Source organism: Anser brachyrhynchus, assembly GCF_964034855.1.
Source record: "Anser brachyrhynchus genome assembly, chromosome: 1".
Lineage (NCBI taxonomy): Eukaryota > Metazoa > Chordata > Aves > Anseriformes > Anatidae > Anser > Anser brachyrhynchus.
The window spans coordinates 54,313,339-54,535,773 of NC_137694.1; the positions used below are offsets into that span (position 1 = coordinate 54,313,339).

General features: G+C 42.0%; 3 protein-coding genes across 32 annotated transcripts; all 3 read right to left on the reverse strand.

The window, feature by feature from the left end:
- Positions 1–1,217: 1,217 nt before the first annotated feature.
- Positions 1,218–18,562, reverse strand: ADSL (adenylosuccinate lyase). Its single transcript, XM_080575417.1, has 13 exons — positions 18,275–18,562; positions 13,723–13,926; positions 12,548–12,592; positions 11,665–11,744; positions 9,556–9,727; positions 9,213–9,259; positions 8,714–8,804; positions 7,826–7,895; positions 6,715–6,862; positions 4,693–4,783; positions 4,042–4,131; positions 1,692–1,868; positions 1,218–1,360 (listed from the first exon to the last, which is right to left on the reverse strand). The coding sequence occupies exons 1-13, from the start codon at positions 18,428–18,430 to the stop codon at positions 1,274–1,276; spliced, it is 1,458 nt and encodes a 485-aa protein (XP_080431543.1). The 5' UTR covers positions 18,431–18,562; the 3' UTR covers positions 1,218–1,273.
- Positions 18,563–20,174: 1,612 nt separating this feature from the next.
- Positions 20,175–171,482, reverse strand: TNRC6B (trinucleotide repeat containing adaptor 6B). 26 transcript variants are annotated; one of them, XM_080575429.1, is made up of 28 exons: positions 170,918–171,045; positions 158,146–158,220; positions 154,984–155,056; positions 143,299–143,371; positions 141,478–141,567; positions 122,161–122,228; positions 75,340–75,427; positions 71,597–71,618; positions 69,625–69,969; positions 62,205–64,532; positions 61,114–61,272; positions 59,079–59,123; positions 56,749–56,927; positions 55,449–55,523; positions 54,152–54,197; positions 48,388–48,536; positions 44,658–44,783; positions 43,433–43,564; positions 42,807–42,908; positions 42,498–42,672; positions 42,072–42,206; positions 41,694–41,870; positions 39,112–39,258; positions 38,790–38,885; positions 36,002–36,322; positions 35,528–35,598; positions 33,578–33,717; positions 20,175–32,656 (listed from the first exon to the last, which is right to left on the reverse strand). In XM_080575429.1, the coding sequence occupies exons 5-28, from the start codon at positions 141,520–141,522 to the stop codon at positions 32,266–32,268; spliced, it is 5,562 nt and encodes a 1,853-aa protein (XP_080431555.1). In that variant the 5' UTR covers positions 141,523–141,567; positions 143,299–143,371; positions 154,984–155,056; positions 158,146–158,220; positions 170,918–171,045; the 3' UTR covers positions 20,175–32,265. The 26 variants fall into 26 exon arrangements, with proteins under 26 accessions (XP_080431555.1, XP_080431552.1, XP_080431554.1 ...); XM_080575426.1 differs by having other exon boundaries at positions 141,469–141,567; XM_080575428.1 differs by lacking the exon at positions 143,299–143,371.
- A 6,089-nt stretch (positions 171,483–177,571) lies between these two features.
- On the reverse strand, positions 177,572–205,653 carry FAM83F (family with sequence similarity 83 member F). Of its 5 annotated transcripts, none has more exons than XM_080554518.1 (7): positions 204,834–205,653; positions 200,887–201,054; positions 193,274–193,395; positions 192,016–192,728; positions 186,860–187,103; positions 184,206–184,312; positions 179,387–183,933 (listed from the first exon to the last, which is right to left on the reverse strand). In XM_080554518.1, the coding sequence occupies exons 1-5, from the start codon at positions 205,287–205,289 to the stop codon at positions 187,039–187,041; spliced, it is 1,524 nt and encodes a 507-aa protein (XP_080410644.1). In that variant the 5' UTR covers positions 205,290–205,653; the 3' UTR covers positions 179,387–183,933; positions 184,206–184,312; positions 186,860–187,038. The 5 variants fall into 5 exon arrangements, with proteins under 5 accessions (XP_080410640.1, XP_080410644.1, XP_080410642.1 ...); XM_080554516.1 differs by adding an exon at positions 185,983–186,105 and having other exon boundaries at positions 179,387–184,312; XM_080554514.1 differs by lacking the exon at positions 179,387–183,933 and adding an exon at positions 177,572–177,684 and having other exon boundaries at positions 184,206–187,103.
- Between the last annotated feature and the right edge of the window lie 16,782 nt (positions 205,654–222,435).

Below are 222,435 nucleotides of genomic sequence, written 5' to 3' on the forward strand. Positions count from 1 at the left end.
AGGAGCGGTTTGAAAATTACCAGTGCTCAATTGAAGTTACCCTTTCCAAACAGATGGCTAATTAAATTTTAATAGCACAAACAGGCAAAATATGTTAAACACCATTAACACTTACAAATGTTTATGCCTTAGCCCTGAGGCAAGCTAAAGACAGAGCAAGCTAGATGAGGGGCGATCATGGCCTGATGCTTCCCCATTTCTATGACTAAATATAGACAAGCCTCTTTAAAACATGGTATTGTATTTTGAAATCCTCTTTAAGCAATTATGGCCTTAAAGAGAGCAAGCAGCTTCTTTCAGTTTATTGTGTTTTCCTTGATTTTCTCCAGCAACTACATTTCAAGAAGAACCAAGTAATCCTGATCATGGCAGCTCTGAAAGCCTGACTAAATACCAGAGGTAAGAGGGAGCTTTCCGTAGGAGAGGTAAGGAAATCATTCCAGTTTAAGTCCAAGGAAGATGGGTTTGGTCCAGTACTGAATGCCCACAGATGTTGTAAACAGACCATCAATGGTCAGAAATAAGACCATCAAAGACCTCTTGAATTTCTCTGGCATACAATCAATTCCCACATCTTTCTCTTTCCTTATCAAACAAAACTCACTTGCAGTAGAGAATGACTTACAGTTGCCAGGGTACACCTACCATTCACTATTGAGCACTTACAACCAAGGACCTGGAAAAGTAAATCACAGTGGGTGTTCCTAACCTACACCTGTAAATATGATTGTCAGAAGGTACAAGGCCACAGGTACAGTATTAAAACAGTTGGAGAGCACTGAAGGACCACCCTATAGATGCAGCCAAGAAGTTCCATGTCCTCTCCCTTTCATTATTCTTCATATTTTTACCTATTAGCTCCCCGAACTACAGTACTCTGTAAGCAAGTACAGCCTTTTATCATCTTTTGAATTACCTGTGGAGAAAGTTTAAGAGGAGATGAATAAAATGGGAATGTGGGAATGGGAACATCAGCTGGCACCTGGCATTGCTCTTTAAGCAGCTGGCAGCGCTCTGTGCGGGGCCAATGAAAGGTACTGTGTTAAAGCCACCTTGTCACCTTCAAGCGTTTCTCAGTAACTCTGCACACAATAGAGGGAGGCTTGATTAAATAGCAGATAAAGAAAGGAAAGCCCATCTGGAATCAGGGTGGCTGTAAGCTCTGGGGGTTAAACGTGGTGTAGACAACAAAAATAACGTGACAAGGTAAACACACCTGGCTCAATACAGTTTTTATTATCTTCCTGTACCCACAGTCTTGCCAAAAAAGTGCCTAAAGTGTCAACTCAATTTTCCCACCCATCTTGCTTTGGTATGGGATCAGTGCTGGTCGAACCTCCTCCTTCAGGAACTTTGCCACCTGTTCAAGAAAGAGGGGAAAGAGAAAGTGAGCAGAGAAGGCGGCGTTCCCTTCTTCTCCCTATTCAGACCTGCTTGCCTCATGGGAGCTCTGTCTCACAGAGACACTGAGCAGTCAGACATGTCCAGGATCAAAAATTTGAAGCCCGTAGGGTAGAAGGACAAAGAATTCAAAGAAATATGTGGAAATATACCCAAGATAAATGCGTCTGCTGTAGTAGTATGAGCAGAGATAATAGAAAATGTGTGTACTCTCTGGCACACGAGGATGGAGGATGAAAAATTAATTACATAACCACCCCTAAAACTATATCCTCTTTTGAGTATTTTACCTGCTGAGGAGCACGTCCAATGAAAGAGGAGGGATCCAGAAGGCTATCAAGTTGTTTATGGATGGGGCTGAAGTAAGGATCAGCACGGACACGGGCAATGAAGTCATTATCACCCCCTTCCTGTTTCACAACAGCAGCTGCTTGCTGGGAGAGAACACGGATCTTCTCGTGGCAGTCCTGCAGTAGCAGGGGGAAGAGAAGGGAAAAAGAAAAATTCAGTCTGTTGTTACTGACCGCACATGTTTATCCTGCTAACCTGTGCAGGAGGAAAAACATCAAAGCATAGTCCATTGAACAGCACACAAATGGAACACAAGTTGGACTGTAGTGTTTCATATATCACATATATCATATCTGAAAACAAGATTTTATTAATCCTTCCACATCTGCCCCTGGTCAATTATACCACAGAATTATGGCAGCAGAATCCTTTACACTTCCTCAAACTTTCCAAATACTCTTAGGATTCACTATGGGATTTTTTTTTCAGTTGTTCTATTCCCTACTTGATTTTTCCAAAGGCAGATGAGAATAGTTGTTCCCAAAAATATTCTGTTAACTGTAACAAAGGAATTCCTTACTCACAACTAGTCATGCCCTGTATGGAACATCTTGGGAGCATAACAATGAAAAGCATCTACAAACTTGGAAAAGAAAAATAAAAGAAAAGCTGTCCAACTTAATGAGCGGTGAGACTATGTAAACCACGGCAGACTATGTAAACCATGGCTTACATAAGGACAAACAGACTGACAGGAAAAAAAAACACACAAACCTGAGGGCTTTAAAACGTTCTTCGCTATAGAACCCTCACATGGAACTATGACTGACAACATTCTTAAAACAAATTTTCTGAAACATTTCCTATTCCTTTGACTTCCTGTGGAATCAGTCCGTAAAAACAAGAGAACCCAAATGCAGGGGACCACGTGCAAAATCAGATGCTGCCATGCTGGCCCTAAATTTGTTATGGGGTTGCATTTATAGACCTGGAATAATTTTCTCCTCAAACATATTATCCATGATCAATCTTCGGTTAGAAGAAAAATAATCTCCTCTTCCTCATCTCCTCCATTCAAAGGCCATCTTGTTCCAGCACTGACGTACCTCAGACAAATAGATCTGGATGTTTAGGTGAGGGAGCTGTTCAGTGGTGGGGAAGGCAAGTGAGTTTCTCTGCCATGAGGTGGGTAAACTCAGTTTTGTCTTTAGAAAATGTGTTATTCCAGACTTTTCAGCACATGAAAACAGGACATATTAATGTGACTAAGGACAGCTTCTGTAAGTGTACTGAACTCTATAGATTTGTAATTAAACAGCACCAGAAAGAAGGTAGGCCAATAACAAACACAAATGAAATTAGCTCTTCAATCTAATTAAATAAAGAGGACTGTTTAGGTAAGTACACGGTACTTTAGAAACAGCTGAAAAGATAACGAAACCATCCACAGGATATGAACCTTAATGTGTTCAGTTAGTGAGCTTACTGACTGACTCAGTGGCACACATCAGAGATGCACAGAAAAGAAAGGAAAAAAGATGTTTCCTGACTAATACTGTGGGTGAGTTGCCAGAAGTGTTCCAGAGAACTAGAACCACGTATCCTGCTGAAAGCTTCCAAGACACATTTCTGCTCTTTGAAAGTTTTACTTCGTCCCTGATGTGAAAACAATTATTGAAGGAAACGTTACTATCTAAAGGTAAGTGAAAATAAGCTGTCTTGTTGGGATGTGAATCTCATTATCAGTTCTAAACTGATTTTTAAAATTAAATGATAAGGAAATATAATCTAAGTGCGTCTGGATTTATTTGCTAACAAAAAACGTTCAATTTCAATTTGCTTCAACACAGAAAACTTAATAAAGGACACAAAACAAAATTAGCAACAAAAAGCACTACCCTGAATTAAGGAAGTGTGACACAAGAATGAATGGTTCAGAATAGTCTTACTTGCTTTTTGTTACTGATTCATTCCTTTAATTTATAAGGTAGCCAACTGCCAACACGTTCCATTTAAAGAAGCTTGGCCTGTGTTCCCAGTTCCTTCAAACATTTACAAAAGGAAAACGCCTACTAGTATCTAACATAATAAAAATAGGTCTCTCTCCTCTCCAGCACAGACAGCCAGATTAGCTCAAACACACAGTGTTCCTAACAGTAAAGAATCTCTACAACAGCTCTTCCCTCAGCAGAGACTGGCTTTGCAGCACAAGTGTAATATTAATAACTCTGTGTGAGTGGGAAGAGAACAAAGAAAGATGGGATATTCAGGACAAGAACCCAGAAGCTTTTGTTTCTCAGGAGTGAAACATCAGGAAGTGAAAAAAGGTATTTTTGAATTCATTTGTACCTGACGATTGCCTCCTGCTTTCACCATCGCCATGATTATATTCTCTGTGGCCATGAATGGAAGCTCCTGCCGGATCCTTCTGTCAATCACCTTAAAAAAAAGCAAAACAAAACAACAAACCAGAAAAAAAGAGAAACAGCATTACAGGAATTCTTGTAGACAACCGTGATTCCTGGTGAAGTTTTCCTCTCCTTTTGAATCCCCAGGACTGTGCAGTGATGAAAAGGTAATTACTGTTTTTGAGCTTAGCTCAAAATCTATTGAAGCTGATAATAAAAACTGAACTTTCTATGGAACATTACTGTGGAAAAGGTGTACAATTTTATTTTTTTAAAACCTGTAGGTAAGTTACAGGCCTGTATGAGATCTTTTGATGGTAAATTCTACAAATTCATTGTACAGTTCAGAGAAAAAAATACTCCTTTTAAGAAGTTTTGAATTTACTGTCTTTTGGCTTTAACAAATGCCATTTTAAGTCTGCATTGCAAACAGTAAGAACGGAGAACAAAACTCAGAAACTGTTTGAACTATCAGATAAAAATGCAATCCATAGAGTGGGAAGATTTTTTATTTTTCTCTACCCACTTTGGCATAGTTGCAGCATTATCAAGGATGCGACGCTTCACATGCTATCTATATCTAGCGTTTTACCTTTGGATATACCACAAGTCCCTCGGAGATATTCTGCAGCGTACTCAGAATGATGTCAGCCGTGAGGAAGGCCTCAGCCAGGCACACACGCCTAGGAAACACACATACACAGGGGCCCAGTTAGCAATAAAGGTCACGTTCACATCTACCACAGATCCAGCTCCTAACTTTTTGTAAATGTCTCTTAGATAGCGTTACTGTGGACCTAAAGCTGGAACTGTTCTCTTTATGGGTGCTTCTTGCTGCTTAAAGGTCAGGTTTTTTGGTCAGTACAGAAAGGAAAAGAAGAGAAAGCGCAGAGGCACACACAGAAAGCTCCAAAATAATTCAATGATTACACAGCTAGAAAAGAGGGCAGCAATTTACAGAGCTAGTAAACACATGAGACTGTCTTCCCCCAGGTGTTCTGCATTGCCCTGTCTACGGATCCTACCCTGCGGCAGTAAGACTTGCTGCACACTCGTGCTGTGCCCGGCTGTGCTCAGCAGGGAACTTCCAAAGAGACCCATGCGTTTGGTGGGGGTTTCCTCCAAGAGACCAGCTCCTGATCACTAAGCAGGACCCTGACAAAAAGGAATGCCAAAAGGAAAGGAGGGAAAGGAAAGCAGTAGTGAGGACTGTGCTGTATCCGGCAAAAGAGTCTGGGTCACAGTGCAGCCAGTACATCACCCACCTGTGAGAGCATTACCCGGCTCATTATAAACCTTGATCGTTTCAAACATACTAGTACTTGAATCTTGTGCTACATTTAAAGCTCCCAACTCTATCTTACTGTGTTCAAAAGGATGCCCTTTATGCTGTTTTGTAGGTTGTTTGCTTTTCCTCTGGCTTGCCCTCCTTTCAAAACACTTTACCTTTGACAAGAAAAATCCAAGGCACAGAATTTTGTAAATGGGTTATGAAGTAGACAAATGACTCTCTTTATTAGATGAGGTCAAAGTAAAATTTGAAACTTTCCAGTAGTTATCTCAATGCTTGGTAGCTATTGGGAAATAAACCCACCATATCAACCAGTATCCAACTTCTGGAATTTTACAATGTTTTATGCCATCTGTGCAGCTCTTTCCTTAACAAGACCTGTAATGTTAGTAGCTGTGGAATCAAGTGCTTTTAGGAAAAGATCTTGTATTCTTTCACAAAATTTTATGCAGACATTTTGTTTGAGGAGACATCTTTAAAATAGCATTCTCAGAAACAATCTGAATATCAGTCTACAGCCAAAACTGCTGTTCAGTATTCCACGCCCTGTATCTTATAAATCTTGGATATCAAATTCTACATCAGAAGACTACTCTGAACATTTCAAAGCTAAATAAGAGCTTTACGCAGATTCAGTACTTACTGGTAGATGGACAAATTGAATTGCTATCATTTACTTAATAATAACTATAGATAACTTCTGCTCATCTCTCAGTAGTCACAATGAAGAATCCGAAAACAAAGCCAAGTTTGCTGAGCTATGTCTAGAAGACCTGCACAGGTTTTTATGAAGCATCGCTTAATAATGGTTTGTGCTCTTTCTTTGGGATCTGAATCGCTTCTTGTAAGGACCAACACTTTACAGAGAGATGAAAGTAAATGTCTTCAGATTTGCCAGAGGATGAAGGGTTTACAGATAAAATATTGAATTATTCAGTGTTAAAAGTGAAGAAGAGTAGGGTCAAAAACGATGTTCAAAACAGGAAGGAAAACCAATCTGAGAAATGTGAGAGCTGCTATGCTACAACAGTATGCTTTTTAAACCAGAAGACTACAAGAGCAATTCATTACCCATGTTTCCTGCATCCCTCCTCTCTCTGCTGGTTTGCTTTGCAACAGATCTTGACGGTTAAAGAAAACTAACATTTTTCATCTGATCTTTGAGAGGAAACCAGTCTGCAAGTCTCTAGCTTCTATTGAGACTGCTTTTCATCAAGGTGGTAACTTGTGGTTTTAGTTCAAAAATAGTCTTTCCTAAATACATCAGAGGACCTTCTTGCACAAGACCTTCCAGACTCGCTGCGTTGCACGATGCAAACAAACCTGTTAGCACTGTCATCCAGTGTTCGCTCGAACCACTGCACAGAAGCTGTTTGGAGGGGATCCATGATCAGAGTCATCAGGTGTCGAGCCAGGCTGCAGCACCGTTCTGAACGCATTGGATTCCTCTTGTAAGGCATAGCACTTGAACCTGTGAAAGGAGAGAGAGCGATGGAAATGGGATAACAGAAATAGCACGCTCAGGAAGGTGCAGGGCCTCCTCCAGATAAGAAAAGTGCGTCAGGAATCAAATTTTGACTAAAGCCTCAAAACACGACAGCTTTCTAAATTCAGTAAAGAAAATGACATCACACTTCCTCAGATTGATCAGAAACATCCAAATGTGGGGGAAAAAAAGTGAGAAGACATTTTGCCATTCTGCAAAAAAAACATCGTAAGTACTACCACAGAAAAGGAACAAATGGACGTTATTTCTAGAGCAGTATTTAGCACCATCTCTCTAAGCTACCCATGGCAACACTAGCAGCGTTGATGACCCTGTCTGCTCAGTAACACTGTTCTTCAAAGTCAGATACACTGCTGCCTTCTGCTCTGTTGAAATGTATTTCAAAACCAATCACATAATGCAGAATGGTTCAAGTAACAGATAGGGCTAAGGCTTAAACTGCTGACCCAATCCTATGCACCTGTTTAGGGTGCCTGAGCTTTCTCTCAGCCCAGATCCAAAACTCGACATTTCCTCCTCCCCTTTTACCAACATCAGAATCACGTCACTGGTATTCTTCTGGCAAGTGTCCAGTCCAGTTTTATTGTTCCAAATTTGTCTGTTTATAAACACCAGAATGCTGAGTCAACCTGGAAAGCTACAGCTCCAGTTAGCTTCATGAGGAATGGAAAACAACGTGTTCTCCTCAGACCCAGGGCATCTTCTGTGGTGAATGAATACGTGACTGCTTCCACTCTCCCTTTACCCAGGAAGTGCATGAATACAAATATTAAAATTAATTACTTAATATCCAGAAACCTTTACCTCACACTCCAGTTGATTTAAAGCAACTTCTGTCAGTCACATTTCTAAGCTTGCTTAAAATGCTGCACCAAGATAAATGAAAAGGTCCATACACCAGTCCCAGAAATGTCTATAACCTCTTACCAATCTGGTCCTTCTCAAAAGGCTCCTCTATCTCCTTCAGGTTGGCCAAAAGACGAATGTCAGTACAAATCTAGAAAAAAAGCCGAAGAAATTAACAAACAGAACAAAACCAACACCCACCAGTATATCCTGTCAGCATTTATGGAGAATCGTTTACATCTATGTCCAAGAAGACAACTGAGGAGACAGTGAAAAAAATATTGAGAAAAAAATTGACACTACAACCATACTTCCTGGCCTACAAATCCCATAGTCAAGAAAGCATAATTAAAAGAGGGCGTCCACTGTATTAGAATACAACAGGACTCCAAGAAGGGCAAATGTTTTCAGGGAATGTTAAAAGATACCAGGAAGGAACACTGAAAAACCATAATAAAAGTACAGTGACTTGCAAATACAGATAATGTATGCTCACTGAACCAGCCAGCTTACAAAACTAAAACAGAAAAAAAAAACCCACAGATCACTTTATGCCAAGAGAAGGAGGAGGGAGGGAACAGAGATAAATCAATAGAAAGAATCCACAGGGACAGACAGAATAATACCATTACCAGAGAAGCAATTAATGGGGAGCAAGCAGTGAAATTTAAAAACTCACATACCACTAAAAAAGACATTTACTCTATTTGGATCAATTTAGCACAGATTAGACTAATATCTGGCATGGGATTTGTTAATCCATCTTGAAATCTGCTCAGTAAACTTTTTTTTTTCCTTAACACTGGTCTTAAGATCTTTGAGGTCTGACGTCTACGCATGAACTCCGTGGTGAATTTACACAATCACAAAGAGAATAGCTGAACAATTCATATTTCCTGAGGAAAGCATTCAGCACCACAAGCACCTTCTCTTCCACTTCTTCCCGGTGTGTACAGGTAGGGTGCTCACCTTGTGTACAGATGCTCCCAGGCTGGCCAGTACAGAGAGGACTTCAATATCCACCTTGCGACTGTAGGTCTGCCCCGTGACCATATAAGATCTAGAAATGAGAACAGAAGTTGAGTGTTCTGGACATTAAACCATATTACAAGACTTTGAGCAAGGAGTGACAACGGCTCTTGAAGTGGATGACAGCACTGTCAACCTGTCCCGATACCAAGTTTGGATTCGGGCCGTCAATTTCTTGGAGCAGCATGCACGAGGAGAGAGAGAGCAGAGGAAAAATACACAGCTGTGCTTTGACAGGGAGACAGCCAGAAGTGGCCTGCTTAGGAGGTGGAGTTTCCTCCAGAGGGCTGCAAGTGGGAATGGAAGACCACCAGGGGAGGTAAAGTCAACAGCAGCACAATGTCAGTTTGGCAGCCAGTGGGATCTGGGCCAGCACGGGCAGCAAGAGTCAGACTTTGTTAAGAGCAAATTCGGGTTACTAAGCATTCTTGTTACATACCGCTTAAATCCTGCCTTTTCAGTCACTAATCTGTCCAGCTCTTCAACCTCAGGGGAGGGAAAAAACAAAACAAAAGGACCTCAGAACGCAACAACTCAAAAAAAAGGTCAGCAGCAGCAAAAAGGATCCTCTGCTCTTCTCAGTTTACCATCCACAAACCTCACAGCTGCTGGGAAATACCCCCTCCCACAAATCCTGCTTGCTTGCACACAGGGCTCTGCCAGTGGGCCCCGGAGGGATCACAGTGCCCTTGTGATACCAGAACCTCCGTGCTCCCACAAACACAACAGCATTCCAGAGGGGAGGATTTCCAAGGCTGCAGCGGGGTCTCTGTCTGACTTACTTTACTGTGGTCTCCCTCAAAGAGCTGCAGGAAGCTGGCTTGTGTGCCAGTGGTGCCTTTCACACCCCGAAAGCGCAGGTTGTCCCGAGCCCGCTCCAGGTTCTGCAGGTCCATGCACAAGTCCTGGATCCACAAGCAGCAGCGTTTCCCCACGGTGGTGAGCTGTGCAGGTCTGAAAACAACCAAGAACAGAATGCAACTCGGTGGCAATTTGCACAGTAACTCCACAAGGACCACGCTGACTCTGCTGTTAAGACCTCTCTCTTTCATTCATCAGAGCAGGAGTTAAAATGATCTGGCACATACACACCACCAGTGATGCTGGAAGATATGATCATTCTTTTCAGGAATTAAATGTAGTTACATCAAGAGAAGACAATAATCGCAGTTGCCGTGCATGTTAAAAAGGGGATTAAGAAATAAGTGAGAATGGATATTTGAAGGTGCTTAACTACTAAAGCCGTCTATAGCTTCTTAAAGAAAAGTAACTGCCCATTGGTTAGAAAAAAAATGATTTTATGTCATTCTTCTTCCAGAACTCTCAAGTCAAAAGGAGAAGTCTCAGTCTTTACTAATAACATGACTTCACAGGTCTCCTTACTTCTGCTCCCCAGCCAGAGCTACCAGGGATCTGCTACCAGATCCAGCTACCTCTGCTGGCAGAGGGCACCCCCTGCCGGTGCTGAGCCCAGAAGTCGAAATATTTCAAATTATCAAAATGAACTCCAAAGACAATGCCTGTACTGTTTTAAAGACTTCACACGTGAACAAAGTGCTCCTTGCACAGAAAGCACATAAGATGTGGAAGCAGGGATGGGTGATCCAGAAGGAATACAAAGAAACTGTCCAACACTGCGGGGATGGGTTAGGAAAGCCAAAGGCTACTTTGGGGTTGAATCTGGTGTGGAATGTGAAAGGCAACAAAGAAAGGCCTCTACAAGTTCATAAGCAGCAAAAGGAAGGCTAGGGAAAACACGGACCTGCTCCTAAACAAGGCAGGGAACCCTGCTGACACAACACACAGAAAAGGCCAAGGTACTCAACGTCTTTTCACCTTGGTTTTCACTAGTAGGACTTGCCTTGTGTACACTTCTTGAATACCCCTTTGTGCTTTCCAAAAGTCAAGCTAAAACAGAGACCAGAGAACACTCCCCCGAAAAGCTGTAGATGAAGAAGGACCAGGGACTAGAGCTGATCAAATGACATGGCACATACAGCAAGACCATTAATCAGAGACCTGACCTGAAGCTCCCACTCTCCTTCAGCAGTGATTTTAAAGTGCCAGACATTGATACTGACACGGTCCGTGCTTAATTTCTGTGGATCTGGTGTTCCACATCACCAAGGTAGAAAATCCAGGCTTACCTCAAGATGTATAGTTAAAGCCTCCGAAAACAAACTTTCTTCATGAAGTAGCAGATTAATTACTGCCCCAACAACAGACTGGTCCAAATCTTGCTGCACTTTGACTCAGGAGCCTGCCTAAAAGCAGTGAATGCCAGCAGCACGGCACAAAAACTGTAATTTTCCAAAGAGACAGAAAATGCCATTGTCCCGTTAAAAAGGGGAAATTCTTCCTGTTTTTTTTTTTCACAGGGTCCCATATATGGCTGTGTGAAAACCGAAGGATCTCGTAATCATCACTTCAGAAGAAAGTTTTAACAGGCTGAGTAGCTGAGGTTTCCTGCCAGCAACAAACTTTTCTGTGTTGCAGTTGAAAACAACTTAAACGATGAAAAAAACCAAGTATTATGAATATGTGATTGGAAGATGGGCTTACTGCAGTTCGCAGCCATGCCTTCTGGAACAACCCCAGAATTTACACATCTGTTAGCAAGTTCTTTATGCGGCTGTGTTAAAACAACATCGGGCTGTGTTAAAACCACTGCTGACAGCTATCCAAAGCAACAGTTCGATTTTCTGAGGCAAGGCTGGAGTTAGGCACGTATTCCTTTTCTGAACCACCACCAATGCCCTAATGATGTCCAGCAGTGCCAACTGCCACAGGTCAGAGATGGGAAACAGAACAGAGAAAGGAGACAGCAGTAGCAAGCCAATTTATCCGAAGAACAGCCAACAAAACGAAGGGAAAGGCTGATGGCTACTTACTGGTAGTGAGTGAAGCCCAAGGTAGGCAGGTCAGCATATTTCTCAGCAAATTCGGCCAGCCGGCTGATCACCCTTGCGAGCTGGTGGATGCGGGGAGGATAGAAAAGAGGCAGCATGAGAAAAGAAAAAAAAAAACAAACAAACAAAAGAGAAGCTGGCATGCTTAAGCACAACAATGTTGTTAGAAAAGGGGGGAGAGAAGCAAATGTGCAATCTTTGAACCTCTCCCTCTAATTGTTGAATGTGATGTGCTTCATTTTTTCAGGGCATGCACAGATTTTTTTATATTTTTTTTTTACTTTTTTCAAATTTTTACAAAATTTGAGCAGGGTATGATGTAAGTAGTTGGACTTTAGCTGAAGCTAGTCCAGTTTTCATATCCAACCCATGCCTACATCTGGTGTAGCCCTGAGTATTTTCTTTATTCCCGAAATTGGTCAGAAATAAAGCTGCTTGGAGCGTAACTGACACGCATACAGTCTGGCGAAAACTGGATGCCAAGACATTCAGGCCAGCTACGCTCCCAATATATTCGTCCTCAGAAAGTTGTATTATATAGTTTCCTTAATGCTGACACACTTCTAAGTAATCTAGTTATGGGGTGTCTAAGCTCACCGTGAAAGCAATACAGTTGTTTTCTAAAACTGGTACCCCTGGCACATGGAAACTGCTCCTGTCTACCAAGAGTTGCTTATAACTCTCATGACGAGCAAAGAAGCTTTGGGGAAAGACAAAGACACAGGGAAAGGAAGATAACTGTTCACTTGCTTGAGAACAACCCAAGCAGACAGCTCCTCCAGCAAGGCCTATGAAAATCCCGACGTTATTCACAGGCCATCAGCACTGCCCACGTCCGAGACGCTCTGCGTAACCGCCTTCTCACCTGGGGTAGCAGCAGGTTAAGTCCATCACGGAGGACGATCAGATCCTGAAAGAAGCAAAGAAAGGAAGTTTGGGCCATGCCTGACAACCTCCCATTCAATCTGAAGGGCCAGACATAATGGCTTCTCTCAGAGAGGACGCAGATGATTACCGTGCCCGGCCTGCCGAGAAGTCTCTTCTTACAATGAAACCTCTGCTTTTCTGCTCGTACCCAAACACGGCAAGGAACTTGTTTATGACAAAAATGCTGGATCCAGCATTGTTCTTACTACACTACCCACAGAAAGTCATACGGGGCAGTAGAAGACTGATTTCCACAATCTGGACATACGTGATTATTTTGAGATATTCCTGATGCCCACCGCACATCAGACTAAATCATTCAATCCAGCCAGAAAATAGAGGCACTGTAGGCTAAAGGTAGCAGACCAGGAAGTGGGCCGATCATGCAGAAGTCTTGCCTTTCTCCTTTTGAGACTTAAATACTGCTAGGCGCCACGTGACGTGGAAGGAAGGTGGTAATAGCCAAAAGCCAAAGAGATTTGCAAAGGAGTAAGGTAAAACTAATCATGCAGCAGCTTCTCATACAACAAAAGAGGCTATGAAGTTGCAGTGACTTGGACATCAGGGAACAGCAAGACACTGAGGCTTTAGTATGAACTCAGTTTTAAGGTTTTTCACAAATATTTTAATAGTCCTGTAGGATGGCAGCACTTCCTTCTTTATTTAGTCTATCTATCCATTCTATTGAAGGACTTCATCTACCCTGAATCAATACAGGTGTTCCGACTGACAACTGAAAGCTCACGGGCAGCGTATGCCAAAAGTGGACTTATTTTGTAGGTCAGTGAACTCTTGTTCCACTGACGCAACCGACAGCTCGCATGTTTGTGCATACATTCCAACTCTTATGATCATTACTGTCTTATCTCCACGAATATTTAACATACAAGAGCTTAGGGAACAGCTAATCTGCAGATAGATCTTGCTTCATATCAAAAGGGAGAAGACACAAGAGGAACCTGCCAGTCTAGGGCAGCTAGGAAAAAAGGATAATTAAATTCAAATGTAAAACTAATAAAAAATTCTGAAAAAATCTAGGGAGTATAATTTTATAAAGAGCTATTAAGTCAGCACCTGCATCTTTGTTTTGTCCAACTGACAATGCTTTATTACCGTATTGTCCCCGACATAACAGGAAGTTGCTCCAAGGTGAATGATGGCTGCAGCTTTCGGACAGCAGTGGGCAAAGGTGTGAACGTGTGCCATCACGTCATGGCGCAGCCTCTTCTCTTCCTCCGCTGCCATCTTGAAATCAATGTTGTCCAGATTTGCTTCCATCTCCTGTATCTGCTCGTCTGTGATGGGAAGCCCAAGTGACTGCAAGGGGAAAAGAGCTTTCTGTTGCCCTTTGTCTTTAACAGATAAACCAATCTGAGACAGAAGCTGCGTAGATCACAGAATCACAGAATGGTTTGTGCCAAAAAGGACCTTAAAACCACCTCATTCCATGGCAGGGACACCTTTCACTAGTCCAGGCTGCTCAAAGCCCCAGTCCAACTTGACCTTGAACACCTCCAGGGATGGGGCATCCACAGCGTCCCTGGGCAACCTGTGCTGGTGCCTCACCACCCTGAGAGTAAAGAATTTCTTCCTTCTATCTACTCTTAACCTACCCTCTTTTAGTTTAAAGCCATTCCCCCTTGTCCTATCACTACACTCCCTGACAAAGAGTCCCTCCCCAGCTTTCCTGTCGGCCCGCTTTAGGCACTGGAAGGCTGCTGTAAGGTCTCCCCAGCGCCTTCTCTTCTCCAGGATGAACAACCCCAATGCCCTCAACTGTCTTTGCAGCAGAATGGCAATCGGGCACAATCAAGTCCTAAAATTCTTCGTCTCAGCCTGAAACTAGAAACTGAGGAAATGAGTTACTTGACCTGGAAGCAGGAAACAAATGCTCCCAGTCCATGTTTAAAAACATTTGCTGAAATTACTCAGCAAGCTGATTTAAGAACAGAGTAAGATATTAAACTGCAGAATTATACACGGGTATAAATCTTGCACACTTCTATACTTGCACAAGATAACTAAGCTGAGAAAAATTTATTTTCCTAATACTGTGAGTTTAAAAGTCTCACAATGATCTTGGCATTACTGCTTTTTCTAAATCAAAAGCTACTGTCTTGCACATTAGTAATTGCAATTCATCGCCCAGGAAGCTTTAATGACACAAAGCATTTCAAAAGCTGGTTCTGTTCAGAATGAAGCTGCCTAGTAAAATGTTTTGCACATAAGGAATCTGGAATTAGAGAAAACAGCAAGTGAAGCAGATATGTCTTCAGGGTCCTCATCATGTAACTCGTACCCACACAACTTGAAATATCTTGCTGTAGGTGTAATTACACAACCACAGCTGTCCAGATGAACGAGGAGAAGCACCTGGCTCCAGGCTGCTGTCTTCGAGGTGCACAGAGACAGATCATAACTGCCCGAAAGCCCACAGGCCTTGTGCTAAGATTAAAATCTCCTGCCTTGCCCACACATCCATGATCTGTTTTGACCACAGTATGTACTTACTGACAGCCATACGGAGAGGGAAGAAAGAATCCCCGAGAAAAGGGACTACTTGTCACAGGAGTACGTGCAAGGTAGGTCAGTGCCAAAGCAAACACTGTTCTCATGTGTCCACAAATGTCGTGGGAGGTCTCTTCCCCATGACTTTTGGCCAATATTGACAGTGCCTCAGGGAGAAAGTAATCAGATCTCCTTCAAATGAGTCTACCTAAGAAAACTAAGTAGAAAAACTACCTAAAGGGGGTCAGAGGGTTTCTCCAAAGTGCTAACGGTCAGCGGTCAGCGATACCCTCTCTGGGTTGTGCTTTTAAAGCGTGATTCCTCCAAGGCTGTTCCAATGCTTTGAGGTGCTATTAAAACAGCTATGACTCTTCATTCACCCTTCTTCCGTGAGGGCAGAGCAAAGAAGGAAGGTGATAACAGAGTAACTACAAACAGAATGAGAATACTGGACTGCTCATCTAACAAAGAATGCATGACAGAAAAATACTGAAATTTAAATTGGACAAAAAAATAGATTGAGAGCTACTGCAGATGCTTATATTAAGGAGAGAAAACATCCAGATTCCACACAGTAAGTTTTTACTAGCCAGTTTGATGCTGTGGGGTGTCCACTGGAAGGAAGAGCTCCATGAAATTTGTACTTCTCTTTCAAGTAATAAGTTGTTTAGGTCAAGAGCTCAAGGTTTGAAAAAATGATTGAGGTATCGGTGGGAGTATCATAATACAAATGAATTTACATTAAAACAAAACGAAACAAAACAAGCCAGAGTTTTGAGATGGGCACAAACTCACACCCTTCAGCTCTTAACCCAAACTTCTGCTGCTGTCAGCTGGGAGGAGATTAGTTTAAGAAGCTCTTACTAATCACACGCTTTGAGGGGTCTCCTCTTTCAAACTCACGCTATTATCTGCTATAAGAAACAAAACACATACTGGAAGGATTTTCTGTCTAATCCAGTTCCCAGTGACACTGTTTTTCAGTTCTTATTTCACATACTCCAAGTGGACTACTCAAAAACTTTTCCCCTAAGTAGGATGAATATTGAAACCACTTACCTTGCCCTGTCCTTCACCTAAAACTTTAACTGAGCTGCATGCTCCCTCTTTTGCTACTTCCTTGCAACTGTCAGAAAACCTATGCTTAGATCTTCCTAATATTCTGATTTACTGCAAAATAGAGACTGCAGGGACTGGAGAAGCAGCACGTAAATGTCTTGAAAGATAGAGAGGATAAGTAGTGGAGTAAATTTGCCCACAGTTCATTCATCGTTTTGTTTGTTCGTTTTTTAATATGCCTGTAAAGAAATATTACGCATCTTCAGTATGGAACTTGAGGAAACTGCTTCTATCTATTGCAGAGTGACCGCTGACAGAGCTAACAGGTGCTGCGAGGAGCTGACTTTCATTCCACGACTGACATCAGGAGACAAACTCCTCTGGAACGAGGCGACTGATAAAAATAGCGGCATCCCTCCTCCCAGCATGAAAAGGGTGCTCAAGAAATCGCAAGATCCGTCTCTGCTTTCTGGGAACACAACTCTGTGGTGGAAAGAGGATGCAAAAAAGGAACAGGAGACAAGGATGTACACAGGGGAACCCCGAGGCCTGGGCTTGGGAGCAGAAATCAAGAAGCCCCCCACTGGTTCCTTCAGCAGCTCCTTTCTCCTGTTGGGCAAGTCGGGTAAAGCACCTCATTTTCTAACAGTAGAAAGGCGATGCTTTATTTGCCGGAATTGAAGTGACTGTTAAAATTATCATGCTTTGATAAAAGGCTCCTTAAGCGTGCGTTCTTGGTGTGATGGGTCCTGAACTATGATGAGATGTGTGGTCAGTTCACACCAACATCTCACCCATGGTGATCACGGTACCTCAGAGGGATGGGGGCTCCTCTTTAACACAGCTGTACAATTACACCTTCAGCTTCCAAAGCATCGCCTCCGGAGCGGTGTGCTGTTGATGAGGCCACAGCAGCAGTACAATCCTCAGAGAAGGAAGGTATTTAATGGCTCTGGGCACTGCCCGCTCGTTCGCCAGCACCGCGCTTCTCTGCCCTTGCGCTGATAGCAGCAGCTTCACCTAGTGCTCGGATTGCCTCCTTACTTTGGAAGCGGGAACTGGAAGTTTGCGCAGAAAACAAAACAGATATTGAGCCTGGAAGCTATCCTATGGATTTGCAATGTTTCTTTTTTTCTGTGGAAAAGCAGATCTGAATCTCCCTCTCAGGGTACGTCAGTGCAGTCACAAGGAAACAAGCTGGCACATCCAAAGAGATGACGGTCTCTCAAACAGGGCGTAATACTCGCATGTATACGTACCCCTGATTGGGACCAAATTCAAAACAAAAAGGCTTAGCTTAAACTAGATTTTAGAAACGCTGGCTCTGTAGAAAGCACCGACATAACAGCTGCCAATCCCACCGACGCGCTTTCAGTCTCTGCTTCCCGAGGGCGGAATCGGCACTGATCTTTTTGTGCTGTTGGGTTTTTGTGGCACCCTGCCTGTCAGGGGGGTGCTAACCCAGCGTTCAGCCCGCTTTGGCCACCAGCGAGGGGATTTAGGGAACATGGGCCTAACAAACGCGGGCGGCTGCAGGTGAGCGGGGCGGCTGCTTGGCACAGACCGAGGGCAGCGGGGTGGGTGGGAGAGGGCAGCGCTTCTCACCGCGCACACCCCCCAAGAGCAAACAGGCACGGAAGGACACTGCTGTTTGCTCGGCAGGCAAGGCCAACAACCCCTGCGGGCCCCCAGAAACCCCTTAGCGAGGCTTTTGCCCAAAGGGGTCAAAGGGCAGGAGGGAGGGCGCGCAGCGTGGTTTGCTGGGTGAGGATTGCACACGCAGGGCTGTGCAAAACCTCAAACCTCGCGCGCTGCCCTCGCGTGCACCCAGGCAGCCGGATTTTTTTTAATTATTTCCAAATTTTCCAAATTTACCCAGGCAGCCACCTTTTTTTATTTTTTTTTTAAATTATTTCCAAATTTTTAGGGTCAGGATGAGGTTATTTCGGCCAGCTCCCTACTGCCCGGCAGGGAGCGACCCCAAACGCTGCCCTGCTCTCCGAGGGCACCCCGGGGGAGGCAGGGGGCGGGCGGGCGACCCCACCGGCCGCGGAACGGGTGCGGGGGCTGCAGCACGCCGCCCGCCCGGGCCCGTTACCTTCTCCGCCTGGGCGAGGAAGAGCCAGAGGCGGCGCCAGGTGCCGAACTTGTTCCTCTCGCTGAAGACGAAGGCCATCTCGGCGCCGGCATAGCGCGACACCAGCGGCGAGCGGTAGCGGCTCAGCGCGTCCTCGGCGCCCGCGGGGGTCCCCATGGCAGCGGCGGCACCGGGGCCGAGCGCCCGCCGCGGGGAAAAGGGCGCCGGGCAGGGAGCCACCCCCCTCCGGCCGATAACCCACCCCCCTCCCGGATAACCCACGCCCCCTCCGGCCGATAACCCACGCCCCTCCATGGGAGGCTGCAGGGAGGCAGCGCCACCTGGCGCAGGGAGGCCAGAACGAGAACGCAGGGAGCAAAATACTCCCCCCCCCCCCCCCAATAACCACCAAAATAACCTCCCCCCCCCAAAAAAAACCAACAAAAAAGTACCGGAAGCCAAAGGGTTTAAATGCTTAGCAGCCAAACACATTTATTAGTCTTTTTCTCTTTTTTTTTTTTTTTTTACTTTTTTTTTTCTCGTTTTTTTGTTTTTTGTTTTTTTTTCCAGGAACCCAAAAATATTTTGTAGTTATAATGTAAGCAACTGAGTTGCACATAATACAATCATATCTTTCAAAAAAAAAATAAAAATAAAATAAAAACGAAAAAAAAAGCTGTTTAAAAGCCCAAAAAAAAACCTTCAGAAAACTTATATATGTATTACACCATCTCTCAGTTTCAATGAAATGACGACGACTTAATTCCTTATTACTCTTGTCACACTCCAATAAAACATCACCCTTTTTGTTTGTTTTTTCGTTTTTTCTTTTTTTTCTCTTTTTTTTCTTTTTTTTTTTTTTTCTAAATCCAGCATGAGAAATACAGTACCTGCTATGGCAAAAATACACATAAAATGCAACATTTCAGCTTATTTGTACATTAGTAGAGTTTAAACATTTTATTGTTGGTTGTTTTTTTTTTTCTTTTTCTTTTTAAGTGAACCAGTGATTTTAAGTACCACTATACTAAAAGTAAAATAAAAATATAGAAAAGGAGGAGAAGGGGCGGGGGGGGGGCAGCCAGCCATACGAGAGCACCTTGTAAAGTGCTGAGTTTCTGTGTCCATGGAAAACCCTCGGGAAAGGAAATTCAAAGAGCTGAGAGCGTACGGGATGGAAATTAAGATGAACCCTGGCTATATGCAAGACACTGCGGCAACTCCTCTACGTCCTCCCCGTTTGTCCTGTGTCTGTTTGCTTTACTGCACGCTGGAGAAGGAGGGGAGAAACCAGAGCTCCGGTGAGAGTTTAGTTAAGAGGAAGCTATTTCAAGTATAAGAAAAAAAAAAAAAACAACACTTATAGGTAACTTGCGAAGAGCATCAATATACACAGCCACTAGTTTTATTATTACAATGTCTGCTTCTGGGGGACAGTGTTTCAGGCAAGAGGACTTGAGCTGTACCTTCCTGTTACCTAGTTATGTGCAAAGTAGAAAAGCTGCCTTTTCTAATCCAGCCAGTTTGGACATCACCGATTTTCTTGTTCTGCAACCTCCTCCCTTCGTTTGTCTTTTTTTGAAGAAGAAGAGAGGAAGGTGGCACTGCTTTACTACAAAGATTAGATGAAATTAACCTATTTCTCCATTCCTCTTCCAGACACACCCTTCTCCCATTGCCCGCTGGCAACGAGGAGAAGCTCGCCAGACGTCTGATGCCCACCGTGAGCCAGTTTCCTGAACAGGTAGAAGGCATTTACCTTTGTAAACATAATCCCTTATGTTTGTGGAACTCAGAGCAGCATTTCGCATCTCCAGCCAAGCGGTGGAGATCAGAATAGACCAGAGTGCTCCCCCCGTCACTGCTTCTCCTCCTCCCCTTCCCTCCCTCCAGGACGTTTACATTTGGTTACTTTCATTAGTTGTTTTTTTTTAATTTTTGGTTCTTTGGGGGAAAATACCTAACATTTCTTCCAAAGTAAACATTACAGAGTTGTCATCAGCAGCCGCGCTGCCGTTTGTTCGGTTTTCTGAACGAGAAAGAAGAAGCATCGCGCCTCAGATCCCCCGCACGCGCCCCGCAGGCCGCGACAGAAACTCAAGGGCCGTGTGTGTAAACCCCACGGGTGCACCCGCATCGCTCCGGCTTCCTTCTCTGCAGGACCACTGCGTGTGTTTCGTCCCAAGTGCGAGCAGAGATGGAGCAGGTGGCATCTGGCAACAGGGATGATCCTAAGGCCACAGGGAGCAGCGCAGGACAAAGGACCAGGGAGCGTCGGGGAGGTTTCAGACGCGGAAACCCTTCCCTTGGTGTTTCATAGGCCAAACGCCCAAAGGCATGGGGGCTCAAATGCACACCCCTGAGGTGCACATCCACGGAAGAAGACAGAATAACCACGGGGCTGGAGAGGGGAGGAAGTAGCAGAGGCTCCCCGACAGCCGCTGGGTTCGATCCCTTCCTCAAAACGCTCCCGGAGAGGCTGTGGGAGGCTGGAAGGCGCGCGGGCAGCAGCGACCGTCACTCCCTATTCCTACATCTCGCTGGCAGCTGATGGCTTCTGCCGTGGAGCAAAAAGAAACGCCGTACTTGAAGTGTCACTGACAACACGCCGAGAAGTTAGCTCAGGGAAGGGCATGGGAAGCTGCTGTGCCCTTCGCTCCTGGAGCGGCACGGCTCTTCGTATTGCAGCCCCAGACCACCGCCTCCCCTTCGTGGCGGCAGGAGGAGGTGAGCCCGATGGAGGATGACAACTAGCAAAAACTCTGTTTGAAGGCAGGGAGAAGCACACGAACGGATTCCAACGTGGAGATCTGGTGAAAGAAGCAGCAAGCTCGAAGTACTTCAAGTTCAAAAGTTTATCCAGAAGTATGACTAGAGACGTGTGACCTGGAGCAAAACTGGTGCAACGATATGAGGAAGAGCGGGAGGAGGAAACTGGCACAAAGGAGGAGCGTGAGTAACAATCTCCATCAACTTCTGTCATTTAGGATCTGAGTGTCTAATGGCTTCATCACAGAAAATGTCGTAGGTTCTCTCCCTCCACACAAGCAAACAATGTAAAAAGAACTGAGCTATCTTGCTGTAAGAACTCTTAATACTTCTATGATGCTTTTAATCTTTAAAGCACTTTACAAACATGTACTACTTGATCCTCACAAAACCCCTGTGAGGTAGGTAGGTATTATTATCACCCCTGTTTTCCAAATGAAAAAACAAAGGCAAAGAAGTTCAATGACTTGCCCAAGGCCAAAGAGGGAAGAAAAAGGGCCAATGTTCAAAGTCAGGAGTTCCAGGCTTCTGGTCCTGTGCTCAAAACCACTATTCCAAGCATCTTTTTTTAGAAAGGAGACAACAGATGGAAGTGAAAACCTATTAAGTTTAGAAGAAAATGTTAAGATTCAAATGGTTATGTCAGAAGGGGAAATGTACCACGAGGTATTTTTGTGAGTTGAAACTTCAGATTTTTTTTTCCTTTTTTTAGAATTTTTTTTGTTGAAGGCAATCTGACAGAGTGGAACCCTGATAAGATCACATCTGCAAGGCAGGCGCAGATGCGAGAGTGATCATCAAGTCTCTTACTTATTACAGTACTGTGAACGTCAACAAAAATAAAATTGCTGCATGAAAACACTGAATACAGGCAGGATAACCTCTCGGTTTATGGTATTACATCTAAGATAATGCCAAGGATAATGCAGGTACCATGGTACACCATGGACGAAGGAAAAAGTCAAGTCAACAAAGGGTCCCTAATAAGATGATGAAGAGGGCAGCGAGATCTACACTTTTCTGAGGAGACTGCTCCTGGAAGCTCAGCGAGCTTCAAGGAACGCATGAAATTCACACAATGGCTGCATTTTGGAGACGTGCGGAAGTGAGTCCTTTTTTGCCCATTATGCTACCAACCACTTAATGGATGAAAAGATCCTTTCCTTTCAACAGAGCCTTGTCTACACATCAGTCTACGTTCCCCAAAATTTCACGCACTGCCGGTGTTGAAAAATGCAACCCTCACGGTCATGCCTTGATCAGCACTACCAGTACCACCTCCACCGCCTTGTCCATAGCTGTGTTGCCACCCTTCGACCTGTGCCAGGAACAGCAGCAACGAAAATTTTAGGGAAAAGAGGGTGTAGACAGAAGGACCAGCCGCGTTCCAATTCTCCTGGGAGAGTGCAAGACTGTTGTAATGGAAAGCGAGTAGTAAATCCAAAGAAGCCAGTGCCTACGGCACCGTGTTTTCCTGAGCTTGACCGGGGCCAGAACGCAGGAGGCAGCGGCGGATCGCTCCCCAGGTAGAGCTGGTGTCCCAGTCACCCTACTGGCCCTGGGTTAACACTGCATGGCTACAATTCACAATCCTGCAGCAGGTTTGGAGCCAATTTTCTTTTGTAGTCGACCTTCGTTTCCCCAAATCTCTGCCCAGTGGCCAAATTCCGAACAAGAGAAGTTCTTAGGAACTCCTTTCTATTTCCAAGTTATCACTTCACCACCCCCCCAAACTGTAACGGATCTACCATGGACACAGAAACTCCTGAACAGTTTAGCAAAGCTATCTTCGTCCCCTACGCCCCCTTTGCAGAATGCATAGTTTACAATTCACTTACAAAATAAAGAAGCAATGCTGACCACATATGGGACCTTTTTTTTTTTTTTTGAAAAAAGAACAAACAACCTCTTCTTAAGTTCAGTATCAAAATTCACATTTGCATAATAATACATTTCAAGGCCATTAGAGAGGAATGAGAGCGAAGCAAAGAAAACTGCAGAGTCTCTCCTCTCTTTGTCTTCCTGAATAGAGCTGAGGGATCCCACTGGAGTTGCTTTTCAGGGTGGGAATTGCGAGGGGCTACAGCAACAGCTCTTGATCTCGTACACCTCGGTTTGGGTGGGACGAAGAGGTGAATTATTAGAAAAAAAACAAATGGAAGGAGACACTGCAGATTCCCATGTTTAGCTACAAATAGCTTTGAAGAAACAAAAAATTACTTCAGATTTTTTTTTTCCTTTTAAACACTTCTACCTCACCATTTCAAAAACTCTTTTTCTTCTTGTGTAATACCCTGTTCATTTAAATGGCAACATTAAGTGTGCTGGAAGTTGAAGGGTTGAAAAAAATAAATTTTCCTGTATCTCTTATCAGGACACGGACAGAGGGTAAAAGTGTGCCTGCACCCACTATTTAACAGAAGCTACAAAACATCATCTTGTCTACATGTATAAATTTGTCTCAAACATCACTGTGTTTCAATTCTCCAGTGCTTACAAAAAAATAAAGCCACACGCACTCACACTCATGCACACCAACATAAAGAGAAGCCACGTAGTACATGTACAAACTCAACCTGCAACGGCAGCCTAGCCTAAAACTACCAACAGCTTCTGTGCATCACACGACGTCCCTCCTCGCCCCCCACCCCGATCTCTACCACATATGAATACGTATTGTGCAGTGTAGAGACCAGCCCAAAGATGCTGCTTGCCGAAAGGGACCAGTGGGCTGGAATCTCAACGTCTGACCTCTTGAAAGAATAAATTGACCATTGTCTCCCCTCCAGCCCAAGCGGTCTCCTCAATTAGTCACTATACTCACAAAGGCACATTCATAAATACCACATTTAACTTACTGCTTGTAAAAACATAGAAGGAGGAAAACATTAAGCGCTTATACCCCGACCCATCCCTACTGACCCAGCAAGAAGTATCACAATAACGTATCACTTGGTGAGACCTTACGCTACCTTTAGAAGGTACATATTAAAGAAGTCTTCCAACACCTCTTTTTAATTTTTTTTTGCATAAATGAATGCTTTTTTTTTGTTTTTGGCTTACATATTTTGGAATACAGCACACTCACTATAAAGCTCTGTTGTAAGGCTACCCCCCTAAAGTAAGGCTGTTCTACCTTGGCTTGCATTTTTCACTTCATTTTGCTTCTTCTCCATGCACCCCCAAAACAAAACAAAAAAACCCACACTTGACGCCTTATATAGAAAGGGTAAGCCGTATCTGGCAGGGAGAGGGAGGGGAAAGCAAGCACATAATATCATAACCATGTCACTAAAATAGCTATTCTAGCAAGCTGTGCAACCTGCTCTTACTGAAGCTTCCACTTTGTCTCAGTTTAAGAAAAAAAAAAACACAAAAAAAAGAACAGATTAAAAAATTGAAGAAATGAGTTCTGTGAACGTGACAACGCACACTAATACCCAAGATGAGGCGTTTAGTGCTCAAGGAAATGTTTCTCGCTATGCACTGCCTCCTTGTATTGCGCATCCAGGCAAACTTCTCCCATCTCCTCCCTTCCCCTCTGTCCACCACAGTCAAGAGTGTTTGCTGCAAAAATACTTGATGCTGGCTGGCACAACGCGTTCGTCCTTCTCCCCCCCTTCCCCGGAGTGCTCTGTGTTCACGTACAGAAGGGCTGTCAGAGTCAAGTCACAAAACTCCCTTTCTCGCTACGACGTTAACAGGAGCACTAACACTGCTGAATGTCACCGGTCCCAACTGCCACGCGCACACGGGGTGAAAATGGCTCTTTGCAGAGGGCACTTGAATCGTTAGAAGCTTGCTCACGTAGCACAGGATCCTGGGGGATTTTTAGAGAGAAACTTTCCTGCATAGCTCAATGAAAACGCGCACGCAAACCGTGGAAGCGAAGGGATGTCGGCTGCTGCGTGCCACGGGTGAAGCTGGGTCTACCTTGGCCTGATGACAGTTCTAACAACAGGCTCCACCTTGTCAGGAGCTGTGGTGCTTTTTTGTATCACAGATGAAACCTTAAATCACTTTTCACATAAGGATTAGAAGCTCTAGTCACTGCAGCACAAGGTTTAAAGTTCCAAGTACACCACAAAACAGAGAGCTGTATTTTAACAGGACCCTGACTCAGTTTAACAGCAGTGTAGACAGACGGACCCTTGACTCCTACTGTAGACAAAGCTCTGCTTGGAGAGTCACTACGAGATGGACCTGGCTGTTTCCTATCACCTACCACGGGGGAACTTTGGTAAAATTCATCAACACTGGTATTTACAGGGACAGGACACTTGGGGAAAACATCGTGAGGGACACCAACTAGCAAGACTGCTAAAGATCTCCAGTCAGGCTCCTGCCGTCTAGTCCAACCAACAGCTCTGCTCCAGCATCGTTCAGGGTTTGCGTTTTAGGTTTGGGTATGAATTCAGCACAGCAGGGAAGCGGGGTTTGTCAACGCCAGGGAAGCTTTACAAGTTCTCCCCCATTACTGCTAATCTCCTTCTGCCGCACTGAGAAGCCTTGTAACGGAGGTGAAGGAAAAAGAAGAGGATTTGAACTTCAGACGTCTGTATTTTGATCACAGCAGGAATGACTGATATGATCTAACAGCATCAGGCAATAAGGTTTCTGTCATTGCAAAACTGTAGCAGGTAAACTGTACAAAACTGAAATGGTATTTTGTGCAAAAAGTCAATTTAGTCACAGCAACAGATTCTGCATATGTTGTTTCAGATTCAGGACCAAAGTTGCATTTCAACAGCTTTTGTTTTTTTTTGAATTCATTTCAACTTAGTTTTCTCGGGATTACTTTCCTGCCCACGAATACATGCACACATTTACAGATAAGAAAGCTGCTCCTGGGGGGGACCAGGGAGTTCCTGGAGAACCTCTCCTCTTTAAAGAGAAGAAAAATTACCTTCTACTCAGTCAGGACCCATACCCTGAGGTGCTAACCATCTGCCACAAAACCAGCATTTCAATCCCCTTTGAGAAACCTGGATGGTAAGGTCACATGAGTTACAGTGAATGTGAGATATACAACACTGATCTCTTTGCTGCTTTGGAAATGTAACAGGTCCTCAGCTGCTACCTGGACCCTGGTCCAGCTAAGGTTTACTTGCACAAAGAGCCCTTACTTGAGCAGTACACGCTCACTTCAGGTCAGCGGGACTCATTTACATGAGGATGACCAGTTTCCAAGACTAGACTTGACCAAAATTGGGTATCTCAGAAACACATACAGTACTCCTCCTAAAGTCAAAAAGAAAAGAAAATGCATGAACAAATTCAGAAGCCTAAGAGGTAAACATAATAAAAGAATGAAGAAACAAAACTCCTACAGTACTACTTGGATGCACTATCAAGACAAACTGTGGAAGATGTGGCAGCATTTTTTAGGAAGAAAAAGATTAGGGAAAAAGTTCTAAAGACTAAATGTTTAAAAGTTAATGGTAGGTAAAAAAAAAAAAGCCAACTTAATATAAAGGTTCCATTGTTATTTCATCTTTGAGGTGGTTATCTCCCAGCCAGTTTGTTGAAAACATCTTGTTTATATTGCAAAGGAAAAACACACTTGGTTTAATATTCTTGCACACTACACACACCACTTAACCTGAAGCAAAATAAAAAACTTGTAAGAAAACCCTGACACCCTGTGATTGGGAAAAAACAGCAAAAAAAAAAAACAAACACTCTCAAGACTGCTGGCCAAGTGTCCAGGGAAGTACAAAAACATTGGAAAAAGCTGGCGAGTCTTCCAACGTACATACTAAACCTGCTTTCCAAAATGAGTGTCAGAGGTCTCAACACAGGTTTCTGGGCTGCACCCGCTCCTCTTTATATATATATTTTTTTGCTTACTAGGCTTTGTTACCATGGCTAAAATGAAATTCTCAAACGGAGTGAGGAAACGTCAAACCTATTAAAAAAGCCCCAGCTTGATGCAGGCTGCAGGCTGGGGGGTGAGCCAAGAGGCCGGTAACAAATGGGTACTTGTTTAGAAGACTGCTAAAATGTAGCACGAAGGATTCAAAACAAAAAAGCAGGAAATCTGAAACCACCTGCAAAGTACATATATATTTAAACTGTATAATCTTGAGAACCAATACCAGGAACAGAATGATAGTGTTCTCTGTAGCTTGAGAAAATTAAAAAAATAATAATAATTTTTAAAAAAAAGGACATAGGTGTGTTTTCTGCAGCTCCTTTTCCCTGCCTTGTCAATGTTTTAAACAAGATGCTGCTGCTGCTAATTCCTTCCCTCGAACAGTTTCGTAAAAGCCCCAAAATACACCAATTCTTGCTGTCCTTTTGCTGTTAGGAGCTCAAACAGTAGTAGAGTATTAGCAACATTTGAGCAATGGTTGTCCCCAGGAGAGGAGTCTGGTTAGCAGGGTGCTCAGAAATCCTTGGCAGAGGTTAGGGATGCCAGGACTGCGCCGCACCAGCAACATCACTGTTAGCTACACATAATTCAAAGAGGAAGAGAACTGTCACCTGTAGTTGGAAAGCAGTAAGATTAACGTGGCTTTGCTTTGACAATTCAGGAAAACTATCACTGAGGAGATGGTCAGCATCATTCGCAGGCCTGTGCCTTCAGGGCACGGAGGAGCAGACTGCTGCATGACAGTAGGTTTGGACCCAGCAGATGACTGAGGCTCCAGGCTGCAACCCTTCAGCAGTCACAATTCACTTCCAAGTGACTGCCGAGCTCCTGGGCTCTTTTTGACAAAATCCTACATTTCTGCTTTTATAGGACACCGCTGGTTTGATGAAAACACAGCCTCTGGCTAAAAAAAATGCTCATTTTCTCTCCTTAAAAATCACAAAATAAAATTAAAAATAATCTTGAACTCCCAAATGAACGCTCCTCTACTGGCCTACCATACATTATATTTTTTTTTCCTGCAGATTAGTTGATGCGTTGGAATCGACACACACGTATACACTCAGATGTACACAGAGCACAACACGAAACCACTGGGCAACTGATACGGAAAGCACAGAAATTTGGCATCTGACTTTTTTTAACCAGTAATCCTAACTACTGTTATGTAACTCGACGCACGACCTGCTTACGCAGCATGCTTTTTTTTTTTTTCTTTAAAAGCGGGTACATTTCCATTAAGCAACTCTACTGCCTCGCCTTCCCTCCCTTCCCCTACCGTAGGGCATGCGGGTGCGTGGAAAAAGGCACTAGCGCGGTTTCTGTGGTTCGAGCCTGGCCACTTCAGGCGGAGCGAGCCCCCGGGCCTTGGAGCTGGGGGCCAGAAGGCAGCCGTCCCAGCACCGAGCTCTCGAGTCCAAGACCGAACGCCCTGACAGCCAGCAGCAACGGGGGGAACACAAGAGTTTTAACAGCTTTTCCCCTCCTGTAAAACAAAACAGAAAGGTCGGGGGGGGCGGGCTGGGGGGTTAAGAAAAGCAAGCAGCAAATCTCCAAGTGGGCAATAAAACTGAGCAAAGAGCTGAAAACAGAGAAGTTGATTTCTACGGGACGTTTTACTGGAGTTTTTCCACATCGCCTCCCTTTTCTGTATGGGAAAAGGCAGGCTCAAACTACTTCATTCTTGGGTTTTCTGTCAGCACTGGTTTTCTTTAGCACTACTTACAAGTGGTTTAAAGAAGCACCATCGTGTATTTCCTGCTGCTACCCCCTAACTGAGGACTCGTTCGGATAAACTATACTGCATTTTTTGTTAGGTTTACAGTTTCACTTTGCTTTGAAAAAGGTGCTTGGAAGAATATTTTAGTTTCAATCGAAAGGGAACAAAGCGATAGATTTCCATTCACGCACTTCTCTTCTCCATGCAACTGCGTATGTCTGCGTGAGTGACACAGCACTACGAACGATAACCCTTCCTCTCCCCCAACTTCAGATCACAATGGATTTCTGTTGCTGATCTTGAGAAGTTTTGACGTATTTTAACTTATACAGTCTTTCAAATCCTTGATCCCCCGCTTGACAGTAACATTTGGAGATTTTTTCTTTTTTTTTTCTTTTTCTTTTTATTAATTTTTTTAGCATTTTTATTTTAAAGTAAAAACTTTCAAACATTTTGAAGATTCAGGAACTTGTAAAAGTTTATCAACAAGAAACAGCCATCTATCTAGGATAAGGTTAAATAAACCATCTTCAAAAAACTGGCTTCCTACCCTAGAATTCCTGAGAATGCTTGCAAATTTAAAGCAGGAAAACAAAATGTTAAAATAAAAACAAAAACACTGTTAAATGCTCCCAGAGTTAGTCTTCATCTAAAATATATATATGCACTTTTTGGTCTTTTTTTTTTTGTACGTTTTAATTTTTTTTCCCTTTAAGCTTACAATGGAAGAACAATTTAGCTTTTCTTTTTTTTTTTTTTTAAATATTTCAAATCCCTCATTACGTCTTGTAAACAAGAGGGGCTCTAGCACCCGGCTTTCACCGTAGTATCGCAAGGAACTCAACTAACCCAAAGTGCAGGAAAAGGGACCTTAGGGCAGGCTGGGAGAGAGAAGTGAGGGTGGAGCACAGCGATGAACCAGCACGTAGAGCAAACCACGGGAGAGGACGGGCACTTGCTCGACTCGGGCGCTTCGCTAGGAAGTACTGCTGGCACAGGGCTGCTCGACACCTGCTCTGCGCGTGGGAGCGCGGCCGGTCTTCAAGCGGAGGCTATCGGAAGCGAAGCTTTGCGGATGCGTGCAGGCGAGGGGCTGCTAGCTAGCAGGAGCTGGAAGAGAAGGTTTTTGTTTCTTTGTGCATGGTGGGATGAAGGAGGAGACGTGATAGGAAAGTATATCCAAACGGGGCCAGAGTATGCTGCACGCTCCAGTTTACTAAGCAAAAACGAACCTACTCATACTTTTTGTCACGTAACACTTTGCATACGAATCTACAGGCATGTGTAAATGCAGCATTTCCCTCAGTCAGCCTTCCTTGTGACATTGGGTTTACACGGAAAGGGCGAATCCAAAAAAGCCACGTAACTCCCTAGGCCTTCCCCCCGCCCCAGCACAGGCACACGCACGCACACGCACACACACACGCACCCCTACCTCACTCCGATCTGCTTTTGCTTCTCCCCACCCAACTTAAGAGTTAAATGTATTAGACACTGTTGTATCCTTCAATGAAACGCTGAAGAAAGAGGCTCCCCTATCCTCCCCCCCGGACAGGCAATGAGAACGGAGAACTGCTCCCGCTGAGGGTTGGAATGGACAGGTATCTGCTGGTACTCAACGTCGGCACTTCGTTACACAGTATGACAGCTAGACAACGCCACGCCGAAGTGCTAGCACTTACGGAAGAAGTACCGGCATCTCTCTTCCCTTTTTTCCCAGTCCCCCCTCCTAAAGACTTCTGGCTCTGTGTAAAGGGATGCTCCTTCAAGGCTGCTGCAACTCGCCTCCCAACAAGCAGTCTTGGAAGTTTTGTTCCCGGCGCACACATGCACGCACACACTGGCTATCACTGTGGATTATATAGGTTACCCCTATCCTGCCCAGGGTACTACTTACACTGATGCTAAAAAAAACCCCAAACCTTTCCTTAAATACAGAAATTAAAAAGCAACAGTACAGAAAAAGTAAAAACAAAAAAACAAAAAGGTGCAATACTTTAAAAAAAAAAAAAGTCTTTGCTAGTTATATACCTCCCTAAGCAAAACCACGTACACAGGAAAAAACACAACACAGAGAAACAAAAGGAAACGTTTGAAGTACACACTGGTTTAAGAACATTCGTAAGTAAACGTTTCTGTCAGTGATGGTCTGGCGTTGTAATACACCAAGGCCTGGCACAGGTAACGCTCACCGTGAAGACGCAGAAAGGAGTTAGCTGCATGTGCTTTCAGGAGATGAGGCAGGCCGGCCAGCAATTTGCTGACACGATTTCGTTTTTGTCAGTTTTAATACAAGCAGTAAATCAATTAAAAGGCTCATTTGGTTGGGCTGGACTTTCAGGGTTTTGATGGATTCTTTGCAAATGAATATGGGTGCTTGTTTACGCATTCGGGGGAGAAAACAAACGCTCATCTTTTTCTTTCAAGGTACTGAAGCTTGCAAGAGACTGAATAAGAACATTCGTCTTTGTCACACAAAAATGGCAATGACTTCTTTCCTCCCCTCTTCTGAAGAAAAAAAATGGCTTGCATTATATAACAAACATTCTAGGGTTCACTCAGTACAAAAACCCCACATGCAGACATAAATAAATAAATACACTGCTACTCAAAAGACAACATTGGCTCCCCTCTCACCAAATCCTTTGGATATGGCAGTGTTCCGCTCTACCACAGGCTTAGAACAAGGGCTAGGAAGCGACTACCCACTCAGTATGATCTGCAAACTTGAGATAGCACCCTGCTAAAATGAATTTAAAAAAACCTACTGACAAATTTTAATCCAGCCCAACTGGATTCTGCTTCAGCCACAGGGACTCCACCGTGCTTGTCTTGTTTTCAGAATCAAGACACGCAGATGGCCAGCCAGCCCGTAGACCATCAGCAATGCAGCGTTTCAAGATTATATATATAGAGAAAAAATGCACACACACGAACATGTGCACACGCACTCACACAGAAACAAGCACACGTGGGCAGTTACATGTGCCAGAACACACTGGTACTTATCAACCAGCCAATCACAAAGTGTTGGTTTTTTTGTTTTGTTTTCTGTTTTGTTTTTTTTTGTTGTTTTTTTTTCATTTTTTTATTTTTTTAATTATTATTTTGTTTTTTGTTTTTAAAGTGAGGCTCCGTCAAGTCTTCCCCTCCCGCCCACCCCTTTTTTTCTTTTGAATCCCACCCCTGCCCCAACCCAACATGGTAGACCTAAGGACGGAAACACACCCAGTGCAAACAAAGTTAAAAAGCTATTTTTTCAGTATATATGTTTCTTAGCAACAACTTCCGTATAACATGAAAAAGTGAAAAACTAGAAACTAATTTTTTTAATTTTTTGTGTTTAGATTTAAATGGTATGTGTACTTGCTTCACATTGTCTTTCTAAGTTGGCGTTCATGATTCAAGTATTTCAAGAGTGATATGTTCTCTTTTTGGATTCATATTCCAAACGAAAAAACTGAAGTTATATAAGGGAGGCAACTATGTGCTCAGACAGTCTGTCAATGACCCACCTTTTTTTCTCTCTCCGTTTTCTTTTTTCCTTTTATAAATGTATTTATTGCAAGTTGAAAAAAACGAAAAGGTCAAGTTAGTGCTGCTGCTGTTCCAAAAAAGGTCACGAGGTCAGAGTTGAAAGTTCTAAGTTCAGATTGAATCCGACCCTCCTCCCAGAAGGTCTCCAGGTAGTAAGGGAGCAGGGCTGCCCATTCTGTGTGGATCCTCTACGCTTGGGACCCCCCACAAGCTTGAAGAATAGTTTGGGGGCCCCCACAATGAAGCGCCAGTGAGATCGCCCCCACTGCTGCCGCCGCCGCCACCACTGCTCCACTGCCCAAGCCCTGTTGACCCACCAAAGAGATTCAAAGCAGGTCCAACTGGATCTGTCTGGTTCTGTCCCGTCTCCAGGGATTGCCAGCCTGCCGTGGGTGCACTTGGGGTTGCTGCAGGTGTAGGGGGCTGAGCTTGTGCCAGAAAGCGACTAACCTCTTCGTCTGTGGCAAACTCAGCCAGGATGGTAGTGTTTCCCAACACACACCTAGAAGACAGGTGGAAGAAAAAATGATCAGACAAAGGTGGAAGTTAAGGGTAGGGATTCAGAAGGCACGGAAAGAACGCTATTAGGTGACAAATCCAAAGCAGAAAGCAGCTTGCCACAATGAAAAGAGCACAGAAAATGTCAGCCGTTCTTGACAGTGAAACTGACTCAAAGCACAGTAACTTCCATTTTATAAGGGGCAAAAATCAAATTCTCTATTGTTAGGCCTGCAACAAAAGCTTTCTGCATTTAAACTAAGGCCCTGAAGATAAATGTGAGGATAACAAAAGTACATACGCAGTGTAGCTGAAGTGGGAAATGTACATATGCTACCTTTCAAACAGAATAGAGAAAGAAAAGGCTAAAAAGCCCAGGAAGTTCAGGATAAGATTAGCCTCGCTTATAAGATTTCACTGAGTTTTAGTGCTTATTACCACCACCACCCCCAAAAAAAATGGTCTCAAAACCTGTCACATTTTCCAAACTTAACAGGGCCACAGTCAATTCCAAAAGGCTTAGGTAACAGGAAACTTAAGATCTGCAGCCTTTCACAAAAGCTATTTCAGGTTTATCTCAAAACTTTAGCAGGTTCCCGCACATTTGGGTTACATATGTAAGAATGATTTTCATCTGAAGTCATTCACAAGGTTTCATAAATAGCCCAAAGTGTACAGTAATTCGCATACTGGTCACAATTCCACCCTGCTATTTGCACCTTACTGGCTCTGTATTTACCGGTTTGTGCCAAAAATTAAAACAACATAAATGGAAGGCAACTTTGTTTCTAATCTTCTGCTCATGAATGAAAGATCCCCTTCAAAGAAGCGCACTTGAAATGAGTTTCCAAAGCACAGCAGTGGAGAGACATTTGGTGTTCATGACTAATGTGGTAACACAGAAAGGCCACTGGGATTTGCTCACATGTGCAGTGCAGTCTGGGCCTTGGCCGCCTCCTGTTTGGTGTTGTATCGGATGAGGGCGGTGCCCTGGGTCAGGTTCAGATGGAATGTCAGCAGTGGGCCGTGCTGCATGCAGATCGTCCTCAAGGTTGACCCATCGATCTGAGGAAGAAGAGCCAGGGTAAAAGGGACATTTGCAACTATTTCATCAAATGTACTTTAAACTTAGCAGTCACAAGTAGTTTAAAGGTAACTGCTCTCAGAGGAAAACAGGTGGAAGTAACAAAGCGCGCAAAGGTGAGAGGATTTAATTTTCAAACAGCATTTCTGTATGCTATTCAAGTTCTCACAATTACAGTGACTTCACTTTATGCAACCATCTGACATCTTTTCAGCTCACTTTTAGCTCAAGTTCAGTTTTCCCTTCCTCACTTTCTTAACTTGTCACTCTCCTTATGTTGGAAAGTTTTCCAGTAATTACATGCAAGTTGCATTTCTCACCATCTACAGCCATTAGGACTTGGACCAAAGAACCAGAATTTGTTAAGCCTCCAGCACTCTGATTTCAGTAGAATTTACATCAACCAGTAGGTAAAAGTTCTTTGCAAATTTGGAAATCTCACCTCTCTAACAAGGGGCTTTTTTATTTTTATTTTGGTGCTTTTTTTGTCTTTGTGGTTATTAAACATTAAGTCACAGAAACAGACAGTGATCCTTCTGCCAAACCCAGCAATGTTCATTCCTCCTGAACTAATGTTTTCACAGCAGCTGTTGCCTGCATTCCTTCCTGCAGCATAACAGTTTCTTACCTCCAGCAACTGTTGTTCTCCAAGGTGTTCTGTACAGACAGATTCCATTCCTGGTATGCCACAGAAACATGCACACACAAATGGGATCCGTATGTGCAGATACTTAAGGAAGTGTTATGACATTCTTCCTCCCCCCCTCCCTCTTTTCAGGAAAAGAAAGTTTTATGTGGTTACAAATGTGGACAAGATTAAAAAAGAAACTGATGATACCGTCTCTGAAATCACCCTGATCTTTATACTTCCTCCTCTCCAGTGTACTTGACCCACAACAAAAAAGATTTGTTATGAACAACTATAACCTACCTTCTTTTTTTTATTAATTCAATGCCTTCAAAAGATATTTTTATTCCATTAAACGATTACTAAAGCAGTAAACTACCCTGCACAGGGTGGGGACTTAGAATTGCGCCTCTTCGTCACACCACTGCTGTTTCCTAAGGAAAACAGACTTTCCTATGAAAGGAGCATAGCTTGCCAGTTGGGGTGATCTGAAGGAGACTGTCTTTCCTTTCACACTGATGTCATCTTAAACTGCACTAGAAGCGTGGTAAATTACCCTGCTGAACAGTGAACTCTCTGTCTAGACCTCAGGGCGCTGCTGATAATCACACAAGCTTTTCCTAGGCCTTGAATAGAGACTAATTGGGATCGCTGAAACCAGGATCTCTACAAAATTCATTTCGAAGGGAAGAGTTCTGAGAATACTTTTGCAGGAATAACCTAACTAGACTGCTTTTGGCAGGAGTGCTGGAAACATTCTGTGGTTTTACTATGGAAACACCAAAGCGAAAACTGGCAGTTACACCAGCATTCTTACAACATCCCAAAGAAACCGTCTCTTTAGCTGCTATAAACCATTCCACATTATGGTCATGCAACTTATCCTCATTTCGAAGAAAAACATATTTCTGTTCCAATAATTTCTTGAAACTCTAGGTAAGGAAAGGCTAAGACAGTCATGTAGCAAACACTGAACATCTTAAATGAAGAGATTGCAATTGAAAAATCCATCAGACTACAGTCCGGTTTTGTAGAAACACTTCTTACGTATGCTGACAAATTTGATTTTTTTAGATCTTATTCACAGAGAAACAGCTAAAGAATCCACAAATCGGTACCTTGGCAAAGCAAGTAAGTTCCCAGAGACAGTTAACAGAAAATACCTGTGGAGTGAGATTGTGAAGAACCAGCCAGTAACTAGGACGAACTGAGCTACCATCACTCCAAGTGGATGCTGCAAACAGAAGAGAGAAGAATCAAAAAAGACTGGATACAGCAAAAAAAACTTTTTTCTTTACAGTCAGGTCTTTTGGTCTCAGACAAATTTAGGATTATCAGCCCTGCTAACATTTAAAGACTAATCTTTAGTCCTGAAAAGAAAAAACACATCTTTCCTCACATTTCACATCGCAATTTACTTTTTACTAGAGTTTATCTTCTAGGAGTTTCCCATTCACAGACAGCATTTAACCAATGCCTTCAAGTCTTGAAAAGGCCCCGTGCAATAGGAATTCCCTCCTGGCAGCTCTGAGACCACCTCCACTCATCCCCTGCAGCAGGACCTAGGATTCTCCCCACACCATCCCAATCACTGACATGAAATTTCCATTTCAAGAAGGAACTTTTTTTCCTTTTACCAGGCAACTGCAACTTTCTTTCCTCCAAACCATTAGTGCTGTAAAACGTACACTCCTCAGGTCTGATCAAAGGTGCTATCAGATGATTCTTCTCACCAGAGGCAAGCCTTGAGTCCTGTGCCCCCCAGCCCCTGACCGATCGGGGTGCTGTGCTGTTCCATGGAGATGATGGTTTGGGGTTGGTCAGGCCAGGAGGCGGGCGGGGCAGCCCTGTAGTGTTCCTTGAGGAAATATGGTTTTTCCACATCTTGTTGGAGAGATGAGTGGGATTGTGTCCTATGGGATCTGGGGACCATGTTGATTTGTAATCACTGAATTTTGCTAGAAGATTAAAATAAAGGGTATGTGTTAGAGAAACCTAACAGATTCAACTAGCCTTCGACTATACTATAACTGTAAACCCTCTGACTGCAATTTTAATCACAAACAAGCACAAAGCACAGAATCATAAAACAGTTTAAAACTGCCATAACAAAAAAAAGAAACCCATGCCATGTAGTTAATCTTTGCTTGTTTTATATATTCTACCACCAACAACAAAATCCTAGATTATCTGTTAATGTAACTAGCAACAGTATATTCAATCATTAACAACTAACAGCAATATTTATGCCTGTACTGTATTTCTTTTGAGGACACGAGAATTTCTTACAAGTTTGGGCACTACTGACTTATATTGAAACTGAACTTTCTTCAGGCCCTAAACCTGCAGAGACCTGAAATGAGTACTGCTCCTGGTCAACTAAGCTAATGGTACCTCCTACAGATGTCCTCTTATAAGATCAAAGCTTTCTCATGAAACACAAATTTCATTATAAAGCTAGAGCGATGACAGCATGTAAAGAAGGTCATTGAGCTAAGCGACAACTGGACTTTTAAACAATCCTGACAGCACATATTACATTCATACTAGAAAACATTACCAAATACCTATTAGGAGATGACCAACAGTGAGTATCCCTAACACAATTCAAGGAAGTCCAATGAAAAAAATTAAAATACTCCCTAAAACATCACTAAGTTATGGATATGTGGGAGATCTTCCTAAACAATTGTCCTTAACAAGATGGAGTGTAAGTTCTCCCATACCTCCCAACACCAAGAGACATTTATCACCCAGTAAAAAGAAATAAATGAAAGTCAAAATTTCTCAAGTAATTTCCCTTTTCCTTGCTCTGCAATCAGAAGCAGCAAACACAGACAAAGCAATCTAGGAGTAAAGGCACTTGTGCCAATTATCTTCATCAGAATTCATTTGTGTGGGTGCAAATATATGCATTAAGCTCTATTTACTAACAAAAGGTAGTAAATTACTGATTTGAAACAACGGATAAAAATCCGGATTTACAACATGACAGGATGTCACAAAATAATACGTTTGGGACTCAAGACCATAAAATTTACAGCAAGAAGTAAAAGCATGCTTCCCTCTACATTTGGATCACTACATTTCAATGACAGTAACTGTCAGCAGTAAGTAGGTTTCAAGCTCTAACCTAGGAAAGTATACAAAAGTGTTTAAAAAACCCTGTTTCACTTGGCCACGTTTGTTTTATAGATTTGTAAATTCCAAGTCCTTGATTCCGATGACCCACTTTCCATCTGTTTAACACTGGTGTGTAGTTTAACAAGTTGTGGAGATTTATGGATTTATGCCAGATAGTGGTCTGTTTTTTTCAATGCAGCTACAAATTCAGTAATATTTTTTTCCCTCCAATCTCTTGGGTTTTCCTTATGTGCTAGACAACATTAAGCAGAGGTAAGGAGCTGATACATGCCATTCCCTTTCCCAGGCTATGGAAGAGAAATTTTTTGTGTCAGTGGAATGCTGCATACAGAGATACTGCTTCAAACTGAGGTCATGCCACAGACTGGCACCAGGAACACAGTTTTTCTTGAGGGGTAAGCAAGATTTTCAGCTTGTTTTGTGAAAATGCCAAGTTAACGTATCAACACAGCTGTTATCCCATAAGATGGAAAAATCATACAGTCCCGGCCAGATGCAGCTCTCAGCTATGTTCGCCACTTCTGCTATCTACACACAATTCTTCAGTTTTAGTTACCACAGACAAGGATGTCTCAAAAGAGTACTCCAGTATGTATAAGCAGCTTAAAATATCAATTATTTGTTTGAAACAATTATTTCCAGTTTCCTACTCAGAACTGTGTGCAGAGACCCTTTTTCACAAGAAAGCTTTGGAGGCCTTACCAAGAATCTGAGGCAGACACCTAAATTACTGTTTACAAGCCAACCACCAAAAGACCTCTGACTAAGCCCTTTAGTCCTTTAAAAATGTTCTGTCTCCAGGTTTCAGGGAACGATGAGTGATATAAAAGGTGAGGGAAAAGCGTTCTCTTCACAGCACCCTAATATGCTAAAGTTAAGATGAATAAAGTCACTTGCCTTATTACTCTAATTCCTTACCTCATACATACAGGAACAGGTATTTAAAAATAAACAGGATAGTCCCCCATGCCTTTACATATGTCTACGGATGATACATGCATTTTTTTCTTTTACATCTACTGCTCACTGTGATCCTTTAACCTGTATAACTAGGAATTTTTGTACCAGGAAAGGGGCAGGTGTCTTTCAGTCTATTTTTTAAAGCAATTACAACAGAATATTTTATCAGCAGAAGGAAAATGATAATCATCCACTCAAATTTTTATTTCTAAACCTCCTCAGCAATCACTGAATGACTAAATATTCAAGGTGGAATAAGGAGGAGAAACTAGTTAATAAGTGGAAAATGTTTTGTCCAGGTTAATTTTGGAGCCCGCATACCTGAAGTGCTATGAACGTTGGTGAAGGAATTGTCAGAGGCACTGTAGGGCCAGGCACCAGGTGAAGGCAGCGAGGTGTTGAGGGAAGAATTAGACCCTATCAAAGGGAGAAGGAGAGAGAAAGAGAAGAGTAGACCAGTTTTAGAGTTTCTGTTATCCTGTTAAATCTCAAAAAAGCCACAATTTATATTGATAACCTTTTACGCGATACACAGACACGATGCACAGGCACATAGGCTTCCTGCTTAGTCAAATGCAGTAGACTTAATTCTGTTATGACAGGCATGTTAGAATATTCTCAGATACTAGAATGATGTTTTTACCTGTGGTGTTGTCCCGCAGAAGTTGGTGGTCAGTATCTACAATGGGAGATGTGGCTGTCCCCCCCAGCACACTTCCAGGGGTCACATAGGGGTCCGATTCAGGGTCAATGTTTTGTATACCTTTCCATGGCACTCCTGGTTGGAACTCTGGGACAGGAGGGAAAAAGGAGTTAGATGCAGAGAGGGCAATGCCATTTACTGGAATTAATTCTTGAGGATATTTTAGAGGATAAATGTCTTCTACGCTGTCCCTCAGAAGATCAGACTTCTCTTAATTAAAATCTGTTTCATATTTCCTCCCATAGCATTATCCCTAATGACTGAACACAGGTCAATAACTGCAGAAGTGGTGGAAGTGCATACAGCATTCCTTTGACTATTTGTATGTAACATCATAGTCAAGACTATGACTCCCATGTCAGTGAGAAGAAAACTTGATACTACTGGTTCAAAAAGTTGACACAGGAAGGGCAGTATTAGATTATGATATTGCACCGTCAGGAGAATCTCAGTGAAAACCTAAGAAATATCCTCTTAGTTCCACCATCTGCACCAGAGTTCTAACACTGCAGCATTTGCAGAATTAAAATTCCGTGTTTATCTTACCCACTGCCTTCATGATTTTGTAAATGTCAGTCATCAGCTCCTAATCTTTTGTAACTCTACAAGATAATCTAGGCTAAACAGGTATCAAAATTCCTAATATGAACAATCAACCAGCCCCGCACCAAGAAAGGAATCTGTTCAGCTACTGACAAAACACTGCAGTCCCCTGAAGGACCACCTTATCCTTAAGGACCACCCAAAGCAGATTCTCAGGTCTAGTCACAAATGAGTCACACTCAATGCCTCTGTTCCAAAATAAAATATCCATGAACACAGGTTAGGACCCGGCATGGCTGAAGACAAGGCAAGAGATAAATCTGAGTCTTGCCTTTGTAAAGAATTCTGAAAACTGCAAGACTGAAAATTAAGTTAAGCAAACTCTTTAAAAGTTGGTCTGGAACAGTTAGCCAGTTTCAGAGCTCTACAGCTTTCTGGCATGAGGTACTCATGCCAATACTTCAACTGTAGTTATGCAAATGACTACATTTCTCATGTAAGTTCTATACAGAATATTTTGTGATAGGCTGCTAGAAGAATTTTATTTGAACTTCAGCATATTGACAGATTCCCAAACTGTCCTTTGGGAATTACACTTATTCTTATGCACACCCACCAACTGTCCCTACAGGAATACTCTTATATTTCAAGGTAGTGAAGAAAACATGAAGTACATTTCTCCCCTGATACCTGAAAGGTCCTCCCCAGAAGTTGAAACACAGGATTATTAGGAAAGCCATAACAGATGTACCTGGGCCAGTTTTCCTGGAGTGTATAACTGAACTATTTCTGAAAGTTTTCAGTGGTATGAAACATTGTGGGTGCGCAGACTTTATTGAGATAGCCAATTCTTCAAATCTCTTCTACCTCATCAGAAAACATTTTTCTTGCCGCAGCTAGACACTATGATTTCTCACAGTAAAAGCTTTAATTGCTTTGTGTAGGTTTCCTGCTGTTGTCTATCTGTAGCACAGACTCCCAGGCTTGCTGATGCAAGGTCTGTACTACTGGTTTACCCATGAAATGTACCTGCACCTTTATTTCTTTGTGCTTGAGTGGGTACACAGCAAATAATTTGCAGCAAGGAATGTTTTCCTGGAATATAAAAGTATTCCAGGCAGAGAAAATCAAAGCATCTGCTATTTGCTGAACAACACTGATGATTAATCCATGCAACTTCAAGGACATCAGTCTGGGTTTAGCGACTGTTTTACAGAAGATTATGTGCTTGTTTACATACATACATATTTTTCCTAGATATTCTTGAGCTTTCTTGTGGACAGAAATTTCTGCCAGTGAAACTCTAGATGACTTTAAGAATATGCTACTGCTGACTGTAACCCAAAAAGAAAGCAACTTCTACTAAAGCCACAAGATTGTTGAAACTATTGAAATATGGTAATACTCCTATCCTTTACGCAGCACAAGCAAATATGAACCACAAACAGCACAGCACACACATTTTGTACCAAGACTGCTGGCAAAAGAAGCCTTGTGCTCCACAGTGGATCATATTTATAAACCATTCCTGAGAGGAAAAGTTCAAGCACCCTCGAATTAAAAAAGGTCAGGACAGGAAAATTCTGTTCCCATCATCACAAGAAGGTAGCTTTTATGTATTTTGCTTTCTGATTCCACGCCAATCCAATTTTTAAACCCTTTTTTTTCATCCTAACACAACACAAGAAAGGAGTGAGTACAAGGAGGGAGCTGTTATTATGTATTTTACGGACAGGTGTTCTCATGAAAATTTCCTGAATTGTAAAGTCACAAAACTACAGAAGAGACACTATTCAGGCAATTCGTCATTTAGTTCCTATTTAGCTCTGCCATTTTTTACTGGAAATTCAACATTTATGTTTTTAAAAAATACGATAACACCAAACATTTTCCTTATAGCGGTTATTTATGTAAGATGAAGAGAGGTCCCAGCACATCAACCGTAAAGCTGGGACATAGCCCCTGCCCTCATGTAATACCTGGAGGCCAGCTGGCGTTGCTGGATTTACTTCCGATCTTGTTCGTCGGTGGAGATTTGGCAGGTAACCAACTATCACCAGCAGGGCCTGCATGGCCACCTAGTGGGTCGCCCTGAATTATGTCAAACTGGTTGTAGGGCGATCCTCCGCGAGCCTTTCCAGGGGGCACTATTGCACCTGAAGCATTAAAAAGATACATTTACACTCAGGAAAGGTTGGGGTCTTTATGAGAATATGGAATACTAAAACCAAAAATAGTTAAGATGAATACTGGAGAAGACAAGATGTTAACTACCTTTAAGAAGTTTCACCTGAGCTACTTCACCTCTGGTAGATGATAGTTCGACAGTACTCTCAAAATAGCCAACCCCCTCTCACCATTTTTGTGCATATTGGCATCTTGAGAAGCCACAGAGGGCAGCCCTTCCATCATAGTCCACTGTTTAAAGCGGGATTCTGTTCCAGCTTCTTTCCCTCCCACCATGCCATAATCCATGCCACTTGAGCCGAAGCCTGTGAAACAAACAAAAACCATTATCAGTCGCTCTTTTTGGTTTAAACAGCCTTAAATCAGGAGGCACTGCAATCATAAATTCAAAATTCAAGCACAGCAAATGTAATATTTGAAAGGAACTTTCAAGATAGGTTTGTTAAGTCAGCATGCCACTAAGATACACTTTGACGTTAAGTTTGTATTCTTCTCTTATAAATGAACAATAACGCAATTTTATCAAGAGCTGACATTTCTTGTAACCTTTGCTCTAGCACTTATACATTAATTACCCATTCCATGGGAGCACTTACCTGAACCGTATCCAGGTATTTGCCCTTTGGTCTGTAAATCTGAGAGACCCACATTCAAGGGATTGGGTACCATGCTGTCTATATGCGGCTTAGGCCCAACAGGGTGGGATGGTGAATGCTTCATACCAGGCTGTCTCTGCTGCTGCTGCTGGAGGGCACTCACCATACGAGCAATCTGCAAATGAAAGCAAAAAACCGAGGATGATACTGAAGCAACAACTTGAAAGAGATTCAAAGGACCATGCTCTCTGACACGTCCAGTGCTAGCACGCTTTATGCTTCACGTGATTGACAGAAGCAGTGCCCCACCTGTTGCTCCTGCTGTTGTCGCACAGCTTGAGATAACTTCCTCTGGCTCTGTAACAGCTGCTGCTGCTGCTGCTGCTGCTGCTGAAGGAGGAGCTGACATGCCTACAAGAGAAGTGGGGGGGACGGGTGGAAATTCAGGGTTCTTCAAGCGAAATATAATTGCCAGGAGCTGATCAATAGCAAATGCTTTACTCAGAATGTACATAAAGGTGAACCGTTTCTCATTCCTCACAATGAAATAAAATTAACAATGAAAGCTTTAGAAGAATACTACATCCATTAATTGTTTCTAACTTCATGTCCTGCAACAGCATTACTAGTACATTCTGTATTACCATTGCTGAGACTGTGAGTCTGAAGAAAATCAACAAACAACTTCTTTCTATAATACAAAGACATTGCTGAGAATCATTACCATCCCACTGCAACATTCACAGTAATTACACAAGCCTGTCTGGATTACCCGCTGGCCCCTAACAGGACTATTTTCATGTATAACAAGCAGGGAATATTTGTACAAAAAATAACACAAGATCATTAGAAGAAAACAGAATTAGAACAAACGTAAAAAGAAAGCAGCAGACAATTTGTAAACCGCCTGTCTCACAAGATTACTAGTTACTTACTAATTGAAACTGAGGAATCTGTGGAAGCTGGCTCAGCATGGCAATCTGTTGCGGAGAAAGCTGGGGCCCCATATTGAAAAGACCTGGATTCAAGCCACTGTTGGGGAACTGCTTGAGCATGGAGGCCGAAACCTGCACGAAAATCAATTACATATCCTCAAGAAATGCACTGCTATGAGAAAAGATGATAAAGTGGGAATATTTGTATAAAGGAATAGGTATGACACCAATATTAAGTGGTGTTCTGGGAAAGACATTACAGATTTCTTAACACATCACATTTAAACGTATACAATCTGTGGCTTGAGCAGAGTGAATTTTTCACTTGATTGACAATATACAATATTACATGTGCAGATGCAGACACACACACACACAAAGGTTCCTCCCCAAACCAATCAGTTGCTAGAGACTGCACTAGATTAAAATCCTGATATATACACAGCTAACCAGTAATCACAGTACTGCATTATCACATTAAAAATGTACTGCTCGACAAGGGAAAAGAAAGGCATTCAGGCAGTCACTGTAGCAAGGAAACAGTGCCTCACAGAAAGAGTTAATCTCTGTGTATGCTGGATAAGCTATAGTAAAAGACAGGAGTAGGTGGAGAAGAATCCCCCCGTTTCTCCCTCTGTGTTTGAGAGTTACACAAGTAGAGTATTCAAGAGAATCTCCAAAAGTCTTCACCAAGTGCAAAGCAAAAGGCAAAACTTGGGCATTTGGAGAGCCTGAGGTCTTAAAAGAGTTCTGCAAAGTAAATGCAACATGTAGCCCTTCATCAGGCCTCTTATTCAGGGGGACACGAAGCACAGGACAAAACTGCTTGAAAAAAAATTAAGCCAACTGTCTCACTTCAGAGTAACTTTCAGCTTTCACATGAGTATTTTATTTTTAAATACTTTGCAAATGCCTATGTAAGACAGGATTTCTGAATCCACTCAGATTTAAGAATACTGGAAGTGAGCATTTACAACTGCCTTGGAATGAGAGAAAGAAGGCTAATCCTTCTGCAAAATTCGATCTCTAGATGAATTTAAAATTCACGGTCGAAAGTCCTTAAGACTTTTTTTTTTTATCTATACTGTTTATTTCTTAACATCAAGTCAAGACTAAGACATACGTATAAGTCTCCTCAATGATGTGCTCTGGAGGCTGTAGCTCTTTTTTTTTTTTTCCTCCTTTTCTTTTCTTTACAAGTAACCAGTTACTATAAATTCCTTACCTGGGGAGAAAGAAATTGGGGAGGCACTTGCGCCCGGATATTGGGGGAAGGATTTAGTGGCTGCACTGGTGTGTGCATGCCCCTCGATTGTGCTGTGCTGTTTCCAAACAAACCATGATTGCCACCCTATAAAATTAAAGCAGTAGTGAGAAGAGGAATTCTTCAGGATAATGGATTTCTATGCTATTAACTATGTATAAATAATGAGGCAAGTACTGACTTAAACAGAGTATCCTTTGAATTACTGAGATGTTTGCCCTCAATCAGTAACATTTCACCTGCATTAAGACTGCTGTACTACATTTTCACGATGCAGGCTCCTTCTCCTCTACGCTGAGAAGTCATGTTTATGCGTGTATTTCAAAGCACATGACAAAGCTTATGTTTGCTGTTTTGCATTTTACATGTTGGGAAATGGAAACTGTGAGTACAAACAACACGCTAAAAAAAACATTCCACTAGCTTAAAAGTATGGTAAGACTGCGTCAACAAGAATTTTTGGCCATTGTTTTAAAAAAGTCAGGTACTTTGTCAGACTAGGTTGTCAAGGCATCACTCCTAAGTCTATTACTTCCTCTGCAGGCCTTTCACTAACAAATTAGAATTCAAAACTTCCACTAAAATTTTCCTTCAATATGAAAACTTCAGGATTCTGGATTGGGATTTTTATTTTCCTTTTTTTGTAAATTTTCAAATGTGAAAAAAAGGTTTTTGTTTTTCCTTCTAGTCGTTTTTTTTCCTGAGTAGGAATGCTTGCTGTTTCTTTTGATTATTTTTTTTAATGAGAACTATTTACTGTTTTCTTCTGTAATAATAAACCCTACTTCACAAAAAAGGATTGAAGAAAATTCATAGTTGTGTTCCATTATTTTAGCCTCTGAGCAGACTGCCTTTTTCTAACATCTTTTGACAAAGATGGACAGGAGATGTAATGGACAGTCTCCTATGCTTACAGTTGCATGCTGTTGGTTTTAAAAGCTGAAGCCAATGTATTTCTCCCTGATACTCCAAAAGTTCCTCACATGCCATGATCCTGTCCTTTCCTTTTCAAGACCTTCAGCATTTCCCATCTGCCCCCGTATACCAAGACCTCTTTGATCCATACCTGCTTCTGCCACATACCAGGGCTTCTAAACTGCACATTTTCCAGCCCTCAGCCACCATTATCTTCTCCTTCTCTATGCCAGCATCACTGCCCCCAACATAATTCGTCTTTCTTTATATTTGAGATCTTCCATGTCTTCTCCAAAATCCTTCCTTCCCTTATATGCCAGAATATCATACAATTTGCCTCCCTTCCACCATAATACTGGGCATCCTTCACTATCTTTTTGCTCAAACACAATTCTCTCATTCTGCTTCTGCACTGGCAGCATTATGGATTGCTCATTCACCTCCATCACATCTTATTGCCTTTATAGAGCTCGCCTTTCAGAAGCAGCTCAGGGTGTCATTAAGCATGTAAGAGGATAGGATATATATGCATTTTTTGTCTAACAGACATAAGGATTCAGAAAGGACTTACTGGATTCAACTACGTATTAAAGTTTTTGAGAGGTCTGATGCTGCTGCTACACTTTCAGCCTTCTCTAAAGCTCCGTGGAGTTCTGTACACTGAATTCGGGAACTTGCCTACAAATTTTGGACTTAATCTGATGTTCAACACTTATTGTGTCACATAGAAACAGAGAGACAACACAAAGAAACGCCATCATGTCAAGCATGTGCCTACATAAGCTACTCCAGTTGTAATACTTTGGTTCTGTCCTTTCATTTCCTAGCATTCCTGCAGTGTTTTCTCCTAGTATAATGCAAAACATAATTAAGAGCCAGGAATTATTCTCAACTACAGTTAACTACTTCTTTTCTTCCCCGCCATTCCTCCATATACAGAACGAGAGCATCACCACTTCAACCATTTCTAAAGGCTGCTAAATCAATCCTTTCCATGGCCTGTGGGGAGGGGAGCAGGGAACAGGCACAACGCAAAATGACTGCAAATTTTTCAAGGCACATTCCTGCATACGAGGTCACTGGGTGGAGTCTGGAAAAAAATCAGTGTTGGGGGATGGTGGGGCAAACCACCAGCCTCTAACTAGATTTTAAAACATCAATTAAAATAGATAGCTCTCCATTAACTTCATGACTTCCGAAAAGCAAATCTGTCTGCTGCTGCACCGTGCTTCAGGAAGTAAGAGGCCAACAAAACCAGAAGGAATACATTTTGATGACAGCAATCAAGGTGGATCGATTCTCAATGTCTGGGTATAGCTGAAATTTCCATTAGCTGTATTTATTTGGCAGGAAAAGAAATGCAAGCAACCAACTAACCGGGATTAAGCCCAGGTTGCAGCCATATAACAATGCATCTTATAAGGTGGCCTGCTTACTTGTCTAGCAGCGAAGTTTTGGGGACTGAGCCCTGAGCCGATTGCCCCAAGGCCGACGTTGGATAGTGTGGAACCAGAGGGAGACAGCTTGTAGCTGGGAGAAGGGGAGAAGGGAGAGCAGGGAGCCTCATCCCCAAGGCACCCATCTTGATTGGAGAAAGGCAAAGTCAGCTGAAGCAGCAGTTAGCCAACAGCAGGAGTTGGTTAGTGAAGCAACAGAACGCAAGAGGAGAGAAAGAGGGACGGTGAGTGACTAGGAAGAAGCAAAGTTAATTTGTAATAGCAATTACAAGGACACAACTTCCAACTCAAACGATCATTTGACAATTCAGATTTTGGTCCAAGGAAATGCTAAATAAATCCCTAAAAAATCCTTTTTCTTTTTAAAAATATATTTTGAGTAAGAAGGTTCACTTCCGACAGTGGCTATTACCACTACAGAAATAAATCTTGAATTAATTCCTAATGTTACCACACACCTGCAAACACAATCTATGTTCAGAAAGCATTAGCTCTACTCGTGGTATTTATTAAATGGGCCACCAGAGGGAGTTGACTAAACTGTTTTTGGCCTGTTATACCAAAATGGAGGAGTTTTTTTAAAAAAATTCAGACACCAACACACCTACAGAATTTTTAAACCTTTTCCATTTTACATGTGATAAACTGTATTTTAAAAAAAATAACATTTTGAATCTATTGGACACTTTCCAATTCATAATGTGAAGCAATTAATATTTGATAACAACATTGAAAGCTTCTACCTAAAATAGACAAGAATATGAAAGAAATGCTACCATAACATACAACAGATGTCACAGAGAAACAGATGTCATACAGAAGCTCACAGTACATGGACATACAGCAAAAGGGGTTACAGAATTTAGAAAGGGTGTTTCCAATAAATCACAGACATGAAAGCAGGAAAAAATTTGGAAGACTGTGATTACTTATGTTTACTTTGATCTAAACTTTTTTTTTACAGTACATGATTGTAATCAGTAGCCATAAGAATCACTGTGATGAAACCTGTAATGAATTTCATTACTACCAGTCATTCACCCTTCCAAGAAAAACAAAATAATTTCTTTCTCTCCGTGTAAAGAGAAGTCTGTTCTAGAATAAAAAGCATTATTCTAATCAGATAATCTAGTTTGCCTATGCATACCTGACACCTGTTTTATAAACACATTCATTCTACAAACATAACTCCCTCACACCTTTTATTGTTGAGTTCATCCAAGGTTGTTGAATTTTTAGCACTTCCAGAGGAATAGGACAAAAACTGGGACCTCAAAAACAGAGGCTGAATTTAATTTATCTAAAGATATTTCTCTCACCTTCTCAAAATAAGGCCCACTATCTGTAGTTCCCATGTCTTTGGAATTAGGTGGACGGAACCCAGATCGATCCTTTCTCATTATGTCATTAAAATCCCCGAGATTCATGGCTCGTTTATCTACCTCAAACTTCTTATCTGGGAGACCACCTGTAGAAAAAAGAGTAAAGGCGACAAAATTAGTGACAATCTCTGCTGTCTTTCATGACAGCAGGTTCACAGACGAAGAAAACATCTTTACGATCAGATTTGTTGTGTATATATACGTCTTGTAAAAATTCCATTTGTCTTACCACTTAGCAAAGCACACAGTTCCTATTAAAAGATGCAGAAAAAATAAAACAGGAAGTTCATTTTTAAGATGGAACAAGCCAATTTACTTTAAAGAATTTAATGTGAAGTATTTCTCACAATTTACGTAGAGATATAAAGAATTTGATCATAATTTTCCTACAGTAATGTGGACTTCATTCTTGAACACCAATAATCTGGCCTAGCATAACTTCCCTGCACCAGACAACCAATCTCTCTCAGTTTGTATGTAATAATTCTACAACCAGTAACAGAGAGACTTTTCAAACAACCTCTTCAGTCTCCTGCCTTTGTTTAGCGAGTAATCTGGTGAAGCAAGAGGAAGAGATATTAATGACAAAACCACCATACACAGTGGACGAGACACTTTCTTTAGAAGCATGTCATCAGCCAAGTCCTGACTGAAGGAATTTTTCTACCTTACACTCTGAGCTGCTGCCAAGGAACAATTCCATTTGTCGTATTTTGCACTTAGATGAACAGTGTTATGTTGAAGTAGATAGAAAACATCTTAATTTTAAAATATGAGCAACATGGTACAAACAAGCTTTATTGGTATTTTAATTTTAAATAATTGGGTTTAGGAGCACAGATGGCCTTTCCAAGAACAGTTGAAGAAACCTGTCACCACATTTAACCAAAACTTATGCATCTTCCAACAAAGGAAGCTGGTGATGGATATGATATCCTACCACTGACAAAACATTGAAGTCTTTATAATATACAGCAGACAACTAATCACTCTGAGATTCTCAAAACACTTACCTTCTCAAAAAAAAAAAAAGAAGAAAAAGCTTGCAAAGCCAGTATTTCTTGTTAATGTCCAATTGCAAACTGTTAATATCTATAGGCATGTCATTGACGAAGACCTATGAATTCAACCACTAATTACATGGATTTTTCTTTTTGGCACAGCTTTGAAAGTTGATCCAGTTTCAATCTTCTCAGATGCCTTCAACATCATCTATCACAAAAACACTGACATATCACCTCCATATCTTGGCTTGTAACTGGACTCATACTGACCTGGATGAGCTCATGCCTTTCTAATATATCCTAAAACACTAGAACTGGCTCTGCAAAAGCAGTCGCAAAATATCATGTACATCTTAAATCCTGTCAATATCTACATCTAAGCACTATGCACAATGCCAGCTAAGCACTACCAAAAGGCTGTGTGCTTTAATTCTAGACAGGCAGCGCTGTTTATTGGTTGCTTGAAAAGAAAATGAAAGGGAGACAGAGTTGCATCACTGTTTGATATGAAACTGGGTCAATGCCAACTCAAGATGACTTAGCAGTAGAAACACGCTTTTGTCTCTTCAGTTATCCTGATGACCCAATCAACTCCTCGAACATTACTAGATGATGCCATGCAACACGGCTCGTTAAATAATACGTAGGGCATTAAATAGTGCCTTCAAAGGCTTCGAGCACAGATACGCCACTTAGTGCTGAGGCAGCTGCTTGAACTTCAGTATAAACAGGGCCTTGCTAAGAGATGATAGCATTCATTTATCTCACTCATAGAAAATTCTAATGCAACCTTGAAACCCATTGTGAGAATCTGTCTTTTGGACTCGCTAACAGAAGCTGTAAATAATGCAGGTGGCTGAAGACCAACTTTACCTTAGATGGTACAAGATGACCATTAAAATCTGAAAAGCTCAGGTTTTATCCTCAGCAGTAAGCAATAGCACTTGTGTATGAATAAATATGAAACCCTAAATCCTCTGTCTGTAGAACTGCAGTACATGTTAGAAGTCCAATCATCTTCGTAAGAGAAGACACTTCGTTGTTTCTTGGATTTTTTCTCCCAACTATTAACAGCTATAAGAAACATGGCGAAAACTCCAAAATGAAATGAGCTTGAAAGACCACATTCATACCCTAGTGAGGAAAAAGGCTGTGAAGTATATCTTCCCCCACCACACGCACACAGCTTAAAGGAAATATCTGACTGAATTCCATACAAATTCCATATAATGTTGCTTTTGCAACAAGAGACTCAATGTGATAAAAATATGTACATCCAATGCGGTAAAAGTAATGCTAAAGAAAACCATTTGAAATGTGTTTTCTGATTGACCAAAAAAATTAAAATGTTTTAAAGATACTGGTTTTACATCTTTACCATGAAGTTACATCATCCAAGATTACTCAGCATGCACATGTGCTTACACATTGAGGTGTTGCACCCAAGTGCCCTATCTGGTTAGGGCTTTGCAATGTATTTACAATAGACAATTGCATGAACTGTATTTGAATCAACAGAAATTGGAAATGAATTTCCCAGTCCTTATGGATGATGCGAGAATTCTATCATCTGCAAAAATTGTAGCTAATACGTGAAAAAAAGACAAAGGTGGCTGTCAATATTTTATCTTTTCATTCTCCATTTAAGTGGTCGTGACACACTACTTACTATATTATCAAACTTCACGCCTCAGGACTTACATACTGGGAGAGATTTCAGTAGATAATTGTATCCTATTTTTAAAGTTCAACAAGCTATCTGTTGAAGGGATTTGATAAAAAAGGAGAGAAAAAGATCTGCCTAAGGCGTTCTATTGATCCACCTCTTTTCTCTTAGGCAGTTTAGCACCTTGCAACCAAAGCAACACGTTTTTCAAAAAGGAGACTGAGACCAACATAGTTAGAATTACTATGGCAATTACTATGACAACTGGACCTATTTTAGGATGCATGATAATCAGAGCCAAGTTGCTCTGTGCATACAAAAGCCAAAATTTTCTTTTATATGCATGGTCTCCAAGCATAGATTTAACAGAGATCAATGTGCATTTATCCACGGACTTGGAAAATATAATGTTGGAGTTCCTGGCTAGTAAAGCCTGGTACATTGTAATCCTGACTGAAAACTGGTTGAAGAACAAGCCTTCCTCATAAGTAAGCCCAACTTTTGAGGTTTAGAAGTAGATTAAGGCTGAGCAAACAGCTTATACTTTTCAAAGGCATGAGCCATAAGCAAAAAGAAACTGCTAAGCAAAAAAGAAAGTAACAACAAAAACTGTAGGAAGGTCTCAGTTACATTCTTACTCTTTGAAATGGAATACAAACTGTAATAGACTCCTGTACCAAGGATCAAGGATGACCCCATTAATGGACACATTAAACCTAAAGAACAGAAATGTGACACATCAAGACAACGCATGCAACCTTTCTGCAGCGATTTCACAGGATATGCTGAGCATCAGCTACCTTTCCTCACAAGGTCTGATGGCCTTTAAGATCCCTGAGAGCAGGAACTTCCAAAGACCCAAAAGTTTAATTTGGAGATAAAGAACCAGGAGAGCTATGATCAGCACAAGCCAAGGCTACCTTCCTCTTCATTTGTATATTCTTAGATCTGTTCTTTAGCAGCAGCAGCTGAAGTCAGATGAGAACTGAACATTCTTATCTCTACCTAAAAGATCTTTAGAGAAGCATGATACAAACATTGCGTGAATGGAAGAGGCTGTATGAGGCTGAAGTGGGGAGAAAAAAAATCTGCTACTTTCCGCAGGACTATGCTGTACTATACAAAGGCAGGTTTTAACATCTCTTACTGGGATCCTCCACTGTTCAGAGGAAGAAAGCAATTTGTGGAAAAAAGGAACTTCCCTTTAATCCTCTATAACGCATGATACATCAGAAAAATATACATTTTAAGACTGTAATAATTTTTAAGCTGAGAAACATTACTGCTGTTCAGATTGCATCGGAATACTAAATTTGGAGCTGATGTTAAGACTTAAGCCTTGATTATTGCAACTCTACCTTCGGTAACAAGATTAAAGGATGTTCCAGATAACAGAATTTTTTTGGCTCAGAAAACCTCAGCTACATTAGCAGACATGATGCTACAATAGTTGCAGGCAAGGAATTATTAAACCTGTTGACAGCACTGGTGCAAAGAGGGTTGACATCAGACCAGATGTCTTGCCATTGCCACTTACACACACACACAGAACTGAACTATGTTCGTTTGTTCATTGAGTAAAAGTTACTTAGCAATAATTTCAATTCTTCCACAACTCTATTTAGACGAAGTAAACCACGAACAAACCGGACACCTGCACTGTGAATCCCCACCTCCCTGCACTAACTTAACAAATACTCATTTGAAATGCCAAAGAAACTGTCAAAATGTCCAGATTACACAACTACACAGAAAGTACACTCAGAAGATCTTGAGTGGCTCAAGTGGCTAGACTGGCCCTCCGTGTCCCTGTTTGCAAGAGCTTATCAAACTACACAACTTCCAAAAGATAAAAAAAAGCCTGCCTTAAAAAAAATAACTCTATTCAGTGGAGAATACCAAGACCTCTCTGTATCAAAACAGTTGATTTGACAAGCTTTATGCTGCTCTGGGCTGACGCTGATACCGTGAGAGATCATTGTTTCTGAATGGATGGATGAAGAGGCTAACACTTCTAGACCTGTAGTGCAGTAAACACAATAAATACATTGCCACTGTTAACAAGTGCCCAACAGGCTTTGTATTCACTCTGCAAAGCCTCGGAAGTGAGATTTGTCAGGTTTGCTTTCCCTGAACTTTCCATGAATATCTGTGAACTTTCCTTGGCCTGCCTGGAGAAGTTGTAGCTGGAACAGACTTTATTTTAAAACCAGGTGGGCTACTGCCTTATTCATTATCAGACAACTAATATATTCAGAAAGAACACAGAACTCCTCTTCCTATTTTACTTCCATAGGAAGACTGACTTAAGATGGGTTTCATGTATGGTTAAGATGGGAAAAAACTTAGCTGTGACTTAAGCTATTGCAAGGGATGATGAAAAGATGACATCTTGTTAGAGCATTAGTATTCTTTAAGGGCAGATTTTTGGGGCAGTCCAAGACAAAGTCTTTTCTTGTTGTATCAGAGAGTATTAAACGTGAAAATTGCATTGCTACTCTTATTTAGGATAGTGTTTTCCCTACAGCCCATCCCACTTAAGCTGTGCAGTATTTGTGGTGAGGCTATCAAGAGTGAAAAATCTGGTTCTACTGAGCAGTAGCTCATAATAACCTGAGGCAAGCAACTGAAGGACTCAGCAACAGATAGTCTTTTACCTTGCATCACCTCCAGAGAACTATGCTAATCAGGATGTCCTACTGCCAAGAGATAAAGGAAAGGAGGACTCTCACTTTTTTGAAACAGTAACAATAAATATGAACTACATGGATCAAAACTGTCCTATAGGATGTCCCTTTCCCAAGCTGCAGCTGTGTTCTGTACAGGTGTACATCCCCATCTTGCATTCCAGCATCAGCTGTTCAACTATTCAAAGCTTGCAAGCAAGATACCAGATGCTATCACTGTGTCCCTCTTTCATGAGGAGCACTAAAAAGTAAGGATCAAAACTTTCAAAGCACAGCATACAAACTACGTAAAAATACTATGCACGATCTCATATTCAAATGCATTTAAATTAAATTATACGCACCTACAGACAAGTCCATCTTACTGCCTGGAATGTCCTCAGTTTGACTCTGAAAGAAAAAAAAAGATTCATTTCCAACTTCTGTGAAATGTTGAGGAATTTTTCAGGAAGTAGTCCTTGATGGTTAAAGGTGGAATTAAGGAAAAGCAGGTTTGCGCTAATTATAGTTCCATCCTAAATTAATATTGAATATAAAAATTCCTCAGATCACCCTGGACACACCTCACCCCAAACCTCCAACCCTGTGTGTTGCAAGTTTACTGAAATGAAACCAGACACATGAACACATGCTACAGACAGAGAAAGATGGATAGACAGCTGCTCTGTGAAATGAACCTCTGTCCTCATGTTCCAGTGGTCAGGGGATGAAATACTGAAAGAGCGGCCAAAATGATAGCTCATCCTCGTGACCTGTCAAGTCATCAAATCTTGAAATGCGCTGCCAAGTTACACTCTAGCTGGCAGTCTAGGACAGTGTGTTCCCATAGCTTTCAGAAGCATTGATGGCCTAGCAGACTGAATGTGAGCCTCAGAACCAGGCTTTACAAACTGATCCGAGCCATGTCAGTGACAGTCTGTGCAGCCCTTGGCTTGTCACAAAACCCCTACAGTATCTTTTGCTAGCCTGCATTACATACTGTTCCTGCATCACAGGATTACAGTTGGTGCAATGTTCTATAAAATGTTTGACAAACCGCTGTCAGAAATTGTTAAACATTTTTATATGCAAGTATTTTTATGGTACTACTTTGCAGATGTCTTTTCTATGATATCCCATTTATTTATTCACATTTCCAATCCATCCGTAAGTACCACTTAATACTCGGCTCTTTTTGTTCTAAAAAAGACCTTGCTGCACAGTATTTAAATAAACATAACCTAGACACAGGGCTGTAACTCTCCTTTTCTGACAGGCGACTGAGATTCAGAAACCTGAAGAGCCTTGGACAAATGACAGATATCTGACAATACAGTCATGAGCTGAGGCCCTTACCTTGACTGCTCTAAACAGCATGTTATAAAAAAGCCCACCGATTACTTGCAAGGAAACTACAATTGTAGAACTACAGCTGTCATAAAGTAAAGAGTTAGTTGTTTTTTTTCTTGTTGAGAAACCATTCTGACTAGCAAGGAAGTGCTGAATATCCAGCTATTACAGGTATTATGAACAACATGTCTACAAAATAAACGCAGATACATATGTAGTTGCACACTGTAAAATGACTGATCTTTTCACTTATTTAAAACACATTTTTAAAAGAAAAAAAGTTGGAATTTATATTTGAAATAATTCACTTACTAGCAAGCCCATATTTGAAAACTGTTTGGATATAGGGTTCATCCATGAATCGCTATTTCCTCCTTTTAATGAGCACTACAAAGAAATAAAAGGAAAAAAAAATAAGCATCTTTTCCATTTCTTAAATTGTTTTATCCCTGGGAGGCACAAGTGTTGAATGAAAATCTTAGTGTCGCAGAAATTCATCTCCTAACAAATTACTTTAAGTTTTTGCATGGTTGGAAACGTTTAACAGAATACTTCTTTCTTCCTCCACGGAATTGTTCATTTTTAGGTATACCGAAGTAGATGAATGCTTGCTGTGTAGAATGCTTGTAACACCTTCAGCTCCATTTTAGAACCTGGAAAGCTTTGTGAATGCTGTTTTTCTCTCCTGCTACACTTCAGTAGATTGTTTAATTCATTACTTAGAGGTCTCTCCTTGGCCTTCTTCCCTTTAATACGGTTGCTATTACATGGGCACTGTGCAGACCTGGCTCTCAATCTGGCCTTACTGCAATTTGCAGGTGATCAAAACCAAAACTGAATACAGTTCAGAAAAGATACTGATTTTTAAAAAAAGGACAATTGGTTTGGTAGTTAAAATAAAAGAACTTTAAGTGAAGAAAAAGCTCACGAGAATCATTTTTCCAAAAGTAGAACTCCACACCATGCCGCAAGAGTATTTCCACATCCTTGGAAACTGCTCTGCACTCACCTTTTGAGTCTGCCCTGCATAGCTGATCAGAAGTAGACAAAGCACAGTCTTCTAATATTAATACAATACCAAACATCACTGTACTAGAGAACTTTAACACGTACAAGCCTTAGAAAGCATTTCATTCCAGCCTGTAGCCAAGCTCCTGCTTGAGACCAAAAGTCACCAGTAATAAACATAAAAGTCAGACCCAAACCCAACAGTCAGTAGAAGCAGGAGTGCACGTGCCAAAGAGGCTGTGGAATCCGAAGTTCAGCACACTGTGCCAGGAGAAGAGCAGCAGCCTAACAGAAAGATGCGTCAACAAGAGAAGAGCAATAGCCTTGGGATACTTATTGCTCAGTTTCGTTTAGTGATTTGTTTAGGCTATGCAGCCTACATACTGAAAGAATTTGACACCTACTGGCAGATTTATTAGTCACAACAGGTGCAACACATTAAAACAAATCCAGAAACCTCACATTCTTTACGCTGCTGTAACAGGTACCTTTCCAGCTGAATTCTGCAATACCTTTTAAAAGAAGAACTATTAGAAATGCTCTAACACATCAGTCATACTGCCTTCAGACAACACAGCAGTTATGAATCACTCAAGTGTTTTACCTTCATTTGTGTTTTCTTTCCTCCTTGCCCCCAGCTTGTTGAGTTGTGGGAGGAACTGCTTCCCTGAGAGCCTGCTGTGTTCCAGACTCCTCCCTCCTCCTCCTCTTCCCAGCTGGAGTGACGCGTTCCTGTCACTGGCCCATCACTCTCTCCCCAGCCATCTTGCATAGATTTAGAACCTTCAGAGAAGAAAGGAAAGCTCAAAAGCAAGTCCACGATGCCACATGGGTGATTTGACACTGCAAGATTAGCTGAGATTGTCTGAATCGCAAAAAGTCCAAAAAAGTGCACTCTAACAGCTGTGAAAGCTTGTGTATGCAACCCAAAATCCAAGAGATCTGGTGGCGTGGTAGCCTGTCATATTTTGCAATGATTTCAAAGCAACACCAAATCCTTACAGAAAAAATCAAAAGGACTTCTTCCTTTAAGTAACTACAGCTGCATTTGGATTTCTTTAGAAGGCAACCTGTCATTTTCTAGTGTAAATGAAAGACTCCAAGAACACACACACGCAAACACAAAGGGTGCTGAGGACTCTGGTTCAGGTTTGTGAATGATTTCCTCTCTTCCTTCCAAACCTTAACATTTCCATCACACTGAACTCTTTTCACAGAGTATAGAAACTAGCAACTTTAATGAGTAACAACTAAGCAGTATCTGAAGGAAAGAATTTCCTGGTGTCAACAGTGTCACCAATGTCACTAAAATGACTCATTAGCAGTTGTGTTTAAACAGAGACACCATTAGCAGAAAACTACAACCATTTTAAGGCCAGGTTGGATGGAGTTTTGAGCAACCTGGTCTAAAGGTAGGTGTCCCTACCCATGGCAGGGGGGTCGGAATCAGATGGTTTTTAAGGTCCCTTCCAACCCAAATCTTTGTATGATTCATCATATAAATTCAGACTAAGGACTCTATGTTTTCTTGTTTCCTATTGTTTCTTCTCTTGCTGTTACTCTCTAGTATCAGCTGTCAGGAAACTTATAATTTTAACCTCTACTGACAAGCCAACAAGAAGCCAAATCCTCAACTTGTCCACTGTCCAACTACTCTCCTTCCTACTCCAACTCCTCATTCTGTGTACTTCTTCCCCAAGCACTCATCTTTAAAGAGGAGTTCCATCACCATCACCTTCCTCTTGACTAATCCAACTGTCTGGGCTTTGGGTGTGGAAATCAGGCGTAAGAATGCAGCAGAAATCTGAAATGTAATTAATCTATCAAGGAGAACTCTATCCTGCTGAAGATAAGTACAGCAGCATTTCACTGTAGTTTAAGAGCTATCTTAAACTTCACCATAAAAAACAACTCAGCTACTTCACAGGAAAGGTAGCTGTTGAATGCTTATTCATTTGTGTATCAAAACTCAGGACTGCATAGGAGACATCCTGGTCCACACACAAAAATCTACTTCTTGATCCTTTAATCATGCTACTTACACAGAAACGGCTACAAGCTTTAACTGATTTCCAGCCGCAGTGTTTAAATATAGCACTGTGATTCTGGTTTTAACCACATGACCATAGAGTATTTTCTGCTTTGGCAGCTCTCAGGTCTGAGATACTTGACCATGAATCTGGACAGTGGTGCAAAGATGAGTGGTTGGTAGAACTCCTGCTTTATTTTCTCCATATGTTGAGTGAGGAGGCACGAATAGCTACAGTAGGCAAAGGAAGCTTTCAAGCTAAGGACAAAATAATGGTGTTACAGAAAAAGATAAATTTATTCCTACTTCTGTCAGAGAACTCCTATGCAATGCTGGTAAATTAAGTAAGAAATTTTTGAGTAAGTGGGCAGTAACATTTATTTAAGTTTCTGAATGTGCAACACTAGGTCAGATGGAGCTATACCACTGCACAATGGAGCTAATATGGCCTGTGCAGTTACACAAAGATAGGTAAACACAAAAACCCCAATCCCTAGTTGCCCAGACAGGGTTTTCAAAATCAAAATACATTTTCTCAAAATCATCATGTTTCAATTCACCAAATGCAAAATGGGGATCACACCAATCACTCTCATGTAAGTAATTAAACTTAATTACTTATTGGATAACTGGGTACACAGTAGCAATAATGATGCCACGGGGAAAAAACAAACCAACACTACCCATTTTGGGCTTTGAATATTTCAGATCCTGTGCAAAACCCACCTCCTTTCAATTGAAAATCATCAAGAAACATGTAATACAATGGGGAAAATTAACTTCGCGGAGACTTTTGACTACATGACTTCTCAACCCCCTTTAGTTTATATATAAAGTCTGTCATAATTTACAAACAACAACAAACTGAAATATATTCCACAAGGCAGTACCATATGGACACTCACATGACTTTAGTTGAGCTGAAACCTTCATAGCAGCTGCACGGACTCCTATCAATGGAATTGACAGTATTATGAATAATGACAGTGCTAATTTGCATCTGTGTTTGCCAGCATTGCAGAGGAACGGGACGTTATGCCAATGGCTTTCACCAGCAGTAATGGCACAATTCCCATCTTGACCTTCCCTCTCCAAAGTTAAGAACGGAATATTCTCTGCAAAGTACAACTGAGTGCTCACTCTCCCAAGCCTGGCAATTTTTATTCCGCCTCAGACTTCTTTGCTTCAAGTTAATTTTTCTAGTCCAGACACTCTAACAAGAACATGCCCATTCCTGACAGTCTCTCATTCCAGGCTCTAAATTTTTTTTGTTTGGTTGCATGATTCTCACCTGTCCTACCTCCTCCTCATACAGGGAAGATCTTTTGACAACCTTTTCTGATCATTCAATTTTGTCTCACCTCATCTCCCACTTCCTTCTTTGGCTCAAAGCTCTCGTTTTCTTTTCCAGCCAGTGCTAGTCTTTATTTCCTCTCTTTACTTTCAACCATAAAACACAACTTTGCAGGCTTTGTCCCAGTTTCTTCTTCCAGCATATCCAATACATTAAATATCTCCCCTTAGCAATGTAGCTTCCTCCTTTATTCTGAATGGGTGCCAATCAGAAAAGAGTTGAGAGCAGTCACACAGGAGAATGAGGATCCCAGCTCTTAGAACTGGTGTCCTACTGCACCGCAACCTCAAACAGCCGTAACAGGGAAACTCCCTATATTCTGCTCCTCCAGAGCTGGAAACAGCTTACGCACAAAGCAGAACACGTATGCTATAGCTTAGGTTATGTCACATATGCAGACCAGTAAGGACAAGCAAGTGACCATTTGTAGTCTTTAAAGACTATATCAAGTATTAACAAACCCATGTAATTTTCAATGGATCACTAGTATCTCAGAGCCTCTTATTTTGGCTACTTTTACGTAGCTTTTTACAGAGGAAGGAAGATACCCATCTAGAAAAAAACCTACCATCCTGAGAAGTGCCAAGTTTGTCTGGCAGGCACAAGCAGCACTACAGACACCCAACGAAGGTTGCTATAAACGTTAATGGATTTATCCAGTTTTGTTTCATAAATGGCCAAATTATTTAATTGGAGTGCGGGGAAGAGAGAATGACACAACAGAATACAATCTGTACAGAACATTTCATTCCAAATGATCACACTTTGCAAGAGCAACTTGCAACTGGAAACAGTTTTACAGTTGGTATTATCACTTAAGTTCAGTAACAGTCATGTATTATTGCTATTTCCTAATAGAAACTTCTTAACCAAAATTCATTGGCTTTAGCTATAACATTGGTACGTTGTATTGTCAAGCAGTTGCTTTTGTTTGCTCTTTTTTCCCTTAAAAACAGTGAAATAAAGTTCTACAAACAGTTTACATCAGGAATAATTTCCATGCAAATGAAACTCTCGATACAGTAAAACTCTAACTTGAAAGTAACCTTTTAAGAAGGTTATGTAGAAAACATTCAGATGTTTAGGTTCAGCCACAAGATTAAGTTCAGTTCTTAAGAGAGAGTTTTCCACTCATACAGCAAAAAGGTCCATTCAAAGGCATGTTACACACCTCTACTGTGAAACCTTTCTATAAACTGTGCGTTCCTTTTCCTGATGTGGTCAGAAAAGGCGATTCGGCCTGTAACAAGTTCATACCTTAAGTAATGGGTATGCAGCCACAGAAGAACAGATGCAAGAAAAAGGACCATTTCCTCGCTCAGATGCTCTGGTGTCTCAACGCTTGCACAAATCAGAGCAGTCCATTTAACCACTCAGTACTAAAAAAGCCTCCACTACCTTAAAAAGGCAAGGTTCCAGTTATCTATAAGCACTTAACCACTCATCCATCAAAATCTTACACAACATTCAACATAGATTCTAGGCCTCAGATAACAATTCCTCCACGGTTGACCTATTATTGAAAAGCCAAATACTAGAAATCTCCAGGACCATCGCAAAGAAACTGGTATCTGGCCTATACTCACTAGATTTCATGGCATTCGGGGCGTTGGAAGGTGCATTCCCCCAGCCTGTTGTCGATGCTCCTGTATCATCTACTTCACCCCACCCGGGACTGGTTTCATTTGGCTCACCCCAGGCGGACGTACCATTATCTGGAGCAGGTGGAGTGCTTTTGCTCCAGACTGCGTAAAGGAGAAAGAGTTTTCATTACAGACCGTTTAGACAATCAACTATTTACTGCAGTGCAGCACCATGTCATCAATCTACTGCTTTATTCCTTCTGTTGAGGAATTTAGGGTCTCAATAGTGCGGGTGAAACAGAATTGACAAGTGTTCGCATCAAACAGTGGGCTTTGACCTCTAGGGATGAAAAAAGAGAACGTGCTGACCCCTTTTCAGGTTAAACATGACCCCACATCTAATGCTATTCTATCTGGGGAACTTGTAACTAACCAAAGGCACCAGACTACGGCCGGGGGGTTGGAACTAGACCATCTTTAAGGTCCCTTCCAACCCAAACCATTCTATGATTTGGGGGTTTCATATAATGCAGAAAGAGTAAGGACATATCTGAAACACGTATCAAAATGAAACAGTATTCCTTAAAGCATGTCCGAGTCAGAAAAAGGATTATCTAACAATGACACCTTAATTTATTTCCAAGCTATTTAAATTTGTGGGGTTTTGTCCTTATTTTCAAAGAACAAAGTATTTTGCTAAGTATTCTTTATCAAACAGCAGAGCCAAATTGAGCTAAGAAACTAAATCACAGGCTCACCCAATAGCAAGTTATATAACTGTATCAAAGCACAAAATTTTGACTGAGTATGGGATTTTTCCCTACTTCTGTAGTAATTAAATAAAAGCTTTGTGAGAATTCAGCCTGTCTTAGAATATTTGTCAGCTAACAGATTTTCTTTTCCTGGGAAGCTGACCAATATTCAGATCAGAGTTACTGAGGCAGAAGCAGCAGAGGACTGACTGATTCAAATTAAAGACACTTTAAATACAGAATAAAATATTGTTTTCTTTATCAAATATAAGCTATTATTGCAGGCTACGTGTGCATGAAGGTTACATTCATATACAGGAGTTTGCTAAGAAAGGCACAAACCTGATGCTTGTGATTTGCCAGTCATTGGAGTAGGCAGGCTCTGTTCCCGTGGGGCCTGTCCTCCTTGTGAGTTCTTGTCCCACAGGTTCACATTCTTGTAGTTGTAACTGCTAGGATCTCCCCACGCTGAAGTGCCATCATCAATATCCATTTTTCGACTGATTGACTGTGGAGAAGGTTCTTCCCAGCCACTAGGCTCCTCATCTTTGGGGGCAGCTGGTTGCGGTCCGCTGTTCCAGTTTGGGTTTGGAGGTCGCCCATTACTTGGAGTTTGTGGTGATGGACCCCAGGAACCAGAAGTCTCCTGCTGTTGCTGCTGGTGCTGCTGCTGCTGCTTGTTCCAGGAGTTGGGCTGTCGACCCGTCTCGTTCCATGTTGAATTTCTTTTACAATCATCCCATCCACCCTTTGAAGCAGAGCCTGTATTTGCACCGTTACCCCAAGTTCCAATCTCGTTTTGCCCACCTTCACCCCAACCAGACACTGGCTTGTTTCCTGCACTTTCCCAGTTGCTGTTTTTTGTTTGGTCAACTTCCTCTCCCCAACCGTTCTTTCCAGAAGACCATCCTTGATTAGGTTGCCGTCCACCCCACCCCTGATCCTTACTAGAGCTTTCATTCCAAGAAGACGACGATTTTTCTTCTGGTCTTCCCCCTCCCCAATTAGAAGAATTGGGGTTCTTATAGTCATTCCATCCTCCAGTATTTTTGGGATCCTTCCACTCTGTTGGGGTTGAGAGCTCACCCCATCCAGACTTGATTTGATTGCTTTGGCTGGGTACATCGCCCCAGCCCCCTGAGTTCTTTGTCTGTGTGGCAGAGCTCTCCCACCCCTCAGTTCCTTTATCAGACTTCCCCTCGGGCCGTGGCATCTCTTCAATATCCCACACGGTATCTTGCTTAATTTGAGTTTGGCCCCAGCCAGTGTTTGAAAGCACTCGGGGGTCCAAATCAGTCCTGCTCAGCAAAGTCTGCAAGACTGCCTGGCAATCGGGATGTGTAGGCCTGTATGATCGGCGTCCAGAATTGTGACTGTCACTACTTCCTGCTTTGTGGTTGCTTCCAGTGCTTTGACCTCCAACCTCACTTCCCGCAGAGCTGGAAGATCTTCCCCAACAGGGAGCCTGGGAATTGCCTTGGTTTTCAGGAAGAGGGTGGCCTTTTTGATTGTCCCATGCTCCAGTGCTAGAATTTGGTTGGTTTGGACCACTCCATTCTCCAATCTTCAGTTCATCAGACCCAGACAGCTGTTTCCATTCTCCCTGAGAGACCCCAGATGTTAATTTGTTCCCTTCACCCCATTTGCTTTCATTTGCATGCTGAGGGCCAAAGTTCCAAGACCCACCACCCGTAGACCGGTTATTGTTATCCCAAGAATCACTTCTTGACCCATTAGGTTTTTGAACAGAAGCTCCTTTCCAGGAGTCCTCCCTATCCTTTCCATTGTTCCCATGGTTTCCAGAATTGCTCTGTCCAGAGACTGTGTCAGTTCCAGAAGACCCCCTAGCTGTACCCCAAGATCCAACACTCCCAGTCTTTCTTTCTCCAGTGCTTTGTGAAGGGGTGTCAGTGCTCCTGGAAGGGTTCCCCAAGCCCATTTCAAAGGGCATTCCCTTATTCTCCATAGGGTTTGGTGAACTTAAGTTCAAGGAGTTAGTGTTTCCATTTTTTGGTCCATCAGTGTTATGAATTTGAGCCTGTTCTCTGCCAGAGACAAAGTTAACACCCGCATTTTCCATCTTTGACTGCTGTTCCCTAGAGGTCTGACCTACTGTGCTAATCTGTGCATTGGAGCTACCACTATCAGATTCCAAAGTCCCTTTCCTAGAACTGCCCTCCTGAACCAGTGCCGGCCAAGCAGATGGGTTGCTATTTGGGTTAAAGTTGCTGAAGCCAGAACCAGGACCAATTCTATCTTGTCCAGTCAAGTTCCTCCAATTACTTAGTCCATTGTTACTCTCGGCAGCAGAGTTGGAAGATTGAACAGATTTAGCCTTGGGATCAGATTTCCAGGCCCCAAGATTACATTCGTTTCCAGCGCTTCCAGACTGGCACTGGCTTCCTTTTCCTTTGTTACTAGTGGTGCTTCCTGGCAGAGCGTTCTTCTCCAAGCCAGGGTTCGAGGCACTGTTGTTATCGGTGGTGTTTTCGGAAGAAGACTCAGCATCTTTGCTGGCAATACAAGGCCACTCTTCCATGTCAGACCCGTCTACAATCACCTTGTCCCAGATGTGAGTTGGGTTGGCGTTGGTGCCGCTGTTGGAGGAGGCTCCAGGACCCCAAGTGGAATTTGCATAATTTGAAGCAGCAGCACCTCCAATTGTTGAATCTAAAAAGAAGAAAAACAAACAAACAAAAAAGACCCCAGAAAGTCTCATTAATACTCGACACTATCTACAAGCACTGAACAACACTTTTTTGACACCATCGATTATCGTTTCCACTAGTACATTAATACCTCCCTCAGACATTTCTAACAAAGTTGCTTTGGAAGAACAGGAGGCTGGGAAACACCATTAAAAATAACGATAAAAAACATGTTCCAAGACACTCCCCATGAGCAATTTGTGGGCACCTGAACGCACTGTGGGGATAACCTAGCTTAATGAACCTACACGGCCATTACTGGCACAGGTTGTAGACTTCTCAAAAACATGTTTAAAATCATACCATATGTAGAACAAGAGTAAATATATATACGTACACATGCATATACACATACATGATGCATGCATGTTTGTGCAGTTGAGTAGCCGACCAACAGCTAAATGACTGATTCAACAAAGCAACTACGATTTATGACTTGGAAAGATAAAAGACTGAAGACTAAAAACATCTAATGAATGTACAGAGCTGAAGAAGTCTATCCTTTAGCTTCAGATGGATCTTTTTCAAGTCTATTTTGCTACCAGGAATTTCTTTATACCCTTATGAAACAAATAACTTTATTTTCCAAAGCTAAACCAAAAAGAGTAACCAAAAGAGGCCAAAGCTACACAAATTGCAACTTCTGTGTAGTAGCACGCAAGCTGTATTCAGCATCTAATTACCCCACATTTGTGTCACTGCTATATTTACCCCAGAAACTTCAGTTTTTGGTTTTGTCAAAAATTAAACCCATCTCTCTACCACCAAATGGAGGCCAATAAGAGACCTAACTTTTCCTCCTCTCTCTCACCTGCTCTAGCTACTTCAAATTCTCTGAGTTTCACCCCTCACTTGTGTCAGTCAAGTCCTTTAACTTAGTCATCTGTATTGACTAACTCAACAGAAAACTGTCCACCTCTTGACGGGTTATCTTTTGCTGACATAGCACATTCTTCAGGGAAACCTGCAAGTCCAAGGAGCCTTGGAGTCACTGTAAGGAAAGTGGCAGGAGAAATGACTAGGAGTAGGGGCTCTTTCTTCCATCCATGGCGAACTATTAATATGTCCTATGTAGTCTGAATTTGCATTGACACGGTATTTGTATACAGTTTTAAAGCAGATAAATTAACACAGTGCCATGACAGACGAAGGCTCTATCAGCGCTGGCAGCATAATGTTTGCATACGTACAGATAATTCTCACCATTACTTTAAGCAGTCAGGCAAGATCACACCCCACCCCACCCGTACAGAATTCCCCCCCCCCCCCCCCCCATCTACAGAATTATTTCTGGTCCTCTATATAATTTAAGTTCATTACAACTTCCATGTTGTTCTCTCCATAGCTCTACTTAGTCTTCTACACGTTTGCAATCCTAAAGTACTCAAAACTGCCCCTGCCACAACTTCTCTGTGATGAAGACTGAACACTCCCTTCTACAAAATCATGCTGAATCCTAATTAAGCCAAAATGACCTTGTTTAAAAAAAAGTGTTGTGTTTTTTTTTTAAAAGTATATATGTATTCAAAATTGAAGACCACAACTTCTGATTGTTATTAGTTTTAATAGAAGATGAATGGGTCAGCTTTCCGTGCCCATCTCAGGCTTTTGGTTCTTTAGCTAAACCAACGAATTTCCTCGGAATGACTTCCAGGTCCCTCTTCAGTGAGGGCCAGCAAAGATCCACATTTCACAGCATGGCTAGAATTTTCCTGTTAGCTTTGAATAATGGCAAACAGAAGAAGTTTGTCTTAATCCATTAAACTTCAACCATGACGATCTAAAAGACCACAGTTCCCATGCACGTTCCGTTCCTTCTGTTATATTTTCATCTGTCGTGCAAACTTAAGAAGAGCGAGGAATTCTACAGATCTGGCTATCCTTTTGGTACAGTAAGTAACACACGAACACCTTTTTTATTTTTTTCTAATTTAAAAACTTTCTGATCACAGGAATAGCTTAAGAACAGACAAAGACAAATACAAAAGACTGCAAGGTTGCTATCTTTTGAACTTCCCAATGATTCAGTGAATGAAAGATGCAAATGCAGAGCAGCCTATAGCAAGATCTTTACGTAACTGACTTGAACAGAGCATTTCACGTTTCATTTTTTCAAAGACATTCTAATAGCATTAAGATTGGGGCGTTTCCTAACATAGTGTACTAGGACACAATTTAATGGACTGTTTTATAAAGTCAGCCTCCCCTTCCTAACTTGACAGTGGCAACAAAGCCTTAGCAATTTACAGTTTTATCCTCATAAGAGAATGGGTAAGGGCTCTTGGTTCTTAAACTCTTCCTTAATAGTGAACATGCTGAAGGTAAACAAGTTTCTCATCTGACTACAGAGTAAAAATGTCACTAGCAAATGACTATTTTTAAGGATGAAAACGTGGAACTGAAATAAGCGAGAATATTGAAATGGAGTCCTGAAATGAAAATGCAGTTTTGCTATGAGACATTTAGTGATTCCTGGAGGGTACTACAGCTACTGAAAGAAGACTTTCACCAACAGCATATAAGCTTTGCTTTCCAAAATTGTCTTGCACATCCTGAATATCACTGGCTGTGGTAAAAATGATATACAACCCTCCTCCACCCAGCGCTGCTACAAGACAGTAGAAGATGTGGCATTACGTGTCACGGCTCTAGAATTTTGCCATCTTACAGAAGCATTACTCTGGTAGAAAAAGATCCATGTACAGGACTATGTCCTGTCTTTTTTGTTTGTTTTATTTTGTATGGAAGCTGGACTACCACAACGGCAGTAAAATACTAATTTTCAAAAAATAGACCTGTTATTGGCAATTGAGAATCTTGCCAACACCATCTACAGATACCTGGTTAAAGTTATAATGAGAAAGATTAGGAAATTGGGTAAAATACATTATTTTCCCCCTTTGGAAACTTTTTTTTTTCTCCTTATGCGGGATGAGTTAATCACAATATCACTGCACATGTGCCTGACTCAACTAGGCCCAAAATTGAAATTCAGTTCATAAACAGCCAGGATCTCAGATGAAATTAATGGCAGGAGGGGCACAGCAACACTGTACCTCCATAAGCAGTTTCATGAAGTACTTGAAATGATAGCCCCAGCCTTCCTCTTATCCAGCTGCTCGTTTCTACTCCTCTGCCAGACCTACGCTCATGTGCTATCACCTGTGTTGCTATTGACAGTCAGTGAGCTGAACTGGGCAATCATCCAGACCAAAATGAGCTTTAAAAAACAACTACAGTTAATTTTAACCCGAGTCAGCTTCCCAGCCCAGTTAATTGTGTTATGGTGCAGAATTGTGTTTGGATGGGGTGAGTCAAGTCTGAAGGGCACACATCTTACCTTTCTTGGCAGCACTCCAGACTTATATCAGATTGAAGGAACTAACCATTGGCATAAAAAGTTGCCCCAATCAATAAAATACAACCATATAACATCTCAGCAGTTAATGCAGCATTAAACTGAATGAAAAAATATGAGAATTCATACAACTTGAGCTCAGTCTCAAAACCAAGTAATAGGTGAACTTATACTAATTACATAGAACTCAAGGCGTGTCTACAATGTCAAATTGGTCCTCATGTAATACATTCAAAATAAAAATGCTGTTTATGAAAAATTTTTAAAACTTCTAGAATATTTCACTAAATCTCCTTTGTCAGTTCACTAGAATTACCGTGAAGGTATACTAATACTAATTATGAATACTAATGCTGACATAACGCTAGGATTTTATACATAAAGTCTAAAGACTCTAGGGTGTTGTTTCGTCCCCCATTCCTCCCCCCCATGCATCTTTCAGGTGTTTTTTTAATCAAAATCAGCCATTTCTAAGTGATGCATTTTTAAACCGATTATCTGTTGCAGTTTGAAACTTGTCCCCCATTATTAAATAGGGATCAAAGACAGGACACAATCTGTCAAATAGGGATTCACTATAAAGGAGGCCAAATGCTGAAAAGGCAAAAACTAAATTACTCATTTTCCTAGAAACCTTTTTAATAAACACAGCCATCCCACCTAGCTTACTTGACTCTGGCCTTTCAAATCACCTCTGAGTTCATTTTCTTCTGAACCAAAGAAAACTATAAAATTTATGCTCTCCAAGATTAAAAAACACCCCATTGCTCTGGCAGGGCTTTCAGTAGGAAACTCAGACATAAAGGCAGCGTTTTTCCTTCTTTTGAATTTTTCTTAAAACCTTATTGTTAGAACTGAAGTTGTCCTTAAATTCTCAAATTAACATTTTGGAAAGCAGGTGTCTTGAGTGGAATTGTTTTTTCTAGTATTGTAACTTAAGAAAATATTACCACTACTGCCATTCCCCAACCTCCTAAAAAAATTCAGGAGCAGTCATAATTTTCCCATGCTCATAAAACAATTAATCTTAAAATCAATGTATTTGCTGGAACTCAAAGTGAACAGGAAAGAAAAACAAGACAGGTTTTTTTTTTTTGAGATTATTTAGGATGTGTTTTAAGGAAAATTATTGCAATAAGTGTTATCTAAGGAGAAAAACAAGATTATTAAAAAAAGTCAGGAGCAAAAGGAACACCTTGTGATTTTATCCAGATGAAAATCGACAGACACCTGTCATTTGCACACCGGGTGCCTATACAAACTTACTATAAAACTCTGATGTTTGTTTTACTAGATCATAACAAGAAGTGACAGTACAGGAAATTCATGGCACCAGAGGAACTTGAAGAGCTATTAAGAACTACTCAATAATAGCCATTAAATGCTACCTACTTATCCCTATGTTGTGTTTACCTTGCTGTGATACAAAAAGCATTACAGCACCTGATTCAGACCACCCAAAACATACATATTTTTAAAACATTAATCATCTTTCTTGTTCCATCTAGCAGTAAAAATTGCACCCCCTGCTGCAAACATCAGAAGTGCATGTACTAAAACAGCAGAAGTAAGCTTTCCAAAAGTCATCTGAGGAGTTTTATTATATTATGACATGCTTGTGCACAACTTCAGTGATAACTTTTCTTAGGCGTGTGCGTGCCACACACGCGTATTTAATGTCACTCTCATTACTCACCTGTTGCAGTCCCACTGTCGCTCTGCAGCAGTGCTCCTGTCACTGGTTGTGCGTTGTTTGGGTTTGCTCCTGGTGCTGTTGGGGGGGGAGGCCCTGCTCCACCCCCAAGGAGCATACAGGATGGCGGAGGGGGCTGCCCACGTTTCAGTAACACTTTGTGGTCCTGCTGGCAACGGAATCGCGGCGGCACCTCCCGAGGCATGTAGCGGGCGGCGCTTGGCGGTTGTCCGTTCGGCACTGCCACCCTTTTGGCATTGTTGCCACCATTGACTGGTGGCGATGGAGAGTTGCCAATTGGGCTGGCAGCCACTGGTTGGCTTAAACTTGGTTTCGTCACTTCGGGCACTGAAAAACAGGAAGAATGAAAATCAGAAATTTTTCCACTTAGACCTGTGTTAGCTACAAGAACTCACTGCAACTCTTTCCACTTATAATGTCATTCTTCTCTGAAATACTATGCAACTTCAACCTTATAAAAGACCAACTTAATTGAACCCCAGGATGAAACTCTGCCCTCAGCAAGCATTTCACTCCAAGCCTCAAATTTCTTGAAAAAAGTAATGCTGGCAAAAGATATCACCCTGGGCAAAAAGTTTTAAGAGACAGTCTTTTTTCCTTCTCCTCTGTTCCCTACCTTCCACTGGTTTTCGGATTCTTATGCATCACCCTTATGCGAGATCTAAAAACAGATCCAAAGTCTCACTTGCTTACTAGGCTATGTGGCCATTGCCAAACCAAATATAGAGCAAAAAATCCTCCTCTTTAATTCAGAATTAGTAAATCTGAGCTCTCTATACAGCTCTGAAATAGTTGACTGTTATCCAAAAGGCAGTCCTACCTACAGCATTCGTATGGGGCTCGCCTGAAGTTTACCAACTGGTCACCACGTGCCCCCCTAAGCAAGGGGGAGCTGCTTCTGAGAGCTATTATGCATTGGGGGGAGCATAACAAAAAAATAGACTAATCCTTGCAGAACTAATGCCATCACAAAGTTTGTTTAAGAGGCTCTAGAAATCATCGGCTTGTGATCCCTTATTCACATGCTCCGTGTGCTTTCTGAAAAAGAGCAAAAGAAATTCAGGCATTATCCTAGCCAGGCACCTAGAAGTTGCTTAACTCACTGAGAGAGCAGACCCCAAAGCAAGGAAAATGTAATGCATCTACTCTAGTCTCTGTTGAAGACTAACACAAGAAAGGCATGTCCAACAGCCCCTCCCCACCAAAGTGAACATAATCAGTAGAGCTCTTCCTCTTACAAAGGGGGATCAAAGCAAGGGAATCTTTCTGACAGCTGTGAATGTATTATCCCACATTTTATTTTGATGAGGGTTTTCTGACTTCTCTATGTAAGCTCCATTGTCCATAAGCCAGAAGAAGGTATTGCCAGTTATAAAATCTAGTTACAATCTTAGTTCTCCTCCGTCATTTCTTTTTAATGGCAATTTCCTCATGCAGTTTTTAGAAAACTGACACGCACATCACAATTAAATATATTTTTAGATCAGCTAAATAAATTACACACCCAAGATGTTCAACCATCAGTTCTGCCTCATCTTCTGGACTTTTAGGTGCTTAAACTTCAATTTCTCTTAACTAACTTTCCAGAAACAAGTCATTTTCACTCATTTTGGTATGTCACCATAGGCAGTACTTTCCCTGTCTTTGATTCCATTTGTATAGTTGGTTTCAGTTTTCAGTTGCTCATCTAAAACCTTTGTAAAATTGAAAGTTAGACTAAATATTTCAGCTCATTTATTTTATCTACAATCATCATTTCCACTTCTAGTATTCTGACGCTGACAAATGGATAGTTTTAGATTCTCCATATTAATCCTCTCAGCTTTTATTTCTTCTGAGTACTCATTTTGAGTACTTCATCTCGAATAACTCATTTTTCTAACAGCTTTAATCAAAACTGAGTCTTGGCTCAAGTCAATAAAAACACTCTTTAGGATTGAAGAAAGGCTCTTACCTTTGGTTTTTTGATCTGTGACCTGCAAAGTAAGAGCAACAATGTAAATACAGTTTTAAGAACCTCAAAACAAACATTAAGCAGGCTGCACTAAACCGTGAATTTATTAGCACAAGATCAAAATTTGTTCAAAGAAAATAATCAGTTCATGAACTACAAGTCTCAAAAGTATTCCCAAACTTATATGTAAGTTTTCAAGAACACTACAGTTGCTGTAATATCCTTGCCTGATGCAAAATTCTCTGGCAGAAACAGTAACTACTTTACTCTTGATGATTTTTAGTACATGCCCCTCATCACAAACACGAACTTCTGAAGCACAAACAAACAAGTGCTACACCACTACAGTTCTTCCAGATTTTGGAGATGAAGTATTACAGCTGAAGTGTAATAAAAGCTGCCCTTGATGAGAATATCCCTACAGCAGACTGTTGGGGCTGGCAACAGAAGTCCCACGGGGTTTCCACATGTGAGAGTACCAATCTGTCTCGGTCGTCTTCCCCTTTCGCTCTACCCATTGCATCTCTTCCAAGGAGAAGTAGTCCTAAACCTTACTGGATTCGTTGCCACAAGTACGAGATGTACCAGCGCTACCTATAAAGAAACAGGCTTCAAAATCTCTCGAGTGGTTACTGAAGTGAGCCATCAGGCTGGCCAACGAACTCAGTGTGTGGTTTCGCTGTACTTCTACATTCTTTCAGCGTAGCAGGTTTCAAGCTACAGCAGAAACAAACATACCACTGGTATATTCGCTGGAATCATGTGCGTTGTAGCATGTTTTGAACCTGTCGATCATGAGCTCCACTACACAATAAAGGAAACCCCTAAAGATCATCATGTGTCAGGCTCTATGACACCTATTCTGAAACAGAAATTGCTGACCTAGTCCATAATTCTGGAAAGCACACAGGGACGGTATAGAATAATGAAAGCACAAGTAAAAAGCAGTTTATTGTTTAAGCCAACCAAGCCAGAACTCTTTTGTATGGTAAAGAATAAAAAGACAAAACTGCCCTGAATTGCTGTGGCATCACTTACTTTGCAAAGATGAACACTGCGATATGCAAAGTGGAATATTCACTGTAATAAAAAACTCGAGCATCATAGCTTCACAGATTTAGGTAATCCAACTCTCCTAAGAGACCAAAAATGCATCTGTACAATGCCAGACGTCAGTTTTCACTTCACTTTTGAAACATCCCGTGTGTAAAATCATATCTACTTCTGTAACAGTTGAAATTTGGTTAAGCACTTCGGTGACTCTGATGCTCTACTACTAAAAAAATTCATGAAACCAATCTTGTAAAGCTGCTAGGTTTACTACAGTTAACAGTAAACATGTTCAGTAAATAACTTGCCTGCTTGGAAGAACATCATTTTAACAAATGTTTAAAGAACTCTAAATTATAACCACAGTTTGTGTTAGGAAAAAAAATCACTTTTGCCTGTACTTGTTAAAAGGATCTGGTTTTGTGATTTTTCGGGTCTAGAATAGAAAAGCTGAGAAAAAGTGACAGCATGTCTCAGACTTAGAGCCGTCATCTCTCTGTGGGAAACCTGTAAGCACTGGCAGGGCAGGGCCAATCTCAGCCTTCTGACAAGCTACCAAACAGCCCCTGGGACACAAACCACAGGAATTCAGTCTATGAATTTGCTTGCATAATCCTGGGTGTTTTTTTTTTTTTTTTTTTTTTTTTACTGTTTTATTTTGTAAGCTTCAGAAGATCCAGAGAGAAACCGTTGTTTCGTGTTATACAAACCTTGAAAAAGGTACCCCCCAAATCACTGCTGCTTATTTGGTGACCACCACCACAATCACTAAGAATGGACGCACACATTTGTGTTCTGCCCATAATCTGTCTTCAAGTAGTACTTCAAGCAGCACTCTTAACGTTTGGTCTCTAGGAGATTAATTTATTTACAGTGTTTACCTTTCCTAAGATTTTGGCAAAAATATCGTAACATTCAGTCATACCGAATAACTTGGTAGGTGAGGGACCACACAGGAAAATTGGCAGATCTTTGTATTCAAAGCACTGATTCCTCAGTAAACACTCGCAACGCTGTTATCAACGTGATCTGTACAACCTTTCCAAGTTTTTGTTGTGTTACTGAATATCAGCATATAATCCTCAAATCACCAGTCTCTAGTTACAAGCCTCTGCACCTCCTGGTTCCTACACATACTCAGCTGAAAATACACCATCTATTTTGGTTTTGTACTTGAACGTGTAAGCAGCAATACTGAAGCAAAAAAGACCAGGCACTGAAGAAACCTTATTCTGTTGCTACTGATCTTCTGCAGCGTTATTGGGGATGTATCAACACGGCCCTGGGATAAAGACAACAGAAATAACACTGGGTTTACCTGCACCTGTTTTAAAGCGATGAATTCAAATAGGTGAAGAATCTGACTTTTAAAAAGCTCCCGGATAAACCAAAAATTAACTGGCACGGCACAATCAATGGTGGCTGTTCACAACACAAAGCTACGTCATCTAACACAACAAGAGTAGCATCTGATCTTTGGTGGGATCTGTTGTACTAAAGCAACTGAAAAACTGGGACTAGTGAAAGTCGAGCATTTTGCTTTCAATTTCACATTACCGTTGAGGTTGGAAGGCACAGCCTCTCGAGCTCTCAAGGAGAGTTCATGGTGGTTCTCCTCCCTCATCGCCCTCAAAGCAATTTAACAAAACCAGACTGCTCAGGTCCGTGTCCGACTTAATTCTGAGCATCTCCAACGAGAGAGGCACCACAACTTCTCTGGGAAACCTGTTCCAGCGACTGACCATTCACGCACGCTCACAAAGAAGTCTTTCTATGATTAAGTGGAATTTCTTGCATTTCCATTTGTGCTCACCCACTGCCTCGAGCCCTGTCACTGGGCACTGAGAAGAGCCTGGATGGATCTTATTTAATCCCTCCCACCCACCAGGCCTATATAGACATTGGTAAGATCCCCCTGAGCCTCTTCTTCTCCAGGCTGAGCAGTCCCAGCTCTCAGCCTCCCCTCATCTGTCAGGTACTCCAGTCCCTTCATCGCCCTTCAGGGGCCCTTTGCTGGACCCGCTCCAGGATCCTACATCTGTCTTGTACAGGGATGTCCACAACCAGACAGAGAGGATTTTACCAGCAAAAAGCAGCACGGATAAAACTGCAAGAGACTCAAGTTCACACTTCGGGTTAACTCCTAGAACAATTTACTACGTTTTCAGCAAAACAGAGCACTTCTAAATAAACCAAGTGTTCAAACTCATTTGTTGAGCACATTTTTCAGCGACTCAATTCTCCACTGCTCAGACTCAAACCGATACACTTAACAAAAGTGTTATTAGCCACAGAAAATATACAACCTAAATGATACTTAGCAAAAAATAAAGGCAACTTCAGTAGGGAACATTTCATATAGCCTTCCTTAAGGACTTGCAGTGTTCCCATACCCAAACACCCTGAAACAGCAGGAGCTGCAGAGATCAAGAGAACTCATATTCAGGAACATGAATTTAATACTTCATTTCACAAAACTAATTACTCTTTCTTCACCTGAACACTAAAGAGAAGAAATCTCAAAGTTTACTAAAACTGAAGTTCAAGAAAAATAATGTGAAAAATCTTTAATGAAGTATCACTATACTTTAGATGGGAGTTTTTAAGCTCAAATACAAACAATCTAACATCTTACCAACCCCAGTACTATTTATGCTCCTGCTGGATAGAAGAATTCAAATATCAAAACCTACCTTCTGAGCAGATTCCTTCTTTTTCTTATCCTCTTTCTTCCTTTTCTTGTCTTCCATTAACTGTTCTTCCCTTTCTTGCTCCTTCTCTCTGCCAAAACATGAGAAAAAACAGTAAGAGCACTGCCAAGTTCTGCAAGGGCTTCATGTAGTATCTCTCTCTTCCCCCCAAGAAAAGAAGTCATGTTACTAGATTCCTTTGATCATCATATTTCATTTGCATTGAGGGTTTCGGCCTAACTGAGATCAGAAAAGCACCTTCTAGTTCATTGTGACCACAATCACACCACTTGCTGCATAAAGGAAATTTATTCTATTCGGATCAGGCCTCTTCTGGCAGTACCCTCTGTAAGTTAACCACAGGCCTGATATCAGAAAATATCTTGAAGACAGTTGGGGCAAAGTATACTTTTAATTGGGTTGTGATATTATTTAAGGAACAGTCTCATGAATCTTTTCATATGGTAAAAAAGGGAAGTTGTAATTTAAAATAAGATGGTTTGGTCTGATATGACATTTATCTTCACAAGGGGAAGAGATTATTCTATTGCCTGTAGCTATGCCACTTTTGTAAGAGACTAGAAGTGTCATATCAAATCAAAACCATCATTTATTATACAAATCGCTAATTTAATTTCTAGCCTATTGTATCCACCCACAGATTCTTGTGACGAACCTTGTAATATAAGCTACTTCCCAGGGAATCTATTTTTTCCACCAGAAGAATCTTTCTTTAAAAAAAAAGGGGGAAAAAAAAATACGCGCAGCTGCTGTTGTTGTCAAGCTATAGTCTTGTTGCTACGTTTTGTATCAAATATGAAAGTGCCAGTAAATGGTTAATTTCCTGCATATATGTTACTGGTTGGCCTGTTTCTATGGCAAACCACATTTTAGTTAACCAATTCTCTTCACCTGCTAAAAAGTAAATTTCAGATTAAGTTTTCATCTCACTTGGAATAAATTCATTTTTATCAGGGAAAGATTAATACAATTAATGTAAAAAGATGATCTGACAGATGAGGTGGAAGACCAGTGAAAGGGACTGTGTACTTTACAAATGGGAAACAACAAGAGTAACCCATGATCTTTTATGACACAATCTTAATTTAGGTCATTGAAGATGGACCCGTGAAGTTTCAAGTGATCAACTTTAAACACACAGAAGAATCTGTGCCATATGGGAGGGGGCTGGTGGGGAAGAGGGAAGAGAAATTTCAACTTACTATGTTGGCTATAACAACTTTATGAACAAAATTGGAGCTTATGCTTGCATTAAGCTGTTAAAATTATGCACAAATCTAAGCTCTTTGTGACTACAACTTCGAAAGATTAGTGTTGAGTTGGCTTTGCTCGTTTCATTCAAAAATTTCCTTCCATTGCAAGTTACAGTATCCTAAGCAACATTTATGCTTGCATTTTCACCAGATACTGCCAAGTCAGCGTGCAAAGAAATATTTACATAACTAATCACTTCAATTTAGACAAAAAATCTTTTTGAAATGTTATGTTTCCTGCTTGAGGACTTTGCAGAACTCTCTTAAAGAAAGAAGGTTCTGTGAACAATAATAAAATGGATGGTTTCCTTAAGTCAGACTCTCCTTGGTGGATGGAAAGGGCATGGATGAGCCCTGAGCAGTACCAGCCTCAGGCTGTCACCATACCCAATTCATGCACAGTGGCAGGTCCCGTCCCCATTTAAGAGAACTGGAGACAAGCCCTCTACACTAGACTGAACAGTGCTTTGTGCACTCTGTCTAGTATTGCTTAAGCCAGGTCAGGTCTTGTTCTTCTGTTCTCTGTAAAATGTCAAAGCACACTCCCCAGCCCTACACTCTGGCAAGGAAAAACCCCACAGGTTTTTCAGTTTTACTAACAAGCACATGATGCAAAGCATCGGGGAGGTTAGCATACTTCATACGAGCGTCGCGTTGAGACACAGAGTTTTCCAATTTTCTTTGAGCCACAGATTTTAATTAATTTGAAAAAGCTCTCCAGCAACACCCTTATCTCTCAATGTTACTATAACCTCAAATTATGTCTGCCTTTTTTTTTTTTTAACTGTCAAGAAGTGCACACCTTTAGTGCCAGTTAAAACTTCACAATTTTAAAAAGCTTTCTTACAGCAGGCAAAGGTTTAAGAGCTGTCTTAAAAGAGCTGCTGAAAAAGGGTAGGATCAAAAAACAAAATGAGTTCCAGTAACTGCCTGGCACATGGACAATCTTCACTTTAAAGCACCTACTTATTTTTTGAGCAGAACAGGGAATGGAAAAGAACAAGGAAAAGGTAGTATTTGCCCTCAAAGCTAAAGTTATGGCTTAAAATGACATGTAGCACTAATAAGAAAAGGAACCGAGGATGGAGGATCATTGCCTGAAAGAAAACACCTGGTTATGGTCACCTGTTTTTGAGATGACAAGCTCAGAACAGGGAGGTGGCTGCTGCTGCAGCTGCCTTGCTTGGCGATGTACGTGAACAAGGACTTGGGGTATGAGGGCTGCAGAGAAGCCCTTTGCTCGGAACGACTACCTCCACTCCTTCTGTTGTTTAAGCAGAGATGTATATCCAATATTGCACCGGGTACATCATCGACTACAATATAGTAATAGTCAACACTTGGTCATTTATGCTTAAAGTCAAGAATTTGCTGCACACAGCTAAGTTCTGTTGAGCCGGCAGATCTATCCCAACTCTCGGGGTATGTGTTCATGACCATTAAGTTCTTGACAAAACATAAACAAAATCTCACAAACAAGTAGGAAGGATGAAGTTGTACTCTCCAAATGCCAGAAAAGGATTGACAATACGGACAAGTTAACGATGTAACCTGTATGTTGAAAGTTTACCAAATTAGTGGGGAAATAGCTCGTTGTCATTTTGGATATCATACTTGACTTCTTCCCACTTTTGCTCTTTGATGTATTTCACTATTATTTGCACTTTTATAACTATATAGTTTCCCTTTTGAGTCATATGTAAGATCAGTCTTTCTTGCCTCTTTTTAAGGACCCCTTATTAAGAAGAACTTGTTTTTCTGACAATGGGTTAAACACAAACTTATGAGACCAAAAGTATCTGGAGGGGGAAAAAAAAAGCACATTGCAATGCTAAGCGTTCCAATAAATTTACCAAAAAACTTTCAAGTATCTCATCCATTTATTCAAAAGACCATGCTGCCCATTAACCTTCCACCATCAGCTAAAAGGGAATTCTTTCTGGCCTGGTCAGGGAAACTAGGATCAGTCATGTACCTTCCAGCAACCAGCTGCTCGTATTGACAAGATCGACGCGGGGAGAAAATCCACCAACTCTACACGAGTGAATTTGGAGTAATACAATGGGGTGTGGTTCCGTTTTTTGTTACCAGCACATAGTAATGGGAACATGGACACACCAAAACCCCAAAGAGGAAGTTTGCTAAAGAGCAATCAGCAGGCAGCTTTCTACTCCAGTCTTCTTCAAGGAAGCATGTCGGTCTTAGTAAAGCACAATTAAGCAGTAGTTTTATTTCCCTCAAAATCTTAGAATCAACATTGTTGGTAACATTTACGAAGTGTATTACAGACTTCATTTCTGACTATTTCAAATGAGGCATATTAGCACTTTACAAATGGTAAGAATCTCTAAGTTTTAATCCAACATTTTATTTTAAAAACAACACAGAAGAGTACCTACAATGCAGTACCCTCAACGCATTAGTTCTCGTAACAACCTCTTTGGCCAAGACAAAAAGATTTTATTTTACAGAAAACGAGCTTTTTTAGCTAGTCAACGTTAGAAGTAACAGAAAACAGTTGCAAAGTCCAAGTTCTTATAAAAACATACCCATTTCAGGAAGGAAAAAAAGAGGCATTCAGAAAGCTAGCCTCCCACAGAATTTATCATTTTTGGAGAATATTAATTTCCTGCAAAATCCCAGTATTCATTTTTCCAGAAAACTATTTTTAAAGGAATCCTTATCCCTGAAATGCATGGGCTTGAGGCATGGTGAACAGAAGCTGTTCTTTAAGTTCTTGCTATCGCAAACTAAAGCGCAAGATGAGGTGACGCACTGCACTGTGTGCTATCTGCTGACAGCACGCTTTGATATGCGGAGATAACACGCCACGCAGAGTATTAGTCTACACACACAAAAAAAAAACCACAACCCAATGAAGTCACCCTCTGACTAAAATTGCACAAAAATGGAAGTAGCATGGAAGAAATAAATTCCTTGAAACTCAAGACTGGCACTTGAGCGTAGTCAGCTTGCAGCTCCTTCCACGGGGCTACAGCGTAGAAGTGTTGCCCTGTGGGCAAAGATGCAGGCTACATACCCAAACCCCAATCTTCCCTCCTTTTGCCCCTACCCTTCACTTTCAGGATCATTAACCATAGCATAACACAGGAGTGGCATCAAACTTCTATTAAGTGCATCCTGTTCTCTGCATTGTAATAAGCATTGGATGATTTATAAGTCTTCCTCCAAGTTAGGACAACTTCTCTATCTTCTTCCAGAAGAGAGGGGATTACGGAACTACACTTGGAGGATCAACAGTGCTTTACCAGAACAAGCTGTTATCTATACAAGGACAAGGTCACATCAACAACTTAAATTTTGTCTGAAAACTTGAGCCATAAAGAGCCACATGGGCCAGTCTCACTTTGAGGCAGTATTTGTTTTATTAACTTGAACTGACTCTTTATTACAGTCAGGCCTCTTGTGGTCCAAAATATCAGACCAGAAATATATTTATAAGCATTTTAGAAATGGAATGAAAGCCTCAAAGTTGAGGAACCAAAACCAGGAATTAAATCTACTGTAAGGTACCCAACGCCGGTCTGGATTTGAGGCAAGAAGAATTTGTGGTGAACTTTAGCTACAAGTATCTAACTTCTCAGTATTTCTCAAAGTTCCCTTTGGATCTTAAAATTGATCTGAATTATACAGCCTGGACACCAGCAGCAAAAGGCATCATCCAGCAGCCTGATGGATGTGTTGAACACTTTTGTAACAAGCTCAAGGCAAAAGCTCCTCTCAACCTACACAGACAGGAACCCTCTTAGAGAAAAGCAAGCTGTATTCACAGAGCGATTTCATGAACAGCTTGCTGCCACCATGGGAAGAAGCAGGTGTAATTTTCTTCCACTTTACTCCTCTGAGCCAAGCTCTGTCACTGACCTTTCCTTGTTTGAGTCTTTTCTGGATGTCTGCATATTGTATGGTGAGCAATATCAAGTCTCAAAAAGTGACTCGGACCACTCAATTTCCCCCTTTTCTTCTAATTTCAATTATTTTAGCGTGTTATCAGATTACTATCAGAAAGGAGCACACATAAGCAGCAGGGATTCTTCTCCATTCAAAGCAACACGTTAAATTGGTTGCAATTAAGTGAAACCACAGCCTCACTGTACGTCACCTCTCCACAGCGCACCCCGTTAAAACTCTGTACACCTTGCACCAACAGAAGCATCAATCAGTAGAACTGCCTGCATTTCCTTCTGAACCTGACTCCCAAGTTGTGCTAGTAGAGATGTTTCTTCTGAACCGTACTGTACTTAGCCTTTATTTCACACTCAGCATATGAAACCCTACTGTTGTCACGTGCGTCTCTGCAATTCTAAGCATAACAGGGGCTTTCGTGGTATGTTCCTATACCATAATTTATATATACATACATTAAAAGGTTTACACTGATTGTAACAAGTGCCATAAGCTATGAAGAAGCATACCACAAACTCCCAAATGAGTACACAAGATTTCAGTTCTCAGTTTAAGGCTCAAGCCTGTCTTGCAAGTAACACTGGCAATCAACTGCTTAAACTGGATGAAAGCTTTTAGATCAAATCAAACTTGATTTCAGAGACTAAAAATTAAACAAAATAAAATGCACTGCTACTGGGGTATGGAAAACTTTAGTTTTAATTCTACTTTCAGTGGATGTTACACTTTAAGCTAAGTGTCCATCATTCCACCAGTGTGAGAAGAGCACGGTGTGCCAAAACACAGCGGTGTGCTCCAGCATGTTCAGACGGAGCACGAAGCAGAAGCTAGGTGTCAACAGCACGGGCTAAGTCCCAGAGCTCCTGGGACAGAGTCCTGACCGACTGAGTTCCTAATGGTAAAACTACTTCTGCTAGACTAGGCCGTGTAAAGAGTTATGATCTTGCTGATCGAAAGGTTCAAAATAGGATTAACTCCGTTTTATAAAACATGTTCAAATGCACGGCATGAGCCACCTTCCTCGCTAAGCAGTGCTCACATGCATAAATCAGACAGACGTAAGCCATACACAAGTTGGCTGAGCAGGACGCAGCTCTTTAGGAGCTTGGTCTTCAGGCTGAACTGAAGGAATGGAATGCAAAACTATTCTAGGACTAATGAATTCTGATGTGTGTAAGGGGAAAAAAAAACATCGATCCCTCAAAATAGCACCCCCGAGTATAAAAACTTCCCAGACTATAAGAAAATAAACCCAGAGTATAAAAACTTCAAGGAAAAGAAGGAAAATTAGTTGTTTGCTTGAAATGAGACTGAAGTTTGTAGTATCACTGAACAACTGCAATACTGTAGAAATCAGCTATGTAGTTTAGAACTGAGCAGTTCGTAACGGGATAACTAAGCTCTACTTTTTGAATTTAAAATAAAATCGGAGTATCAGGACCCAGCTATTTAGTATGACATTAAATTTTTCATGTTTATAACAATATATAAACGTATACCTGCATGTAATATAACATTTAAGACAAAAAATAACAAAAACCACCTCCCAAAAGGATACGCCATAGATCTGATACAAGCACAAAATAGACACTTCACGATACATTAACTGAAAAAAAACTTTTAAATAAAACATCTTTAAAAGCAAAGCAGCGCCTTCAAAAGGCAAGAGTTGCTTGCCCCTCAAGAAGCTGGAGTAAGCTGCTTTCTTCCCCTCTCTGGCTGGGGTCCAAACCCGCGTCACTGCACGAAGTTTGCTTACTTTAAATAGCGTATCTGGAACAACTGATAGGCCTTTATCTCTGCAAAACATCAGTAATTTGAAGTTGCTGTAAAAAATAACCAAATTTAAAACATCGGCATGCCGACTTCACTAGAAGCATGCACTTCTAAAGCAGGACTCCCTGTGGAATGCTATTAGACTTGTTAATAGACTAAGATTAATTACTTCTGGAGTATTACACATATACGCATAATGATTTACAGTAACACAAAATCAACAGCTCTGACCATAAAGGGCTGTTTACTTTAAAGAACCAGACAGCAAAAGCCCTACATAACAACTCCAAATGCTCCTAAATGCAGAGGTGTGTTCTCAACACATTCAGCACCTGGTTTTGGGGGGTTCCATTTCAGTTTTCATAGTCTCCTGTTAACAAGAAAACCTTACATTGTGTAAAATGAGAACTGAAATCTTTTTTAATATTCTGTATTTCTTGCTTGTGCTCTTTATAACATTACACTTTCCAGCTGTATAAACAATGTACATGAAGAAAATCTACTTTCAGGCAAGATCTAAAAGTTTACAAATTTAAAAAAAGTTTAAAGTTAAAAAAAAAAAAAGTTAAAAAAGTTAAAAAAGTTTACCGTTGATAAAAACTTTGGTTTTAAGCAAGCGGAGAGCTGCAGCCTAAGTTCTAGAATGGAAGAACTGAGCATGTTTTCTCCCCTTCTTCAGCCTTCAAATGCTTCAAAGCTCTTACGGATCAGTAATCATTATTTCATAACATGCACACACACGCGCACCAAAACCACAGAGAAAGTGTTTACAGAGTTGTGAAATGTGATAAAAAAAATGCCTCAAAAAGGCAAAGCATTCAGTTAGAAACCCACCTATTATTATGAGCCCAATAATTTGTTATCGTATCAGAACACTTGTTCAGCAAGACACGGCTCTATTCGGGACTTCAAGGATCAAAATGCGTAGAAAGCTCCATTACCTATCTACAACTGTTTACCAAGAAAGACATCTTTGTGGTTTTATAACCCACAAAAATACATAGAGAAATGAATGCTTAACAACTGATATAGAACACTTAATGAGTAACAGCCACCGCAATAAAATCTCAATAAAGAACCTGTGACTGCTCTCAGAAGGAGCTGAACCCTCCTTCCATGTGCGTGACTTTTTTTTTCACTGCACCACGCAGAACGAACGTTTCACCTATCCCACTGTGCATCCTGAAATACTTCAAGAGTCCTACTTCACCGCACAACATGGGGCTTGACATAAATGCAGGCGATCTGGGCAGAGTGCCAGATGTCAGTAAAAGGGCTGCTTATTAGTCTGCAAGTGCAGTATACGCGAGTGTTTGCCAGCATTGCTTTGCATGAGAGGATTAAGAGCTGTAAACTCGACCAGTTTTATAATCTCAAATGGCTTGCATGTCAGGAGAGGAAAAAAAAAAAAAAAAGCTTTCATTTTAAAACTGTCAGATGGAAAGTTACACTAAACTTTTTCCCTGAACAGCACTTCTCAGGTTTAGTTTTTATTTTTTAAAGCAGTTCACCTCAAAGAGCCAGGCGGCACTTCCTGCAGTAGACGCACGGTACCCTTACTGGTCTCGCCAGCAGAATCACAAGGGTAATTCTGGCTGAAGGGCCCCGGGAGTTACCTGGTCTAACCGCACACAACGCGAAGCCATCACCACGCGGGTTGCTCAGGACCCAGCCATGCTCTGAGTAGCTCCAAGGACAGGCGCTACCATCATCGTGGAGAGCCCGCTCCAGTTTTGGCCTACACCCATCGCACTTCCCACCCCCAGTATCTAGCCCGAATTCCCTTTCTGCCACTTGTGTTCGTTGCCTCTTATCACTGCGCACCACCTCCAGGAACAGTTTGGCTCCCTATGTCCTCTTATTAGGTGGCTGACAACAGCAGTAACGCTACCGCCTTAGCTTAGTAAGGCTGAACAAGTCCAAATCTCTCAGCCTCTCCTTGTGCAAGACGTGCCCCAGCCTACTAGCCATCTTGGTGGCCATTTAACATGCCAGTGTCTTTCCTGTATGGGAATCGAAATGATACAGCACGTCCAAAGAGCTGTGGAAAAGAATCACTGCTGTTAATCTGCTGGCTGTACAGCCCAGTGTGCGGTTGGTTTCTTAACAGCAACATCCTCCTAATCATATTCTACTTTTCCCTCTATCCGGTGTTTTCCTGCAGAGCTACTTTCTAGTCTGTGGACACCTAACCAGTACTGCAGCATGGCATTATTGTGCCCAAGGTGCAGAAATTCCCTTCCCATTCATTGAATTTCAAGAGGCTTCTGCCAAACCATTTGCTCCACCCCAACAGTACTCCCACCCTCCAGAGGTGTCCAGCACTCAGCCCACTTTAGGATTATCTGCAAACATGTTGAGGATGTGTTCCATCCCACCGACAGAGTCATTTACACACGCTAAACACCATCAGCCCCAGCGTCAACTCCCCCAGGACACCGACTGCCCAGGTGCCAGTTGGATTTTGCATCACTGACCGCAACCAACTCTGCACCCAACTCAGAAATCCTTTTCCAAAAAATTAGAGCAGAGTAAACAGGTATTTCTGGAGTTAGTGGTCCAGTGAGCTGGACATTAATTCCAGCTATGTCTTCCGAAGTCCTGCAGCAGGAGAGCTGTATGAGTTACCCCTTCCTATCTACACCAGCGCACTGCTGTACTTTGCAGCCTAGAAAAGAAAAGAGTCCACAGGTCAAGCTCGAAGCTCTATGTGCAGCTCTACCACTGCCTCAATGGTGCTTTGAACTGGTTACAAATTGCGATGAAGCAAAGCTGAGGAGTATTATTGCCACCTTAATAATGCATATTTACATGTATGGATGAGAAGCGTTATCAAAAGCTGTTTACTGCTCATCTTCTGACAGCCGCTGACAAACAAACGCTAACTCCTGACAATGGTGTAAACTCAATTCTAACAAAAGCGGCTCTGTGCTTTCTTAGATTACAAACTTCGGTCTTAAATGTCAGGAACAGAACTACTCTTCAACACAAAAAAAAAAAGTCCTAAGAAACTAAACTATTTACTGTTTGTGGTAACTATAACAGCACTCACAATGATTATGGCATTTGTTTTAATGTCAGAATATAACATTTCAGAAAGAATACAGAGAAAGTGTAATACATTTTAATTAAATCAAACGTTTTCTGCTACAGCATCATTTGTGGTGGTAGCACAGGCCAGGTAGGCCCTAAGAAACGGGATCATACAGAATCCTCGATAACAGAAGTAGCTACATTTACACAGGGTGACTGAGGTGGGAAGGGACCTGGAGGCCCCCTGTCCAAGCCCTGCTCCACCAGGGCCACCGGGAGGAGGCTGCCCAGGGCCATGTCCAGGCAGCTTTTGGAGATCTCGAAGCAGGGAGAGCCCCCAGCCTCCCTGGGCAGCCTGTGCCAGTGCTGCGTCACCCGCACAGTGAAGAAGTGCTGCCAGGTGGTGAGAGGCAGCTGCCCGTGTTCCAGTTTGTGCCCGTTGCCTCTTGTTGCTGGGCGCCGCTGAAAAGAGCCTGGCTCCGTCCTCTTTGCACCCTCCCTTCAGGTACTTACTGACACTGATGAGACCCCTCCAAGCCTTTTCTTCTCCAGGCTGAACAATCCCAGCTCTCTCAGACTTTCCTCATAGGAGGTGCTCCAGTCCCTTCATCATCTTGGTGTCTCTTACCGGGCTCTCCCCAGTATGTCCATGTCTCTCTTGGAGTGGGAGCACAGAACCTGGCCCAGCACTCCAGGTGTGGCCTCACCAGTGCTGAGTGGAGGGAAGAATCACCTGCCACCATCTCCTAGCAATACTTAGTGCAGCCAAGAATACTGCGAGCCTTCTTACCAGCAGGGACACATTGCTGGCTCATGTTCAACTTGGTGTCCACCAGCACTCCTAGGTCTCTTACTACAGAGCTCCTTTCCAGCTGAGCAGCCCCCACCACGTGCAGGTGCCCGCGGTTGTTCCTCCCCAGGGGCAGGATTTTGCATTTTTCCTAGCTGAACTTGATGAGGTCCCCGTCAGCCCATTTCTCCAGCCTGTCCAAGTCCCTCTGGATGGCAGCTTGACCCTCTGGTGAGTAAGCCACTCCCCCCAGTTTTGTGTCATCTGCAAATGTACTACTGAGAGTGCACCCCACCCCATCATCAAGATCGTTAATGAAGATGTTAAGCAGGACTGGACCCAGTATCTCTGGGGTACTCCCCTCATTACTGGCTTCCAACTAGACTTTGCACCACTGCCCATCATTCTCTAGGGCCAGCCATTCATCCGGTTTTCAATCCACCTCACTGCTCATCCGGTCCATATTTAAGGGCTTCTCTACGACAGTATCACAGGCAACAGTGTCAAAGGCCTTCGTGTCCAGGACAATATCCACTGCTCCCCACTTTGTCCATCAGGCTGCTGATTTCACTACTGAAGCTTGTAAGGTTAATCAAGCATTACTTCCTCTTCGTGAATCCATGCTGACATGCATGACCTCCTGACGATTTTCTTCTTCACGTGTCTGGAAATGGTTTCCAGGATTAACTGTTCCACCAGCCTCCCAGGGACTGAGATGAGGTTGACTTGTCTGTAGTTCTCTAGGTCCTCCTCCTCGCAGTCCGAAGCGACATTTACTTTCCTCCAGTCCCCAGGTACTTCTCCCGCTTATTACGATCAAGCAAAGATTATCGAGTGGCCTCACAATCACATCTGCCAAAACTCATGGGTGCATCCCACCAGTGCCACAGTAGTTTACCCAGCAGATCCTTGCTCTCTGAAAGTCCAGGGTTGTGAGCTTGCTGCGTGCCCTCCTTGCTGCCCTCATGATCTTGAACTCCACCATTTCGTGGTCACTGCAGCCAAGGCTGCCTTTAACCTCCTCTGTCGCTGGGAGAAGGCAGTTACCATCAGTGCGTTCCAGGAACCTCCTGTGTCATCCCTCCAAAAGACACCAGGATGGCTGAAGTTCCCTAGGAGAACCAGGGCTTGTGGACATGCGGCTGCTCCTCTCTGTCTGTAAGGGACCTCATCTGCTTGGTCTTCCTGATCAGAAGGCCTGTAGCAGACCCCCACCATAATGTCACCTGCCCTGTCTTCTCTTTAATCCTAACCCATGAACTCTCTGTTGGCTCATCCATCCCCAGGCAGAGCTCTGTGCACTGCAGCTGGTCACGGACACAGAGGGCAACAGCCCCTCCTCGTGTCCCAGCCTGTTGTTCCTAAGAGCCCGCATGCTTCCATTGCGACACTCAGTCATGGGAGCCATCCCACCACATGGGATGTAAAACTCATGTTTCTTGGACTGTAACAGACATTTTTATAGTTATGTTTCTCAGAAAATGTAAGGCCAGCCTGGTGCAGATCTAAACTGAAATAAAGGACAGAATTTTGGGAGAAGGTGGAAATAAAGAAAACATTAGATATGCCCACCTTATTGCTCAAAAAAAAAAATAATGGAAAAGAAGGCTTTTACTATAGTTTAAAATACTGGAGGTCTTCTTGACTTTTGTGATATGACACTTCAGGAAGGATTAAGAAAGTTAAAGCATAGCTACATGTGAAGAAGTTCCTATTTAGTGATAGTTAATTTACTAAAAAACAGAAGCATGCCCTATACAAGCAGCATATTTTGAGTGATGGGGTGCTCAGTAATCCACCTGCCTGAGGATGTTTTTAAGGGTACTCTCATGGTGTCAGAATTATAAAGGTCATTGTTTTAAGAGATCTGATTGTTTACTTTTATTCAGTTTCCAAAGAAATGCTTTGAATTTACTTGCTCTAAAAAATGAAAATAATTTAATCAAGTTAAGTAACAGCTTGACAAGTACATTACATACCTCCAGTTCTGTGTAATACGATACTATTTTGCATATGCAGTGCTCCAGGGCACTATAGTAATGAAAATAGCATTTATCAAACTGTAAGTCATTATTTTAATTATACTACATCAAAATACTAAAGCAAGAATGTATTTAATTTTATCAGTGGGAAGTTAAGAACAAGGTTTTCTGCACAAAGTTGTTATTCTTCTGTTGTAGGTCAAGCTGGAAGAACCAGCAAGTTAAAGTTGTTTGAACTTCTGATATTAAAAAAAACACCACCAATAAAAAAAACACACAACTTGCTCAGATTTTTTTGGCAAAGGTATCTAAGGTTTATATTTTCTATTCCAATTGTTGCCTGAGGCAATATTTATTTTTAACAGGTAAGAAAATTCATTCATCCTCTTCCTGCAAATACTCAGTTTACGAAGTTTCAGGACTGCCACGATCCATATCAGGAAATCTAAATCAAAGGCAGAAGGGAAAGTATGTAACATATTTGGCATGTCTGGGTAATGCTGCGTAAGTCTTGTCAAATTACCATCTCTTCAAACCAATCAATCTGTGTATGCTCAATGTATTCAGCAGGAGCTTGGAAGTAAGTTCTTGATACTCCATAACTAGTAAGCACGACCATAAATTAAGACTTATAATTAAGGTTATAAGACACCCAAGACAACCCCCGTTCCCCAATTATCTGACAACCATAAGCCATTGTTTATCTTGAATGGAGAGCCACGTTATTTCCTACTCCTCTCCATCCTTACACCACCTGAGCAGAGAGCTGAATCAGGACTAAAGGTAAGCAATAAGCCCCCAGAACTGGCTGAACAGCCAGGCTGCAATGCAGCAGGACAAAGACCCAGGTGCATTCATTCTCAATCCACCACAATGCAAATGCTGCTTTGTGCAGAGGCCTTCAGCTGTATCTTAAACTTCACTAGCTGAGTTGGTTCCTTGGAAAGCACTCTACGAAATAGTTTTGAAGCCCTGTGTTTAAAACTGTATTTATGTGTTTTGTGCAATGAGTAAAATACAGATGTAGCGTCTTGTATGAAAGAAAAATTAAATTGAAACCCTGTATTTGCATGCATGAAGCTTGGCAAGTAATTTCATCTGATGATACCGTGCCTTGTAATTGGACAAATGGTTGGTTAGCTGGCAATATCTTAAACAGCTGTATACTTTTTCAAAAAGTTCAGAGGTATCTTGCAGTTTTAAGACAATCTGTAATCATAACCTTCCTCTGTCAGATGGAGGAAAAAAACACCCAAGAGATTGATATGTTTATTGTTTCGTAATAGCCAAATACTAGATGCCATAAGAGCTAATTATCAATCTTGGCGATCACAAAACTCAAATACAGGCTATATTCAGTCTGAAGTAAGAACTCATTTACCAGCTCAATACCATGGATTAGTGAGTTCTTAGAATGCAATAAAGATTATATATGCTTACTTCAGAGTGAACTTTCAGTTAAGCTCAGTGTATACAGACCTCATTCAAGTTCAGTTACAGTAAAAATTCAGCCCGGTCTATAACTAGATATAACATGTTCCTATTCAAGTTCTCGTGCTGACTCTAAAATCAGCTGTTAAACACACTACCTTCTCACCCCCTGCCACTTTTAATGATGCATTTCCTTACAAAATATCTATTATGTTTAGAGCTCAGGAAGTTGTACACCACTTTTTTTTTTTCCCATTTAGAACTGATGTGGGGGAAGGATGACATTTAATACCACATGCTGCAACAACACAGAGCTTTCCCAGGATATGTAACAAAACAAGAGGCTGCATGACCGGCTCAAGGTTACAGCATGACTCCATTGCTCACTCCGAATTAAAAACTGGTATCCTCCTGACTCCTCCTGTATTTTCACTAATAAAATAATACCACTACTGAACACTTACACAGTTCCTTTCATCGCAGGATGTCAAAGGTCTTTATAAATATTAATTAAGCATTGCAACAACACTAAGAAGTATGTAAAACTTAATTCTGCACATGAGTAAACCCAAGCAAAGAATAAATAACCTGCGTTCAAAGTCATAGGACAAGTCAGCAGTATGGATAATAAACAGCTCTTGCCATTAAGAAACACTCCATTAGAAGCAGGGACACAATTAATACTCCAACTGTGATGTGAACTATACAGACCTCGATAGAAAAGGGGAATTTTGTAAAGTAGGTCAGTTGTTAGTGTTTTTAAAGAAATTAAATGAAAAACTGTGTAATTCATGTTTCAGCCCACTGCAACTTTCTAAAAAACAACAAACAAAACAACAGCTCAAAGGTTGCTGAGTTTTCCCAAATTAAACTGGTAACACAAACTTAATGAAAAATATCTTGAAGATCCTGATCAACTCTTGCTTAGAAGTACGGCTAACCTCAAGATCAAACTCTGCTGAGATGTGTCCAAATGCACCTGGAACCAAAGAGGGAGCAACCTTTTAGTCTGTAGCCACAGAAGTTGTGTGTGAAAATGGGTAGCAACTGCTCTCCGGACAAACACATCTACTACAGACAAAGTCATCATGTAACTCTCCAAGTCTGGAAAGGCACAGATATGTGATTCTTTCATCACCATCCAGTATTTTCAAGTTAACATTTTGATTTTGGTTCTTACGATCAGTCAAGAACATTTTTTCAATGCGTTTAACTAGTTTGCATTAGACTTTTGTTATGTACTCAAAGCTGCTGACCCGTACATTTTATCTAATATTATTTATAAAGGATTTCCCATGCAAAACGTGTAGTTGTGTTGCAGCGTATTCTCGCACTTTTATAAGAGACACTCCAAATGTCAAGGAGGACCATATGTACATGGAAGAAGGAATGAGAACTGTATTCTTACAAATAATGGTTGTACCTAATGTCATCAAGATTTGACTTTAGAATATAACAACCAAGTCAGGTCTTAGCATGCCAGTACTAGAGAGTACAGTAAATATTGTATCATTAAGAAAACTATTTTATAAGGCCAGCATTCAGTATTTGTTGTTTATAGATTAATAACAGATGATGAAAAACTAAAATCCAGTGAAACAACTTTGCTAAATTTTAAGCTAGGTGTTTCGCAACAAAAAAGCTTAAATTCATTTGCCGCTTTAAGTGTATAATTAAAGCAGACTGTCCTGTTAGACACAATTTTGGTATGCATTTAAGATACACGCTTCAGAATATACAAACTAACAAACTTCCTCCCTCCCTTCTTTTGTTTGTACCTGAAGATTTAAAAGCTGATGAAAGCCACCTTGATAAATGAAATTAATCAGCTGTCTCCCTCAACCAGCTTTTAGAAACAAATGCACAAAACCATTCATACCATGGCATGAAATCTGCAAGAGGTACAGGTGGCACGGAAGCGAGCAATTTTGTTAATGCACCGTGTCCTCTTTTCTGCAGCTTGCACCTGCAGTTAAGACAAGCAAGAATCAGGTCTCATTAAAGCCTCAGTAAGGATGAGAGGCTGCTGAAGAAATGAGGTAAATCGTAAGTGCAGTAAGTGCTCTCCTTGGTGCATTGCTATGGACATTCTGAAGGCCAAAACATGAGACGCATTTAATAAAAACAGAATTATGGTCATAAAATACGTTAATAAACGAAGAGCATGGTTTTTGTCTTTGTTTTTTTAAACTATTAAAACTGACATGCTTTCAATCAATAAGAAGTGGGCTTTAGTGCAGTGCTTGTAATCAGGCGATATGCTAGACTTGCTATCTACTTTTAAAGCGGCAAGATTTAAATGGGGCACAGAAAAACACTGTTCAACTTGTAGGGAACCCTGGAATGCATGAAGCATGTGGATTTTTACAAAGCCTGGTACAGAAGCATTTGTTTGCCAGATGCGTGCTTCTCACCCTTCTTACTGCAACCAGCTGGCCACTCTTTTCATTAGTCACTTTCCATTCAAAAGTGGCATTGATAAATTATTATTCAAAATATCACAACTCATTTCACATCATGACTCATACGACTCATTAAGATGTAAACTGAAATTATTCATTGGCTCACAGAATGAAAACTAGACAATTCTAAAGAAACTGTGTGTAGGAAACAGGAAGAACACAAAAACACCAGCACGGTACAAATGCAAGACATGACTTGTTTTGAACTACAGGAAACTAATAATCCTTCCACGTGAAGTTACTTAAGCAGCCAAAAAATTCAAAGCTTCTTCAAACTTGTCTTCTCATATAATCATATGAGTTTTGAGGACGTAAGAAAGATGTGATTGTTTTAATCTGGCATTGCAAGAAAATGATCGTCTAACATTTCAAAACAACAAAAGAGAACCAAATACTGTGACCAAGGCATGCAGTGTCTACAAACACTGGGAAAACAAGGACAGACGTCACACAATAGCAAGTAAAAATTGCACTGCCATACGCTTTCCTAAATTTCGAAGACCTAAAATTGCTTTTTATTTTTTTAAAAGAACAAATAATTGTAGATTGCTTGATAATGATCAAGAGTCCATTTGACATTAGCCACGTACCCTTCCTTCCTCACAAAGACCAAATTCTTAATGAACAATTAATTCTAAAGGCCAACACTAAGCTTCTAAGCATGAGGTCACAGGTCTACATATTATGATGCCACTGATTATCACGGAAAATTGTTTTCAGAATCTTCTAGGAAAACACCTATTTTACTCCTCATAAAGTGATTTAAAAAATCACTTCATAGGGCTAATTAAAAAAAAATCAATCTACATATAGCAATGAAAACAACTCGTCTAGAAGTACAATGTATTATCACGTAATGGTTGAACAGAAGTGCAAAAGCATCTCCCTATTGCCAAGTTTGCAATATCTCAACCTTTTATTTCCTAATTTCTCCTTATGTTTTTAGGGAATGGTTGCATTACTGCCATAGTACTGAAAAACAATCTTTAGTTTTTTAAAAGTAAGATTTAAAGATTTTGAACTTCTTTATTGCAAGCTACGTTCGGAAGGATACAGACAGCTGGGCATTCCCCATAGGGAGCATTATCAGAAAGGATATTAGAAGTCAAGAGCTTTTTAAGGTCACAGAAAACTGCAACTGTATAAATACATTTCAACTTATCCTTGGGCTTTTTTTTTTTTTTTTTTTAAGGGACAGCACCATGGCTAACACTAGAAATACTGCTGTCTACTCAATGGGTTTTTGCTTAAAAAGAAAAAATAAAATCAAGTTACTGGAATCCATGCAACAAGACTGTCAGAAATACACGGTAGTACTTCTTACCTGTAACCTGTACAGATGACCAGAAAACTGAGACCCGTTTAGTGACAACTTGCAAAAGTGTGTTTCTTCCTCATACAAAAGGAGTGGCAAAACGTGGAAAACAGCTTTCTGCAGGCCATACAATCACACCTGTTTAACACAGGCATTGAAAATTAACTAGCCACAACAGTTATGAGGTAGAAACGAAAGAAACTCTATAAAACAATACACGAATAGGCAGAGAACATATATGTTCTCTTATGTTCAATAATCTATCAGTTTTTGATCATCTGTTTTTATAGTCTTGATACTGTACACCATTCCTGAGCTGCAGTTCAAAAAAGTTACCCTGATTTCATGCCTTCTGGAAATAAAGCACAGATTAAACCACCTAGTCTAGACATGAAACTCTTATTAATTGCTGAGTAAACAATCATTTCCTTATTTCTTAAGCAAAGACTGTACAAAGTTTAAGTGAAAAGCATTCGCCATATCCTCAGGCATTTCTTTAAACTAAGGGCCGTCTCCCACCAAGGAAAGAATTGGAAAGAATTTCTTTTAGCCACGCTGTTATTTCTGTGAAGTCGATGTCTGTCCAATCTTAGCAGTCACTCACCTGAGAATTGCTACTATTTGTACTGAGTGCGGAGGACAAGCTTTTTGAAATCTTGACTGGGGACTATCATTCCCTGGATCTCTTTCCAGGAATGATAATTTACTGCTTAAATGACGTTGCTGCTTAAGTCATTCACAGATATGTTACCAGATCCATTTATAAATTCAACCCCATTTAAATCTGTTGCTTTCTAATGCAGTGGTTTAAAATAACTTAGAAATTTTCAAAATTAGTAAAAACCCGATCTGAGGACTAGATGCACCTTTCACTCGAAAATCCAATGGCTCTTCAAATTTCCCTATTCAAGAGGAAATATTTTAAAATTAACTATACATTACTATCAAAGAAGAATTGTCTCTTGTAAGCTAAGTCGGATCTGCAACACTTGCATTCCAGAGAGCTTACAATCATTGACAACATGAAAGCTCAGATCAGAAAGTTGTTTCAACACACAAGAATTCCATGACAGGAACTTGCAATCCCTATACAACCTGGCTACGGTTTGTCTCCCAGGCACGCACCACTCCTTTTTCTGCTACAGAAAAGGGAAGCAAATTGTAAAAGAGGTAATCCAAAAAATAATCTAAGGTGAGGAAGCCACTAAACTGCCACCTACAAGACAGAACGTAAAGAAGAACACCACCATTTACGATATACATGCAATAAAAATGTAAACTCACAATCACTGAGGCAGAAAAATACAGTGATATAAATAATATTTACTATTTAAGACATTTCTAGCAGTCTCCGATTAAGCTGATTTGCCTTGTTAAATTCCCAACCCAAGTAGCATTTACTTCCTTTGGGTTAATTTTTACCTTGCTGCATTATGTAAGATAAGAATCTTATTTCTAATTTAAAAAAGGCCTTTCTAATGTTCAGTAACGTTTTTTACTTCTGAGCAGTTAAAAACCACGCACTCTTTTGAACATCGGTGCTAACAAGGGAAGACAGCTAGATCAAAACCATTTAAGGCATTCAGTGTACATGTTCACAGAACACTTCTGCATGTTTGCAGCTAAAAAATAATTTATACCTCTGCTGACAGTAAATCTGAATACTCCTCCCATCTTTAATTAATAGCTACGTCTTCCTACCACTGATTAATTTTGTAAAAATGTGGAACAGAAGAGTTTAAGGTTTTTTTAGACACTAGGGCAAAACATTTTAAGATACGTGACAGGAACGTAAGATATTCACAGTTCCACAAAAACTGCACTTCTATTAAGTTAAACCATCTCTCTATCCTCTTTAAGAAAGGTGGCTCTGCATAAAGACAGGTCAACTCTTCACTGCTATATAAAGTTGAAGGTTAAAATGCATAAGCTGGTGTGGGAGACTATTTCCTGCTGAAGGAAAAGCCCTTTAAACACTAGAACCTCAAATCTAATTTGTCAGCTTATGGATGCTTCCACGCACACTGCCAGTGCAAAGCTTCTAACTTTCTACAAAGCCACTGCATTGAGAAAACAGACGACAGCAAAAAGCCTGACCTTAAGCAAAAAATAGCCTGACCTTATAGTAAAAGTGACAGGCAATTCCCTTGCATAAACACTTGAAATTTCCAATTCCAGGTGAAGGATCTTCTGCTTTAATCAAGACCAGATCTGCTATTCTGGAAGTGCCAGTTGGACTTACTGCTGTCAGTGTGCAATTTGTATGTGGCTGAGTGAAGTGGGAAAGTGTACGAATAAGCACTAACTTGTTCAAATGCTCTGTATTAAGAGTATAAGAAAATTCCCTGGGCACCACCAGAAATAACATCCTTAGTTAAAAACACCTCTGATAAGCTTGCTCTTGTTAATGTGTTCTTTTTTTAAAAAAAGGAAGGAGAATTTGAACCTGCCACTGAAATTATGTCTACCAGTTTAAATCAGGGTCCAGACAGCTCAGAATGAAGCAGGCTCAGCTGCGTCTGTCGCCGTCACAAGGATCTAGTCCGTAACACAGTTTCGGGTAATACTCAGCAGTATACAGTTACGGTACTTCTGGGAGACCTACTGGGAAGAACTATACAGTTTAATTACACCATATTACCAGTTGTAATAGGGTGAATAAAGCAAGAACTGCCACAACAATGTCGATTTCAAACACTGCCCGGGCTTGGGCAAGGAACCTGACAGACATCCAGTTTAAACGTCTTCTGAAGCCACAGCCCAAGGGAATAGGGACTTGTAAATGCTCAAAGAGCTGAAACTGAAAGGGAAACCAGCGCAGCAAGCATTTCTATCTGGCTCGGTTAGCGAGGTGCATGAAAGAGGAGAGCAAGTTAGAAAGACGAGGTAGACCGCTAATACTAATTAGTTACAGTAATTTTTGTAATCACCAACAAAAAGTTTTAGATGTAGCCTATATGTGCACCAGCAGCCAGTAACAGTTCTGTCTGAATGGTCAGATACAGTCACACTGTGCTGCTAGGGGGAAGGGGAAAAGAATATGGAGGGCTGGAGCTTCAGCCCTCACAAGCATCAAATACTTTTAAGCTTGCAGTACCTGGATTTCTTTTTAGAACTATTTAACATTTTTGTTATTTTGCACACACAAAAACCACCTTATATCCAGGTAAAACACTGGAGAGGGGGTGCCAACAGGTTGTTTTTTGATTCTTTTTGTTTGCTTGGATGGTTGCTTTGGTTTTGTTTCCTCAGCTAAGTGCCACGTTAGTAATTTAGGAAAACATCCTTATTATGCGTTTGCATAGGGCCACAGTCTGCAAGAAATGGAGTGTACCCATAGAATGCACCTGAGGAAAAAAAACAAGTTCTATTTTGCCTCTGCAGCTTAGAACTAACAAAACACTGCATGGAAAATAAAAGTCCCTTTAACTGTCAAAATGGATTTGCTAATCCTTGCCAGGATTTTTAATGGTACAGAAAAACAAACTGTAGTGGTGGCGTTCATTTTATAAGAATGTTTTAGATCAAAATCCCCTACCTAAAGGAAACACCTCAAACTGTCTGTATGTTCAATAAAAGCCACTCAAAGCTAAGTTTTTACTCTAGGAAGGAAGAATCAGTCAGTGAACCTACAGAGGTTCTCTCTTTTTCTTTAAGTTTCACATGAAAGCCTTTCATACTTCATTGAAGGATAACAATATTTAAAACCTCATTAAAAACTTTGAGTGTTAAATATAGAATGTGAATTTAATGAATACCTCAGAAAGACTGTCTCTGAACTACACATTTTCACTTCTACTTTAAAACATCAAAGCAAATCATCTACTTTTCAGGTTTTCTTTTGTTTTTAATGTTAACATTTCTCAAGGTAGTATGCAGAGCAGCTTTTAAGCCCTGAATTCCTGTACCCTCAGCAGAAGTCCTTAGTCTGGCCTCAAGACCCTGCACTATGATTTGTTATCATTTATGACCCAGTTACATTAACCATACTCCTTTGTACCCGTGGTAACCTACAACATGAAATAGAACTTTTAGCATTTGAAATTTTAAGAAGGGTGAAGTATACTATTCTATCTTTTTACCCACACTATGATTTTAGTTAAATCAGCTGTGTTCCCCTAAAGCATTAGGAAAAAGAGCATTATTTCTATTCACAATTCAATACAGCTGTGCACAACTGGCTTGAGCCCCAGGCCACAAGCCAGGAACTTCCGAGTTCAAGTCTGGCTCTACCACTGACTTGCTGTGTGGCCTTCAGAGAGCCTCTAGATTTCTCTGCTGCTCCTCTGCCATCGGTATGCTTACCTTACAGAATGGCATTTGCTTTGTTTGTGAACATTCAAACATGAATCAATCAGCTTTGAGAGAATTTCTCACTATGGCTTTAGTTTGGTAAGGCCCACTAAGAAGTCTCCGCATGCCAGCAGACTTTAAATGCATTAACTGCCAACATACACAAACACTACATATACCACACGTATGTACAGACAGACACGATACACCTACACAAATATCAAAAGAAAAAAAATAGTAAAATGGTAAAGTCATTATAAAGTAATCATTTCAAAATTTGTTAAGAACAGAAAAGCAGGAGAAAATGAAATCAAGTTAACTGCCGTAAAAGCAGATCGAACTTACAATGCAGAACAACCTATGACCTTGTTCTTATTAACCTACGGAGCCGGTGATGAAATCTGTTTTTTTTTAAGAGCTTATATTAAATGTACACAGCATGCAATGCTTCAGCTCAAGCAATTATGACGACTAATATTTTAGCGTATTAGTTTAACAACATACAAAGCGGCCTGGGAATGTGCAGTAGAAAAAGGATTTAAGCTTAACCGAATTACCTAGCACCAACTAAACTATGATTTACAATATGATCTTTCTTTAAAATAGATCACGGGAAGTTGCAGAAACTTAAGCTTACAATACCTGCATGTCTGCCGTACAAGTTTCAGTTCACATTATCCGATGAAGCAGAATGCCACGGAGACCGACACCAGCTAGCCTCAGCTTTTCCTGAACTCCAGTGAACCACTCACGCAAATACAACTGATCACCTTTAAAACAGTATACACTGCTTTTAAATCCACGCCCTAGAAGAAAACTTGTCCCCCAAACCTTGTCAAGACAGGCTGACTTTCCAAAAGCTAGCCAGCTCAGCTATTCATGGCCTCACCATGGAGAGAGCATGCTTAGACTAAGAACGATGCATCTCAGTCTTACGGTACATTAAGCTGCCAACGCAAGTCTTAAACTTTAGTTTAAATCATAGGGTTTAGTTTATCCTCCACCTACTATCTCCTTTTGCATCTTGTTTTACCTAAAATCTGGTAAGAACACACTTCCTACAGTTTTTCTGTATCAGGACACAGAACTTATTTGTGGAAAATGGTAAATTTAAAGCATAACTGTCTCCCAATTAACTCCACAGCAGCATAAATTAATTCAGAATACTGTGTTATTTTGGGATAAAAACAGTCAACAAGAACTGCATCAGATACAACTGTTCCACAATTGCTCCCATGCAAAGAGAAGGAGGATGAAAGCAAATTCAGATAGTGTGTGCACAAGGACTAAACTGGTTCAAGCTGTAGAGTATTACCTGCATACGGGACTTACAATTCTCCCATTCCAGGTCATTTACTATTTTTCTGCTATAACGTAAAGGTTTCCAAAAGATATTTGCTGATTAAACCCTGGGAAGTTAGAGAAATACCATCATGAAAAAGTATGTATAAACAACTATTATGAAGATTAGATCCTTACCCAGCTGAGATTTTGTTTTCAGCTCCCTACATCACAATACCATTGGTGTATTTCCATCAGATGAAGCAATTGTGAATACAGCAGCAAGGCTACTATACTGGTTAGCAAGCATTGTTGCCAGGGTAATCGAGATCTGCTCTGAATAGGATTACACGACACAGGTAAAAACAAACGAACAAAAAAAAATAACCCTAATGCCTTATTCACGTTCTCTCTCTGCATTGTTTGGTCTGGTTGAGATGTATCAAACTGAGATAATCTGAACAGTACCTGAATAGGAATGAAAAATGTATTTGACTTTGTAACACAAATATATTTAATTTACAATTACCATTAATATTGTGCTAGCTGACTTCTGAAGCACCAGCTGGAGACTTCTTTTACGGTAGTTTTAAAAAAGCTTTTGGGGTTTTACATCAGGTTAACCAACTATTCTTACAAGCAGTTTGAGCTTGGTCAACGTTTAGATTCCAACCACTGCACGTGAACTTGTGATCATACCCACAAAGAAAAAAAGAACTAGATACGACATGTATAACCTAAACAGGATATTCTCTATTTCCTTACAGTGTGTATTCTTAACCAGTTCAGAATCTTTAACATTTACCATAAAAGCTCTTTTGAATGAGGCAGTTGGGTAATAACACTAACGGTACCCAAGTAAAGGCAAGGAAGCGTTTATTTAAATAGCCTTAACTAAAACACCAACAAATTAGTTTTTAAAAATTCATATGGAGATCAAACCATATAATGACTATTTTCTGCTTCACAGGATGACCAGTTCTTGAAGCAAAAAACATATATGCAAGTTAGGAAAGGAGGTTAGCTAAGTTTTGGTTCCTTCTGCCTATAGAAGTATCCGTTTCCATTTTTACTGACCTCAAACTCTTTCCATTAAGATGCAGAATAGCCTGGAAAGAATCCAGCACAGGTAACCACGGTAGAATTTCCACACATTAAAATACCAAAATTCACCTGTATGGCTTGATTACATCAATTATTATTCCTCTGAACTGCCCAGCAGAAGACTGATCACAGTCACACTGTATATTTAGCTGGCAAAGTGACATCAGTCTCGCTTTCATTGATGAAGTTCTCAGAAGTAGTTCTTCCTCTTGCCAAAGAAAGCTGTTTTGCAGACAAGTACGTCTACAGTATTAATTCAGAATCAGTCGTGTTTTAAATTGGACCTCCAATCTAGTACGATTGTGCAAGTGGAATTATATACAATTAAAAAATACAAATGCTAATTAAAGAGTTTCAACAAGAACACTAACACGGCTACACTTGAATTCTAATGTTCAATTGCAATGTCTTTTACTACTCACAGTAAAATTTAAGCCAGAAAAAAAGCGGAGCAATCACAGAAGACGTATTTTAAGGAAGTTTTAAGTGACATGGGACACTGCAGCCTGGAGAAAAGGATGGCTCAGGCATAATCAAATTCTCAAATACAGCCTGAATTATGATGACAACACATCTGTCTGTGTGTATTTGCCACAGAGCACATGTAAAATGGGACAACTGAGCTGAACTTCAATTAATGCTCAAGTAGCATTAACAGAATACATATGCAACCTTTCCTAGCTTTATGTAGGTCAATTAGCCCCCAAAAAATCAGTATCTGTGAAGGCTACTGTGTGTACATACTTAAACAACTAAATTCCAGCAGTCTCACTGCAGCTGAAGTCATGCATATGTTCATATACATGGAGATTGTGGCAAACAGCCACTATGAAGTTCCAGACCGACAGTAGTTTATGATTGTTCTGGGCTAACAAATGCTGTGCTTAAAGAAAAAATAGTGAGAATGCTAGAAGTGATTCTTCCATTGTTCTGTTTAAAAAAAATACTTCTCCAATTCATAAATGAAGGCAATGTTCTGCTCAAGTTCAGTTTGGTTTCCCGATTCAGTTGCTATACACGTATCATTACTTTATGAAGTCCCAACTCTGGCCTTACTAAGAACATAACCTTCACTTATTTCATAATTAAAGCATGCATGATGAAGTTTTGTGTACTCTTAAGGAATTTAAAGAATGGCCACTTTCAATTAAAAATATTCACGCCTTTCTGCTTCTTAGTTGCTGAAGCAACTATCCTGTTCAAAGCCCATTCAACTATGATGGAGCTCAGTGTCAAAATAGTTGTTTTCTGGCACAATTTACAGTTGCTTATTCATTCTCAGGGCATTTATGTACCTATGAAAAATAATAAAACTTCCGTTTTTTGCATTTGCTAGACTACCTTCTTCTTTTATGGTTTACTTGTCTTACTTGAAGAAACTCAAAATTTATTGACCTCCACTACTGTTCAAAATGCTCTTAACTTGAGGTCTTGTGAAAGTACCATCCTAAAGAGTGTCACTCTCCTGATGGCAGACAGCAAAATAGGGCTGTACCTTGATACTTTCTTTTGGTTTTGTCCTTGTAGTAAGTTCCAAACCTAGATTTCAGCACTAAGTCCCTTTTAACAAAAATTTGAATCAATACACGTTTTGTATTTTACTGACTTTTTTTTACACCTATTGGTATCTAAGTACTATACGATCATTTTCTTTGCCTAACATACAAATGCTCATTTAATTAAATTCAGACACAAATCGTAGCACAGAAAGAAACAGTACTCAGCTATCATGCTTGTTACCTGCTGTCTTCAACAAGACTCCCCTCCATATTTTCTCTCCAGGGGTATCGGCATACATTTTTCCATGCTATGCTTAACTCTTTATTTTTGATCTGTTTGGCCTTTAAGTATCACCTGTTTTATTAATGCTTCTTCTCCTGGGTACCTGAAATAACTCCAAGGTTCATTTCCTGTTTTATGTTTTCCCACATGGCTAAACTAGCTAATTAAACGTAGTTCTGGAACTCAAACATTTTGAAAGAAAATGGAAGTTTGTCTTTAATTTTGCCCATACTATTACATCCAAATATCACTTAACCTGTTCTTAGATATTACTTTTCAGAAATTATTACAATTGTAAGTACATAATTATAGCAGCACCAGAGCATTTTAGCCCTGAACTATAACCCTAGCATGTGCTACACAAACAGACGGAAAAATATCCCTTAAATTGACAGTTACCCATAAAGCTTTAGGAATTCATATCAGAAGTGCGTGGGTGGCACTACATATAAAAAAATAACTGGGTTTACATATATGCCTGCTGCTCCAAAATATGTATGCTCTAACTCTACAAAAAATAAACTCGGGTTAGCAGCATATGCACAATGGAGAAAGAATTTAGGCAGTGAAAAGCGCTAGATGTACAGCTCTGGAGATGGAATTCACCACAGAGAGAAAGGCACCATTTCTCTTGTGTCCTTCAAAACAATTATGGCACCACCACCGAAACAAAATGGAAATACTTTCGGTATATATTATTTTTCATCTCCACTGTATTTCCACGTTTGCCCTTGATGTTGAAATGGCCAAAAAGCATTCTCTTGACACCTAACTTTGGATAGTTTGTTTGAAACAGATTTGAAATATGACACACGTAGTCATACCAGAAAAATTCCAGTGTTACATTAGCAACTAAATATGCTCTTTCTTGAAATAAATACTGAACTTGCCTTGCTTTGAGAACCAATAAATCTTCGTATTCACCTAAACTGAAGTTTACATCTGTTTATCAAGTTAATTCTGCTGCAATAATTATAGCCAAATGTTTAAAGTTTAGACATTTAAGATCTAACCAGCTTCCAGCAACATTCTTCTAGGTGGAAAGACATCTCACGTTTGCCCTGCTGTTACACACCATCCTTCACAAGACTTTCAGGAAGGTTACACTGGAACAGGCTTCCCAGGGAAGTGGTCATGGTACCGAGCCTGCTGGAGTTCAAGAAGCATTTGGATGGTGCTCTCAGACCTGTGTGGACCCAAGAGTCGGACTCAATGATCCTTGTGCGTCCCTCCTAATTCAGGATATTCTCTGATTCTGTGGTTATAGAAGCAGAACTCGGATACTCACACCTGATCCCCCACTAGAAAACTCCAAAGCACAGCTTTTTAGAGGCAAACGTCCTACGTGTCTGATTTTCCTGCTTCAAAGTTTGAGCTGTTCCTATAGGAAAACAGCAAACTGAGCCAGCTCTTCAGAAGGAGGCAGGTTTCTTCTCTATTAATTAAAGCAAAAAGCAAGAACAAAACACCCCTCAAACTCTACAAAACTACTGCCAGCTGAAACAAAGACAATACCAAGTCAACACCTTTCATCCTCAGCACGGAAAGGAAAGTAGTTCCATGATGACCAGAATTCAAGAGGCCTGCGTCAAGGTACAAGCCACGACACTTTTTTTTGCAGGGGAACTGGAAAAGGTACTGATAAAAATTCTCTTCTGACAATATGCTAACTCATACAGTGGATTTTCCTAAGTTTCTACATTTGGATGCTTTTTTTTCTCTACTAAGTCATTTAGTAATAAGTAAGAGACAAAAGTCTCCAAGGTTAAGTTTAGCTGAAACCAGCCAACACAGAGGGTATGATCTTATGAAGTTTCTTTTTTTTCCCCCTCCATCCCCCCAGGAGATAAAAAGGCTAAAAAACCTGCTGAAAGCCAAGCATACCGATTTTTCAGACACTTGTTTTCCCTTCCCTCCAGGCTCCTGTATACTGAAGCTCAATGGTAATAAGGCTTTTCTTGTCAATTATTTCTCAAGACTCTCAGATGTAGTGCACAAAACTCCAGGGGCTCTGCTGACTACAGACTTCACTGTAGCTTTCAACCTACTACAATAGTTTGCCTCGGTAAAGGACTTTCTGATTCCTGTAGATACCAATAACAATCGTCATAGAAACGCAAACAGGAAAAAAAAACACGCTTCTAAAGCCACATTATCGCTGTAAACTGAATGAAGAAAAAAGGCTCCTTCCCTCCCCATCACTGCCGTAAGATTCAGATTCAGATGTAGGAATTGCAACTCTTGAGTCAGGTCCTTCAGAATGGACCTAAATCACTTTTTGTTCCCTTTGTACTGCAGGAACGTACCAAACGCGAACAGTATAGAGAATTACCTAGATCTGGTCTTTTAAAATCCTACCATTTTACAGGCTGCAGTCTTCAACACACCCTGTGCTAAAATTTGATAGGTCAAAGATATTTATATGAGGGATAATTTGAATTGTTCCTTCCTATTCAGGATGTACTGTCTCAGGAAGCCACTCAAAAGGACTAAGACTACATACTGGAATCACTTCTACTACTTTCAGTGATTTCTGTGTGCGTGTGTGGTGTGTTTTTTTAAAGCATCCATGGCAACTTCTAGTTATGAACAGTTGGAACAGTTGCAGGTACTATAAAATATAACTTGAATATTATCAAAGTAGAATATGGGATATTAGTGTTTACGGGATTTGACTGCATGTCAAACAGTAATGTCAGACAGTAATGAACGAAGGCAAAAAAAGACACAGGAAGGGCGACTACTTTTCCAAAGCGTAGAGTCCGAGAAGGCCAAGTCCTACCGTACTGCCAACCCAGAACCAAACTCACATTCTCATTGCTTCCTCAGTTCAACCATCCTAGGCTGTAACTAGCATCACATGAACTACATAACTGGTGTTTTGGTCAAGCAATTACCAAATCTAAGAACCCTACTACTTACAAAGCTGTATTTGAAAACTGAACTAATTAAGTTTGCCGATCAACAGGTATATTCAACGTATTCTGTCTACGTTAGAATCTCTGTTAAGCTCGAAAAGGCTTTGAATAACAAAAGGAGATTCAGTCATCGGGCTCAGGCTGCATCAGGTCAAAGATAACATTTTTATAATATCCTCCCACGCAGATACATGCTAATAGAGCAAGAGGGTGGATTCCATAGAGTTCGTTAATCCTAAGAAGGAACAGAGCGTGTTATTTTATACATGAACTAGGTAATCCATTACACCTGAACTGTACGACGAAAATTTGAGTGGAGTTCTTTTTAATTGGCTTTCTCTAACTTAGAAGAAAAGCTACCTTTAATTTCCAAGAGAAACTTGATATACTGCAGAATTACTTCAAATACCTGCTAGCCAAGAAAACGAAACTGTGATATACGCTATGGGACTACAAGGACTGCTAGATGTACCTTCAGCACATCCGTCTCCTCCATTTGTATTCAACTGTATGGATGCGAGGCCACAAAGAAATATAAAATATGACCCTGTCTCATAAATTTCTAAAGTTGATCTGCTAACCATAACCACGGCACACGTACACGGCAATCTGAAAGTAGATTCGTATGACGATTTTCACAATTATTTGCTGCTTCGACATCCAGAGAGAGAAAAACAGCAGAGCAGAGACCTACCAAGAAGAGATGAAGAATACCGTAGAGCACCGCCGAGAAATTGTTTCATTGAACCCCACAGAAGGAGCATTACATCACACTCCTACAATGCAGGGGGAGGGGCCTGCGCGCAGCAAGCTTCGCCTATTTCCCTTTAATTTTCTGCCTGGTTCTGGAGGGAGATGCAAAAATAACTCGGGGTTAAATCGCTACCAACAGAGTCGGGTGGGGGAAAAAAAATGCGAGAAAACACCCATTTGCACCTCCATTTGCCGCCGGCGAGAGGAATGCTTGTTTTTGTAAGGGAGCCCGAGCCCACAAGCCCCCGGCAGGCTGCGTGCCTCCTTCCCTACCTGCCGCACGCTGCCGAGCCCCGGGGGGGGGGCTCCGGGCACCGCAGGACCCCCGGGGCCAGCACCGACCGGATCCGGCCAGGCCGGGGCGGGTGAGAAGGGGCAGCCCCCCGGCTCCGTGGAGCCCGGCCGGTGACATTGTGCACCACCGGCCGCCTTATTTGACGTGGGGTTTTTGTTTGGTTGCTTTTGTGTCCCGTCCTTACCCCCACCCCCCCACCCCCCCGGAAGGATGGCCTGCTGAGAACACTTCCCCATCTGTCCCCCGCCGGAGCCGGCAGCAGAAAGAATGCAAACCCGGTGCTCCCTATGCAAATTTTTGCAGCAGATTTAAGAGCTTCGGGTGGTGTGGGGAAGAAATCGGTCTTCACGGAGGCTCCATTTAAATAAAACGAGATTTTCTGTACGATCTTGTACTTGGCCGGCTTAGAAAAAGGCGAAAGATCGGCTGCAATTTGCCTAAATGCTTTAAATTACGAGTCTCTTTAAAATCCAGGCTTCCACGGAGACGTCTTGCTAAAAAGCCCTAAAAACCCCCTCCAAGTGCTCTACACGTAGAAGCAGGCGAGGCATTTGCGCTAGGAAAAGAGACCTCTGCAGAAGCCCGGCGGAGAAGGCTCGGCTCGGGCTGCCCAAACCCTCCGACTGGGTAAAAACAAGCAGAACGCCACCACAAGAGGACCGCGCCACTAACCTCATAAAGTGCAGCAGTGCTTAAATCCAGCGAGTTGAGGCATACGAGGTGGAAGTGGAAACGGAAAGAAATCCGGGGCTGAATTTCGCGTCTGAGTTGTTTTGTTTTGTTTTGTTTTTTTGTCGTGCGTGGTGCGTGTGTTTTATTCCCCCCCCCCCGACTTGCAGCGCTCAGAAAGCAGCAGCAGCAGCGGCTGTGTCGGCCATTTTGGCGTGAGCTCCCTCCCTCGCTCGCTCGCTCTCCCGCTCCCTCCCTCGCTCTCCCTCTCGCTCTCTCTAAAGGAAGCGGCGCTTGGTGACCTTCACATAGGGGCCCGGTCACGTGGCGCCGGCCGCCTGTCAATCACGCCCGCCGGGCCCGCCCCCCGCCTTAAAGGGCCAGCGGGGCGCCGAGGAGAGCGGCTCGGCGGATCCGCCGCGCTTCGCCCTCTGCGTGACGAGGTTGGGCGCTACAACGCGGCGAGCAGCTCTACTTCTCCCCGAAGCCAGCTAACACCCCGGCAGCCAGTTGCGCTAATTCATCACGAACGTATGGGACGGCATGGGGACGCCCCACGCGCTCCCGCAACGCACCTGGGACGCGGGTCCCTTACCTCAGGAGGAAGGTGTGTTTGAACAACGCCTCCAGTCCTCGCCCGGTCCCCACTGAGGCTGCCCAGGCCACCTGCACGCGCCGACCTGAGGCGTCAAGTCCCGGGCTGCGACTGAACCAGCAGGCAGGCGCTCGCGAGCTGCTTCCCGCAACTTCGTAGACTCGTTAAAATTGGAAGAGACCTCCAAGGTCATCTGGCCCGACCATCCCCCTGCCACCAACGTCACCCACTAAACCATGTCCCCAAGCACCACGCCCAGCCTCTCCTTGAACACCCCCAGGGACAGTGACTCCACCACCTCCCTGGGCAACCCGTCCCAACGCCTGACTGCTCCTTCTGAGCAGAAATGTCTCCTCATTTCCAACCTGAACCTCCCCTGGCGTTCCCTCTAGTCCTATCACTAGTTATCTGTGAGAAGAGGCTGACCTCCAGCTCCCCACGCCTCCAGCTTCCACAGGTAAACTCTCCAACAGCTGAAACAACCTCTGTGCATTGCAAACATACGATGTGTGCAGACATTGCTGTCTCCGCACATTCAAGGTCACGTAGGCAGAGCAGCAGGTCTGGCCCTGCTGTGGGAGACCTGCTCCAGTTGGCCGACCTGGTACCACACGCGTGAATCGACACGGTGCGACGGAAACATGCCCAGAGACACCTGACACCTTGGTATCGGACCCTCAACATACAGAATCTTTAATTCTGTGAAGTTAGAAAGCTGTCCCCCCCCCCCCATCCCCTAAAACAAAACAACAACATTAGCAATGAAAAAAGACAGCATATATCACAACTAACTTGAAAGAGTCTAAAGGGGGGAACGCTACATAGGGAAGAATTTTGGGGAAAGCTGCACTTCTTATGAATTCGACTAAAAATCATTAGTACGTATTATCATACTACAAAAGTCACTGGTTAAACATGTTTCAAAAACCATCAGGGGCCTATAAAAGGCTAATATGGCTCAGTTTTTGACATGTTTTGCACCAGCTGCCTTCACGGCAAGGTGCAGAAACTCTAGATCAGGGATTCCCCCAACAAGAGCAGTTCTTCAATAGGACTACAGCCTGTGCCGTAACCTCCCTGTGTCTATTTATTCTCTGCTGTGCCTAAAACAGAGCAGAGAATCAGGCTGCTGGACGTTAACAGTCTGCAGAGCTTTGTGGCAGAGCTAATCCAAACACTGCAATTTAAGAAGTGTGGTGAAATCTCATTTGCAGCAAGACCTGAAGAGAATAACATAATTGCTCTAAGTATCTAAAGATAAAACCCAAACCTACTACATCAAATGTTGCAGCTGCATGTCCTATGCGTGTGTTCACACCGAGTATGAGAGAGCATGCACTAAAGCTACAGATAATTTTATTCCCCTCCTCAAAGCCAAATTGTTTTACTCAGACTTATAAATCCTCTTAACTTCAGTAGGGCTTGCCAGCTCTCCATTCTGAAGTCCTGGAAGCTTTCAATTCAAGGAGTTGACAATACTGTTAAGTCTTTAAACAACAAGCACTCAACTGAGTTGCTGTGTATCAAGTGTAAATCACTGCTGCAAAATTTCATCTTGCCCTTGTTCAACAAGCAAAACTTTTAAAAGCACAATGCGTTTTGGGGGGCCAAGCAAATAACCAACAAACAAAATAGAGAGAGAGTACGGGCAATTCTTAAATAACTGCAGCACCGATAAAACATCTTGACTAATTAACCATTCTGTTACAAATGTTTGTCTGTGGGCCTATGTTTTACCTTGATTAGCTTGTCTTCCAGAAAGAATTGTGGATTCCACTGATGAGGTGAAAATTACCCACATGTTGTCTCCAAAAAGTATTTGGAAGCAACTTCAGGATTGTTATTTTAGTATTAAAAATTCAACCAAGCCAACAACTGAAACATACTTCACCGTATATCTGTTCCTGTTGGCATATTGGTTAAGTCTTGACTACCCATGGCACAGAAAAATATCTTTGTGTTTTTTTTTTTAATGCAGCATTTCTCCAACCAAAATTCTGGAAGGAGAAGCAGCAGCATGGCGGTTCAGAAAACTGAGTAGAGCATAAAAATACAGAGCATATACAAAACCCGCACATCCCTTTTCAGAGGGCAATTGCCCTTGAAAACCTAACCATTAAGCTTTCTGATGCTAACAGCTCTGTTAACAGCTAGTGTTAATTGGTTATATCCTTGTTATGTACTACTAACTCATCTGATTATAGACACTTCATTTCTAAGCACCTTCCATCTGAGGATCATAAAGCACCTTAAAAACTGTAACGATGCTTCAGAGTGCTCCTAAGAGGACAGCATCCAGCCTGAGCAGACATGCACATGCACACTGAACGCTTACAGTTATGGACTCTGTGTCCTCATCTCAACTTAGGCAGGAGGGAAGGGATTTTTTCTAATTCACATTGAGGTGCGTTTTGGTTCTAGTTAGAGACGATCCTTTTTGATGGCCTTTTGATACAGAACTAATAAATTCGGCTTCAACTGTATGTATACAGGGATGCTGCAGTGTCCAGTAGATGAATGATGACATCATATACGCCTTCTAGCTGTCACGTCAAAAAGGAGATCTGCTCCATCCCATCTGCAGATCTTTACTCAATTTTAAAAGATTCAGGTTCATTCAGTCCTTATGCAAAACTCCCTGTCTGCAGGGCTGGCATTTTGTTTTGGTTCCAAAGTCCTATGGGTTGATGCCATCTTACTTATTTTGAAGGCTGAGCCCGTAGCATCCTACGGCCCTCCACTTACTGGGCCTTCTACAATGCCCGTATTACCTGTGGCAACAAATTTAACACTTATTTTTTCCCTTAGTACATTCTTCATAGCTGATGCTATGGAAGCGAAAAAGTCAACTTGGCTCCGCCGGACATAATTCCTCTGCAGAAACCTCAAATATTAACAAGTTTCTCATAGTACGAATGCCTTCTCACCAACTGTCATTTTTTTTTTGCTGGTGAAAAATTTGCTTCCTAGAGTATCAGAGGCAAAAAGACAAATCCTGAAGTGAACTGAAGCCTACATGTCCTCTATCCCACTGCAGTTAGATCTCCTCTATCCCGTCAGTTAGATTCCCCCAGACCGACCCCAGAAGGCTGGTGGTGTAATGGAGTCAGGATGATTGGAGGCCGATTCCTCCCCAGCTCCCCAACCGGTCACCAGTGGACCAAATGACCTGGATTACCATCCTAGCGAGCACAAACTCCAGCTAGTTTACCACATCACGTTAACAGGGTTTGTCTTTCCTGAGATGAAGTTAAAAACATAAATCTTAGCGTGGGGACATGCATGCATATAGTTGCACGATGTCTAATAATAAACAACAAGCAGAGAAACACTTAAATTATGGAACAGAATTATGAGTCTTAACTATTCCTTGTGTGCTCTAAAAATTATTGATTTCAAGAGAACAATTAAAAACGTTAGGTTAAAATCTGGGTTTCAAAGCATCTTGCTTCCTCGACTTGGTAGATGCCTGTGTCAAGTTCCTAGTTGCTCAGGTCTAGATAAGGGACAGTTAATAAAACGTTTAAGTTGTTTTCTTCAAACAGAGATGCTGAATGCCTACCACTTCTGAAAAGTGAAGGCGATAGCTAAATCTGGCTGTATCAACTATCAACTTTTTTTTCTTTTTGAAGTCTTCAAAGCAACTGCACATTAAGCCATTGTTCAAGAGAGATAGCCTCCCCTCTGTAGGAGTTCAGACTTTGAAGTGTCAGAGCATTCTTCAAGGACAAAATTTTCATTCCTAAGGAAAACTATATTATCTCCCCTTCCCCCCCTTTAGTGAGCAGCGAGACATCTGATGCTGCAGAACTGTGAAAAGAGAGTTAGCAGGATTTTTTTTTTTTTAAACTATAATAGCCAAAGTATAATGTAAATTCTTTCTACAGAGAAAAAAACCATGACGAAAAGCGACTGACACAGGAAAAGTTTGCACAATTTCTGAAAAGGTTACAACCGCTTTTGCAAAGGCACTTATCAACACATTTTAGGAACGGAGTATATATACACCATTAGCATTCAGAGTTTATGTTGTGACAGTGGTCTGGAGACTCAGTAAAACTCAGTTCTCGTATCTTGCCAGGGACAAAAAAGAGTGTGAGACCTAAATAGTTCATAGCACATTAAGTTTAAGAACTATTTATGCGTTCAAGGCCAAGACAAAGTTTTGAATCTATACATTAATGAAGCGTTCACAGAAAGATAACTCGGAAGGAAAACTTCATTCACAGAACTTAGTGAACACCCACTTTTCCACCTAATTTTTTCCTCAATCTGCCACAATACTTTCCCTAGCTGTGTGGCCTATAAATAATCCATCACTATGCCTCCACTTCTTCAATCTCCTCAAATGCCCTTTCCGAAGTGGAGAAAGATAAATCCTTCTATCTTCCTTGTAACAAAGTTGTTCCACGAACAATGGAACTAAAAGCTCATTTCCTATGCATCTCTGTCACACACCACCGAATCTCTACTCTGTCCCGCTAATCCCAGCATCCTGCACAGCCAGCTCTCCTTTGATGCCAAGGCCCTGCCAGTACACAAGTCCTGCGCAGATCTCTTCCTATAATTGTTTTGCACCCTCCCAGCCTGGGCAGAAGAAAGCATATGCTGCAGCTAATCCCAAAGCACATATGATGATTAGCTATCCACTGTCGTAAACAGAAAAGATTTTGTTTTGTCCTGAAGCCCTTCTTTTAGTGGAAAATTAATTTTGCTCTCTCTTCCAGGCAGCCTGATGTTTAATATACTGGCAACCGTACGTAGCATGTCATTTCCTACTCTAATGCTTCACTTGAACAAAAGTTTCTTCAAAAAGTTTCTGTGTAAAAACTGGACAAGACACTGAAAACTTACTGGGAAAGATATACACAGAAAGCAATCGTATGAGACTTAACTGCAGGAAACAAAACAATCGGCCTTCCAAAACCTTCTCCCGTTCAGTCAAGTCTCCTTCTAAACGCTGAATGAGTTTTTTAAAAATTGCAGAAATCATTTATACATATATCCCTGCAAATTATGAGAGTAGTCCGTACTAAAACAATATGCAAGAGAACTTCTGCAGAATAGTATTCTTACAGTATATCACTTTATTAACCTGCTCCTGTATTACCATTTCAGAAGCTTCTCACTTTCGGAGACTTTATAATCCTTTTCTGACGGGTTTCCACCTTTGGCTTCTAAAATCCTACAAACTGTAGGAAGATATCCATGAAATATGAAGAGTTTATCAGTTTTATCCAATCCTATCTATAACAGTGAAAAGACAGTACTTTTTTTTTTTCCCAGTATTAACACATGTGCAGGGAAATAGTAAATTACTCCACCCGTACGTACAGCAAGCTGTTGCTTTCTAATGGTTGTTTACGACATGCGAATTACCATGCCAGTTAGAGGACTGATTCAACTGACCTTCCATCAACAATAGCTGTTCCACTGCATTTCCGAAGGGGTAATAACCTCATTGGTTAAATCCTTCCCTCCTCACTGTTTAAGGCTAGAAGCTTTAAACAAATTTAAACAACTACCATCAAGCATTAAGACTGGAATATTTAAGGAAAAAACCCTTATCTTTCGTGTCTATAAACCCTACCGCAACAGGACCCGCTTCCTTGTACGGAACCTTCAGACTTGCCTCTACTGAAATTCAATATATCCTATTCACTATGGTTTAGTCTTTCCATGTAAAGCAGATTTCTCACAAATATTTATGTGAAGTCTCATGAAAGAGAAGCAAGATAGTCTGAAAGTGGTGGTCTTATTCAACCCTCCCACCCCCCGTTTTCTTTTCCTCTGCACCTAAAAGGAAACTATTCTGCACTTAGCTTTTTGTGTATAACTATTATTTATCTATGGTGACATGGACCAGTACCTCTCTGCAAATTGTTCTAACTTGTCTTTAATTTTAGTGTGGGGAGTTCAGTCACTGGCCCGGAAACCTCTGAGCAAAGGAATTTCTGGCATCTTGGTTGGAGCTGGCACCAACCCACTTGCTTTTGTTCTCATTAAAGGAACCATAATACGGTATGTTAAAGAAAATAAAAAGAATAATAAAGTGGGCTGAACATCTTCCCTAAATAATTTGCCTTCATGTACAGCCTTTGAGTTTGAAATGTCAAAAAAGGAACAGCTAACTATCCATGCAGAAAATTCTAAAAGCTGTACTGCTGTCAAATGCTCAGATGCATGCATTAACCTAACTCAAACCAGTATGATCCCCAAATATGACTAAGTTGATGAAGTGCAAAGAGTTCAGCAGATCTATCAAGGCAGAAGTAAAAGAAATTATACCAGCTTTCCTGATCACAGCATGCCAGGGGATGCAGTTTAGGAGCCCCAAAATATCTCCGTAAACAAGTTTTTAATTCATACCATGCTGACCACAGAGAGCAGTATTTTAAGTCATACAATGCATGCCCTATCTTCTACATGGAGAAATAAAGAACCCCGTATTTTACAATAATGGATAGTCACTTCCTGACGGGTCTGGATGAGATCAACAACTTGCAACCACATTCTAGGACTTTAAGATCATTTATGTTTTTTGTCCTTTAACTTCTGTCATCTGGAAGCCATAGCAGATACTCACCAAGATTTCTATTTTCTGGACACAGGAAACAACAAGAGAGCACAAACCCTAATGTAACATAGAGCCATTAGTCTTTTTCCCCTTGCCCTCTCCATCTGCTTGAAATGAATATTCAACTTTTCATCTGGGTGTCCACGGAAAGAATACAGAAGACTTGATGAATGTATTTATTCTTTGGAGAGAATTTAAAATTAAAAAATTAAGTTTGGGGACTGCAATTCATACACATTTATCATGCCACTGGCTTCCTCTAACAATCCAGAAAGAGAATCCTCAGCAAAACCATGTGGCGCCAACTTGGTGTAGATACCACAGAATTTTTTCTAAACTATACTTTTACATTAGTAATATAGAGGAAACACTAATTTAGACAAGGCTCAGAATTATCCTTGTCACTTAAATAAATTTTCCTTGCTGTTCTTTAAATCTGTTGCTATTACCTGTGTAGCAAACACTTGCAGCAGGGCATACTACATTTTAAAGAACAAGTACAAAGTTATTCCAATTTCTATTTTGATTAAAAACATGCTTCCCACTGAGAAAAAAACTTCAAATTTCTTTTCAAAACCAAGACAATTTGCAGTAAGCTTCATCATTAATAAATTCAATCACATGAGGTTATATTCAAGTTTTACATCTTTACTGTTGATTAAGAAGTCAATCCAAGCAACTTGAGTGATCACCAACTTTTTAGCTAATACTAGTTCTTGTTTACATACTAAGACACTTTTTCCTCAGCGGTAAATACCTCTACAAGCAGAAAGACTTTTGCCTCTTTAGTTTGTGTATCAGTTCAATGACAAGCCTATTGAAAAATCAGTGTATCAACAGGTAACTGAAAAGTAGAATTCCTCGTTTTTCCTCCTTCCATTTTACAAACATAAATTGGAGGACAACATTTTCTCATTCAGAAAGCGTTTCAAAAAAAAGATATACTAACCAGAAATACATTTGATTTATCGATGGAAAATACTAGTTTTGTTTAAGTAACTTCTAAATACTTGCTTTGAAGAGGAAATCCCTTGAAGACATGCAGTTATAGGAAAGCACTGAAAGTTTTATTCTTATCAAAATGTACAAAGTTATACTAAGAGGAGCAAAGGTGGGGAGAAGAAGGAAGAAATCAAATTGTCCTCAAGGAAATAGCAGTACAAAGGCAAAAAGGTAGAACAGTTTCTTTAAACTGTATTTCCTGCCAATCTCAGGAACTAACTTTGTAGTATGTGTTCTTCCACATCAAGGTGGGAGACAAATCACAAATGGAACATTTAAGGAGCACTGTGGACTTATGGCATTCTATATAACATTTAATGTATATATTTAATACAGACATCATACCTTTTAAGTTTGTACATCACAAGTATGTGCTTGAGAAGGGCAGCATAGAAACAAACAGATCTAAATAGGTTTGTTTATATTTGTATTGTTTGTCTATGTTTTATCTAAATTTCTAAACTAAACTTTCTAAATTAAGAATGTTAACAGATCAACTTGTAAGCAACTCATCTCTCTCCTATGTAAGAAGCTACCCATCAGTTTCTATCTAAGTAGCAAAGGAAAGCTGAAAAGAGAGCAATTTCCAGCCATCCATATAAATGATACACCAGAAGGCAGTTACCTCAGGCAGCTTCTGAGGAAGCATCAGCCTAGGAAAGGGGTGGTAGGGAACATCCACTAGTCAACCAAACCAAAAAAGACTTCTTAGACAATTAACCTGATCTTAATAGTGTCTGTAGCTAGTTTACTTCCTGAAAAGGGACTGGAGAGCCTGGGGTGGAGTTTGTCTCAAATAAAGAGGCTCTGGGATTTTAGGAATTTAGTCAGTATACAATTACTGTCTGCTTCAAAGTACAGTAAACTGTACAGTAAGTTTTTGTTAGCAATTAGAATTACTACTAAATTATTAATTAAACTGGGAATATGTGACACTATCTACTCTGGATATTTTGCAATACCATATTTATAAATATCAGCAAACTGGAACTCAAAATACACTTTTTTTTGGTTTGGGAAGACAATAAATATGAAGTCTCTTGATCAGATTAGACTGCAGAGTTCAGAAGCAGGTTTTGTGAACTTCCTACGCAGGACAAATACAGATCTTGGAAAAAAAAACAAACTAGCCTGGTCTTACCAGAAGACATCTGGAAGAAAACACTGTAAAATCCCAGGGAAAAGGAGTGTCATGCTATTCAAATGTAGAATGCATACTGTCCACAAATCTTTTCTTCTCTCAATATTCAGCAGTGTGTAGGTTAAACACATGTGGATAGTAAGTGGGAACTTTACCTCCAGAGTGCTGTTTGATGTGCGATCTTATATGTTGTTTTCTTTTTCCTCAAGTCATCTAGCTTCTGCTTTTCCACAAATTAAGAAGATACTTGCTAAATGACAGCATACTAATGGCGTAGGTTAGCTGAGGTACATGAAAAGCCAGTGTTTGTTCATGACAAAGTAAGACACAATGCTGTATGCTTTGCTGCCTCTTAGTACAAGGTTTGAAAGAAAAATGAGTGAGTAGGTGAATCTGGGTAACTTAAAAAAAAAACGAAATTACAATTGAAAACATTTTCCAGCATTTTCAAGACTAGCTTGCAGAAGTGAATGTCTGATTTTTAATGATTTTTGCATAGAATACTCAGACTAGAGTTTTCCTGTGAATACCCTTAAGCACAAGAAAAGTTAAAAAAAAAAAATTAAGTATAGCACTAACTGATAAAACATGGAAGAGAATTGATGGAACCCTTAGCATTTAAAGTGCTGAAGTCTTAAGTATATTCTGCATATTTTTGTAGTTATTTTGGTCTGAAGTACTGTATTTTAAGAAGTGCATACATAATGTTTTTCAACATTATTGACTTACTGGTCTTCTGGCTAAAACACAGCTGCTCTCCAGCTAGAGTTCACTGCTGCCTCATCCATTACTACCCACTCAATCGCACAACAAGGGGCAATGGTTTTCTGTGCCTCCCTTACACACACAGGTAGAGTCGCCTTCAAACACGAACTTGTCCCGCCACACCATCGCAGAGTAAGAACACTTGTACAGTATATAGCTAATGAAAGTATTCCTGAATCCTCACCTAGATACTCAAATTTTTACCTCAAGCGCTAGTTTTGTGGTCTCCTGCCCTCCCATATCCTTTCAAATTTCCAAGGATGTAAAAGAAAAAAAAAGTCCAAGTCAAAATTCTCCCACTCGTATGCCAACACCAGAACTAGTTTGAATTATTACCAGAACTGAAGCATGTTCTTATACATTAACAGAACCACAACACCCTGTGACAAAAATGTCTAGTATGGCCACTGCATACATAGTGCATGTCTCAGCGGTGCCTTGTTTGGACGTTGGACAAAGGGCTTTGGGGGGTGGGGGTGGATGTGCAGTTTTGTAGAGGATTTATCTAATGTGCTACTTATTCTACGCAGACAGAAAAAATGGCTACAACCTTTAATTTTGAACATAAGCGTTGATGTTTCCAAGGAAGGGCATAATTTACCATGAATTTCAACAGAATTTGAGCTGACATCCAAATTAGGTATCCCAAATTGGGTTGATAATCTGAATTAGGATTTGGAGGTTACTTTGACAATATTAGCATGAATACTTTCAAAATCTTCTGTTTTGGCTGGCACTGTCAGTAAATTAAAAAGGTGTGGAGATACTACAGACAAATCTCAATACCTTTCGTAGTAAGAAGCGTCCTTAAAACAACAAACAAAAACCCTGTTATGCAAGTATTTAGCTACAGTTTACTTTAAATTTGCTAAGAACATGATTTCATGCTACAGAGAGAGATTCTATGGCTATGGACCTTCTTGGAAATTTAACATTTAAGAGACCCTTCACAAGAACACTGCCATACTTTGTAACAACATTGGGCATTCCCAGCAGCCAAAGCTGTTATCTTCAGGATATACCACTGAAGACTTTCTATAGTTTTCAGCATCAGTATAAAAGAGTAATATTAGTTGATTTACGCTACTGTGGCAGTGAGGCACATAATACTGGTAGGTTACTGAAAACGAAGGAAGACAGGCCTATTAACTGGTTCCTTAATTTGACTTACAAAGAAAGGCTGATAGCACTTGCTTTGCTTTGTCTTAAGACAAACTAAGCAAGTGGGCCACGGGGAGATCCTTCTGCTTAGTAAACAAAGATAGAGATTAAGTTTTAGTAAAGACTGAGCCGGACTTTCAGACGTTCATAATGGAAGGATGAAAGGCAACAGACTAATTGCAACAAGAGAAATTCCCACTGAATATTAGGATTATTGAGAGTGACTGAACACTGCAGGAGATTGCCCAGAAATGCTCTAGAATAATCCTGAGCAGCTTGATGTAACTGTGAAGTTAGATCTAACCTTCAAATCCCCCTCTCCTTTAACCATAGGATTGGATGACTTTCAGAAGTCCTTTCCAACCTAAATTACTTTATTAGTCTACAATTCCTCTTTCCAGACTATATGATTTTATGTATAGCCTTCTTTAAATTACAGTGTGATGTAAGTCCAGAAAGACATTGAATATTTCTTCTCAAGTCTTAAAAAAGGATTTAAGAGAGCATGACCAAATTTAAAACAATAATTTTGTGATCTTCACAGCTGCAATCTCTTTTCTGGCATGACTGCAGTTTTGTTGCCTCAGAATCCACATAAACCTGTCAAGCCAGGGAAGAGGCTATCTGATATGGCTAATCAATGATACTTAGTAAATGATGATCTTCTTTTGCTATCTTTCTTGCAGGGTGAATCACTTCCAGATGTACAAATTACTTTGGTAGTTGAAAACACCTCTATAAAACAGCAGGTAGGGAATAGCCAACTGAGGTGCATCAGACAGTGGTAATAGCTTGGCCTACCTTGCAAATAAATGGATGAACTTGGCTCCCTTTTTTGTCTGAATAGCTGCTGCCTCCAGCAGCCCTCTCCCATGCGTCAGTCAAACATTTATTTTTTTTGTTACAAAATGAGTTTGTCGTTTATTACTTCCCTTTCACTAATAGATCCAGGTGTGATCTATTACTTCAAATCTGCAAAGTAACAATTTCTCAAATGCACTGCACGGTCCATGGTGGCCATCATCAGCCTCAGTCCTCTGCACGAGTCCATGCAGAGGTTTCAGAGTAAGGTGCAGCCCTCACTGCTGCACAACCATGCCAGTCATATGACACTGGCACCGCACGTGAACTGCGAATCTTTCACAGGACTTGAGACAAGAATGCCCATTCTATATTTCATTTGTACAAAGGATTTTGAATGGGTAACTTCATAAATAGCTTCAAGTGAAATTACTTATATTTATGTTGTAAACGACCAGTTTGAAGACCTCATGTACCACCTAAAAGAAGAATTCCTCCCCACAAAGCTGACAGATACTAGCAGACAAGAGTTCAGTTGTTATCCACATTTTAACCAAAAAATCTTGAAATGCTACAAGCCTACAATAGGTTTGCTTGAGAGAACCATTCCATACAGCAAAAGTTTTTGCAATTAAACCACTTTTTAAATACCAGAAGGTACACTTAAAATACCAAGTTTTTACCCAAGTCATACTGAGCTGAAATACTCTTGCATTTCAGAAACACAGTGCCAGAAGTTGTCCGTGGGTGCTGGCTCTTTGTAATCCATTATGCAGCTGTACTTTTGCAGATGACATTTCACATGAGACCAAGGCTAGGCAAGAGCTACTACTTCCACTGGAAGTCTCTCAGAAGTATTATTTTTTTTTCATTGCACATTCAAACCTTACTTGAGTCCCCTGGAACGCAGTTACATATTAAGAAATTGCTGGGTTTGCCTAAGGTTAACACTTTTTGACTGCTCCAGCACTCTGGTGCAAGTGAGCTCCCTCACAGGTCAGTTGGTGAAACCTTATCTTCCAAATGCCATGGCAGTACAGTTATCCAGATCAAGGTATGTATGAAAGGCAATTAAATTAACAAGGACAACTTTTCAGAAAAGCAAATTAGAAGTACTCAAAAAAAACCAAAAAAAAAAATCTGCGTAGCTGCAGAGGGAGTAAACTCTAGGAAGTGCAATGAGCAGCTGGAAAGGGAAGGACACATCTTCTGTATCAAACATCTGATTCTGCATGCAAACTTACTATCTTTTCATTAACAAGCTCTAATTTTAATTCAAATCAAACAGGAAGACAACAGTAAACACACACATACACCAAATCGCAGAAATGTTGAGGATGGAAGGGATCTCTGGAGATCATTAATCCCACTCCCTTGCTCAAAGTAGGGTTAACTACAGCAGGTTGCTCAGGGTTGCGTCCAGCTGGGTTTTGAGTATCTTACAGCATGAAGAAGGCACAACCTCTTTGCCCAAACTGTTCCATTGCTTGACCACCCCCAACAGTTTTTAAAAAAAAGTTTATTATTTTCCCTCTTACGTTTGAGTGGAATTTTCTGTATTTCAGTTTGTGCCGTTGCCCCGCTGACACTGCTGTGAAGAGTTTGGCTCAAGTCTTCCTTCCACCCCTCATCAGGTACCTACACACACGGGTAAGTTTGCCCAGCCCCGACCCTTCTCATCTCTAAATTGAGCACTCCCAGCTCTCTCAAATTCTCCTCATTTGCCAGATGTTCCAGCCAGTCTGTGGCCCTCTTCACTACGCTTGCTCCACAATGCCCAGATAACACCTAACGGAAGCAATATTACGAAGGGGCAATTTCAGATTTTTGTTTTCCTTTTGAGATCTGTACAAAAAAAGATGTGAAGACAACGCAGCCTTTTTGAAATACATTAAGGTTGTAAGTTACTGGTTGTTTTTGTGATTATCATCTGTTTATCCTCAATGCCAGAACAATGTCACTTACAACTTTTAAGCTCTACACGTAAGCAGACAATTTTGTTAGGTAGATGAAAATTTGAGATTGTGCATAGTAAAAGATTCAAGTGACCAACTAAAATTGAAGAGCAATACCCACAACGGAATATTCCTGGCATTACAATACAATTGCACAAAATAATTATCTTAATCTCTTAGTTGCATTACTGAAATTGCACTTTCAGCTTTTTATCAAATTATTATTTGATACACAAACCACAAATTTATTAGCTTTAAAAATAAAATAACTCCTGCCTATTGCTGATCTCATTCTCTTTCCAGTAACCATAGTTTTGGAGAAGAGGGAGATTGTAAGGCACTTGAAAAGCTCTAATTAGAAATCAGGTCAACTGTAAACTAGCTGTAGCTTCCACTTGCACCTAAAATAAGACAGCAAACAAAAGGCCAGGATAAATCCAAGACGACATCCCCCATATATTCACTCTAATAAGGTGTTTCATTATACTACTATAAACCAAAATAAGCAATTCAGAAGAACAGAAATCTAACTCCTATGTTTTATTTTGACTCTGATTTCCTTCTGGAACTTTCTGAAAGTTTCTACTTCAACAAGCTTTGTACCTCTTGATACCACAGTAAGTTGGGCAGTCTGAATAGAAAGAAATAGCAGCAATTACTTTGAGAAGTTTGGCTCACTTCCATGATGGAAAAAATGTGCATGCTCAGCACTAGAACTTCCCTGAGCTCATCTTGGCTACCTCAGAAACATTTTCTCACTGTCGCAGAGGCAGCGAACGTACAGTTGTTAGCTTATCTGAAAGGTAAGGAAGGCCACCACCTCAAGCTGAATCCCAGCCTTTCTGCACCAAATATACTGCTGATCGAAGAGACAACAGAATTCCTTTTCATGAAGAGGCATCCAATTAGGCACAGGGGAAAAAAAAAAAAAAAAAAAAAGATTTGTGCTGTGGATTTCCCAAAGACCACTTTCTTGCTTGCTCCGTAAGGTAGGTCAGGTAAATCATTTAACTGCGATACCATTGTATTACCATTGCATTAGCTCAAGAGAAGAATACAGAAGACAGCCATTGCTGCTACGCACCTTTAGGACAGAGCTCTGCTCTTCTGCTACTGGATTTCAGTCTGAAGTCCTATTAGCAAAAGCTGTTTCCTCCATGCCTTTTACTGATGGAAATGTCTTTTTTTTTTTTTCCTCTGGTCAAGCTTTTCCCCCTAAAGCACTAAGTACTAGCATCTTAAATTGTTCATCCTTGAAAGACCATTTTGTTTACAATTTCAGTTCCTTTATTAAAACACATTTTAAAGAAGGCTTATATTTCAAAGAGGACTAATCTACCATACGCACACCAAGAAGGTGACCCTGGTTCTATCATATTTCAGATTACTTCACCGAAGAAACGTATAAAAGTTTCACGTACAAATTTTCACTTTAAAAATAAAAAATGGAACTCACTGCCTCAGCGCTAAGCTTCCAGAACGATTATCCCTTTCACAACAAATTCTGATTTATCTTCTGAAATTGCAAAGCGTAATTCTATGCTTTTAAATTTAAGGCAAGTCAACATCCTGATTTATTTCTATTTATTTTTAACAGCCACCATCCACTATTAAATAGGGATATTTAATGAACCAAAAGGGCGAGCACCAAACGAACAACCAATGTTTCCAGCACATTAAAACAAGAGTGCTTCACACCATTTACTATGGTAAGGCCCTTTTCAAATAAACGTGTGACTCACTGTTTGTTTTCTTCACCAGGAGGTGGAGTCTTGCCATGCCCCTCCATTACAAAATCCTCATGTTCCATCTGCAAAGGCAAGCATTGCAGGTCAGAAATTGGTGGAGCAAAACGCACATCACCTAAAGTGGCCCTTTTCCATATGCAACAACTTAAGGCAGCCACTTTATCAGAGCGACTGGTCCAGAACAGACCATGTAGTTTCTTAGCAACATATGTACATCTCCATCCCCATTGCTATGGTATCATTTTATAGCACAGTTCTCAGAAAATCTTAGAAGGGAAGAAGAATGATTTAATGGCTATCGCAGGAGACTTAGTCAGGGTATCTATGTTCTAAATCTTGCTCTGTTATGGACTTCCTTCATTATTCTGAATAAGTATGACTTCTACCGCGCCTCTTCCTTACGTAGGTATAAAGTAGAAATTTTTAAAAAAGTTTTATTTGTCTATGAAGATATCTCTCTCCAAAAAAAAGATTTATAAAAACTTTATTAACTACAGATAGAAACTGCTGTAAAAGCTGTGTATTATTTGTGAAAAACAACTTTATATGAAGGACTTTCACTGCACACGCACAGCTTAGTTAGTAGGGTAAAAAAAAAAGAGGCCTAAGGGAACCTCAAATAAATGCTGTTCCAATGACAACATAAGGTAGGCATTTCCTTTGGCTCACATGATAAAAGATTCCAAGGGCACTAAGGAAGCTTTCTGCTTAATTGTTTGCTTTTTAAGTACAGTTTTAGCATACATTTTCAGTAATTTCGTTGGCCAGAAAGAGGAATTATATTATATTTGATCATTAATTATGCACGCTTCATTTAATTACTTCATTCAGCCAGAAGTTTTAGCAAAGATAGCAGAATATTCTCCTTCTACAAAAATTCAACACATGCACTTAGTATTTTACACAAACATCCAGGCATACAGTTAGCAATGCTCTACTTTGCATGAAGTCAGCAATCAGGCCACACTGCGATGTTCAACAAGCCATACAATAAATAGAGCAAATAAATCATCATCACACACAAATCCATGACCCCCTACATTTGGGAATGGAAAGTAGAGTACACTATTCTATCAGAAAAGATAACATTCTAGTTATTCATTTAAGGAGGAAAACAAAACAAAACCTACACAACAACGCAAACCAACCAACCACTTCCTCAGCCTTTCCCTTGTGTCCCTTCCCAAAGAAGAGGCAACTTGACTCATTTCTACCTTGATCCCGTTGACAGGTCAAAAATACTGACAAAAACGTTATGTGCACACTGACATCTAACAGGGCTAACTGAAATAATGTTATTTGCCTGTGCGGACACAGCCCTAAGCAAAATCACAAACATACTGAGAGGCTATAAGCTGGTAATGAGATCCAGAAGACAGAGTCAATCAAGTAAGTATATGAGGTAATTTCACATTTTTGAGTGATCCCAATGTGATCCAGAGTCAAAACAGTATTTTATTTAAAAGCAAAAGTTTGAAAGCAAAAAAAATTTTGCATTTCCATTCCCTGAGCAACTCGCACTTTTACGCATTTAGCCTCACCATATCAAACACATTAAAATCTGCTTGTACTTCGGTCTACGTCTGCTTCTCAGGAGCTCTAGCATCTGCACTCAAACTGCCAGGTGGAAGGGAAAGGTATTCCACTAATTATATTGTTGTAGATGATTAAAAAAAAAAAGTAGGACAACTGGTAAAATAGCTACAGATTGGTGGCCACATCATAAAACAACATGGTTCTATTGAGTGAGAGTAAATGTTTAAGGGTTACTCCTATACAACCTAAATTTTAGCTTGTTTACTCTGTGTTAGGTGGGTTGAGGAAAGCCTCTTGCTGGTGTGAGACAAGCACAATTCACAGGAATGGTAAGCAAAGGAACAGTTTGTGGCTAGAACCAGGAAGAAAATATGAAATACGTTTGCGAGTAAAGAAGAACTGCATACAGCATGTATAATGCTAAACTAACAAGATTCCCATATAAAATAGAAATTCAGTTTAATGAAGCTGTAGAAGAGGAGAGATTGTAAAAGATCAAGTATAAAACTAGAAAGACTTTTAAACCAACAAAAATTTGGAAAGGAATGGGAATTTATTTTATTAGATCATAAACAAGAAATCTGGATGAGAACTGGAACATCTAGTAGGTCACCAAGACAAGGCAATTGCCAAAGTGTTGTCAATAAAACTGCTGCTTTACTATGAATTTTAAATGCTAGTGGCATAGCTCTTCAGGCACATTGTTATCTAGTATGCATATCTATCTAAATTACCATTATAAAGAGGAAGAGTAAGCAAACAAGAACTACAAATACCCTGGGTTAAAAATAACATTCTCGTAGGTCTAGACACAATCTGTCTCAAAGCAACTTTAAAAAAAACTGATCTACCAAAATGTTAATCAGTTTACTTCACTTCAGACAGCAGGTAAAACTATCTGAAATGACTAAAACCTACATTATTAAAAAAAAAAAAAAAAAGGAAGAAAAGAAAAAGAGCTAAGCTTCTTGTAACTTAGAGAAAGGCAATGGCAAAGTTTCTCAAGAAGTTCACAAAGAAAATTAGTCACAGATCGAGAAAAAAATCATGAATGTGGAAACCGTTGAATTCACAAAATAAAGATTAATTTTTAGGTTTTCACTGCAAAAAAAAAAACACAATGGAATGCCTCAAGACATGGGCACTTTAAGAAATTGAGTATCAGGGAACTAGAATGAACAACTGGACTGGTAAGAAAACAGCTGGGTGGTCAGTCTCGGGGTAATAGTTAATGGTTGCACGCTACCTGGATGCTGTTAAAACGTGGGATGCTGCATGGGTCTGTCCTAGAACTTGTCCATTGAACATCTTCATCAGTGGCTTGAAGGACCAATACGGTGTACTCTGCTTGAGTTTTTAAGATAATGCCAACTAGGGTGGACAGGTCCAGTCAACATTCCCAGGGCAGGGCTGCCGTTCAGAGAGACCTAGACAGGCTAGAGGAACGGACCTAGAGGAACTATGAATTCAGAAAGGACAACTGCAAAGCCCCACACCTGAGGGGCCCTGCCAATGACACAGGCTGGGGAATGACTGGCTAGGAAGCAGCTCTGTGGAAAAGGCCTTGGCAGATGGTAACTGGATCATGAGCCAGCAGCATGCCCTGACAGGAGAAGCCAACAGTACCCCAGGCTGTATTGGTAAAAGCCTTGCCAGTAGATGAAGGAACTGATTATTCCCTCTACTCAGTGCTCAGTAGACCATATCTGGAATAATGCACCTAGTTTTCGGCCCCCCAAGAAAACACAAGAAACACATCCATGAAGTGGACCAGCGTCTGCAGCAGAGACCAGCAAGATGCTCAGGGGCTGCAGCATTTGCCCTGTGAGGAGAAGCTGAGGGATATGGGCTTGTTCAGCTCAAGGACAGCTTCGGGGAGACCTAACAGCAACCCGCCTGCACCTACAAGGACGTCAGCAAGGAGCCAGGCTCACTGCAGTGGGCCTGGGGGAACAAGCAGAAGTTGGAACAAGAGAAGTCCAGACCGGATACGAGAAGACTTGTCTTCACCATGAAGACAGTCAAGAAGTGGAAGAGGTTCTCCAGAGAAGTTCTGCAGTCTCCATGTTTCAAGGTTTTCAAGGCCAGATTACATAAAATCCCTTGGAAGCTGGTCTGACCTCACAGCTGACCCTGCTTTGATCAGGAAGTTAAACTAGAGCCCTCCTGAAGTCCCTTCCAATCTGAATTTCCTGGTGGATCTTATGAACACAAGAACAGTTTGATGTTGAGAGGTAATAGAAAGAAGAAAACACTACTAAGTTACCAACCCAGAAGGAGTCAGCACTCCAGTATGGGAAGGTCTAAGAAAAGTCTTCGGAAGTAGTTAAGTAATCAAAAAAAATCCAAAAACAAAACCACCAAAAAAGAGAAAAACTAAACTATTCCATATTTCTTCCCGTATTACTCTTCAGCAATGACTGTAGCAGGTCCATAGTATGTCCTTTTTTAGATTACTGCCTACAGGTAGCAAGCAGCTACTGCAGGCTTAGAAACCTCCTACAATCCTGTAAGACTGAGAGGTCAGAATAAAGAAAGGTCCGAGGCAGAGAACAGATTTTACATGAATAAAGCCCAGTGTTTGGGCTTCAGATCTCCCTTAACACAAGACAACATATGACTGATGCATACACAAGGAAATAGTCTGACAATGTTGTAACATGTCCCTCCTTCACTACCACAACATAAATAAAACCTAACCTACTCAAAGAGCAACGTAAGATACACAATTAATTGTAAAATATACTAATTAATAAACTGACAAATAATTTACTGTTGTACAAACATGGCTCGCAACACTGAATTTTGCAAGTCCTTGTAGAATGTATGCTTTTATATGTCTGTCTATATAAAGATAATTATGTATTTGTGTACTAGAGCATTACAAAACATGAGCAACACAAGCTTTTCTGTTTCTGACAAGATCATTTTTACAAACTCAAAGGGACAGGGCTTTGAGCAACTGGATGTAGTGAAAGATGTCCCTGCCCACGGCAAAGGGGTTGGACTAAGTGATCTTTGAAGGCCCCTTCCAACCCAAACCATTCGATGATTCTCTGTGCAAGGCTATTCCATAGGTCTGATCCAGCACAGCCTCTTTTTGCAGAACTCTGCCTCTAATTTTCTCACTTATCTGCATATGGTAAATATTATTTCATGATCAGTGATATGTGTTTTCACTTTCAAATTTTGATTATTTTTTTTTGTCAGAAAAGGCTACATGATTTAGCGTTCTAAAAATCCTAGAATAAGCTTAGAAAGTCAGATTATGCATTTTCAGCGTTCCCTGACATTTGAAAGTGTAAAGTGCTTTACCAAGTAGTTCATCTTAATTTAAAGAGACGCCTCTGACAAACTGCCTTCTGAAAACAAAATTAATGAACAAACTGACCAAAGAACATTCCATGGACATTACTTACATATTTTTTAAATTACTTCTTAGGGCCTAGCTAATTTATTCACCAGATTTATTTTTGAAATTAAAAAGCATATAAAATTTTTAGGTCTCATTTTCCCAATGACAACAGTAGCACCCCCTTGCAGAAAGGATGAGAATACGGTATTTAAAGTTTTGATTAAGTGACTACCTGTGGATGAACTGAAAAGAGGAACAGCGCTTAACAGCCAAAATTAGCTTGAAATATTTTTTTCTCCCCAACCACAGTTCTTTAAAAAATGTCTATGGACATTTCTTCCCCCAAAAAGTCTCTCAGCTTCTCTTCAATCTATCATCATGAGATCATGTCCGGCAGTCTTTTCGCCTTCTTTTTAAGGAAGCAGGAGTCCAGACTCCCCACTATGTTTCAGCAATACACAGCAACCACATCAGATCCAGTAAACCGCAAGCATTCTCAAAAGGAGTATTCAAAGTCTTCAGTCTCTTGACTTACACAATAGACAGGAGATGAAGTTATCCTGAATACGTAGAAATGGTGTGGAAGGTTCAAGGTAAGACAAAACTCTTGTACCTAGTGCATTTTTCCCAAGGAAAGGAGAAAAGCTGGAATGGCTGAGGGTCTTAGGCACGTTAGTTTCTCTTAAAAGGACTGCAGGGGGAGCCATGGGTTCCAAGAATCAGAGAAAGCGCACTCCACACCTGTTTCTCCTGGCAACTGGTGGTAAAGGCTTCAAGATTCTGGCAGCTGGAAGCAGGAACCAGAAATAGACCCTTAAACAGCAGGGGGGAAGTCAATAGAAAACCTGCATCTATTAAAAAAGGAACCACAAGTTGTCAAATTATTATTTTTTTTTAATTTTTATTTCAAAGCTTTTTTTTCCCCCTTTAAAATCCAAGCATCTGTATTTCCACATTTTGACAAAAATATATTGAGTGTTCTAAATACATAAAACAATTTGTATTTTTGTAAGTTTCAAAAGCTATTCACGATTAAATACCTCAACACTTAGTTTCTGAAGAATGAGATATACCAGAAGGATCTTAGACATAACAAAATTAGTACTCACACCCCCCCCCCTCCAAGCAGTGCAGCAGCTGCTATCAGTTTTATATACAATTCTTTCAAAAAGATCTTCAGTGAAACCCTAATGGATTTGATTAATGAGTGTACCTAATCTGGAGTTCCTAGATAAAGTCAAGCTTGACATATTTTGAAGGGTCATAAAGTTTCTACACCAAAACTCTCATCTTTTCTGAATGCTGATTTCAGAAAGCACACTTTCCTAACAAGATGCAACAACTTCATTAAATATCCTAGCCCACCAAAACTGAACTGAGCATAAGAGAAACCAAATACCTTCCCAAGAAATAGGGAAGATTTCTTTGTAAGAAATCCTAGACTTGTTATGAAAAGCTACACATTTTAATCAGTATTTTGTCTTTTTCCTTCACCAGCCATAAAAACATACTAATGCAGCTTGATGCGACAGCTACTATCACTATCTTTTTCCACTCATTCAATAGGTCACTCTCATGACTTTTTTTTTTAATTATTATTAATAAAAAGACTAGTCAGCCACCTGAATAAACAGGAGATGAAGTCTCATAAGAATGGTCACTTACTAGCATCTCCAGCGGATGAACAGAAAACCTTATCCAGCATATAACTAGATTTCCTTCACTGAGGAACAGCCAAGGTCAAAAGCTGCTGTCTGCAGATTGTGGCATTTTACTTCCCATGCTTAAATTTAACTGTTAATTTCAACACAGCCTAGGGCAGGTCCAGTTTAAGAATGATACATTTGGTGCTTCATCACAACTACTTACTTTTAGACCAGTGCACCTTCCCACTCATCAGCTGCAACAGAGCAACCATAAGTAGGCCATCAGCTTTTCTTTTGTCTCGCTAATACTTCGTTAAAATCCAAACAATTAGTCACCAGTCACTGCAGCTAGCAACTGAGGAAGCTCTACAAATGCTGAGCAGTTAGAAGAACTTGTCGGAAATATCAAACAGAGACAATCCCAGGTGTAACAGAAACATAATCACTACTACAAGTGAAAGCAGAGCTGAGTCACCTCTCTGCCTGGCTTCATGTAAGCATTTCGGACAAACTCAGTGAAGGTTAAATTTACTCGTTACCAACAGATAAAAATGTGTTTAATTAACCTTTAAATTTACCTTCCTTTATTAAAATCCGTGCAATTTAGCTGCAAACACTTTAATATCTTCTTTTAAGAACGAATAGCTGTTGAGCTAGCTAGCATCTCAAAATGTGCAAAGAATAGCAACAATTAGTCCCAAAATTTACTTTTGAGATTAAACCTTAATTTCAGCACAGATGAAAACACTCAAAAAAGTTTGAATCACTATATACAAGTTTTAAAAAAAAAAAAACAGTCCCTAACCTTCCTTTTCCTAAAGTGAGAAAGCAAAGCATTTTCCTGAACTATGTACAGGAAAACCTTACGGAGAAGATGCACAGGAAAAGTTACCTGAATTTTTGGACCCTCTGAGGTTTTTGCAGTATTGCACAGCGTTGCAATGTTACTCAATTTTTACTTGAACCTATTTCTACCCCCACACTTCTTTTGTGGCAAAACACAGCCCCATTATTCAACAAAATACTGACACAAGATGTCAACTATCTCCTAGCCTACTCACTAGTTTCTCGAAGTTTCTCATCAGCATCTAGATTGAGCCTTTCAATGTTATTACCATCACACAGCCTTAACTGGTTTTCCTGTTAGTAAAAAGAGAAGTGAAAACTTACTAATGTAATTTTACTGATAGATGATAATCACATTCAGCACTCCCTGCAAGGCACAGGCTATTCTTTTGAATACTAACACACTTAACACTCGTATAATTACTTTTTAAAAATCACTAATCTAACACCTATGTTTGGTATCTGCAGCCTAATGGTACTTTAATTCCTGACTCAGGGAAGTTTTACAATAACTATAAATGCCAGCATGGTAACATATACCAAGCATGCATCACCCTTACAGAGCAACGGGACAGATTATCAACAGCAGCTCAATAAATCATTAAGAATAGCAAAGTTATGTAACTCAGAATATGTAATTTATGTTTCACTTAAGCACCAAATCTGCAGTAGCGGTTAAAAGACTAGGAATGTTTCTTCTACCACCAACTCCAACTAATCATCTGTACTTCCAGAAATAAGCTATGTCCTATTTTCTAAGTTAACTTTTGAGATGCTTTTATTATCTAATATCCTATGAAATACCCAGCAGCTTAACAAGAACTCCCTGCTAAGCTTAAAACAAACAGCTTTATGAATATAATGACAAGAGTCACACACATCGGAAAGACTAAAAAGGTCAGAAGCCCAGCAACATTTCCTACTGTATAGACAAGATCAGATCATTATTTTTAATTAAATAAAGGTATTACTTAGCTGCAAAGTATTTGAAGAACAACAACTCCTCAATATATACAGTAATTCACTTGAATCTTGGTCTGGAGGCACTCTGAGCTACCCAACTGCTTGCAGCAAGAGATACTGTTCTGGTAATACTTTCAGCCCCCAGAGAGGTTCCTTTATGTCGCCCAAGTTGTGGTATGACAGAATGACTTTTGAAATCTTCACCTTTGAAGCTAAGACAGCTTTGAATAATAGTTCAGCGATCTCAGACTCAAAATGCATAGTTTTCTGAATATAAGCAGAAGTGCTCTCTGTGTCCTGTGCCACGGCTGACAATGGACTCCATCCCTTTATGTTTCTGTACATATGTAATATGGATCCCAGAAAAATCTGGATTTAATAAGTCACAAGTAATTCATGTATTTTATTTAACTATCTGTATTATTCCTCAGATAAAGACTACTTGCATTTCACAAGACATGAATTCTAGCTAACTGCTGCAACTCTGGAAAAAATCTTTCATACTTTGCAAAGATTTAGGGGAAAGTCTGACTTCAAAGCCCTTGACCAATTCACTCTCCCCCACTACTTCGAACAGCCACTTGTAGGCTGCCTGATGACTGTATTTAGGCGACTCAGTTTATAGTTAATTTACTATTTATGGTGCGGACACACATGAACAAGTTATAGCAGTTTAAAGTGACATCTGTAAGTGGCTGATATTTTAATATACACATTGTTAACCGCCCTGACAGAGAAGAAAGAAAACAAGTTAACTGCTTTCTTCCCCTTAGATTTGGAAAGTTAGATGGCACCTTACCACAAAAGGACAACTGGCACAAAGAATTTTTAATGGATTGAGAAAGCAGGTGATAATCACAATTACTGGGAACTAAATTACACTTTTGCACCACGCATTAAGTCACCTTCCCCGTGCCACAAACACTGCTTTCTGCTGTTTGTTAGGACTCACCGAAAGTGACATAACCCAGGCAAAGAGGTGCTGAAGTCAGTCAGCCCCAAGAGATCTGATCTGACAGGAAAGAAAAGAAAGAACTGACTTTCTTTTCTGTGTTCACAGGAGGCGAAGTCATTGTGTGGATTGTAAACACACAAACCGCTACTGGCCCAGAAAGTCCCTGAGTAACCAACAGGAGGCTGGGAGCCTTCTCTCAGTATACGCTCACCCTGCTTTCAGCCTCTTCACAGACGTTCACTTCTGACCACTGTCCAAAAAAAAAAGGAAAAAAAAAAAACTACCTCAAATAAAAACTCAAATGTTAATGGAGTTATTTGTGTAGGAATCACACATGGAAGCTCTGTACCTGCTGAAACCTACTGATATGATTTTATCGATATGAGTACTTCTATAAAATTTCTTAGAAATGTAATTCCACATAGGCTTACTGCATCTGTAGACAGCTATCACATTCTCCCTTCTTCATAATACACTGTCTTGTCTACCATCCAAACGTCTGACTGAGTTGACTTAAAACCAGTGACAGGAAATGTTGACATGCTTTTAATGTTGCTTTTACCCTCAGGGGAACTGACATTGCACAATGCCTTTGCAGAGTACACGTGTCTTTAGCTGTCCATACACTCTTCAGTCTACTGTAATGATGAAGACCATCACAACTATTCTTAGCTGCAAGAAGAAAAGAAAGGTCTTCTCCACAAACCACATCTCCATTTCTTCCACAGGCAATGAGAGGGGAAAAAAGAGTTCTAGGAACTGAAATAAATTTACACCATCTAGTTCACCCAGTGAAAATGAAATTGCCCATTTAGGATCTTGCAAATAGATGAGGTCAGCAAGACCACTCAGTTTTTACACTTTCTGATGAATCAACCCAAGACCAACCCAGGATTTGGACTTGATGATCCTTATGGGTCCCTTCCAACTCGGGATATTCTATGATTCTAAGACTACCAACGATACAGATATTCCAAGGGTAAGCAAAAGCTTTTACTGCCCGTGGCTCAAATTTCTCCTCAAACACCTATTCCCCTCAGCTTGCCAGAAGACAGTAGGACTGAAAACATTTATCAGTGCAAGACAAAGAGGTGATCTGGGACAGCCAACATGGCTTCAACAAGGGTTAATCGTGCCTGACCAACCTGGTGGCTTTCTATGATGGAGTGACTGCATCAGTTGACAGAGGAAGACCAACCAATGTCAAATGTCATCTACCTGGACTTCTGCAAGGCCTTTGACATGGTCCCACATGACATCCTGGTCTCCAAATTGGACACATATGGATTTGATGGGTGACCCATTCAGTGGATAAGGAGTTGGCTTGAAGGTTGCACCCAGAGAGTGGTGGTCAATGGCTCCATGTCCAAGTGGAAGCCAGTGACGAGTGGTGTACCTCAGGGGTCTGTGCTGGGACCGGTACTGTTGAATATCTTTACAAATGACATCGACAGTGGGATTGAGTGCACCCTCAGCAAGTTTGCAAATGACACCAAGCTGAGTGGTACAGTCGATACCCAGAAGGAAGGGATGCCATCCAAAGGGACCTGGACAAGCTTGAGAAGTGGGCCCACAGGAACCTAATGAGGTTCAACAAGTCCAAGTGCAAGGTGCTGCACCTGGGCCGGATCAATACTGGACATGAGTACAGACTGGGTAAAGAACTCACTGAGAGCAGCCCTACAGAGAAGGACTCAGGGCTTCTGGTGGATGAAATGCTCAACATGAGCCAGCAGTGTAAGCTTGCAGCCCAGAAGGCCAACTGCATCCTGGGCTGCATCAAAAGAGGCCTGACCAGCAGGTGGAGGGAGGTGACTGTCCCCCCTCTCCTCTGCCCTTGTGAGGCCCTACCTGGAGCACTGCACCCAGGTATGGGGCCCCCAGCAAAAGAACAATGTGGAACTGTTAGAGCGAGTCCAAAGGAGAGCCACAAAGATGATCAGAGGGCTGGAGCACCTCTCCTAAGAAGAAATGCTGAGAGCTGGGGCTGTTCAGCCTACAGAAGAGAAAGCTTGAGGGGGAACTCATTGCAACCTTTCAGAACTTGAAATGGACTTACAAAAAGAACGGGGAGCAACTCTTTGCTCAATCAGATATTGACAGGATGAGGGGAATGATTTTAAACTAAAAGAGGGGATTTAGATTAGAAATTATGAGGAAATTCTTTGCTCAGAGGGTGGTGAGGCACCGGCACAGGTTGCCCAGAGAGACTGTGGATGCCCTATCCCTGGAGCTGTTCAAGGCCAGGTTAGATGAGGCCCTGGGCAACCTGATCTGATGGGAGGTATCCCTGCCCATGGCAGTGGGTAGGAATTAAATGATCTTTAAGGTCCCTTCCAACCCAAGCCATTCTATGATTCTATGATTTTTAAGTGGCTGATTATAAAGGATCTCTAACATGTCATATTGATAGGGACTGCAACCACTGCCAACGCCTTTGTAAAGCCAATACTGAAGGGAAAGAGATCAAAGGTCAGTATTCTGAAAAGGTGGTGGTCAGCCGTCAAATTGGGTGCCAATAGCGCACCTGCATGAAAAGAGACACTTTCCAAGCAAAGCTACAAAGCAATGGCCCTGACCATCTCCGCCCCGAAAATCACAGAGGGACTATACCATGATAGCTCTCAAATGCAGAACTGCCTTTTTTTCTTTCCTTTTTAAAGCATTTTTTTAAAGCTTTTTTGTCTGTTTTACAATCTGCTGTATTCATCTGAAGAGATGCTATTAGCCAAGCAAACATTATTGAAAAAACATTTACGAAAAAGAAAGAACCTTTAGGATAAAGGACATGGTGAGTTTAAACTGAATCTTATTTGAGACTGAAGTATCTTTTTGTCTAGAAATCAGATTTGCACCTGTTCACTGCAATGATATTCCAGGCCATTACATATCCTCCACATGAACCTACATACGAAAAGGCTGCATCAAAGGACCATCTAGCAGCAGTCCTTACGTATTGCAAAGTGAATTTGGCAGATGATGGTATTTGCCAAGAGAAAGGAAATACCTCATTGTATTAACCTTCCTTTTTGTACCTTAAAAACACTTCAGGGTATACAGAGGAAAGAAAATAGAGGGAGTCATCTTTCAGTCTTGATATCTATATTTTAGCAATCTTACTCTTCACTATGGGTAAATAGGTTTCAAATGAGTAACCCATCTTGCCCTTGTAGAAAACAATAGAGCCAACTGACAAAATCTTGCACTTCATACTGAATTCCTTTAAGAATGCCCAAGCATTCAAGCTCTGAACAGCATTCCTAAAATAGTTCAAGTAGCACTAATTACATGTTCTTTTTTGTAAATTCCTCAACAACTTTACCTTGTTCATAATTGCTGTTCTGTAATGCCAGTGGACCCTTCTAATGCATTGTGATTGATAGTTCTTTGCTACAGTGCCTTGAAATTTCAACAATCAAAATTAGAAACTGACAAGCAGGTTCCCCCCCCCCCTCAGCTGTAGAAAGGTCCACCTATGTAGTGTTTCCTATAAAAGCGTTATTAGGTTCATTTGTTGGCCACAGCGTTAAAGTTCAAGAGAAAAAGTGAAAAACAAATTTATACTCCCCTTAACAGATTATGTTAATTTCTCTTTAAAACAAGAGGAATCTGTTGTAACATTTTTACAAGTTTTAGGAATACGACACTAAATGAAAGGACAACTTTATTAACCTGAGATTTAAACCAAGTCCACTCTTCATTCAGAGATTAATAATTTTTAAATCCACAATATGCAAAGATTTTGGTTTTGAAATTGCTCTACTAAGAAGTTTTACCATTTTCAGGCTAGAAAGATGAAGCTAGCAGAGCATGAAGAAGAGAACATTAGTTTATTTTGTGAAAAACTACCTTTGTGCTCAGAACTGTTCTTAAACTGCTGCCCTTCTGGAGAAGCTTAAGGTATGTGCTTGCTAGGCAGAACACCTCTCTACTTCCAAAAGACTTTACAAGATATTTTATACAAAGACTTTAGACTCCTACAGCTCCAGAGTACACCTCCTGTAGGTTGAAAGTACACCTCTTTGTAATAAGCCAAAATTTTCAAGAGTAGCAGGGATTCATTCTGCAAGAGAAACCATCACGCCTTTAAGCACCATATATCAGAGGGCAGTACTACACTGGAAAACAGAAACAGCTTTTTTTAATTACAATGACAAAGCATTTTGTTCATTTCATCACTGTATAGGCCTTCAGCTTGAATGTTTTAAATTATTTAGTGCCATCTGAATAGAAACTCATTACTGTATCACTGAACAGTAGTACTATAAGGCCCAGAGATACAGGCGTCGAGGTTTTGGACACAGTGTTAACTACCCAAACATGATTTTCTTCTTACTATGTTAACTGTAAAAGCAAAGACACCAGCCTAACTTTTGCACTATTGTCTACATCAAGTAGCATCGACTATCAAAAACTGAGCATAGACTACTCCTAAACACAGCTAGTGAAACATTTCTTTTTTTTGAACGGGCACCTCCTCACAACTGGCATTTCTTTCTCCTAACAACACTTCCTTCTGAATTTTAAGCTTCTGTTTATAAATATCAAAACACGTAATTTATCAGATCAAATACAAACGCTATTCTGGCAGGCTTAAATTTCCTTAGTCTCAACAGCTTAGATCCTTGAGTAAGCGTTGTGTACTTTTTAACCTTTTCATCACCTCTGTGTGATTGCCTCTGGATAAAACAAGCAGAGCCACCACCACCAGGATACTGAAGTGATTTAAACGGAAGGAAAATGCTGGCTCACAATTAGAAACCAAGAGGCAAGGAAAATGAGAACAGGCAGGCCATAACGCAAGGGGAAGATTCACACTGACAGATACGAACAGGTGGGCACCTTGAAATAAAACAATGATTAACAGCCACCACAGAGTATTGAAATGTAGCCTAATTTCTAGACTACTGTTCAGTTCAACAATTGCTTCTATGCTTTTTTTTTATAAATACTGATGAAAATTTCAAAAAAATGTACATACCGCATACAGTGCAAAATGTTTCTTTCCCCTTTTCCTGCACCTATCAGGAGTAAAGCACGTTATTATGGACACTGTGGAGTCGCATTTTTCAACAAAGCTTTGAGTACCTAGATTTTCATCATATAAAGGATCAGGTGGGCAGAATTAACTATTTTTTTCCTCTCTCGTACACAACATTGAATAAAAACCTCATAAATGAATTTATAAATACCTTTTTATCTATTATGTAGGTCAACATCCTTTCTTCCCTGCAAATTCATAGGCTTTTGGTTTGCAAGATGAGGAACATCAAGGGTGGGAGGGGAGAAATTTTACTCCATTTGACATGAAAATTTCAATCCCATTTTTTGAGAAAGACATTTGCAACATAAGCTCAAAACCTTGACCAATATTGAAAGAAATCTAGAAATATTCCCAAACAGGCATAAACTCTTAGCTGCCTCCTGCAATATTTTACAGTAAAGGAACAACTAAGAAATGAAGTTGAAGTGTTGTCTGTGCAATAATCCTTAACAGATGGATGAAAGCAGCTGGAAAGAAATCAGCCACAAACAAGAAGCTCAGAGCTTGTTGACATCTTCAGAGTACCAAGAGTACCAATGCTGTTAATGGAAAAAGCTGAATAATCGAATATGGCAAATCAACTACCATAAAACATAATTAGAAAAAAATCATAACCCAAAGAGTATTAGAGGTTGTTGGGTTCTATATAAAAACTTTGTACTAAAAAAGCGAAAGGGGAGATGGGGGGGGGGGGGAGAAGATCCTGAAAAGACGAAAACAAGACTCCCCCTCACCACTTGTTATAAAGTAAAAGATAGATTGCTGTATGATATTTACCTGCAGATCACATGGATAAAACAGACCCAATATTCCCTGTCAAATGTGGCTTCTACATCTGCCAAAAATAACTACCTTTTTAAAAACTAAGCACATTAGAAAAAGCTTACATTTGTACACGTTCTTCTCCCTCTCTGTGGCACCAATATTATGTGATTATCGGGATCAGACGGGTGCTATTGACAGCTGCCTGCTGTCTTCACCATGTTGATGTCATGCTAACAGAAAGTGTGTTTTCTGACAGTCTGACAACAAGGAAGAAACTGTGAGATCAAACAATGGAACCAGTTTAGACAAAAAAAAAAAGGCAACAAAGCTACCAACACAGTAGGGTTCTCCAAAACAGGCCTACAGTGGTACAGTGGGGGTGGTGTGGAGGGAACCCACTCTTTGCTGGGAAGCAACTCTGGAAAGAACAAATGACAAAAGGATACTCCCCCCAAAAAAGGTGCAGAAACTTCCCAAGTACACAAAATTGAAAAGGGGAACAGCACAACTCAACCAATACAGTATCACTCAGTGTACCACTAGAAACCGCATGAGTAGTATAAATAGTAATATAATAGTATAAATAGCAAAAAGAATTTAAAATGCATACACTAATACAGTGTGGAAAACAAACATTAAGAAAAAGTTAGGACTGAGCCCACCAATGACCTTCTTTAAGCTTAATTGCAGAGAAGTTGCTACTGGATTTCTGTCATTCATTTCAAGAAGAGCAAAGGCAAGTGTGAAGTTCAACTTCTTCAGCAATACTGCCAGGCCAACTGGAGTCAAGCAAGACCACCACTCATCATGATGCCTGACAGCAGGGACTACATTTTCTAATCGTATTTCATGTAATGTTAGCTTGAAGCACAGATGTATTTGATCTTTAAAGTGACCTGCCCAGCTCTACACAAAGCATGTTCTTTTCTTTTTCAGAAGCAGAAGTAAATCTTCTCAGCTCAAGGCTTGATCTTGTTATCTCAGAGTACGACCAAGCCAGTACACAAGGAATAAAGTGTAGGTTATCTTTCTGTCCCCGCTGTATGACACTGAGTCGCCACATATAACGTTTAAAACTATTTTAAGACTGGCACCATAATTCTTGCAGTACACAGACCCCTCTATTCTAATGTTCATCTTACCTTAGCGAAGGAGAATTTTGTCAAGATGACCTTGACACCCCTGAATACTTCATTCAGGCTTACCTCTAACAACAATAGGACAGAAATTCTGAACAGTGGGGAAATACCTACCAGACCCCTGAGCATCCTGCATTCTGAAAAGCAAAAAGAGTGTCAAGCATAATCACAGCAAGACCATTTCCTACTGGAGAGAAACACATTAAGTGTAGCTGACAGCAAGGCATTCCAACATGTAGGCCTTTGCCTTTTGAACACGAAGTGGCTTTTCATTTTGACCTTATGTAAAAATATAAGATCTTATGTGACAAGATACAAACAAAAAGGTGTAAAAACAAATTCTATAATCTTTTCTTCCATCTTTTGCAACAATAGCTTTACTACTGCTGCTGAAGCCCCCCAAAAATGGAAGAAATAATTTCAAGAGAGAAATCTTGCCTGCTTTTTCATTATAATTATTCTGGTGGAGCCAATAAAAGATGCTATGAATCACCACAAACAGTAATTTCATTCTTTGTATCACTTGCACAAATCTGTTTTTGGCTAGAAATGAATTATCCAGAACAAAGGCTAAGAATGGTGCCTTAACCTGACCTCATATATGATATCATCAAACGTATTGTCACTGAGGTAGCTTGAACGTGCTTAATCAGCAGCAAATAATCTCATAATACGACCTATGAGCTGCAGGCTCAAATTCTACAATGTTTAAGAGAAGAGCTTCAAAGGAGCTGCTAATACACCCAATGTTCCAACTCCTCCTTGAATGCTCATAGGAAATAAAATGCTAGAAGATGATGACTTTTGTAGATATCTTCTACAGGCTCAAAAAATGATTTTCTTGTGAAGGCAAAAGAATAGATAAGTTAGGAGATTTTGAGAACAGAATGTAAGGATCCAAAAGGATCCCTACTACCTAAATATGGGTATAAACACCTGGAAAAAAACACAAAGATCCACTGATCTGAACAATAAACGTAACAATATAATCATATACTTCGGCTTTATTTGCAGCTTAATGTTTTGGAATGGATAAAAGAGGAAAAATGAAAGATCCAAATAAAATATGAATGATAGGTAATTATATTAATGTCTTTGAAGCACAAAACTAATTCCTCCCAAAAATTCATGTCGTCTGTCTGAAGAAGAGAAGAAAAATAGTCCTGACACAAAGAAAGAAACTCAACTGCATTACTGAAGTTTTTACAAATCTCTTAGAAAACTATCTTTATGAAAATGGCTCGTTAGATCATGTAAACATTTTTAAATGAAGTATATAATTTAATGATACAAGACAATATAGTGAAATAGACATTGCCTAAGTTTTTCTGGGACAAACCTTTCAACTGTTATAGCTATTGCACTCTCTCAAGACCAAGAAAGAGAAGATAATCATTTACAGACTAAAGAAACACTGGGCGATACACTTTGTGAGTAGTCCTGTACATCACGGGATGAGGAGAAGAACTAGATGTAGTCATCAGAATGTTTTGCTCAAAATATACTGATTCTATATAGCTCTAATTCCAAGTCTCCTACCTTCTCCAAATGATAATCATTTCACGCAATACTACATATGCACTTAGTTTAAAAGATTTGGTTTGGAATTTAAGCTCTGTACATTTTTGGAACACCTGATGGTGGGATAAATATTATAATCTTTGCCATTACACCCAGAATTAAGCATGCCAGAGAAAAGCATGTTTTTAATTGAAGGAAAAGAGTAATTTTCATAAGAGAGTTACTCCAATCTATTTCCTGCCACACAAGAAGAAAAAAAAAGCTACGTATCCATATATACACACACGGACCTGGGTGTATATACACAAATACATATGCCCACACACACACTAGTTCTGTTTGATGAAAAGCAAGCACCATTGTCCACGCTATTAATAGTGGTAATTAATTACACTATGATGTTTCCTCTCATCAATATCCCCCACTGATCTGTGGAATCACATCCTTGTTGAGAGAAGCATTCAATCATCTGGGGGGATGCAGGTACATCCACTGATATGTTTTCCTTTGTCAGTTCCTGATCTATTGAGCCTTCCTTCAAAGCCATTTAAAATTAACACAGTTCCTAAAGTACATATAGGACAATCACCAAATTGTTTCCATAATTAATCACCTCCTAGGATGATGACTAGAGCTCAAACAATCTTCCGTTCTATTAGAGCATAAAACCATGAGAGCATCTCTCAGAAAACTACAGCCCGATAATGACAAATGTTAAGTCCTCCAGTTATTTCCTTTTTCAGCCGCTCAGTAGGTTAACAGAAAACTACAAGCAAGCTAACAATGATTTGGACCTTCATGAAAGTTAGGAGCTGGATTTTACAACAGATTAGTTGCAAAGTTAACACTCACTTGTTGAGATAGGACCATAAAATACATTTATAAACCCATTGAAGAATAAGATAATCACTGTGACATTATGCAAACCAAAGTAATTCATGATTCAATACCTGCATCTTCAGGAAGTAGCAAAAAGCAGGACACAACCAACACGATATTCAACAGCACGCTTAACAGCCTCTTGTCTCTACAAGGTATGTCTAGTATCATAGATACCCTTACAAGCAACACCCTATCCAGTCTCACAACAAAACACATGCTGGCAAGTGCAAGGAAATGAGAAGCAATCAGTCAGTAATCCACAAACACTGATACCTGCACCTAAGGGCTCACATGCCTAATTCTTTAAGTTAGTTGAAAGAGCAGGTGGGAAGGACAAAAACCTTGACAAGCTCTTCCAGTTCTAACAAACAGAACACAATCAAAGTTAGTACTTCTTTTCAAGAGTTTCTTCTTTCCTTCCTGGTAGTGCCCTAACTCAGACACACTTTTCAATCCGTATCAGGCTACAAAAAAGCCCATGTTCCTAAAAGCCTTTAAAATGTTATTTTTAAATGTCTCCAGGGTCATACAAATTATTTATTTGCATGCAAGTATTTATTAAAAATACCACCAGTAGTCAGCGTTCACTCCATGTATTCCCCGTTTCAGCCAAGCAAGCTCTTGTTCCTTCAAAATACAGCGGTGTTTACCTCACTGACCTTGGGACTGCCTTCCTCCAGTATTTCTCCCTCATCAGTTTGCATGGGAACAGGATCTGTGCAAAGCTCTGCAGAAATGCAAAATACTGCCTAAAAGATAAAAAGAAAGATATATTTTAAAAGAATGATTTTGGTTCCTTTAACAGTGTTATGCAAGATTGCAGTGCACATAAATAATGACTCTAGGCTACGACCTTTAATGTTCACGTTCTGCATGTATTCACTGAATTTATGTTTTGCACAAACAAGTACGGCATCTGCTACTCAGGATAAAATATAATTCTACTTAATGAAGAGAAAAAAGCACCTAGCAGGAAACTGCTTTCTTTTTAATGTTCAAATATGTCATTGCTGAGTATTTTATGTATTCATCGTGTTTACTGAATAAAGCTATGGTCAGTGAGGAATAATCACAGAGACTAGAGCTGAGCAAATCTTTCTTACTAGAAAATAGCTTTTGTGCTAATATAAGCATCGCAGATTCAGCTTAATCTAAAGGTTATTAGTCTGAAAAACTGTTATGACTGCCAGCCATCCTCTGACTTCTTATTTTGGGAAATTTTTCTTTGACTTCATTTTAGAAATAAATATATTCTAGACTCTAAATGGTTCAGGGAACAGATAAAGCCATTCAGCTTTAGCTCACTATTTCCAATTTAACCCAGGCCAACAGCTCCCGGAGTTTCTAGTATTCAGCACTACGTAGTAACTTTTTAAATTTGGTAGACACAGTGTGTGCAGTTCCAACTGAACAAAGTCAACATCGCAAATTCCAATCTTAAAAATTTAACTTATGGACACATGCAATACAGTCAGGGAGTCTACAAAGATTAGAATGTCTTTGACACCAGAGAATAAGCCATCTTTCAGGTGTAAGAGAGCATAAATTCAGCAAGGAATCTCTGAGTCGAGAAGGCAAAACTTCTGCTATCAGCAGATCCATCATATTCCAGTTCTGTGCAAGGAAAGGGCTCACACCAAGTTTAAAACTATGAAGCAAATTGCCATTGGCCTTTAACAACTGTCCCTCTCAAGATGCTCATCTCCCCAGCTGTGCCAGCATTTAAATGCCATTTGAAGTCTCTCCACATCATATCTGCACCTCAGATACAGAGCAACTGACTCTTCTGTCATCCTTTACTGCAGCAATTCCAAGCCTGGAAACTTTGGGAGTGCAAATTGAAATGAGGTCAAAATGAGAAGGCTTGGAAATTTGTCATCTCCATTTGTACCTCTTCTGTTTCAAAGTTAGAGCCTGTTCATAAGGTAAGGCTGCCAATGCACTGCCAATGCCTTCTGTTATGTCATGCATAGGTAGACAACATCTTTCATGGCTATTAAGTTGTCACAAGGAATGAAGAATATTCTACAAAGGGCCCGAAGCCACAAAATGTTGCATACAGCTCATCATGCCTTATAATCAACAAACTGCTGGTTATGTTCAGTAATATCAGAGAGTCTCACGCAAAGCAGCAGCATTTTTCAGACTTACAGCAATTTCCTTCTCTGGGTTAAGAGGAAAGAGGATAAAGCAGAACTCTCACCCAATTCTCTGTGTGAGGTGTGGGTGTGAGGAACCTCAGAAAAACTTTACTACTACTACTATCATCATAGCTTTAGTCACAAAAACTTTATTTCCCTTTTCAGCGAATGTTGAACCTCTGAACTATTAAGCAAGAATATTCGGTATCTACAAAGAACCTAGCTCTTTTGTAGATGTAACCAAAAGGTTCAGACTTCTCTATAAAGAACGTTACCACTCAATAGCATAGTCACACAGATTTTACCAGTGCAGACTTCATAGATACAAATGGGCATTACCTCACATGAAATTCCATTTTAGTAGCATTGTCACTGATATGCAGTGCTCCATCTCATCCTTTATCTTCACACGCTAGCACAGGGCAAAATAGATATAATACTCGCAATTAAGAAAACACTTGCTGAAGAGTTCATAAACTAGAGATTAACAGGCCATAGAATCAATACCATGACTTCGAGTGAATATACTGATCTTTCTCAAACCCAAGATTTGACCTAACAAATCAAATATATCATGTTTGTCAAAAACCACCTCAAATATTCAGACAAGACTTTCTGAAGCGTATAAAAGAAGCTGATTGAGACCTGACAGATGCTGAAAGAGTTATACTAGCTAGCAATATACGAAGATGTATTATTTTGTCTCCTTCACGTCCTACTCCATTGCATGGAAGTTAACTCCACAAACAGTGCGACAAAACAGTTATTTCTAGCATAACACAAAATGATGCCCTTGAAACGTGTTCAGCTTTCACCTCCTTACTGGAATTTTGCTGTAAAATCGGAGAGGCCGCACGATCGATTCATACAGGATTAACTGGAGATGAACCTAAACTTCAACCCTGTCCCTACAGCATGGCACTGAGGAAGATTAACACACAAGACTGGAGTTTATCATGTTAACACAGAGATTAAGTAAACAAAAGGAGAAGCACCCCAAGTGAAATGCCATACGAAACACTCCTAAAGGAATTTGGGGTTACGCTCTATTAGCGGTGAACACCCTAAGCACAAAGTATGTATGTGATGAGCAAATTCCCTTCTAGCATGAAACAAATGAAACTGATGAGGACACAATGTGGGGATGTTACAATCGTGGGGGTGACAGAGGCAAGCTATGACACTCTGCTTGTTGCATATAAGCAAAATTCTTAAGTACCGAGAGGTAAGCGAGACGTGTATCAGGCACGGACACCAAGAGCTTCGTGGCCCAGACGAGCGTCTCCCCGCAGGCGAGCTGCCTGTCCCGCCGCAGGGGCTCGGGCAGAGGCGCCGAGCAGGCCCTGTCCATGGTACTCGACCACGCTCTGCATCCAACCCAACCTCAGCGCCGCAGGGGCAGGGCCTTTCTTAGTGTGACTTTGCAATGTCGGATTCGAGTAACTGGGAAGTGCCACAGGCCGGTAGGCAGACACGCTGTGGTCCAAGAGCCAAAATGGTTTTGGTTTCTTTCATCCAGAAGCACAACAGAAAGGTTTGTAAAATCAAGCAAGGTCAGGTCAAAACAAGACCACTGTGAGGACTGGTCGCTGCATTAAGAGTGCTAGACGAACTTAAATATGAACCTCTGAAAAAACTGCTGTGTTTATCTTCTGAGATCTCCCAAGAAATCAGCAGAACATAAAAAATAAACAGAAAGCGTACAAGAACAAAGATAAGCAAACTCTCCCACTGAGGACAGACTAAATACACTAGAACAATTCGAAGCTCAGAGAACGGAGTGAGAAACAGGAAGGAGTGCAATGGAGAAGGAAAGAAAGAGATGATTCACTCACTTTTCACTTGCCCCATGATTCAAAGATCATAAATCCAATTTCTTTAAGTGATTTATTCTTTATTGACGGCGCCGGATGCACGGGGGATCTTTCCGCCTATCGTGCATCCCGAAGTGAAAAGCCGTCCCAAATTTATACATCACAGTGATTAATATTTTATTAATGCCTATACATATTCATTATCTAACCCCGCCTACTCTCGCTTCTCATGCTAATCAGTTTTTTGTGTCCTGCGCCTGCGCAGATCCTCTCAGTGGTCTTGGGCAGGGGTCGTCGAGCTGTGGTCGGTGGTCTCAGAGAGGAAGGCCATAAGTCTTCCTCACAGTGTACTTTTCACCCTTGGTCAGGATTCTGCTGAATTAGCTTTCTTCCTAACCGCAAGGACTGTTTTTTCTTCGAATCTTCTGCTCATTATTTTCTTATCTTGGATTCCAATGTCTTGTTCGAGATATATTGCCCGTATGTCCTATTTTGAGATACATTGTCCGTACATCTGCTTCCTGCCCTACACCTAATGTTCTGTTCTCCTTTAATAGTTTCATTCTTAACCCTTTCTTATCTGGAATCGCCTCAGCTTCCCTAATCAATCCCCCCTTTTCTTTTCCCCATGCAAATTCTTTTGCATTGCATGCCCTTACCATTAGCAGTATCGCAGTGACATACATACAAATATTCCTACTACCAATAACATAACCAGATCATTAAAAACTTGTTCTAACTATTGAAAGTTGGGTAACCATGAAGTTAACTTAAAACTCCTAATCCTGTTCCTAGCATTCCAGTTAAGTCTCTTTGTGTTCTGCCCCTGAGGTGTACTTGCTTTTGTGACCATATTGTTCAGCCTTCTAATGATGTCTTTAGGAAAGGAGAACAGGCTGGTTGAACTGCTGAGATGTTAATTTGTATTAGCAATTCAACATGCTTGAGAGACCATTCTGGATTAAATAACAATTGTTGTTGGCCTGTGTTCCTTACTACATACGGGCCTGTTTCATAAATTTTGGGTTCCAGCTTGACTGGGGTTTGGGCATAGGTTGTAGGGGAAGGAAGTGCAATAGGGGGTCTCACTGTCGTAGGAAGTATAGCTACAGTCTGTGTTAATTGGCCACTTTTGGAAGTCGGTTTTACTAAAATCCCCGTTGCTTTCTCGTGGGCTGTTCCATTAATCATTCGGCACCCTATTTCAATTTCGTCCCCTACAGTTCTTTGGTGTATCCACCCTTCCCCTAAATTTTGCCATTCTGATAATGCATGTAAATGATCACCATTTGTTCGCCAAATAACCACAACAGCTAACTTTCCATTAATGTTCTTATCCTCCGTGGTTACGGCTTCAGACCAAGGCCACCCACCATTCTCTATCATCATAGAAGCACCTTCCAATTCTTGAATCACAATTACAACTATAAGCCACAGAAATAAAACAATTCTGTTAACTAAATTTCTGCTAACTACATTACTAAATACTCCTGACCATAGTGTCTTCATTTTGCTTGACTGAACTTTAGTTTCAGTTCACCGTCACCCAGCGTTACTTTCCAGGGGGCTTTTGGAGCTTTCTTCACTCTCGAATAATGGATCCAGGCCGTTTGCTCCTTAATCTTGATGGCGGTATGTGTTGTCAGCAGCACCTGGTATGGTCCCGTCCACTTTTCTTCCAAAGGGCGACCTGCAAATGCTTTTACATACACATAATCCCCAGGTTTAAAGGGGTGGATTGGTTGGTCCAGCCCTCTAGCCCTGGTTCCTGAGACAACTTTAGATATTTGATCCAACTGTTTTTGGAGTCCTATTAAATAATTATACAAGTATCCCGACCCCAGTTGCGTCAGGTCCTCCCCGCTGAACAAAAACTGATAGGGTCTTCCGTATAATATTTCAAAAGGGCTTAGATTTTCCTTTGTCCGTGGTTTTACTCTAATTCTAAGTAAAGCCAAAGGGAGAGACTGAGGCCATGATAAATTAGTCTCTTGCCCTATTTTGGCTATTTGTTGTTTGATTAGATGATTCATCTTTTCCACTTGTCCGCTTGCCTGTGGTCTGTAAGGGGTATGGAGTTGCCAGTCTACCCCTAAGACCTTACTTACTTCTTGAACTATTTGCGCACAAAAATGAGAGCCTCTATCCGAGGACATTGCTGCCGGAATTCCGAAACGCGGTATTATCTCATTCAGTAAAACCTTAACCACTTCTCTTGCCTTGTTGGTTCGACAGGGAAAAGCCTCCGGCCACCCGGAAAAAGTATCTGTCAAAACCAACAAGTATCGATACCCCCCTTTTCTTGGCAGTTCTGAAAAATCTATCTGCCATTGTTGTCCTGGATAGTTTCCTTTACTGATTATTCCGAACTTTACCCTATTTTCTGTATTAGGGTTATGATGCAAACAAATACTGCATTGCTGGGTTACTTGTTTTACCGTAGTATACAGATTTCTTCCCACCAAGACTCGACTCAGATTTTTATATAAGGTGTCTGCTCCCCAATGAGTCTTATTATGTTCTGCCATGACCATAGGCCATATTAAATTAGAGGGTAGTACAACCCTATTATCTTTCAGGTATACCCATCCATCACTCCTTGCTTTTCCTCCCAGGTCCCCAATTAACTTTTGATCTTCCTGTGTGTACCTAGGTTCCTGTCCTTCACCTAAAGTTTGTATTTTACCGTCTGGTATTAAAGTGAGCGCTTCTGCCTCAGCCAATCCGGCCACCCTTTTTGCTTCTTGGTCAGCCAATCGGTTCCCTACCTCGAAGTCAGCGGTTCCTTTTTGGTGTCCCCGGCAATGTGTAACAGCCACCTTCTCTGGGTGCTTTACCGCTTCCAACAACTTCAAAATCTCCTCAGCATATTTTATTTGTTTTCCTTGGGCCGTTAATAATCCTCGTTCCTTCCAGATAGCCCCATGTGCATGCACCACACCAAATGCATACTTAGAGTCTGTCCATATATTTACTTTCTTTCCTGCTGCTAGTTCCAATGCCTGCGTAAGGGCAACTATTTCTGCTTTCTGAGCAGACGTCCCAGGGGGTAATGGTTTCGACTCAATTACCTGTTGAGTGGTCGTCACCGCATACCCTGCTTTGCGTTGTCCTTGTTTCACAAAGCTGCTTCCATCAGTATACCATGATTCGTCCGCGTCTTCCAAGGGCTCCTCCTTGAGATCTGGTCGGCTAGAATACACAGTTTCCATAGTTTCGATACAATCGTGGACCACTGGCTCGTCAGGAGTGTTACTAAGGAAAGAAGCTGGGTTCACAATGTTAGTAACCACAATTTCTACGTCATCTTGCTCCACCAGTATTGCTTGGTATTTTAAAAATCTTTGAGGGGATAACCAGTGTGCCCCTTTCTGCTCCAAGACTGCCGAGACAGTGTGTGATACCAGCACGGTTATCTTCTGTCCCATAGTGAACTTCCGAGCCTCCTGTATATTCATGATGACAGCGGCCACCGCTCGAAGGCAACCCGGCCAACCTTTACTTACTTCATCCAGTTGTTTAGAGAAGTAGGCCACAGCTCTCCTGTAGGGGCCCAGCTTCTGTGCCAGCACCCCCAGAGCCATCCCTTGTCTCTCATAGGAGTACAACCAAAAGGGTTTAGACAAGTCCGGTAGACCCAAAGCTGGTGCTCGCATTAACTCCAATTTAAGCTTCTTAAAGGCAGCCCGTGCTTCCCCCGTCCAGACCAATTTTGACTGGTTATTCTTGATGAGGTCATATAGGGGTTTTACAATTAGTCCATAATTATTAATCCATAGACGGCACCAACCTGTCATCCCTAGAAAAGTTCGTAATTCCTTAATGGTCTGTGGTTCTGGGGTACGGCAGATAGTTTCTTTCCGTTCTGTTCCTAACTCCCTTTGTCCCCCTGAAATCTCAAACCCCAAGTAAGTTACACGTGACTGAATCAGCTGAGCCTTCTGTTGAGAGACTCGATACCCATTCAAACCCAGAAAATTAAGGAGACTTATCGTCCATTGCATGCAGCTGCTCCTATTCTCAGTGGCTATCAAAAGGTCATCAGCGTATTGCAGCAGAACTCCTTCGGTGTTTGGGGCCTCCCAAACCTCAAGCTCTTTTGCTAGTTGATTCCCAAAAATCGTGGGGCTGTTTTTGAATCCCTGTGGCAATACGGTCCAGGTCAATTGAGCCTTTCGTCCTGAGTCTGGATTTTCCCATTCAAAAGCAAAAAGCTTCTGACTTTCTGGGGCTAAAGTCAGGCAGAAGAAGGCATCTTTTAAATCCAGTACGGTAAACCAAACTAAATTATCTTTTAATTTAGTCAGTAATGTGTACGGGTTGGCTACCACAGGGTGTATATCTTCAGTGATCTTATTTATAGCTCTTAAATCCTGCACTAATCTATAGTTCTTCCCATCTGGCTTCTTAATTGGTAGTATAGGAGTATTATATTCAGATTCACACTCAACCAGCAGTCCATGTTTTAAAAACTTATCCACTATCCCCTTAATTCCTTTCCTGTCTTCTAATCTTAGGGGATATTGCTTAATCTTAACTGGCCTTTCCCCTGGCTTTAATCTCACCACTATCGGGGCTGCATTTTTGGCTCGCCCAGGGATGTCAGTAGCCCAGACTCCTGGGTAAACTTGGTCTAAAATCTCCGAAGGTACTTTACCGATGGGGTCTGCTTGTATCAGCGTTAAGCTTAGCGCGGTTATCAGCTTTTCTTCTCTCACCTTTAACCCCACCTTCCCTTTTTCAAAGACAATTTCCGCTTCTAATTGTTCTAGTAAATCTCGCCCCAGCAAAGACTTCGGGGATCCTGGTAAATATAAAAACCTATGTATTCCCATCTGTTTCCCTAACTTATATTTTAAAGGCCTTAGGAAAAAGGCTTTCTCGTGCTGGCCTGTAGCTCCTATCACCGTCACAAAATCCTCATCCTCTGGTATCAATTTCTGGTTTAACACAGAATAAGTCGCTCCTGTGTCAATTAAAAACTCCACTTCCTGTCCTGATTTCCCTAGCTTAATTTTAACCAGCGGATCTGCTAGGGTAGAATCCCCCGGTCCACTTCATTGGTCGGGAGATACACTAGCTACCATCAACCTGTTCTTCTCCCATTGTTTCGGACATTCCCTTCTCCAATGACCCACTTCCCTACAATATGCACACTGATTCGGTCTCAGGGGAGGCTTTACTGACCTTCCCCTTATCCCATTCCCTCTTCCTTTTCCCCGAAAAGGTTCTTCTTGCCTCTGTAAGGCCGCAACAGTTGCCGCAGCAATAGCCCTACCCAGCCTTTGTTTCTCATTCCCTTCTCGATTCCTAAATACCCTCCATGCCTCTTCCACCAGCCTTTCTAAATCTCTCACATCCGGCTCCTTCATTTTCTGAAGCTTCCGCCTTATATCGTCCGCAGACTGACCCAAGAACAGTGATACTAGCTGGACTTTAACTTCCTCAGAAGAGGGGTCTATCGTAAATTTTTGCATTGCTGTCCTTAGTCAATCGAGAAATTCTGACGGGGTCTCAGTTTGCCCCTGTTTTATGGTATATAACCTAGACCAGTTTACAGACTTTGGTATCGCACTTTCCAAGGCGATCCTAATCCATTCCTGATATCTTTTTAATAACCTATAATCACCCTCATCATTATAGTCCCAGTTTGGGTCCACTCTGGGCACATATACCTCCACAGTTCCAGGTAAAACTGACGTTACCTGGGTCTGTACTTGAGTTTGTGCATTCTTAATTACCAGTTGCTTTTCCGTTTCCGATAATGCTGCCAGCATTATCTCTATATCTTTCCAATCGGGATCTAAATTCTTTACAATCAGCTCAAACCTCCGGGCCACTGATTCTGGATCATCCCGGTATCCTTTCACAGCTTCCTTCCATGAATCTAACTCAGCAGTTGTGAAAGGTACTTTTATCCGAGCTGGTCCGTTAGCCCCCATAGCCTGTCGTAACGGGGCTTGAATAACGGGCCCGACCTTACTTCGGGTTCGAGCCGTGATCGGGGTAAAGTCTCCATTCCCCCAACTCTCATTTTTCTTATCTATTCTGCCGTTTCCTGGGCTCGCCCCCACGCCTCGTTCTGTTATCTGGGGCGGGAGGACATAATCCTCCATTCTCTCCTCTGACTCATTCAATTTCAAACATCTCTGCCCGATACTGCACGCCGAACAACATCTTTTCATTTTTCCTGCCCCTTCCTTCTTCATATCCTTTTCTATTGCCAGGATCAAAGGATCCTGTGGGGCTAAGTTAATTCCACACTCCTTCTGCCATTCCGGGTGGTTTCTCAAAGTGAAAAACATATCTGCGTATGACACCTCATCCCACTTTCCTTCTCTCCTTAGAAACAACATTAACTGTAGTAAAGTATTATAATTTAAGGTTCCATTCAGTGGCCATTTTTCCTCACAATCCAACTTATAAAGTGGCCACCATTGATTACAATATTTTATCAACGTTTTCTTATTTTCAGTTCCACCGGGGGATCCCCCTATATCTTTCCAATGACTCAAGATACATCCCAACGGGCTTTTCTTTGGAATCCCACTACTCTGCTGCCCCCCCATGTTACAGTTCAGAATGTTTCTTGTTACACAATACAAGCCGGCAGCTTTCCACAATAACACCAAGATCCTAGTAACGTTATAAAGAGTATAATCAAAATCCCAAAGACAATAGCCAAGGTCAAGTTCCACATTTAAACACAACGTAATACCAACCTCGCATGCAAAGGTTATTTGTTTCCCAACAGCAACTGAGTGCTTTCCAAAAAACCAAATGCCGTCTTGCAGAAAACTTTTACTTTCCGACTTACAGACGACCCCAACTGACCGGTCAACCAAATAAACCAAAATAAAGAATATAATCACTTACAATGATGGGGTCCGTGTCTGCCTCCGCAGTGATCCGTTGAGTCGAGGAGTCCCTCCGGGAAATCCCGGGGGTACCCTAGGGAGTCCTGTTCCCAGCGGGTCCTGCGGTCCGACAGAGAAGAAGTCCCATCTGGGTCGCCAGATTGATTCAAAGATCATAAATCCAATTTCTTTAAGTGATTTATTCTTTATTGACGGCGCCGGATGCACGGGGGATCTTTCCGCCTATCGTGCATCCCGAAGTGAAAAGCCGTCCCAAATTTATACATCACAGTGATTAATATTTTATTAATGCCTATACATATTCATTATCTAACCCCGCCTACTCTCGCTTCTCATGCTAATCAGTTTTTTGTGTCCTGCGCCTGCGCAGATCCTCTCAGTGGTCTTGGGCAGGGGTCGTCGAGCTGTGGTCGGTGGTCTCAGAGAGGAAGGCCATAAGTCTTCCTCACAGTGTACTTTTCACCCTTGGTCAGGATTCTGCTGAATTAGCTTTCTTCCTAACCGCAAGGACTGTTTTTTCTTCGAATCTTCTGCTCATTATTTTCTTATCTTGGATTCCAATGTCTTGTTCGAGATATATTGCCCGTATGTCCTATTTTGAGATACATTGTCCGTACATCTGCTTCCTGCCCTACACCTAATGTTCTGTTCTCCTTTAATAGTTTCATTCTTAACCCTTTCTTATCTGGAATCGCCTCAGCTTCCCTAATCACCCACAATTCACGTTTTACCAGCTTTGATGTTCAAAACAGACTGTATTATTTCATACCATGCTCAGTAAGTGTGAACTCACTCACATGGAATGGCAAGAAGCTGGAAGTTTAAAAAGGCCCCAATTTACTAGAAAAATTCACAAGGGGCGGGGGAGTAAATCCACTTAAAAAAAATAAACCCTCACAGCTGGTATAAGAAGACCTTAAGCCACAGACAGCAGGAGTTATTGCAAGAGGAAGCTTTTGCTAAGCACTATCCTTTTGTTGTAGTTTTAGTTTTCCCCATGACACTTGCTTTTGGCTTTTTTCAGGAGACAAAGTATCAGGCAACAAACTCTGAGTCCAATTCAATACATTTTTACATAGTTTCTTCAATTCCCTATGAAAGGAAGGATTCATATAGCCACTGGCACAAGAACGCTGCATTTCCATCTTTCTTATTGCCCAAAGCAGGCATCTGGGGATTCCTGAATCCATGAAAAAACATCTCTGACAGACTTTTGTAATAGTCATTAAACTAAGGATGACTTCTCAGCCAAGAAAGTGACTGCCTACTGCCAGCATATGAAGAACCAACATAATTATTCCATGTTGTTGGCAGTGACAAGCCTCTTAAGCTTCCGAGAAGAGGGCTAAAGATCACACACTGGGTAGCTTATTTTGTACAAAGAGGATAGACAGGCAATCAGAATTTGTACTAGGGTCCTACAGGATTGGAAAGGAGCCCAACTAAATGAGCCCTACAGCTTCCAAAGTCCCACATATTAAATTAGTTACTTCCAACATTAGATGGACCACCTTCCCTGGAGATAAAATGACAAAGTTTATAGACAGTCCGTTCAGACTTTCAGATCTGACACCTATTAACAAAGTCACTCTTGGAAAAGGTCAGAGTATGATAATCCTCTTCTTCCACTCTTGCATACATCCACCAAAACTACCTCAAATAGGACTGAGGCCCCCCAGCTTCATCTGAGGTCTTCTGGAAAAATTAACCAACTGCAGCCTGAGTGAAAAGGACTCCAGGGGAAGTCTGACAAATGGTACAGGTATGCCAACATACAACCTAGCAGACGCACATCTGAAGTTAATTAGTTTTTATTTAACTCTTTCAAATTTAATCTCATATTCTCAAAGATAAAAATACTCACTAATAGAAGAACTGTAATTCTTATGAAATTTAATGCCTAAGACAGTATTTTCCTACCGTAATGTAATATGGCCAAATCAGTCTCATGTTTCATCCTGTTTGTGTTTCATCTCTTTCTGCAGCAAAGATGTGCAGAATTTTTTCAGTGGTATCAGGATGATGGATGCAGCTACCAGTCATAAATTCAGTGTAACCACAACAGTGCAGAGCACCTAGCTCCTCACTACTGCATTCTGGCATATTGCAGCGAATAAAACCTCAGCCGAACTACGATATCCTCAAAAAGCCCTGACGAGTAATACCAGTGAACAAGGTACTTCTACTTCCTAAGGCTGACTGTTCCCCAAATAGAAAGGTCTGTCATTCAGAAGCATAAAACCCTTATTAGCAGGAGAGAGCTGGAATCCACGTGTCTTCAAATTTGCTGGTCACCAAAAAGGCATTATTGGAACTAAGCACTTTATCTAATAAATGGGTCTTTCAACACTTTTTCTTCTGATTGCCAGCAGACGTCAAATACAGACTGAAGAGGAAAACAGTGCCCTTCATTTGATATAGAGGAAAGAATAATTTCAAGCTTCTGAAGGCAGCAGCTGCAAAAGCAGCACTTTTTGATGTAAAACCGATTGTGGTTCCTATGAATTGCAAAGTCTGAATCAGATATGGCCAACAGGAAAACCCTCAAAGAAGAGCAAAGCTGTGCAAACTGTCACCATTACAGAAAGTAAGCAGAAACTGAGGGTAGATCCTAAACTCTCTCAAGAACACAAAGCAAAACAGACACACAAGTGCTCTTCAAAACATGGTGATCTTGTATACATGCCATACTTGGAAAAAAGACAGTTCAAACAAGGCAGTACTGGAATGAATTGTATCTTAAATGAGACTAACACCATCACCTTGACACATCATCGCAACCATTAGTCTTTACCTAGGTATGCAGGCACAGAAGTGTTTATTTTTAATAGATGATCTAACCATATTAGATTAAATTGCTAGTTTCACACATTACATGGGGTTTGTTATGACTGTACAAAAGCAATACAAAATTTAACATATGGAAAAAGAACAGAACAGTTTTTGTCATTTTAAATGAGAATTGAGAGGTACTGAGATGAAAGCAAGAGCATCCAGAAGAAAAACAAAGCTTCAATCTAACTTCATTGCTTATAGGAACTGATTACTTACAGAATCCAGTGACTTTAAAATCTCATCAGAAATTAATTCATTTTCAAAGAAAACCACCACACACATCAAATGTAGCTGACGAACACAAATCCCATCAGGCAGTTACAGAAAAACCTTCACATGCAAAGCCACAGGAAATAACACACTAGAAAATACATGACAATAGCAATATACTTTAAAAGTGGTTAAAAAACTAGTATAGGAGAGTGTTCTTCTCACCTCCAACTTTCAAGGATGCAATACTGAACTTTGGATTTTTATTATTATTATTTCTTTTTTACCTTTGACGGTTTCCAAGGGCTGCCAAAGCCCACAAGGATCCGTCCTGGCTACATTCAGTGCAAAAACGAAACCCTAGAAGTAGACAAAAATAAATAAATAAATACATTAGCCAACGGTGGTCATTACCAGATAAAAACATGTAGAAACGGAAGACAGTTAATTGCCTCTGAAGCTCAGCAACCCTTACTCACAATGCATTTAGAAAAAAACTGTAAGATCACATAGGGTAAATAAAGAATTCTTATTGCAAAAGAAGCAACACAGGCTCCTCCTCTTCCCCAAAGTAATGTATGCAGTACTGGGGAGATGGGGGAGAGGAGGAAGAGCTATGGCCAGGGTTAGAGTAAGAGGGAAACGTACTTTTCTCCTCACTATTCTTCCACCTCAACTGCCACTCTAATCAAGGCAATTCTTCTTCGAAGGCAAGGATTTTACATACTGCAACACCCATGTATTTGCTAAGTCTTAGGATCAAATTTAGGCTTAGGTTTTAGCAAATTTAGATTTCTACAGAATGAAATCGCACCACTGCTGAAAATGTATTTTAAAAATAGCTACCCTCCGAGAAAATGTCAAAACCGCCATAATACTGTTTATTGCTTCCACGTAATTACTACTCACACACCACCACACAATTCAGAGCAACAATCAGTTTTGAGAGAAAAAAAACGCTCATCCTGCGACCCAACAAACCATTTAAGAGGTCAGACTGTTTAATGAAGATTGATGGCAAGCTAATCAGCCAGCAGAATAAATACTATATACTACAGCCTGACACTGAAGTCTGATGAACAATACATCCCGCATACTGCTGCATGACGGAAACATCAAACTGGTATTGAACAGGAAATTCCTCTTCCAAGGATTTACTGTTGTTACCAGTTTGTAGAAACCTTGCCACTGGAACCACTGGGGGAATAGAGGGGAGAAGAGAATAATAAAAAAAAGAAACAAAAAGCTAATGCTTTCTCATCATAATATAATGGTAATATAATGGAAATACCTCCTAATACAAATGTTATCATTTAAACTAAGCACTACAATTTTATAGCTGCTGAAAATGTTATTTTTGGCAGCACATTATAATTTCCTTATTATTATCATTTTATCCTTTTCCCAACAGTTTTGAACTGTTTTAACTGTTTTGAACTGTTAGCTATCTGTAGGTACAGAAGTGAAATGTTGGCTTTCCATCCAGAAACGTACATGCAAAGCAGTATCGAAACACAAGTGCAACATGCTGTCTTCTTAACCACTCTGAAATGTACATTTTCACCTGGAAAACTATTAAGTACATTATCACCTTAATATCATGATGTCCAAAGCAGCCTCATACCTAAAATGAGGATGTTTTTACCAGGCAAGGCATTTTAAATTATTGTTACAAAGTAAGGCTCTGGAGACAAGTCTAACAAAACTCAAACTCTTGATTAAGTTTGCAGTAAGTGACAGCATACCCTGGAATAAGCAAGAACCCATAACATTTACCTCTTCTTAACATTTCCTTCAGTGAACAAACACTGCTTTCACCCCAGTTTGCTAAGTAAGTAAAGCAAGTTGCATTTACCTGGCTTCACTGGACAGTAGGAGATTAAGGAAATACTACTGACATACACTGAAAATAATACGCAGAGGTGAGAGCAGCCTGCTCTGTTGTCTTTGAGTTTTCAGCTTTCCCTATTCATTTCCAAGAGCTATAGAAAAGAAGGGAAAACTGAATTCCTTGACTGAATGGGAAATTACCACCCATCTCTCTGAAACATCTCAGAAATATCCAGCAATGCCATGTAAAACCCTGTTATTTATCCATGCAGTCAAGTACAAAATACCTTGTAGGTGTAGCCAAAGGCTGCTTGCTGTTGACCGAGCAGTTTTATGAAATGTATCTGACATCCACCCCCATCCAATGAGGGTATCAGCCAAAACGCAAGACTCACGTTTGTGCCATTTCTGACAGCAAAGCATCTGAAGTTGGGGGATATGAAACATTGCAGAAGCTGTCCAAATAACAGCTTTTTTTCCCGAAAGGGTTTGCTACAGGATGGACGTTGAAATACTGCAGCATTACTATCTAGCGAAAGCATTTAAAATTCCAGCCAAACCACCACATGCTTTTGGACCACTTATGTCTCCATGGAAAGAGAGAGAACGGCCACTGATTATGCCAATAACCTGTCCTGCCTCATCACAGACTCTTGTTCATGAGGAGTATGGATTCCTACCACTACCAGAAAAAGGCCTCTAGTGAGTATCTATTTAACAGATAGAAGACAAAAAAAGACTGATCATTCTCCTTCCATTACTCTAATAAATTTAGGATTATGTTTCTAGAGCAATAACAAAGTTAATTAGCAAAGTCAAAGTAGCTCAAAAGACTAGAATCCACTGAAAACAGGCTGAGTAATGGAACATGACATGTAGCTGAACAGGACTGCAAAGATGTTACAGCGAAGAGAATCCCAGCATCCACCATAGTCAGAACAATATTTAAATATCGTGGATATACCTCCTAACTCAAATCCTCAGACTGCCTATCTACTTTGACCAGCCAGGGTTTTAGGATGTGTCAAGGTGCTTGCCCAGACTGCATAGGAAACATTTTTGAAAGGAAATCAGACGCAGTTTGATTAGGTAGCCACCAACTGCTCAAGGGAAGCAAGAGGGGAGGGGAACCAAAAATGAAAGCAAACAAGAAACCCCACCTACAATTTAGGCACTGCTGACAGAATAAAGTGGGAAAGGCAACTCCCCCTGCCCTCCAAAAACCCAAAAACTGTGCCAGGTCCTAACCAAGTACTAACCACCTTAACTACAACACTTGGTGATTCAATATCCAGGTGCACTGAAAAATCTGATTCGGTATGTATTACCTGGCAATAACAGAAACAAATCACTCAACCTACCTGCTGATGGATTACATAAAGTAAGCCCTGCCCTGGCAGACCACAACTGCATCCATGCAGGGTAACCCCCAAACTGTTCTGTACGTAGTTCTGGTTCTAATCTAGCCTAGAGCAGCACTTTGCTTAGCTGGGTTAGGAAATCTACGAAGCAGCCGAATATCCTGCACAGTGTCAGGACTCCCAGGCTAGCCTTTTTCTCAAGTGTTTGTTTAGGGTGTTGCGTTTTTCCCATGTTTGCATGCCAAGTTCATTACTTACAGCAAGTACCTCCTTTCTGGTCACCTCACATAAGCTGCCTCTGTAGGAACACCGCAGTATTCCAGGTGCACAGAACTGAAAGGAGCAAGGTTACAATCAGAAATACGTTTTCTTCAAACTTTTCCCACAACCTCCCATCCAAATCCGGAGAACGCCGGTGACACGTGTGATAGAAGTTCCTACCGACTGTGAGATACCACAGAACAGGGGGAAATTCTAAAAATGGAATTTCTATTCACAACTGAGCAAAGGGAAGGGGTGAAACTGGTTTCTTGTGTAAGAACTGAGATAACGCACACAGGCGCACTCAAGGAAAGTGGTTATGTAATTCTACGAGGACTCCTGGGTAGCAATTACGTATAAAAATGAATCCCATTAGCAATTGTTGGGTATGTAATCCTATTTGGAAAGAATAATGACACACGAGCATCACTGAACTGGCTAACACTCAATGCATTCAAATCATTCAGAACCCACTATCCTGTGCTGACCACAGCTAGAAAAGCCTTCAATTTTGGTTTCGCAAAATATAACTGACTTCCAGGACTACGAAAGGGTCCAGAACTGTTGGTTTACCACTATCCATCCAAGTTAACAACAGGAAAATCTGAATTCCAGTTGCTATTACTTAGGCACCATTAAAAAAAAAGTTAATTGTGAAGGTAACCAACAGGTGGCACGTTTCTGAATTCACTGCGTCATGTTGTTGGCGACCACTCGTGATTAATGCGCGGCACTATGTAGTTACAAACTGTTCCCATCATTGGTCTAGCTGCCATAAACTGAGGCATTTTTCTGAGCTTCTGGCATTAACTAAGAGCTTTCTGGGCAAGATTTGCATTCACTCCATTTCTGACTGGCAACAACAGTACACTTGGAGACAAAAAGGGGGGCTTTGCTGCCACTGCGATTTAACTATCCCATTGCTAAATGGCTAGATGTTTGACAGCACTAAATTTTAGTTTAAAACTCGTTTCCAATTTACATACTTCAACGATTCTGATAAAGCAACCAAAAGCACACTTTCTGCTCAAAAGGCCTCAAGCTGTCTAAAATCACCTCACAAAAGCGAGCTGACGTAAATGCCCCAAACCATCACATAGCCAAGCAGGTGATCGGCAAGTTGGCCTGAAGTCATCCACAACTTCAAAACAACACAAAATATACTTTATTTTTCCTCCCCCACCTACAGCATACTGTCATAATTTACTGTAAAAATTATTCAGGACAACCCACGTTTCGCTGTGATAGTCCTTTCTCCACTTTATAGGACTTTCCAAGACTGAACAGGGAAATGTCATCAGTGAGGAACAGCAAGGGAGAAGGAGAGAGATCACTGGTGCCTGAGAGACAGTTCACCACTGCACTGTTTCATGGTGTTTAGAACCATCTCTCTGCCATAGGTGTAAGGAAACCCAGAAGACATACTTCAAGGAAAAAAGAACTAAAAACATGACTCTAAACAAAGCAGCCAGGAAGAAAGGGAAAAGGCAGAAATCCTCTGCTTCTTGTTAAGAAACCCAAAGAACAGCGTTCAGCAAGGGCAGCTGGGTGCTCCACAGAATCACCACGGTGCTCTACAGCAGAACAGGACGCGTTGCAGAACATCCATTACTTTTAATTCAGTGTTGGCTGTACAACTTCATATTTTGTTCATTATTAACTTACTTGTATTGAAGTTTTCTATACTGCGTGGAAAATAGCTCACCTGTTCACATAGTTAACATAGCTCACCTGTTAACATAGGTATCTTGTTGGAAGTGGCTGTGCATATCAAACTGCAACTTAGAATAAGTATCATGTATATACTGCTCTACTAAGGGAACGTTAGAAAAACTATACAAAAATTGTCACTAACCTATACGTACAAAACACAAGCCTCAAATCATAGCTTTTAAGTCCTTTTATATCAATAGTACAAACAAACTAGCAAAACCACTTCATAAAGCAGAACGCTGTTGTTTTTTGTTTTGTTTTTTTTTTGGTAAACGGACAACTACAAAACATGAGTTGCTCAGGAAACCCTTTCTTTTCCAATTAAAGAACGCCTTCCTTTTTGAATCAATGTTAAGGAGAAGATGGGAAACAAGTGCAAAAGGATACTTCTTTCAAATCCTAGTTATTGGGCTTTTTCTGAGAAACTAGTAATATTTCTTAAACCGCACCTATGTAATTTAAAAAACAAACAAACAAAACTTTTGTTCACTCCATCACATGGATACCAGATCATCCACATCCATTTCAAAAGCAGGATGATGGTAAAGAAAGGCAGACCTGGACTACACAAAAACGTTCTTAGGTCAGACTTCCTATTTAGAAATACCGTTCCTAGCTCTCTAATCTGAAAACAACCTTGAAAAATGAACTGAAGACAGAACATTGCACTGCCACCTCCCCAGTGTCCCAAAACATTACACGTTGTTTATGTGAAGGTGTCAAATATTCCTCCTCCCACTAAGGGGAAAAAAAAAATAAAAGTGCATTTTTTAAAATGTTTTGTTTACCTTTTTGCCACTTTCTAATGCACAAGAAGCACAGAAGTTCACTTTTTTCCTGCTCATGCTGATTTTGCTTGAGAATCCATAAAGAAGTTTTACAGTGAACGTGAGAGTTATTTGTTTCTAGTCTGCCTCGGCACTTATCTTATGCTACACATCACTTCTCAATTGTAACCAAGGTTAAATCCCAACTCTAAGCACCCTGAGGCTGCACACTGGTTAAGTCTTCCAAACTCCTCTGTGCTTTGTCCCACTGCCTCTTCAGTGTGGCTGAAGCACATGTACACGCATTTTATGCATAACATATATACGTGCACATGTGTAACCACCCCAAAACTATTTCTAGTTTTTCCTCTTTGAGTCCTTCAACACTCTAACACAGCGCTTATGGAAAGCTATTAAAACTGAAGTTGTTGGGAGCACTCTTTCAGCATCTCAGCATCTTCTGGAATCCCACCCCATGTTTATTTCTTTCTTGTCTTTGTAAGCTCTCTGTAGCAGGGAAACTCCCTTTTCCCTATCCCCTTTGCAACACACACTTGATAGTCAGGAGCATTGTAAATTTCAATGATGACTGAGGCACCTAGGAAATAAAAGATGAGCTTTGAATACTGGCTGCTTTTTCTGCTCTACACCAAAGTTTTACTCAGCTAACACAATGAAAGAAAATTTTGAGTAAAGTCAGAAACAAACTATCACTATAAAAACTCATTCCTTTCAATTGTTCATCTTCTGTTCTCTTAGATATTGCAAACCAATGCTTTACAGGCACAAAAGACAGCTGTTTTACACTGCTAATACTGCTTTCTGCTTGATAATGGGAGCAATGCTCGGAATCCTAATGGCACACAAGCAGCCATTACCATGAGTATTACAACTATCATGTAATTTAATGGTGCTCTGGTGGCAAAAACGGGGATACAATCAACGTGCTCCAAGTGCCAGCAATCCATTTACACCAGCATTCCCAAAGCTGCAGCGCCGTTGAAGCAAAACCAGTGCAGCAGCAGCAAGGCTTTATTTCAGGATAGTTGCAAAATGAGTCTTCAGAATACAGAGGAATTCAATGTCAGACCAGGGAGGTGAAGGGAACGAGATGTGGCATGCTAGACCAGGGGCTTTAAAAACCCTTTTGTCCATCGTAAAGGAAATGTTATTATGAGAAACCTACTTCTCGAGAGCTCAACTTTAAACCTGAAAGCTATAAATAACTTCTTTACTGCTGATAATCCCAACAGAATCATCCCATCAGGTTATTTATACCATGAGAGACAGACAACTCAGGATCGAAGGTTTCCTTTTCATCCAGAAGTAACAGCCATCAAGACCTACGCACCAGTATGTTTATCAAAAACAGCAGCAGAAACAAAATTAAAACTGATAAGGCAGTAAGCAGGCACGCGCCCTGGGAAGAAGGGTGGCTTATCTATCCATTGGCACATTGAAATGGGAACTTCAGCAGTTACAGGGGTTATTTAAAGACAGAACTACTGAAATCATTCAAACACATCGTGGGATTGGAAGATACTGCACCTAACTCTTTAGTTCTTACCATCTTCCTGTAATACCATTAGGAGAGTATTACAGTTTCCTCTATTTATTTTTTTATACATATATTTTCACACTAAGAATCTGACACTAACACAGTGCTGGTGCTAACTCCAACAGCAGTCATGATACACAAACACGCAGAAAACGTATCTCTGCATATGCTGTTGCGCACAGAAGGCGCTAGAGCTTAACACTCCACCCCGCAGCGCTGCTTTGGGCAGACGTTTATCACCACGTTGGGCTGAGGCAGGGCCAGGAGGAGGGCCGGGCTATGTGCATGTGTTGAGAATGAATACTAAGTCACAATTTGCTCTTATTTTACATTTATTTTAGGTCTTTGCTTGTTTACACCTTGAAATTTTCCAAATGAACGTGCCATACTTAAACACATTTCTAAATCATTAGTAACTGAGATTTTGGTTTTACACAAAGGCATTTTATTTGACTTCCTACTAACATGATTATTATATATGCAGAAAAGTTTCAGATCTTAACACTACTATGTCAAAGAAGAAAAGAAATACTAAGTTGTAAAGCAAATAATTCTAAACTACAATTGTAAACACCAACTTGCAATGTAACCAGCTGCCAAGTTCAGCTTCATCAGTATTTACAGCTTGACATCAGCCTGAATTGTACTTTTCAGCTATTTAGGCACCTAAGAAAGGGACAGGAAGCTAATTTTCAAAAAATCTGCTGCGTATTTAACAATGTTATTTCAAACTTCTTCAAAGAAATGAGGCAAAACTTCATTTTTTGTTTTTATTTTTATTACTTGTTTTAAAAGAATGTAACATTATTAGTGGTACAATCCTAGTCTTCCACAATGCAAGCTCAAATAAACGTGCTCAGTTAGAATTACTGAATGTGGAACTATTTGTACAAAGAGTTTTGGTCCTCCTGAGGCATGCGCAAGAGTACTAAATCTTCAGTCTTCTGGGGGTGGCACAAAGTAGTTCTTCAACATTCGCATCTAATTTCCTCTAAAAGTGGCATTTAAAAGACAAGTAGCCAGTGTTCATTATTACAGTCAGAAGGATTCAAGCCTACTTTTGGCTACCTGCTTCCAATACATGACAATTGATCTGCACAGTAGAGCTGCCCCATCGTACCTAAAAACGTAACTCTTTAAAAATTTGCTTCTAGGTTTGAATGTTTTTCACTTTTAGATACTATTTTGTGTTCATCATGTATTTAATCTGAAAATGTAGTAATATGAATTCCCAAGTGTTTTTTTTTTTTTTTGAGTTAAGGCTTAGTAAAACAGAAATAATGTTTAGTTTACACAGCTAGTCCCCTTCACACAGATGAGGCAGGGGCAAGTCAAGCTGACATACAGTGTTCATGCACAAGACACTATCAGTTTGCCTCATTACCCAAACTGGTACATGTAACGCTACCCAGCACTGGGTAAGCATAGGGTTAGACCTGTGATAGAACAGACCAAGTATGTCATCGTATTCTTGTCCCAAGGCCACCGTTATCTTATGCAGTCAGGAGCATTTTCCATTGTTTATTAGCCAATGGAAAAGTATTTGATACAATGGGACTTGCACCTTTTGTTTAAGACGTTTCTCCACGAGCTAAGTTACCTTTTTCATCCAAGTAAGACTCTCTCAACTTGAACGTATTTTCTGCAATACATGAATTGCCAAGGACGGGGAAAAGAAAGAAGTCTGGCCTTTGGTTATTAAAGAACCAAAGGAGTTACTTCCAACAAGAGAGAAGGTTATTTGGTCACTTTGGCTTGCTTCTCTGGGTACTCCAAAAGTTAAAAAGGTTGAACAAAGAAGGTTATGGAATGTTAATTTACTCAAACTACATAGTTTTAAAAGCAAGTGAAAAAGCTGAGCTGTGCAGTAAAGAATGCTTTTCTCCTTTCAAGTCTCACTCAGCAAAGTGAGTGTCATCAGAAATCTAAGTACCATTCTTCTAACCTTTTACTAAATATAATAAAACCTCTGACAAAGTAACTAAAATCTGTATGTGTTCTTCATGCTGTCACACCAGCCACATAAAGCAGATGAACAGCTCTCAAAGCAGCCAAACATTCATCCAAGCAAAAAAACACAGCTGTATAAAAGCAAAACAACCCCACCAAAAGAAACCCCAACACCTCAAGATACATTTCAGTATCCCACTTTGGTTTTAAGTGCTCAGGAAACACAGAGCATATAACTTCTGGTATTGTTATTGCAGGTAACAGCAACTGTGCTTATTTTAAACCACTACAATAAAGATGCTTCATCTGATGGGTGGTGCAATACTAATACAAAGACAGCATTCATCTTGAAAAAATTCTAATCTAAGAAAGTTTTCAGAAATGAAAAATGGTCTGTGACAAATGGACAAGCTAGTGCCGTGGCTTGATTCCCTTTCATTCTTATTCTCCTCACCAAAAGACTCATCTATGCTTTTAATTTCAAGTGTTCACATCTAGTACAATGCAATAAAAATCTCCTAAAGCAGAACCTTAGCCATTTAACATAAAAAGATAGAAAACTAGTTAGAAAACAAAGTTCTTCTGAGACCCCGATTACACACAGAAAGAATGTGAATTTGAATTACAATGACTGTAAAACTTCCTGTGTGGACACACATTTGTGCAAAAGTTCTCTCTATTTAGCTTCTTTTTTAGGAGCAGCTTAAGTTCAGCTTAAAAAATGAAACAAGAAACCCTAATACAAATTTCAGAATTTTCCATCTTCTAACCGGTGTTAAACTGCTACGTTCAGAGCAGTGTAACAATACCGTTATAATCACACACACATCCCAGAAAAACCTCAATGCTGAATAATCCTAGAGAGGGTCTCAAAAAGAGGTACTCAAGTCTGTAAAGTAGCTGACAATGTCCTAAAGCAACCGTTTCATGCAAGTCTATGGGCTTACTTTCTTAAAGTAATTTTCAGCTGCCTCAAGTTATGGATGGATCACAATTTGGAGTGAATTGTGTGTCTTTACCTGTAAGAAACTGGGGCAAACGGACACACAACATTCCTCTATCTCAGAAACAAAAATTTATAAACTACTTTATACCCTAAGTTTGTATTAAAGACACCAGTTCTCAAGCTAGCTTTTGCATGTACTAACATTAACTTACAGTATTTTAAGACACTGCAAACAACAGAAACCTGTGACGTTTGACATAGCGTGTCCTCGTATTAGTAAAGGAAATGAATGCATAGGTGACTCAATCTCCCACATAACCTAACTTCTGGAAAAACTAAGTTATGGTACTGCTGTGTGAAAAAGCAGATTCTACTGTCAGCTGCAGCAAGAAAAATGAAATGTACTCTGTGGCATTTTAATTATCTCCAGAAAAAGTAAATCAGATTATTTTTAAGGATCTTTAAAAAAAAAAAAAGTAAAAGGTTTTCAAGCAAACAGCAAAGAGCTGGATGGCCCGTGTCTCCTCAGCCGCACACAGCTCCTAAGCGTGTGAGCAGCGCGTGCTGACACAGGGTTGCTGGGTAATTTACGTCTCTCAGCTGCAAGCAGCAGCAAGCGAAGACGGACTGCTGCTAACACTGGTGGATCGCCCAGGGCCAGAGCACGTTGCACGCACAGTGGGCTGGCGGGCCTCAGGAGGGTTACGTCCCTCTCCTCAAGGTGAACCCAATTCCTACCATGAACGCACAAGAGCCACCAGGCTTTTGCAGAGGTCACAGGGCCAGGGAGGTCGGTGAGGACTGCTGTAGAGCATCCCGGGGATTGTCTGTTCTGGTAACGCACAGACTTCATAAACCAGTCTTAAAACAAGAATGCTGGCATAGGACTTTGCAAAACATTCAGCTTCTTGATTTAGAAATCGTACGTATAATTTCACTTGTGAAACCTGTCTATTTCTGCTACGTGACAAACGCAGCAACAAACAGCAAGGCACAATCAATGTTTCCTGTACGAAAAGAGAGACTTGAATAGGACAAAAATACTATGCCAGGATACAAGACGATGAGAGAAACAGGAAAAACCATTTTCAACCAGCATAAAAGAATCTGAAAACCTCGAAACTCACAGAAGTTATCAGTGGATGCAAAAACAATGTTCTTTGTAGACCGCTACCAAATCCAACAGCACAAAAGAAGCCATTTCTCCTACAGCAGGATGGTCTTGCTGCCAAAAAACTGAAGCTGACTGAAAAAAATGCTGTCAGGTAGTTTTTCCTGATGGTATTTTTCATTGCACTGTCAAGAACTAAGATGACATTTTAGAAATTAAATGCAAGTAAAAACATATACTGGGTTATTTCTTTTGCCACTCATTTAACAGTTTAAAGGGTTTCTCCTCATGCAAAACAATATTATTGTATCGCCTTTTGCCTAATCCTCTGACAGGCTATTTTAAATTATCAACCCTTTGTTTTGCAACTTTGCTTCTTATCCTTTCATCCGCTAATTAGCTTTTCAGCCTTCAATGTTCTGCCTAGAGGGTCAAAATACATTGACTATGAGTTTATACTTTACCCATTTATTTTGACCAGTGCCCTACAGCATGCAGCATGAACACTGCCTTACCATACCTCCCATTTCTCTCATCAAACAGTGCTCTCAGAAAACACGAAAGCTAAACTAAGAGCTACTTTTAGACGTATGTCAGCCTTTTAAACATATATATTTTTAATTAAATGCTGACAGTCCCAGATGAAATATTTTTCTTTTTGGATTTTTCATGGAACCGTTGTACTTTTTTCTAATCCACACGCATTAAATCAGGAAATAGACAGAAGATATCTGATTTCAGAAGCTGGCAAGGCCCAGAAACGCAATCCGTACTGCCTAGCTGAAACTGGAAAAGGTCATCTCCATAGCTCACTACATGGTAAACACGGAGAACATCTAAACTCCAACCACAGTCCTTACACTGATGAAAACTTGAAAACCTCAGAACGTTCCCCTACAACATGCAAACCGTAAGTGCAAAAACACCCTCTCCTTCTTACCGCTACCTGAAGGGCAAGGGAAAATTTATTCAATATACTTATTGCCTACTGCTCCATAGGAGTAAAAGAAATGTCAACTCTTTATAGTAAAACATACTTTTTCTTCAAAGAAGTAAGCAAGTAGAAGCTTTCGCTATTTTGTGCGAAGCAAAGAACTCATGAAGAGTAAAGCAAAGCAATCTGAGGAAACGTAAGAGTTTTACTGTCCGCTGAAAGTGACAGGGAAGAGGAACCAGAATACCCTGATTACTATTACCCTGGTCAACTCAAGCAGAAATACCAACTGGCAGCTCCTTGTCTGACAGTGACAGCTGGCTCAAGGACCAAACAGCGCCCTTATTTTTACAAGCAGACGGTAGCAGAAAGTTTACTTTGCATTAACAAGAAATTAGGAGTGATTCTTCAGTCCCTATTCCACACACTATGATCTGAAAGAACAAACAAATTTATTGTACATATTTTATTTGAAAAGGGAGAAAAGACAGTAAACGTTAAGCTAAGCAAGATTATCAGCAAGAATCCAGAAATCTTGTTCTACCACATCTGCTTGAACAGTTAGAAATATATGCCACTAATTGCTCCACATATCTGTGGTTAAGTTCTCACTAACAGAACACAAGACTGACATCTTCTTCCTATTCTTTCCCCAAGATAGACATAATACTTGTAAAATGTTGCACTAAAAACAAACAACAACAAAAAAACAACACGAAGATAATTAAAAGCATTTCCAAAGATAATTCAAGCAAGTATTACAAGCACTGAGGTAACAAAGTTTTTACGTTAAACAAAAATCAAGGTAAATATTTCCTAGTATCAGGTATTTCCTCTTTTATCTATGCACTAAATGCACTTAATTTAGCATATGAAGACACAAAATGCCAGCTCTTCACAGTGACAGATTTACTGATCCCAAACTTACACGTAAAAAAAAGGCTGAGTGAAAAAATAACAACTAATAGTAATTTTGGTAACTGCAAGATGTAATTCTACGTAGAAGTACTGCAGAATTTGTAAATCTTTGGGACAGACAGAATTTGTGAACCTAACACAGCATTAGAGCAATTACTGAGGAACATCACTGCAAATAAGCTGGAGAATGACCGTTGATCGTTCCTAATGCACAAGCTAGACAGTATCTATGCGTAAGAAGACATTCTGAGGGAAATTAAGAAAGATAATGGCAGTAAGTGACTAGGACAAGAGATTTTGCATCCAAGCACTCTGCAGAAAATGGTGTATAAAGTAACTGAACCATTAGGTATTAATAACTATTAATAAACTTTTTCAAATCAATAACTAAGCTCCAAATACTTTTTCTATGCTCTTCAGTTCATAAAGCCTAATTGTAAATCCAATCTTTTCTGTAAGCAGAAACACACAAGTCTTGCTGAAAAAATAAAATCAAAAGCCAGGAGAAGAAAACCCATTTGAACTTATTTTCAAATGACTTTTTCAACAGCAGTACTCTAATTCATTCCATCGTTCTGGATGCAGCTATCTCTATATATGATACGTGTTATGCATTATTTCTACAAAACAATTTATTTCTATTTTCTAGTACCTGTAAGAGAAGGCAAATCTAAGGCACAGTATAGTATTTTGTAACTCTGCAAAATTCTCTCCTGAAGATCCCTCCTCGTCAAGTTATCCCGCAACGTGAATCAGCTCTATACTCTATCAAGTTTTAATGATCAAACACTCATCACCAAGCGAAGCCACGACACGCATTCTAACTCAAGTGTTTTATTGGAATATTCAGTCTCATAATCTCTGGCAGACGACGCTTTCTTGATTCATGCTTTAAAGATTCTTCTTTCCTAACATTTGAGCTAGTAAAACCTTATTTTTTTAAGATGAAGGCTCAGATTTTCAGCTTAATTTGCAGCTACACAAAAGCTGCAGTAACACATCAATTCATATGCCCATCTAACCAGGAGATGCTGGCAGTTTTGTAAACTATAGTTACAGTTTTTTCCAGTACTTCCACACTACCGGAATGAAGAGAGTCCCTTTAGTAAGCAGCCTGATAACAGCATTATAAGGAAACAAACCTTCAGGATCAAGTTGACAAGAGAAGCATGCATGTTAGAATCTTACCAATTAGCAATTCTGTGCTAGTTGGTTATATACACACAGTTTTACGTAAACACTGTCAGTATACAATTCCACGTGCAATATAGCTAGCCCAGATGACAGTACAAGGTATGACACCAACCTCACCTAGTTTCTACAGCATAAGATCTGCTTGCATCTTGCTGCCACCAGAACTTCAGAGCAGAAAAGCTAACACGCACTTGCTTCCGCACAGGGTCCCACGCTCCCTTCTGCAGCCTCAGCTTTTCGCGAGGCGATTTATTTCTTCACTGCAGAATTGGCTAACTTTACCCATAACTGAGTTAGCTGCGAGCACGTGAAAAGTCACCTTAAAGCACTCCCGAGGTACATCTACATGGCAGCCCCAACGATAATCATGGATCACGTACAGAAACCTTGACCTAACCGTTAAGTTCAAGACCTCAGATGCTGCAGCAGATCAGGACATTGACTTAGCTTCTCAACAGCATGCATGCTCCAAGGAACCTGAGCCATTACAGCCACGACAAGAGAGGTGAAATTGCTGAGCAACTCCGGTATAGACGAGCTTTATACAAAGCTGTTTGAATTTGTTTAAGTGTTTAAAGACTCTGAGAATCAAAGCTGTTACACATACTACACTTGTACCAGAAAACTAAACTCCGATTCATCTGACTAGCAGTGTTACAGGAAACTAGTGAGTAAAATGTGTTTTTTAAATATGGAGCTATACAAACTGCAAAGGTCTACCTGCTACTTCTCACTAAGATTCACGGGTTTTATGGAGGATGAGACACTGAAACGTAACAAGTCGTGGTTAAAATAATAATAATGATGGAGTGTAAAAGAAAAGTACGAAACAAGTTAACTGTAAAGGCGCCCTGCAGGCTCTCTGAAGGGTTATCAAAACAAATATAAAGGTTAGTCTAACATGGAAAAAAAACACGGGAAAAAACGAACTACGGCTTACAGCATTAGCCTTATCTACTCTAGCTAAGAAAACACTTTGCTGGAGCTGGGTTTTATCCCAAAACTTCCCGCTACATCCCGCAGCAGCAGCAGCAACTCCTACACGCCTTTTCATAAAGCAGATTTCGCCTCGCAAGATACCAGGGCTGCAAGCGGCGTTACCCACGGCCGGCGAGGCGTCCCCAGACACAACCATTCGCTTGTTCTGCCACCGACAGCTCGGAGAAGTTTTTTTTTTATTTTTCAACCTCCCTGCGCGCCTGGGACACACCTCTGAGCGCAGCCCCTCCTCCCACCCCCCAAGCAGCAGCATCACGTCCCGCACAGCCACCGCCGGCCCCACGTCCCCCAGACCCTCGCTTCCCCCCGGCCCCAAGGAGCCCGCCGGGGGCTCACGGAGCCCTCTGCACGCCCCGCTCGGCCTCGGGAGCTCCCGCAAGCCCCGGGGGGGAGGAGAAGGAAGGGGGGGGGAGGAGGCAGGCGGGGGGGCACCGCTGGCCGCGGCGGGGCGCAGCCGAGGCGGTTCTGCCCCGGGCCGGGCGCTGCGAAGGGATCGGGCCGCCCCCCCCCCCCCCCGCTCCCCGCCTCCCTCTGAGGGGCCCTGAGGGGAGGTGGGGGGGGAGGGGGGAGGAAGGGGCGCGCGCGCCGTTGGCGCCAACGGCCCCTCACGGGCGGGAAGGGCCCTGAGGGGAGGGGAAGGGGTGGGGGAGGGGGGGGCCGGGTCCCGTCCCGCACTCACCGCTGAGGCGCGGAGCTGCGCGGAGCCCCCCCTTCTCCGCGGGGCCTCGGGGGGGGGGGGGGAGGCGGCTCCGCCCGGGGAGCGCCGCCAAGCCGTGAGGGGGGGGGGGGGGGCGCGGAGGGGGAGAAGAGAAAGAGGAGAGCGAGCTGCGGAGAGCGGGCCGCCCCCTCCCCCCGCCGCCGGGACACGGAAAAAAAAAAAGGGAAAAAAAAGAAAAAAAAACTTTCCTCGCCGCCGTCTCCCTCCCCCGAGGAGCACGAACCCAAACACACCGGGACACGCCCCCGCGCCGCCCCTCGCGCCGCCCATTGGACGGCGCCCCGCCGACCCCCGCGCTGATTGGCCGCCCCGCCTGCCCGTCTTCCCCCTCCGCTCCCCTTTCCGCAATCGCACGCTGTCCATTGGGGAGAGCCCCGATGATCTCCCCGCCCATTAGCCGCGGCACACGTCCATCAAGAGGAACGCCCGCCCCCCACCTCCTCTCATTGGCTAACCTCATCACTACCACCTCCCTGATTGGCTGCCCTCGGTGCCTGTCACATATTGACATTGCGGGCTCCCGCCCCCCTCGCACCCCGCCAGTTGGCCGCGAGATCGGCCCCTTAAACGGGGCTCCCGCCCGCCCGCCCCTGCTTGCCCCGCCCTCCCGCGCTTCCGATTGGCTCGCGGCCTGCGCCCTGGCACGCCATTGGCCGAGGGAGGTGCCCGTCACGCCGCAGCGGTGCGGAGGCCCGCCCACCGAGCTGCGGCCCGCGGTGGCGGTGCTGGGGCCAGCCCCAGCCGAGGCGGGGGGGAGAGGCCGCGCCAACCTGCCCCCTCCCCTCGCCCGCGGTCGGAGGGGGTGGCCGTGACGAGCACATGCGATAACGAGCGCGACCGCGGCAACAACGCCACACTGCGCGGACCACAAACGACGTTTACCCTATGCCCCACCCCTCCCTGCGCGGCCACGCCCGCCCGGGCGCAGCTATTGGTCGGGGAAAGTGTCAATCGTGCGGCTCGCCACGCTATTGGTGGAAGGTCTACGCCCCCGCAGCCAACTGGCGACCGCCCCCGCTGTCACCCGCCGGATGACACAGCAGCCGCGTGCGGGAGGGGGGCGGGGAGACCGCCTAGCCGCCCGCTGATTGGCCGATCCAGCTGTCAATCCGCTCCCGGCCGCGCAGCGGGCGGGGCCGGGCCGCGTGAGGGTGCGCGGGCGGCGGGCGGGGCCCCACGTGGCCCGGGCGGTCGCGCACGTGACGGGGCCGCGAGGCGTCGGTGGTGGCCGTTGGGGGGGGGCGGGGTAGGGGAGCGCGAGGCGCCCAGTGAGGGCGCGACATGGCGGCGCCTCCCGGGGGCTGCGGTCACCGAATAAAGAGACTCACAGAGCCGTCAGGGTTGGAAAAGCCCTCCAAGATCACCTGGTCCCGCTGTCCCCCTGCCACTAATGTCACCCACTAAACGATGTCCCCAAGCACCACGCCCAACCTTTCCTCAAACACCCCCAGGGACGGTGACTCCACCACCTCCCTGGGCAACCTGTCCCAGTGCCTGACTGCTCCTTCTGAGCAGAAATGTCTCCTCATTTCCAACCTGAACCTCCCCTGGCACAACTCGAGGCCAATCCCTCTAGTCCTATCACTAGTTACCTGGGAGAAGAGGCCGATCCCAGCTCCCCACACCTTCCTTTCAGGTGGTTGCAGAGAACAATGAGATCTCCCCTGAGCCTCCCCTTCTCCAGACTAAACACCCCCAGTTCCCTCAGCCGCTCCTCACAGGACTTGTGTTCCAGGCCCTTCTCCAGCTGTGCAGCCCTTACACAAACGAGGGGCATCCTTCCCTGGACCAACGTCCGTGCCGATCGGCATGTCTCAGTCTCTGGTAGTTCTGCAGACTGCTGTTACCTTAATGGCTGTCACGTCCTGACCTCACCCAGGGCTGCGTGCCAGTGCAGTGTTTTCACTTGGTCCCCTCTGAGAATCCTGTTCAACAACCTGATCAACAGAATATCGGAGCAGCCGAAAATACAGTTTTGGTGCTGAACCGCCAACTAGAGAGAAGTGGTGAGCCCGTCATGTTACCGAACTGCTCTACAGATGTTGAGTGGAAAACACAGCCTGCCTTGGAAAACACGTAGAGCCCTTCACAGCTCAGTTAGTCCTCGCAGGAGGGAAAGCTGCGAGCAAGCAAAGCAATGTGTGCTGCTGGCACGGAGAGCAGACCAGGTCCACGTGAACTCTGGCCACACGAGTCAGTAAACGCGATGAATCTTTTGATGGCTTCCCCAGTCAGTAACAGCAGTTGGTTTTTTACATTGATGGATGGGGAAAAGAGACCCTTTTATACAAAGAAGCCTTATACTGGCTTCTTCTGTATGTTTATACTGTATATATAACTATGCTATGTAACTGTGGTGCTTTAAGGAATGCAAAAGTCACTATATAAATCAATATGAAATAATGGTATAAATTGGGGGTGCAGATCTTTGTCTGTTCTTCAAGTGTTTATTCACAGAGCAGGAACTGTCCGTATCCTGTGTTCCCACATTCATTTTTTTGGTGTGTGCAGAAGCCACTAAAACACCAAGGCTACAGATTGCAGGTGTTGGAGAGGAGGATATGTCCAGGATACTGACCTTGTTTTTGCCATAAGTGAAATATCATTTTACTGTTTAGATGCCCTTTCCTCATATAGGTTTTCTTTTGCAGTTTTTTTTTTTCCATCACATGTTTTGCTCAGGGCTTTGTAGCGTGCATGGCAGGACGTGGAAAGCAACGTGAAGCGATGTGATTTATTTTGCGCAAACCTGGGAAACCAGAAACTTTCATTTCAGTGGAGGAAAAGATACCACATTGCATTGTCCCTGTTGTTTCACATTACAGAACAAACGTGAACTGTAGAAAGCAAGCAGATTTCGTTGGTTTTTCTGAGAATATAGCGGATGACCACCTAGGTTCACCTGTGGATTTTGGGGAATCGCAGCTCCTGGGCTAGCTTCTGGCTCTCGTAAAGTCCTAACACATATCAACAAAATAGTTCTTGCTATTTTTTTCACATCTACCCAATCACGGCTTCTGTCCAAAAATGGGACTGAGTTGGCTAGTGAAACTGCATTTTTTCATCCACTGGATGTCAGTATTACACTACCGCTGTGGTGCATTGCCAGGTGCTGGGAAAGCTTGGGCTGCTTTGGGGTGAGGACTTCTGGAAGAGCTTTCCTCTGTGGGGGGTGAGTGATGTGAAAGACCATGGAAGCACAGGGGAATGTGCTTACTGCAGTACATGGACACGCTCCCTTTGCCTTCTGCAGAAGCAGGCTGGGACCCTACCTGCAAACCTCATAAGGTGTAAAACCTCATAGTGAGTGTGCCCCGAGACAGATGTTGGGGTCAATTCCACAACATTTTGACTATTAGGACCTCTCCTTCTTATGCTGTGAAAAGGCCTTTTTTTTTAAATTAAATTTACTTGTGATATCAGAGACAAATAATACTGCATCTGACAGAGATCCCATATGGGAACAGGCTGGATGAAGGGATTCTCCAAACAAACAAGAACAAGAGTGCTGCCTGCTTGGGACAATTCTGAGTGCACGAAATGGGACAAAACACTAAAAGTAACCTCGATATTTTGAGTTGGAAGTCTTTTTTTTTTTTTTTGTATCTGTCACTGATTTATTATTTCCAACCTCTTTTTTATAGGATTGCAAGCTTTTTTTAAATTAATGCACCAGAATGAACTCTGGCTAGTCAGTCTCTAAAAGCTATTGATACTGAAAAATACTCTTTGCTAACTGTGTTTTTTTTTTTCTGCTTCAGGTCTTTTAAGCAGCAGGTATTTAGTGGTCACAGCAAGTATCTGTTCAGTTACCTGTGTTGCGAGTAGAGGCAGGTTGCCTTTAGGGAAGCCACAGTAAAGCATATGCTGCTGCTCTTTATTGTACGTTACATTTAAGTGTTTTTGAATGAAATGCAGCATTTAACATATGATATAATGCTGTACTTTAGCCATGACTGAAATGCAGCCAGCACTGGAAAAGAAGATGGCTGTTGTTAAAAAGATGATTCGTGAAAAAGTAATAAAAGAATTTATGTTCTCTTGTTACATATGAAGACAGGCTGATTAGGTTATTCTCTTGCTTATTTTTTTCCTTGGAAGCTGCATTTTTCTCTATCCTTTTCCTAGAAGTCTTTAGTGAAGATTCAGCAGGCATATGACATCAAAGTACCAAAGGGATAAAACAAATATTTGGAAACATTTGGATGCTGTTTAAAATACCGATTATCCTTATTTAAAAGTATTTATCCTAATAATTACTTTCAGAAGAGATATTTGATAAGGATTCAGCATTTCCTTTTACTTCAACTGGATGGCGAGAGTATTTCTCAACCATTCTTGTGCATCCTTCACATAGATTTTCAGGGAGCAAGCAAGAGAGGGAGGAAGTAAGACTTCATATGCCTGGGAGCTATAAAAATGGGGATAGGAAAAAAGGATTTGTATTTAAAACAGAGAAGATTTCAACCCAATTATTTTTTTTTCCTTTCTAGGTCAGGTATAAAATCAAAGAACAAACATAAAGGAGCAATGTAAGGAAGAAGAGAAGTAATGAATACTAGAATTAAATGAAATAGGAGGAAATTAGGGAGATAACGTCAAATATAATTTTCAAATTTGTACATTGGTCAGGTGATTAACGCTAACATTCCTGCTTTGCAAAAATAGATTAAAAACATATCTTTAATGACTGCTAGCATTCAAGATCTGAGCGTCAAGTCTCAGTCAGACATGTCTACATCTGTAACTGTTCCCAACATAATAAGCTTATTTTGACGTGACTTATTTTTACGTGCCATACCCACGAAAAAAACACAGTTGCAATAGTAACAAGCAGTTTATGTATGTCTTGGGCAAAATGCTTAGCAGAAGTTTTGACTTGTGCTGTTATGCTCACATAACGCTGTTGGAAGGAAAAAGGGAAAAGAGAAGGTCATCAGCCCACAGCTAAAGGGAAAATGTTACCAATATGATGGCAGTTGTTCTTAAATGGAGAACAATTTATAATAGTATTTTGTTTTGTTTTTTCCTGGAGGCAAAATTAAAACAATGCTTCATTAACATTATTTGAAGCTATTTTAAATATTGCAATTTTTGGCAAAACAATGTTAACATGTGGGATTTTTTTAATGGAAAAAAGGCAATTAGGAAAATGTTTTGAATGATATTGTATTATTTTACACCCCCCCCCCCCTTTTTACCCACTTTTTTACTGTGTTGGCAGAGGAAGATGCCTGCTTTGTGCTTTCAGTGCTGAAAACAAACCAGTGTGCACATATGAATTATTGGCTAGGACTGGAGCAGTTATGCTGAGGCTAGAGGTCAAGCAGCTCTACAGGCGAGGTTTTATTTACCTTTTAACCTCCCCATTCCACCAACTTGGTCAGAGGCACGATACTCAACACCAGTAGAAGCCTGCGCAAAACAGTTTTGAGTCACCTTTCACTGAACCTAAATAAAAACTAAAGCATAGGTATGTAAAAGCAATTACCGTATTTTATTGTCTCAGCTCCACCTTCATCATGAGGACAGCGTTAGAATTTTACATCGAGACACAGGGTAACTGCTACGGGCACTCTCTCCTTCCGTTTGCCAAGGTTGAAGTGTACTCTGGAGTTTTCATTGCTCCCAGGGTAGCCACACTTCCATGTGCAATGTTCATTTATGTACAAATTTATGTCACCCAGCCCCATCACAACAGAAGAATCGGGCTTGGAAGAAAGAAAAGGGCTGGGGCACAAACCTGCCAGCTCCTTCCCTATTGCACAAGAACCGTGGGTACGTGTGTACCCATGCACGAGGGGAATAAGGAAGCTGTGCCCATCTGGTAACACCACATATGTAGGACCAATACTGACGCTGGGGAAAGCTCCTGTCTATCTTTCGATTTCAAGCTCTTACTAGGACAGCAGGAACACGTGGTTGTTTTTTGTTTGTTTGTTTTTGTTTTTGTTTTTTTAAATTATTTTTTTTTGCTGGAAGTTTTGGCTCTATAGTAATTTAATATGGTTGGTTTCTACGGCTTTGCTGTGGTTCTAATTAATTGGGTACGCTGTTTAATTTTCTGTTTCAGCTCAAGCTTTTCCCCTCATATTCAAAAGGGCTCCCTTTGTGCTTTATTACTAATGAGATCAAAGCAAGCAGAATGGCTGCCATTTCTCCTTCGTGAGGCTGTCCTTAGTAAAAAGGCATGCCACTGTCCGCACTTGTCAGCGGGGCTGAAAGCAGTCCCACAGGCAAAGCAGCTGCACTTCTTTGGTCTGGTGAGCGGGACACAGGCAGCGAGCAGGAAGAATGCTCTGCGAGAAGAACATGTGAGAAAACAAGGAGTGGGGTCTGGCAAACGGGGTGAAGAGTGACTGGCGGATGGAGACCGGAGCGGGCAGACTGAAGGGCAGAAAATCTGGGCCGGGGGGGAAATCCAGTTTCCTTTTCTGATATGGAAAATCCCAGGCAGCCCAAGAGAAAAAGAAAAAAACACAACAGTTGCCATCAGTTTTGATCAGGGAGTTAGAGCTATGGTTTGACTGTTTAAACTCTACACGCTTTGGATGGTGGCTGCATTATTCCCCCTTCACAGACTTCCTTTCCTCCCCAGCGTTTCCAAAACTAGTGTTTGATGGGGAAAGCATAACGCTTACATTTTTATTTAAAACCAACCAACCTGAGTGTGTAACAGGACTGCTAACTGCCACTTGCAAAGAGGCCAGAGTCAATCATGGCAGAACCTGAGGACAAAGTGAAAATAATTCAGGAAGGGAGCACTCTAAGTAAGAAAGCTGGAGTAGGAAAACAGCTGAAAGACAGTATAAAACTGGGATCAATAATAATAAAGGTTACTGAAAATCTCAGTGCAAGGAAGAAGGAGGATGATGGTGAGAAAAACGTGGGGAAGATGTTATGTGCCAAGGAGTGGGAAGCTACATGGGAGGTTTCTTGGATCCAGGGCTGCACGCAGAGGGGTGTAATTTGTCCCTCACACGCAAGTGCACGTGTGCACACAAGCACACGCAGCCTTATTCCTTGGCTCTCCTCAGCCACAGTCTCCTCCTCGCCCTTGCATCACCCCGATCAGCTGCAGGGAGTCCCTAGCAAAGCTCCTGCAGAGAGCTGTGGAGCGGGGCTGGACGGTGACAATGGGATGAGAGTACCGGCAGGAAGAGCTGCGAGGGAAGACGGACCAGCAGCAGCCGTTCCCATGACTTTGCCTCCAGCAGTTGCTGGAACAAAGAGCAGTGAAGCTGGGTGGGCCAAGCTGTTTCTTCTTTACTGCTCAAGTCTGAATGCTTGCAAACCCCATGACTCACTCGCTGTCCCGGCTCGTCTTCTGCAATGGTTGGCAGCAAAGTCAAACCCAGGTTCACGAGCATAGCTTTCTGTGTCACCTTCCCAAGGCAAACCTACCAGAAGCTTCCCTGTGGCTGATCTGCTGCTGGGAGCTCAGGGTGGGGCTGTGTGGGCAAAGCCCTTAGGCCAGCTCCTGGGAACACTTATAAGACCTCTTGGTAGCAGAGAAGATCTCTTCGGAGCCACCGATTAATCTCACGCAGGCAGAAACGGAGGAAGACTCATTTGCTCAGGGCTCAAGAAGCATTTGAGCTACTACTTTTTGCATGGGGAAGGAAGGATGGTCAGGATTCTAGTGGATTTCATCACGTACAGACAGCCCTTCTCAAAACGTCAGGTTCTTTCTCTTCCACTTGGGAAAAAGCAAGCAAAAACCCCAGAGCTTTCCCGCTAATCCTGCACTAAAGCTACTCCCAGACAGCTAGGAGAAAGTCAACAGTTTGATGGGGTTTTCTTTTTCCCCCTGAAAGAAGAGAGCGAGATGTTCTTCCATTATTGTTGTTCTGGATTCAAGGACCTCGCTAAAGGAAATGTGTTCCCTCTGAAAAGCCCTCAGCAGCTTGGTTCTAGTCTGTTTGCTTCCACTGCTTGGACCGCACTGGCTTGCTGCTGGGCTGCTTATTGTCACTCAGACCCTTACAGAGTCCAAACCAGCCCTGGCAGCTCTCCTAACTTATGGTCCTGCTTCCACCGGCTATCCAGAGCACAAAGAGCAAAGAAAATACACATTTAAGCTGCTCTCCCAAGACATTCCAGACCAGGGCTGTGTTCAGGAAGAAAGCTGTGTTTATCAAGAGAGCCCAACTCCTCCAGAGGTCCTTCTATCGCGGCAACAGCTTTTGCATCAACATTCAATGCCAAGATGCTGCGGCGTTTGCAAGGGTTTCCTCACGTTAGCGGCACTGCTGTGCAGGGGTGAATTCCCCCTTACTTATACCAAGCGCTACTTACACGGAAGGTTTTGAAACAAGATGGAGCCTGCCTGAAACAACGCCCTCCTTTTGGCTGCAGGGTACAGCATCTGTAGCTGGCGCCTGTGCTCGTCTGTCTCTGCCTTTGTTCTCGTGAGCCTGTCTCCTTGGATGCAAAAAGGAAGCTGTTGGTCATACTGTGCTGTCAGTAACTCCTGCGTAAATCCAGCATAACCCCACTGGGCGAAGTAAAATTAATCTGGATTTGCAAAGTATAACTCTGGCTCTGTAGCTGAATTTAACATGCTTAAAAGTGGTTTGGAAATTGGTGAGAAACCAGTAGAGACTGCTCCAACTTTTCCTTCCAGAAAAGTTTTGATTTATTGAAATGCTGTAGTCATAAATACAGAACAAAGGAAGTGAATATATTACAGTGTCCTCATTGTGAAAGGGCAATGGCAGATGCTTTGATAAACCAGCAGGCAGGTCATTATTTCAGCGCAGTGCCTGTCAGGACTTTTTACCTATCGTACCTCTCCAAAAAGTTATTTTTCTTTAAAAAACTTCCTTCCTCTGAGATTTATTAGACTATGAAGGAGAACCTCAAACAAGTAGTAGAATAATTTACCAAGGAAAGGTATGCTGGTGAGCTGCTCATTGTGCTGGGGCAATGGCCCAGACGACCTAATGGCCTTTTCCATTTCTAATGTCTATGATTACCACAGTTATACCTCAGGATACTAAACAGAGCCATTTTCTTCCTTTCAGTGGCAGCAAAATGTCACTAATGGCCATGCTAAATCAGAGCAACTGATCCTTCTGCAGATGTGTTGTGCACTTAGCGAGACAGCTATAAATGATCCCACTTTGTTTAGATTTGCTATTTTCCGTTTCTGTAGTGCAAGTGCTCTGCACAAGAGGACTGCCAGCCAAGGGAAAGAATTTCTGGTAGGAGATTAAGGATAACTAAGGAAATGGTTGCATGACCTATAAAGAGAGGATCATAAATATTGCAACAATAAAACCAATAGCTCTTTCAAAGTTTAAATAGCTTTTCTTTTCAAATACTTGAAGTAAATGCCCTTTTCCCAAGGTTGTCTAGCATCTGCACCTTGGGATTTCACACGGTTTCACCAAATATATTGTAATTTCTCAGGGAGCTAGCTTTTCCTTTTAATTATTTTTCTTTGTACAAGCATCCTGTCCAGAGAAGTTGGAGCCCAGCTACCTGGAAGCGCCTTACTGCTTTCTTTACTGCTGAAGTTGCGGAGAAGCCAGAGCATAATAAGATAAAATAGCCCCTGCATTTCTTAGGCACAACACCCACCAAACAATGCAAGAAGAGGCAAGTACAAGTATGGCTCTGCCTTTTATCACCAAGCAGCAGCGCTTACGCTTTTGCTTACGTCCTAGGAGAAACCTCAGAAACAAGGGTCTGCCCACATAAATACTCAGGTTAAAAAAAAAAGTATTCTTCACAGTCCTAACTGTGCAAAACCCCAGACCCGGGCTGCTGCCACTCTGCAGATAAAGACAACCGACATTCCTATCCCACGCGCCCTGTTGACATGGCCTTTGTTTTCCCTGTGTGGTGTAGGATCCAGCTCTGAAGCAAACAATCTGCTCTTGCATGCAGTTTTTTCTCCATACTCCATCCTACCCTTAGTCTGTAGCCAGCTGAGAGGAAGCACAGACTGATGCGTTCCACAAGGACGCACATCTTGCAGAAGCGTTCCTGCTCCTTTGTCACCCCATGATCTTTTGTTCATTTAACTGTTATGTTTAGACCTTGGTCTGGGAGTACTCCTTTGGCACAGTGCCTTCCACAGGACAAAGGGTAGAGAGCCTTGATGTTAGTGCTCCATCCCGAGTATTGGTCCGACTGCAGAAAGCAATATCCTTTCTGGGACAGCCACTCCAGTTTGGCAGTCAAATAGCCAGTGCTCATTCAGGCCACAGCAGGCATGTGCCAAAACCACCCCAAAACCCATACAAAATGCTACTTAGTCCACACTCTACTGGTGCAACATACTTCTCTCGCTTGCACAATTGGAATAAAGCTCACTATTCAGTAGAAGCTTTTTTACTTTAAATAAAGTAAAAATGCAAAAACTCCTGGAATACTTTTCTCTCTGTGAGTACTGACTGTATCCTTGACCTGCTGTCCCTGACCCTTCCCCATGCTACTATATGCATTTGCATTAAAATCAGCTCTCATTTTTATGTTCTAGGCTTCAGGCCCACTACAATGGCTACATTCCTCACTATTCAAACATTTTAGTTTGCTTCCGTGCTTCACCAGCTTTCCCGCACAAATTCTGTTGTTTGTGTTTTCCTGGTTATGTGCAATTTCACACATCCACTGTCTATAAAATCATGTCTTTCAGCATCTAGAAGTTGCCTGCCTCTGTTCCGGGTAGAAAGCAGCAGAAGGGCTGTTTTATGCTTACAATTCTCCTACAAGGTGACACATCTAATATTTTAGAAAAAGAAAACAAAACCTGACAAGTCGGATGAAAAGGCAGGAGCTGATATCGCAACCAGGCAGACAGAAAAGGGAGAGAGAATCAGGATTAGAAGCATCTCCAAAACCTGAGACACTGGCAAATTACGTAATAAATTTAGGAAACAACAGCAACTCTGCCCTACGTTCCTGTGCAGATACTTCTCAGCTACTCTCCCTTACTTCCCTATCTTGCTGAAAAAGCACAGCAAAATTGCCCACATCATGAGTGAGACTGGAGTAGCTGAAATGCTGCATGTTACTTCGTGGTTTTCTGCACCCTCACTCCCCCAGTACTCATGCCCAGACTTGCAGCAAAGATCAGAAATAGGTGTTGTGCGAAGAGGTAGGTAAACATCTCTCAGGCTTGCTACATCTACGGAGGTCTTACAGTTTCACCTACACCCATAGGTTTCTCTTCTGAGAGGGTTCGTATAGTTATCGATTGTGTTTTCCTAAGCCTTTTTTGGTAATGAGAATTCCCAAATCTGCATTCTTTCAGCAGGCTGAGGACAGGGGACATAAGGTCTAGGGACACAAAGAGGTCGTTTATTCCTGGGCTGTACCCTGGTTTTAAAAGAGCGTAGACAGAACCGTCAAGAAATGAGGAAAGTGTAATATCAAAGTAGCAGTGAAGCAAGGAGAAGAACACATTTATCTTACTTTCTTGGAGAACCTCCCTAAAATAAGCACTGAGAAAGAAAAGACACAAAGTGATGGCAGTGCTAATGCTCTAAAGAAGATCAGATCCCATGGAGCTGTGACATAGCCTGTGAAATGACGTGGATTAGACAGGCTTCTCTTAAACAGTAAGAATGCAATTGCTATGTGGACTTTAAACACAGAAAGAAAGGCAAAGATTATGTTTACTGCAAATACATTTTCATGTACCTTAATGCCCAAAAGTAAAATAGAGACTGGATTTATTCTGAAACATGGTCAGGAATTTTAAAAAAGGCTTTTGTATACACAAAGGGAGCACGGGAAACAAGCTGGGGAGTTACTTAAATGTCAAGGATTGCACTGTACCAGGTAGAACTGAAATGTAGCAGAGGGACTCAGTTTCATAAATGAAATGTCATTACTGATGGGTACAAATTATATCGGAAAGATGGAAAGGGAAACAGAGATGGCACTTTGTCACATGCATTTACAGCTGCAGCAAGGCACAGTTCAGCTGCTGAGAGAGTGGTAGTAAAAAAATAAAACCAAAGAGAAACTGAAATGGACATCTGCTGCAGGCTGCTCCACTGAATTCGAGTTTGTCTCAAAGTGCTCAGAGCCACAGGATGCTGTACTTGTGGGGTATTTAGCTGCCCACACACCTGTTAACGAGCACAGCCAAACATAGACCAAAGATGTTCAAGTGTTACATGGAAACCTGCTCTAATCCAGACAGTACAGGTTCTTGACAAATAATCAGAAAAATCCCAACAATCCAGGAGCTGCTGTTGAGAAGTTAAAAGCGACACCAATGAACAAACTACCTGAACATAACATAGCAAAGAGTTTATTTGTTTGACTTAGAAAAGGTCTCTGGCATAAATCACTGGACACATGTACATTAAATATATAATTGCATACTAAAAGAAACTTAGAAGGCACACATTCAGCCAAGAAGCTCTTTCAGAACCATTCCCCATTTCATGCCAGAAAGAGCGAGTTGTGAGCCCCAGCTTCATTACTCTTTTTTTCAAAAACCAAGAACTGGCCAGCACAGGTCCCGTGGTATGCCACACAGATCAGCAAGTCTGGGCTGACATGCCCAAGAGTAAAAATTGTCCAGGCTCAGGAAACAGACTCCAAAGAGAGCTAATCTTGGTCTCCAAAATAGCAACAATTATCTCTCATCTTTCCCACCCCCTTGGAAGGTTACTGACTTGGTTACATTAGTTCCAAGAGATGGCTTCTTGGACGAGACAAAATAATAGCTTATTTTTGCCTGCTATAGGTGCTGCTATACCTTCAGCCTCCATTAACAGACTTCCAATAAAATTCATAACCACTGCTCCTTGCCTGTCCGTCCCCCAGCTCCATCACCCACGTTTTATTTGGAGAGCGATAGAGATTCATTTTACAGGTCACAGCCTCAGGTTTCTGGCACTCATAAAGAACCACAATTAGCAAAACCAGCCAAAATAAATGCAGTCACCTCACCCGGACTCAGAGCTGTTGCCATAGGAGCAGCCAGATGGTCCAAGTTCAGCTGATCTTATCTGCAGGGAAGAACAAGTTCCACCAGAGTCTGAAACATCCACTCTGGAGCAGCAAGGTTGCACGCATCCCCAAAGAGTAACGCTGAGTTTAAGAAGCTGATTCACATCATGCAAGAAAGCAAGTTTGCTCTCTTAAATTAAGTAAATTAACAATGCGTAATAAGCATAAGGAATTCTACGAGGCTCTGGAGTCAAGGCATGAGATTTGACTTCTGTGACTTCCAAATTAAAAAAAAAAAGGAAGGGAATTAAAAACAACTAATGAACGCTACCTTTCAGAAACTGGTGCGGCAACAATACAGAAGATAAACTGATGAGTGACTCTCACTGGAAAGGAGATCCTGCTAGTTGACATGGTTAAAGAAAAGCGCTTTCACATCTGTCATAGGAAAGAGAAAGTAAAGCACATTACATCAGCAAGCACAGAATGAAAGGAAGGGCAAGTGAAATCAGCCTCTCGGACTATTTAAGGCACTCCACCCAAGATGAAGCAACAAAGACCTAAAACCAAAGAGATAGAGGTCTTCCTGGAAAACCTGACCATATACATCAACACAGTACTAATTAGTTAATTAACGCATTGCACAATTTAAAAAAATAAATAAATAACCTGAAAGCTTAGGAGACCAAGGAAGCAGCAGATGACAATATTCCTATGAGAACAAAAAGCGGAACAACATTGGCCTGATAAATTTATCTCTGGTCTCTGCTAACAAAATGAAATAAATACTGGGAGAGATAAAAATCTCCTAAACATCTGGAGAATAACAGAAGCATGGCAAAAATCAAGCCATTTTAGGCAATCCTACACGCATACAGAGAACAGCTTTTGGCACAGGTACTGTGCTCCTGAAGCCAACAGGATATCTCATGTATTAACTTACTTCTATGTCCAAGCGATGGTGTCATTTCCAACACCTCTTCTCTCCCATTACCAGGAACAATTTTATAAAACACTGCTGATAATAGGAGCTGACAGACCTAGCTGTAAAACTACATTCTGTTCCCAGAAGGCTATATAGAAGTTATATAGAGTAGCAAGCATTTAACCCACTGAGAGAGGGGGAGTGCATTTAACAGAGGACATAATACCTTTGGGTTTTTGAGGTCTTGAAGACATTCTACAGGATAAAATCTGAGCAAAACAAACCTGTTTGCCATTCAAGTTAAATACACTTCCAGGAAAAGAAGGAAAATCAATCAATCAATCAATCAATGACGTTTTATCATCAATTACAGGCAGCTGCTTCAGTATAACAACCCAGCACCTGGAGGAGTCTTGGGAACAGGTTATTCTTTGTTGGTAGTACAGCAGTTGGTTTTTCTTGTCTTTGCACACTGAAACAAACTAAATGGTGTCTCTTAAACCAAAAAGAAAGAAAACCAAACTGGTGTTTTTCTGCTATCTGTATAGTTCTGGCAAGTAGGTATGTTAGGTTTCAGGTGCGTACTTATGATTGGGATTTATTTTTCTTAGGGCTTATTTATGACAGGAGAGTATGTAATTTAGATGGCAGTAAAGCAGGGTGAGACATCAATCCACGTACTAAAGAAACAAAAACAACCTGCTTCTCCACTTTGTTAGTGGGTAGAACTGGAAAAGAGCCAGTGAACAAGAGGACAGAGGTGTCAAACAGGTCCCATATAATGAATAGCTATGTACACCATGAACCTGTAGCTTGAAAAAAATGATGACTGAGGACATATATGATACAGGTCTGTAAAAAGTGGCAAGGAGGCAAGGAATAGGGGTGGTCATCACTGCATCTGACAGCGGAAGAATTAGGGTCACTCGATGAAATCATCAAACAAACCATTAAAACAGCCTGAAGACAGTTCTTTGTCATAACACACAATGAACTCAGGGTTCACTGCCACAGAACGCAGTGGAGGCCAAAAGTACAAAAGGACTTTTAAAAGGGGACTAAGTGTATTCATTAAGGCCAGGTCCAGAAGGAACTGCCAGTTCAGAAAGTCCATAGACTGCTGGAACAGTGTCAGAGAAAGACCTCTGTATCTAAGCTTTATTTTTTATGCTTCCGTGATCACCTGTTACTGGCTGTCCTCAGAGACAGGATAGCAGATTAGATGGCCTTTGGTCTGATTGCATGCAGCTCTTCTTATGGATCAAAGCCCTGGATTTTGGCATGTTTTAGAGTCTGGAAAGGTTAACTTCAAAAAAAAAAAAAAGAAAAAAAAGGAAGAAAAGAGAAAAAGGAGCATTTGAAAAGCTTGTATGCTTGCCCTGCTTCTTCTTTTCAGCCTCGAAGATGTGCTCCTTAATCATACAGTTTCCATGAAGCATTGCTGACTTAGCAACAAACAGGATTTTATAACAGCTGTGGAAGGCTGCGTACCTACTCCCTGATCTGCCCGCTCTGCTGTGTAAGGCATTTCTCTGACCCAGTCTCAGCTGCAGGTTAAACATCCCCCTATATCCCAGTAGATTATTGCCAAATCACTTTGTTCGGCTGCTATATTTATGACACAAAACAAACAGTTAAGATACTAATCTGTTGGCCTCTTCTAGCTAAACCCTTCTCCCCTAACCACTCATTTCCCTGTGGATAAATGACAGCAGGAATCCACAGGAAGACTCCTTGAGGACAGAGGATTGCTCTGCTGTCTGTAAACATCACTGTTTCACCCAGAATTTGCCACTTTGATTGGACTTCGCCTTCCAGCCTGTCAGACCAACACATTTCTGCAATGCAGTAGAGTAAACAATGCAACACAGTGATCCTGAGTCTGTAGCTAGACAGACTGAAGTAGCAGCACAAGTAACTCAGAAAATCTCTTCCATTTATCTGGACACAGAGCGAGCTCTGAGACCCAGTCATCACAGTTGTTTTTATATATAAAATCTGTATGCACACACACATATGGACTAATACATTCATCACTAACCCTCATTTAAGGGACTGACCATTCAAAGTCTATGCTTCACCCGGTAAATGTGCTTTAACTGGAGGTGCCAGGTGCATCCAGGACCACGCAGTGGCTTGATGGACCACTGTGTGAGGACACGGCTGGAGGTTCAAAATCAATCAACAGGTTACTGTTCCAGATTGTTCAGTCTTCAGTTCTCCAGACAATCCTTCCCAATCAAGATAACACACAGGTAGATTGTTTGTTTTTATCGCTCATAGTGGAGTTTGGACCCGGGTTACCTGGAATGAAAAGAAGTTTAAAAAAAATGTTAATGTTAAGTAAATAAGATCTGGATAAAGTTTGGACTCACGCTTCAGTCCTTTCTCGTTATTTATTATACGTCTTGTGTAAGACCTACATTGCTCTGCACTCTCTTGGGATTTTATTTCCTACTTCTGTGAAATGAAGAGACACTAAAATAAGAGCAAATTCAGAGTATACTGTAGAGAAAACCACTGGAGAAGTATTTCCAGGCTTTGGCCTGTACTCAGGCCAGCGTCAGTGGTATTCTTAGGTCCCAGTTGGCACTGAAAAGCAGGCTGGCCATGACTTAGGTGGGAGGTTTTCCAAGCAGCAAGGGATGAAAACAAAAAAGAAAAGTCAGGCCATCTCATCCATCTGATCTCAACCCACACTCTCAATAGAGCTTTTCTTGTGTTTATTTCTAAGCATCTCAAGTGGCAGTATTTCTACCATTTCCTTTGCAAGAGAAATCCGGAGGCCTCAGGGTCTTTTGGTTAAGTAGCCTAGTACGTTGTCCCAATTTTTTTTATTATTATTATTTATTTCATTGCTCACTCTGTAGATTACTTCTGCTCTCAGTATCTGTACTTTTGAATCCTTGCACTGCTGTGTGATCCCTTTCATGACAGCCAGATCCTGATCTGGATGCCTCAGCATACTTTTTTCAAGGCCTGTACTACAAGGTGTCTGCTGTACTCCGGGCTCAGCAAGGCTCACACGACATATAACCCAGGGCAGTGCGTACTGAGAGGGGCTGCCACATGGCTTGCGGCCACTCCGAACAAGGGCAGACCCCACTCATGTGTTTCTACAGACGGAAATGATGTGTACAACCCTCATGCCAGTGGTCAGTATAGAGTGAAAACAGTCGGAAAACTGCCACCGGTCATGGTGACATGATGCTCAGCCTTGCTGAGATGAGGCAAAGTTCAGTCCAGGCACTGCCTCTGAACTGGGCTTCAAGCAAATTATTTTGCATGTCACTCGCTTGCTTGTGGGTATTTGACCAACATTTTCCTCACCTGTAGCTGATAGTGAAGAGAAGAGTTCTTTCTCCCTTTCCCCCTCTTGACCTTCTTCACCACTGCAACTTCTCCATATCCAGGTGGGAGGCTGCACTGCAGCCCACCCTCACTGTTGTGGCTGCTCGCTATGCTACAGCCTCCTCCCCACGTTTCCACATGGCATTTCGTTCTGCCTGCTGTCCTCACTTTGACCTATTCTGTATGTTACTACTAAGCTTGTCGTTATCCCCATCTCCTCGCCACCCCTCCCTGCCCGTATCACGTTCAAGACCTTCATGTTTACTTTCCAAAGCATCAACGCTCCTCCTCTGCTTAGTCTTATCTTCCAACACCTTTGTTCTTCTCACTCTTTCTGCTCCTGTCTTCTGGTCTTTTTCTACAGATCCTGCTACAGTTAGAGCAAACGCTGTCCTTGTATGTACGCAGCAACACTTTCCTCCTTCTTTTTAAATAAAAATTCCAGTTACCACCAGTCCACGACCCTACTTGGGCTGAAAAGCACTGCTGATAACTAAGCAGCTGCTTCTGCAGTACTGCAGTGTAAATCCCCTTTCTTGTTGCAAGAAGCACCCAAAAATGAGACACAAAATCTTGCTATTCTGCAACTATTCTGCAAACACCACTCTGAGGAGTGAAGGCTGATGTACAGAGAAACTCAGGACAGCAAACCCTCCTGAACGAGTCCACTTTGACTGCTGCTTGCGGGGGAGAAAACAAAACAAAAAGGCAGTGCCTTCCAAAGGCATACAGCTTTCAAACCCTTGCAGTATTTCCCAGAAACTGCACACAGACGTCAGTGTCTTTGCCGATCGCAGTCTGCCCAGCAGCAGCATAAAATTAACAACATTCTGGTCAGGTTCAGAGCTGCTGCTGCGTTCCAAAGCCGGGGACAGTGAAATCCAAGAATTGTGTCAGTTTCATGATGTGGTTTAAGCAAGCCTTGTAAGACAAAACGCAACATCCATGCAGCGTGGTAGGACAACACCCCAGGATGTTCATTTGGACGCTTGGTTTGAGATGTTACTATCTGGAGCCCTTGGATTTTCCAGGCTTCCCATCCTAACTTGTAGGTATCATTTCCTAGCATGTAAATACCCAGTCAGATTTTCAGAGACTGTTGCAAAACACACTTCCAACACTTCCCTCCCCAGTTGGTATTCTCTTCGTCACCATTTGCTCTTACAAGATTGAACCTGACCTTTAGCCTGCTTGAATAATGTCTTTCAATTACTCTGCAAGCTACTCGGGGTGCAGATCTGGTCTTTCTCAGCATTTGCGAGATGGGCTGTGTCTCTGTGGTATTACAGAATTACAGAATTAATAGTGACTTTGGAGGATGTGTGCACAGGCAGGCCCACAGGGCTTAAGTGTGCTGTTTAATCTTTACAAAAGGTAAGGGCAGCTATTTCAAACTGTGAAGCTCTGAATAATTGCATCCTAACCTGACTGCATACCAAGCACCTTCTCCCTCCTTCATTTCCACTTCCCACCTCCCCTCTGTCACTCAGAGTATCACAGCCATCAGTTTTTACTAGGCCTGCTCAAAGGCAACGTAAACTTTTAAAACTAAGTCAGTCCTACAGTTTCCCCAAGAACAAAGGGCCTCCTATTTTTGTCTTAAAGCTGGAACTCTATTCCATACCCGTGTTCAAGAAGTTTTTTATTAAAACCTAATGAAACATGTGCTGCTGATCAAGTAACTGCAGGATCCAATGTGTTGAGTCCTTTCTTCCTCTTTCTCATGAGTCCCATCTCTTTAATGTGCCCTCTGCCATCTCTGTTTCCATGCTGCTTTGGGACCACTAGCCTCGAGAAGCTTTCTTTCAAGAACAGTGATTCAACTCAAAAGTAACACACAAGCAGTGATCTTCCTCCAGCCTTTTGTACTGGATGACCTAAGCCTGCTTACACCATACTTCAAAAGCTGTGGAGTCTCCCGCTGTCAACACGAACTTTATGCTCAACTAGCATAAAGCAAAGCAAAAAATATCTGCATGGACTCCTCGGAAAGACTTATCAGGTCAGGACGAGCACAGCGGGAAGGCTGGTGTGCTGGATCTGCACCTGGCCCTCTGCTGCTTCCCTGCACTGCCAGTTGTGAGCCTGGCGTGCCTGGAACCAGAACGGGTATCCCAAATCCTCGGGTCTATGTTCCCCTTCATTGAAGGAGGCCCGGCTCTCAGGAAGTAGCAGTGACAATACATAAAACCCGAACATAACAGCGTGATAGTGTCTTTATGGAAATGGCCCAGACCGAGCATCAGACCAGCTGGCATTGATCCACCGTGCTAAAGGGAGTAGGGCCATCCCTGCTGCCCTGACCTGTGCAATGCCCAGGGGGGCTCAGTGCCCCACTGTCAGAGACATTAATCTCTTTTATGCCTTAATCTGGGTCGAATTTCACCATGGCGTTGTGGGAATGGCAGGCTGTCTGCTTTAGAGCCGCGAGAAACACAGGGAATCTCTGACGCTGAAATGCTGACGAATCAGACTTTACACAGTTCTCCACTTCTGTCACTAGAGGGTAGTGCAAGCCCTCAGGTCCATTCTTTCCAGAGGAAATGCCCATACATCTCCCTATAGGTCTTTATGGATTTTGTTTTTTTTCCTGGCTCTGAAGAACGGGGCCCAACAGCACATATTGTCTGTGCTCAGAAAAATAATGTCATTTGATGAGAGGATGAAGACCAAGATTTACTTCTGTCTACCCAAATGTCAAACATCCTAAAATGGGTCTACTGTATTCTCAAATAAACCATCCAAGCCTTCTCACAGTTCTCGTCTCTCATGTTCATTTGGCATTTTTGAGTCTATTCTTCATTTAGCCTGAAATATTTCTAAGAATCTAATCAATCGCTGTTTTTGACCTTCCTAACACCTTGCTTTTCTATTTTGGTCTCAGGAGAATATCTTTTGACTTCATATAATGACTGAAATCCTTTGGGACTGCCTTTCTACTCCTGCATTTCGCATTCATCAAAACACAGAATAGTCACTGGCCAGATAAGTTGAGAAGAAATTTTCCTCCCCTGAACTAGTTTATTTTCTTGCTGGTGCAGGATGTATTAACACCCAGCAGAGTTCACTGAGAGAGGAAGACAACCAGGCTGAACAGTCAATAGATTTACTTCAATCTGACAAAACATCTTAAACGTTGGGATGTTAGCTACGAACACATAAATTGGGAGAAGTCTTTATCATTTGTGTCTTCAACCAAATGAAACCTTGGAAGGACTTTTAGTGAAAATTCCAACCGTACCTTAGCAAAGAAAGGAAGGTTCAGATGTAGTGCTTCCCCACAGCTTCCATTTTCATGACCCTCTCTTCCATTTCAAATGGAGTTAGAGGAGCAAATTGAAAAGCCTTCTGCCCTCTCCTTCCCTCTTTGCTCCCTCACCTCAACATAAACATTTTCTCCCTTCTCCATGGGTAACCTTGTCACAGTAAACACGGTTGGCTAAACCCAAATGATGAAAGGAGAGGTTACACTGGAAATTTGCCTGCATACTTCTAACCACAACACTGAACGTACTGCTACTGCTTATCAGGGCAGTGCACTTCAAGAACTGTACAAGCAACTTGTTTTATATGGAGAGACATTCACCTTTCTCTCTGTCCCATGCCCGCTTGCTGGGAAGTATCAGAAAACATGAGAAGTACCAATCTTACAATAAGACTGCCATTAAATTGTGGTCGGAATTATGCTTCATTTGATACAACTTCTACTCTTCTTTGATCCTGCTCATTTTACTGCAGAGGAAATAGCAAGATCTACCTACTTGCAGGTGCCTACGTCGAATATGTTTGCACCAATCGACCGAGCTCAGAACAAAGGACAGCCTAAGACCACAGAAGCAGAACGCGACGGTAGGAGAGGTTTTACCTGAGATGCCGTCAGCGCTCTGAACACTGGCGTGGCTAATGCTGAGCTGCTCATATTCCAGTTTCATGTTCCCAAGGTCTTCTCCTGAATGTCCTTCACTGGCAAAAGAATTTGCCTCAATGCTTGAGCCTGGAGATCGTTTGGCCCTGCGACTGAAAAGCCCACTGGAAAACCGTTTTCCTTGCTTTGAATTGGCCTGTGCATCTTCCTTCTTCACATCACGAATAGACTCTCTGGATTTTGATTTATTTTTCAGGTCCATGTGGAGTCGGGAGAACAGTTTCTGAGGGCTCCGATTCAGCTTGTTCAAGTTCTCCAGAGGTGGCTCAATTTCTGGGAGCTCTTGATCCAATGTGACTAAGTCATTCAGAAATTGATTTAATCGTTTCTTTGACTCACTTGTTTCTTCCTTTTCCATATTCCCCTGATTATCCTGCTTGTGTCGTGAAGCCCAGAGCATCATATCACCACGGGCTGCCCCTGCCACTAAGCCATACTTGGGGTTAATGATCTTCCGAGCCACAGTGGAGGAATGAAAGCCTGGCTTCCCAGTTCCCAGAAGGTGTGGATTAGCAATACCCAATTCCTTGTATAAATTAACTTCCTCTGAGATGGCATAGAGCTCACGAAACTCAACGTCAAACATCTCCACATGCTGTCCTGTCAGGACTAGCAGGATATTTCTGTCAATATGAGATGAACTCCACGTGAAGCTAAAAATAGGAAACAGAACGGAAATTAGATATTTGGGTGCATGCTTGACCCAGCCCACCCAACAATATCTGAAACACTGTGTAGGAATATGTAGCATTGTGCCATTTGCCAAGATGGATCAGGATAGGTAGGTGAAGTCCATTACTATTGTTCTTCATTAGGCATGCAGTAAAGATCTGGAAGAAAAGGCACGAAAACTCTGAAGGACAACTTACTGTTTTAAAAAAGCAACACGACTTCAACAGGAGGAGTCTACAGACTGGAAACCTCTCCAAGGAGAACAAACTACAGTGGTTAGTGCCATGCTGTGTTATCTCTAGCCCACTGAAACAGTCCACTAGCATGGGCATGTTCTGTTCTCCTGGGAGCAGCTTGTGCTCTACACTACCTTCTCTCTTACCCCACCTCATTTTCTACAGGTGCCAAACAGATTACAGAGACTGGGATAAGAAAAGGAATGACATGAGAAGGAGACTCCCAAGCAAAGCCGCAAGCCATTCTTTACATGAAGAATGTGTATCTGCCTTAAGCAGGAGCAACCCACCTGTATGATCCGGTGGCCACCTTTTCACCATCCACCATCAGGAATCGGGATGCCAGTGTGCCTCTGATCTTCCCTGCTGGCATGTAGAACCCAACTCCTGTCACAGAACGTATGCGGATGTTCTAACAGGGAGGTTAAAAGACGAAATGTCACAATAAATAGGGCAGAGAATTAGATAATTGCCAGCTCCAAGTCTTAACACATCCCTCACATTATCTCACTATTGCTGGGGCTACAGCTCATCATTAGCCACCAGAAATCAGAAGGGCTGCAGAGAGGAAAGCACAGTGCTGAAAGCCCTGTTGTTATCGCTTGTCAATACAAGTCACTCCCATGCATCATTTTATAGCCTTGTCCGATAGGTCAGCATCTTTGTAACCCTGCCTGCTGTCTTCAGCTATTCATCTGAGCCCACTGGCAAGACAATGCTCTCAAAATCAAATAATCCTCCATCTCCAGCCCTGTGCTGTAGCTCAGAAGGCCCAGCCCAGTTCAGGCGAATGAATCAGACGAAGCTCTGAGTCATATCTGCACTCTCTGAATCCCAATCCCTGCTCCATGACACTTGTGAGCTCTTTTCCAGGCTATGTCAGCAGGACCAGAAAACAAAGGAACTTTGCAACACCTGTGCAGTCCAAAGGACACAGTTACTCGGAGAGACTAGGACATAGGACTAAATTAGCCTCTTTTTGTGCTTGTGTTCTGAGCCCAACAACATAGAGCTTGACAAAACTGGGCAAATTATAAGACTAGACAAATTAATTATCACGGAAGAAGTAATGGAACAGTCGCACTGTTCAAAACATAGATGTTACCTGTGTGTTATAACAAAAGAACCCTGATCTATACATCATTTTGCTAAGAATCCCAAACAGTTACAATGGATGAAAAACACAGAACTTTATTTTGAAAAAAACGTGTATAGTAAGAGTCTTTGCTGATGTCTCAAATAGATGAGCAAAGAATAATTCTGGAGAAGAGGAAGGCAAAACTTTTGATGAAATTAACAGAAATAGTTGGAAGAAGGTATTAACTCTCCCTGGATCTCCTGTCCCACTTACACCCTTTGGGCATCAAACCTGCAAATAACGAAACAAAGTACTACTAGGGATAGAGAAAAACTACAGATTTAAGGTTACCTCATTTTCTACAACAGACTCAGGTGTGCACATAATGAAAGAACATATCTGCATGTTGGACTGAGTGTTATTCCGCTCAGACCAATGCTGTACTCCATGGGTCCTGGCTCCTTGAGGCTGAATTGCCAAACAGATACATATATATACACTAACATGAAAAAAGCCAATAAAACCCAAAAGCATTTATTGTCAGTATAAGTTTGGAGCAAATTATCTTGTCACTCTGACACACAAATTTAGATCATTTTCTTCATTCCACCATCTGTTTCTGTAAGAATTCTTTAACAATGAAAAGCTAAAAGGTATTGTGATCTGGAGTAATAAATCCAGGGTTAGGAGTCAGACAGTCCCAGGTGTAATCACAGTTCTGACACTATTCCCTGTGATGTTCTGGGAAAGTCAATTCACCTTTGCTTCTTTCTTCCCCCATCTGCAGAACAGGAGAATCAGGAGGATTTGGCTAGCACTAGCACAGCCTCAGATCCCACAAAGAGCTAAGTACTATTATTATGAATCTCACTGACAGCTTAAATATCGATAGGCTATAGAAATCAGCATGCAGGAATGAGTGATTAGAAGAATGTGGATTTCTTTAAAAAAACAGGTTTCTGAATATAAATCTTACCTTTTGAATCTGTTCCTATTTTCCTCAGTAAAATACAGCAGTGGCAGTACAAATTCTGACTAACAGTAACTGATGATACTACTATTTTGCATTCATCTACTGCTTGATCTGTCTGCAGTCCTGTGTGGGCATTAGCTAATTAATCCTCCCAACACCGCTGACAGTATTATCACCCTGTTTTAAAGACGAGGAACCTGAGAGACAAAAAAGATGAAGTGACTTGCCCAAGGCCTAGCTAGCAGTGAGTCATACGTGTGGGATGCTGAATGCAGGTTGGGTAGAACACGGGAGGAAGGGTACCCTTTCCAGTATTTAGAATAACATTTGTAGATGGCTGGCTGGTCGCCTAAAGTCATTTTTTCTTCCGTTGCTGAATAAAGTTGTATTTGGGATTTGCCAAATCATTGAATATTGACTGGAAGTGTCAAAAAGTATGCCTGTCCTTCAAATCAGCCAACAGCTCTGACACGTAATAATCCTTTCTGAATCAAGAACTATCAGCCTGAGTGAGCAGAAAGTTTCTTAGCGTGTAGCAAGTGCAGATTTTGCTGTGTTTGTATGTTGTATCACCTTCTTTTGGTGGAAAGAAAGTAAATTTGAATTTCTGCAGTAACTGAGCTACACGTAACACTTCGAAGGGCACAGAGGGGATAGAACCAAACAGCTGAACGCATAAACCTCCTTGAACAAAGTAGGCACAGGAGTGCATAAATGCATCTTGTAATGCAGAAAACAAGCACAAAGTCATATAAACATCGAGTCACTTAACAGGTTATTTGTATAATGTTTTCTGCCTTGAAGGATCTTGGAGCATTTGAAGACTAATATATCAAGCTGTACAGAGAAGGAACAAGCCTGGGTTCATGTACTAAAGATTATACAACAACAAAAGCAGAGAGACAAATATAAATGAGGTGAGATTTCAGCCATTTTCTTTGGGCACTAACGTTACTGTAGTAACAAATATTTTGGCTAAAAGACCAGTTAGTTCTCCAGGTAGAAGAGACCCCTCCAAATCTATATTCTTGCAGCAACCTGCTTGGGGTTAGTCATATCCTGGCTCATGGAGGCTGCAGCCTGTGTTAGATTTCCACATTGCCTTTACACAGACTTACACCACTCCTCATTGCAAGCAGTGACTAACATCTCCCTGACAGCAACTTAATACAGACCGGTAACGCTCAAGCCTGACAGAGCATCCTAATACACTCAGCAAAGGAATCAGTCTTTCTTGCTTTATTGTGACATGCTTTTAAAGCCTCACCCTGAACCCACAGAAAGTTAAATTAGACTCAGTTGAGAAAGTCAGTAATGCATTTGTGTTGTGACTGACCTTAGTTGTCCCTTGACAGACCTGAGCAGCAGTGCCCAGAAATGGGGATTGAATAAGGTGAGATACACAAGACGGACCCTAAAGGCAGGTGATGCAAATATTTTCACCAGGGAATCCTGGTGTCCCTTCCCTCTTAGAACAACTGATATATATGTTGCAAGGCAGCAGAGGTCTTTATTTCCAGTTGGGATGAATGGCACGAGCGAGCTCTATAAACTGAAAGATTTAAATCAGATGAAGGACAGGCAACAAACCAAAGCAGTAGATGATACATGATGGTGGCATATCAGTCCCTTGCATTAACTGCTTTTTTCAAAATATAGAGATCTCCATTCTGCTGTCCCTGGAAAAATCAGATCCTTAAGTCAATAGCATCTGTTGGGGTGGCTCCTGTCCTCTGTTTTCCTGTACTACTGCTTCATCTGAGTGCAGGGCTGAGGGGGAGGCACAGATGCCCATTTTTTCCCACTCAAAAATCCTAGATGGAGGTTCTACAGAAGGCAGTAAAAGGAAGAGAGATATAGGATTCACATGGACAGGACCACAGTGACAAGAGACAAGGAATCTTTCTTTTTTATGGTCTGCAAGCTTCTCATTTCAGGTCATCAGACCTCTAGGTCAGAGAGATGGATAGTAGCTGCTCATGTTAGACGGGGACAAAAGATCAGCCACAATCTGGAAGCCAACACCAGGCAATGTTGGGTGGGACTGGGCTTATCCTATGTGGTTGCCCTGAGCAGTTTTGGAAAAGGTGATGAAATAGTAAAACTTGCAGGTAGTCAAGTAGAATAGGATGGAATTCAGCTAGCTAGACCTGGCCCAGTAGTGTCATTACTGGGTATTAAAAACAACAACACTGCCTCATCACATTCAGATTCTTCTTTACTTGAGTTTGTATTGAATAAAGAAAGCTGGAAGGCAAAGACTTGAAAAACTGAAACAAAATTCCAAAGATTTCTTAGGCAGAAGCTTATAAGAATACCTGGAGTGAGAAAAGGAACTCCTTGTATGCTGGGGAAATGAATATAGAAATTAATATGAAGGTGAACTTCCTGCAGATACCACATTCCCTAGATTTCCTTGGAGCTCTAGGTGAACTTGAATTCCCTGTCTTGGAGCAAAAGTGTCTGTCACTGATGTCTTGGTTAGCAGAAGCATGGGGAAGAGAATGCCTCTAAAAACCAGTGACAACACTCACCCTCAGGTCAACAAGAGGAGGACTTTTTGTGGGGCTATGAATTTTATATCTGTGAGAACTTTGATTCATTCTGATCTCAGAAGAACACCCTTGTGTCAAACATAACAAAAGTCTGGCAAACCATGTCCTGCAGGCTCAAGAAGCAATATGACTCATACAAACAAGACATGCTCATACTGACATCCCAGGATGAATGTGCAGATGGTTGAATTTAAATGCGTTTTTACTGATCTCTGGCCTTCAGACAAAAAATGAATTTTTCTCATTTCACATTTGGAGTCAGTGAAGAGCTTCTTGTCTATGTGAAGTACAGTCTTGCTACAGCAGTTTCCCTCCTGTGAGACTGTGGGTGGAACATGATACCTTGCCATCTCAAAAAGATACAATAGCCAGGAATTTTGTGAAAACACCCATCACTTTATGTAGACAAAGGGCAAAATCCACCGTTAAAACAGTAAACCTCCCTGTATTAGGACTGTTGAGGTATTCACTCTGCACTGGATGAGAGAGTGATGCAAACAAAAGGGCAGGAATCATAAAGCAATCTGAGCATCTGGTGATGACAGAAGACAGAATAAGCATCCTGACCCTGCAGCAATGCCAGCCCATGGGAGTGTGTCATCTCTTTTTCTCTGGGATGAGAAGGTGCCTCTAAACCTTAAAGTTACCTCCCATATTGCTGCAACTTTCTGTGGAAAGGCCAGCCTGTAAATCTTACGGAAGCATTCCAAAGGAAAGATGGGAAGAAGGGCAGGAAGGAAGAGTAGAGCACGTAAGTCCCTTTTCTGACAAACTGGGGCCCAATGGTCAAAATATTTCATAAGAAAGCAAAGAGGTTACACAAAAAGAAAGTGGAAGGGGAGAATGTTTTCCTTGAAGCTGAAAATCTGTAGAAGAAACTCAGGCATCAAAGCAGATGTCAAGAGGAAGACATTGTGAAAAATAAATGGGTGAATGGTAAGAGTTACATGCACTAGAGTTTCTGGTTCTTCCTCAGCAATTCCAGTGGGAATTCATTGTGGGACATAATGATTCTGCCACAACAAGAGCAGAAGCCCAGCTTGATTTCTTGCTTTAAAGCTGGGTCTTCATTGCTAAAAGTGCAGCGCCCCCAGACACATTAGATAATGAGGTGGATGAAGTCCTCAAGGGAAAGACCATATCCCGCTTGCGATTCCTTTCATATCCAAAGCCTGGTGTCAGGCTATATGGTGATTTCTGCTATACTGACCCAAAGTGCAGCACAGATACATCCAAGATAGCCTTGCAGAAAAACTTGACCAACCAGCTGCTCCTGGTCTTCTTGATGCTGACAGTCACGTTGACCCAGGATGGAAAACAACAGGAACTTGGGCAGGATACTAAGAGGCCATCTTCCCTGAGAGACAAGTGACCTGCTTTTCCCAACAGGAAGACTCTTCCCAGTCCTTCCATAGGACCACAGAAAGGAATAAACTGCACTGACCTTAACAAGATTAAAGCCTCCTTAGGTGTACTGGAAAAGGAACATAACAACCCTAAGAGGAGAATTTACAAAACAGTACGAGATAGGTGGGAGAACGGGAAAAAGTGGAAGGACAACACTCTGTTGGTTGGAAATCTGCAGAAGAGTGAAGAATTAGATTAAAGGGGGATGATAAAAAGTTCTTTCTCAGTGGAAATCCTTCAGCTCAGTCTGAGTCTTAAAGAAAAACACAGCAAGTGCTGGTGTGAGAGAAGGGAAGCGCAGAAGGGACACGAGTTTTCTACTGCTTTTGATGGCATCAGTTTGAACTCTGCCTCTTTGGAAAGGGTGACCTTGTGATGCAACGAGGCTGCTGCAGGACCTAGTCATTGCTGCAGCATGTCATTTTGATAATTGGTTTTGGAGTGTAAAGCGTGTGTAGATACTTACGGAGAAAGAGGTGTGGGGAAAAGCAGAAAGAGACCAAACACTTTTTAAACAGAAAAGGCAGACAAACAGGAACTCACCTCTCCAATAGCATTGCAAGTTTTTCTAAAATGCCAGGGCACTCTAACCAGGGATGAAAATATGCAGTACTGAAGTCACCATTCCTTCACATGATGACACAGTGAGAAAAGAAATGGAAAACAGATACCAGAGCGAATGGAACTACTGCTGTGGTTTTACAGCTTTGTACCAAAGAGACTCGAGCCCAGGCCACAGAACACCCCTGAAGCTTGAAACAGGTCTGTTATAACGAAGTCTGTGTCTTGCTTTCAGAGACACCAGAGGGAAGAAACTTCCATCTCTGTTTTGGAGAAAGATAAGAAAGCTGCTCAGCTGGATGTCTTTTTTTGATGAAGAAGTCCACAAACTCAGAGCAGAGTGGTAGTTCACAGGAGCATTGTTCAGACATATGCAAGTCATTTTCATCCACATTTAAGACAGCTCTGCTTGAATGGTTAATATGAGCCTCTCTAACCTTCAGAGCTTTTTGATTTTTTGTTTTGTTTTTTTTTTTAAACTATTAATTGAGTGTTTATAGAAGATCTGCCCTTCCTCCAGGCACTTTTTTTTTTTTTTAAACTGCTCAGCAGAACAGTTGGATCACAAGAGGGGCGAGTCTTGCACCCTGTAGGTTGTTTCCAACCTAGCAACTTTTCCAGTATTTGGAACAAGTCTGTAGTAGCGACAGTGGCTAAAAGCCATTAAAACAGTAGGAAAAACAAAAGTAACTAACTATAAATACACAAAGAATTTCAGTCTGTATGTAATGGGAGGAGATCCTACTGAAGTTGCTTCTGCCAGCCAAGCTAGGCTGACTACTCTGCTGTGGTGCATGCACTATATGAAAACATACTCTGATATGGAACTGGGGAGCAGCTGCGCTCCCCAGTCCCTTATGTTCTTAGGCAAAGGAGGTCTACAAGCTCATTCAGTCTCAGATGATCACTGATGGATAGGAAAGTCTTGATTTCACAAAGTGTTAAGCGTACTATTACCGTTTGTGTGAATCCCAGTTTACTCAAAGACCTGCTTTGAACACTAGAACTTGCACAGGAGACCAACAGGTATTTCCTCGTTCAAGTTTTCTCCCGAACAGGAATATTTAGGTGATAAGAGCCAAAAAAACTACATAGACCCCTGTCTCAGGTGAAAGGCAAATAATCCAAATCTTCCCTTTCTCTTTCCTTCTGCTTCAACAGGCCACTCTCTTATCCCTCTATATTTCATCAACCCCTGTCTAAGTTCTGTGATGTTACTTGTAGGGAGGAAAAGATTTTTTTGGCTGTCCAAGGGAGTTCCAAGATTCATTACAACTCAGGAAGGCCACCGACCTACAGAAAATAATGGTTCAGTATTGAATGTCTTACCCGGATCTGCAAGTCACTGAGGTCAAGGCATCTGCACATTTCCAGGAAGAGCTTCACACCATCCTCATCTAGAATTACATAGACCGGGATCCATCGCTTATATGCTGCATCAACAATATCGCGGAAGATGTCCCGGTCTGTAAATGTATCCATGGCCACTGCAATAATCTGGAAACAAGAAGACAGTAGACAAGCAACTAAATAAAATATTAGGAACTGATAGGGAAGCCCATCACACTGGTACAAAATAAAGGAGAGCACTGATAGCAGAATATGGAGGAGGATATAAGGGAGACGAAAGTACAGGAATGTACATGCCCAAGCACTTCCAATGAACTTGTAATTTTCCATCATGGTTCCTGCTGCATTTTGGAAGGGACATAATAAATGTCTTTGAGAGTTCACCTTCTTCTACGGGGAAATGGCTTATTTCAGCAGCCTGAAGAACGCCAAAGCCAAATACCCAGTTTTATCTCTGTACTGTGAAACCCTCTTTGCGTCTGTAAAGATCCACTTAAACATGAAAAAAGACTGAAAAAGAAGAGCGAAAAACACAGCACTAACACTTTTCAGAAGGTGAGTAATGGAAGAATGAATGTGCAGAGGAATCAGGGCATGACTCCTCAGCCATGGGGTGCACAGTGCAGACAAGAAGAATTTTATTTTCCTTTTTCACAAATTCCCTGTGAGAACTCTGCTCTCAGGGCTGGCTTCATGAAGAATGTCTCATGGAGCTCAAACGTAAATATCTCATACTTGTCAAGAAGTGACTGAAGTGCACATTCAAGATTTGGAGGCAAAATGACCATTCCCCTCTCTTCACATGTATATTTTTCTGGTATAAAACTAAGCCCTCTTTCCAGACACAGATTTTATATAAAAGCAAAAGGTTGCACTGACATCACTGACAAGCCTGAACATTCATAGGATGAGTAACAACAAAAACAAGACTTTTGTGGGCAACTTTTATGCTGATCTTACGTGTTTTGTCTCTCTCCCTTTCTGTAGCCTTTACACCATTTGAAGTATCAATTAATTTTTCTTCCTGAAGGAGTTATTCTCCCCAACATTTCAGAGGCTATGAATGAAGGAAGCTGTGGTTCTCCCAGTCCCACTAGGAACCATCGACTTGGCAGGTCAGAGCTCTCATACTGACACTAAGTTGGGAATAGAGTTGCCTAAATTCTAGCTCCCCAGGTGCTGGGGTCACAGCGACAAGCCAGGCTGTGCTGGGGACAGCATGTACAGGTGTGAATGGAGCTAAGGACTGGATCAAACAGTAGAATTTTCTTCAGTTGATGTTTGGAGGAAGTGCAGGTCTAGGTGCAGCAGCACCCTGTGGAAACGGGGATAATACTTGCCAGACGCCTCTTTCCTTTGAAAATGCCCTTGAGCAAAACGGCTATGGGAAAATGATGCCACAGTAAATGTCCCCTTGTTTTTGTTGAGTCTGCTTGTACGGCCAACAACAACCAACACCTCTGCTCTCTCAGGCTTCTTCTGTCAGCAGTGCTTACACGAGCTGTTCTTGATTAGAAAAGAAAAAAATGAGCTGACATTGTGTTTATGCCCATCATTAACACGTACATTCCTGATAAAGGTGAGCTATGGTGGAGGGCCATTATATGCTAATTGTAAGTCCCTCAACAAGTTCTGTTAGGCAGAAGAACTGGATTTCAGGTCCCACGTTGGTTGTCACTTTCTAGCTCAAAGCAGTGAGATGCAGGAAATGTGAGCCCTGAAAAACAGCGAACTTGTGCCACTTTATTCCTGAACAACTTCATACGCAGGCACATTATTAAAGGCATGAAGTTTTCATGCATTAATTGAGGCATGCTATGCTTTCTTTCCCCTCCACACACTCTGGTATGGATGTTGTTACTAAGCAGCAAGAATGCTAGATAATATTCATTTGAAGTAAGAACGTCCACGTAGGGAACTGATGAAGAATAGACAGAAGTGTGAATGTGTTTTCTTTCCATCCCCTCCATTTGCAAGGAGTCCAGTCTGAAATTGCAAGAAAGCCCAAGAAATTGCAGCACACGCTGGACTGACCATTACTTGGTACTAGGTCAGTTCAGGCTTCTTTGCAAGACAGTGGACTAAATCCATGAAAACTGCAGCCCAGTATGAAAAGCTGATGAACTGCCTTGCAGATGGCACTTCCAAGACAGAAAACTGTAAGGGGGGCAACACCAGTGTTGACGTTAGTCTTCCCAAACCCCTGTCACTGCCGGTGGTCTGTCAAGATAACCTAGGAGCGTTTCCAAATGCAACAAGTCAGAGCATGAGTATCTAACCCCTCTGCAAGAGTTTTTTTTACCATTCCTCTTTCTAGCCTATGGATAATAACACTACTTATCTATAGGACCCATAGGTGTGCCTTGCTCTTCATAGGTATTTACAGATTGACAAGCATTAACTTGCCAATCTCATTGCGGCAAGGTAGCTTAATTACTGTATGTTTGTAAAACACTGATGATAAGCCACCCACAGACGTGTCAGATATTAACAGTATCTATTTAGGACCACCACCACCACTACTCACCCCCCCCCCAAAAAAAAAACAAAAACACACCCAAAACACCAAAAAAAAAATTAAAAAAATAACCCAACCCCAAACCAACAACCCCACTCTTATCTGCTGAATGAAAAGCTGCTACCTGGAGATTTTATTCTCCAGGGCCAGCTCAACTGAACACAATAGGCAGTTATCTAAGAAAAAGACCATTAAAACGTAAATGGCTGTTAAACATGAAACCACCTTTGGGCTGGGAGGGGCACAGTTCCGTCCAGTCAGTGAAAAAAATCTACAAAGAAATTAATTACTTCTAGTTGCCAGGCCCAGCTATCAAAAAGAGCAAAGTTTCCCAGTCATCTGCCTCTACACAATCTGTAGAGGCATTTGCAGCAGTGCAAAGAGGATATGAAGTTGCAGCAAATCAGAGCGTGAGCATTTTACAGCTTCAGCTTCTTCTATATGACTGATCACACCAGTTGCTGAACAAGATCACAGGGTGTGCACCTATTTCTGCAAAGTTTTCTGTGTTTCCCAGCAGATTTGGTTTTAACAAGTCTCTGCAAAGGCTGTGCGTGTGTGCAATGTGCACTTGGAAGGGGGGGGGGGGGGGGGGGGGAGACCGCTGAATTAGCAAGCAGAAAAAACAGAAAGCAGCAAAACTAAGAGCAGGAATAAGTGGCTTATGATGAATATCCCAAGCTGGAAGGGACCCACATGGATCACCGAGCCCAACTCCTGGCTCCACGCAGGACCACCCAAACCTCAGACCATGTGTCTGAGAGCGTTGTCCAAACACTTCTTGAACTCCATCAGGCTCGGTGCCCTGACCACTGCCCTGGGGAGCCTGTTCCAGCGCTCTTGGAGCGTCACAGCTGGTTTGTTTTCTTGCCAGAGGTGCACTGTCACCACTAACAGTCCTTTCCAGCCCAAGATAAATAAGAGGAGCAGCCACATATTGTCTGGACTCTGGCTGCCTCGCACTCAAGGCTGGATTGGCTGGAGACCGCAAAAAAGTAAATAACCCCAAACAAACTGGCTGCCCTGTGTTTAACTGGGGTTACCTGCACGTACAGGAGGGGTGGCTGGAGCAGCACTGTGACCTGCCTTCCCCCTGCCCCGAGCCAGCTCATCAGGCTGGGGCACGTAAACCAACCACGGCTACAAAGCCCCAGTGCAGGATGGGGGGGGGGGGGGTAACCCCATGCCGGATATCAGCTTTGGCAAACCGCAACGTGACCGGCAAAAAACCGCACGGAAAGCCCTGCCTGGTGAACACCACCAGGACGGGGGGCCACCACGCTTGGAGAGGGCCATCGAGCAACGCTTCATGGTGGTGGTGGTGGTGGGCTCTCACCACTCCAGGCGCCCCCCAGCCCAGGCGTGAAGGCGGGGCGGCCGCCGGCGTGCTGGGGCGGCCGGTCCCTACCTTCTGCGCCTGCTGGATCATCTCCCGCACCACCTCCTTCACGTGGGGCGCGTTCTCCTCCTTGCGGGGATGCGTGAAGAGAGCCACCCGGCTGATGCCCCGGTAGAAGGTTTTGTCGGTCCAGCCCAGGTCCAGCGGGGGCACCTCCGTGTCCGAGCACTCGGGCCAGTAGGCCAGCGAGAGGGCTTCGCCGCCGGGGCCCCGCAACACCTTGCCGCTGTCCCGGGGGTCGTCGTAGCCCCGCCAGCCGCCCCGCAGCGCCTGCAGCTCCCGGCTGGAGAGGAAGTCGCGGAGCTGCTCCTTCCTCAGGTTTTCCCTGTAGGCCGCCTCGCCTCGGGTCACCAGCACCTCCAGGGCCCGGCGTTGCTCCTCGCTGTAGTAGAAGCGGGCCTGGGCCTCCGTCACCTTCTCGTTGACGTGCGAATCGTCCAGCAGGACCACCTGGGACTCCGCCATGCTGCCGGCACCCGCAGCGCCGGCCGGCCGGGAGGCTGTGGAAGGAGCGAAAGGCAGGCCCAGCACCGCCTCACCTGGCCTGCCCGAGCCCGCCCCGACAGGTGGAGCAGCCGCACCGCCCCGCGCCAGCCCCTCACGCTCCCCGGGCTCGCTGGGGACATGGCTGTCCCCTCCGTCCTGGGCCCAGGCCCCAGGGGGACAGAGGTGGTCGTACCCCGGTACAGTGGGGCCAGGGGGCCCTGACTGCCTCAAGCGAGGAGAGTCAGGCTGCTGGTGCAGCCCTGCAGTGTGGAGGCACGCGAATGCAAAAATCTGTTTAAAAGATTTGTATTTTTTTTCCCCTCTTTCCTTATGAAGGCGGTAACTGCATTCACGGGGAATGAGGGGACGCAGGCAGAGCGTGACGGTGGCCGCAAATCAGGGTCTGTCTGCCACAGCTGGCTGCTAGCCGGCTCTCTTCAAACCCACCAAAAGAGCAGCAAGAGCAGATCGGCGACTCCCCAAAAAAGCCAAAAAGCAGGAGGTGGGTGCCCTGTTTACAGACAGGAAGATGACAGAGCGATTCGCCCGAGGCTGCCCAGCAGGCTGGTGTCAGAGCTGGAAATAAAACTGCACTGCTGTGGCTGGGAGCGTGAATAAATACCCCCGGCTTCACACACGCACGTGTCCCAGCTGAGAGACTGGGGGCTGTTATGTTAAATGATGATTTTTGCGTGGCATGTGATAGTTGCTAGGGGCCCTCATCAAGATTCAGGCCCCATTGTAGTTTGCAGTGCATACACAAGGGATAAAAAGCAGTTCTTCCCCCTTGCAGCCCTGGGACAGAGCTGGCAGAGATGAGCGAGGAAATGGGGATAAAGGCAAGGCAGTGGTGAAATACAAACATTCAGAGGCATTTACAGTGCTTTTCATATGTGATTAGCCCTAATTGCTCACATAAGCAAAATGCACAAACTGTAGGAACAGAGCTGTTGGAGCTGCTCTTTGTATCCTCTCTGTAAGCAATCACCTGTGCTCAGGGTGAGTTAGTTTAAAGAAAAAATCCATGCATGAGGTGGGGCACTGTAGCTCTTCCCTGCTGTTCCTCTCCTTTAGATGGAAGAGAGAATTTTAGTATTCTAGACTGCCATCAATAGCTCTTCCTGGCATGAAATTCACTTAAAATTTGAAATTGCGCTTTGCAGAAATCTTCTCCTCTGCCTATCATATCGCCTTTAAAAAATAATTTCAATGTATGTCCTTTTAGCTTGATTTCCTATGGGAACGAGGCTTGCATGGCCATGGTGTCTCCATCTGTCTCTTGTCTGGCCATCTCTAACAACTTTTGAACCCACTGGCTGATTTCAAACAAGTTTGGCTGAAGCATAATTACATCCCTACAGGTTTTGTGAAAATAAATAGCCTGATAGCAAAAAGAGACCCAATCACAGTCCCCTGGCAGGGAAAGTTGCAACAAGGGTTCATGCCTTATTAGACTTCAAAGATTCCATAAAAGTGGAAAGACTAATAAGTTCCTGAACTGTATGAAAAGCTTCAAATGCAGTTTATGCCATCTTAGACACCCCAGTCAATCAGCCACGATACATGAATACACAGGGGATGCAGCTCTGTTAGCACCAGTGCTCACTGAACTACTTGGCTTTGTTTTCTTTCCTTCTGTACCAGAGGCCGCCATCAGCTCTGCTATTTCATGTGTGGCTAAATAAAATCTCTTTAATCCTATATGCTCTATTCAATTGTAGCTGCACAATGTAATCTTTTGTGTTCAGCTAAGGCTCCCACATGAAAGTGACAGTAGGTTCACAAACGTATGTTTAGTTTTATATTTAAAAGCGAGTGAATGTTTCCCACATCCAAGTAAAAGCAGCAGATTTTCATTTTGCTGTGATGAGATGTCTAGCCCCCTTCTCTCACATTAAAAGACAAAGTGTTGCCTGTGTGTTGATATGAGAAATAGGGGCATGAAGCTGTACAAAAGCTGAGAGAGACCCTTTCCCAATGCATGCATGCTCCCCCACCCTCCCACCTCCCCGCCCCAACCCACCTGTTCTCCCAGCTATACGTTCCAACCAGGCGTATTTTGTATATGGAATTTCTACAAAGTCTGATGATCCAGTCTCTTTTGATATTCCCCGACCCTCTGGCTGACAGCCTCACCTAAAAGACTGGCAAAAAGAGCTGTGCAAACAAACTGCCCTCTCCATCCCACAGGTAACCCAGCCCTTCAGGACCGCAGAAGCAGAAACACAGAAAGGAGGGTGGGTGGAAATTCCTGTGCCTGGCTGGGGCCGAGGGGTGAATTCCAGTTTCCACTCTAGATGAAGTTCGTTACTGTTTCAGCTCAGGTTTTCCTCTCTGACCTTAGCACTGGCTCGAGAGAAAAAAGAAAGGGGAAGCCTGCTTTTGAATTGAGCTGAGGCAGCTGCAAATCCAAGGAGAACTACCGTATTAGACCTTTGATTTATTTATTTTTCCTGGGGATTACTTGCTGGAGAGGCTGCATGTGCACGGGCAGGGTTGGGTCTCATCTCTTTTGACCTTTGTTTGGGTGTCGTCCCAGCCAAGTCACGGTTAAGGTCTAGCTGAATTTTCTGGTCTGGTTCCAAAACGTTTTCCAAAGGATATAAACTAACCTATCAGGAAATATTACCTCTCGCTGTAACCCTCCCCAACCCCATTACAGTGTTTTAAATCTTCTGCCTTCAAACACCTCCCACGTATATTCTGCTTACTTGGGCCTAATTGCTTCACTTTCCTTTGCAAGGCAGTGCAGGTTGTGCATTAGATAAAGATATGACACCTTATATTTAGCATTAATTGTAACTGTGCTTGTCCCATACATCTCTCTTGCCTGTCCTTCCTGTGTAATTTCAGTCCCTAAATAGCCCATCTCATGCGATAGTTTTTGATAAACCTCCCAGTGGTGTTTTGCTTGTGACAAACTGCAACAGGCTCTTGTTATGCAACTTTGGGTGCTCAGGTCTTGGGGAATAAAATTCTGATGCCTTCCCCTTACCTTCTCTTTACATCTTGTTTCTTCCATGGGGCCATATTATAAAGAAAGGATCTTTTTTGGGATCAAACAGTTGAAAGCCTTTTTTTGCTTGTTTTGTTTTTTTTGGGGTGGGAAAAGGGAAGTATTCTCTAAAACAAACCAACCTGATTTACCAAAAGCTCCCTGGTCAACCAAACTACCTTTCAGCTTTTTTGATAAGAAGTGGGAACTGGTTGAAAATGAGTTTTGCAAAGAAAAGAGGCTAGCTTAAGGGGTAGAAGATAGAAGATGGTGTTTTCCATTTCTCAGTCCCAGCTACGGTTCAGCCTGAGGCGATGGGGCTTTGCCGTCTGGAGATGGAAGAGTAAATAAATGCCTGTGCCGTGGTTGTTATTAAGCACTACCCCTTCCCTGTGCCGGCTGGCACCAAAGCAAGACTTGCAAAGGCTTGGTGCCGATTGCATCTCCCCATCTCTGTTCTCTTGGAGGTGGCATCCAAGCGGCTGTGGGAAGAACATGACACACGGGGCTAGCCACACTCGGCTCGTCCTGGCTCTGAAATTCCAGGGCTGCCAACGCAGCGCGGCACTGGGTGCGTTAGTCACGTCCTGGTGCTGGCGGAGTTAAAAAGTCTGAAACGAGGTGATTTCAGGGTGGAGAGGAAGAAGCGCTGGCATTCACCATTCTCCTCCAGCGACCCAGAGAGCCGCAAGTGGCGGAGGGGAGGTGTGTCACCTCTGCAGCAGTGACAGGCTGCAGTCTGGGTGATGATGAAGAAATGCTTTCAGATGCTTCCTTTCTATCATATTACAGTGCCTCAGGGAGAAAACTGAAAACTAGCTGCTGAATTGGAGAATTGCCGCAACTGAGTCAAGTGCTTCTGGCCTCCCACTCAGTCTTTCAGCTGTTGCTTCCATGTGAGAGTAAATAGGTAAAGAGTCCTCTGAAGAGAGCAGAAAGGAGCAACTGTGTTTGTGGGCTTATTTCTTGCAGCAAGGTATTTGCTCACTGAGCACACAGAGAAAGGCCCGTAGCTGTTTTCCCTGGCTGCTCCCATTTACAGGGCAACCCTTTGAGGCAGTTTCCTGTAAGAAATAATGCTGACCCAGCCCTCTTGCTTAATCTTTCAACCTCCACGGACACACAAGGGCTCAAAACTGGTTTCATTTCTGAACACAGCTGAGCTACACTGAGGTGCCACGGACAGGTCGCCTGTTGTGCCTCAGTTCCCTACCTGTAAAATGAGGGAAATACTGCTCTACTTCACAGGACTGCTACAAGGAAGATCTTAAAAAACAAAGCAAAAAATCCCACAACCAACCAAAACAAACCAAAAACCAACATCACCTACATTTCCTTTGGCCTGCCCTGCAAAGAGGGGAAATAGCCAGACAGCTGTAAAGTCTAAGTGAGACAATCCCTGCCTGCAAGATTTCACGAAAGAAAATAGTGGGGAAGAAGCAAAGCAGTCCCTGAATAGGATGCTTAATTGCAGCTATAATGATGCAGCTCTCAAAGCAGTGTGCTTTATAGACAAAGAAACACCAGCCATGGTGGCACAGGGACAGTAAGGCAGCAACGAGGCTGCAGCATCTTGTCCTTGCCCATGTCCTGGCTGCACATCAGTGTGCATTGTGACTGACTTTTTGGGAAGAAAATGCTCAGGTGAGAGCTGGAAGGGGAGAGGCACTGAGAACACCGAGGGGTGGCCAGGATGGCCGTCATGGTGCAGAGACAGGAGGGAAGGCCATCTGCCAGCACAGCAAGGTGAGGTGGAAGATGAAGGCTAGATGGAGTTACACGCTGAAGGCAAGGAGATGTTCAAAGGCTACGTGGTGGATAAGAAGGAGCTGGTGGAGGGAATGTAAGAGACAAATGATATGTCCAAGAGTGAACAAATTAAATGAAAAGCTGCATAGACAGTGGAGGAAGGGAGAGCAGCAGGAAGCTGAGATGAGGCTCTGGAGTCCACAAAGTTTTAGCCATCCTGGGAGCTTAAAGAGCAAAAAAATGGAAAACAAACAAACAAACAAAAACCCTCCTGGTTTTTATAAGGAGGAGGAAAGAATAAAACTGTGAGGCTTATTGGATGCAGGGAGAATATTAGGCTAATTAATATTCATTAGAATATTAATGTATTATGCTATTAATAATTATTAGACCAATTTGAATTTGAAGTGGTCCCTTAACTACAAAAATAAACAAGCAGGAAGCAGACTGGTCCCCACAATAAAAGCAAAACTGCATGAAGGGAACAGCACAGGAAAGAAAAGTGACTGCTCTGAAAGCAGACGCAGAAGTGTGGGCTTAGACCTGTCAGTGGAATGAGCAGATTTGTGATTCATGAGCACAAAGAGAGATGCAGCTAAGTTTTAAGATGTGGCAGAATTGTGCTTATTGGGTTTGGAAGGTGCCCTTTATTGGTCAGCATATGTTGACCTCTGAGGCCTATTTAGCTTTAAAGTCTCCAGAGAGGGAATGTAAAGGAGATGAGCTGCTCTATCAGCAGCACCGGTAGCTCCAGGGATGCCCCCCTCCTGTTCACCTGCCAGGGTTTCCGTCCAGCAAACAAAAGGAGCCAACCAGACGTCCCTCATGAAGGGCAGTTTCCAGAGAGGTGCGTCAAGAGTTGCAGAAGCAAAACATTACAGGAAGTTGCACTTGAAATCTACCATTTAATTATTTTGCCTTATAAATCCAGAACTAATGCCATTAAAAAAAGGTGCCAGGTGACATCCCCTGCCTCTGTTCTGGCTTGCTGTACTGTGGACAAAGCACCCTTCATCAGCTCTGACCCTGCACAGCAGCACATAGCCCAGGCTAAAATGATGCCCCAGGTAGCACCGCATCCTCGCAGCCCCAAAAGGAGTGACTGGCACAGCCCCTACTCATGATGCAGGAGATGCTCCTACCTTGGACATCAGCAAGGACAAGTTTCTAAGCCAGCCAGCCAGCCTGAGGCTTGGTCCTGACACAGGGACAGTGACCCAGGCTGTCCCTCCTGGGTCTGCAGGCACCTGAAGTCACATAGAGAATTTTGTATTTTCAGATCAGCAGTGGCAGAAAGATCCGGTTTTGAATTCTCCCCAAGTAAAACCTAAATGCATAATGCACTTATGTTCCTCCAGTGACAGTTTTTAGATCCATTTATTTTGCAACTCAATTAATCAAGGTTTTGCTGCTCATTCTAAAATACGTGGCATCTCTCTTAGGAAGGTTTACAGATTTCAGTTTTAAAGGTTTAAAAATAATCAAATGGATTCTGAGCTAATCCAGATTCGTAAACCATTCTTATTGTTAATATCTTAACACTTTGGTCATCATATTTAAATGATTTCTTTCTTCAAAGGGATACCTTTCAGACAGATGTCCCCCACACCCCAGTCTTTTCTGAGGCTGCAGAAGGTTATCATGCTGGCACCCTCATGCAAAATGCATAGGAGGAAGGGAGGGAGAGAGGAGCTTTAGCAGAAATAAGCCACAGCTCTGAGCTTATCCACAGTGTTTTTTTTCCCCCCACTTTTCTCCTGAGGATGGAGAACCCCCAGACCTGTTTTTTGGTGTTTGTTTAACCTATCCCCCTTACCTACTCTTTTCTATTTGCCATGTCATCCTTTAGCGGGATCTTTCAAAAACCTTCCCCCAGGAAGGACTACGGGGCATTTTTCCTTTAACTCTTCCAGCCAGGCTGGCTGAACAGCATGTTTCTGCTTGTCAGACCCCCCCCACCTTCTCCCTCCCCACCTTCCTGTCTTTATTTCCTTCTGCTGGCGAGGCAGCTGCAGCCCCTGGGGAAGCGCGCAGCCTGTGGCAGATCCCCATCCCTCCAGGAGCACCTCTGCTCTGACAGGCAGGATGACAGAGTCCAGTCTTCATGGCCCTACGTCCACTCTGCTGAGGCTGCCAATTAGTAGAGGAAGCACTGATTTGATTGGATTTCCAACCCCCACTCCGCGTTTGCCCCATGCTGACAATTGACCTAAGCCACAGCGAGGCAGGAAACGCAATTAGACAGTGGATGATCTTGGGAAGGGCTGCAACTAATGGCTTAGGATTTTGCATTTTTTTTTCCACAAATATTTAATTTATCCTTCTACTATTCCTGCAAAAAGCATACGGGATGTAGCATATGGGATGTAGTGGGGGCAGCCTGACATTTTGGATGGGGAATGAATATGCTCCTGCTCTGCATGCTCAGCACATGAATGCCTTCTGGGCTGATGTGGCCATATACTGCCGTGGGACTCCACAGCAGTGCAGGTAAGCTACTTTTATGAACACTGACCTGCCAAATTAGTTAGGTCAGGAGATTCCCCGCCTTCATCTGCTCAATGGCCTGCCAGTCCCTTTTGTTCTGAGCTCATCTGTATTTGGAAGGTAAATACAAGTTACGCCCATGGTGACCTTTAGAACTAGAAGCCTTTACAGTTTGCATAACACTGCAGATGTATATGCCATGATAATAAATAAGCTAGGGCAATTATGGAGTAAATCCTTGCCCCAGAGAGATGCCCAGATACGGATGAATGGTGGAGCACACTGCCAAACGTAAAGCACGGCTCAGCCAGAGAGGAGCGTCCTAGAAGCAGACAGGGTTTTTGCAAGAGGAGGAAAGAAAGCCTAGCCAACACGAACAGGCTGCAAGGGCAAGCTGAAAGAGATCAGAAAGTCAGAGGAGGTGAGAAAGACAGTAAAGGAGGTGATTAAAACATGCATGAGGGTAATGGCCCAAAGGCTGGGGTTGTAGGAGATGATAAGAAACGCTGTGTTGGCAGAAGTGTAATCGTGGAAGAGGAAGGAGAGCTTGAAGTTTAACATACACGGCTCTGCAGTCATCCTGCTGTGCTACCTTTGGCACATCACTGCAGCCTTCACCTACCTTCCCTCCTCCACTTTTTAAGTCTCAGCTCACTGACTTACATTTTTTTTATTATTATTTTGGCGTAGGACTGTCATTACTACAGGCATGTGAAGTGCCCACTGCAACCAGGCTCTGAACTCAGCTGGTGCCTCCCTAACGTGAAAGTCAGCAAAATCCAATGGCAGATGAAAAGCTGTTGGACTCGCAAGGAGGCTTGGGCGCAGGCGAGGCACCTCTGTTAACAGAGACCGACAGCCTCTGATGTGGGGATGAAGCAAAACCAGATGCTGAAGAGGAAAGGGCAACACCAGTCACCAGGAGCACAACCTGTTCTTTGCAGGGGCATAGGAGGAAGAGCAATGAAGAGAGAGAAAGAAATACTAAAGCCATGGTGTGTGGGTGGAGGTGGGGAAGAGAGGAGCGATGGTTCAGTGGAGAAGGCAGGTGCTATTTTAGTCAGACTGGGCTAATTTCAGCTCTGATGTAACTCCATTTACGTCAATTTTAGTCAGTTGAATTACACAAAAGATTAATTTGGGTCAGAACACTGAGGTGACGGTGAGTCAGCTAAAAATAAATTTTGGGGTGCGAGGAAGAGATGTGAAATGAGGACCAGGTGAAGAAGAGGAGCCATCCAGGATCTGGAGAGATATTTCTGAAGAGACGAGATGGGGAGAGAAAGAAGGAGCAAAGGGAAACCAGCTGCAGGACCCCGCAGGGATGTTGGCCGATGGTTTTCATTCCAACCCAGCCCGGTTTGCAAAAAAAGGCTATCCTGAGGTCTGCAGTGTGGTGGCTATTTACCCTGTTGTCCTTCTCACGGCCCACCTGCCCTTGCCACTCCTCCGGGCAGCCTACACACCCACGTGCCACACTCACTGAGAGATTGAGCTTTGGTTTTATTTTCTGTGTTTAATCAGAAAACATTCTGGGTTAGATCTGAAATAGACCTTGGATCAGGGTTTCACAGGACTGCGGTGGCAGCTGCATTTAGCAGGGCGAATGGGTCTGATTCACTCCCTGTACAGCTTCACTGGAGTCGGTGGAAATTAATTTGTTCCGTTTATTCTCCAGGGATGGCATGAAAGCCAAATGAAACCAGACAGGGCCATTCTCAGCCTGACAAAAGCATCCGTACCTTAGCTCTCACCAGCCTGCCCCTGTAATGCATGGAAAAAGTGTCTAAAGTACTTGACACCATCTTAAGGTTTGCAAAGAAGTGCCTCTTGACAAAGCATAGGAAATAAGGGAATGATGCCATTACACTTAATGAAATGAAAACAAAAAATAATTAAGTGCATCTCTTCCGTCCCTCCTTTCCACTCCACTCTTTTTCTTTCCCTGCATATGCTTTCCATCAATTGTTTGTGATGCCTCTTAAACTGGTGTTTACTTTCCATAACTTTGTGTACTGAGATAATTTAACATCATGAACTCTTGAAGTTTCTTTTCTCTCCCCTGTCCTCATTTCCCCTAGCTTTTATTTTCCCATTCAGTTTGTGCATTGTTGTTCTTTGAGATCGTGATCTTTAATTGTATTTTATTTTCGTTCCCTTCCTCTGTAGCTTGGCCCTATTTTTATTCCTCTGTTGTCTTCTCCCCTATTCAGCATCAGCTTTAGTTAGGAGGAGAAGGGGGCTGGTAGCACATAAAGATTAACCATCTCTTTGACACCTACCCAGGCTCAGCTCCCCCAGTTTCCCACCTTCCACAAATACTTGGTACTGCACAAGAAATAAATACGCAAAGCACTCTCGTCTCATGTTCAATCACCATAATAAACACAAACTCTCTTCTACAACATTCAATCATTATATTTAGTCTTAATATCTCGCTTTTCATCTGCAAACACCCACACATGCATTGGTTAATTTGTCCTTACAACAGCCTTGCAAGGTAGGTAATTACGTGTTATTATCTCCATTTTACACATAAGGAAACTCCAGGAGAAATTATGAAACTCCTAACAAGCACACATACCCACAGATCTAAACAGGTACTAACTACAACTTCTACAAACACACATACACACAGTAGTCTACCTACACGTTAGCCTACACTGAAAACAAGGGACCAGCGAGCTCACTGTAGGGTGGGAGAGAGGCACCAAACATATTGCATCCACCAGAAGGGAAATGAGATTGTCCTGGGCAGAGGAGAGGTGCGGGAACCAACTCCGAGCTCTCTGCAGCATGCTCTGTAGTTTCTGGGCAACATTCGCGGACTTCCCTTCCCTGCAGATGAGCAAACGCGCGAGGTAAACTCCTGCTTGCCCTCATGTACTTCTTCTGAAGCACCACCGAGGCTCGATTTCATACTTAGAGTTTCACCGCTGGTGACTGCCCTCACTCTATCAACACTTGTTTCTGACAAGAAGTTGGGAAAACCCAGTCATGCACAACCCCCAAGCGAGCTCCTGACCTATTTGAATGCTAATTACCTCCTAGCGCTCTACCCGACTAGTTCTGCTGCCTATCAAGATGTCACCACGGGAAGAAAACAGACCTTCTGGACCAGGGGCGGCCACAGACACGAAACCGTAGCAATACGGAAGGAACATCAGTGGGAAAGCCAGGGAGCTAAAATGAAGACATGAGCAATTAACTTTGGTCCAGGATGTCAGCAGGCTGTGCCGGAGTGCCCTGCGTGCCGCAGCAGCCCCGTGCCGCAGGGCCTGGATGCTCCGTTCTGGCCCCAAGCGCTGCTCCCCTGCAGCAGCCCTGGTGCAGAAGAGGCTCCAGCATCCCTGCAGCGCTCAGAGGGTCCTTTTCAGAGGTTCAGATCCTCAAGCAAGGATTCCCACATATGCAAGGGAGGCCCACTGTAACTAATGGGCATTAGAGGCCGTTAATATAAGTAATTCTGTGGGTAAATAAAGAGCTCTGTAAGGATTCACCTCAAGGTCTGTGTGCGGTTTGGGACACGACAATATAAGAGGGACATAAAACTACTAGAGAGTGTCCAAAGGGAGGCTACAAAGATGGTGAAAGGTCTGGAGGGCAAGACGTATGGGGAGCGGCTGAGGTCCCTTGGTTTGCTCAGCCCCGAGCAGAGCAGGCTGAGGGGAGGCCTCATGGCGGCCTGCAGCTCCCTCACGAGGGGAGCGGAGGGGCAGGCGCTGAGCTCTGCTCTCTGGGGACAGTGACAGGACCTGAGGGAACAGCATGGAGCTGGGACAGGGGAGGGTCAGGCTGCGTGTTAGGAACAGCTTCTTCACCCAGAACATGGTCAGGCAGTGGTCACAGTACTGAGCCTGCTGGAGTTCAAGAATAGGGGTGTTTAAGGAAAGGTTGGACGTGGTGCTTAGCAACATGGTTTAGTAGGTGATATTGGTGGTAGGGGGACAGTTGGACAAGATGATCTTGGAGGTCTTTTCCAACCTTAATAATTCTATGATTCGGGACTTTGTGACTCCCCATTTCATTGTCCTCTGTTCAGAGTGACGCTCAGACTTGTGGGCTTAGGAGTCACGGTTCAACAGACACCGTCCTCTTCCCCCTTTGTTGGTCCAGCTGTCTTATTTCCTGAACCAGCCACATCATCTCTCAGCATAGCTACGTCCAGGCAATGATTTGAAAGCCATCTTCCTTTCACCCCTTGTGTTTTGGGGGGGGGGGGGGGGGGGGGGGACGGGACTGGGGACAAAGCTGTAGGATAAAGATTGCCAAGTTCAACATAAAGTGCTTGTTCCATAAAAACTAACACAAGGCCCCATGTCTTCCCTATATCAATAAACACATTAACTAATTTTTCTGTACCAGATATTCTTAAAAATCTCTTACCATTTTTAGCTTTTCCAGCCAGGGTTGTATCCCTGATGTATTCATTTTTTCCTGTCAGTTTTCTTTATTTTGTAATTTCTGCTTTAGAACAATTGCAGTCTCTCTCTCTTTTTTTTTATTTTTTTTTCTTTCCCCTAGCTGGCATATGTTACTTTTTTATTTCTAATTGCTGCCTGAGCTCTGCCACTGATCCAGCACAGGCTGCTGCTTCCTAAAATACAGACATTGATGCCAAAGCTGAAACTTCACAGCGTTCTGCCAGACTTGCTGACTTTGGATCCCCTCATCACAGGGGGCCTCTCAGCTCCATCCCTTATTAATTACAATCAATCTTCCATACCACAGCAATGACCCAAACTTTTGGACCAGTTCCTGACCCGACTGTCCATGTGCTGTGCCAACAGGGAGGGAAGGTCTGCCCTGTCTTATGAACTACAAGTTGACAAGGTGAGGCAAAATATTAATTCCAGATTAAAAAATAAAAAATGTGGTCCCACATAGATCGGTGACCTCTGCTTTGAGGACTCTCCTTTCCTCAGTGTTCTTTATCCCTGGGTAAAGGATCTGACTACTGGCAGAGCATGGTAAGGCCATGCCAGACTCACCACACCTGGACTGGCTGGCCATGCCTCTGCATGGCTGGAGGGGTCCAGCCCCCATCTGTGTCCACTGGGCTTGGGGAAGCCACACTGCTTTGCATGAACCACTCTCAAAATAGACTTCAAGTCAGGGAGGGAAATAATTTACAGGTGTAGCGCGTGCTGAGATGTTCAGATGAGTCAAAAACGCCTGCTGCTTTGGCCCATCACAGTGACTGATCCTGCCTCAATGCTTCCTTGTGCTGCTCCTGTCTACTTGCCTGTATCCACCTCTTATCATGAGCTAGAAGCTGCAGGAACTCTGGGACCTGGACACAGTGCCAGCCCCAGGGGCTCTTGGTTGGATTTAGCATCCCCAAGTGCTTATGGCAACTTGTGAATAATACTAACAAATACTATAACAATACCAACAACATTTAAAAAAACAAAAAAATACAGAATCATAAAGGTTGGAAAAGACCTCCAAGGTCATCTGGTCAAACCATCCAACTGTAATGGAAAGCAGATGTACACACTGGTGTGAGAGAAGGTGATGGCAAAGCGTAGGAACAATGCAGAATGAATTTCAGGATTGTAATGAAGCATTTGAGCTGGGAATGCAGGACAAAGGAATTAGAAGCTGTGATGATGAAGGCAAGTGCTTCCAGCTAATGTGGGAGTGCAAAGGGAGACAGTGGCAGGATGCAAATAGGAGGCTGTTGTGATCGCAGTGCTGAGCCAGCCAAGCCTTGTCTATACCAGCAGCACACATCCTACAAGAAAGAGTTTTGCACCCACGCTCGAAGTAACAGGATGCTCAACATAAATTTGAATTTTGCATGAACAAAAGACAGCTGCATTAAAAATGGGTTAGTCAGTCTTGGTTAATGCTTTTTGAACACGTGTCTTGTATATGCTAGGCTTCAGCCTCATTGGGCACTGTATTCCTCAACATCATAGCTCTTCTTTATGTGAGACAGTCGTTTATCTGCATTTAGCACACAGTCATTCTTCACTGACTCTGCTGTGAGGTTTGTTACTCTGCCCGAGGTGGGCAAACACCAGTGTCCTCAACTTCCACTGCACGGACTGCATGCACCCATGCAGGATGCTTGGCTTGACCACTTACTGCAAAACAGTCATGCCACAGTCACCAGCTTGGGTTATTTACTGAGCTGCTCTAGCTCTAAGCTAGCCAGCTGTTTTTCCAAAATGACGCATTTTCCCTACGCAGGCAAGGTGGGGAAAAAGAAACCACCATTGCAGCAGCTTTGTCAATAAGCTGGAGGCTGCAAAAATAAGGAAGGTAGAAACAATAAAGCGTAATGTTATGAATATGTTGAGGAGAGTTTTGGAGCTGTGGTCAGCTTTGTCTGAGTCATGAGAAAAGAAAACCACGGGGCTTTGACCATATTAGACTGCCTTACCCAGGTAAATATAAAGATTCTTTAAATAGATGAAGGATTATAATTACAATTTCAAAGAGGAGTAAATCACTACCCACACCCTTTGCCTCCCTACCTGAAGATCTTATCAAATTAAATTACAATCTCTTTCTGGAATAACGAGGTAGAAACTTAACCAGTAAAAATCAGAATAGCTCCATGGGCTTAAAACGTACAACAGTGACTTACTCAGCCAAAGCTCAGTGCCACAAACTGTTTGGATGTCCTCCTCCTCCTCCTCTTCCTCCTCCCAGTCACACTCAAACCTGCGTGTGCCACAGCCACACGCTCACACTAAAACAGACCGGTGTTCAGAGGCAGCTTCCTCTAGACCTAGGGAAGCCAGCTTCTCAGAAAAACAGGCTTCATATTTAAACATTTGTTGTAAGGACAATAACACCAACCTTTTGTTAGCAATGGTATCTCTCATCAGAGTGGTTGGCTTTCAATTCCCTAACAGAACCAGAAGCTTCAGAAGACGGAAGAGACAGACATGGCCGTGTTGTCCAGCTTCCTATAACCACAACTGTTCAAGTGGTCATGTACGTTCTCTGTTAAATAGGCATGCTTTATTTTCAGTCAGAACTTGTCTAAAGTACAAACCACCCATCTCTGTATCTTGAAGCCGTACCTGTTATTTTTGGACTCCTAAATTCAAGATGTTTACCCCTGCTGTTCCAGCACACATTCTGCTGCGTAAGTGCTTGTGAAATACCTGCCCTCTTCAAGTCATGCACATTTTAAATGAGAACCAGCAGCTATCATTTGGGTCAGCTGATGCTGAAGATTTAAGCTTGTAAGCACTGGTGTGCTCTCCAACCTGATAAACATGACTGATAGCTGCACCCCACCCAGAGAGAGGAGCATCTGCAACAAGTGGCGCTAATTTAGCTGGTTCACAGGGCAGCGAGATGCCTCTTCCTATTATTCTTTTTTTTCCTGAAAACTATTGTGCACATTCCTTTCCCCACCAGAGCTCGCACTGATAATAGCTTGAATGATTGAGAGCTTTACTAGCGTGAACATGTTAGGATTTTTTTTTCCTACTTTAATTTACAGTCCAAGAAATAGCAAACTCACAGCTTTGCTGTTTGAATGAAAAGCGTTTACATGAGCTTCCACAGAGGAGGCGTAGGACATGCTATTTGCAGCAGATCCAAGATCTTTCCCCCTTTCCCACTCCCCCCGTGTCTCCTAACCAAGCTTTAAAGAGAGGATTCCCCGTTCATGCAAAGGCATCGTGCCAACCTCAGAGCCAAGTCAGTTTTGGTTTTGCTGAGCCTGCAGCCTAGGATGAGGTGATTTAATCGCGCCTGCTGCCAGCAGCGGGAGGCTTTGCCTTCCCCTTTCCTCTCCTGGCTGCATGTTCCCACCGTGCTCCTTGCGCTGGCTCTGGGCCTCGCTGGCTGAGCTGACTCCATTCGGTCACCCAGCAGAAAACAAGTGGGTCCTTCTGTGCAGGGTGGCTGTTAGGTTGACTCACCGGGGCTGACGAAATCTCAGCCATTGTTTTTACCAGACCATCTCCATCTGATAACAGGCAAACAGCTGCCATCACAATGGCAAGCTCAGATAAACAGATACGGGAGGACAGAGAGCTGGCTTGCTGCTGCCACACGCCTTGTATTCACACCTCTGCCAAGCGAGGGCAAAAAGCTGCTAGTTCAGAACGAGCTGTCGGTGATGCACACACAGTCCCCTCCGATGAATATAACCCTATAAGGGGGCAGAGCATGGGGCAGGTCCCCCACCTCTTGGTGCTGGTAACAAACCTGCAAGAAATATTACTTTTTCCCACAAATTTAGAACAGATCAACTGATGTGACTGCAAATGACCTCTAGATCCATAGAGATGGTGCCTCTTTTACTTTTACTTTCCTTTTCTTTATCCATGGCTGGACATCACAGGATGGTTTCCTAAGAGCGCCTCTTAAGCAGCGACTAGAGCTGCTGCCATGCTCTCAGGACGCTGTCACAGTTTTATAGCTTTAAGTGCATGATAGTAGACTCAAGTCCTAAACTGCCTTTTTTTTTTTTTTTTCTCCACAGATTTGTGCTCATTTTTATTTGAGCAGACTTGCCATGGCAATATCTTTCATAACTCTTGGTGGAAATGAGCCTGGTTGGACTAGCGGGGAGAAGCTGCAAGATATCTAGACATCTTTTAATTTGTTTGTTTCTTCTTCCTCCCTTTGTTACCTCTGCTAATTTTCTTCTGGCATGTCTACAAGGATCCCTGCATACCTGCCATTTGTAAAATTTTGCATTTTCATGTTAGCAGACTGGACACCCGCCAAGCATCCCTCTCTCTTGCACAGTGACAGCAGACAATGTCCTTTGAATTTTCCCTCTGCGCAAAGGTCAGTGAACTTTTCATACTCACTCGCCCGTTTCCCCGCTGTCCTGCACCTCACAGATAAGTCCTCGGCTGTTTTTGACTGTCAGTTCTGCTTATGTAAGGAACATCTTCTGTGTCTGATGCAAATTAAGGCTCCTGAATTCTGTCACAGAAAATCTGCCTCTAAAAATTGGAGAAATTGGTGATGCTCTGCCCTCTTCCTCAGGGCCATTAAAGGCTTTATCACACACTCACTTCACACTTCCCCACTGAAATGCAAAGCTTTCAGCAGCAAAGGGTGGCTGGGTGCCAGGAGCTCTTCAGTCCATGTGTACGTTTAAACCAGTAGATCTTACTGCCTGGATCATCTAGGGAACGCTAATGGTTTCAACTGATCTCTGTAGGGTTTCATTTAAAAGCAGCTAAGCCAATTGCTTTGAACAGGTATTTGACATGAGGCATCTGGTGCACTTTCTGGTGCATCGAGGGACAGTGGGGTGACGGGCTGCAGCTGCAGAGAGGTGCTGGGAGGCTTCCTGGCCACGCTAGGCAGGAACAGGCAGCAGCGCTGGGCAGCCTTGGAGGGAACACCATTACCAAATACTTCTCACACCTACTCTGGTGCAACCCAGGCTCCTTGGCAGAGAGCTGTGGAAGTGGAGCAAGAGTCTGAGCACAATCCTAGGCCGGCTGGCCACATCTCTGTCTTGTCAGACATCCTTGTTGTCCCTGTGATATGGCATGGATACAACTGCAGATCTGCCGCTTCCCACTCAGGGTAGAGCTCGCCCCTCACCTTGGCAATGGGCTACAGCTGCTGGGGCATTGCTGTCCCAGTTGATACCACATTGCTGTTCCAGGCTGATTTCTCCCAGCCACATGGTTTTGGCTGCTGGATCTGCTGCTGCTGCATTCCTTGGTTGCTCTTCATGAGGGCTGAAGGCAAAATGGCTTTCCCAGAGCCTGCAGCATCAGCGTCCCATTTGGGAGGAAGGATGAGAGGTGCAGCTGTACAGAAATGGCGACAAACAGGTGTCTGTGGTGAAGAGCTCCGAATTTCCTGCACAGTCCGTTGAAATTGAGAATTTTTCATTAAAAAGACAGACAAAAACAAAAACAAAAAACACAAAGCAAAGCCAACAATCGA

Excerpts from the sequence above, each read along its gene's own strand:
- ADSL (XM_080575417.1), bottom strand. The coding sequence starts at position 18,430 with ATGGGGACCCCCGCGGGCGCCGAGGACGCGCTGAGCCGCTACCGCTCG. Across the intron at positions 9,728-11,664 it reads TTGGGCTTCACTCACTACCA|ACCTGCACAGCTCACCACCG; the intron begins GTAAGTAGCCAT and ends GGTTGTTTTCAG. Across the intron at positions 8,805-9,212 it reads GAAAAGGCAGGATTTAAGCG|ATCTTATATGGTCACGGGGC; the intron begins GTATGTAACAAG and ends TCTCATTTCTAG.
- TNRC6B (XM_080575435.1), bottom strand. The coding sequence starts at position 171,467 with ATGTCAATATGTGACAGGCACCGAGGGCAGCCAATCAGGGAGGTGGTA. Across the intron at positions 75,428-141,468 it reads GCAGTCCCAAGGTCAGTGAG|AGAGAAGGAGCAAGAAAGGG; the intron begins GTAAACACCGCT and ends ATGTTTTGGCAG. Across the intron at positions 42,673-42,806 it reads GACAACAGCAGGAGCAACAG|ATTGCTCGTATGGTGAGTGC; the intron begins GTGGGGCACTGC and ends TTTCATTTGCAG.
- FAM83F (XM_080554514.1), bottom strand. The coding sequence starts at position 205,289 with ATGGCGGAGTCCCAGGTGGTCCTGCTGGACGATTCGCACGTCAACGAG. Across the intron at positions 193,396-200,886 it reads TCAGTGACTTGCAGATCCGG|AACATCCGCATACGTTCTGT; the intron begins GTAAGACATTCA and ends CCTCCCTGTTAG. Across the intron at positions 192,729-193,273 it reads GTGGCCACCGGATCATACAG|CTTCACGTGGAGTTCATCTC; the intron begins GTGGGTTGCTCC and ends TCCTATTTTTAG.